We start from the raw sequence: 253,626 nt of genomic DNA, 5'->3' as shown, positions 1-253,626 counted from the left end.
AATATATATATGGCTATAATAATATACAGTAAATATATATTTTCTAGAAAGGCAAAATAATAATAATAATAATAATAATAATAATAATAATAATAATAATAATAATAATAATAATAATAATAATAATAATACGACTTATTATTACTACTATTATTATTATTATTATTATTAGTAGTAGTAGTAGTAGTAGTTGGTATTTTTTATAAATTATTAGTTACTAAACAGAAAATAGGACTTTTAATATCTTTCTCTTTTTATTTCCGGTTGTGTTACAACTGCAAAGGTTCGACTAAAACCAAGATGACAAAAATATACTTATATATTTCTGATAAATAACATACCTGGTGACTTACGTATATTTAGCAACATTGCGCTTCGAAACTTTTGCTGTCCTACCAACAGTTTATAAGTGTATAATAAGTGAGTCGTATTTATGTAACCCGTCAGCGGACGGATTATGTTGACGGAAGTATACGTGGAGTTTGTGAAGAGAGTCAAGCATACACTGTAAACTGATAGAGCTATCATGTTTTGACGCAAAAGCTACTTACATTGTTCCGACGAGTAACTAGTAACTCCTGAATCGGTCGTTATTTGGACAGGTGTTCTTATTCTCGATTTCCTGTAATTTACCTTAAAGAAAATCCAGCTGTCAACGTTAAGTCAATGACCTGCCATTCATTGATTCAGTGCTTTTGTATAAAAACAGGTCGGTTGATTCGAAAATAAGCAAATATAATTTATGCACAAGCTTTCGTGCAGTGGTGTCTATAGCAATGTGGTGTATTTGAAATGTAATTAAATTATTTTTCAACTTCGAAACATGTTCAATCAATGACAGCTTCACTATGAATATACTATATAAATGTATTGAATGTTGCTGACAGGAAGCAAAGGCTTAACTAGATTCAACTAGATTTGTCGACATATAACTGCGTATATAATACAGTAAATACAGTGTATTGCAATTTTATGTCGTGTTAGTCCATTGAGAAGATGTCTCCAATTCCTACTCTTCCTCTTATCATCAACTGTTGTATGTCTGCACTGGGGTGCATTGCAACAGTCAAGCTTATTCCTGCTTTTAAGGAACATTTCATAGCTGCAAGACTCTATGGCATGGACCTAAATAAAACTATAAAGAAAGAGGTGTAAGTGGATGATTTTCTTTATTTACATTATTGTGCATCAAAAGTATGCATTGCATTGATGTTTGAAACATGAATTTAACTTGCTACTTTCTTCATTAACTAGACCCGAATCGCAAGGTGTAATCAGTGGCACAGTCTTCCTCATCATTCTCTTCCTCTTCATCCCTGTCCCCTTCCTCCAGTGCTTTATGGGAGAGAAGTGTCAACGGTTCCCTCACAATGAGGTGAGCTTATGAGCCCTAATCAAATTAATTTCAAGAACTAAAACTGTTCAAAAGATTGGGGTCAGTAAAATGTTTTATGCAGCATTTTTATATTTTTATGCAGCAATTAAAATATTCAAAAGTGACAGGAAATACATTTATAGTGATATATATTAAAAAAATTCAAATAAATTCTGTTCTTTTGTACATTCTATTCATCAAGGTTCCTGGAAAAAAATAATGTATTCCACAAAAATATCAACCAACACAACTATAATTTGAAAACACAAAATAATTTGCACCGTAGCCTCAAATGACCTGAGAAACTTCACATCCATAGATACAGGGGTAAAATCATGCATTTGTGGACATATACAACCTTGCTGAAGAATGTTGCCAAATATGAATGTAATATAAATGAAAGTAAATAAAAAAAATAAAAAAATAATATAATATGGCAATCATTCTGTTGCAAGTTATATATTGAAGTACTATGGTATTACTGTGTGGTCCCATCACTGTGACATTTGTGCACCACAGTATTCCAACATTTCCTGTACTGATATTTCTTTACTTTGTTTTTGTTTTTTTTGTCTTCTCTTGATCAATGATATGTCCGTGTAGTTTGTTCAACTGATCGGTGCGTTGTTAGCCATCTGCTGCATGATATTCCTGGGCTTTGCTGATGATGTTCTGAACCTACGATGGAGACACAAGCTACTGCTGCCCACTATGGCCTCCCTGCCTCTCCTCATGGTCTACTTTACTAACTTCGGCAACACTGTCATTGTTGTGCCCAAACCTTTTCGCGTCCTGCTGGGGATGCATCTGGACTTGGGTGAGTTTGACGGTCTGACAGTCTGCTTAAATGTTTGGTGCTCTATGTGTCTTGACAGAGAGAGGCTGATTTTATTGCCCTTTTGTTTGATATGTAGGATATGTTGATATTCTAAGCAGTTGGTATATATGTTTCAGGCATTCTGTATTATGTGTATATGGGAATGTTGGCTGTGTTCTGCACAAATGCCATCAACATCTTGGCCGGTATCAATGGCATTGAGTCTGGACAAGCTCTCTTCATATCTGGCTCCATCATCCTCTTTAATTTACTGGAGCTCAATGGTGAGAGAATAGCCTATTTTCAACATATTTTATCAGTTTTTCCACCCAGATTCAAATCCATTTTAAGCCATTTTAAAATATGCATCATTTATACACACCACTGGCCAAAAGTTTGGAATACTAGGATTTTTTTTTAATATTCACAAAGGCTGCACTAAATCAGCATATCAGAATGATTTCTGAAGGATCATGTGACACTTAAAAACTGGAGTAATGACTGCTGGAAATTCAGCTTTGCCATCAAACTGAGAAATTACGTAGTATAATATGTTAAAAAAAGAAAACTGTGATTTTTAAATTGTAATAATGTTTCACAATTTGGCTGTATTTTCTGACCAAATCAATGCAGCCTTGGTGAGCATAAAAGTTATTAAAAAGAATAAACTTTTTTAAATTATTCCAAACTTTTGAGCATTATATATAGAAATTATTTAAGTTCTTGTTAAAACCACACTGACATTGCTTGAGTTTATTTAAATAAGTCTGCAGCTACATATTGGTAAATTGATCTTTGATTAACGTTTCTCTTTCAGGAGACTACAGGGATGACCATGTTTTCTCTTTGTACTTCATGATTCCCTTTTTCTTCACCACATTAGCCCTTTTCTACCACAACTGGTATGTAAAAACTATTGCTTTTTAAATCTTTACCTGTTGAATATGCTTTAGTTAAAGACAGGCCTTTAAAATACTGAACTCTATCCTCCGGGACTGGTTTAAAAGGATAGTTCACCCAAAAATGAAAATTAGCTCATGATTTACTCACCCTGAAGTCATCCTAGGTGTATATGACATTCTTCTTTCAGACAAATAAAAGTAGAGTTATATTAAAAAAGTCCTGGCTAATCCAAGCTTTATAATGACAGGGATTGTTGCTCTGTGAAGTCCATAAAAATGCATCTGTCCTTTAAATAACATGCTCCACACAGGTCTGGTGTTTTAAAAAAAGGCCTTCTGAAGCAAATCGATGCGTTTTTATAAGAAAAATATCCATATTTAAAACTTTTTCAAGTAAAGTTCTAGTTGATCGCCTTCTGTGGAAAAATGTTGTAATTGCCTTCTAGATGCAACTGTATACCACAAACACAGCATTTATTCATTATTTTTATTTCAAATACAAAAGTTGTTAGGCAAACATGGCAACGTTTTATTCAGTTCCTTTATTCCAATTACTTATATAGCCTTTAGATTTATATATTACATTGCTCACGCAACACAAGTGGAAAAACATTTAAGCATTTAAAAACACAAACATTATGCTGCACAATTTTTATATCTTAAATCTTTTTTTATATAAGAAATCCAGCAGGTCATAAAGAACTTTGTTTTTCCATCTCCAAGAAAGAAGGAAGGATGAGTGCTATCCTCCTTATTTAGCTAAATGCCTGGCATGTTGTTGTTTTCCTTGCTTTACCCAAGGCAAAAAGCCATGCGATGACTTTGAAACAGAGTAGAATTGTAAATGATATTCAAATAATATGCATCTGTGGTGAAATAACTAGATTTTCACGTCAATACATGTTTATTTTAATGCGAGCAATGCTCAGTCACTTTAATTCAGCGCATCCAGCGCAGCAAAAAATAGCCTCGGTGTGGAAACAATCGCAGCACTGCTGCAGACGCACCGCTCCTGGAATGGATGGTCAGACCACATCCGTGTGCAAGTGTGAAAGCAGTAATCCGTTAACATGGGTACGAAAAAAATATACACTGCAATACTTACTGCAAGTGGAGTATTTGTGAAACGGACGTAAGCCTTTGAATTGCAGAGGCACTTTCAACACTTTCTTTCCATAAACTTTACTTAATAACATTTTAAATATGGATATTTTTCTTACACAAATGCATCAATTCACTTCTAAAGGCATTTATTAACCTCCCGGAGCTGTGTGGAGCACATTATTTGATGGACTGATGCATTTTTATGGACTTAAAAAACAGAGCAACAATCTCTGACTAAACTGCCTGTCTGTTTTATCTGAAATCAACTTGCACAATAAAATATGTCAGACTCAGTACCTTTGTTTTGTCTCAAGATTTACACCAGTAATGTTTTTTTGGGGGGGCACATTTATAAAAGCAGCCTAATTGAGCTAAGGCCTAATCCTGGTTTGATATAAGCCCTGTTTGTGAAAAAGTTATCAAATTTGACAATCAATAGTGAGAATAATCTTAACCTCAACTAGTTCTGTTTTTCGAGTAAATAATAAACCTCTAACTTTGAATACCTCTCAGGTACCCTTCCTCTGTGTTTGTGGGAGACACTTTCTGTTACTTTGCTGGAATGACGTTCGCAGTGGTCGGAATACTCGGTCACTTTAGTAAGACCATGCTGCTTTTCTTTATCCCCCAAGTCATCAACTTTATTTACTCCCTGCCTCAGCTGTTTCACATTATTCCCTGCCCCAGACATCGCCTGCCCAGGTGGGTTATTACACTAACATTTAAAAAATCATACTATAAGGAATATTCTTTTTTTTATTCTTTTTTTTGTTGTTGACCTAATACAATTCTCATGAGTTATTTGTAATCAAAGTCTTACATGTTCACTACAGGTTACAGCCTGACACGGGAAAACTTGGCATGAGCTACTCCAAGTTCAAACAGAAGGACCTAGGCCCATTAGGACAACTAATTCTAAAGGTAAAATCACACATGCCACTTTCAGTATGTATCATTATAAATGGGTTTAGGACTCTGTTTTAGAGGAATGTTGTTGCTTGCCAACCAAAAATCTAGGAGCACGTCCTTTGTGGTATTCCCTGTATAAAATTATGTTTGAATGTGATTTCCTCTTTTATCCTGCAGGTGGCAGAAATGTTATGGCTTCTGGATGTGCGTAGAGGGCAGGAAGGAGATGATGAGTTTATTGAGTGTAACAACATGACCCTTATCAACCTCGTTCTAAAAGTGCTGGGACCTACCCATGAGAGAAACCTTACTGCAACCATGCTGTTAATACAGGTAAATCTCTTAAATGCACTGTAGAGTTCATAGGTAATGTGCCATATTATGGTTATTTCAATTCAAAGTGGTTTGAAAGAGTAAAGAAGGTTATGATATGTAACAACATCACTAATGTATGAGAAATCATTTATAAATCATTATCATCAGTGGTTCAAAGTTATTCAGGTATTTAAAGGCTCCCTAGCCCTAGATTTGTTTTCAAAAACTTATTTTAAAGGAAGTGTATGTAAGAAATATATTTCAATTCATCTTAAAATGAACCTGATATGTCACTAGACATTAAGAAATCATGTTAATTTTAAATACTTCTATCACTGACAACAGTAGTCTGGCCAGGATATTGTCATTTAAAAGTTGTTGTTGCAGCCCTCAACTGATGTTGATGTTGACATGTTGTGTTTTGGCCTGAAGCGCCACCCTCCACCTATCGACCAATCACAAAGTCAGTAGTGTTTGGGCATCCGGGTTGCCAATTCTGCTCTAGTTACCACAGCTGCAGCTACAAATGTTCCTGCTGGATCCTGCAGCCAATTTGGCAACCTCGAGTCGGGGGAGGGGGAGAGGGGATACACTGCAGTACCAGTTTTGGCCACAGTCTTACATAGACTTCCTTTTAATTTGTAACCACATTTCTGTAAAATAAAAAAGTAACTAAAATAGTTATTATTCAAATTAGAATAACTGATAGTATATTTTTGAGATTGGCATAACTAGTAAAATGTATATTCATTGTGAATTAATCAATGCATAATCGTATTAATTTATATTAATTTTCCAAATCTAGAAATCATACACGTGTTCAGGTTTTCCAAGACTGTGTGAATCTTTAAATAATATTCTTACTATATTTCTTTCTTAGGTCTTGGGAAGTGCTGCAGCATTTGGAATCCGTTATCACCTTGTGCGTCTGTTCTACGACGTCTAGAAAACTTGAGGTCCTGAGAGACTTTATAACCTGCTGCTTTTCATTTGGAAAACAACTTTTTGTGAAATATTACTTTACTGCCTGTCACTTATAAATGATGGAATCTAATTACAATACAGTGTATTTCAGCTCTTCTGTCTATATATCTGCATGTAAAGGGACAGTCTACACATATGCCCTTAATTTTCATTGGGACAGGATTGCTCATGCATAAGGATTTGCAATAGTTTAGGGTGACCTGAAAAGCAGAGGGTTCTATTTTGAAAGATTATGTGAAACACTTACATTCAGGGATATTTTAGGCAGTTGGTGAAATTTTTGAGAACATTTCTGAAAGATGACTTGATACATGTACTTATATTTTTCTGTGTCAGATCTAATATTATGCCTTTGACTCATTTGAATAAACAACATGTGACAATGAATCACACTAGCTCCTGGGAAGGAAAATATTAATTTGTACCGTTATCATACAGTATTCAAACACAGTATCAAACATAACCCAAAAATGTCCTCCTAATCCATATTTGTAGTCATCTAACTTGTGTTTTGCCTTTTGGTTTTTTAGCTTCTGAATTTGATGATCCTTTCCTAAAATACAACGGCAGCTTTTTATTTTCATGTATAAAAACCTTTTTATACTGTGTGTGTGGGTATTGTAATGACAACATTGTTTCCGAAATCAAATAACTGCCTTTTATTTTTTTATTGAAGTAAAATGACAGCTAATTGTTAAAATATCATATGGTAAAAAAAATGTTTAGTAGCAGCCTTACTTTCTAATAAGATGATTTTTGACTTCCATATTGATTATTTGAATAGTACAATGATTCTAAAACAGGGTTTAATTAAAATGGCACCATACAGCGAGTACAACTCCTTTTTTAGGGTTGTTAGAGACAGACATTACTGCCACTGAATATAAAGTGCGACGCGGAACACTTGAAACGGTTTAGATGTCGGAGGGAATGATCATTGTGATGTACTGCTAGGCTGCAATTTGATTGGCTGAGATTTGAACGCGACGCCGCAAAGTTGACATCTGATTGGTTTGGTTATTCCGTGGGAAAAATATTGAGGAAATGTTTGAAGTATTTGCTAAAGGTGAGTTATTTCTCGATCCTTTTAACAACTCTTTATGCACAGTTTCACATAATGCCCATGGATGAAAACACATTAAATTATTCTCAACCCAAGCTAAACATAAAGGCTACTAGTCAACAAAATGGAGGCAGAATGTTAACTTCCCTTTTTGTTTTGCTAACCAGCTATGTTTCATGCTAGGATAACAACTTTTTCCATGGTTTTATTAAACTACTAGCAGTGCATTTTGGTAATTAAGAAGTGTACACATGTTGGAGTTAATCATTTTTGCGCAGTACATGTATGGGAAAAGCTTTTTTTATTGCCTTAAAAACAAGCTGACAGTTATGGACCGGTAGCTCGAGCATAACTAACTTAAGTTACACATAACGTTACCGATCTCACGTGTGGCTCTTTACTGTGTTTCAGAGGACTGGAGGATCACATATTGTGTTTTACATTCAGTGCTTCATGATGCCCCCGTCGGGTAAGCGGGCCCCACGCAGAGAGGAGCTGCTGCTGGAGTTGGCTTGTGAGTGGGGCTCGTGTCAGGAGACGTTTGACAGGATGCAGGACTTCTGCCAGCACGTGGAGAAACATTATAAAGCTACAGTGGACAGTGAGGCAGACTTACCAGGTGCGTCCAACACCTGCGTCCAGCCCAGTTTCATAATCATAGCCACTATCTTCTTAAGTACTAATCTGACCACTGACTACAACGTTTAGGGTATTCAGTCTTAATTTTAGAGTTTAAATTATACCAATCAAATTTTTGTAAAATATGTAACAGACAATGTTATAACCAGTTTTAAAGATAATTGTATTTATTTGTTTAATGTTTTTAATTATTTACTTTATTTTTTGCACTTTTTGAGCCTTGACATCATTGTCACCAGTTCATTGTCATTACATGGAAAAAACAAACAAACCGGACATTCTTCAATATATCTTCTTTTGTGTTCCACGGAAAGATGGAATCTCATACAGATATCAGCCTCGGTATTGTTGTCAATACCTAAAAAATTTTTTTACATGTTAAATGGAAGAAAAACTCATCAAAAATGTAAAATGTTGCTTTGGCAACTTACTGAAATATGTGTAAGATTGTCAGTACTAAAAATATTAACTATAATAATAAACTGTTAATACTATTTAGAAATATTTAAAATAAAACAATTAAAATTAAAACTTACAATACAAAAAAAGAGCTACAAATTAAACTTAATTAAAATAAAAAATAAAAATAAAAGCAGTATATAAATAGTATATGTAAAATAAAATAAAAACTGCTTTGCCTCTTGTTGCAATTAATGATAAATCTTAGTGTAAAAATTAGGTGTAAAGTTTCAGTTACAAGTGAGAGCACACCATACATTGCAAAATAGACAGGACATAGACAGAATATATATATATATATATATATATATATATATATATATATATACACACAGTCCCTGACAAAAGTCTTGTCGCTTGTGTACAAATTGACCTAAAGTGCCGCTGAAATATATTTCTAATCAAGATTTTTTTACAAGAAATGGCTCATTTTAATCCCACCAGCTTTTGTGATAATGTGTAAATTTTTGCAAAGACATAAGTGTTGTCACCTTGTCATGTGAGCTTCACCTGTGACTAATAATGGATCAATTAGGTCTCAAGTGTGTATAAAAAGAACCCCAGTACACTAGACCTTCACATCAACTGCAACTAGACCTCTGCAAACATGCCTAATATTCTCCCTGAGACTAAAGTTTTGATTATCAAGAGGCTGAAGACCAGATCCACTGCTGATGTGGCAGACGCCTTCAATGTGTCTCAGCGTCAAGTACAGAGGATAAAAAAAAGATTTGAAGAGACTGGAGACGTTTTTGACAAGCCCAGGTCAGGCAGACCCCGCAAGACAACTGCTCGAGAGGACCGTTTGTTGGCTCGAAAATCCAAGGCCAGCCCATTTTCCACTGCAGCAGAGCTCCACGAGACCTGGTCACCTGAAGTCCCTGTGTCAACCAGAACAGTTTGTCGGATTCTGTCTCGAAATGGCCTCCATGGTCGAAATCAGTGCCCAGAAGCCAGCACTAAACAAAAGACAATTGAAAAACCGTGTGGCATTTGCCAAGGCCCACAGCCTGCTAAAAGGATGGACGCTGGAAAAGTGGCAGAAGGTGTATTTTGAGATGAATCTTCTGTTGAATTACACCACAGTCGCCGCAAATATTGCAGGAGACCTACTGGAGCCAGAATGGGTCCGAGATTCACCCAGAAAACAGTGACGTTTGGTGGCGGAAAAATCATGGTCTGGGGTTACATCCAGTATGGGGGTGTGCGAGAGATCTGCAGGGTGGAAGGCAACATCAATAGTCTAAAATACCAAGAAATCTTAGCTATCTCTTATATTCCCAACCATAAAAGAGGCCAAATTCTGCAGCAGGACGGTGCTCCATCGCATGCTTCCATCTCCACATCAAAGTTCCTCAAGGCGAAGAAGATCAAGATGCTCCAGGATTGGCCAGCCCAGTCACCAGACATGAACATCATTGACCATATGTGGGGTAGGATGAAAGAGGACGCATGGAAGACGAAACCAAAGAATATTGATGAACTCTGGGAGGCATGCAAGACTGCTTTCTTAGCTATTCCTGATGACTTCATCAATAAATTGTATGAATCCTTGCCAAACCGCATGGATGCAGTCCTTCAAGCTCATGGAAGTCATACAAGATATTACATTTGGATCTCACAGCACCACAACTTAATTTGCTGACATATTTTTGTATTTGCTGTAAATTTGTTCAATTTCTGTATAGGCGACAACTTTTGTCTTGTCAAAATTTGACCTTTCCGTCTTGATTAAATGATAAATATTTTTTCTGTGAACATTATTTATTTCAGTGCATTAAACATCATTTGGGAGGGTTTTAGCTTTTCATATGAGCTATTTCTAATACCAATGAATTAATTAAAAGTCAGGTTAATATCAGGTATTTCTAGAAAATAGATAAGCGACAAGACTTTTGTCAGGGACTATATATATAATATCAGGTCAAGTATACAAAATCAAATCTGGTTTAAGGTGTTCCGAGGAGAACTTTAGTGCTGAGAATGGGCCAGGAACACATGTAATTTCTTCATCTCTTTCACCAACATTCACTGGTGCACATTTATGCACTGTTCATTTGTCTGTATCAATGTTACATCAGCAGTGGATTGTTTCTGAGTGTTAAGCTATAGCAAGCTACTTATTTTCCGGGTTTCCGGCAGTCAGAGACCCTGGTTCACAATTAGGCCTTAGTTTGCCTGTATGCTTTACAGATGAGGAGCATAACTGTCTATGGCGAGACTGTGGTTTCTGCTCAGTGGAAGGAGATGCAGAGCTTCTCAGACACATTTTCTTCCATTGCTACCATGCCAAGTTGAAGCAGTGGGGACTTGCTATACTCAAGGGCCACAGTGACATGGGTGCCTGCTCAGTCGGCCTGCACAACCGCAACATTGTGCCTGAGGTCCAAGAGAACTTCCTCTGTCTTTGGGAGCATTGTGAGGTACGAAGGCAATTCAACATATTCTTCTAGTAGGTGATACATTGCATGTATCTAGATAAATCATGTCAAGTAATCAGCTGATAAGTATGTTTGTATTTAGATGTCTATGGATAATCCAGAGTGGTTCTACAGACATGTAGAGATGCATGCACACTGTCTCGAGGCTAATGAAGAGAATGTTTTATTCTGCGGCTGGAAAGGTAAGAAATTATTATTATTTTTTATAGTATATGTATAAACGGGGCAGTTCACCTCAAATGTTTAAATTCTGTCATCATTTACTCACCCTCAAGCTGTTCTGAACCTGTATAAATGTCTTTTTTCTACTGAACACAAAAGAAGAATGTATGGACCCGTTGACTTCCATAGTTTTTTTTTTCTCCATATTTCCATTTTCAATGGGGCCCATCAACTGTTTGGTTACCAACATTCTTCAAAATATCTTCTTTGTGTTCAATAGAAGAATTAAATTCACAATTTGAGGGTGAGTAAATGATGACAATTTTATGTGAAACACATGTAAGTTAGTGGTTCTAAACCTTTTCGGCCTCCCCATTGTCCACAGCAATATTTGAAGGCTCAATAATTATTCCAGTTATTTGTGATTTACTAAATAATGATTAACGATAATGATTTCTAAAAATATTTTTACTCTATTATTCTACTTGATAAAATATGTTTGAGCTTAGTGTAACTGCAAAATGTGTGCATATACAGTTGAAAGAAAAAGTATGTGATCCGCTTGCAAAATCTGTGAAAATGTGAATACTTTTAACTATATAAGAGAGATCTTACAAAATGCATGTTGTATTTTATTTACTACTGTCCTGAATAAGGTATTTTACATAAAAAAAACATTTGTACATATGTTGCACAAGACTAAAATATAGCTGAATTTATTAAAATAACCTAGTTCAAACGTTTATGAACCATTTATTCTTAATACTGTGTGTCATTCTCTGGATGATCCACGGCTGTTTTTTTTTGTTTTTTGTAATGGTTGTTTTTGAGTCTCTTGTTTGTCCTGAGCAGTTGATCTGCCCAACTTTCTTCAGAAAAACCCTCCAGGTCCTGCAAATTCTTCAGTTTCCCAGCATCTTTTGCAAATTTAAACCCTCTTCAGCAGTGATTTGTATGATTTTGCGATCCATCTTTTTACACTGAGGACAATTGAGGGACTCAAACACAACTATTTAAAAAGGTTCAAACATTCACTGATGCTCCAGAAGGAAACACCGTCTTTAAAGGAGGGTGAAACACTCAGTTTCAGTCAATCTCATGTCAATCTTGAGTACCTATAGAGTAGTATTGCATCCTTCATATCTCCGAAAAGTCTTTAGTTTTATCATATTTATAAAAGAAATATAGGCTGTACCGAGTCTTTCCGGAAAAAACCGAGCGCCTGGAGGCGTATCGTGTGGGCGGAGCTAAAGAATGACAAGCACACCCAAAGCGGTGACGTCCTCAAGCGTGGAGAAACCCATGGCTATCGATCTCAGCTAATACATATATGATCCAAAATAAATTGAACAGGAGAAACAGCAAAAGCAGAACGTCCGTCTCTGTGGTATTTACTGTATTTAGTGGCCTGTCAACATTTGTGCTTGTTTACTCGCAGTTTATGAGGACATGATTCGGTTTATGGACTATTGTATGCGACTACACCTTAGCAGTAGCAAGCAAAACGGTTTTGCACGTCAGACTAGTGTAACGTTATACATAGAACAACAATGGAGTAACCGTTAGCGCATTTGAATGACGAAGCACGCGTTCGTGTCGTTTACTGATGTTTACTCACGCGACGATAGCCAACAGCACAGACATTTGAAGCAGTTTTACTCACCGGCTGCTTCCAAAGCAGGACCGAACCTTTATCGCTGGGACCGCTCCGTCAAAAACACTCTTCTTTGGTATGATTTGGTGAAGTCCTGTGACAGCAGTGTCCGGGGAGATCCGCGATGTTGTTAAGCTTCCCGTCATTTCTGCGTTCAAATCGGTTCAAATGCAGCGCTGCCTTCCCGGAATGCTGTGCTGAAGCGTTGAAGTCGCTTGATGTCACCCATAGGAATAAAGTGGAGCGTGGCGCGGACTATAACGACATAAGTGTTCACGGACGAGTGGATCTCTCAGCTGAGAGCATTGTTGATGGGTCGTGCATTTGCCCTTTCGCTCTAGTCGCGCGTGCGCACCCTACCGGGAGAAGAGCCCGTATGGCCCATACAAGGACCTTCCGCTCTATCGACGTGAAGTCGAGCCATACTCGAAAAAACTCTCCGAAACTTGTGAGAAACCGGAAGGAGTATTTTTAACACAGAAATACTCCATCAAACTTCCAATATTAGTTTTTGAAACTTTGTCTATGTTTAGGATGGGAATCCAAGTCTTTAACAGTGTAAAAAGCTCAGTATGCATGAAACAGCATTCCCCCCCCCCGGGCTACCTTATATATCCAGTCAACTTTATTCTTCTAAAAATAAAAATAAAAAATAAGGTTGTTGAGGGGGCCAATTAAAATATCTTGATTTTTTTTTTTTTTAAAGACACCATGAAACTAAAACGGACAATTATTTGTTAATGGAATAATGCATTATTTATGATAAATTATTTATCCATGCAGATCATAATTTTTTTCAAAATTATTTCCTCATAATATTTGATCAAAATAACTTTTTGCTGTTTCACTCAAATATATGTCACAGTAGGAAAGAAAAGACTATCCCAATCTCAGTTTCATGCTGACTTAAACCTTATTTAATTTGTATTTATTTTTTCTTATTTAAATCATTTTAAGTTTGCTGATGCCCCCTAGTGGATCTTGGGCCCCAGGTTAAGATTCACAGTGTCAAGTTGATGCACCAAGTCAGTTGTGAGATAAAGACCAATTATCATATTTCAGTAGCCCACTGTTGTGTTGATGCTACAAAATGTTTTTTGGACAATATTTCTACTATATTTGAAAGTGGACCAATGGTAGAAAATATTATAAGCATCTTAGTTGAATGTTACTGAGTGTAGAAATGTTCCTGAGAGGTTTCCCTTCTCACAACAACTTTTACAGTTCAGCACAGTTTTGAGAAAACATAAACTTTTTATTTTGATTTCTAGATTGTGAGGCCTCTTTCAAAGGCAGGTTTAAGTTGCGAGAGCACATGCGTAGTCACACACAGGAAAAGCTGGTGGCATGTCCGACCTGTGGAGGAATGTTCGCCAACAATACAAAGTTCTTCGACCACATTCGACGGCAGACTTCTATAGAAGGTGAGTAGTTGTATTTCAGTTGGTACACATGCTGCAGCAGCAATAATAAGAAAATCTTTAAACCTTCTGTATCAATTAATTTTTGTTCATAAAACATAATAGAAGACATGAAAATCTAGTATGGGCAATTGCACCCATGTATTTGTGTTTATTTGTTTGTAGGTCAAAGATTTCAGTGTTCTCACTGCTCTAAACGTTTCGCCACTGAGCGACTGCTGAGAGACCACATGAGGAACCATGGTATGAGTCTTTTTGAGTGTTAATTTTCATAATGGTTGTACTTTGTTCTGCAGTATTAGACCTTACAGGCCTTTATTGCCTAGTACGGTGTGACTTGCTTGTTCTAATGATGTTCTTCTTTCTTCTGTTCAAAGTCAACCATTATAAATGTCCATTGTGCGATATGACTTGTCCATCGCCATCCTCGCTGAGAAACCACATCAAGTTTCGTCATTCCAATGAGAAGCCTTACAGCTGTGATTACTGCGAGTACAGGTGAGGCTGATTCATTTGCAATAACAATGAGTCATCATTTTTATATTATTCTGCCATGTAAGACATGGCCTGTCTGTTTGTGTTCATGTGGTTCCAGCTGCAAAAACCTGATAGACTTGCGGAAGCATTTAGACACACACAGCAGTGAGCCAGCATATCGGTGTGACTTCACTGACTGCGATTACTCTACCCGCTCCCTTTACTCAATCAAGAACCACTACAAACGAGTTCATGAGGTGAGCCATTCAGAAAATTCCAGGAACATTTGCCAATAAGAAAAAGAACATCATAAAGCAAAACAATTCTTAGAATAAAGTTAGTCATAATTGTTTGCAACAACATGTAGCAATAGAGATTGTGACGTATTTACATTGTACTTACTCAAAAAAGTTTCATGGTTGGGATTTGGTTTAGGGTTAGTTTCTTGCAATTATGCATAATTGACTTTTAACTAGTTAGTACATGAATTACTGTAGAGTGTAGAAGTAACATGTATTATATAAGATTAGTACATATGTAAGATTGCAATGGAAGATTAGTAGTGTTATGTAATGTGGTTTTACCATGAGATTGATTTGATTTAGTTTTTTGAAATGGAAAATTTCTTCTTCTTTTTTTGGGCTTGTAATTTAATTAAGAATTGTAAGTAGGAATAACTCTAATATGATTTGATCTATAAAAATTATCCATCTAGTCTGGAAATAATTGATGAATAATGGATGTTACTTAACTTCACTCATACAGCCAAAAACACAATTTGATGATACAAATAAACAGTGTGAGCAAACAAAGTCAAACTAACCCCACATCAAAAAGAAAAATTGAATTCAACTCTACTTAATTTCAACTGTACTGTAATTCATATTCAGCTCATTGCTCCGGAGTAGCTAAACATGTTAATGTGCTGCTTTGTATTTAGGGAGATTACACTCCTCGCTATAAGTGTCACGTGTGTGAGCAGTGCTTCACCCGGGGGAACAACCTCACAGCCCACTTACGCAAGAAACATCAGTTCAAGTGGCCTTCAGGTCACCCGAGATTCAGGTTTGAACACTTCCTTCTTCCCTTTGGCCAAAAACCAACTATTTAGTTTTCATTACTTTTTTTCTCAACCTCTATAATGTTACCAAATGTGGTATCTCGGTTTTGTTTCTGAAAGAAGATTTGTGTTCAAAAATATAGTCAAAAACTGTGAAATATTATTGCAGTTTAAAATTACTTTAATCTATTTTCATAAATTTAAATGTAATTTTTCTTTTGATGGAAAAGCTGCATTTTCAGCAGCATTACTCCAGTCTTCAGTGTCACATGATTCTTCAGAAATCATTCTGATATTCTGATTAGGAAACTTATATGCATATGATGCATATGAGTTGTTCTGCTTAACATTTTTGTGGAAACCATGGCTGCATCCAAAATCACATACTCTCTTGAGTAGGTACTTATTTTGAATAAGTAATTACATTGAGACTGTTAAAAAAGTATGTTCTTTATAACTTTGTGTAGTGTGAATGTAATCCAGATATGTTGTCACTGTCATGTGGCCTACCGACTTCAGTTGAGTCACTTCATTGTCATTCAAAATATCTCTCTTGTGGCCTCATGGGATAGCAAAAAGTGTATGGCATATGCACACTTCAGAATCTCGCCAGACGTTGTAGGTCATCTGGGGGCTTTTTGCCTACACTTATGAATTCTGAATTTTGACACAGCTTCTGCCACCGTTTTTTTTCATCTACATAGCAGGGAAGTATGCAATTTTGGATGCAGCCTATGATTTAAAAAAAAAAAAGTCCAGAATGCTTTGATTTGAATTGAAAGTTCATAAGCAAAGCATTTATTTGTAATATAATATAATATAATAGAAAAGTTTAAAGTTTTAAAGTTTAAAGTCACTTTAAAAAAAGATCTTTAAAAAAAAAAAACATACTGATCCCAAAATTGTAATTAGTGTAACAAACAGTAGATCCCATGGACGCTACTCAATTAGAACATGAAATTAATACTTTTTGATTTGTTTATAGTGATCAATAAACCTTACCTGTCTAACCTGACTATGGTTTTTTGCACTTTGCCAATCACTCGTTTCAGGTATAAAGAGCATGAAGATGGATTCATGCGTCTGCAACTGATCCGCTATGAGAGCGTGGAGCTAACAGAACAGCTGATGCGGGAACGGCAGGGGGAAGGGGACAGCAGTGAGTCCAGCCAGCAGAACGTCCAATCCGGGGAAGAACCAGAGGAGACTGCACCCCTCGGCACCATGGGGGGAAATACAGAGGCAGGAATAAGAAAGGATGGAGCCGAGGTCTGTAGGACTCAAGAAAATGCTGAAAGTGTGTTCTTGGTGTTGATGGCCGGCCCCTCCTCAGAAACAGACTCTACGAGAGAGGGGTCAGTGATGTGTCAGCTACAGGACACTGCCCAGCAGCTGGGCATGGAGGTGGTTTAACAGCACTTCGGATTACTGGACCTCCCTAAGACTGCTGTGTCAGACAATAAATAGGGACATTAGGACATTCCCATTAACTCTGTACCATGAGACTAACAGGGGACCAAAGCTGGACTATAGTGTGTTTGAGGATGCTGTCATCATAAAACACCTTGAACACTGCACTGAACAGAAAAGATTAAGCTAAATCACAAGTTAGCTCTGGGGATTGCTTAAAGAGTTGGTTCACTCCAAAAGGACGATTTTTGTGATTATTTACTGACCCTCATCTCATTCTGACGCTATATTATTTTGTCTGCCATGAAACACAAAATAAGATGTCATGTAGAGTGTTTGGACTGCATTGTTCAGTTCAGTGAAGATTAATAGTAATTTATACTGCTACGCTCCAAAAGGCAAAAAAAGCATCATGAAATTATATTAAAAGCAGTCTATGCAACTTGTACATTACAAGTGCCATGTTCCCTTTTTGGAGTTTGGAAGTGTAAATTACCTTCCTTGTAAAATAAAAATCCACACACAAACACACATCTTACTGCGTTTCACAGAAGAAGGAAATTACAGGGTTAAAAAAACATTTGAGTGATTAAATGACACATTTTTTTGGCTGAACTATCCTTTTACATTTGACTTTATGGGTGTGTGAGTAAGCGAGAGAGAAGAGGATAAAGGAGAACGGAAATGTTTAATCCTACTGAGCAATTTAATCAGCTTTCTTTGACTCTTCAGGTTCAGTGTTAATGTGAAGGGAGAAGGACAGCTCTCCATGGAGAAATCATTACAGTGTATAGTTTTATACAATGTGGCAAATTGCTTCTGTTTTGAAGTTAAATTGAAAGTGCTTCTGAACTTCAAACTGACCATCACCCCTGTTTAATTTATTTTTCAACTTTATATGGAGAGGATCTGCAGAAAGGCCAGTTCTGATGGAAGCTACCTATTCCTGATGCCTTTCTATCAAAGTAAAAGTAGTTTTAAAATGAATAAATACATTTTAAAATTTCATAGTTATTTTATTTGCATTAGGATTTGAGTCCTAATAATCTAATTCAGAAGGCAAACTATACTAAATGACTTAATTTTATTTGAAATAAACAATGGCAGTTATTACAGTGCATATTTTTGTCCTATTTGGTTTGTTTTTCTCCAATTTAAACATTTACATTTGCTTTATCTTAGGTTTCAAGTTTTTACAAAAATAAATTAATACTTTTTTGTCATCAAGGAGCCATTAAATTGATTAAAAGTCTCAGTAAAGACAAACAAAATGTGTTTTTTTTTCTCAAATAAATGCTGTTACATTGAACATTTACACAGAGCAGTGAGCAGCATATCGATATGACTTCACTGACTGCTATTAATCTACCCGCTGCCTTTACTGGATCAAGAACCACAACAAATGTTCATGAGGTGAGCCATTCAGAAAATTCCTTGAACATTTGCCAATAAGAAAAAGAACAACATAAAGCAAAAAATTTGTATAATGAAGTTAGTCATACAGGTGTTACGGTTTGGTTTAGGGTTGGTTACTTGTTAGTATGCATAGTTGACTTTCATCAACCAATTCTGATCGTTCTGTATTAACCTTACCACAAAAATATTAAGCAGCACAACTGTTTTTAACATTGTATGATAAATGTTTCTTGAGCACCAATATTAGAATGATTGCTGAAGGATTGTGGGACACTGAAGACTGCTAAAAATTTAGATTTGCTATCACAGGATTAAATTACATTTTATAATATATTTATAGAATATAATTGTTTTAAATTGTAATACAATTTTTGTTTTTACTGTTTTGATCAAGCAAGAGACTTAATTCAAAGAATCAAAATATGTCCCAAACCCCAAAATGTCAAGTGTGTGTATTCCTATTATGTTCAGTTCATATTCAGGTACCACTTTGTTCTTAGGTGATCCTTTGTGTGACTGTAAGTACAGTACTTGTAATTCCTATTTGTTTGAATCTCTCAAGACAGGAGTCAGCAGGTGGGTTGTGCTGGGTTATGCAGAAGTTTATACATTACTCCAGCAGTCAGAGGTCAGAGTTTGAGCACTTTTCATAGATCTAGGCCATCGGCACATTGGACAAGATTAAAAGCATTGCTAAAATGTTCAAAACATGACATTTACAATCAGCACACCTGAAAGTTAAGCTAAACTGCAAATCAGCCTTCCCGTGGCTTTCCCATTCTCTATAATCTTTTTCTGCTCTGGTGATAATCACTGGTATGTTAGCAGAGTTTAAAAGATTAGTTTGCGTTAGGAGCTTAGTGTAAGCTAAGATGCAACACTTCCCCTTTCTTTCCATCTGTCTTGCTCTGTCTCTCTGTAGGGAAATAGGTTCTTGAAAATAGCCTGTAAAGAATAACTTTAATGTAAATGTTTTTATGGATCTGTCAATACAGATATTTTAATAAGAACTACCATGATATGAGATGACAAACCGTGATTGCTGAGATGAGAATGAGTGAAGGATTTTTAGACGAGGAGAACTGAACAGACTGCAGCATTAGAGAAGAAATACCACCATCAAAACGCAATGAAACTAGGAGCTGCTCTTCTGCTGTTTGTGGCATCCATAAATGGGGTGTTCACACAAGTGCCTATAACTGCATTTACTCAACAAACAGCTGTGGAGGAAGATTTAGGAAGTGGTAAGAGGAACATTTGATTTATTTGTGAATGAACAAAATATCTTAACTAGGCTTACAAATTGGACGTGTCAGAAATATTGTACTTTGAAAATGTGTGGATTTGAGCACTGAAAACTGCATGTCCCTTCAGGCTTGTTAGAGGTAGAACAGGAGGATGACCTGGGAGATACTTACTGGTCTGGGACAGCCCCGCTTTGTTTTGGAGGGTGTAAGGGGAGACACAGGGAGCTAAAAAGAGACAAATGTGGAGATTCAGACTGCTGCTGGGTGGGATACAAATCCCTCTGTAGAGGTACAACGATCATCATTTTAATAAAATGCACTGCATTTTTGACTTTGAGGCATTTCCACAAACACCGAATATTTTGTGATTTATTCTGATGATTTGTTCTGTGTACACTGGAACTTTTCATTGAGTTTTGTCCAATAAACTTTTGCCCTAGTGAATTGTGGAAAACCTGATGTGGACTTTAACGGGATGGTGTATGGGAGTGATTGGTGGGTGGGTTCTGTGGTGCGGTACGACTGCAGGCCAGGATTTGTGTTGGTTGGAGATCCTGCTCGAGCCTGCCAGTCCAACGGGAAATGGACGCCCAAACCGTCCTGCCTCAGTAAGTCCTTATCTGGCTGAACGCTCCACACAAATTACAGATTTACCCAGAACATTTTCACAGATTATGAACACCAGACTTATTCTGTCTTAAAGGGGTTAGTTCACCCAAAATTTTTAATTGTCATTAATTACTCACCCTCATGCCGTTCCAGACCCGTAAGACCTTTGTTCATCTTCGGAACACAAATTAAGATGTTTTTGTTGAAATCCGATGGATCAGAAAGGCCTCCATTGGCATCACTGGCATTTCCTCTCTCAAGACCCATAAAAGGCACTAAAGACGTTAAAAAGTCCATCTCACTCCAGTGGTTGTTCAATAATTTTATGAAGTAACGAGAATAGTTTTTGTTTGCAAAAAAAATAGAATAATGCATTGATTACCGATTTCAAAACACTGCTTCGGAGCCTTGGAGAGTTATGAATCAGCGTATCGATTCATGTTTCGGATCGCGTGTCAAACCGCCAATCTGCTGAAATCATGTGACTTTGGCAAACCGAACTGCTGATTCGATACCCTGATTCATAACGCTTCAAAAAGCAGTGTTTTGAAATCGCCATCACTATATAAGTTGTTATTTAAGTTTTTTTCTTTCTTTTTTTTGCAAACAAGAAATATTCTCTTTGCTTCATAAAATTATTGTAGAACCACTGTAGTGAGATGGTAGCCTGACAAGCCAGAACCACATCAAGAGGTTGGGTCTGTGAACTCACCATAGACAGGGCTCAATCGTAGAGGCGGGATAAACGGTTGTCTTTCAGACTCCCCCTGCACGGGATAGGATAGCGCTACAACCAACCAGAGAAACGTGAAGAGGAGCTTGTTGATAGAATAAACTTTCGCCGTATCCGGTCGGCAAAACTGTGAACACATCTTCCCTTCTCAAGAATGATTTCAGTGCCGTTCTTTGTTCTTTACTCAAAGAAAAGCTAAACAACAGGTCTTCCAGGGTCGCGGCCAAAGCTGATTTGAAAGACCGCTGTTCGCCAGCTTCTTTGTTTACAAGTAGCACACGGAAACATCACCGTTCTGCCATCATTATGTTAAGCCTGTGAACCTTTACACAATGTGATTGGCCTGACCAGAGTTTGGTATTTCCAGCTCAGAAGTCTATTGAGAGTCGCTAGACTACACTCACGGCAAATTAGATTTTCTGCCGCTAGGGTTCGTCTAGATATCTAGGCTAGTAAGATGGACTTTTAAAGAACGTCTTTAGTACCATTTATGGGTCTTGAGAGAGGAAATGCCAGCGCTGCCAATGGAGGCTTTTCTAAACCATCGGATTTCATTAAAAATATCATTGTGTTCCGAAGATGAACAGAGGTCTTACCGGTCTGGATCGGCATGAGGGAAAGTAATTAATGACAAAATTGTCATTTTGGGGTGAACTAACCCTTTAAATCTCATATGTTTATGAGAGATTGAACACTAAGTAATGATGTTATATTAGTCAGTGCTGGTACTGTGAAAGGTGTTTGAATGACCACACACTGTAAGAAAACACTGAAATATTCTACTAGGACATGTGATATCTGTTAAAGGAACACTTCACCGTTTTTAGAAATGGGGCTTAACTTCTTTCCTACATTTAGATATGTGGGCAAATGCATTTTTGTCTCAATGCATGCATTGTTTTAGTTTGGCAGGGTCGCCGCTAGCTTAGCTTAGCATAATGAATAAAATCCTATGTCGCAAAGATATCACGGCTCTCATCCTTGCGTCCTCTGGCTGTTGAGCTATCGCAATGTGTTGCGTGACATCTCTGCACCCGAGTAGCAGTGCTTTGCCTGTGCTTCCCCATAATGTACAGTAGTTCCAAGTCAATATCTGCATCGCTATTTGTACTCGTTGTGAATACATAGGCCACAAGAAGTAAATATGTTTTTGTTTTTGAATCATTTTTACTCAGGACATGCTAGCTGGCAACAAAGGATTCCATTCATTATGCTAAGCTAAGCTAGCGGCGACCCTACCAAACTAAAACAATGCATGTACTGACACAAATGCATTTACCCACATGTCTAAATGTAGGAAAGAAGTTGAATAAGCTATTATTCTAACTATTATATATCCTATTTCTAAAAACGGTGGAGTGTTATAACTTTACAGACATTTCCTTAAAAACAAAATCGCAAAGCGTAATTCAAAATGCGGGTAAACAAATTTTAAAAAAGACTTTCAATCAAACACATTATTTGGGCCTTGTTTTTACAAACTTTTCTTAGACTGCATAGTCATTACCTATAACATAAAATATACTGTTATGTAATATTTTTTTCATGTGAAGTATATATTATACATCTATTAAATTGGTTCATGTTGGCTAAATTTTATAGTTAAAACATTACTTTAGGTCAAAGTCTGGGTTATGGAGAAAAACGGATTGTGGTCAGTTACTTTTTTTTATGGTAACACTTTACAATTAGGTTGCATTAGTTAACATTAGTTAATGCATTAGTTAACATGAACTCCCTATGAACAACACCTCTGTTCAATCTTTGTTAATGTTAGTTAATAAAAAATATAGCTGCTCATGGTTTGTTGACAGTGCATTAACTAATGTTAACAAGATTTTAATAATACATTGGTAAATGTTGAAATTAATATTAACAAAGATAAATAAATGCTTTATATGTGCAGTTCATTATTAATTCATGTTAACTAATTTAGTTACCTTATGTTAGCTAATGAACCTTATTGTAAAGTGTTACCCATTTTACATTAAAATGAATTTCATTAGCTGTGAATTTCGTGTGTATGAAATTCTTTTCCTGGATGTCTCATTAGGAGTGTGTCACCGTGGCCGGGTTGAGATCAATGAGAAGGACATTGATGGGACGTGTTCGTCCACCTGTCCTGATGCTAAGAGCTATGCGGTTCCTCTGAACCACGAATGCAGTCGCATTGAGAACTGCAGGACTAAAGAATCAGGCTGGAAGCGCTGGTTTACACGCTGCAACTACTGCGACTGTGACTGCTTCACTCCCTGTGGTAAGTTAAGTTTCATAGTCATTTAAATATAGTTTTAGAACAGTAAAACAATATATAAAAAAAACAGTTTTATTATAGTTAAAACAGTAGCAAATACTGCAGTAATACGAATAATGCTGCAAAATTAATGTTTTTCTTTGTTATCTCAGCTTCTACAGGATAGAGGACACTGAATCTGATTATCATTTTCTATGAAGTTCATATGAGTCCTGGAAACAACAGAATGAATCTTTATTTTAATGTACTCAAATAAAAATGACTATATGCATCTGGTTATCTATGAAATTGGAGACTGGTAATAATGAGACAATTATTGAAAGATCACAGAAACAATTCCAGTAATGCTCAGTAAATTTATTAGTGTATCATACCATAGTTACAATGAAAATATCAGATTATTCATTCATTTGATGATTAGTACAAGATGTGGGATTAATATACTGACACAGAATCAGTAGAGGGGTCGCATTTGAAACCACAAATGATCTGTTTTTTTCACCAAGTGGTGAAATTCATAAGGAAAATCTCATTTCTCTTGGGTTGGTAGCAACCAATTCCTGCAAAAGAAAAGAAAAAAAAAATATTGAGTTATTTTGTAAAAGTTAATTTTACTGTGGCATAGAAGTGCATGCTTTATAATTAAACTCATACACTTACCCACGCTCAGCCGGGTAATAGAGTTTCCTTTCTTAGACAGAAGCTCCCAGTATGTGTGGTTTTCATTAGACCCAGCCACTCCATTCACACTTTCCAGATATATGCCATAGCTTTTGTTAATGCTGTATGTGAAACTAATAGAAATAAAGGTAGCAGAATTAGCACCAAAATGTTTTATTTGCACTAAAAAGTTACTATTATCTTAAGCCATGTACAATACACTTAGAAGACAAGCCTTGAGTCAGGTCTGATTCTAAGAGCATCTCAGTCATATAAAGTTGTATATTATAGATTTACATGGATTCCTTGTTTTTTTCTTCCACAGTGGTAAAAGAACCCCATTTCCACATAACCTCATTCAGTCATTATTTTGATTTTCTATACTATACTTACATTAGGCCTGCTGCATGTAAAATGCATTAAATCACAATAATTTGATAAAAGTGTGGGCCTTACTTGAAGCTGTTGGTGTCCTGTAGTTTATTTAAGACCCCAAACATTGGCATTCCCTCTGGCACAGTGGTGTTGTAGGAGACCATCTTATTAGCAAATTTATTAGTGACATCCACCTTAACTAACATTGGGGCCAGTTTTTCTGTTTAGAAGAGAGCAACAAACAGAGAAAGGTTGCTACAGTGAAATACCAAAGCAGTTCTGAGAATACCAGCACAAATTCTGCTGGTGTAACAAATACTTTGGGAATTTGTAATGAATAATAGATTTCAGTCTCCTAAATACTTTAATATATAGTATTTAATATGCTTAATAAAAGAAAACTCACCTGAGTGTCCATGTCCCCCCAGTCCTGGGAAAGGAAGTGAAGCTGCAAAGCACAGAAAAAGAATTGCTGTCAGAGCCATTTTACAAGTCTGCTCAGTGTATCTGAATGTCTCTCTCAAACGCACACCCTATTTATATATTCTTGTATGCAGATTTTCTAAATATCCTTCCTTCATACCTTAAAAAGAACTGGTCAGCCAAGAAATTCAAGGAAACATGACAAACAACTCTCTCCCTGAGCCTTGGGCAATATACTGACAAAACAAGTGAGTCAGGTCTGACTGTTAAAGCATCTCAGTTTTATCAATTTAGGGGTCCTGCAACAAATTAAAGGGTTAGTTCACCCAAATATGAAAATTTGATGTTTGTCTGCTTAACCCCAGGGCACCCAAGGTAGGTGTGTTTGTTTCTTCAGTAGAACACAAATTAAGATTTTTAACTCCAACCGTTGCTTGTATAATGCATGTCAGTGGGAATCAGGGGTTTGCAAACCATTCCTGGAGCCTCCGCAGCACTGCACGTTTTGGATGTCTCCCTTATTAGACACACCCAGCTCAGGTCATGGAGTACTAAACTAATCAGCTGATGAGTTAATACAGCTGTGTTAAATAAGACACCCATCCCTCATATGCAACACCTTTTACTATACAGAAGCCTAACCCTTTAAGAATCTGAAATCGGATTGGAAAAGTAGTGCAAGTAAACATATCTATTGAGATGCATTTCTTAGGGGGCTGCATATGTTGGACGAGTGTCTTATTTAACACAGCTTTATTAATTTATCAGCTGATTAGTTTAGTACTCCATGACCTGAGCTGGGTGTGTCCAATAAGGGAGATTTCCAAAATGTGCAGTGCTGGGGAGGCTCCAGGAATGGTTTGAAAACCCCTGGTCTAAATTACCCCCAGCATGCTTTGCATAGGACTGGAAAAAAACAGTGTAAACAAAAAAAGTAAATGATTTTATTTTTGTTGTGAAAGAAAAACATTTTGCTTTGTTTCTTGTTTTCTAAAGTGTGTATTTGGTGTCTAAGGAGTGACTGAGGGTTTGGCCTAGAGATGTGTGATGCAGTGTTTGCTCACTTAGCCCGGCTTCCAGATATGAAATATGGATTTTTCTTTAATTTTATTTATTTTATATTTGCTTTAACAGAAACACTAAAGAGTCTAGATGAATATTGTCTGTACTATCGTCTGTACCTCTCACTGCGAGAAAGCACATATAGTCTAGTATCAGAATGTTTTGGAGAAATGTTTTGTTTATAATTAGTTAAGATGTTCTTAACCTAGGGGGAAACCAGTATTCTCTGAAGTTTTTGTGTTTGTACCAGATCTGTGCACTCCTAAAGTTGGAGATGGACATTTTTGCAGGCGACACCAGACTTGAAGATGCTTTTCGGTGGCCCCTGAGGTCGCTGTGATGTAATTCTGGTCATGGTGGCGATATTTGCTCCTATCTGTCTATGTGTGGAAACTTGCTTACATTGCATTTTATCTGAGCCAATCAGAATGATGTGGATAGACCTTGAAGTCTAACTTCAGTATAACTGTTGGGACAATTAGGGTGAGGCAACGAGACAGTGAGAAAGGGAGCGCTGCCTACAAACTCTTGAGACTTGAAGATGGCTTCTGCTTTCGAAACTGCTAAATATTCTTAACTGGTGCTCTTCATTTAGGGGTTGCATTGGTTGTCTTCCCGGTCATAAGTGACCGGACACCTAAAAATTAAACTTCCTCCACCCCAGTAAAACCAATGCAATTTATTTTTCTTCAATAATATTTTTTCTTTTTAATTTTGTATTTTGAGATGATTTGATGGTATTTTTTTTTTTATATTTATGCAATAATTATTGTATATTTTAGGTTAAAATAGAGACTAGTCCTTCCAAAAAGGTAACACTTTACTTGAAGGGGTGTGCATAAGACTAACATGACACCTTCATAATCATGACATGACACGTGTCATGAATATGAAGGAGTTTTATGCATGTTTATGACAACTGTCATTAAGTGTCATTCGCTTAATTATGTCATTTTTAATGCAATGATGACATTTCGGAGTTGTCTTTGTTATGACAACTTGACATAAACCAATACATCATAGACACTGACAGGTTTTGTCATGACAACTTGACATAACCAAGACAACATAACCTGTCCCCTAAAAATGTTATCCGCCATTTAATGTGATATCTTTTCGGAAAACTAAAGTAACTCAAATTAAGTAACTAAGTACTAATCGATAACAAAACCATGGCTATTTTTTCTAAAGAAGTGGTGAACATCTTATAAAAGCTAAATAAAACAAGCTGTTCTACATAAAATCTTCAGCACACCAATAAACGTTTGGGTTTTAATGTTCAGGAACAGTGTTTAAAATAATTTTTAACCACTGTAGTTCGTCAGCCTTAAGGCTAAACAAACGAGTTTTGGAAACAGCTAGTTGATTTAAAAAAAAAAAAATTTATGCAAGGATTAAAATTGTCATATAATTTTTTATTACAAACACTAATGGTTGTTAGCTTTTTAATGATATTATCCAAAGGTACATCAGCTGGCAAACCATTACACAGGAAAGGCTTAGGAGCCTATATAAAGGGAATGATTAGCCCCTTTTCCACCAAAATTACCCGGAACATTTTGTACCAGGAACTCTTCCCCCCCCCCCCCCCCCCCCCCCCCCCCCCGCGATAAAGTTCCGTGAAGATTAGGCAATCGTATTATTTAGACATATAGTAATAGTTACTCGGTGTGTGAATAAATGCTTTATTAACATGTATTCCTACTGTAGTTCATGATTCATTCAGGTAGTTATAAAACATTTAGTAGAGCTCATCTAAAGTGAGGGCTACTTATGCCTCGTAAGGCTTTTTCAAAGGCTCTGTTCTCTTCTGCACTGCTGTTCTTTAATGTTTTAAAGTCAGTACAGTTATGATACTGCAAAATACTCTATTAATTTTATTAATACCGGTAATTGTATTTGTTGTATTTGCCACTTCTGTAATCCAGTGTAATCCACTGGTACATTTTTATTCAGCAAAGTTTACACTTTACATAAATGTATTTTTATATCAGATTGCAGAGGCTTAGTTTGACTGCAGTTATGGTTTCTGGGGGTCTACAGGAATAATATTTTCTATGACATTGAAGAGGTTTAATTTAAATTTGATATTAAGTTACTAGTTGTACAGTCTCCATTTTTGCATTTTGAAATAAATATTTATATGTGCTTTATTCCTCTGTGTTGTGTTTGTTTCCTTTTTCTGTTCAGAAGAGAACTGAGCCTTTGAAAAAGCCTTACGAGGCATAAATAGCCCTCACTTTAGATGAGCTCACAGAAATAGTTAACTGACAACTACTAAATGTTTTATAACTACCTGAATGAATCATGAACTACAGTAGGAATACATGTTAATAAAGCATTTATTCACACACCGAGTAACTATTACTATATGTCGAAATAATACGATGTATAAATGTGCATTTAAATATTTTATTAACCCTTTACTTACACGTTCTAAATGATCATATGAACTACTGATGACAACTAAATAACTCTTCTGTAAATAATGTAATTCTTAATTTAGGAATGATAAATTGATCATTTATAAAGTAGGAAAATACAATTATGAAACACATTATATATAAGCTTATAAATCAAGAACAAAGCATTTATATCTGTATTTATAAACTGCCTATTAATGTCTATTAAAGTAGCACTAGGTAACTTTTCAACCTTCATAATATATTTTCAAGACTCTTGTGATGATACATCGACTTACAATAGGTTGAATGACACGTCTGCCATAGCTTGATGGGGTCTGTATAATTTTTAATCGTACTTTTAAACTTCGGGTTTCGGGTAGTAACCCGAGAACAAAAAGAACTACAAAATTCGACTGCTTTACGGCACATACGTCACTTCCACCAACACCCACACTTCCTTAAATTCGGACGTGCGAGCCCAACTTTGTTAGTCGGATAATATAGTCATGTCCAAAGCAGCAGAGACAAATAAGAAAGAAAAGGTTTTGTTGGAGGAAAGCAATAAGAGGAAACGAAAAAGTGATGGGATTAAAGGCAGGACGAGGATCAACATTGGACCAGCGTTTGCTCGTCAGCGTGAGCTGAAGGAGGCGTGCCCGACCTGTCCTGCTTGTTACGGTGAGCTATCACTCAAACACTGAACTGAAGTATCATATAGATTCTGTAAAACGGTAACCAATAGACTACTATAATGATGCTGGCTTGTAAACATGAGCATCGTGATTATTTGGCGTTTGAAAAAAATAAAACCCATGAAATTATATTCATATGACATGCTGAAATATATGCCACTGACTGTACCTGGGATGAAGACATTTCACACGCGAAGGCAGAAGAACATGAACTCCTCTTGCAGTGTTCAGGGGAACTGTTAGTGCTGCACAAACCCGCGGGTCCCGCTTTTATGAAGTTATTTGGCCCACCCCGCACCACTGTATATATTTTTACAACCCGCCCCGCACCCGCGACCATTAAATAGACATACGGGGTCTGCGGGTTATGAGACGACCCGCGCATTACTAGTTCAGGGCTATCAGGGCTGTCATGTCAACAAATGCACGCGCGATGGCATCCCCTGTTGTAGGATGAGAGAGTTAACGACAGTAGTTGAGGACATTATTTTTTCCCAACTGTAGGGGGACCCCGAGAGCAAAAGTTGCCAAGTGCTGCTTTAATGCTTTATAAATGATGAATTAACTATTTACTAATGCTTAACTAATGCTTCAAAGTGTAGTTGTAACAAAGTTCGTATAGAAGGAAGGAAGAGGACACGGGGGTCGGCTGGACTGTTGATGCTTTCTTTATTATATCAAAGTAAATAACACACTCAGGCGTGTGCCTTCAGTCAAACTCATGAACAATAATCACTTCCGGTTCACAGCACTTCCGGCTTCCGGGTCAAACTCAGTCTCCTGTGTGTCGCATCAACAGTCCGACTCTCTCTCTCCCTGTTCTCTGGTTCCGGTGGCGTTTTATCCCCTCTCCGCGCTCATTACTGGAACAAGAGACAGGTGTTATTAATCTGCGTCCAACCCACTCACTTACCGCTCGTCCTGCGGCTCTCTCTCCCGCTGCAGACCTCGCTGAACCACACCCCCCTTGCCACATACCCCCACCGCCCGACTCAGGCCGGAGGGTGAGAACTATATAGTAGCTATAGTAGCGGAGGGTGAGAACGGCCCACCTGATGGCCAGACACTCCTTCTCTATGGTGCTGTACTTAGCTTCCCTCTTGGAGAGCTTACGGCTAATGTACAGCACCGGCCGCTCTCCCCCCTCCACCTCCTGGGCCAGGACTGCGCCCAGCCCCCTGTCCGACGCGTCAGTCTGCAACAAGAAAGGGAGAGAAAAGTCAGGGGAGTGTAAAAGCGGCCCGCCACATAGAGCAGCCTTAACTCGGGTAAAAGCCTGTTGACACGGCTCCGTCCACTGGACCGTATCTGGTAGCCCCTTTCTAGTAAAATCAGTCAAAGGGCTGGTGAGGTCCGAATAATTTGGTATAAACCGTCTGTAATATCCCGCCAGCCCCAAGAACTGTCTTACCTCCTTTTTGGTCTTGGGCCTCGGACAGGTTGCAATTGCGGCAGTCTTATCAATTTGGGGACGCACCTGTCCATGACCCAAGTGGAAGCCCAGATACCTTACTTCCACCCGCCCAATCGCACACTTCTTTGGGTTGGCCGTGAGCCCCGCTCCCCTCAGCGACCTCAGGACCGCCCTCACATGCTGCATATGCCGCTGCCAATCGTGACTATAAATCACTATGTCATCCAAATACGCAGCAGCATATGCGGCATGGGGACGCAAAATCCTATCCATGAGTCGCTGGAAGGTCGCGGGCGCCCCGAACAAGCCGAAAGGAAGCGTGACAAATTGGTGTAATCCAAACGGCGTGGTGAAAGCTGTCTTTTCTTTGGACAATGGAGACAAGGGGATCTGCCAATAGCCCTTTGTTAAGTCCAGTGTCGAATAAAATCGAGCCGTGCCCAACCGATCAAGCAACTCGTCAACCCGCGGCATTGGATACGCGTCGAATTTCGACACAGCGTTCACCTTGCGGTAGTCCACACAGAACCTGACCGAGCCGTCGGTTTTGGGGACCAAAACTATCGGGCTCGCCCAGTCACTGTTGGACTCCTCGATAACTCCCATGTCGAGCATTGCCCCTAATTCTTCCTGAACTACCTTTTTCTTGTGTTCAGGCAAACGATACGGCCGGCTGCGAACCACCACGCCCGGCTCGGTCTCGATATGGTGCCGAATCAAGTCGGTACGTCCCGGTAGGGGCGAGAACACGTCAGCGAACTCCGCCTGCAATTTTGATAAATCAGTGAGTTGGAACGGTGAGAGGTGATCTCCACCAGGGGCCAGCGCGACCGATTGTGCTTTAATGCTCGCCTCTGGCCCGAGATCATCCTCTCCCCCGATCACCGTTGCCAACAACACTGATTCCACCTCATTCCATTTCTTGAGCAGGTTGAGGTGGTATATTTGACGTGCCCCGTTCCTATCTGATCGTATCACTTCATAATCGAGCTCTCCTACCTGTCGTGCGACCTCAAACGGCCCCTGCCACTTTGACATTAATTTCGAGCTCGACGTAGGGAGTAGAACGAGCACTTTCTCTCCCGGTTGTGTATTTGCGTAGCTTCGTACACCTGTTATATGACCGGCTTTGGCGGTCCTGGGCTTGCAACAAATTCTCCCTCGATAGCCGCCCCAAGGTGTGGAGTTTTGTTCGCAAGTCCAGCACGTACTGAATTTCGTTCTTGGCCAAAGAAGGTCCCTCCTCCCAAGTTTCTCGTAGGACGTCAAGCACCCGCCGGGGCTGCCGTCCGTAGAGAAGCTCGAAGGGGGAAAACCCCGTGGAGGCTTGCGGAACCTCCCGCACGGCAAATAAGAGGGGTTCTAACCACCGATCCCAATTTTTGGCGTCTTCCTGTACGAATTTACGGATCATGGATTTAAGAGTGCGATTAAATCGTTCGACCAAGCCGTCTGTTTGTGGGTGATAGACGCTTGTTCGAATGGATTTAATGCCCAATAATCCGTAGAGTTCGCTTAACGTGCGTGACAAAAAAGCCATGCCTTGATCAGTGAGGATTTCCTTCGGAATCCCCACTCGGGAGATTAAACGAAACAGTGGGTCCGCAACACTCTTCGCGGAGATGTTGCGGAGAGCCACTGCTTCCGGATATCGTGTTGCGTAGTCCACGATAACTAACGCAAAACGATGCCCGCGTGCGGATCGCTCTAATGGCCCGATGAGGTCCATCGCAATTCTCTCGAAGGGGACCTGCATTAATGGAAGGGGGCGCAATGGCGCTTTTGGAGCGGCCAGTGGATTCACCAACTGACATTCAGGACAAGACGCGCACCACCTGCGCACATTGTCATGAATGCCTGGCCAAAAAAATCGGGTCATGAGGCGATTCAGCGTGGCCGCCTGTCCCAGGTGGCCCGCCATTGGGTTAGAGTGAGCCGCCTGGAAAAGCATTTCCGGGCGGCTCTTTGGTACTAACAACTGGGTTGTATCTACCTTTGTCTGAGTGTCTTGGGTCACTCGATACAACCGATCCTTTATTATGGCAAAATACGGATACGAGACAGGCAAGGCAGGTTGGAGAGACTGACCGTCAATCGATCGGACCTGCTGGAAGGCATTTTTGTGGGTCTCATCTTGTGACTGCTCCAGAGGAAAGTCATCGCGGACCGAGAGAATCAGTCTCTCGATCCCGCTCGGTTCCTCTGAAGCTGTCCCCAAGGGTCCCGTCTCAGTCTCCCCAAGCTGCACTCACGCCGCCCCCCTCCTCGCCTTTTTCTCCCAAGCGGCATCCGCGCATAACGACCCCAATAAAGCCAGAAAGGCGGGCCAATTCGTCCCCAGAATTAGCGGATGCCGGAGGTGTGGACTAACCGCGACCTCTATACTATGCTTTTTCCCCCGAAACTGTATCGTGACCGGGACAACCGGATACTCCACCACATCCCCGTGCACACACCGCACCTTAACCATGCGGCTTGTATCCAATGCCCCAGGCTGCATCAGGCTTTGATGGATCGAGGTTTGGTAGCATCCTGAATCCACCAAGGCCTGATATGTACCCCCCTTGATACTTACAGGAATTTGGTACTCTCCTGCTTGATCGGGGGTGGTCCGCTGGACGTTCGGGATCCGGATCATTGTTCTGATGTCCATCATTGGACATCGGTCCACAAAATGATCCGGATCACCGCACCGCCAGCAGGCCAGCCCAGGCCTACCCGCCGCCCCTGCGGCGGGGAGTGGGTTGGAGAATGAGCCCGGGGAGGGGGCGGAACCAGAGCCATTGTCACTACCAGCCCCCAGCGGCCCCGCCCCCCTGGGCGGAGCCCGCGAACTCCCGGACGGTCCTAGGCCCATCCCACCCCGGCCTCTGGGGGGGACGCGAGGAGGGCCTGGAGGGCGGGACCTGGGGAGAGGGACAGGGCGAGAGAGAGAGAGAGGGGGGAGAGAGAGAGGGGGGAGAGAGAGAGGGAGAGGTTAACGGGGGCTCGCCGACCCCCGGGCACGCCACCAGGTGGTCCTCCGCCAAGTTGATGGCCGTCTCCAGCGACGTGGGCCGGTGGCACTGGACCCACTCAGCGGTCTTCCTTGGGAGCCGAGCGATAAACTGCTCCAGCACCACCAGATCGACAATATGGTCCACGTCGCTTCCGCCGGCCAAGAGCCATCTGCGGCACGCGTCCCGGAGCTGTTGGGCCATTGCGAAGGGTCGGCCGGCCTCACCCCACTCCATGGAACGGAACCGCTGCCTGTGTTGTTCCGGGGTCCGGCTGACCCGCTGAAGGATGGCCCTCTTTAGATCGTCATACTTCAGGAGGTTCGCGACCGGTAGTTGTTGCGCGGCCGCCTGGCCTTCTCCTGATAGTAGCGGTATGAGGCGCACCGGCCACTGTGCCCAGGGCCACCCGCAGGCCTCCGCGGCCTTCTGAAATAGATCTATGAAGGCCTCCGGGTCGTCTTCCGGCCCCATCTTATGGAGGGGCACGTGAACCGGTGCGCTGGCCAGCCCGGCGGCCTCGGCCCGAACCTCCCGATCCATCCAGCTCCGGAACCGCTCGCGGTCCTCTTGCTGGCCTTGGACTATCGCCGCGAAGCGGCGCTCCTGGTCTGCCCGAAGGTCCAGCATTGCCTGATGTTGGTCTTGGTGGAGGACCGCGAGGGAATTGATAATGTCCGCAAATGGCGTGGCGGAGGGCGTCTGCATGGCGGCGGCTCGGTCCTACTTCCTTCCCGGGTTTCGGCACCAGTGTAACAAAGTTCGTATAGAAGGAAGGAAGAGGACACGGGGGTCGGCTGGACTGTTGATGCTTTCTTTATTATATCAAAGTAAATAACACACTCAGGCATGTGCCTTCAGTCAAACTCATGAACAATAATCACTTCCGGTTCACAGCACTTCCGGCTTCCGGGTCAAACTCAGTCTCCTGTGTGTCGCATCAACAGTCCGACTCTCTCTCTCCCTGTTCTCTGGTTCCGCTGGCGTTTTATCCCCTCTCCGCGCTCATTACTGGAACAAGAGACAGGTGTTATTAATCTGCGTCCAACCCACTCACTTACCGCTCGTCCCGCGGCTCTCTCTCCCGCTGCAGACCTCGCTGAACCACGCCCCCCTTGCCACAGTAGTTATTATAAAGTGTTACCAAACATAATTTTAGGTCAAAGTCTGGGTTGTGGAGAAAAGACAAGGATTGTGGTCAGTTACATTTTACATTCAAATGAATTTTATTGGCTGTGAATTTCAATTCTAAGTCATCTCCATTAGAAGTGTCACAGTCACCCTGGCCGGTTTGAGATCAACATTGTTCGTCCACCTGTCCTGATGCTAAGAGCTATGCGGTTCCTCTGAACCACGAATGCAGTCGCATTGAGAACTGCAGGACTAAAGAATCAGGCTGGAAGCGCTGGTTTACACGCTGCAACTACTGCGACTGTGACTGCTTCACTCCCTGTGGTAAGTTAAGTTTCATAGTCATTTAAATATAGTTTTAGAACAGTAAAACAGTATATAGAAAATACTGTTTTATTATAGTTAAAACAGTAGCAAATACTGCAGTAATACGAATAATGCTGCAAAATTAATGTTTTTCTTTGTTATCTCAGCTTCTACAGGATAGAGGACACTGAATCTGATTATCATTTTTTATGAAGTTCATATGAGTCCTGGAAACAACAGAATGAATCTTTATTTTAATGTACTCAAATAAAAATGACTATATGCATCTGGTTATCTATGAAATTGGAGACTGGTAATAATGAGACAATTATTGAAAGATCACAGAAACAATTCCAGTAATGCTCAGTAAATTTATTAGTGTATCATACCATAGTTACAATGAAAATATCAGATTATTCATTGATTTGATGATTAGTACAAGATGTGGGATTAATATACTGACACAGAATCAGTAGAGGGGTCGCATTTGAAACCACAAATGATCTGTTTTTTTCACCAAGTGGTGAAATTCATAAGGAAAATCTCATTTCTCTTGGGTTGGTAGCAACCAATTCCTGCAAAAGAAAAGAAAAAAAAAATATTGAGTTATTTTGTAAAAGTTAATTTTACTGTGGCATAGAAGTGCATGCTTTATAATTAAACTCATACACTTACCCACGCTCAGCCGGGTAATAGAGTTTCCTTTCTTAGACAGAAGCTCCCAGTATGTGTGGTTTTCATTAGACCCAGCCACTCCATTCACACTTTCCAGATATATGCCATAGCTTTTGTTAATGCTGTATGTGAAACTAATAGAAATAAAGGTAGCAGAATTAGCACCAAAATGTTTTATTTGCACTAAAAAGTTACTATTATCTTAAGCCATGTACAATACACTTAGAAGACAAGCCTTGAGTCAGGTCTGATTCTAAGAGCATCTCAGTCATATAAAGTTGTATATTATAGATTTACATGGATTCCTTGTTTTTTTCTTCCACAATGGTAAAAGGACCCCATTTCCACATAACCTCATTCAGTCATTATTTTGATTTTCTATACTATACTTACATTAGGCCTACTGCATGTAAAATGCATTAAATCACAATAATTTGATAAAAGTGTGGGCCTTACTTGAAGCTGTTGGTGTCCTGTAGTTTATTTAAGACCCCAAACATTGGCATTCCCTCTGGCACAGTGGTGTTGTAGGAGACCATCTTATTAGCAAATTTATTAGTGACATCCACCTTAACTAACATTGGGGCCAGTTCTTCTGTTTAGAAGAGAGCAACAAACAGAGAAAGGTTACTACAGGTGTTATTTAAATGACTGCATTTAAGTGAAATACCAAAGCAAGCAAGCAAGCAGAGGTCATGGCTTTATAAAAGAAAACTCACCTGAGTGTCCATGTCCCCCCAGTCCTGGGAAAGGAAGCGAAGCTGCAAAGCACAGAAAAAGAATTGCTGTCAGAGCCATTTTACAAGTCTGCTCAGTGTATCTGAATGTTTCTCTCAAACGCACACCCTATTTATATATTCTTGAATGCAGATTTTCTAAATATCCTTCCTTCATACCTTAAAAAGAACTGGTCAGCCAAGAAATTCAAGGAAACATGACAAAACTCTCTCCCTGAGCCTTGGGCAATATACTGACAAGAGAGTCAGGTCTGACTGTTAAAGCACCTTGGTTTCATCAGAGATTATGCAATCATTTAAATGTAATTTAATTTGAAGCACTATACTATAATTATTGACTCTAAAAAGTAAAAAGTTGTTTAGGGGTCCTGTTATAACAAATTAAATAAATGCATGCAGGCTGCAAATTAAAAATTTGAATTTGTTTTAATTATACCTTAAGGTGCAAACATTTAGTTAAGTCCTGTTGACAGTAACGTTGATCATTAGATTAACGAAATAATTTCTGCATTAATTTACTTTTTTTAATTAAGTTGCAGTAACTTAAGGAAGTTGTCTTGATAACTTCTGAAATGTGGTAGTGGATTTCTACACTGTAAAAAAAAAATTTAACTTAAAAAAGTAAGTAACCTGGTTGCCTTAAAATTTTGAGTTTATTGAAATTAAAAATTTGAGTTGATACAATGAAGGAAATTTCTTTAATAAATAGAAACTCAAATAACTCAAATTGATAAATCATGATAATAGCACTATTTGGCACGTTTCACTGCATCATCAGAAATAACACACACAATTACCCAATATGCTTACAAAAATCTTTCAATAATCTTTTAATAAAGGTTGTCGAATCTCAAAAAAATGTCATTGTATTAACTCAAAAATTTAATTTCAATTAACTCAAAATTTTAAGGCAACCAGGTAACTTTTTTTCTAAATAATTTTTTACAGTGTAGTGTGACTGGAAAAAGATTATATGTAATTAAGTGTTATTTTATTTTTCTTGTAAAAGAAATGACCTGTTGCTGTGAACTGTGACACCTTTTTGAGCATAATCTATACATAAAGAGGTCCTATTATGCCTTGATTTTGTTTTTGTGGTATACTAGAATATGTTTATATGTTTATTATAAAGAATTGCCTTCAGAACTGCCTTAATTCTATGTGGCATTGATTCAACAAGGTGCTGAAAGCATTCTTTAGAAATGTTGGCCCATATTGATAGGATAGCATCTTGCAGTTGATGGAGATTTGCGGGATGCACATCCAGTAGTAACAAGGCATGATGGATCCATGCTCTCATTCTGTTTACACCAAATTCTGGCTCTACCATCTGAATGTCTCAACAGAAAATCGAGACTCATCAGACCAGGCAATATTTTTCTAGTCTTCAACTGTCCAATTTTGGTGAGCTTGTGCAAATTGTTTTCCTATTTGTAGTGGAGATGAGTGTACCCGGTGGGGTCTTCTGCTGTTGTAGCCCATCCGCCTCAAGGTTGTGCGTGTTGTGGCTTCACAAATGCTATGCTGCATATCTCGGTTGAGTGGTTATTTCAGTCAAAGTTGCTCTTCTATCAGCTTGAATCAGTCGGCCCATTCTCCTCTGATCTTTTTTGCCCACAGGACTGCTGCACTGTAAAAAAAAGTTGTTTTTTATTGGTTTATTAAAATGTAATTACACACCGCTTCCTCAATTCAGGTCTCATATGCAAACAAACAAACAAACAAACAAACAAAACAACAAAAAAAGCAAAAAAGCCCCAGTCCTTAAAATTCTGCAAAGCACAATGGTATATATGGTGTCATTGTTGCCATTTTACCAGTCTGTCCAGTGTCTGATAACATACCTTTGAAAGGAGTGTTCTGTAAAGGCTTTGGTCATTCATTTAGATTCCTGAGATGTTTCACTAATTGTCTCACTGTTTAATGCAAACACCTCTAGGTATGTATGTCTGCCCATCAGCCAGCATTCAATCTTAACAGAACAAAAAATGTAAACGCGTATAAATAGTACCAGTGTGCAATGTCGTGGAATGTATACGCCAAAACTCATTTTGGCGTGAATATGCTACGCTGTTTTTCGCTTGCATGATACGCACTTTATGGTTCGTCCGTAGCCTATAATACGCCATAAGGTGCGTATCATATGCACACAAAAAAACAAAAACAAAAAACAGCGTAGCATATGCACGCCAAAATTAGTTTAGGCGTATACATTCCACCATATGGCACACTCGTACTATTTATACGCATTTTCGTGAGATCCGCCTGGAATATAAATACATTTTGTGGGTCTAATATCAGAATTAGATAGCTAAATTTAAATCGGTGATTGTTTTCTCAGATCTGTAGGATTTAGAGATGAACCCTTTATATTGTTACCCTTTAGCATAAACCAGGTGAAGAGTACTCAGGTTAAATACTCTACTGGGCTGTATTTCCCGATAACGTTGTCTCCAAGCGCGCTACGAAGACTCTAAAGGTATAACTTAACTGAAGGTATACCATTTCTAGGCGTGTTTCCCGAACTATTCCTTAGGAGGTCGCTTAAGGTAGCCTATACGTTCTTAAGTGCGACGTTATCAGGCGCGCTGTCCGTGGCGGCGGTGCTGAATTGGGTTATATCGATGGCTCAAGAATCGATTATTTACTCTATGCACTGCGTTATGCGAAAAAAAAATATGTTCCTTATAAAAGAAGCACTTCAGAAATAACAGTTGAACTTTCATTACCATACAAAATTGCACCTCAATTTTACATAATTCTGAAATGAGTGCACGAACCATCAATCTCATGCTCAACCGCATCATGAGCATCACGCATCATTGAAATTATTACAATATATTTTCCATAGTGTCTTGACTACTCCACAACCAGGGATGATTGCCCATGCAGCAGCTGCATCACATTATTGTGTAAATAACTAATTTATATTATTAGATGGCCTAGTCAGTAAAAACGCAACACGCAAAACATATAATCAGCTGCTACTATGGCAGAGAAAAAAGAAAGAGAGCCGCCAGCAGCTGATTTCAGGGCTGAGGGGTAGCTGAGCTCCGTCCAGTTTGTCTCGACAAAGTTGGTTTAACAAGATCTAAAAGCTGCTGAATTTGCTGTCGTGTAAGGCAAAATTTATTTTTAAAAGCAGCTTCTGACATGTTAGCCAGGGGACTAGTTATCACGTATGAAAGAGTGCACACTAAATGGCACCGCGGACGGCGCCGTCTTTGATTTAGCACAATTCTATTCGCTGCCTCGCTGCCAAAGTTTGACTAAACTCCCCTCCACAATCATTCCCTTTCTCCTAAGCCTTTCCTGTGGTTTCCCAGCTGATGTAGGCATACCTTTGGATAATATCATTAAAAAGCTAACAAAATTTAGTGTTTGTAATTACAATTTTTATAACAATTTTAATCCTTGCATAAAACAACAACAACAACAACAACAACAAAACAATTCAACTAGCCTAATTGAACACTGGGTGTATATTACAACTTCGGAATTATATTCTTATAGACTGACATATAAATACGTGTTTTGCACAGTGGTGGCCACTAGTGGAATGAACTGTTAATAATGATAAGGTATAGAGTGGTCCAGACCAACCTTACGAAAGTATGACTTAAAGAAGGTATTCTTAAAGCTACACCGTGTAACTTTTTTAGTTTATTCGTAGCTAAAAACACTTAGTTCTTTAAAAAATATATCTACTAATTAATGTATATTTACTTTAAAGTAATAAAGTATTCTCGTAAGTTTATAATATGCCATTGAAAATACATACGGGTGAGGGGTTCGAATGCAAGTCGCTTTTGCCCCTCCATCTTGAAAGTACATTAGCCAAAGAAGGACATGCCCATAAATTCAAGCTTTGCATTTCACGTTTTAACACTCGATGGCACCGTGTCGAATGTGAAGAGGGGGATTGCCATGTCCCTTGGAATTAATCAGCCCCCGTAGGAGTTAAAACGAAATCAGAATTGAGAGGAACAGAAACTATTGCTGTGTCTCATTTCAGAAGGCTGCATCCTCAGGAGGTCGCATTCGAAGGCTGCATTCATCATAAGGCCGTCTCATTTCAAAAAAGTGAGTAGGACACTCCAAACGCGACCTTCGAATGTGTCCTTCTTTCACAGGATTTCGGAGTGTGCATGAGGTGTATCCTTCACGGCTGGAGATAACCCACAATCCTTTGCGTCACCGTTAACAACCTTCATTTTTTTTTATATTATAAAAAAAAAAAAAAAAACGGGACCACCGGCATATATACATGCAAGTGTTTATGTGGTGTTTAATGTAATTAATTAAGCTTTTGTTTTTTTTAAGCTGTAGGCTACCTGAAACAGATAGTTGTGGTAAACAGGATTACAAGTATTTAGTGCTTTTTAAACATTTAGAACAGTACATTGCTGTCAAGACAAGAAACATTTTTATCATTTTCAAGTTATAAATAATTTTCATTCATATAACTGGCGTGAGAGCGCAACGAGGCTGAACGTGTTGGCATAGCAACGTGATACTTCCTGCCTGTGTGGACACTCCGTATACTGCATCTTACACAGGACGTGTCCTCCGGAGGACGCAGCCTTCGAAATTTAACGTATTATTCACTGGATGATCTTTTCACCGCTAGATGGGGGAAAATATTACACAGTGTAGCTTTAGCTAAGTTCGTTTCGGGAAACACATATTAACATTAAGGGATACCTTTCTTAAGAATGATGTAGTGTTAAGAATGTTTCTGGAAATCCAGCCCTGGTGATGTACACTATTTATTTGAATCAAATTAGGAATGATTGTTAAAAGATCAGGGAGGCTTTTCAGTTCCTTCAGCTCTATGTGTTTATTAGAATATCATGCTAGATACAATGAAATTAAGAGTTTATCCACTCTTTTACAAAATTTACACTGATGACATGACTGAAAAAAGATGAGGTATTAATTCAGCAGTAACATTTTCACCACTAAATATAATTTATGACTAAACAAATCTATTTTTTGGCCCAAGTGGTGAACCTCAGGATCATATTCTCATCTCTCTGGGGTTGGTAGCAGCCAATTCCTGCAAAAGATTGAGGCATTCCAGAGTATAAATAATTATTTAGATTTAAAAAGGAACTCTTTGTAGATTTGAATGCTATTTGAATTATTTTGTGTTGTAAATTAAATTAAACTTTCCTGCTCCACAACAGTAAATCAATTTCCCTTACCCCCTTCCAGTCGGGTTATAACTCCTGCTTTTTCAGACAGAAGTTCCCAGTATGTCTGATCCTTATCAGATCCAGCCAATCCGTTCACACTCTCCAGATATATGCCAAAGGTTTTGTGAATAGTGTATGAGAATCTATGGTTAAAACAGAAACGAAGGAAGCAGAATTAGCACACAAAAAAACGTTTTTTGATGATATCAAATGATGTGGAATTGGAAATTGATGTGAAATCTTTTTTACATTTCCGAATTGCATTGATAGTTTATTCCTATTTTCCCTGGTGGTCACAGTGGAAAAAAAACATGCCCCATTTTCTCAACTTTATTCATTCATTAAAAATGATTTTGATGATATCAAATGATGTGAGTCATCACAACCAGAAGTCAGTGTTAAACAGTTAAACTAGCAGAGAACTATTTCTGCATGTAAAGTGCACTAAGCCTCATTAAATTCAGTCAAATTTGAGGAATATACTTGAAATCGTCGCGGCTGTCCTGCAGTTGATTTAAGGCCTCAAACATCAGCCCTTCCTCTGTCACAGTGGTGGAGTAGGAAACATGCTCATTAGTGAAATCATTAATGACAGTCACCTTAACGGGGACCTGTTCCAGCTTGCCTGTTTGGAAGAGAGAAAGAAAGAGCATTATAGCTTGAATGTATCAAAAATATGCAGTCGTAATTTGGAGTGCTTATAGTGTAGCCTTAATAACGAAAACACAGTGCTGGGGCATTACTGAGTAATTCATTACTGTAACTTAATTGCTTTTACCTTGAAAATGTAAATGTAAAAGACTACTCTTTATTGTTACCGTTACTTCTGATGTAATTGCATTATAGAGAACTATTCAATAAAACAATAGCAGAGTTAAAATTAGAATCAGAAACCATCTGATGTTAAAGTGTAGCATTAAATAGTGGCTCATGACTGTAAAAGTGCACACAACACGCATAGAAGGCCATCTTAGAATTGCTTTAATGTGTAAAAACTAGTTTTTATCCAAATATGTCCCCTTGGAAACTAATATGAATTTGTCCCAAGGGGCCCGGGGTCGTCTGTAAGAACTGGTTTTACTTCTAAGACAAAAGCTGAGATCCAACGCCCTGCAATAAAGCACTAAAACTTGCTAATCTGGAGAGAAGATCTCACAGAAAGAGTGTGACTGCCCTGCCCTTTTCTCATCTCCCCTTCCCCTCTCCCCTTTACCTGATTCAAGTCACAGAATGTAAATATATTACAGATCATGTATTTTGTGAAACTATTGTTTTATTCTTTTCATGTTTGGTGTCTTTTTAAAGGTCTCAGTGTGATTGGTGAATTTGTCTCAATTTTAATAGAGTCAGTAGGATGAGAAAGATTGAAACGTTTGAGACTTCTGGGCTTCTCTTTCTCAGGTCTCTTCAAAGATATCTTCAAAGCCTCTCCCCCGAAACCAAGGGGGTAATCTAGCACTCGGAAAGCGTTCCACCCCTAGGGGCTGCCATTGCTAACCAAGCCATCACCTGCTGTTAGCATCCCATTGACTCCCATTCATTTTTGAGTCACTTTGAAAGTGAATAACTTTACATCTGAGGCGTTTAAAGACTCCATTTATCTACTGTTTATTTCTAAAGAAACACGACAATGCATAAAAGGCTCCGTTACCTTGTATCTTACACTATCGCCCCGCAGAAGCTGTTTTTGTAAAAAATAGGCTAACTATTGCGTCATAACCAACGCGACTCTGTCGCACAGTTGAGAAATTACCGTATAGACCTGAGGAGACGCTCGCAGGCAATCTTTTACTGTCTATGAGACAGTCGGGGGGACGTGGAGACATGAAGTCTGATAAAGTCAAGGGAGAAGAATGGGGAGAAACCGATAGTGAGCCAAAAGCAACGGGAGACAATATTTAAACAACGGGATTCAGATTTCACTTTCCACAAGTACTAGAAGACATACAGCTGTCCGACAGGAGGCTCACGTCACATCTACGTCGTCATGCTCAGTCTGAGCCTGCGCAGTTCGCTCAGCCATCAGGAAGTGAGTGCTCCTATACTGACATCACTTAACGCCGTAGAAGGCAATGGGATAGCTCGGTCCATTTCTTTTACTGTCTATGCCCGAAACCAGGTGTTGTGTTTGCAAATATTTACAATCCTTTGTTTTTGTCTGGGTATTTAAGAAAGGAAAGCTGAGCTGCCATTTAGGAACATTCTGTAGCCAGAACCCCCATGCCATGTTGTGTTTGTGTCCTATAGTTGCACTCACATGGTATGTAGTGTGCCAGGTATCATGACTCTTTGAAATTATTTTTATATTATTTGGTAATTGTGGTTAATATTGTATGCTGATCAGTTGTGTATGATGAAGTCTTTTTTAATTCTTTTATTTGGTATTTGTACCTGGCTAAAATAAACATTAATCTTGATTTATCTTTAGTCCGAAATCATTAATTCTAGTAGTGTGGAATGAGGAGGTTGTAGGAGTTTCTGCAAATCTTTCTGTCAGAGCAGATTCATACGGAGGACCCTATGAACTGGATGCTAAGCATGAGGGGCAATCTGATTTCTGAATGTCGCTCTTATTAATACGTTGCAGTCCCCATGATTATTGTTCCAAGTAAGCATGTGCGACTCACATAAAGTTAAATAGTTCACTCTGCAATCCTCTATTATAACAGAACTGGCTAATTTGTGTCAGTGAGGTAATGTAATTAATTATTAATTTCGTGAGCATTATCCTCTGAGCGACTCCTGGTCCCATGAGGATAAGAAATTCTAAGAAAATCAACGATCTAAATTGCATCACAACTAATTCTTTAATCAGCCGTCACTTTATAAACGCAACAAACTTAACGAAACCACATACAATTGGAGTCAGGTTAAATTATTAATGGAGTCAGATTTAAAATTCGATATCAATAAATTAAGTGCTTTTAAAAGAAATGCTGAAAAGTATTACAAGCAGAAGTCCTTCGACCAGCTGCTGGATTCCTACATTGGGCCAAGCGGGTGGAGTTTACAATGGTAGCCTAGTATTGTCTCCAAATGATGTTTTAGAGTGTGGAGAAATTCCGGTTTGGAAAAAAACACATGAGCACCTTTATATTTAAACTAAATTATATTTAAAGGATTATATATATTTTATACTACTTTCATTAATTAAATATGCCATTGCTACTCCACATATTGGCAGAACAGAAGTGCAAACTAACTGACCTGATTCAGACATACCTAGCTGACATGGACTGATATAATTTGGAGCAAGGCTTAAGATAATGTGAAAGTAAACAGGGCCATTTTTCACCCAGATTTGGGAAAATTGTGGGGAACTCTGGTGAGCTGTATGCAGAGGTGGACAGTAACTAAGTACATTTACTTGAGTACTGTACTTAAGTACACTTTTTGAGTATCTGTATTTTACTGGAGTATGATTTTTTCGGGAAACTTATGACTTTTACTTTGCTACATTTGAAAGACAAATATCGTACTTTTTACTCCACTACATTTCTATCTAGGTCAAAAGTTGTTTCTGTAGCAACTCTGAAAGTCGGTGGATGATTTTTTCCATCTTTTTTTTGTTGTTGTTTCAAACAGTCTGTCGGGAATCACTCTTATAGGGTCATATACATTTTCCCAACTTTTTTTGAACACTGATCAGTTCATAGCTAAATGGAAGAAGACAGTTCTTAGGCACAGTGTGTGCACCCATAGCCATACTTTGAAAGTATGTTTCATTTTTTTTTTTTTTTTAAATCAAGATTAGTATAGTTGGCATACACTTGGTGCATGTCTTATAAAATATTAAAAATATAAACATCTGGGAGAAAGAGAAGAGTAAAGTTGGGAGAATATCAGAAGTGTATCAGTGTATTGGATCCGTACATTCGGCCTTAAAGTGACAGCAGCTTTGTAAAGAGCTTTGTAACTTATATACAAGTATTTAAATTAGTTTAAGTTAGTCATATGCTAGTACATCAGATGAAGCATCACTGAATGACTTAAACCATGATGACAGTGTGCATTTATACAACAATAATAAAATAATGCATTGGCATAAAAAAGGAAATTTACTTTAATACTTAAGTACTTTTGAAAACAAATACTTCTGTACTTTTACTTGAGTAAAAATATGTTTTACAACTTTCACTTGTAACGGAGTAATATTTGACCAGTTGTACTTTTAAAAATGTAACTACAGAAACTAATTACAGACGTAATTACATGCAAGTATTTTTTTAAATGTAAGTACAATGTAAAAACATGTTTGTACACAATAAGTGCATTGTATCAAATGATTAATTAAAATGTTAGTATATAGTAGTTAAGGCCACCCAATATAAAGTGGGTCCGTTTGTTGAACTATTGTCGGCATTAAAAACAAAAACTCACTCACGCTATCTTTTTGTATCTTTGAGTCTTAGAGTTTGAATCTTAAATCAACCTCTATGCATACTTCCCTTATTTCCAAATGTAGACTACAATGTCGAGAATGGCAGTAGCCTAATGTAGCATGATTTCCTAAAGGCTAAGGCTGAGCACGTTTACAATTTATTATTGAGTGAGTTTATATCTGTCGGTGTTTTGGATGAATTGTTTGGTGGGGCTGTGTCTCATCTGCCCTTACAGACGAGTCACAGCTTGTAACATTCTCCCTTTAAATATTTTGGTCAGTTCAATAGTAATTTATGCAATTTTATATTTATCTGAAACTACTGAAATTAAAAGAGCAGTTTCATTTCTATTCTTGTATTGTTCAGCTATCGAGGTTGAATGGGATTTAGAAAGCAATAAGTCATAATTAATGCAATACTTTTTAAAGAGCAAAGTACAATACACTGCTGAAGATGTAATACTTACTTTTTCAGAATAACTTACCCAACACTTTAAAAATAGTGGTAATCTGTGATGAATTATACGGCCTACTGTTTCTGATCTTTACTCTTTACTCTATTTTTTTTTTTTTTTTTTGGCACAATAGTGTCTCCTTAACATTCATCACAGAAATCATAGCTTTATAGAAGAAACCTCACCTGAGTCTGCAGGCAGTCCCAGCCCTGGGAAAGGAAGCAAAGCTGCAAAGCACAGAAGAAGAACTGCTGTCAGAGCCATTCTACCAGTCTGTTCAGTGCATCTGAATGTCTCTCTCAACCCGCACACCCTATTTATATACTGTGTTTTATTTTGCATGCCAATTTATAGATCATAAATTATTGGTTTTATGGGGAAGTCTTATCTCTTACCTGACTTCTCAAAAGAGTAGTCTGCAAAGGTTTTTGCCATGGATTAATTATTTCTGTTCTTTGATGCTTGGTTCTGAGAATTGTCGAGTACGAACTATGATAACATTGAAAGAAATAATTAGGATATGAGGATTGTCATTACGTTATCATTTACCACTGACCTCTCTTACCTCTTGAATGTTTGCGTACATTTCATTAATGAACAATGAACATTAATTATTAACCACCACAAAATAACCCAACCATTGTTGCTTTATCACCAGCAATGGTTGGAAAAACTCACATAGGACCCTCACCATTAGCACTGGTGCTCCTCAGGTTTGTGCGCTCTCCCCACCACTCTTCTTCCTCTACACAAATGACTGCACCTCCAAAGACCCATCTGTCAAACTCCTGAAGTTTGCAGACAACACCAGTCATCGGCCTCATCCAGGACAGTGATGAGTCTGCATATAGACAAGAGGTTGAGCAGGTGGACAGTAGCGATGAGAGTGGACTATCCCTCCCAGCACTCCCCCCACTTACCATCATGGACACCACTGTGGGCAGCAGTGGAGTCATTCAGGTTCCTGGGAACCACCATTTCTCAGGCCCTGAAGTGGGATAATCACATTGACTCCACTGTGAAAAAGGCCAAACAGAGTCTGTACTTCCTTCGTCAACAGAAAAGTTCAACCTGCCACAGGCGCAGTGACACTGTTTTACTCAGCTGTTATTTAGTTGGTTCTGTGCACTTCTATAACTCAGGTCGAGGTCAGCCAGTAAATCAGACATAAGAAGACTGCAACGGATTGTTAGAACAGATAAAAGGATTATTGGCATGTGCCTCCTCAACCCATTTAGGACTTCTGGACATCTCCAGGGTGAAGAAATGTGCAGGTAACATCATCACAAACCTCTCTCACCCTGCCCACAACCTGTTTGCACTTCTCCCCTCAGGCAGACGTTACAGATCTCTGTGCAGTACATATATAGGCACACCTTTTTTATAATTCATTCTCACTACTTGAGAGGGAGGCAATAATTAGATATTGTGTAAAATACATAGAACCTATATATTTTTATTTATACAGATGCACTGCACACAACATAGGTCTTCTGTCCCAGATATACCACATTATTATTATTATTATTGTTATTATTATTATTATTATTATTATTATTATTATTATTATTATTATTATTATTATTATTATTATTATTATTTATTCATGTGTTTTCCCTTTGTCTTATTTAAATGTTCTTTCAGTTCTCATGACGTGTATGTATGTGTCTATGTACCAAGAGCACCTAAAAAAACAAAAACAAATTTCTTGTGTGTTTGCGGACACTAAATAAATTCAGATTCTGATGTGCAGGTGCCATCTAAGTACCTTGTGAGTATCTATCTATCTATCTATCTATCTATCTATCTATCTATCTATCTATCTATCTATCTATCTATCTATCTATCTATCTATCTATCTATCTATCTATCTATCTATCTATCTATCTATCTATCTATCTATCTATCTATCTACCATCTCTGTCTGTCTGTCTATATCTATAATTTACCATATACAGAGAGAATGATTTGATTTAACAGGACAATTAAACCATAAAATGCTGTGTATTTATATTGTTATGCCCACTGTTTACTGTAAAATACTATAAGAAATGTTTTTTTAAGTAAAAACTATGAATCACGTTATAACGTCTGTCGTCTGTCATGTTATCTGTATGTCTCTTCACATGTACAAAAGGTTCCCTTTCAGCAAAAATAACATTGAAATTTTTCAAAAGCAACCAGGTAAGCATTATAGCCTATTTCCTTTTCCATACGTCAGCCTGACGTGGAAACAGTGAATATGATATTGGTAAGCGTATCAAAACAGCAAGCGTAGCTGTGTAGGCTACTCGCCATGGATGATGTAGGGCGTCGTTTGAACGCGAGTTACCCCGATGGTTTCACCGAGAATAACCCGAGCACTGCAGCATCAGCACCAGCAGCAGCAGCCGATGCGCAGGTGCCGCCTTTAAAGAGACCGCGCGCTTAATTCTCCCGTGCTGTTGGATAGGCTGTCATTTCCCTTTGTTTAAGTTTTTCGACTCCATCATCTCCAACCCCACCCGTTCCTTTGCCTTCTTCCCCAAAGCAATCTCATAAGCAAGTGGTTCTAAAAATAGGGTTGACATACGTTTTCCTCCTCCTACCCCACTAAAAAAAGAAAACAGTCCTGTTGCTCACGAAAAGCTAATAGCCGAATGTCGGCTATTTGATATGCATACAAAATCTTATGTTATATTGCAGTTGGATCATGGGTAAACTGAGATCACCACATGTCCCGTGACCGTATTTGGCACTAGGCCAGCTGTTCTTACTTTCCTGCAGAGGGGTTTGTAATGTAAACCAGCCCACTACAGCCCAATAAGCAGTGGCATGTGAATCTGCCATCAGAACTGGAGATTTCAATTTTCACATTGCACAGTGTCAGTCATTTTACCAGAACGAATTATACAATTAATGCATTTCAATAAACATGATATTCATATAGTAAAATATTAAATGAGTAAAATAAGTCTATAACAGTGCAATACATATAAGGCCTACTAGCCTAAAATATAGTTACAATTATGTTGTAATACTCTGAAAATATCAGTAACAAGTAGCTACGTATCGTTTTATTTATGGGCTTTCCCAAAATTCCCTGCGCAAACCACTAAACTTTTACTTATAAATATATTCAGGCATATTGTCATTTATATCTTATTTTTGTACAGATTTTAATATTGTTTGAATATTATAATATTATATCACCATTCGAGGAAAAATATAGGGTAGGCTATACTGTCACCAAAATGTCTGTTACATCATCATTGAATTCTTTTTAAAAAAAAATTATAGGCAGAACCATTCAGCTGCCAGATTTGATCATAAATTCACCCAAAACAATTTAAAGTCTGGAATTAGCATATTTTAAGAAATACCTGCAAACATAATCTAAGTACCCAAATATAGCCCATCACTGCAACTTTAATCGTCCTTCAGTATAGGCTAAACCAGGCTTATTTCGGAGGAGAGCAGTATACGCCCAGTAGCACAGACCGCCGGGCGTGCCAGGGCTCCTCTGTCCACTGCGCGCTATATCATACTGCGGAGCAGCATCCGGAGGACCGGGCAGGACGAGAACTACTTCTCCTTACACATCTCCATACGCATTCTGGATGACTGTAAATGCGCAATGATCGAGTCACTGTGTTTGCCCTTCCGTCACATGTCCGACATGAAACTCCTGTTTTAACACGGATGCTGCATCTGTTTAATTATTTATAAGTGTTATGTTTGTTTTGGATGGGAAATGTCTCGGTAGATTTTCAAGGAACGATATGAATGTGACGCGCAGCGGATTTCTGAAGGAGAAGAGCATCCTCGCCGTCACCGGTGAGCGGGATCGGGCGTGTAACGGAGCATCATTTCTCTCAGCTGGACTAGTGCGGGGCCGCTCCTGTTGCTGAAGCCTGTGTGTACTTATGATTCTCTTGAGCTTAAAGGAATGAATTGGGCATTTTTATAAGGAAACCCACTGCCAGAGAGACGTTTGATTTAATCAACGCGTCAAAAAAGTAGGTATAATGCCATTCTGAATATGTATGCAACATCACTTTTAGATGATCTCCTGTATAAACACACCAGCCTGTGTTTTGCTTGTGTGTGATGTCATTGACGGTATTTGATGCATGTTGTCTAAACACTGACTCGGTTCCCTATATGTGAAAGACATCTTAGCTTCAGTCTCATATAGCTACATAGGTTCTTTATCTATGAATATTGTTTCCTCATAATTGCTCATTGTTTGATCTGTCTAATATCAGTGTTGGGAAGAGGAACAGAGGTGAAGGGAGACATCTCAGACAGATAGAACAGCCATTTTTTTCTGAGTTTACTGGTTCTCAATCCTCAACTCACTGATATCATCAGGACATTAAGTAAAAGCTCCAAAACCTAAATTGAGTGTGTCAGATAAGAGAGATTCTGATCCATTGCGAGGTAGCCTACATCTTAGGGGTTTAAAAACATGGCCTTTCTCTGCCTGTCCAGAAAATATCTATAAGAGTCAGGTTGTGGCTAATAAGTCCTATAAGTAACATAATCATTAATATGCAGCATGCCTCATATGCCTATACCACTTGGTCAACCTGGTCTGTACTCTGGTTTGGAAGGGATTTAGGAACTTGGGCACCAGCTGGCTGATCTAACGGTTTGGTCAGGTTGGGGAACCATTTTAAACCAGTAAAGACCAGAATTCCAGATTAGGCTGGAATATATTAAATTGAAAATATTTTAAATTAAGTTTTTGAAGAGTTTCTTTTGTTGAAGTCTATCTGTGAGCAAGATGGATTGGGTGAATTTACAGATTTTTGTTCAGCTGTTGTTTATCCAGCCTCAGCAGTGATAGAATGATTTTATTTAGTGAAAACCTGTGTGGAGCTCTAGAGCAATCTTAGATCAGTGGTATGTTTTGAAATGTAGTTTTGTTCAATTCTTCAGCCTCTTGTCTTGAGCCTTTAGACATAATGGAAAATAAACTGAGCACTTCTTAATGGAAGATACCATATTGACAAGCACTTTAACAGTATAATTTGCTAGCTGGCAACAGTGAAAACATTGGTTCTTCAGAGAGGCAGGGTTTTATCAGGCACAGGAACTGGTTTTAGATGCTTCTGCAGCCTAAGTGCATTTTATATTGACGTGAAATACAATAACTCATATGGATTCCACATATTCATTGCTGCCAGTACTGTTTGTAACTCTGTAGCTGAGTTTTACAATGTCAGTGTCATTGAATATGAGTGGTGATTTTTAGTTGAATGCTGATATGACTATATTTAAAGGTCTACTATTCTTGCAGAAAGGCACTTTTGCACCGTGTTCTGTGTAATGCAGTTCTTATATGCTGTGGACTAGTTATTATGTTATGAAACTATTACGTTTTATTATCTGTATTCGAAAATTGGTTTAACTTACATTGTGAGGACCAAATGTCCCTATCATAAATAAACATACAAAATTATGCTTATTTGAAAATGTAAACATAAAGAAAGTTTTCTGTCTGTAGTTTCAGTGTAAAGGGATAGACTATACGGTTGTATAGTATCAAAATCATTATTGTATGTCGATGAAGAGTCCCCACAAAGATGGCAAAACCTACACTCTAAAAAATTCTGAGTAAAAAACAACCCATTTTTGGGTCAAATGTGGACTAACCCAGCAGTTGGGTTTTTTTAACCCAGCGATTGGGTTGTCTTAAGCAAATATTTAACCTAACCGCAGAATTAAAACAACCCAATCGCTGGGATAAAATAACCCAATTACTGGGTTAGTCCATATTTGACCCAACATTGGGTTAAAACAACCCAGCATTTTTTAGAGTGTAACCTGTATGTGTAGTATTTTCAGAAAGTTCAATCATCACTATACTGTTGTCAGGCTGTAATCGGATCCTTACTCCTCATAACATTTCGGGAATTACAATCTCAGTCTTCCACATACAGCTGGAATTTTTAATTTGTATAAATAGGGGATAATTCTATAAATTATAAATGTAGCATATCTACATATTAATACAAATAGAACAGATTATGCTCAGGAAAGTTCTGCATTACTATTGAAAGGTAAAGAAATACTAATTTGAATTAGAGAGAGACCTAGTGATCAGTTGTCTTCATGTCAGCTTGTTCGTTGAAAACTGCCCACGCAAATCTGGAAAAAGGTTTCCGTCAAAGCTTCAGATGCTGGCATCAAATTCCATAGGCTTCAAGGGTAATTACTCTAACTGAAACTGTCTCCAAGTGCATAACCCCAATGTCTGAGCAGATGCTTCCTCTGTCACAGATTTATGCTCAAAATATCTTTCTAGATTGCCTTAGGATAATATAGTTATAGCACCCTAACTGAATACACTTCATTAAAACTGGGTATAATGTGGTTAGCATGAGCAAAGTTTATTGAGAATGATGACCACCATGATTCATTTATGTTTCTTTTTTAAAAGACAGAATGATTTTGGTACTTTTCTGCTCCTTCTGTTCAACCTCACATATGTATCACAGACTCTAATGAGTGTGAAATTACGCACAACTCATCCAAGACATATTTCCATCTGCATAAGTGTGTGATGTGTCTGCACCGAGGTAGATTTGATTGCAGAAATAGTTTTGTGATTTATATGTATTATTACGAGTATTTACACATTATAACCATTTTCTCACCACTGTGTTCTCCCACATTTCCCAGGCTCTTGGTATGGCTGCAAGGTCCTTAGAGCCGGGGTCAGTTTCCATTCCCATGGAGGAGACTAAGCGTGCTGGAGGAACCCCTCAAGATGCTGCCATGCTGACCCACCTGAAGAAGGTGGAGAACCATATCACAGAGGCACAGAGGTTTTCTCATCTGCCTCGGCGTTCAGCGGTGGACTTGGAGTTTACAGAAATTTCCTACACCATCCGTGAGGGCCCCTGTTGGAGGAGGCGAGGTATTGCTTGAATCTACAAGATGGAGCTTATGTGCTGATTACAGTATGATGAAACTTAAATAACTTAAAATAACTCAAAATGAGTGATTATTAGGAATGCACCGAATTTTCGGCCACCGAAAATGGTCCAAAAGCCATTTTTATCACCGAAACAATACGGCCGAAATGTTGTGATGACGCAAACAGAAACCGCGACTTCCACGTGCTTGTCTAAAGCAACATATCTGCGGTGTGGACATATGTGGTTCATCTTACATCTGATGACGCATCTATAATAACTTGAAAATAATGCTTTATGTTTCTGTCAATGGATACACATAGGCTGGTTCCTCGGTGATAAACTACTACAACAGCGATAAAATAAAAACAGGAAAAATGTCTCTTTGTAAACTTTGTTTAAAGGTGCCCTAGAATGATTTGAAACAATATGTTAAATTGTTCTCTGATATCTACATAGAGGGTATTTTGCTTATTTAAGGGCAAAAATTGTCCAGATACAGTTTTACAGGTTTACAACCTGTTACAACTTTTTTTGCAAAATGATTTACAACCCTATAAATTGTCCCTAGGATGTAGTGCCTTATTTGAAAGAGTCATGAATATTAATGTTGAGCTCTGCTCTGATTGGCTTAATTCAGCAGCTCACAGTACAGGAGTTCAGCTGTTCAGCTCGTGAGTCCTGACCATCCTGACAGAACACAGACCGACTGAATGATACTTTAAGCAGAACATCTCAAATGGAGATTGATTAAATGCAGCTTACTTGTTTACTGGTGTTTTCAGGTCATCCGCACGAGAAAGAGCTTGCGTGTTTGCGGTTGCCAGATTTCAGTAATTAAATCCCCCAAACAGAGCTTTTCTGTGAAAAGAAACCCTTATATTCGCCGGTGATTTACCTAAACATGTCCAATCTGGCAACCATATGCACGCAAGCTCTCTCCCGCGCACGGACCTGAAAACACCAATAAACAAGTAAGCTGCATTTTATCAAGCTCCATTTGAGATGTTCTGCTTAAAGTGTGTCATTCAGTCTACATTTTAGACTTGTCTTTTTTTAAGGATATTGCATGTTTATATAACGTTAGTCACAATGTAGGCTACGCAGTGACTGATGTACTCTTAATACAAGCATGCAAAAACATTATAGGCCTACTTCAGTTCTTAAAAATATAAATATATAACTTATATTTTTACAAAATGAATAGCCTTGTCAAATGACTGTCGTTTTATCTTATATGGTGGAAAAGGTGACGTCTGCTAAAAGGATCGATTGAGCGATCTGTAAGCAACGTATCTACAGTTGTATTTTGTAATACAAAATAATACTAACTTTTGTCATTAGACACACTATTTAGTTTTGTATGGTACTTGGTATATGGTATATGGTACTTATTGTTACTGTACTATCATCTTGCATCATCTAGACAATGCGGTCTCTCTAAACTTTCAATTTAATCAGAAATTGTTTAAACAGTCAATAAGTGGATAAATCACTACTTACTGCTTGCAGGAATATAGTTGCCCCTTTCTTCAATTTAAGACTCTGAGCGGAGCTTGCTTGAAATGGGCCGAACAAACGAACGATTTTGAAATAAATTGTTGTGGAATCCGATTATAATAAACCTCAACCATAACTGTTGACATATGAAAAGTCCTGACCTGGACAGCCTGAACATGACATGTGTCATGAGAGCCGTTTTTTCTATCCTCAAGTGTCGTTTGATGATTTGGCTCCGTGACGTCAGTTCCGCCTGACAATGCACATGTTTGGACATGTGCAAATGTTGGGGGCATGCATATAAATGATCCCCAACGCTTGCGTCATGGTTGGGTTTATGTTGAGAAGCACTTTTTGTCCGTGGTGTTTTTCACAAACAAGATTTACATATGAAGGAGGAGGCAATGGTGTTTGAGACTCACAGTATGTGATGCACATACCGTCCAATGCACTCTTATTATTTCACTATGGCAAGGTTAATACAAATTTTCATTCTCGGGCAGCTTTAATGCATGCGAGTGCTGTCGTATGTTCTAATATGAGCAGTCATTTTCCCCGTCATCGCCCGGGTGTAGAGCCAGAAGATGCGAATGAGAACCCACGCACGCTGTGAGAAGATCTGTCTCTGTGCACTCGTCCCAAAGCGCGCACTAGTCTCACAGCGCACAAATATTGAGTTCTCTTTCAAATCTTGTGCTTAAACCGACAAACTCACACTAGAAGTATATCAAGATGTCCATGAGTATCCTAGCAGACATAGTCTGTATATGAATTAAGTGAACTTTATACAGTCGAGAAAGATGACGCATATCCCTGCATTAGGTCTTAAAGGGGCAGTAGCTTTTACTGCTGTCTGTTTATTTTCAAACAAAAGATAAGGACATCACTCAATGCTCTTGATTGAATAGCTTTTGTAAGTTTTAATAAGGATTAATTTTTAAATTAAACAGTTAAATATGCAGTTATTTTAGATTTGATTACTTTATTCAATTGCTGTACCTTTCTGCAGGCCAGTAGGCCTATACATTATTATTTTATGTACACATGAGTGAGGTGAAGTTAAACATTTTATTTTGAATTTTATTTTATACTGTACATTGTTGCAATGTGCTAAATACATTAATGCATAATTTGAAAATGTATTTATTATTTGAAACTTTAATATTAATTTATGCAATTGCAATGCCTTGATTTTTAGTAAAGTTACACATAGCCATACATGCAATTGTTACTATTGGTTACAATTACTAATAATCGGCATAATTTCTTTTGGTGTTTCGGTTTTCGGCCTTGGTTTTTCTCTTTTTCGGTTTTCAGTTTCAGCCAAAAACAATTATGTTGGTGCATCCCTAGTGATTATAGATTGTTTTTCAGGTAATAGTAATTGTGGGTTACATATTATAACTGTGAGATTGTGTATGAGATCAAGACGCTGTCAGTTTCAGGAACATTTTCCTTTTACTGCCCATGAGTACAAAAGGGATAATGTGATTTATTCTGCTTATCACTCCCAACCCATGACAAACTTTCCAGATATGATAAGCTACACACATATGCACAGATATAGCACAGCTATAATAATATTAGCCAAGAAACAGGAACTGGAATTCTGCAACAAATCAAACATAAAACTGTGCTGACATTAACGACTTAATAAACATTTATTGTGTCAGAACTCAAGATACTGCTATGAAACTTATTGCACGTGTTTCTGGAACAGTCAAATGTTATTGGTCGATCGCTGCCTGGAGATCTCCGTCATCCATGGCAACAGCTCGTGCTACTGAAGCCTACTTTCACACCGCATATTCAAACTCTTTTTGTTTAATAAAAAACACAACTTGTCTTGTGTCTCAGTAATCAACTGTAAAAATGAAAATGATTTAATATTGTTGCACTGTTTTAAGTAGAAGCTTTTATCTAACGTACTAGCAAGATTATAAAATTATTAAAATTTTCCATGCTATCTTATCTATTTACATCGATGTCATGATGACCCAGTCAGAGTTTATTTTGTGATATAGACAGAAACACACATGAACATGGATACTCTCACACACACTCCTCCCTGTGTCCTGGGCTGTAGAGTGCTGTACTCAGCAGACTTTAGATATAGTAAATAATTCACTTCCTTAGACGGCACTAGCTAAACCTTCACAGGATGAGCTCAGCCCACACACGTGAATACTCACACACATTTTATTGATAAGGACAATCTTCGTCTACACCGTCCATTTAAAAAAAAAAAAAAAAAAAAATCTTATTGCAATAATTCATTATAGATGGTGTTTTTTGCTTCGCAGCATATGGTTTTTGATGGACATTTGAGACTGGATATGATTATCTGACATTCTGTGTAGGTCATGAGATAAGATAAGAGATAAAACTGGCCTAAGAAGCTGTATGGAGAACTTGATTACAGGAGAAATGTTTTGCTCTGGGTATAAATGGGTGTATATGCTAAACTAAGCTAGAAAAGGGTTCATGGAATAATTAATTTTATCTTCAAATCATGTTCTCACAGCTCATTTCATCACAGCGTACATTAAGTAGTATATAATAAGTAGATATTTTGTATTTTTATGAAATGTTCATACAAAAAACGTTTTATACAAATGCTTTAGAACATTTTTATGAAATCATTGCACAACTTGTCAAGGATCAGGAAGTGGAGGACCCAGATGCAGAGTGAACAAGGACAGTTTATTAACAAGACAGATCAACAGACACAATGGGGGTTGTGGATGAGTGACAGTCCAAACACCAGGGCAGGGGAAAGACACGACGATGACGGGCAGGGGAGGATGACCACTGAGACCAGTCCAGGCAGCCAATGAACTTCACGACAGCTTGGGAGGCAACACCAGGCAGGGCGGGGTTGGACCAATCCAGGCAGGAACCTGAGGCTTGAGGTTCTCACCGAAGCAGGAGTCTTGGCTGACAGGCAGTGGAGACAGCGGCCAGGGAAAAAACACTGGACAGAAAACAACACAGGACACACACACACGACAAGACTCTAGACCAGACAACAAGAAACAGACAAACTAAGAACTATGACTAAATTAAACAAAAACTGGAGCTAGAAAACGAAGAAAAATAAAACAAAACCAATCTCTATAAAAAGACTGAACTGAGAAAATAAAAGTGGAAAACAGGAAAAATAAAAAGGTAAGCTATCAGAACCAAGAAAACTAAACAATAAGGCTAGAAGAAAAAATACCAAAATAAGACCTGGAGAAAACAAGCAAAAATAAAGACAGAAACTTCACTAGACTCAAAAACTCAGGAACAAATAAAAAACTGAAAATAAATTCAAAGCTAGAAAAACAGGAGACACTAAAACTAGAAAAGGCTAGACTAGGCTAGACAAGGAGCTAGAGACATGTACGCACAAGCAAACGCTCACAAACATACACAACGAACCAGCAAAGACATGAGGGAAGGTAGCACAATATAAAGGGACCAGAGCACATGAGGAACAGGTGAGCACAATTAGTGAAACGAGGACTAGACCAGACTAAACAAGGGGGTGTGGTAACGGCAAACAAGGAGGTAGGACAAGAGGAACACATGACAAACACAGAGAGAGACAGATCCAAGTACTAAGACACAAAACAAACATAGAAACATTAAACAAAGACAAAACAGACAGAGCTGCCAGAGCAGAACCCTGACAGTACCCTCCCCCCAATGGACGCCCCCTGGCGTCCAAACTAGGCAAGGGAAACAAAGGCGGTAACACTTGGGAGGGTGGGCGGGGAACAAAACTAGGAGTACCAGGGCAGACAGGAAACATGGGAGGCAAAACTGGGGAGGAAAATAATCTAGGGGAGTGGTTAGGGGCTGACCAAGGGGGTGCCGACCTAGGGAACCCACAAGGACCAGGAAACAGGGAGGGTGGGATGGGAGGGGTATTAGACACCCGACCAAAGGCATGGGGCCTCTTCAATGGTGGGGACCTCTGACTGGACATGACTTCAGGGACAGATACTGGACTTGACACTGGGGCCTCCTCCTGGGCTGCACTGGCCTGCTCAGGGACTGACTCGGGAGCGCCCTCCTGGGCTTGACTGGCGTGCTCAGGGACTGACTCGGGAGCGCCCTCCTGGGCTTGACTGGCGTGCTCAGGGACTGACTCGGGAGCGCCCTCCTGGGCTTGACTGGCGGGCTCAGGGACTGACTCGGGAGCGCCCTCCTGGGCTTGACTGGCGGGCTCAGGGACTGACTCGGGGACACCTTCCTGGGCTTGACTGGTGGGCTCTGGACGGCCTCCTCTGAAGCGGGCTCTGGGACGGCCTCCTCTGAAGCGGGCTCTGGGACGGCCTCCTCTGAAGCGGGCTCTGGGACGGCCTCCTCTGAAGCGGGCTCTGGGACGGCCTCCTCTGAAGCGGGCTCTTGGGACGGCCAGCCTTGAAGTGTGCCCTGGGACAGAAGGTGAAGCCCTCACTGGGTTAGGAACAGGAGATGGAGCCGACACGGAACTGCGCTCTGGGGCTGGAGCCGACACTGGACTGCGCTCTGGGGCTGGAGCCGACACTGGACTGCGCTCTGGGGCTGGAGCCGACACTGGACTGCGCTCAGGGGCTGGAGCCGACACTGGACTGCGCTCAGGGGCTGGAGCCGACACTGGACTGCGCTCAGGGGCTGGAGCCGACACTGGACTGCGCTCAGGGGCTGGAGCCGACACTGGACTGCGCTCAGGGGCTGGAGCCGACACTGGACTGCGCTCAGGGGCTGGAGCCGACACTGGACTGCGCTCAGGGGCTGGAGCCGACACTGGACTGCGCTCAGGGGCTGGAGCCGACACTGGACTGCGCTCAGGGGCTGGAGCCGACACTGGACTGCGCTCAGGGGCTGGAGCCGACACTGGACTGCGCTCAGGGGCTGGAGCCGACACTGGACTGCGCTCAGGGGCTGGAGCCGACACTGGACTGCGCTCAGGGGCTGGAGCCGACACTGGACTGCGCTCAGGGGCTGGAGCCGACACTGGACTGCGCTCAGGGGCTGGAGCCGACACTGGACTGCGCTCAGGGGCTGGAGCCGACACTGGACTGCGCTCAGGGGCTGGAGCCGACACTGGACTGCGCTCAGGGGCTGGAGCCGACACTGGACTGCGCTCAGGGGCTGGAGCCGACACTGGACTGCGCTCAGGGGCTGGAGCCGACACTGGACTGCGCTCAGGGGCTGGAGCCGCTTGATTCCGGCCCTCCTGGAGCAACAGATGAGGGGCATCTAGAATGGCAGCTGACTTGCAGGCATGGGCTCTCCTCTTCTTCCGCTTTCGAGGGCATGACAATTTGTAGTCGACTGGCTCTGGCCTGACAGGTGCGGGCTCGACTGGCTCTGGCCTGACAGGTGCGGGCTCGACTGGCTCTGGCCTGACAGGTGCGGGCTCGACTGGCTCTGGCCTGACAGGTGCGGGCTCGACTGGCTCTGGCCTGACAGGTGCGGGCTCGACTGGCTCTGGCCTGACAGGTGCGGGCTCGACTGGCTCTGGCCTGACAGGTGCGGGCTCGACTGGCTCTGGCCTGACAGGTGCGGGCTCGACTGGCTCTGGCCTGACAGGTGCGGGCTCGACTGGCTCTGGCCTGACAGGTGCGGGCTCGACTGGCTCTGGCCTGACAGGTGCGGGCTCGACTGGCTCTGGCCTGACAGGTGCGGGCTCGACTGGCTCTGGCCTGACAGGTGCGGGCTCGACTGGCTCTGGCCTGACAGGTGCGGGCTCGACTGGCTCTGGCCTGACAGGTGCGGGCTCGACTGGCTCTGGCCTGACAGGTGCGGGCTCGACTGGCTCTGGCCTGACAGGTGCGGGCTCGACTGGCTCTGGCCTGACAGGTGCGGGCTCGACTGGCTCTGGCCTGACAGGTGCGGGCTCGACTGGCTCTGGCCTGACAGGTGCGGGCTCGACTGGCTCTGGCCTGACAGGTGCGGGCTCGACTGGCTCTGGCCTGACAGGTGCGGGCTCGACTGGCTCTGGCCTGACAGGTGCGGGCTCGACTGGCTCTGGCCTGACAGGTGCGGGCTCGACTGGCTCTGGCCTGACAGGTGCGGGCTCGACTGGCTCTGGCCTGACAGGTGCGGGCTCGACTGGCTCTGGCCTGACAGGTGCGGGCTCGACTGGCTCTGGCCTGACAGGTGCGGGCTCGACTGGCTCTGGCCTGACAGGTGCGGGCTCGACTGGCTCTGGACTGACAGGTGCGGGCTCGACTGGCTCTGGACTGACAGGTGCGGGCTCGACTGGCTCTGGACTGACAGGTGCGGGCTCGACTGGCTCTGGACTGACGGGAGTGGACCATGAAATAGTAGGAGCTGGCTTAGGAACAACTGAGATTGACTCTGAGACAGATACAGCAGACCGACTCGCTCTCCTCCGCCTCTTCTTTGAAGATGGTAAAGAGCCTAGAACTGGACTTGATGAGGTTGAGAGTGTTAATTTGTCATTACAAAAGAATTCAGGACGTGTCAGCGCTGCCCACTGCCTGCGAAGATGTATATAGTTGGTGAATTCCCAATACCCCAAGTATCTCAGCCCCTCCATCTCTGACTGTGGCAAGGGGTCGTCCAAGCAGAGGTTAAAGATGTCTTTGAGGGCTGCATCCTGATATTCTAGACCCCTAGCCATAGTCCAGAACTTCTGGGCAAAGGCCCTCTCATCTAGACCCCCCTGGCGAAGTGCTGCTAGACCTTGCTGACGGGACAGTCGCTCTTGAGCCTTGGTAGGGGGACGGATCTTGAAGCTCATTCTGCTGGGTCCGATCTTGGCTGGTTCGTTCTGTCAAGGATCAGGAAGTGGAGGACCCAGATGCAGAGTGAACAAGGACAGTTTATTAACAAGACAGATCAACAGACACAATGGGGGTTGTGGATGAGTGACAGTCCAAACACCAGGGCAGGGGAAAGACACGACGATGACGGGCAGGGGAGGATGACCACTGAGACCAGTCCAGGCAGCCAATGAACTTCACGCCAGCTTGGGAGGCAACACCAGGCAGGGCGGGGTTGGACCAATCCAGGCAGGAACCTGAGGCTTGAGGTTCTCACCGAAGCAGGAGTCTTGGCTGACAGGCAGTGGAGACAGCGGCCAGGGAAAAAACACTGGACAGAAAACAACACAGGACACACACACACGACAAGACTCTAGACCAGACAACAAGAAACAGACAAACTAAGAACTATGACTAAATTAAACAAAAACTTAAAATAAAAACTGGAGCTAGAAAACGAAGAAAAATAAAACAAAACCAATCTCTATAAAAAGACTGAACTGAGAAAATAAAAGTGGAAAACAGGAAAAATAAAAAGGTAAGCTATCAGAACCAAGAAAACTAAACAATAAGGCTAGAAGAAAAAATACCAAAATAAGACCTGGAGAAAACAAGCAAAAATAAAGACAGAAACTTCACTAGACTCAAAAACTCAGGAACAAATAAAAAACTGAAAATAAATTCAAAGCTAGAAAAACAGGAGACACTAAAACTAGAAAAGGCTAGACTAGGCTAGACAAGGAGCTAGAGACATGTACGCACAAGCAAACGCTCACAAACATACACAACGAACCAGCAAAGACATGAGGGAAGGTAGCACAATATAAAGGGACCAGAGCACATGAGGAACAGGTGAGCACAATTAGTGAAACGAGGACTAGACCAGACTAAACAAGGGGGTGTGGTAACGGCAAACAAGGAGGTAGGACAAGAGGAACACATGACAAACACAGAGAGAGACAGATCCAAGTACTAAGACACAAAACAAACATAGAAACATTAAACAAAGACAAAACAGACAGAGCTGCCAGAGCAGAACCCTGACACAACTAAACTAAATTAATAAGTAAATTATTATGTACTTTATGTGTGTGGCGTGTCTATTTATACCAAGTGCTCATATTGTCAGTAGAATCTATTTACACCAACTCCACCCACCATTGTTTGATTTAGCCAGACAAAATGACAAATGATATCTCACTGATGACATAATCTGTAGCATGAAGAGTTAGGCAGGTTGCATCAGCTTTTGACCCTTTTATAAAGTGTATTTTGCCTTTCCACATCAAATATTAGCTCAGAGAGGAATTTATTTTGAAAATAATAATATTTTTTTCTTCTTCTAAAAGTAGTAATAAAGTGCCTAACAGGTATTTAATAGTGGTAATAAGGTGTTCAACAGTTATGATTAGAAGTAGGTGTAGGGGATGCAATCTCAAGTACAAGTCCCAATAAAGCATCATCCATTTAATGACATAATAGAATCATATACACTAAATATGTTCTTATTACTGCATACTGTATACTGCTATTTTCACTTAGTGTAAATAACATCTATCAATATTTGACCGGTGCAAAAAAAATACTTTTAGTTGCTTTTTACACTGCACATATACACTTGCCTTTTGCAAATAGCACCTATCACTATCGCCAGATCGCTTCACAACATATCTCCAAACTTTGTCTTTGCCTTCTCTTTTCCATCTCCTTCTTTCTCTGCTCCATGTGTTTTAGCCAGAAATCCTCAGTGAGAGGTTGCAGTGCTGTGTTAATGCTGGGGAATGATGGCTTTTGCACACACAGCAGCTCCTATAGCTTCATGTCCTCCAGCATGCTGAGCTCCACCCACACATACCCGCATACACACACAGCACAAACCAAGCACACGCGCACACAAACACACACACGACCGATCTCCTGCACAGGTTCCCTTGCTAAATGGGAGACAGTGAATCATAGAGTGGTATTCTCTATGACATTGATAGCATGGCGCTCCTGATACTCTATATGTTTAAATGGTGTACTGCATTATGTTTTTGCTGAATTAGCACCATATTCATTAGTATGCTATTGTTTCATTATTACCTCACCTCATTATACAGTCCCTCTGTTGTACCATCTGCTGAGAAACAAACTCTTTCATGTGCAATTTATGTATCAGCAGTTTTAGAGGCTGAAAAATATTTAGGTCTTAGCAAATTTGATAGCCTTATCAAACAATTTCAAATTTCAAATCATCTTGGAAATGAGACGTAATTGTTCAACAACTCTATTTATTGTCTGCTTGTTTTTATAAAAAAAAGTTTTTGTGAAATATTAACATTTAAAAGAACTGGTTTCTATTTTAATATATTTTAAACTAAAATTACAGAGCAAGGTTTTCTCCCATCCCTCTTTATAAAATATAATTTATTATAGTAATTATATTATTATATAGTAATGCATTACGATTAAGTTCAAACTACATTTTGAATATACTGCAAAGGCAAATGTATTTGCTTGAATGCTCGATTTACATGTCGATCCAGGTTTACCTTGTTGTTTTTCTCACCCTTTCATTACTGTGTGGTCCATGTAACATGTAACTGTGTGGAATATTTTGTTGTGAAGGACATATTGTTCCTAAGTACTGCCTTGAGCCTTGAATGATAATGAATGTCAGTAAAGGCAAAGCGGATAGATTAATAGTTATGTGCAGTCTGATAGTTCCGTTTATGATTGATGAATAGAAGCTGTGCGGCTTTCCTGCCATTTAACTCTGCTCTTAGATGTCATAGTGCCTCTTCCCTCTCCTAACCTCTCATCTTTATTGATCGATCTCTGTTGTTTTTGCTTTTCTGTATTACCCCTGGTCCCTCTCTCTTCTTTATCCTTCCCTCTAGACTCCTGTTCACCTGTCATATTTTATCTTTTATATCTTCCTGCAATTTCTTATCCCTTGTTCTGTTCATCCTCTCTCGCTGCTTTTAGAATGTGGTGAGTCATAAACATGCTGAATTTTGTATGGTTGCCTTGATCAGATTCTGAAGCTGTGGGATACATGGATACAACAGATGTTATACAATACCAGAGCATATGCAGATAAGCCCGGTGGTAAAGTTAGATATGGGTAATGCAGAGGGCTGCAAACAACTGTGACTAATATGCTTTACAACAGTAGATCTCCATGGGTTTGTCTTTTTGCTTAAAGCTACACTGTGATATTTTCCCCCATCTAGCGGTGAAAAGGTATATGACCGTCCAGCGAATAATAGTTTCTGATTCTCTCAATTCTGATTTCGTTTGAACGAAAGTCTAAATTATTTTTTTTGGGATTTAGTCCAAGATTAACATGGCAATCCCCCTCTTCACATTCGACACGGTGCCATCGAGTGTTAAAACGCGAAAGGCGAAGCTTGAATTTACGGGTATGTCCCTCTTTGGCTAATGTACTTTCAAGATGGAGGGGCAACATGGCGACCAGCATTCAAACCCCTCACCCGTATGTATTTTCAATGGCATATTATAAACTTACAAGAATACTTAATTATTTGAAAGAAGTAAATTAATGAGCACATATTTTTGAAAGAACTAAGTGTTTTTAGCTAAGAATAAACTAAAAGAGTTACACAGTGTAGCTTTAAATAGCAGCTAAATTCCCCAAATACATTCTTGTATTGCACTAGATTTGAATTTTTTTTGAATTCATCATATCCTTTTCCAGCTTGTTCTCATGCGGAATATGAGATTTTGTGCTCTTGCTCGACGGTGTTAATCTTAAAGGGCACCTCTATGCTTTTCTTATATTTTATTTTACCCTTCCTTCATTTTGTAATATAGCTGTTTGTGCAAACAATCTGCAAAGGTACAAAGCACAAAGTCTATGGCAAAGGAAGTTTGCCCCAACAGAAAAAAATTTGCCTTGTAGTCCTGGCTTTATTTCTGTAACTTACACCTGGTATTAAGATGCATTTTTGTCCATCGAATCACAAGTAGGCAAGGGAGACACATTCCTGTTTATACCTGGTGTTTCAATCCATCTCTTTTGTCCACTTTTTAACCACTTCTGTCCTGATTTCTTTGAGGGGAGGGTACAAGTTTTTTGATCAAACGCATGAACTGCCGCAATTTACATTAGAACGCGAAATGAGACAAAGGAAAAACATACGGAGAGAACAGGCTTTCGTTTCTGACAGCCGCATGAACACGGCAAACGCAGTGTGTTCTCGATATTAGGAAAGGTGAGAGAACATTATGCCAAACGTTTTTTTTCTTCAAACCAAACTTGGGTCTTCATCTGAGAAAGTTTGATTTTGCTATGCTGGGGAGATACTGCTTTTTTGTTGGAGGCAAAATACATCATATGGACTCTAACATGACCATTGTTACCATTATACCATTTACAGCTATACTCTCAAAGCCTCCGGAGCTGAAACTTGACTGTTAAAGGGTGTTACATTTCCAACACATGCTATAAGCGTTTAACAAACTGGATTTTTTAAAAAGGCAGGCTTTAAAGAGACAGGAATTAACATGAGTGTTTCAGTCTCCCAGGCTGATCCCAGTTCAGCCCATACTATAGTTTAGGCCCATGTAAGTGAGCTCACGCAGTGCTGTTGGTTTTTAACTTGTGCTGTAGATGGAGAAAAGGATGAATGCATGAGCAGATTAATGCTCAGGTTACACATCGTCAGCATGTAGCAAAATATAAAGATGACTTATTAGTTACAACAACAGGATGCAGGGCATATCTTTTGTGGATGAGTTGTTAGCATTTAATACTCATGCACGCCACAGATCATTGGTATGCAGAGAAGCATACAGGAAATTATAGGTCGATGTGAGGGTGTTGCCCCTGTAGCTCTCTTTCTCTTTCTCTTTCTCCATTCTGTCACTTATCATCCATCAATCTCCATGATGCATATGGAGAGAAGGAGAGAGAAATGCAGGGAATGAAAGAGAGCAATTAGAGCACTTTACTAATTACTTAAGGATCTGACTGAAATATAGAGATAAAGTGGGAGGACAACACATATAACATAAAACCAGGGATCTGCAGTAAGGCGTCTGTCCCTGAGTTCACTTTTGCTATATATACACTCACCTAAAGGATTTTTAGGAACACTGGTTCAATTTCTCATTAATGCAATTATCTAATCAACCAATCGCATGGCAGTTGCTTCAATGCATTAAGGGGTGTGGTCCTGGTCAAGACAATCTCCTGAACTCCAAACTGAATGTCAGAATGGGAATGAAAGGTGATTTAAGCAATTTTGAGCGTGGCATGGTTGTTGGTGCCAGACGGGCTGGTCTGAGTATTTCACAATCTGCTCAGTTACTGGGATTTTCACGCACAACCATTTCTAGGGTTTACAAAGAATGGTTTGAAAAGGGAAAAACATCACGTATGCGGCAGTCCTGTGGGCGAAAATGCCTTGTTGATGCTAGAGGTCAGAGGCGAATGGGCCGACTGATTATTGGGGGGGGGTTGCTTTTAAATCACTACTTCGAAAGTAAAATGCGCACGGCTTCCTAGTGGAATTAGCGACTCGCTTAATTACACAAACTCACTTAAATAGGCAATTTTACATTTTGCTTTAATAACCGAATTGAGGTGAAATCTGTCTCCTGCTGCTGATCTGTGTTGCAACTTTCATTCGGCTCATGTTGCATCGCGTAGACACGTTCAGGTTTTAATTGTAGTGTCTGTTCTCTAACTGAACGAAATTATTTTTATTACTATAAAAAGTCAAAACGTTGGTGGGGTGGTGCCATGGTGGGCAAGTGATGTAACCTGTGTTGCAGCGGCTGAACATCATTTGCTTTATCTTACAACAAAATTTTCTTTGCGAAATCTCAATTACACTGTGCCTCTTTTACAAAACAAAATGCTCAGAACAAATATATATTATCCAATGAAGGACACCATTAAAATAATCATTCACTTGTTTCAGACAATGTGATCCTTCTGAAGTCTGTAGAGAGATGCAAATAAGCCGATTGATCCAGATGCATTTGTCCTCTTGTTGACAGACTAAAGTGCGTGGAGTATGTCAGAAACTAAACGCGCATGCAGTCAGTGATTATAATAGGTTATATTTGCTTTTGATACTACATGATGCTCATATCCAGTATAGGCAAATGTTAGCCGTTAAACGACTGAATGCCAGTAGACGACGGCTACGATGATGAATTTGTTGATGTCTCGCCCTGGAGGCTGTCATGTTCAAATGTATTTGCCTGTATGATGTCACAGATCCCGCAATATAAAAACAAGCTGTTTTGGAGCTTGATTAAATAAATGCATTGTTTATACTGAAGAGGGCGGTATAAGCTATAAAAAAAATTGCAGCATGTTTTAATGCTACAAAAATATCTTATATGTCAATATCAAGGCAGATTTGATTTCTCATGTCATGGTCCCTTTGAACACAAATACAAATTTTAGTGTAGTGTAGTTTAACAAATGTGTAGTTTGATGAGGCCAGGTTTGAGTGCAGAGTCGTGCAGGGATATGTGGTCTTCATAGACAGTAAAGTGTCTTCACCTCACAGCTGGTGGAAAAGAATTGGGATAGGATTCGGGAAGAAATCATGTTTATGGATGCAATTATGATGCAATTTACAAATAGTTGGAAACATTTGGGATATTGTAAGAACATAACTGAACAAAATATATAACACTGGCCTAGTGTTTTTTTTTTTTAAATATGGTATTTTACTGCAAAAATCCTAGTGCACCTTTAAACTAAAGCTGGAGAAGTTAAAGTTTTATTCCTTCTAACATAAAAGTTCAGCAATACAATTTATATACAATGTACAAGTGTCAGAGACTGGATATTTTAATGGATTTTTATTCTGAATTTTCATTACATTTATTAATAAATTAACACAATGCTATTTTTTGAAGATATCTGATATATTGTGTGGAAACAGTGATAAATTCTTTTTGAATTGATAGATGAATAAATGAATACGTTACACGGACCTTTACTGACGCTTTTGATCAATTTAAATGAATGCATCCTTACTGAATAAAAGTATACATTATATTTTATTTTTTTAATTTTACTAACCCCATATTTTAAATGTAAAATGCATGTTTCTTAAAGGCGCCAGGCTTATAAGTCAACATTGCATGCTGTCATTTTTTCCCTGAAAAGGGTTTAAAGGGTTATTTCACCCAAAAATTCAAATTAGATGTTTATCTGCTTACCTCCAGTGCATCGTTGTGCACGTTGCCTAAGCATTTTTTATTTTATTTTTTTGGCTCTCATAGACTTGTTACATATTCACCCCATTATATGACTGGCACACAGCAATGGTTGGAGCAAAAAATCTTAATTTGTGTTCTACTGAAGAAACAGACACACCTACATGTTGGATGCGATGGGGGTAAGCAGATAAACATCTAATTTTCATTTTTGGGTGAACTAACCCTTTAAGACCCCTGACATATATACACAAGAAAAATACGTTTCTGTCTCCCTCTTGAGGAAGAGATAAGAGTCACTGGTATGAATAAGTCAACTAACATGATGGGAGTCTAGTTTTTGTGGAATAATTTAAATCCATCAGACTAAAGGAAATTTCAACTGTTTATCTTGTTCATTCTTTTGTTGCCCTTATTAATAAACAGTTTTAGTGTAAATTTAAGAATATAAATTCTGTTCATGATGTTAAATAGTCTGTGGTGTATCTGGTTAATAATATAAGTGATTCCATTAATAATAATAATAATTTTAATAGTTTTAAACGTCATTGCTTTTTTCAGCAAAATTGGATGATGGTACATCGTAACTGTATTCATTGTAAATAAATATATGTATATTTCAATAAATGTAGTCATTTGTAGTTTAAATCATTTTATTGGACATTACTTGATTACTTTTCTAAGTACTAAGTACTTTGAGTACAAAATCACTGTTCATTTTTTTTAGTATACATTATATTAATATAATGCAATGTTTAATCAAGCCAATATTTGTTTGATGCCAGCTTAACCTGTCATGCATTTAATTTGTTAATTTGTTTAAGCTGCTAACTCGCATAAAACACAATAGACATAATGTACCCAAAATGCTGTGTTCAGGATTCAAGGCCCTTCTGAAGTGTCTGTCCGGAAAGTTCTGCAGTCGGGAGCTTATCGGAATCATGGGACCCTCAGGGGCCGGCAAGTCTACTCTCATGAACATTCTAGCTGGCTACAGGTGAGTGTGCATTTATAGACTAAAAAGAATACTCCATAATTAATTTCCTGTTTATGACGTCCCAGCATTTCTTTTCATAGTCTCACTAAGATGTCATGTGTCCCTCTTTTCCTGCAGAGAGACAGGCATGAAAGGTCAGATCCTGGTAAACGGGCGACCCCGTGACCTCCGCACCTTTAGAAAAATGTCATGTTACATCATGCAAGATGACATGCTACTGCCAAACCTAACAACACGAGAGGCAATGATGGTAAGATCCTTTGGGTGTGTCTGCGTCTGTGAGAAAGAGATCTAGAATAACTGATTCTGATTGGTCAATCAGTGGATTCTGTGGACATATATTTGCATAATTTTTATTAGGCTGTATATTAACAGTTGTCCATGGCAACCGATCCCTTTTCCTCAAATAATACAATCATTTTAATTAAAATAATACTTTTATGCACAATTTTTGTACATAAACACCTTCAATTAATTATATAGTTGATTATATAATAGCCCTGTTTTAATGTAATTTTTCTTTGTTTTGTTTAGGTTTCAGCTAACCTTAAACTTAATGAAAATATGGATGTGAAAAAAGAACTGGTAAGCTTTTGTGGCACCACTATGTTAGAAAAATTATAAAAACTATGAAGCTGAATGGTGACATTGTGTCTGTGTTTTTGTTAGCTAAATAATGATATAATGTGTGACAGGTGAATGAGATTCTCACAGCGTTAGGACTGCTGGAGTGTGCCCAAACTCGCACCATCTCTCTGTCGGGTGGCCAGTGTAAGCGATTGGCTATTGCTCTGGAGCTGGTCAACAACCCTCCTGTCATGTTTTTTGATGAACCTACCAGGTACATGGAGCTGTATTATTACACACAGCCTTATTCTTAACCATAACCCGTCCAATGTTTGCATTAATATTGCTCCTTTATGAAACCTCTCAGTTTAATATCCCCAAACGTACATTTTTGTTTCTGTATGTTAGCGGTCTAGACAGCGCGTCCTGTTTCCAGGTGGTGTCCTTGATGAAATCTTTGGCTTTGGGAGGAAGAACCATCATCTGCACCATCCACCAGCCCAGTGCAAAACTATTTGAAATGTTTGACAAGGTCATTGCTGTATTCTAAATATATATTGTACTGTAAAATGTGTTTCTGGGTTAAAGGACCTGAGCAGTGTGTGAGGATGTTAATGTGTTCATGTTCTTCTTTACTACTCTCTATGTTCTTCTTTGTAGCTTTATATCCTGAGTCAAGGTCAGTGTATATATAAGGGGACAGTGCCGTACCTTATCCCCTACTTGAAAAACCTTGGACTCCACTGCCCCACATACCACAATCCTGCAGACTTTAGTAGGTCTTCTGAGTGTGTGTGTGTGTGTGTGTGTGTGTGTGTGTGTGTGTGTGTGTGTGTGTGTGTGTGTGTGTGTGTGTGTGTGTGTGTGTGTGTGTGTGTGTGTGTGTATTTCTAAATGAGATTTTTCTGTTTTCTGCTTCATTTGTTTGCCGTAGTTTGTCAAATGTATTATGAATGAACACATTAATGTTTATATATTGTTATGTATAAATCATATTAAAAGGCTTTTTTTTAAAGGAATAGTTCTCACCCAAAAATGTAAACGCTGTCATCACTTACTCACCCTTAAGTTGTTATGTTTAGCACAAAAGAAGATATTTTAAAGAATGTTGGTAGTCAAACACTTGACAATAGCCAATGACTTTCATAGTGGGGGAAAATAAATCTTATAAAATATTAACCATATAGGTTTGGAACAACATTAGTGACAACATTTTTGGGTGAACTATCCCTTTAAAAATGAAAAAATAAAACACCTAAAGAAATAAATACATTTTATTTCTACAATTTATTATTACATTTTATTTAATACATTTTGGCCAATATGTTTAGGACAAAGAATCCTGGGGGGAAAAATGTATCGTCACAGTTTTCATAGAAATATTAAGCAGCACAACTGATTTGATCTTGACATTGATAGTGAGCTATGATGAGCATAAGACTAAAAAAAAAATCTTACTACCCCCTTCTTTTGAATGATAGTGTATCTCCTAATTTACTTTTACCTGTTAATATTAGTTTGATTTATTTATTTATAATATTAGTTGTATATTGTATCCAGTGTTATTGAGTTGCTGAAGGCATCATGTCAGTGTATTCAAAGAGTTAATTATTCTTTTCAGCTCCTCTTATCCTTCAGTCAGTCCCTCAGCATGTGTATGAATTCTGCTGTGTTTCTGCTGGCAGTAATCGAGGTCGCCTCAGGGGAGTACGGTGATCTGAACCCTGTCCTCTTTGAGGCTGTTCAGGGAGGCCTGTGTTCAGATGAGAGCAAGAAGAACTCCATTGACAAGAATGACCCCACCACATCCTGCCCCTCCCAGTGTTATAATGTGAGCGATGAACACACTCTCACACACACAAGTCTTCTCATCAGTCTCTGACCCCCTTACCTCTTGTGTTATTGCGTATTCGTACAGGATTCAGGCTACATTGAGAAACACACTTTTGCTACCAGTACCTTCACACAGTTCTGCATCCTCTTCAAGAGAACCTTCATCACAATATGCAGGGACACGGTAAGAATGATCCTCTCTTGTTATTGTCTAATATATTAAATGCTAAAGAAATACAGAAACAAAACCACTGTCTGTGTGTGTTTAGGTATTAACCCACCTGAGGGTGATGTCACACCTGTTTATTGGCGTGCTGATTGGTCTGCTGTACCTGAACATTGGGAATGATGCCAGCAAAGTGTTCAACAACACTGGCTTCCTGTTCTTCTCCATGCTGTTTCTCATGTTTGCTGCACTCATGCCCACCGTCCTTACATGTAAGGCAATCTGTGTGTTTGATTGTGTGTGCTTAATTCTTTATGAGCATGGAAAACAGATTTGATCTGAGTGATTACTAAATCCTTTTTGGTTTGTTATGAATTAGAAGCGTTCTCATTGGCTTGATTGAGAGTTATGGTCCTTACAGAATCAGTGGATCGAATTGAATTATGCGCTGATGCAATGATGTATTTTCCTTGCAGTTCCACTGGAGATGTCAGTGTTCTTAAGGGAGCATCTTAATTACTGGTACAGTCTAAAGGCGTATTACCTGGCTAAGACCATGGCTGACATTCCATTTCAGGTACTTCTCTTTCTACATCTTTCATGTGATAATGTTAAATCAAAGCATGTAGCCACTACTATAACCGTTTTCTAGGGCTTGAGAAATTGGCATTTGAGGGGGCACATTTTACAAGTGCTCTTCTCTCTCTTCCAGGTCATTTGTCCGATAATGTATTGCAGTATAGTGTACTGGATGACAAAGCAGCCTCCAGAGGCAGCAAGGTATCTGCTCTTCATGGCTCTGTCCACCTCCACTGCCTTAGTGGCTCAGTCTCTGGGGCTTCTCATTGGAGCGGCATCCACCTCACTGCAGGTATGAGGACCGAATAAGGGTGTCATAAGTATGGGGTCAGTTTTTTTTAAAGGAAATTAATACTTGTATTCAGCAAAGATGCATTAACGTGACTAAAAGTGACAGTAAAGTCAATTTTAAATTGTGTAAGAAAAAATTATAAAGACTTACATGAAGCACCTTGGGTTTGTCTGAGTCAAAATGAACCCTGAACATTTTAAACTCAAACCTTTTATCTTGTTGCAGTTTTGCACCTGAAATGTAAATTACGTTGCTATGGTTGTAAGAGCTTTGAGACCCCGTTGTCTGAAACAAATATATCAAGGTTTCAATTTTTTTTACAGTTTTTCTCAGTCGCTTCGGTACATTTCTCGAATCAAACTCACAATTTGCAAAACAGTAAGTGCATTTCTCAAAACAATTTGTACAAATAGCAAAACACCATGGATAACCTGCAAAAGCCACTCTCTTACTCAAAATCCTTAGTTCATCTCTCAAAGTAAATATCTGTGTCAATGAACATGTCAGTGCCATCAGAATGACAAGTCCTTGTGTCATTGTGTACGGATAAGACAGTCAAATTGTTTAGTCACGTTGTCAATATAACAGTTTACTCTGGAGGGATGTTCTGATGGAAACTATGGCTAAAGTTTTCATGACAATTATTGTCAATTGTAAGTCACATCTTAGTGTGTGTGTGTGTGTGTGTGTGTGTGTGTGTGTGTGTGTGTGTGTGTGTGTGTGTGTGTGTGTGTGTGTGTGTGTGTGTGTGTGTGTGTGTGTGTGTGTGTGTGTGTGTGTGTGTGTGTGTGTGTAATTGCAAGAGAATGGAAAAGATTCAAATTTATACTCTTACTGTTTGTACTGTATTTTATTGACAGAACATTTCATTGAGATACAGAAATGAAAATACAGCATTGAATAACTGATTTAGAAAAAAAATCTAATGGAAATATAGAAAGTATAGAAATATGCTTGACATATTATGATAACTTGTTCAACCATTTTGCATGTAAAGACTTATTCTATGAGCTTGTGCCTAGATGTTGTGGGGGGTGAGACTATTCAACAGAGACCCAATATAATACATTTTGATCAACATGACATAAGCAACTGATAATGTAGGAAACAGCAGAGAATTGTACATAATCATTTGCATGGACGTACCAAAGCATTTGCAACTTATTCAAAGAAATGAGAAACGGCTTTTTTGATGTGCACAAGTGACACAGTGATGTGAGAATTGAACAGGTAGTTTTGATCATTTCAATTCTGATCTGAGAAATGTACCAAAGTGACTGAGAAAAACTGTAATCGTCACAACTGTTTTCAAATTTGATAAAAATAAGAAATTGTTCACCCAATCAGCAAATTAGACTGATTTCTGAAGGATCATGTGACACTGAAGACTGTAGTAATGATGCTGGAAATTCGGCCTCTCACAAGGATAAATTACATTTTAAAATATATTGAAAGACAAGATCTCTTTTAAATTGTAATAATATTTCACCACGTCTCTGATTTTGCTTTAATGTCCATCAAATAAATGCAGCCTTTGTGAGCATAAGGATTTTTTCCCAATAACATTAAAAGATGTACTCAGACTGACGCCAGACTTTTGAACTGTAGTGTACATCAGGGTATCTAAAATGTACTGCACATACTTTTGCTATGAGATTTTAATACATTTAAATAGCATGCCAGAGTAATATTAATATAAATATATGTGTAGTTTCATCTGTTGTAGCCTATGTCATTTATACCAAATATACAACAGAGGATTTTTTGAACATAAATGCATTTATCTAATTAATGATTATTTTTTAATAATTTCACACAGTCATTAGAGCACTCAATAATACTGTAATAATTAAATAAATCGGATAAATAATGCATTTAATTATCTTGACAATAATGCATTTAACATTTCATTAATATTTACAGCCCTGTAAATATTCCTTTGACAGCCCTGAGGTGCTCGGATCCCTGGCTTTAACATTGTTTACATTGACTACTCTTTATATTTTCCTCTTTCCCATCTTCAGGTTGCAACATTCATAGGTCCAGTCTCAGCCATCCCAGTCCTTCTGTTCTCTGGCTTCTTTGTCAACTTTGACACCATCCCTAAATACCTTCAGTGGAGCTCCTATGTGTCATACGTCAGGTCAGTCAAGAACCATAACAATCCTAAACAGACATTCATCCCCTAATCCCATAAATGTCTCACCCACATACGGATCTCTTCCTCTGCAGGTATGGCTTTGAGGGCGTCATCCTCTCCATCTATGGCATGAACCGCTCAGAGCTGGAGTGTCCCGGCGTGGTGTGTAAGTTCCAGAAACCAGAAGAGGTACTGCAGCTGCTGGATGTGGAGGATGCTAAGCTCTACGTGGACTTCATTGTGCTGGGGATCTTTTTCTTAGTTCTGAGACTTGCCACATACCTCGTTTTGCGGTATAAAGTCAAGTCAGAGCGTTAGGTCCTGAGCTCCTCTTCAGACTTATATTCCATTTAACACACACACAAACTCATAAATGCACATAACAATCTTTTTGCAGTGGACGCAGAAACCAATGCACATTGATTCCGGGGCCATTTTTTTGGCAGTGCAAGATTTATCATTTTTGTTACTTGAAAAATATTTTTAATTCTCTAAGCATAGAATTTTTTTTACTTTAATTTAAATTTTTGAATGTATTCCATGCAGTTTAACTGTGTAAATTTACCCAATACTGAGCACTGAAGCATGAGTCTGTTGACAGGACTGGATGTATTTACAATGACAATCTTGTGACAGCTCCCAATAGCATGTGGATTGGGCAACAGCCAACATGTGAACAAGTCTCTTTATACCAGATTGAAGGATCATCGTATTATCTCACTGTTTTTGCATTTCATTCAGACCAAACTGAAGAACGTTGTCAATATGTGTTTCGGAAGAAAGTGCGCTGCATGCTTGTGGCACTTTAGGACATGCAAGCAGCAGAACCGAGAACTCTGAGTGAGGTGTTCGGGAATCGTCCAACCAGCGTATCTTCAATTCCATTTTTGTCTTCCCACAATACACTGAGCTTGAGGTGAAAAATATCTTCTGCAACCTGCTGAACGTAAAGACTTTCATGATCTCCCAAGGCAGTTCTGGTCAAAGCCACATCAACCTAAATATATCCGTCTGAGGAATGTTGAAGCAAGTGCCCTTGATGTGAACTGCCTATCATTTTTTTCTGAGGGGGATCTGAAATCTTGTTTGAGAAACGTTTCGGCATTTTGTCAATATCCATCTGTCTTGTAACCTTGAATTCTCTGACAACTGCCTCTTTGGTATCCTGAGAGAGAAACGAACAATAGTTTGCGGGCTTTTGCTCTCTCGTTTTCATCAGGAGGGATCAAACCTTTAACTTGTACAATAAAAAACTCCCTACAGTGACCAAAAAGATATATTAACAAAAAACCTAATGTGAATTGGGGCTAATCACAAAGCACCACTGAATTGACTGCATTTAGCCAGAAACGACACATATCAAATGTCAGAAAAGCATTTGCAATCCCAATGCCTGAAATTGAACATTTTATGCGAACATCAAGTTGGACTCTATGGCCTGTTTCTTTATGCTTCTTTTGCGACTGTTCTCTAGACACTTTATCTGCACTGTTGAAGATATCAGGACATTTGCAGTTAGTTGCAAGTGACACGATCATATACCTGGATAGACATGCTGGACGAACACTTTATGCCATCTTCAATGTGCTTTTCTGGATGGATAAATCTATGCCTCTTGTTTGCACCTGTATGTGCACTTTCTCTTCCCTGCTTCTCCCCCCTAGCAGCCAGGATATTCAATGCCGCAATGCAAACTTCTTCACAACTGACTCGATGAAAGTCCTGCTATGTGTTATGTCTCCTTATATAATGAAGACTACTAATAATCTGAGTATATACACAAAGAAAAGTATATGTGTTATGCTTTAAGCAAGACTGTAAATACATGTATGCACTTTTGTTGATGTTTGTTTTATTGGAATTTTTTTTGGACATTCATTTGTAATTCCTTTTATTTTTATATCCGTAAATATGACATGCAATTCTGGAAAAGGGAGCGTTGTGACTGGAAACTGCATGGGGAATTTTGAATTCGAAACACAAGGTGCTGTGACTGAGGAATTTATGTTGCACATGTGCTGTGATTGAGAAAACACTCCCAAAATAACTGAATAATCTGCAATGGGTTGACTTTAGGACATATTTTTGTTTTGGAAAGTTGCCATTGGCAAGTTGCCATGTGAGTTGTAAAAATGTGATATACAGGTTTTGAGACCGGAAAGTGACCCTCAGAAAAGTCAGTAGCATTTAGCTCTAACATATAGTACTGTAAGGTACGATTGCTCTTTTTCTGGAACAATCTGTCCGCTGAAACATTGCACACAGCTTTAAAGATGGCCTATTGGTCATTCTGCAATTGAAGAATTGCTGCTCTAAAAACAGTTTTGCTTTTTTTGCCATATGGTATACCCAGGGAAAACTAGGCCAGCTCTTGGTTGTGGATGCTTTTGGAGAAGCATTTGCAGAAGAGCTGTTGGGAGCAAGGGATCAATGAAACTATTAGCTGCTCGACAGTCAACAATCCAGTATTCAATATTGTTTGACACTAACCAATCAGCAGTCACTAAGACAAAGTGTTATATGTTATATTCTATTTCCTTTAGAGTCATTGGAGGGGTTTAGAAGGAAATGTTCACCATCAAGAATCTGTCTTCTAATGGTACACAGACATCTAGTGTAGAGAGAGTTGGGTAATACCTGTTTCTAATAGCAATAGTAATGTTCTGTGCCTAGTGAGTGATATTTCCTATCTAATCCTTGAATAGTCAATATATTTTCAGTGCTCGTCTGTCAATTCTCTATTGTGTACAAATCATTTCGCTTGTCTGTGTCATTAGTATGCGTCGATATGTTTTTCTGTATGTGGATGTTGAGAGACACCCGGATGAGAGCATTTCACTCACTCATAATTTATTACGGTCATTTTCTTTATGCAGAATCACATCTGTTATTATGCAGCATGCATGCCTTAACAAATAAAAAAGCCTTTGGCAGTTCCCTCTCAGATTAGAAAATAAAAAGATATGCTAGTAAAGTGCAAATCGAAATATTGAAAAAGACTTCTCTTTTGAATCAGTTTTATGAAAGAAAATTTTCTGCGAGGTTTTGGCTTGCACAGCAGACGTGCGGAGATCAAGAGATATTGCAGTTAGCTTTCCTGCTACATAATTATTATGTTTGCCTCATCAGAAATGCAAGTTGTGTGTGCTAAACCATGTTCAAATGATTATAATAAATGCATTTATATATTACCTACACTTAGTGATTTCTGCCTCTAATTTCAAATAGTCACATATGTAAATTGGCTCTTTTTTTAAAGAAAACATTATTTTTCTTAAATCCTGTATTTTGTTGAATTGTTTTAGATGGGAATGCTTGCTTAAAGTCACCATGAAATAAAAAGGACAACCATCCAATCAATTCCCAATGGATAAAAGTGAGTCCTGTCCATATCAAATTAGAGAAGAAAAGACTCACATAACTTCTGTTTAATGCCAATTTTATTCTTAAACTTGTTATTAAACTTCATTGATGTATATATTTAGTATGTACATTACACGTTTTCTAGTGTGTGTTGTTATGAATCAAAACTTGTACAGATAAAAGATACTTATTGTACAGATACTTTGTGTAAATAATGTGTATTATCTAAATGGTTGGTATTGCTATTATTGATTCTGAAAAAAAAAAACTCACCGCACCTTACATTTTTTCAAATTAAGTTCATAGACCAAAAACTCCAATTAGTGCAACTTCAAAAAAAGCCTGCACACTAACAAAGAAGGGAAACCAACCATTTCAAGATAAAAACCACTGCTTAAAAAACTGGACAGAAAAATGTCAAAAGTTTCAGTCTCATGTGAACTTTCTCAATGGTCAATACCTCATTGATATTACCACAAGGACCTCTGGATTTTATTAGGTTGGTCTCAGAATGTCCTTGAGCCTGTCTCAGATTACATTGGTTTCATTATTCCTCTAATTATTCTGATTACACTCTCTCAGAAAAGATAAAAACTTGAAGTGTCCTTCAGAGAGGAGACAATTTCCATCTTGCTTCCCTTCATAGGCCCCCTTCCATCTTTTATATTACCTCTTATATTACAAAAAAACGTATTCACAATTTGCTGTTCTTCCCTTACATGCGTTTGTTTTTAATCTATTATCCTCAGCCTCTTAAAGCATAAGCAATTACATAAGTCAATGTATAGTATTTGCGGCAGGCCATGCAGTGAAGTTGTATGAGGGATGTTGTGTTAAGGGCTTATGCAGTGCAGGTGTGAGATTTACAGAGAGAATGACTGTGTGGGTTTTACACCCAGGGTTAGGAACAGAAGGTCCCTCTTTGTGAGCACACAGCCAAAACAGTCATTAAATGTGCAGCAGGATGACGAACACATGAGAGAAGTGTATGCGCTTTATAGCTCAATGTGTTCCTGGCACTTATGTCTTCCACTTACACCACTTTTCACACTCTTCACTCTGTATTTATTTTATGTTTTAAAAGATTGTACTGTGTTTTAACTTCATACATATGAATAACAGCCAATTATAAATCATTAATTGTAAAAATGTGTAAGCATGGGGGGAAAAGGCGGTTACACTTTATTTTAAAGGTACTTAGTGAGTAATATCAATTAACTTCTTATAGAGTCACGGTTAGGGTTGGTGTCTGGTTTAAAGCTAGGGTTAGCTAGTTACTTGTAATTATGCATAATTTACTGTTACTAGTAAGTTCATGTAGTATTTTTATTTTATTTTATTTTATTTTATTTATTTGATGGGAAAAGTAAACAGTTTTAATGATTAGGTTAACAGTAAATCATGGTCACTTGATGTTTGTGTGAACTCAAGGCCGCTGGGGTCTGTTCATTTAACATTGTTGAGGACAGAATGCCACATGAAAAAAGGTTATAAAAGCTATAAACCAATGTGCAGAATGCAGTGAGATGATTTACCTTGCCATTCTTGACATGTGCTGTACTTAATATAAAGTCATTGTCAACTATTTAAAATCCTTAGTTGACTGGCAATATATTTAGCAACCAGGACTGCCAACAAGGTAAACATCCATTCCAAAGCATATTTAACTAAGGTGTTTAATCAAAACCTATCAACCGGAGGCTAACACTATTTGGGTTATGTTCTACTAACAAACATCACATGTTCCCACTATGGATGACCAATCTAAAGTATGAAGGGGAAGTCAGAGCAGATGAGCTCTAACCACATTTTGTAAGTCGAGATCTGTTTATGATAACCAGGCGGACTAAGTGTAATTTTTAAAGCAAAACGACTGATTTTGACTCAGTATAGGAATCTTTTTCTTTTTTTTTCCTGGAATATGAGGTGTGTTTGACCTTTCACCATTTAAAGTTCTTCTATCTTCCTCATTTTTAGTTCCAGTGCTTCGGGATGTCATGGAGCTGACAGAGTAAGTAATGTTTTTTATGGCTCGTGTCCATTCACAGACACAGCTTTTGACTTTGTGCCTTCTGGTTTGATAAGTGTGCACATGGACGGACACGCCTCACCTTATGGCTTCATCAAATCTCTGAGAGTGTACTAAATACTGTCTAATCTAAAATACTGTCAATGAAGTACCTCTGCAGAGATGTTTATGGTAGAGCACTGGATCTCATTGGCTGCTTGCATATAGAACTTATCAGAGGGCAAAAACTCATTCCTTAACCTGTTGTTATGTTCACTAAGGAGGTTTACCTTCAATCCCAAGCAGGGAATAGACAATCCAGCCATGGTGACTGATACAGGTTAGTGAGATTTTGGATTGGTATTATTAGTGTGTTTTTTTCAGATACTTTGAGATTTAAAAGGATTTTACTTATTTTATTTTGTTATATATTATAATTTTTTTGTTCATTGTTTTGCACTCTACAACAATTACAGGTTTCAGATATCCATTCTAAAGCAGGGTTTCCCAAAATTGCTAATAAAAAAAAATCAAAGATTTGAAAAATAATATAAATAATTAAATAACATATTTACTAAATATTAGGTATTTTGTGATGCAACCATTAGCCAACATTAGAGATCCACAAACAAACATTGAATGTGTTGTTAAATTATTGAAATATTAACTAAATCTCATTGTGGACTTTAAATAAATATTTTATTATTAATTAAATAAACAAACAAACAAAAGTTTGGGAATGCCAGCTCTACTATTTAGATTTTATATCAAATACAGAACAGAATAATACAAATTATAATTCTATTGTTTATATACTATAGCACAAAGTGTACAGTTTGTCATTTAACTCCCGTCTGTGCTGACAGAGCAGGTGTCAAGTCCCACACCACGTGTGTGTGTGCTGAGGAGGGAAGAAGGAGAAACCTTTGGCTTCCATCTGCGTGTTGAAAAAGGGCGTCAGGGTCATATAATCAGGCAGCTGGATTCATCGGGTGTGGCACAGCGGAGTGGGCTTAAGGATGGGGACCGCCTGCTTGAGATCAATGAGAAGTTTGTTGACAACATAGAACACATGGAGGTGAGAGGTCATGACATTTATTTTGCAATTACAGAATTGTTTTTATTTTATTTATTTTTTACTGTACAAGCAATGAACATGGTTTTGTGTGCGTGTGTCAGGCTTTGTAACAGACTACTTTATTATCTTAGGTGGCCCGTAGGATTCAAGTGAGTGGATCACAGTTCTGCTTCCTGGTGTTAGATGAAAAGGCCTACGACCAGGCGGTTTCTGAGGGTCGTGACCTTAGAGAGTTTGCTAAAGCCCGTGGAGAAGGATGGAAGCCTCCTCGTCTCTGCCACATCAAGAAAGATGCACCTGGCCTGGGCCTCAACATACTGCCTGTGGAAGGTAAGAACCATAGAATCCTTCACTGTAAAAAAAAAGAATGATGTCTCTAATTGAACATTTTCTAGTGGCTCATCACATCTACATTTTACAGTTGGCCGAATTGAAATTCTGTTAATTGATACATTTTTTCAGTTGGCCATATTGAATTTCTGTGAATTGATGTAATTTAAGTCACAGAAATTCAATTCGGCCAACTGAAACATTTAGATGTGATCAGTCACTTGAAAATTTTCAATTGGAGATCTGTTTTTTTTTTTTTTTACAGTGTACATTTAAATAAGTATCTTTTCTTTAATGTTGTTTGTAACATCCTTTTTGAAAGAAGGTTGAGGTTAAAGGTGAAATGGGTGTGTTTCTGCTTTATCTGTGGTGTAGACGAGAAAGGCAAATTCACTGTAAGCCCAGTGAAAGGAGGTGCTGCAGAAAGGGCAGGAGTGAGGAAAGGTGACCGCTTGATCTGGATGGATGGTGCCATGGCCTCTGAACTCACACACTCTGCCATCAGCAAAATGGTAAGCAAGGACTTGATGTAGATATACAGTAAAAAATATTTATGGTTAAAAAACAGTAGCTGTAGTTACCAGATTGTGTGGTTAACATCAAAACATTTATTTACAGTGGGGCAAAAAAGTATTTAGTCAGCCACTAATTGTGCAATTTCTCTCAAAGATGAGAGAGGCCTGTAATTTTCATCATAGGTATACTTCAACTATGAGAGACAGAATGAGAGAAAAAATCCAGAAAAATCACATTGTCTGATTTGTAAAAAATGTATTTGCAAATTATGTTGGAAAATACGTATTTGATCAATAACAAAAGTTAATCTCTGCCATAAGGTTTTTACTCACGGTTGCTGGTAGTTTGGCCAATTCCTCCATGCAGAGGAGAAATGTTTTGGGGCTGTCGCTGGGCAACACAGATTCCCTCCAAAGATTTTTTTATGGGGTTGAGATCTGGAGACTGGCTAGGCCACTCCAGGACCTTGAAATGTTTCTTACAAAGCCACTCCTTTGTTGCCCGGGCGGTGTGTTTGGGATCATTGTCATGCTAAAAGACCCAGCCACGTTTCATCTTCAGTGCCCTTGCTGATGGAAGATTTTTACTCAAAATCTCATGATACATGGCCCCATTCATTCTTTCCTTTAAATGGATTAGTCGTCCTGGTTCGTTTGCAGAAAAACAGCCCCAAAGCATGACGTTTCCACCCCCATGCTTCACAATAGGTATGGTGCAACTCAGCATTCTCTCTCCTCTAAACATGACAAGTTGAGTTTACCAAAAAGTTTCATCTGACCATATGACATTCTTCCAATCCTCTTCTGGATCATCCAAATGCTCTCTAGCAAACTTCAGACAGGCCCGGACATGTACTGGCTCAAGCAGGGGTACACGTCTGGCACTGCAGGACTTAAGTCCCTGGCAGCGTAGTGTGTTACTGATGGTAGCCTTTGTTACTTTGGTCCCAGCTCTCTGCAGGTCATTCATTCACTAAGTCCCCCTGTGTGGTTCTGGGATTTTTGCTCACTGTTCTTGTGACCCTACAGAGTGAGATCTTGCATGGAGCCCCAGATCAAGGGAGATTATCAGTGGCCTTGTAAGTCTTCCATTTTCTAATAATAACTTCCACAGTTGATTTCTTTACACCAAGGTACTTACCTATTGCAGATTCAGTCTTCATAGCTTGGTGCAGGTCTACAATTATGTTTCTGGTGTCCTTTGACAGCTCTTTGGCCTTGGCCATAGAGGAGCTTGAAGTCTGACAGTTTGAGGTTGTGGACAGGTGTCTTTTATATACTGATAACGAGTTCAAACAGGTGCCATTAATACAGGTATTGAGTGGAGGACAGATGAGCCTCTTAAAGAAGAGGTTATAGGTCTGTGAGAACCAGAAAGCTTTTTTGTAGGTGACCAACTACTTATTTTCTACCATAATTTGCAAATAAATTCTTAAAAAATCAGAAAATGTGATTTTCTGATTTTTTTTTCTCATTCTGTCTCTCATAGTTGAAGTGTACCTATGATGAAAAGTATAGGTCTCTCTCACCTTTTTAAGTGGGATAACTTGCACAATTGGTGGCTGATTAAATACTTTTTTGCCCCACTGTATATCAAGAGGTGCACCCATTTTTGGTCAAGATCTTGTATTGACAAAGCAAAAGTCAAACACTCTGTAAAGTCTACTCCAGCACATCCCAAACACTTTCAATAAATTTAAGGTCAGTTCTCAGTGGTGCCAATTCATATGTGAAAAAAATTCTTCATGCTCCCTCCCAAACATTCTTTCAAAATTTTAGCCTGATGAATCTTGACATTGTCATCCTGGAATATGGTCATGATGTGTCCTCCTACATGGTTGTTTAAGAAATGAAAAGCTTCACAGTCCATAAATTAGGGTTGGAAGAATTGTTGCCAGACATTCTAGAAACTTAATCGCAATTTGCCATTTGGTGACTACATTTCAAGATAATCCTGGGTGGTACTTATAACCATTTAGTTCATCAAGTGACATAATGTTAAAATACAATTTTATAATTAAAAAAAACAAAACATGCATGTAACATGCAGGGCAGGGTTTCTCAAAGTTTACATTCAAAGATCCACATCTAAATTTTCATCAACATGAAAGATCCGGAACAATACATTAAAAATTGTTTTTAATAAACATTCATAACAAATGCCTGTCATGATAAACTTTGCTGGACGATAATTTGGCCAATAAATTATTTCAATAAACGATAGTATTGTCGTTCTGAGATCTGTTTAATCTAAAATAATGAGAACAGCATAATAATGCAGGAACACCTATTCAAAGATCAATAAACTTTCATTTCTAAAGACTATTTAACACTGAAAATGTAAAACATTTGAAATATCCACAATAAATGAACAAAACAACCAAAAACAATAGAAGCAATGGACTCTCAGTCTGTTAACAAAAAATGCAATAAATAACAACAGTAAGTGGATCCCCGACTCTGCATCCAGTCGCTGATCTTATCCCTCCACCTCGTCCACTGACCTGTTGGCTCCTCCCTGGCTTCTCCCTTACTCGGTTTCACCAGATACCAACATATACCATAGCCTTACTGTGGCTACTCCTCGGCCTCCAGGAACATCTGTGGCGCTAAGTTCATCTGCTCTGATCTGATTATAAAAATAAGAAGAAACAAAATAATATCATCATGTGACTAGGGATTTTCACAGTAAATTATATGGCATTTCATTATTTGCAGTAAATTACATATAATGCAATGTTGAATAATTGACATTTTTTCACTGGTAACGGAGAGAATTAAAATATTTTTTTCTTGCAATTTTTTTTACAGTGTACAAAGCTCTTCTGAGCAGCTTGTAGACTTTCTGTCACATGTTGGTAATTATGATATTTCCAGGTGAAGAAGTGCAGTAATCACATGACAGTGCTAGTCATTGACAGTGACAGTGAGAAGAGTTATACCAATAGGAAGATGCCTATTCTCCCAGCCATGGCTGACACAGAGAGCATGCCATTTCGGCCCCGCAGACTACATTTGGTGTTGGGGCCGGAAGGGTATGGCTTCCTGCTCAGGCAGGAGAAGGTTGGAGCAGGACGCACTGGTGAGAAGCAAACACAAACTTTGACATGTACTAATATATCTGCAATCTATTTGTACAGCTACACAAATGGATTGTAATATACATATATATGTTTGGTTTATACAGTCCACATGGTAAGAGAGGTGGATAATGGCAGCCCTGCTGAACTGGGAGGCGTTAAAGAGGGTGAGATGCTTCTTGAAGTGAATGGAGAATCCACAGACTCACTGAGTCATGATGAAGTTGTCAGCAAAATCAGACAGAGTGGGCAGCAGGTCACCCTCACAACTATGCCACTTCAGGGCCAAGACTTCTACACTAAGGTGAATTTACAAAGTCAGAAAATAAATACTAATATAAGGGTTTTCAGTGATTTTTCAATTATGGGTATGTAACAAGTTCGTGTGTATGGAAGGAAGAGGACACGGGGGTCGGCTGGACTGTTGATGCTTCTCTTTATTTTCGTATATCAAACTCAGTAACACACTCAGGCGTGTGCCTTCAGTCAAACTCATAAACAACAATAACTTCCGGTTCACAGCACTTCCGGCTTCCGGGTTAAACTCAGGGTCTCGTGTGTCGCATCAACAGTCCGACTCCCCCCCCCCCCCCCCCCCCCCCCCCCCCCCCCCCGGAAGTCGGCCACAGCCATCTGAGCACCCAGCCTGTGGACCACCTTGAATTTAAAAGGCTGAAGAGCTAGATACCAACGGGTGATCCGCGCGTTGGTATCTTAGCCTCTCTCTTCGAGAGCTTGCGGCTAATGTACAGCACCGGCCGCTCTCCCCCCTCCACCTCCTGGGCCAGGACTGCGCCCAGCCCCCTGTCCGACGCGTCAGTCTGCAACAAGAAAGGGAGAGAAAAGTCAGGGGAGTGTAAAAGCGGCCCGCCACATAGAGCAGCCTTAACTCGGGTGAAAGCCTGCTGGCACGGCTCCATCCACTGGACCGTATCTGGTAGCCCTTTCTAGTAAGGTCAGTCAAAGGGCTGGTGAGGTCCGAATAATTTGGTATAATTTGGTATAAACCGTCTATAATATCCCGCCAGCCCCAAGAACTGCCTTACCTCCTTTTTGGTCTTGGGTCTCGGACAGGTTGTAATCGCGGCAGTCTTATCAATTTGGGGACGCACCTGCCCATGACCCAAGTGGAAGCCCAGATACCTTACTTCCACCCGCCCAATCACACACTTCTTCGGATTGGCCGTGAGCCCCTCTCCTCTCAGCGACCTCAGGACCTCCCTGACATGCTGCATATGCCACTGCCAATCGTGACTGTAAATCACGATATCATCCAGATAGGCAGCAGCATATGCGGCATGGGGACGCAAAATCCTATCCATGAGGCGCTGGAAGGTAGCGGGAGCCCCGAACAAACCGAAAGGAAGCATGACAAATTGGTGCAATCCAAACGGCGTGGTGAAAGCTGTCTTTTCTTTGGACAATGGAGACAAGGGGATCTGCCAATAGCCCTTTGTTAAGTCCAATGTCGAATAAAATCGAGCCGTGCCCAGCCGATCAAGCAACCTGTCAAACCGCGGCATTGGATAAGCGTCGAATTTCGACACAGCGTTCACCTTGCGATAGTCCACACAGAACCTGACCGAGCCGTCGGTTTTAGGAACCAAAACTATTAGGCTCGCCCAGTCACTGTTGGACTCCTCTATTACTCCCATGGCCAGCATCGCCCCTAATTCTTCCTGAACCACCTTTTTTTTGTGTTCAGGTAACCGATATGGCCGGCTGCGAACTACCACGCCCGGCTCGGTCTCGATATGGTGCTGAATTAAGTCGGTGCGTCCCGGTAGGGGCGAGAACACGTCTGCAAACTCCGCCTGTAATTTTGATAAGTCAGTGAGTTGGGACGGTGAGAGGTGATCTCCACCAGGGGCCAGCGCGATTGATTGTGCCTTGATGCTCGCCTCTGGCCCGAGATCATCCTCCCCCCCAATCACCGTTGCCAACAACACTGATTCCACCTCATTCCATTTTTTTAGAAGATTGAAGTGATATTTTTGACGTGTCCCGTTCCTATCGGACCGTATCACTTCATAATCGAGATCCCCGACCTGTCGTGCGACCTCAAACGGCCCCTGCCACTTTGACATTAATTTAGAGCTTGACGTAGGGAGTAATACGAGCACTTTCTCTCCCGGTGTGAATTTGCGTAGTTTCGTACCCCTGTTATACGACCGGCTCTGGCGGTTCCTGGGCTTGTAACAAATTCTCCCTGGATAGCCGCCCCAGTGTGTGGAGTTTTGTTCGCAAGTCCAGCACATATTGAATTTCATTCTTCGCCAAAGAAGGCCCCTCCTCCCAAGTTTCTCGCAGGACGTCCAGCACCCCCCGTGGCTGGCGCCCGTAGAGAAGCTCGAAGGGGGAAACCCCCGTGGAGGCTTGTGGGACCTCCCGCACGGCGAATAAGAGGGGTTCTAACCACCAGTCCCAATTTTTGGCGTCTTCCTGTACGAACTTACGAATCATGGTTTTAAGCGTGCGATTAAACCGTTCGACCAAGCCATCCGTTTGTGGGTGATAGACGCTTGTTCGAATGGATTTAATGCCCAGTAATCCATACAGTTCGCATAATGTACGTGACATAAACGCCGTGCCTTGGTCAGTGAGGATTTCTTTCGGAACCCCCACCCGGGAGATAAGTCGAAACAGGGCGTCCGCAACACTCTTCGCGGAGATGTTGCGGAGAGCCACTGCTTCAGGATATCGTGTTGCGTAGTCCATGATAACTAACGCAAAACGATGTCCATGTGCGGATCGCTCTAATGGCCCGATGAGGTCCATCCCAATTCTCTCGAAGGGGACTTGCATTAATGGAAGGGGGCGCAATGGTGCTTTTGGAGCGGCCAGTGGATTTACCAACTGAGAGACTGGCCGTCGATAGAGCGGACCTGCTGGAAGGCGTTTTTGAGGGTCTCATCCTCATCCTGGGACTGCTCCAAAGGAAAGTCATCGCGGTCCGAGAGAATCAGTCTCTCGATCCCGCTTGTTTCCTCTGAAGCCGTCCCCAAGGGTCCCGTCTCAGTCTCCCCAAGCTGCACTCGCGCCGCCCCCCTCCTAGCTTTTTTCTCCCAAGCGGCATCCGCACATAATGATCCCAATAAAACCGAAAATGCGGGCCAATTCGTCCCCAGAATTAGCGGATGCCGGAGGTGAGGACTAACCGCCACCTCTACACGATGCTTTTCTCCTCGAAACTGAATCGTGATTGGGACAACCGAATATTTCACCACATCCCCGTGCACACACCGCGCTTTAACCACGCGGCTTTTATCCAATGCCCCAGGCTGCATCAGGCTTTGATTACATCCTGAATCCACCAAGGCCTGATATGTACCCCCCTTGATACTCACAGGAATTTGGTACTCTCCTGCTTGATCAGGGGTGGGCTGCGGGACGTCCGGAACCCGGATCATTGTCCCGATGTCCATCATAGGACCAGGGCCCATCCCACCCCAGCCTCTGGGGGGAATGCGAGGAGGGCCCGGAGGGCGGGACCTAGGGAGAGGGACAGGGCGAGAGAGAGAGACAGAGGGGGGAGAGAGAGAGAGGTAGAGGTTAGAAGGGGGGAGCCGACCCCCGGGCATGCCACCATGTGGTCCTCTGCCAGGTTGATGGCCATCTCCAGCGACGTGGGCCGGTGGCACTGGACCAACTCGGCTGTCTTCTTTGGTAGCCGAGCAATAAACTGCTCCAGTACCACCAGATCGACGATGTGGTCCACGTCGCTTCCGCCGGCCAAGAGCCATTTGTGACAGGAGTCCCGGAGCTGTTGGGCCATCGCGAAGGGTCGGCCGCCTCGCCCCATTCCAGGGAGCGGAATCGCTGGCGGTGTTGTTCAGGGGTCCGGCCGACCCGCTGAATGATGGCCCTCTTGAGGTCGTCATATTCCAGGAGGTTCGCCACCGGCAGTTGTTAGGCAGCCGCCTGGGCTTCTCCGGAAAGTAGTGGAATAAGACGCACCGGCCACTGTGCCCGGGGCCACCCGCAGGCCTCCGCTGATTTTTGAAAAAGGTCTATGAAGGCCTCGGGGTTGTCCTGTGGCCCCATCTGGTGTAGGGGCACGTGGACCGGTGCGCCGGTCTGCCCGGCGGCCTCGGTGTTAGCCTCCCGGTCAAGCCAGCTCCGGAACCTCTCGAGGCGCTCCTGATCCGTCCGAAGGTCCAGCAGGGCTTGATGTTGTTCGCGGTGGAGGACCGCGAGGGATGTAATGATGTCCTCAAATGGCGTGGCGGAAGACGTCTGCATGGCGGCGGCGCTGTCCTACTTCCTCCCGGGTTTCGGCACCAGTGTAACAAGTTTGTGTGTATGGAAGGAAGAGGACACGGGGGTCGGCTGGACTGTTGATGCTTCTCTTAATTGTCGTATATCAAACTCAGTTACACACTCAGGGGTGTGCCTTCAGTCAAACTCATAAACAACAATAACTTCCGGTTCACAGCACTTCCGGCTTCCGGGTTAAACTCAGGGTCTTGTGTGTCGCATCAACAGTCCGACTCTCTCTCTCCCAGGCTTCCGGTTCCACAGGCGTTTTATCCTCTCCCCACGCCCATTACTGGAACAAGATACAGGTGTTATTAATCTGCGTCCAACCCACTCACTCCAACCGCTCGTCCCACGGCTCTCTCTCCCGCTGCAGACCTCGCTGAACCACGCCCCCCTTGCCACAGGGTTCTTTTGACTTCTTGGGGAAAAAGCTACTTCAAATTACATTTATCAAATGTTTAAAAAAATCACAGGAATAAAGTTCTTATTATAGCCTTGATCAACCAAAGTGATAGTGTGGTGGTGTAGATATTTGATATTGTCTGTGGTGGTAATTTGGACCATTTGTGCTGCCTTTTGGAGAAACAAGCCTTGATTTTCTTTAAACAACTAAACTCACTTTGAACTTAACCCAAATCTACTATCTAACTCTACTCAATTCACCTAACTGAATAATCACCCATAGGCAGATTAATAAATCAATAGGATGAATTCATCAAAAACATTGTACCCTTATTATTGTAAAACACAGGTTTTTAAAAGGTAGATCATCTTTTTTTCATATGTCCATTTGTCTGTTAATGTTTAATGCATCTCTCTCTCAGTTGGGGCTCTCCCCCTTACTGTTCTGTGTGGATGTTACATCTGGTAGCCCTGAGGAGAAAAAGGAAATCCCAATGACGCTGAAGCCTGCAGTGCCCCATGTGGAGCCTGAGGAGGGTGTGCAGATTGATCCTAATGTTAGACGCTGTATACTGCAGAAGGGCTCGGCTGGTTTTGGCTTCCATTTGGGTTGCGTCCAACAGAAACCTGGAACTTTCATCAGCCAGGTAGCTACAATGAAGCCCATTCACCGACAAATCAGCCTTTAGACGATACTGACTTCACACGTTAGGACTGGATAGAAATGAATCTTTGTTCTGGATCTGTGGGAATTCTTCACAAAAGTATAGCCTACTCTTGGAACTAACTAACGATTCAGGGTGTCATAATTTGTTAGAAATTATAGAATTACAAAAACATTACAGTTAATAAAAGAAAAGTATTCAACTCAGTTACATACTCTGATATATACTAAAAGTAAAAAATATATTTTCAAGTAATGACTGTGTATTACTTTACTTTTTTTTTTTTAGGTCGCAGTGGATGGCCCAGGAGAGGGTTCAGGTCTCCTTCAGGGTGATGTGGTGGTGGAGGTGAATGGACAGAATGTGGAGAAACAGTCTGTGGAGGATGTGATCTTACATGTGAAGAGAGGAGGAGATGCTCTTTCTTTACTAGTAGTGGACCAGGAAGGTTATGACTGGCTGAAGAAGAATGGCAAGCCAATCACTGTGAACCAATTATCAACAATATCTGAGGTATGCAATAATGTATATAAATACTGATTAATTGCATGATTGTACCACACAAACCACAAAAAAAAAATCCCCCATTAATTTACCCTTTGTTACAGGTGGAGGAAAGTGTTTCAAGTGCTGCTGAACCCCCGACACAGAAGACTGATGACTTGTCTGATGAATGAACTTAGTCTTGGAATAGCCATAAAACAGTCCTGATAGTGTCCATGAGATTATTACTTTGAGAATGATCTTTCTCTAAAATCTGAACATTTTCTGTATATCATGAAACTTCCCAAAATTTGGGTATGATCCAAATTCTGCATAATCAGAGTGCTGCGAATACAGTAAAATGTTTAGATTTAGATTTTTTTTTCTGGAAGCACAATCAGTATGCATAGCAGGAAGTTAATTTCTGTGTTTCTGAGAAGTATTATCTATATTATCTATTGCATCTTTAATTTAAATGTGCCCACTATAGCTGTAGGCTATGTTTTGCCAGGTTATGACTTATCAATCTGCCATTTTTGCTTTGTCATTTTCATACTGAATCAATTATCATTTAAATGGGGTTAGATTTTTTTTTATTTTCCACATTAATAAAATGTTAAATAAATTAATATTACAAATGAAAAATGAAAAAGTGTGAATATATGTTTCTCAATAAATGATTCAGTAAATAAAGTGTGTTTTCTTGTTACACTGATGCTACTGATAAATACAACATTAATTAATAATTAATAACTATACACTTTTCGTTTTTACAACACTGATAAATGGAATGGAAGATAATAACATATAGCCGTTTATGTAGTACATTAATAGTTGCACTTAGTGGGCCGGTTAATGCCGGTTTTATTTATGTAAAAAAAAGAATTTGAATAATTATTAATTCTAAATAGTAATTCTGTATTTAATTTTAGTAAAGTTTAGCCGTTTGTATAAACAGCATTTTTTTTTGTTCAGCATGTAGGCTATATAAATATAAATTTAGGCATGCTCGAAATTGCCGTCAGGCGTATATTCTGCCTCCTCGATTGAAGGGTCCTTCGCTGGAGGTGACATTCATTGAAGGGCCCCGGTTTGTGAAGAGAAGCGGCGAATAAATCTTCACATTTCAAAGAAATCATGGCCCAGGCGGTACAGAAAATTGTTGCTAAAGTGCCAACGTTGGTCGGCGGTAAGAATACTTTACCTTTAGTTAAGCTGTAGAAGATTTATTTCTTTGCAACATTTGTTTTGAGTTGAATGCTTCTGTTTTCCGCAGCTGTTAGAACAGGCCGCGTAACTGAGCAAATCATGCATTAGCCCAAACAATGTCTTTAACTAACTATATACACAACACGTCTGATAATTCGCGGACGTTTTGTGCCAGCAAATGACCAACAATTGTGTTAGTTAATGTTGTAGTGTTCTGTTTCATCTAAAGCTGTCAATTCATTCTTGAATACTTAGCTCGCTCTTGTACAGCAGCGTTATGCTAAAGTTGACAGTGGCAGAACAGTCGACCAATGTCAACGTGTGTAGATACATTTAACTAAAATATGTTTATTGTTTACTTGACCTTTGCTTTGTGACGTTTCTCTTTATAAATATATCCGAATATATGTCTTTTATATACTGTGTATGTTTACTTTGATATTTTGCAGCTGCTGTGAGCTACTCCAAGCCCCGGCTATCCACATTCTGGTATTACGCCCGTGTGGAGCTGGTGCCTCCCACCCCTGCTGAGATCCCCAAGGCCATCAGTGGCTTCCAGGACCTCCTCAAGGGGTTCCAGTCAGGACGGCTCGGTCAGACCACAGTCAGGGTTAGTATGGATCAGTTCTGTGGTGCATTGCAAATTGAAATTTTCCGTGAACTGCAACAACGTCGGCACAAAATAATTACTGATTTTTTCCCCCCACAACACATCTGTTTGGGCTGAGGGACAATTGTCATGTGATGGTTTTAAATATGTTTTTGTTTAAAAATGTTGCATGTTACACAGATGCCATGTTAGGAAAAACTTTGGAATTACATTGCAGCATGGGTATATTTTAAGAACCTGCTCCTTTAAACATTTTAAATAAAACATTGGAGCCAATACACTTACTGTGTGTAACTGTGTATATGACAATTCTGTTATTAATTACTCACCCTCAGGATCCAAGATCTTTGTAACGAATATTTCTGATGAAATTTGAGAGCTCTCTGACCCCATGACTGCCATTTTCACTTTCAAGGGCCAGATAGATAGTAAAGACATCGATAAAATACATATAGTGACTTTGTCAGCAACAGAAAAGAAAAAAATGTTGAATAAAGGTATTTGTTTCTTGAGCCCAAAAAGTTCTCGTCGTTTCATAACATTTTAAGTCACATGGAGTTTTTTTTAACAATGTCTTTGATGTGGGGTCAGAAAGCTCTCAGATTTAATTAAAAAAAATGTTTTTTTTTGTTGAACCAGAACGAATGAAGGTCTTAATGGTGGAACGACGTTAGGGTAGGGCTGGGCGATATGGCCCAAAAAAATGATCACAATATAATTTTCCATATCAGTTGATATCGATAAATATCACGTTAAATGTAAAATCTTTTTACATCTTAATCTTTTAAGTTTAATGGCATATTTTTGCTCCTGAAAGAAATATATGTAGAAAACAGACAGTTAACTGTGGTTTCTAACTATCCTTTATTGTCAAAACATGACAAACACTTCACAATTTTCCAATTTATTTAAACTGAGGTAAATTTATTTATTAAAGTCTTAAGTGATCAGCACTATACATCAATACTGTAACATTATACATCAATAATATCATTATATATACTTAATTGTGTAAGTAGTAAAACACTAGAAACGCAAACGGGCAAAAAGAGGAAAAAGCGTTTTAAGTAAAGAAACATTTTGAGTCCCCCCAATTGCCTCACAGTTGATTGGTCCACTGTGCATCTCACCGACACACACACCTCACCGACAGTGGGCTGGTCGGGAGAGGAGGGAGAAAGCAAAGTTCAGTATTTGTAGATCTCTAGTAAGTGCTGTCTATTTTATTAATTTTAAACATCGGATGAAAATATTTCTCTTTTGATACAGGTGATGCTGAGCCATTAATAAATCACCAAAGACAAACAGCTATGATAGTGATGTACAAGTCTGATGTTTTAGTGATTTATGGTTTGGTAACATTAGCTTGTAAGTCACCCACTACAACTAACAAGGTGATTAGCCTGTGCGTAAATGTAGTTAATGTAGATTTGCTGCTGTGTTGTTCTCAATGTTATATGGAAGAACTTCAAAGAAGCATGATAATTTAATAATTAAATTCCGTGTGGTGAACCTATGATAAGCAGTCCACATACATCGCTCTGTTTTATGTTAGATGGGATAGCCAAAATATCTCCAAACCACTGAAGTTGAGCAAACTAATTTGTCAACGAGCTGGTCGTGAGTGCTGAATTTTTCACACACTCATTTTTCTTGCTCCACTTCACTCCTATCCTCTAAACCTCTCAGCCACTGTGACTGTAAACAACACCGCATGCAGCACCCAGAAGCCCGGTCTGCAATACGTATGCGCAGCATTACACATAGCGCATAAGCATTATATCGATTTTATCTAACTGTTGTTATTGTTTTATCGAGGAAAATTATATTGTGATAATTATCGTTTTATAGCCCAGCCCTACGTTAGGGTATTTGTTGACAGAAATTAATTATTTTTGGAGGAACTAACCCTTTAATGGCACAAGCTCTCTGGATTTCAATTCCTTTTTGCGCTTTTAACTGTATAGCACTTTAATAATAAATGCAAACTTGATTTAACTATTGTACATTTCAGACTAAGCCTGTTCAACTATCAAACTGTAGATGCATATCATTGTCACAGAGTTATATTTAGCAGTTTGTTATTGTTCGGCAAGCATTTCAAGAATGTTAATGTAATGTTGCTCATCACTTATTTTCTTCTTTTTTTTGTCACAGGATGCTCTGAGGAATGGACTTGTTGCCACAGAAGTTCTGATGTGGTTCTACATCGGGGAGATCATTGGGAAAAGAGGCATTATTGGCTATGATGTATAAATGTGGACTGTCCTGTTTGCTTGTTCTCGTTGCTAAGTTTTGTCTTTATCAGAATTCTTGGAATCCAGGAACTAAATAAATGAATATTATTAAAGAACACCTTTGATGCTTGTTTAATTCCAATGCTTTTAATAACATTGTAGTCAGTGGAACCAGGATAATGGTAAGCTAAATTACAATATTGTTGAACTCTAGGATGATGATTTCTAGTTCCCGTCAGAGTTTAGTTCTTGTTGATTTTTACTTGTAGACAAATCTGTGCTCAGCTCTTACAGAATACACTTCCCTACAGAACCACTCTTCTTCAAAATGGTTGCTTGTCTTAATTTAAATGACTGAAAATGTAATTGTGGGATGGATCTAGTGTTGAATGATGTGAGAGATTCCATCTCCTAGACTGTTAGTTGAGAAGTTGCTAGCAAGACTTTTTGTATACATTAATGTTAACATTTCAAATCTAGATTTATCTTGCAATATACAAAAAAACTGAAACAATTATGTAATAATTGACATCTCTTCACGCTCCTGTTTTTCTGATAGCATCCGCATAACATTTCCCAAATATTTGTTGAACTCCTGTCGGACATCTTCAGGCTCTTCCTCAAGGTTTGAGTGAATGAGAGGCAGCTTGTTTAACTGTGGGGCTACACAGAGGATAACTACAATTATTCAAAAAAGTAATCTGCACTCAAGCTTTAACCATCAGTATTTTTTTGAAGGGTTAATCAAGAAACAGAAAAGAGAATACCACCACCATAATATGATCTGGTGCATTAACATTAATTACAGTCAGGTCCTAATCAGTATCAAGAGTTTGTCCCTAAAGTGCTTTAAAGCGGTACTTCAGTGCTGGGAAGACGAATCTGTAGTAAGATTACACTAATTGTGAATGAGCTCTCATGATGAGAGCTGAGGTAAACGCGTCCGTGCTCGCGGCAGTAGTTCTCAGTACATGTTCAGTCTGACACGTTTTCAGTTCATACCTTTGGAAGCTTAAAGAGCATATTGCAGGTTTATAGGTTGTATAGAAAAATAACGTAGGACCTAGATTTTCTTTAAAATATACTTGTAAATACGCCTAAAAAAATAAGGCTTTTTGAGTCGTTTTTGTGAGAGAATTTTACTTCCGCATCTAAAAATGCGTAAACCGGAAGTGACATAACGAGAGGGAGTGCCGTGAATTTCAATGATCGGAAAACAATGGCTCGCAATGACAGTTCGGACGCTGAGAAAATTATAAATGTTTATTAATATTCATATGGCAGACCACAGCCATGCAATTATGACACACAATAAGGGACAGGCCAGGATTAGACAGAACGATTAGAGCAGATGAATTGTTGTGTGAGGAGAAACAGTGGAAAACAGCAGGTGAGAGACTAGTTAGCCCATAACGTCAAAACTAGAATACGAACACAGCTCGGATTACAATACTTTACAGATAATTATCATGTATCAGGCAATCACAAAGCTGGCATTGGTCATCTAGGAGTATTGATACTAATAACAGAAACTAGAAGTTCAGACCATCTGATTCAAGTCACACTTGCCTTCCACATTAAACGTTAAAGCGGGGCGTAACGTTAGTGCGGTTTTTGCTCTCATACGAGCTCGTAGATGATTTTTTCTCTCGCATGGACATCGTGGATGCTTGTATGGTTGTGGCTTGCAGCATATGAGCGGAAAAACAAGACGAGCCGAGCACGTTTTTCGCACCTCCCGATCTCACAATATTTTTTTAAACATACAAAATCAAACAATTCGGGAGTCGGCTCGATTTTCACCAGCATATGGCTGTCCCCTATTGCCAAATCATGCCCATGTCATATAGGCTAGATCTATGAGTATTATTATGTTGTATAGCTCAGTTGCTGCAACCATACAGTGCCTTTTTTACACACACGCACACGCTCTCTCCCTCTGGTTGTTTCTGTTGAGGGCTGCTGTTCTCTGCTTTTCAACAAATCATTTGCACACAAATAATTTTTTCTCCCTCTCGTAACGTAAAATGACGCGATGCTGAAAAAACAGCGTTTTTTACAAACAGTCAAATAAATGGCCACTTTATCTACTAAATTTGTGCTCTTATGTCTTTTAAAGACATTTTAAATCCTGCATTACCTTATGTATGGCCATTACCATATGGCATTTTCATACAAGGTTATATGTTCATCTCAAAAAAATGTTTACCTGCAATATCCTCTTTAACTTTAAATAGGAATTAATTTGAGAATTAATTTGAGAAGCTAAATGATTCGATCATTCGAATTTACTCCAGGGTTTCTACTGATAGAAAGCCATATGCTAATCGCTGAAGTAACCCTTTAAATACTGACACACCTAATTTTTTACCTAATGGTGGATGGGTAGTGTCAGCTCCGCTCCCTGGTTTATGATGTGCTATGAGCAGACACTGGGCTTCCAATAGTCCCTGTGAGGAGATGAATGTAGAATGCCAGGTCTCGATTTCCTTTAGATGACTGGGCACATCTGGGTTAAATACAACAACTACCCCATTGGAGTCTTTCATTAAAGCTGGCCAGCATGATTCAAACCTATGAACATACAATGTTGAATTAAAAGAAAATAATAGTTTGCAGTTTTTCAGGAAAGTTGCCTACATTTGTCAACTTACTTGAAATCCCCCGCACAATCCCATAGTTCCACTTCACATGTTGTATTTTTGTTGCCATTAGATAAACTGTATGATTCAAACTCAAGTATTCTAAAGAAGGGAAATACATGTAATTTAAAGTATGTAACAAAAACAAAAAGTTTGGCCAGTCAGCCTTAACATTTATATTCATCACTGCAACAAAATATTTAAAATCAACCCACCTTACGCCTTGTGTTGGGCTGTAATCAGCTCCAGTTGATTCCGTTGTATCGGACAGAAAATTGGCCAATGCTGTTTTTCCACACTGTCAATATGAAATACGAAAATTAGTGATATATACATAAAACATACTGTTACACCGCATTCTACACTCAATCAAACGGTTTACCTCGTTTGGTCCTATGAATAATATTTTCACCTTGACCATGTTGACGTATCGACAGAATAAAAAGACAAGTGAGAGATATTTTACTAGAAACCCTCAAAAAACTAACCCTAGCTACTAACAAAGATAACAATTTGCCATGTGTACAAAATAATAATAAAAAATAAACAAAATACAACACGTTTAATTAGTGTCAAATAAGCGCTATATTTCTATCAATATCATAGATCAATATAGGCAGCTAACAGCTAACTTAGGTGAAGCGGATGGTGCGGTGGGTTAGCTCATGGCTAACATAAACAACTTGTTTCCAAGGCGATTATACAGGAGTTAAAACACGCGTCGCAGATTCGCTAAACTTCATGAAAATAAATTCTTAAATAAAACATAAAACCTTAATTAATTGATCAATAATAATAATAATAATAATAATAATAATAATAATAATAATAATAATAATAACAACAACCGCATTTTTGCCAATTAGTTTTCAGGAAATATAAATAACTTTTTAAGACAACCCCAGGCAAACAAAAAACAACCGTATATTGGACATCAATTATTATTTATATATTACATTTTTTTTCAACTGCTTACACACATTTTCCAGAGGTTTCCTCTTTTTTTTCAAAACTTAACACACAAATTCAAGAATTCCACACACAAGATGCAAAATGCCTCACATCTCTTTCAAAATGAAACAACACAGTCAAAATATCACAAACATATTTCAAAAGCAAACATTTGTCTTACGTTGTAAACACCTTTACCATAATGTCATATTTTTGTTTATGTCATACACACTGTTATTCAAAACCTAAAGCTCTTCTTTTAAAAGCTCACATGTACATGAATGAATGTAATTGGGAGAGAGCTGTTGAATATATAAAGTAAAAACAAAAGCAAAATTGAAACCAAACTTTTTATTTATGTTTTTATTTTATTTTTGCTCTTTGTGGTTGTAAATGTAGTATTAGTGTACACAGTTTGAAAAGAAAAAAAAAACACATCAAAAATATGTAGTGTTGTAGCATGTAGTGTAAAACCAAACATAATGTGTGTGCTTGCATGTGGAGATGGTTGGGTGTATCTAGGTTCCATCTCTCCTCCGGGCTGGGTCCCGCCACAATACTTCATCCACGTCACATGCTATATTCCCTCTTGCCAGACACCGTGGAAAGAACCTTCTTGTATGGCGTAGCCAACCTTGGATGGAGGCAGCATCAGTGTCTCCACAACTCCTCTTACTCTGTCTGCATTGTTTGCATCCATTGTCCAAAAGCTATTACTTGACCTTTGGCCTATTTATAGGCCACTACTAAAGTTATGATTGGTTGTTGTTAAGTAAAGCAACAAGTGTTTGCACACGTGAGGAGTTAGTGTGAGACACTGATGAATTAGTGTGGCATTTTGATTGGTTGTGTTTATAAAAGGAAATCAAGAAACTTCCTGTCAGATTTTTGTGTGTTGCATAGAAAATTGTGTGTTGTGTTTTGCAAAAAGTGTTTAATGAAATTGAAAACTGAGTAAAAGGCCAAAAATTAGGTTTTGCAGATTTAGTGTGTGGTTCTGGTGTTTGAGTGTCAGGTTTTAAAAATTGTGTGACAAGTAACAATTTTGTGTGTAAGCAGTTGAAAAAAACTGTAATGTCGCCTTCACGTGCTATCGGAAATGTGATAATAATTCCCGCTGCTGAAGTCGTGATTACGAGCTTATCGCATTCAGATTTTGAAATGGGAGGGCGTTCGTGTGCAATTTTTTACAAGGCAGCATAACTTAAAACACGTGACAGCTTTTTCGCCATTTATGAAAAATTCTCATTAATAATTACAACAGAATTTACACACACACACACACACACACACACACACACACACACACACACACACACACACACACACACACACACAAATTGACACTTTTTTTTTGACACTTTGGCTATTGAAAACCAACATGTGTAGCATGCATGTGATCTTGTTACTTCTTACTTCAATTCCATGTCCTAAACATGTCCTTAAAGTGATTTCCATCCATAGACAGTTTCCATCGGCCAAAGTGAGGCAAAATTGTATTTCCTCTTATAGCCACATGAGGACAGCACATCTGTGGATATCTGCCATCATGCAATGGTCATGCGTACAAATAAGGAAACTTTCCAGCAGAGCAGGTTTTTGTCTTCAAAAACAACAGGTTCGCCCAAGAGAAAGAGGGAAATCTAAATCTGGTAAGTACAAAGCTTAACATAAACTACATGGTGTATGTTCCAAAAAAAAAAAAAAAAAAAAAAAAAAAAAATATATATATATATATATATATATATATATATATATATATATATATATATATATATATATATATATATATATATATATATATATATATTGTCTAAAACTTGATCACAATGTGAAAATCAGATGAGCTTTGGTAATGTAGTGTCTTAATACTGTAAATGTGTCTTGTGTTAAAATAAGATGATCTTCTATCCTTAGAAGATAATAATTAATTGAATTTTTTTGTGTTTGAAATTTGGTGAATTGGTGGTTTCAGCAGCAAAAACACAAGACTGAGATTGTGACTGGGATTGTGACTAAGAACAATTGACCACATTAACATCATTAATGAGACACCAGTATAACAACTTTAAAACTTTATTGAAATATAAAGATGTAATTTCTGTATAATGTTGCTTTACAATGACAATGAGAATAGCTCTTGCTTTTTGGATACAAAATAATATTAACTTAAGAAGAATTTAGCATCTTGTTAGAGTTTTTCTTTATTTAAGCCTACATTAAGGATACCTTTATATATTCTGGAGATAGGATAATTACTGAAAAGTTACTTAATTCCTTCAGAACCTGTTAGATTTGTTTAAATGGCTAACAAATGGCATTCAACATAAAAGACAGTAAAAAAAAGAGCAAAAATGTCTGTCCTTCACTTAAAATTCTTCATGAAAAGCACAACTCATGTAGTGTTTATTTTAATTGACAGATCTTGACTGACGTTCCAACCCCAAATCCAGGATAGAGCGGCTCAGTAAATGTGGTCTCGAAACGATAGAGACGTGTCATAGTCTCACCGATACTGTAGAAGGCCAACACCCCTGCAGAGTGGTCCAGAAAGACCCCTATTCTTGAAGAATGAGGGCCACTAACAGGCTTGTCTACCCTGTTATGCCAGGCTGAGTACCCTGTGTCAGAGCAGAGGAGGCTCCAAGACTTATCGTTGTAGCCCAGCAAGCACAGGGAGCCTTTACCCTTACGGCTAATGCCCCGATATGCCACACCAATCGAGAATTCTCCACTCCACTCGATTTCCCAGTAGAAACGGCCACCTGAGAGAGCCTCACGACACAGCACCTGGGCAAAGCTATCGAAGCGATCTTGGTTGTCTGAGTATGGCTGCAGGTCTCGGGTTCTAATCACCTTCCTGTTTCCTTCAGATAAGTACAGCTCCTTATGCGCCGTGTGGGGGTCTATTCTCAGCTGGCAGTAGTCTGGAGATGTGTAGAAAGATAAAAGATGCTTTAATGTGTTGCTTTTAACAGAGCTTTATATCTTCATGTGTACATATTTTAACTCTTCTGATTTGATTAGTAATAATGTCAGAAAAATGTAATTGGGACTAGAAACTATATTAAAATTCTGGCCAATACAGATAAGCTGATGAATATGTTCATGTACTTGCTGACAACAAATGAATGGATATTCTAAACTATTTCATCCCAAAAGACCTGCTAAAACTTAAAATCGGCCAAGTTTGAAATCGGCCAAATATAATATGCATTATGAAAAATGTATATTCATTTTGGTTATGCTAAATATGTTATTAAATTATTAGTGTTTTTAAATATGAAGTTTAAGTGATGTGATTATAAAATAATACAAGTTAGATCATCTCAATATAAAAATAGAGAAAATAAGCATGTATGATTGTCCAGTATACTTTTAATATATTGTGCATCCCTTATAGTGACAAAAACAAGATGTTGTCTGACAAACATTTGTATTTGAGAATATGTAAAGATTTTTCTTTTTTAGATACTTACATTTCAGAAATTCAGATCTGGTCCTGGGTTCTGCGGGAGGTGCACTGTCCACTGTATGAACTTCTTTAACTGAACACAAAGAAATACACACTTTATTTGCCATATCCCATATGTATACTACCGTTTAAAAGTTTTAAGTTACAAATAAATGCTATTCTTTTTAAATGTATATTCCTCAAAGAATACTGAAAAAAGCATCATGGTTTCCACAAACAGCACAACGATGAACACAGCAAAACTTTTCAACATGGATAAGGTAAATGTTTCATGACAAGCAAATAAGCATCATGTAACACTAAAGAAGTTGCACTGAAGTAATGGCTGCTGAAAACTTCTTTCAAAAACATTAATACATCGTACCAACCCTTTTGAACCTTAGTGTATTTTGTCATGTTTTTTACGTGTATTTTTGTTACCATGTTTGTAGGCTGTATTTGCTCCAGCCATGTGTGCTTAATGTAAATGAATATACAAGTAAGTATTTAATTGATGTCTTACCTCTGGTACTTTTCTCCTTGCTGCGATTCTCCACAGTGTACACTGGTACGTCGTTCACTGTTATAAAAAGCAGGAAAACTTGATATACAATACATAAAGTCATTTTAAACATGAAATGTTAAATTTATGCAAGCAGATCTGAATAAGGCACTCAATCCTATTGTTTCAAACTCGAATAATATAATTGAACAGCTCTTTTGTTTATCTTTTGAACTCTGCTCGGTGAATTGGGAACAGAGTGGAGAAACTCTAAATGCAATCACATGACTTCCTTGCTAAAGTCATGTGCACTTGTTTCCAAAAGGCCTGATTTATCACAGTTAAAGACTGATCTATTTAATTGTTGGTTATTTTGGGACTTCAGACTACCTGACAGCTGGCCCAGAAATGATGTGTGTTGATATACTGTAACTTAAGTGCTCAGTGTGTCTCTTTAAAGACAAGTTCAGCCGTACCTTCCAAGTTCATAAACAAAATAGAGGGCAGTGTGTTCAGCTCTGCAAGCAAGGGCAACTTCACCCAACAACTATGCCTGATGTCTGATGTACTGTTCAGTGTGTGCTCTGACCTGATTTTGATATCTTTCGCAGTTCGTCTCTGCCCAGCTCCTCCAGCTTCTCTTTGATCTCAGCCACGGCTTTCCTGGCTGCACTGAAGGAAAAGTCCGGATTCAGAGACACTCTGGGTATGAAGCCGTCATCAGTTGGGGTGCAGAGATAATTGAAATTCTGTTTGAAAGTAGAGAAATCACAATGTGTGGTATAGTAGTGAAAGCCTTGATTACTGTGGAGTAATTGTGTTTATCTACTGTCTTTGAAACTTTCGTGTGAATAAGAAGTGATGCCAAAAAAACTTTTTGATGTCAAATATCAGGATTCCCTTGTGGGGAACCCATTTCCTAAAATATAAAAGCATCTATGGTGGGTATGTATATATGGTGGGTATGTATAGTATATAAGTGGCCGTTTTTACTAAACAAGAACAAAAAACATTTTTTTATCCAAAAATATCCAAATATAATTTTTAGAAAAAAAAAGAAAAAAAACTCTGGATCCCCAGACCCCATTTTGAAAACTCCTATCCCTAATTACCTGTAAGAAGTGAATGTGATCCTCAGTGCTGTAAAGTTGTTTAAGCCCAGTCTCTTTCTTCTTCAATTCTTCAATCTCCAGCTCCAGTCTCTCCATCAGTCCTTCCGCCTGACTGAAGGCAGCCCTCTCATTGATGTTGATCAGTTTGGTGACCTCTGACCTCATCCTCTCAATCGAGGTGATCATCTCATCAAACATCTTCTTGCTTTCGGCCATTGCCCTTTGTGCAGAGCTCTGTGGTAAAAAAAAGACTCAAGTTTAAGAGTCCATTGTCCATTCTTTTAGTAGGAAACAGTGTCTGTTTTAGTGCATCGGTTTTGCAAGAACAACTTCCAGATAACATTTACAACTTGTTAAAATTACACAAGCTGCTGCTGCAGTCAAGAAAATAGCCATGTATCAGCATGTATCTAGAGAGCGAGCATCTAGATTGCCCCACGAAGAACAAAAGAACAATTATGGCCTCTTACAAGGACTGTTTGCTTTCCCAGATTGAAACAGTTACACACTGACTTAACAGATCAGTCTTGTGCCAGATCACCTTTGCCCAGATAAAGCAGTTAGGTTGTTCTCTTTTGGTCTAATGTTATGTTACGGCGTGACCTCGATATGAGCCGCAGCGATAATGAACTGTTACAAGTAAGCCTGAAACTTACTTTGAGAGAATCCACCGCTGTCTTCAGCTCCTCCAGTTCTTTGGTCCTCTGCTGGCATTTTTGTTTGATCTCTGCCTGGGATACTCCAAGAAGTTTCTTTCCATGAAGCAAGAGAAAACATAACTTATTCTTTGTTGACAGATTCAATTACAAAACAAACTCTTTTTTGTTATTGATCACCATCTTTGAGTCAATTCTGTGAATGTACAGTACAGATTTTCACGTATGATATTTGTATGTTATGCTTTTCTCTAGAATTTGAAGAACCTGCTTCACAGGGATGCTTTTATCTTCAAAAAGAGAGGGGAATGCTAATCACTCCAGGAATGTAAAACTAGCTGGGTCTGCTTGCCGGAGAGACATTTCAAGGTGCACACGCTCAATTCTTTAGGAAAAGAGGAGGGGGCTTCAGAGCAACCCCTTGCCAAGCTCACCGAACCATTCTTCAAGATAAGCTTGAAGGAATGTGGAGAATCTGGGGAGGGGGTGAATAAAAGTGTGTATGTGTGTGTGGTGTGTGCCATGGGACATGAGGACTTAAATCTGGAATTCCCTGTGTTTAACAGAACAAACAAACCATATGCAGTTAGTGCCTCCTATAAGTATTAGACTATAGATATAATTACAGCACCCATGACAGTTTAGTCAAACAGTACAAAAACACATCAACTGCTATGATCCCTCCTTGTCTCGAGCTCGTTCAGTACTAATGAATTGAAGGAAAAGCTTTGAAATCTTAAAGCTTTGAAGGTCTTCCTTCCATTCAACACTCCAGATGGAACAGTAAACATCTGGCCATTATCTATAAATAGTTTCGGGTGAAATGTTTTCACTGTCCTCAAACAATCATTTTATGCAGTGACGCAGTTTTCATTGAGCAGGTTTTCTTGTGAATCTCAAGTTTGAAGAGGCGGTTGTTCACATTTCTTTCAGCTATACTCATCTCCTGATTTTTATAATGACTTTGGGTCAAGGTACAAAAGGCAGTGCAGTGTTTTTTATCTCGCCCGTAGTGCGTAGTAGTGGGAGGTTGGGATGGTCTGTAAGCTCCCGCCTGATTTTCTAGAATTCACATTCCTTGCCTCTCCCTACAAAAGAATACAGACCTGCCCTTTTTTCATCCCTCGTTGCTCAAAACAATTATTTTTCTTCCAAAAAAAAACAGATAAAAAAATCTGAATCAGATCTTCTCAGAAAGGCAGCCAGGTTAGGACACTGTTCAAATCAAGTAACCTCTGAGTTGTCCATTGTAGAGGAACACACCCTTTTTGTGACTCCTTTCGTTTGGGAGATGTATTGGGAAAACTTTATCTGGATAGAAGTTTTACTACCTACACTACCTTTCAATCGGTTTAATCATCATCTCCTCCCAGTTTTTTGTAATGATCTGGATCAGCGTGTTTGCGATAACACAGAACCGGTTATACAGTGTATCTACATGACTTCTTGGCAGCTTTTTTTGAAGAAGACCTGTGTTATACAATCTCAAGAACATTTCTTGTTAATTAATAAAATCATATACCTAAAAATTCAACTTGTAACCCCCTCCCCACCTCCCCCCAACCACCACTCTATCAACAGTTAAGTTTACTCAAGCAGTCAATTTTCCTTACCTGTTTTTCACTCCTTTCTGCTTCAGCTGAGACTATATCATGACCCTTGTGTTCGCTTACAGTACAGAGGGCGCAAATACACATCTGGTCCGTACGACAGAACAGCTCTAGGCTCTTCTGGTGCTGAGGGCAGATCTTACGGTCCAGGTTCCCCAGCTCATCCACCAGCTTGTGCCTCTTGAAGGTTGCGGACTCGTAGTGGGGCTTCAGGTGCTTTTCGCAGTAAGAAGCTAGACAGTTGAGGCAGGACTTGACTGCCTTGAAATTTTTTCCAGTGCAGAAGTCGCAAGGAACATCCCCAGGGCCAGCATAGCTTCCATTACTTGGAGGCGTTAAGTTTAAGCCGGTCTTCTTAATCTTCTCCGCAACTTTGGTGAGAGTGGCGTTTGGCCTCAGCACAGGTCTCTGGGTGAACGTGATCCGACACTGGGGACAAATGTAGATGCCAGTGTAATCAGCCTCATTCCAGTAGCCGCTGATACAGTCCATGCAGAAGCTGTGACCACACGGTATCGCCACAGGGTCCCTCAGGAGCTCCGTACATAGAGGGCAGCTAAAGTAATCTGAAGACATTTGATCAGCCATATTTTTTGTACTCTATTCAAAAACAAACGCCTGAAATGTTTCCGAGGGAGAAAGAGGAGTCAAACGCTGCGTGGCTGGTGTTTTACTACAGACAGCCTTGAGTTTCTGAATTCCACAGGTTATTAATTAAAGGAAGCAAAGCCCTCCCCTTTGTACTGAGGGTGTGTGTTGAAGAGAGGAAGGAAGGGAGACGGAGAGAGAGAGAGAGAGAGAGAGAGAGAGAGAGAGAGAGAGAGAGAGAGAGAGAGAGAGAGAGAGAGAGAGAGAGAGAGTTAGTTTAGAGCACAACCCAGCTCAAATAAGCAGGTTGAGCCAGGAGTCTAGAGAGAGGGAGGGAGGGACCAGGGGTGGAGTGAAAGACATAGAAGAAAAAAGGTACAGTTGAGAATGAATGAATTGTAGTACAAAGCAGGCCCATCCAGGATGAAACCTAAACATGAAAAGCTCTCTGTTTACACACACGAACTGCTTATCCATTAGTCGAGGAGCTGAAGGACATTTGCATCAGTTACGCTAAAACCACAGTCTGTTAATAATTGGCCTTTCCTGGTTGGCTTTGATATGTTAAATAGTTTGTTTATTGGCTGCATGACTCTTGCTTTCATTCTTTAAATTATATTTGGTTCAATACTGCAACTTGAGCATATATACAAAATGGAGCTTTTGAATTTAACAATTTAATATTCAACATTTTGTTTTTATTTTCTTTTATTTAAAAGTTTATTTAAATGCTTAAGTCATTCTGTACCACACATATCTAGCATATAAAGCAGTATGTAATCTGGCAAATAAAGTTGCACTGTAAAATTTATTGCATTGTAACTGTCTTTTTCACAACACCAAGGCATGTGCTACTCTGCTTACTGCACTAAGCAAACAATAATAACAGTCAGTCTACGAGGTGAGTTTGATCTGAATGTATGAACTAAGGCCAGTAGAACTGGATTTGGGTGTTGCAGACTTGAAAATACGTCATCAGTTTTTTTTTCCCGATAGGTGTGTTAGAAAAACGAATTAATAATATTTCTCTTTTTTTAAAGAATATTTCAAACCTGTAACAGGTGATGTTATCAAAATAGTTTTTCTTACAAATATTTGCATATTGTTACTATATTTATCTGCAAAGGTAATTGCCACTAACATAAAATAGGCACTCTTTGTACATCCCAGAGGTGATTTTTTCATGAACATAAATATAAAGGTTGAAGACAATATTTAAAGTCATTTAATTAAACCTAAATGTTTTGGGAAAGTGTATGCAATAATTTGATGAGAGCATGAGTTACTGTAGTCCTATGTGTGACATCATCACACACACATCTTTTAAATTCTGTGCAACACTGTTACAGACACAACTTTGAAGCAGAATAATATAATATATAATTTTATATAATGTTATAAGTTTAATAAAGAACTCTCAATTACCTGACAAACCACCTCGTGTGACTGTAAAAATGTTTTGACATGTTTTCATGTATTTTAAATTCACAAATTGTTTCGAGGGTAATAGAAACACAGCTATCATTCTTGTGTGGAACATAGAAGAAACTATTGGGTGAACTATCCATTAAGAAAACATTATGACTTATTTTAGTGATATTGAAACTTGTATCTTAAAATTGTTTTTGTTTGTTCCCTCCCTCCCCAACACCCTGTAATAATTTGCACCCTGGTTTCAAGTGCTTTACACCTCAGGAGTCTCAGTTATTCATGATTTAGGGTGATTTAGTTTCTGATGTTTTGATTCTAAATATCCTGTGAATCTTTAAAGGGCAGGGCAGTTTTTGTCGAATGTGATATTCCATGTGACTTATGTCACCACCTGCAGTGTTGATGATGTACAGGACATTATGCAACCGACATTTTTTTATTAGCTCATTGCCTCATTCCAAAGAAGCTTTTCCTGTCTCTTTTCCCTAAATGCGTTTTGAGTTGTGTGGGTGAAATCAGATTTATGGTTGAAATGAAAATGCATGCATTGCAGTTTACTTATTTTTAATTGACATATTTTTGCTTTAGATGAAGGCCAAAAGCCATTGGTCTGGCCAGAGCCCAGGTGACACAACAGTGACAGCAACCAACACTTACTACATGCTGATTGGTTACACAAGGTCCTGCCATCAGCTCTGCCCCAAACACAAATCTTGCCTCACTTCATAAATAGTTTCACCTCTCTCCTTATATGGTCTGCACTCTGATAAGCCAGTTTCTCTTCCCCTTTTCCCTGATTTGAACAGATTCCAGAAGTTACAGTACAAGGTATAGGCTGCAGTTACTCATTAACTCAGCTAGCATGCTAGTTTAGGCCTCTAATTGCACATTTGTAGTTTTTGCAGTTTTCTTTTTAACTGCTGCATGAAGTAATGCTTTTAAAATGAAGGAACAAGCTTATTCATGGAGTGTCGGTCCTCATATTGTTCTCATGGTCTTCATAGTTCTTAGAGAGGAAATGTTGTAAACCGTACAAAAGAAATCAGTTCCTTTAACACAACCTTTATTGTTCTCCACACCCTCATGCTGACCCCACTGAGTTCACATTGGTTCACGAGGGACTGTTTTCCTATTGAAGGAGCTTCATACTTGAGTAAGCCTGCCAGAGGTCTCGTGTTTCCTTGTGTATATTAAGGGTCAAAGGACAAGTTTCATTAAACTACCTGATTGAGGGGAGTGTGCCCGATGGAGGGTGACAGAGTAAACGTTGAGAGTGAGCTAGCATAGGTGTGTGTTGTTATTGTAAAAACCGAGGGGTTGCCTATGTCAATCTGATTGGTCAGTGCATGAAGTGCTTGGAAACAAGGTATTTACAAGTGTTTCCATGAACAATGGTCACCTTTGTGAGTCTTGGTTGAAGGACTTAATGTACTGTGTGTGTGTGTGTGTGTGTGTGTGTGTGTGTGTGTGTGTGTGTGTGTGTGTGTGTGTGTGTGTGTGTGTGTGTGTCTGTGTGTGTGTGTGTGTGTGTGTGTGTGTGTGTGTGTGTTTGTTTGGCTGCTCATCTGGCATTTTGCCAGGTAAAATTGAACAGGCTGTGCAGAACGAAATTCTCAAAAACCACAAAAGAATACCACCATTCAAAAGAAAGCATGCAGGGAGCTTCACAAGTGAATCCTGTGCATTGAAAGCAATCGTTAAAAATATGATTTAGCTTCGTGCGAGTTCACCGTTGACAGAGAAAACTTTTCCATTGCTTCACTGTGAAGAATGTCTAGTATTGTGATTAGCACATGATGTCTGAAGCCCAAATATTGCTTTTCATATCACTATGCTGATGCACAAACGGTTTGTGAAATGTATTTGAACATGCCGCTCTTTCTGAACAAATATGAGAGACATGAAAATATGTCTCTCTATTATTGCGTTACATTCACATCACATCTCTTTACAAACATGTCACTGTGGCATGACAGACAGTTTCAGTTACAGAGCGATCAGGAAAGACAAGATCAGCCATCTCTACGTTCAGTACCGTGGACACTGAACGCACTGCATAACTATAGGTCAAGGGTTTTGTTGGCTATTTTACAAATATTTTATAAATGTACTATTAGCCTTTTGGGGATTTTAGAGGATTTGAACAAAATGTAAATATAAGTAAAAGATCTTTATGTGTTATTTCGAAAGATTCGAAACACTTTTCTCAAAGTGAACCATCATAACTATTATAGTTTTATTTTAAGACTGCAAATTATCTCTGTCATAAAGGTCAAATTTGATCAACTATTTTAAGCTGAAGACCTTTAGAACTATGACCACAGACTAGACAATGATCCGGAGTCAGAGACACGTCATTAGATTGGCTGCAGAATCTCTGACACTGTCAGACCACATGTCCTGCTGAAGTCTGGATATTCTCTTGAACAGTGGAAACTTTCACCTTTGCAGGCCTCTCTTGACATGCTGTTATCTCACTTATCAGGTCAGAGTGCATTCCTGCCAACATTTTTGCTCTCGCTGTTGAGCTTACAAGCCGACAACTGTCTTAAGCTAGAGGAATCGTAAGTTTAGTTTGAGATGGACATATTTTTGCTCTTTTCTATGTCGGTTTGCGTCCTTGGTTTTGGATATTATCCAATTATGTTTCTATAAAAATAAAAATATATAATTAAAAAGGCATAAAATAATGTTTTAAAAAACAATTGCCACTGGTAAAATTAAAGAACTGAATCGGATCTGGTGGGAAATATAGGTTGTGGATTTTCAATCCCAGTAGAAATGTTCACATTAGCTTTTCATCACACTGAATGTGAGCCACGGAAAACTCACTTCCACTTCCTGTTTTGCAACAGAGATTCCTGGTGCTTTGTGGACTGTGCTGTACAGAGGATGTATGCTCTAGAGAGATGAGAGAGGCTAATCTAAAACAAACACTTATTTCCATCTTTGAGCAGGAATAAACGCCTTTTCTTAGGAAAATGCTTGAAGAAAATGCAGCTGCTGTTTCAATTAGAGCTGTTACTGTACATAAAAAAAATGTATGATATGTTGTGTACTTTTTTGCAGTATGCTATTAAATCCATTTGAAATGTCAGTTGGGTTTCACTGCCAGACTGAGGGTGGTTGTGTAACACTCTTTTGCTTTAACTTAAACATCTGTAACCGTGTGTGTGTCCTTGTTTATATTACATTGTGGGGACCAAATGTCCCCATAAGGATAGTAAAATCTGAGATCACCTACATTGTGGGGACCAGCCAGCGGTCTGGCTTATAAATCATACAGGATGAGTTTTTTTGAGAAAGTAAAAATGCAGAATGTTTTCTGTGATGGGTAGGTTTAGGTGCAGGGGCAGTGTAGGTAGATAGAATGTAAAACCATTATGTCTATGGAGAGTCCCCACAAAGATAGTGAACCAGATGTGTTTGTGTGTGTGTGTGTGTGTGTGTGTGTTTATCAAATTTAAATTTAATGTTTTTTTTTAATATCTAAAATTGTGAATAAATAATTGAAGAAATAAACATGGTCTTTACAATTATATGAATTACACTGTAAACCCAAATTAATTAAAGTTAAGAAATTCAAAGTTTAAGTAAGCACAATTAGCATATTTTTACTTGTGCATTTTAATTGCCCTTTACTCTAGGCTATCTCAAAACATTTCACTTAAAATTATAATGTATCATCAACTTAAATGTGTTTATTAGTGGAAAATCATTAGCACAGCATACCAATTGTTGAATAAGTACTACATTAATTGTACTGCAGAACATTCAACATACCTGTTCTCAAATTAAGCTAATGCTCCACTTGTTATGACGGTAACCCCAAAAAACCCAACATAACAAACTCTTCTAAATTAGCATAGCTAAACATTAAACACTAACTCTCCAACTTCTTAATCTTGTTAAAAAGAATAATTATAAAACACTTCATTTTAGAGAGCATTTACTCTCCCTTTCAAATGTGTCATGACAAAGCATGCTGGGAAATAGAAATCCCAGCCCATTTGCAGTTACATTTAGGTTTGTCTAATTTAAAAGAAATAGGTTGAAATTAACGGAACTATTCTGATTACTTAAAATATGTCAGTTTTGGGAAATCAAAAGAAAAATAAAGTTCTATATACTCATAAAACGTAATTACTATTAACTAATATGTTTAATTTAAGTTTACCTACTCAAACCAATTCATTATTTTGAGTATTAGGGTTTACAGTGCCTAACAGACAGTGCATTTCTGTGTTCGAGTCAGTTACACAAAAAAAAGTTTATTTGAAATGACAAACCTCCTTACACACACACACACACACACACACACACACACACACACACACACACACACACACACACACACACACACACACACACACACACACACATATTTATATTTTACATTTATGTAAAAGTTTTAACTAGATGTTTTATATCAAGAGTCTCTAATTACTGAGATGATACAGGTTGTTTAACAAGCATTAACCTAAAATATTGCAAATCAAATTATTGCGTAATAGGGAAATGTTGATTTTTATATCTCAGAAATGTTTTTTGTCCTTTTATATCCATTCACAGAGACTCACATTACAGGATAATGGTGTTATGTATGATTCACAACATAACACATTTCTAAATGGTTAAACTGATGGTGATTCTCTTCACGCTACAACTATCCCTACTTACACCAACTAAGATACAAAGATTACACACATGTCTGGTGGTTAAAGGACTCTTAATAAAAAAACACTTTCCTCTTACGTAAAAATCTTTCAAAAATCCCAAGTATACTTATCCTCCCTTCAAATAAATTACCCTCCAGCTTTGATGGCATGTGCCAAAGGTCAGTGTATACTCGATCTCTAAGCTATCATCCATCAGCAGCTTCTCCACAGTATACCTGTGGTGTCTGCCAACACGAGGCCCCTAAAACTTAAGGCCCCAATAACACTCAACCGATGATATCGAAAAGCAGTAGTCACAAGACAAACTTTATGAAAGTTAAAAGAAATGCATGTGCAAGAAATGCAGGTGTGTGTGATGCAAGAGCAAATTTTAAACAGTTGTATGCCCTGAGATCATACATTTCATTCATGCTTCTCTTCTTCACTGTTATCATTTCCATTGACATCTGATGAGACATGTTTCTTCTTTCTGTCAATCGCTCTCTTCACCTGTGTCACAGCCACTCCCCCATTCATTTACTGGTTTCTGCATAACCAGTTTAGCCTCCCTCCCTGTTTACTCTATATAACTTGCTGTGGTGGCACTTTAGACTCACTTTTCCTGTCTCGCACTCAAACGCACATTTCCTCTACTGAGATCTGTGGGGATTTAACCATGTCGCTTGACCAGGAGCTCTGTTACCTCTGCAAGGAAGATCTCAGGGAGCCCGTTTCCATCCCATGCGGTCACATTTTCTGCTCTGTGTGCATCAAGACCTACTGGGACCATGCAGAAAACACTGGACAATACGTGTGTCCCCAGTGCAGGGTCGCCTACAACAAGAGGCCTAATCCACGCCGCTTTCAGTCCTCACGCAATTCGTCGTCATCCCTGAGAAACAGGGATTCAGACTCTTTCCCACCGGCCCCTCCGGCCCCTGACTACAACTACGCCGGACCCCAAGATGTGGGATGTGACATTTGCATTGGCAAGAAGCTCAAAGCTGTCAAGTCTTGTCTGATGTGTCTTGCTTCCTACTGCGAGAAGCACTTGAAGCCCCATTACGAATCGTCCACTTTCAAACGGCACAAGTTGGTCGATGAAATCGGACACCTGGATCGTCAGATCTGCCCTCAGCACCAGAAAGGTCTGGAGCTTTATTGCCGGACGGACCAGATGTGTATCTGTGTGTTGTGCACGGTGAAAGAGCACAAGGGCCATGACATGGTGTCCGCTGAACAGGAAAGGGCGGAAATGCAGGTAAGATTCCATCATGTGCGTTAAAAAAGTGCAGTTGTGATCATATTTTTATCTTTAGAAATTTTACACTGGTGAAGCTGTTATGACAACAGATTAAATGATGATAATCACTAGCAGAAGTAACATTATGGAAGGTTGTTCAACATTTCACCTCCCGTATGCAACAATGCACCTATTCATGCAAAAAAAGATGACATTCACAGTATGTTTTGAATATGCTAGATTGATTATAAGATTAGCCAACCCCTGAAAACAAATATATAACAATTATCTATACTGTAGTACACTTAAAAAATGTTTTAGAAAGAATTTTCACTCAGAAATTGCTAGTAAATTTCACAGATAATGAATAAGCAAGTAAAAAAGTATTTTCTTGTAAAACATTCTCCTGTAATCTTTGTTTTATTTACAACCTTTTAATCGTGTAATAGTGAGGAAGGGTTTCTTTATTAAAGAAAACAATTGTTCTACACACATTATTAGCAAAGTTGGGTGTAAATGCTAAAGAATAGTTAGATATTTTAGTAAACAGTCACATATTAATATGTGATTTTCTTTTAAGATAATGAGAATGTTTCATATTAAGTAAACAGAGTTAAATAGAGTATCCAACAGTGATTATATTGTCATGTGGAAGTGGCTGAGGTGTGGTAGGATGCTGTACTTCCAACATTCCTCTGTCACTCAGTCCACCTCATTGTCATGAATTTGTTGTTTTTAAATGTCTATAGCAACGGTTGGGCGCCACCCAAGCTGAAATCCAGGAAAAGATCCATGACAGAGTGAAGCAAATGGAAGAGTTAAAACAGGCAGTGGATGCACTTAAGGTTTGTCTGGAGATTGAACGGAAATGTGTAATAATAAATGTAATCAATAAATGATATATAAAAATGTAAGGTAATAAGATCAATTATATCTCATATTGGTCTACTTTGCTCTGGTGTGACAAGTTCTTACTCAGAAATAACCAGGAATGTTTTGTAAATAGACGTGTATAGGTTATGAATTTCCAAGAAAGAAAATTAAGCAGAATTAGAAATAGAATACCGATTACAATTGTTCCTTCAGAGTTCGGCACAACGGGCCTTGCAGGAGAGTGAAAAGCTGTTCGGTGACATGCTTCGTTCCATTGAAAGAATGCAACAGGAAATGATCAAACTCATCTCGACCAATAAGAAGGCTGCACTTAACACGGCTGAGGGCCACATGGAGCGTCTGGGGCATGAAATTGCTGACCTGAAGAGGAGAGACAATGAGCTGACGCAACTGTCCCGCACTGAAGACCACATCCATTTCATCCAGGTGACTGAGACGCACTCTGCCGAATGCAATAAACATTCACAAAACTAAAGCAGCGCAATAAACATCATGAGAGATGATAGTGTTACTTAACACAGGATCTAGTGCGTATAGTTTTTCTGCTATTTCACAGATGATGAATTGTAATAGCCTACTGTACAAAATATTCTTTGTTTCTACTACAGCCATCAGTATGTGAGAAAATAGGTATGCTCAAAAGCACTGTAAGCCTTAGTAGATCGTAAACCATTGACACTAATGATCTCTGCGATCAACTTACAATGCCTTTGAGAAACAGGAAAATCAAGACTAAGATTTGTTCCGTTTGTCATTGCAGAGTTACCATATGCTGATTGCCCAGACTGATGCCGAGGAGCTGCCATCTGTTACTGTGAACCCTTACTTCTCCTTCGGTGCTGTTACTAAGACCGTCTCTGAGATGAAACAACATCTAAATGATTTCAGCAATGAAGAGCTGGTCAAGGTGGCAAAGACAGGTATGGTCCAGTCTGAAATATTTTTTTGTCAAATGTAATTCAATGTATTAGTACCTACATTCAGAGACATCATTGTTTTATTAGTCACCTCATACCCATTTTGAAATGCCTCATGAAGTCTTTTTTGTCCCATGAAAATGAATAAACAAACCAGTTCATTATGGTTCTTCTTAAACGTTAAACTGACTTACTTCATAACTCTTAATTCTCTTCCAGTGAACAAGATGCCATTCTGCCAGCTAGAGGACCGTAAGAAGAAAAAGTCTACAAAATGTAAGTTAATGAAAATGAGAAGCTTTTAGCTGTCCTGCTGTTTGCTGGAATTTTGGAATGGCATTTGTCAAAAGTCATTGTTGGGCTCCAAGAAATTGCTGACTGGTTGCTAAGCAATGATCTTAAGACTGGCATCACATTAAAATACATATTTATTTGCTGATCTTTTCGATGAAATGCACACACATCATGGATGTTTTAATTTCCCATTTAGTTGATCATACACTACTGTTCAAAAGTCTGGGGATTTTTTATGTATTGGCATTTATTTGATCAAAAATATAATAAAAACAGTAATTTTACTAAATAATATTCAATTTTAATATATTTTAAATGTATTTTATTCTAGTTATTCAGCATTATTTCTCTGGTCTTCAGAGTCAAATGATCCGTCAGAAATCATAATTTTTTTCAGGATTCTTTGATTAGTAGAATAAAAAAAAACAGCATTTGTTTGAAATAGAACTATTTTCTCTCAATGTAAAAGTCTTTATTGTCACTATTGATAGCTTAAAAGCTTCCTTTCTGAATAAAGGTATTAATTTCGTTTTTTTAAATCTTATAGACCTCAAACTTAGTTACACTTGTAAATAGTCCACTTTAGATATTCAAAATAACTTTGCAACTACATGTCAACTCTCATATCTCATGTTATTATTAGTAGACTGAATTATACTGTTAGTAGACTGTTATGTTAGGGTTTGGGTTAGTTGAATAAGTTGATGTGTACTTGCAAAGTTAAGTCAGTAGTCAGTAAGTCAGCAGAATCTCCCTTTTCTCAAACCATCAAAATAAAGTGTTAGCAGATATTAAGCACTGACAGTCTACTAATGCACTAATATTTGTCATGTGACATGTAGTTAAAGTTACTTATAGCTAGAATGTCTAAAGTGAACTATCGAAATAAAGTGTTACCTCTATGAACGATAGTGTATGTCACTGTATTCTCACCTTTAATGTGAAAGTACCTATCCAAAAAGTACCTAAATGTCCTTCCTTTTTTCAGTAACATAATCTATTTGCTATAAAGGATTAGATGAATTAAATGATTTGATGTTTGAGATTATTCTGACTCTCTTTATTGTGTCTCTAGCTGATGATGTTGACATGATGTACAAGAGCCCCAGCAACACTCCCCGGACAAGGGACGAGTTACTCCAGTGTAAGTTTATTTTCATACAAGAATTTCCTTTTTACGGGTATGACCAGAGGACGTTGTAGAGATAACATGAACAGGATGTAACGTTCAAGGTCAGCAGAATTCTCCCCTCTGGTGATGATTAATCAAAATATTATGTCAATTTTTATACATTTGATATCTTGGATAAAGCACTAACTGCTACGAAAACATGATGGCTTCTGTTCTGTTAAATGTCAAACTCTAGTGGGAGTAGTCTAACATCATTCCTTACATACTAAGTTTGTGTCTAAACATATTGTAAGAACAAGCTTAGTCTGCTCAGTGAGTGGGTGTAGGGGTGATTCACGATAACTGCCATCCTTCAAACCTTTAGACATTTCGTCATCTCTTCTAAGAAGAGTCAGCTGTAGCTGTGGTCTTTTAGAGGACAGAAACACTCTGCATTCACCACTGTTCAGAAGTTTGGGGTCATTACAATGTTTATTTAAAAGAAATTAATACTTTCATACAACAAGGATGCATTAAACTGATCAAATGTGACAGTGAAGACATTTACAAAAGATTTATATTTAAAACAAATGCTGTTCTTTTGCACTCTCTATTCATCAAAGGACCCTGAAAAAATAATTTCCAGCAAAAAATAAAGCAGCTCAATTGTTTTCAAGTTAATCATATAATATTAATAGCAATAATTCAACGTTATAATGGTAATAATAAAATAAATTCTTGGGCAGCAAATCATCAGATCAGAATGATCTCTGAAGCATCATGTGACACTGAAGACTGGAGTAATGATGCTGAAAAATTAGCTTTGCTTTCAGGAATAAATAATATTTTAAAATATATTAAAATAGAAAACAGTTGGGTTAAATTTTTAAAATATTTCACAATAATTATTTTTGCTGTATTTTTGATCAAATAAATGCAGCCTTCATGGGCATGAGACTTCTTTCAAAAAAATCGAACTAACCCCAACCTTTTGAACAGTAGTGTAATTCAGAAGACAACTAATTATTATGCAAAGTGACATGGTTTGAGAGAATATATATATATATATATATAGGGTGTCTTAAATGTGTATCGACACTCTCGGCCCTCTAGATCAGAGACGTTCACGCACCTCTGGCAGAAACCACCTCCAAATGTCCAACCAGCTCTGAGAGCCAATGTGCAGACTCAACCACTAGGCAGGTGATTTGTCCACATGCATGTGTCACCTAACATCATGAATGCTGATAAAGGATCAGTTTTGCTCCAATCTGTTTTCATATTTGGAGACCATAATGCAAAACTGTTCCAAGATCAGGAATCCTAGCCTAGGATAGCTTAAGATAAACGTGCAGTGATGTCCGTCTTGTCATTTTGTGTTTCTCTCATAAATAAAAAAAAACCTTTGATGAAACTGCTAACATGATTGATAAGTTTTTTAACTCATTATTTTACATTTTACAATTAATTATAGGCCTATAAAACTTGTGGTCTTATGTGTCTTAACTTGACCCATGCACATTGGTATTTTGAATGCATACAAAATCACTCATCCAGTCTCAAACAAAAATGTAGCTTTAAAAGAACAAAAATGCAGCGTACATGTACATGGATCAAGATACTTGAATACAAAGTGGGCAGAGATTTATTTTGAACCGGGGGTGTCTTCATAATTTTAACAAAACTTTGTTTGTCTTTACACTTTTTACATTGAAGTTTGGATTCACCTATCCTGATCATCTCTCATCTGTCTTGTTTATTTTAAAGATGCCTGCCAGCTAACTCTCGACACCAACACAGCATACAGACAGCTCTACATCTCCCGAAACAACAGGAAAGCAGCACTGAAAAGAGACCCTCAGTCTTACAGTGACAGCAACCAGAGATTTGATTGCCTGCCCCAGGTCCTGTGTAAAGAGGCGCTCTCAGGAGGTGCTTACTACTGGGAAGTGGAGTGGAGCGGGGAGGGCGCTTCTGTTGGTGTCACTTTTAAAGGTATCAAGAGGACAGGTTATGGGGACTCAGCTCGTATTGGCTACAACCGCAAGTCATGGAGTCTCTTCTGCTCCAACTCCAGCTACTCAGCCCGACACAACAAAGACCAGGTTGAGATTAATGCACCCTACTCTTCCCGTATCGGGGTGTTCCTGGACTGTGCAGGAGGCACTCTTTCATTCTACAATGTGTCTGAGTCAGTGTCACTTATTCATCAGTTTAAAGCCTCTTTCAGTGAGCCGGTATATCCTGGCTTTTGGGTGTGGTATGAGTCTGCTATTACTATTTGCCAGGTGTAAATGGTTGAGTTGGATGGGATATTAGGGAATTATTTCTTTTTCATTTTTTAATTTCTTGTGTGTTTTTGAATGAATTTCTGATGAATTTCTTTCTAATGAAAAGTTGATCACAATTAGTGCATTTATACTTAAAGTATAATCCTTGACATATCAAAGAATATGATTATATAAAGTATGAATTACAATAAAGTACATATTTGAAAATTTTAGTTCATTTTTCTAAATGGTAAAATCTTTAATATCATGTTTTGTCCATCTATGTGATTGTACTGTTTAATGAGTGTGAAGGTTAATCTGGCTTAGAAAAAAAAGCTTTTTACAGTAAATCTTTAATTTGATATATGTGGGTGATTTTGTCTGCATTAATGATAACATAATAAAAGTATTGTTTAAACCGTTGTTGAATCATTTATTTGACATATTGGAAAAATGTTGCAAAGATGCTGCATAAATAGAACAGAAACATTTTAGTTTATAATAAAGATGGCGTGGTCCTAATGACAATTAACCTCAGAAATATTGCAAGAGTGACCTCTTCTGGTTGCAATCACATTTGCTTTAACAATGGGGCTTTTGAAAAAATAAATCTTGACATATTTCGCCCACATTTACTTACTGATAATCTGGTGTAAACTGAAAAGAAAAAAACTGAAGGCAGCACCCCCCCCCCCCCCATTTCTACTTGTCCTTTTCTTCCTACTTGTTTTCTCAAGGTGGTGACAAAAATTATAGGCTACATGTACATTTAAATGTTAATTTAATATGTCAATTTAATATGCTTACAATTACTCGCATCTAAATTTATTTTTCCATCATATATGAAGTATAGCCTAGTTATGTACTACAAATTAAACCTGGAATGATATCTAGATAGACAGTCAGTCTCCATTTATAAACTTTTGTGCTGAAAATGATAAGCGTACATTACAAAACATTCTTGATTTGTTTACTTTGAGCCCATTCGCAGGCTACTATGCTGTTACATTTACAGAATTAACGTAGGCCTACTTGGCGAGTTTGTTTTCGAGTTGAACTTGGCTAGTCCGAAGTTTACGTAACGTTACTTGGTATTGAGAAACGGCCCAGGCATATTTACAATCTCTTTTTACCGTGGTGACAAGCTATCTGGCACATGCAAACATACAGAACTCAGGGACGAGGTCACGTGTTCCACCCGGACTGGTTTCTACTGCGCACCCATTCAGATACAACCGCCTTACGGGAGAGAACATGGCAGCCCAGGTAAGTGTAATATGTAACGTTTTATTTTAGAATTATTGACAAATGTGCGATTTATTCAGGTTATATACAAAACAATATATGTATTTACCACTATTGTGAGCTGTCTTCAAGGCCTTAACATGGTTTGTGAATAACACAACGTCTGTGGGTTTGCCGCTTTTTAGCACATGTGCTTCAATTTAATGCAATAGTATTTCAGATATAATCCAGAGCTTTGAGATTTTAATGTGATTTTATGAAAATGGCTTTTATCCAGATATTCAGAAATCGGAAATCTTTTTAGTTTATGTGTTTACAAGGCTTGCGACCATAGCTTGAGTTTCATGTTGTTGTTTAGCCTCCCATCACTGTTGTATTGGGAATAGGAAACTCCAGCATGTATACGGAATTATTGCCCATTTGCCACAAATTTTCAATGCGGCTGTGAAATTGCGATGCCGCATCTTACAATAAACACATTAACTTACTGACTGTAGCATAGCTAAAAGTTAAACTAACTTTATCTGAAAAACTGTGTTGCGCTCGTGTGTCACTATGGCAACGCACGCGCTTAACGGTTGTTTTTCTGATCGGATTTAGTTCCCAACGAAACATTAAACATACAAAAACAGCATTAAATCGCAATTTGATATTTGTTTAATAAATTATGTTTCCCTTTTTCATTTATGAAAGGTTGCAACCACGAAGGTTCCGGAAGTGCGAGACATCACTCGTATTGAGAGGATTGGTGAGAAGAAACTAATTACATCATTATATATATATATATATATATATATATATATATATATATATATATATATATATATATATATATATATATATATATATATAATAATAGCGCGCAGTTTAATTACAGACTGAATGTATGAAAGTAAAGATACCTTACGTTAAATGTTGACTTCTGTCGCAGGTGCACACTCTCACATTCGTGGCCTTGGGTTGGATGATGCCTTGGAGCCAAGACAGGTAATGTTCAATCATGTATATGACTGATTTTAACAGTGACAACATACTCGTCGTTGCCTTAAATATTGCTCATGGTGTGTTTAAAACAAAATGATAACTGCTAAACCTTGCTCTCCCAGGTGTCTCAGGGCATGGTGGGTCAGCTGGCATCTCGGAGGGCTGCCGGGCTGATACTTGAAATGATCAAAGATGGCCAAATTGCTGGTCGTGCAGTCCTCATTGCTGGCCAACCTGGAACGGGCAAGACTGCTATTGCTATGGGTGAGTTTTTGCATACATATTTATCATGATTAAATTACATATATATGACGTGTATATATGTAATATAACATATATATTACATATATACACTTAAAATATCACAAGATCCACTCATGATTGAGAGCTGTTTATTGTACAGGTATTGCTCAGTCTCTTGGCCCTGACACACCTTTCACTGCTATGGCTGGGAGTGAGATTTTCTCTCTGGAGATGGGCAAGACAGAAGCTCTGAGCCAGGCCTTCCGCAAAGCCATAGGAGTCAGGATAAAGTGAGTGAGGTCAATTTAAGGGTGAAGGAGCATAAAGTCACCAACCTCCACAAATATTAATGTGCTTGTTTCTTTGTCATTATGATCCGTCAAAGTTGGCCATAATTAATGGCACCCCTAAACATTTTTATGTAAAGTAAGAGTAAAATATCTCTCAAATATATTACCATTCACATATATATTTTTTTAAAATTTGCACACCAGGGTGACTATGAGGATGAAATTGTTTAGCTATGACTTCTTCTTTCACAGGAGTATAAATATAAGGAGACAAAAAGGCCAAATTCCCTTAATCATCCATCAGAATGAGTAAAACCAAATAATATATTTCTGTTGTGCAGAAAAAGATAGTCGAGCTTATCAAAATAGAAAGTGACTTTAAGAAAATAGCTAAAGTCTTGAAAATCCCCATTTCCACCATCAGGGCAATAATTAACAAGTTTGAATCAACTAAAGATGTTACAAATCTGCCTGGAAGAGGACATGTGTCTATATCATCCTAATGCACAGTGAGGAGGAGATGGAGAATTGCAGAGATTAGTTGAGTCTTGGGGTCAGAAAGCCTTTAAAAAAATCTAACAACCCCTATACGTCAGGGATGGAAATTAGCACCTGCCACCAGCCAAATGCGGGTGATTTTGAGTTGTGGCGGGTAAACTCGCTTCACCTACCGGCCACCGTGGCGGTTAAATAAAAATAGCTCCTGTTTCACCTCTTTGTAAACTGTTCAATGCATGTGAGTGCGGCCATATGTCCGAATATGACCAGTCGTTTTCGCCGTCATTACCCGGGCAGTAGCCTTTAAGACCTAGTGCAGGGATATGCTCATCTTTCTCGACTGTATACAGTTCACTTAAGGCATATACAGACTATGTCTGCTTGGATACTCATCAAGATAGACATGTTGACATACTTTTTGTGTGAGTTTGTCCGTTTAAGTGCAAGACTTGAAAGAGAACTCAATATTTTTGCGCTGTGAGACGAGTGCGTGCTCTCGGATGATGCAAAATAAGGACATCACTCACTGCTCTTGATTGAATAGCTTTTGTAAGTTTAATAAGGATTCATCTTTAATTTAAACAGTTAAATATGCAGTTGTTTTACATTTGATTACTTGAAACTTTAATATTAATTTATGCAATTGCAATGTCTTGATTTTTAGTAAAGTTACACAGTCATAGCATTAGCCATAAATGCAATGGTACTAATAATTGGCATAATTTATTTTGGTGTTTTGGTTTTGGACGAGAATTTTTATTTCGGTGCATCCCTACTGACAATGTTCTGCTCTGTATGTCCTCAACACACTTCAGAAGATGCCAAAACTAATAGTTTCATTGTTAGGACTAAAAATCTAAAACTGGAAGCCATAAAAGACCACAAATCATCCAAATGCCACATTCAGGTAAAAAAAAAAACAACGCACAGAGCACAGAGCCCTACTCATTTAATGAAATGTATATCAGTTCATTGTTTGTGTGCGTATAAGAGAGAAAGAGAAAATGTCAGTATTTCATTGAGACTTGAGATTAAATAAACTTTTAAGTATTGTAGAGCTTGTAGTATTAATTTTTCACGTGCAGTTACACATTGTCGGTTAAAAACAAGAAAGTGGCTGGATAAAAACTTTGAGTAGCTGGTAGATTTTGAAATCCACCAGCCACAAAAAAGGTGGACAAAAAAGTTAATTTCCATCCCTGCTATACATCACCACTATTTGTTTAGGAGGGTTTCAAGACAAATCTTCCTTGCTCATCCGAAAACTATCTATTAAGTTGTCAGATACGATTGGAACTTCAAAAGGCACCTGGTTCTGTGGTCAGAGGCAACTCAAACTTTTTGGCAGAAAACCCACCAGATGTGATTGGTGCAAACAGGTTAAAGGATTAGTTCACTTTAAAATGAAACAATTATTTTAATGAATAAATCTTATAATGGGCCGTGAACACAAAATAAAGCCATTGTCGTCCTAGTCCCCTGACCTGAATCTTATAGAAAATGAGTGGGTTAAACTAAAGAGAAGCATCATGGATTTGGAGAGATTCTGTATGGAGGACTGGTCTCTGATCTCTGGTCAGGTGTTCTCCAAACTCATCAGGCATTATCGAACAAGATTTCTTGGCAAAAGGCGGTTACAAAAGTATGAAATAAAAGGGTGGCGATAATTATAGCCAACGTGTTTTGGAGAAAATCATTTATTTCCTAATGTGGTGGCACTTGGAGGTGCCAATTCATGTGTGAAAATGAATCTTCATGCTTTATCCCATCCATTCTTTCACAATTTGACACAATTTTTTTTTGATAGTTCTAGAACGTATTTGTTTAATACTTAAAGTCTGGCATGACTGCTAATTTTCTATGTTTGTGTCATGGCAGAGAGGAAACTGAGATCATTGAAGGAGAGGTGGTAGAGATTCAGATCGACAGACCGGCTACAGGAACTGTGAGTGTTCGCTATTCTCTCTCCATTCATTGTTTCAATAATTAACCTCTCTGTTTGGTTTATCATTGTTATTTTGGCACCATAATCATCTCAAATGTTTAAAATCATTAAGAGAATAATGTTTTTGAAACTAAATAATAAAAAGGTTACAATTAAAAAGTCAGCAATTAACAGAATATTTTGATAGTTTTTCTTCCCTGTTGTGATGTATATTTCAGTAAAACGGCATCATAAACAATCGTTAAAAAAAAAAGTAGGGTGTTACTTAATATTGTCCATCAAGAATTGACTGGATCATTGTCATTTTAGAATTGCTGCATTTCATGTGAGTGTCAGATTGCTGGAGGGTAGAGAATATTGCTTTGGCTGTTGCGGAGAAGATATAATGTTTTGAGGGGTGGGCACAGTAATGTTTTTGCTTAAAGATTATGAGGGCGCCTTTTTATAAAGAATGTTGTGTGTGCTTAATTAATAATAAACTGCTGTTTTCAATTTTACATTTTTTTCATTGTGACTAGCATTTTAAATACCTAGAGAAGCCAAACCATATTTCACCGCTTAACCCACATTCCTCAGTGCACTCTAATTCAATTCATCCATTTGTCGGGAAAATATTATTAAAGATATTTATCAATCTTCAGTAGGAAATTAACTTTTTGTTATTATGAAAGTGAGAAATGAGTTTTCAGCTACCTCGATAAGTTAAATGAAGGGCTCCAGGCCCATAATAGTGCCCAATATGACTATGGTTGTGTAGAAGCTTTCCTTAAGTGAACTCTGTTAGACATGAATAATTTCCTCTCCTTTCTGTATTTATGTTAAGGGTGCAAAAGTGGGTAAACTCACTTTGAAGACAACAGAGATGGAAACTATCTATGACCTGGGGACCAAAATGATTGAGAGCCTCAGTAAAGAGAGAGTACAAGCTGGGTACGTAGATTAAAAAACTGAACAATGTGATCCTCTTTTCTGTATAACCATGGATCAGACTGGACTGCCTCTCAGCTGCTCCCACAAAATGTGTTAATCATGTGTGTAATTTTAACCACCAGAACACTTGAGGTTTGGTCAGTAATGAGCCCTGCAGTTTCTGCATTATTACTATTATTAATAGTGATAATGATTTCTAATAATTTTAAATATATGTTGTTGATAAAAGATTACCCATAAATACAGGTCATACAAAGGCCCCTACTTAAGTCAAACCACATTTTTAAAAAGTTTTTACAATGGTTAAACTAAGAACTGGCACATTATATGTTATATTTCATATTCTGCAGAGATGTGATCACCATTGATAAAGCCACAGGAAAGATTAGCAAGCTGGGAAGGTCTTTTACTCGAGCAAGAGATTACGACGCCATGGGGTCACAGGTACACATTCTCTCTCTGTGAAATGAATTCATCAATCAATGACAACATTTTCTATATACTGTTGTTGCTGTTTATTTTAGACACAGTTTGTGCAATGTCCCGAGGGAGAACTGCAGAAACGGAAGGAGGTTGTTCACACTGTCTCTCTTCATGAAATTGATGTCATTAACAGCCGCACTCAGGGATTCCTGGCTTTATTTTCAGGTTTGTCACAGCTTTTTGAAATTGACAAACTAGATAATGATATGATTATTCTTTCCGAATGAAATGGATCTGTAGATGTTTGTGTTTGCTGTAGTTGATGTTTTTTGTCTGTTCTGCAGGTGATACTGGAGAGATTAAGTCAGAGGTTCGGGAGCAGATCAATGCTAAAGTATCAGAGTGGAGAGAAGAAGGCAAAGCTGAGATCATTCCTGGGGTAAGCAGGCCAGAAAAATAATATGGAGGAACTAGCCTACAGAAAGAGTGCATTTTCTTTTTTTCTTGAAAATCTTCCAACCTGACAATTTTTTACGAAAAAAAGCAAGACTACAGACTACATATATATATATTTGAAGATTTTAAACTGACCACCAGGATGTTGTAACCAAGAAAAAGCTTTTCATTTGTGTATTCCAGGTCTACCCTAAATTAAATTATGAAGTGTATATACACTAACACACATATATATATAATGGAATGGAAATGCATTGTTTTGTTGTTTAGCATTTTTTTGTGGTTGCAGGTTCTTTTCATTGATGAGGTCCACATGTTGGACATAGAATGCTTTTCTTTCCTGAATCGAGCCCTAGAGAGTGATCTTTCACCTGTACTTGTCATGGCCACTAATCGAGGCATCACCCGGTATGTATACAAACAGCATCAATAACTACCATTAATACATAATATTAATTTTTCCTCTTTCACTGTCTTTTCATTTCTACAGTATTAGAGGCACCAATTACCAGAGTCCTCATGGTATTCCCATAGACATGCTTGACCGTCTGTTGATCATCGCTACCACTCCCTACAGCGAGAAAGAGACCAGACAGATCCTGAAGATTCGGTGAGTATAATATAATGCAATGCTAAGCAACATGGCATTAATTACAGTATAGAATATTACAGAATCATAATATTGATTCTGTAATCATAGTCTGCCTCATTCTGTGAAAATAATCCTCTGCACATCCCAAATTTCAAGCACTCGACTGTTATGAAGTGAGTTTGGGGTAAAAACATGTAATGTGTGTTTTGCTCTTCAAATTCACATCATAAGTAGGGATGCACCGATACCATTTTTTCAGAACCGATCCGATATTAAAAATTCAGAGTATCTGTCAATACCGAAACTAAACCGATCCGATACCAATGCAGTTTTGTTTAAAAACTCTATGTAGAATTTCTAAACCTTAGTGTGTTGAACTGAAAATCACTCGTTTATGAGTTAAACACAATCAACTAAATACAGATTTCATTATAAAGAAAAACAACAAATAAAAAATAAAATAAAATCACAATCTATGACAAAAATAGCCTAATATTATAGATGGTGAATAAATTAGATTAGTGATTAATTCAGCAGCAAAAGTTACAAAATCACAAGGGCATAATAATTGTATAAAATCTAAACATTTAGTGGGGAAAAATAAAGGAAACTACAAAAGTGAATGTATAGCTGTAAATCTGGTAAAATGTATATTCATGAAATGTATATCAAAATATATTCATGAAAAACTAGTAAAGAAAAAAAAAAGTCAATATATTTATAGAAATAGGGCCTATATACTAAGAAATTACATTTATTTTAAATGTATAGTGCATACATTTAAAATAAATGTAAAATGCACAATGCAATTAAAATGTCTGTCCAACATGAACATGAATTTAGCTACTTAGACATTGTTTAAATTGGCTAGCGGTATCTCGCGCTGAAGTCTCGTGGGAACTCAGCGGCAGCCAGGAAGAAGGCAGTCCATTTGGGAAGAGCGTTGTGTGTGTAAAGCATGATTATTTTAAATTACTGCACATCTTTCCTCAAGCCATGTGTGCCCAAATGGAAGGAGAAATAAAGTTTACATTACCTCCACAGTGGTTGCCCCCGTCTTTAACCACGGAATGGCATTTTTCTTCAACCAGCCAGGCTGTGTTGTGTCTGTGTAAGTCAAGTGTTCGCTGCAAATTTTTTCGGAATTCGGAAAGGCACAAACGCGAACAATTTCTTCTTCACTCGTGAGCCCGATGGGATCATCACTCTAGTGATGTCCGGTTCACGAACTAATCGTTTTGTTTTTTTTAGCCGGTTCTTTTTGGTGAACCGGGCGACCCAGTTCACCAAATCGGACTGACTCGTTCTAAACGGTTCGCGTCTCAAATCAGCAATGATCACACAAGTTACTTTAGTTACTCACTTTCTGACATGAGTGACAGAAAGTGAATAAACTAATGTCTTGAATTATATGTTGTAACTCCAACCGTTCACTGAACTGAGACATGTTTTGCTGAGAGATCTGATGAACTCATGAGCCGCTGATACTGAGCATGCGCGAGTAACTTAAGTGGCAGTTTCTCTCGGACACGTTCAATACTGAGAACCGACAAGCCGATGAGCAGAGCCTCTTAATACACACAATGCTCTTCTCGACTAGACTATTCGCCTTTTTTCGGCTACAACGACGTTCCTACGGGACTTCAGCGCGAGACACAGCTAGCTGCCTAAAACAGGTGAGTGTAAAGAATGTCTAAGTGGCTAAACGCATCTCGTTGTCATGTAAGTGACCTGTTCATGTTGGACAGACATTTTAATTGCATTTTGTGTCTGTTAAGAGACACAAAGACACCCGTTACGTTTATGCCCCCAAAGCTGCCGTTTTAGCTGAGTTGGGATCCGGGCATTAACTGTAATAACTCCGTGTTGCAAGCACCAATCCGGTTCGGGTTTTTTTTTTCTGTAGACTATACTCACAAAGACATAACGTTCAAGATAAACGTAAAAATTCGCCTGAGTTGTCGCAAAGCACGTATGCGCATCCCGTGCGCTTGAAGCAACATAGAGTCACATGCTCACACTTTTTAAAGTTCAAAACAAGATATCGACACGTAGTGTATCTATGCAGTATTCTTATAAGCCGTTTATTTTAACAGTTTACCATTTCAGTTACTGTGTGTAAAGAACAATACAATTACTAGTCCAGTGTTGTGATCTAACAGACACCCGGTAGAATGTAACACAATTTACAGCAATAAACCACAGAGTGTTATTTACAGATCAAGCATAATAACAATAAATAATCGTGGCGTCTCATTGTGTTGACTGTCGTAACCGAACGCGACACAGAGTTTGAAAGCTGAATGGAGAATGACTGACAGCCGCAGCGGAGGGAAACATTGACGTGAACTTGAATGACTTGAATATTCATCTGTACTCGCATTAACCTATGGAATGGCTTCTGAAGACTTATAATATAGTGCCCAGATCATTGATGGTGCTTTATAATGTTTGTGCCTTTTGTGGGGCACTGGGGCTTAACAATAACAGAATATTATGAGCACAGTATCGAATTTGGATCGATCTGGTCTGTCCGATACCTGATCAGGCAAATAATGGCGGATCGGAGCTGATACTGAGTATCGGATCGGTACCCCCCTAAGTGACTCAAACTCACAGCATTTGCAGAAATTGAGCCGCTCTGATCACACTGCCGTTCTTCACTATGAAATGCTGTGCATATATTTAACTATTAATATTATTTTAAATTTAAAAATCACAGCCAAATTGCGATTTCGGTTTTATTTTGATCGTGCAGCCCTATCATATCGTATCTAGTCTTGAGAGTTTTGTCTCACTTCTCACCTTGAACACATTTCGTGTTTCAGCTGTGAGGAGGAGGATGTCGAGCTCAGTGAGGAGGCACACACAGTTTTAACACGTATCGGACAGGAGACTTCACTCCGTTATGCCATCCAGCTCATCAGTACTGCAGGCCTGGTGTGCCGCAAACGCCGGGTAATGCCAACACACAAGTACCATTGCCATTGCTGCAAGTAAATACAATACAGTGGAAGTAAAAAAGCACTTTTGGTCTGACTGTGGTTGTACATTTCTCACAGGGCACTGAAGTCCAAGTGGAAGACATTAAGAGGGTATACTCTCTCTTCCTGGATGAGTCCCGTTCCTCACAGTACATGAAAGAATACCAGGACTCCTTCCTCTTCAATGAAACACGTGAGATTCTTCTCTGCTTTTCATGCCCTTTATTCCTGGGGGTTTTACAATAAGGTCCCAAGGGCACATGTCATATCTTCACAGTACATTTTTCACTTCTCCAGCAAGCATTTGCGTAACAGTATTTTGAAGCTGTACATAATTGAATTGAACAAGCAGTGTTGCAAGACTGATAATATACAGTCTAACATCAATAGCGCTTTTCATGTCGCTTGTCTTTGTGTTGCATTCCACAATTAATCTCGCGTTGCCTTCTTTTGGAACTATTATTATTTTACGGAGTCACAAAAACCCATATTGTCTCTGAAATGGCCATTTTATATGTCAAATGTAAGCTGCTCTCAAACGCTCGTTTATAGAACTGTTGTATAAAAGCAATAATACACTCGCAGTCTTGCTATTGTGAGATATTGCTTAATGGGTTATTCACCCAAAAATGACAATTCTGTCATTAATTACTCAGCCTCATGTCTTTCCTATTTAAACCAACATCTTTGGAGCACAAATTGTGAGCTTTCTGACCCCTCCATAGACAGTAATTTAATGAAAACTTTCAAGGCCCAGAAAGGTAGGAAAGACATTGTTAAAATAGTCATTGTGCTTACATACATTTTGTGCACAAAATATCTCTTTTTGTCTGTGTCAGTCTTCTACTCAATTTACGTTGGTCAGCTCCTGTCGTGTTGCTCACTTGAACCACATCAGCCAATAGTAAGCCAGCGTGCTGGAGTATCTCTGATTTAACTCGTAAGCGCTGTACTGTATTTACTACGTCAACAGCATAGGAGACTGACACAGACGTGAAGAAATGAAAATAGTCTTTTTTTTGGCACTCGATGTATTCTCATCACTTTGTGCAACTGTAGTCACATGGACTATTTTTTTCTTGGCCTTGAAAGTGTTCAATAAATAGCTGCCTATGAAGGGGCCAGAGATCTTAATTTGTTTTCTGAAGATGAACGAAAGTCTTACAGGTTTGGAACGACATGAGGGTGAGTACCTAATGACAGAATTGCCATTTTTGGGTAAACTAAGCCTTTAAAATGTATTAAGGTGTAAAATGTACCACTTACAATCTATTAACATCCACTTTCTATTTCTTCTTTCAGAATCCCCTCAGATGGACACCTCATAATCCGAGATGCTGTGAAAGGTCATCTGTCGCTCCTGTGAAGTCCATTTACTCTTGACCTCGTCCCTTGCAGGGCCATCTTAGAAGTGTTCATGCAATTGTGTTGATGCTCTCAAGTTTGTTTGTTTTTGTTTTATTTTTTCCTCCATCTTTCTTCTTCTTAATTTGCTACTTGGTATTGCTAGATTTTATATATGTTTTCCATTCAATAAAAAATAATTTCTTCTTATTGGCAGTGTATCATGGCAACCAAAGGGATGAAATAAAAACTATTTGACCATGAATATAATAAATATAATATCCTGAAACCATTGATCTTGATAACTACATATAAATAATCTAGTATTGGTGATCTTAGGCAATATGTATGACTATATCCTAATTTTCATGCAAGAAGCATTTTTATTTTTTAATTATTTCTGTTTAAAGCTGCAGTTCGTAACTTTTTGCACTCTTGTGGTTAAACAGAACTGCATGCATCTTGCAGAAGAAAATTGCAGCCGGATCTACTTCTCTCTGTTTATGTCCATGGCAAATCACACAGGGACTGTGCTCCTCCGCATCGGTTCCTACCAGTCTGGCCTTCAATAGTCCCAATATGAACACTTATTATAAGTGTACCATAATTATTAAGGGTAAGACAAAAACACGGTTTGGAAAATGGATTCATGTTGTACATTCTCATTATATAATTTTTGTCAATCTTGAACAAAAAAAAACGTTACGGACCGCTTTAACTTTAAAAAGATTTATCTTTGTCAGTTATTGCTAAGGCAACTTTTCCCTTTTTTGTTTTGTTTTTCATCCAATATTTATATTTTATTGTAAGACAAGACACCCCAGGTGAATAGAGTAAAAAAAAGAAAAAATAGATATCACCATACTTACCCAGTTGATTGATTACATTAATAATTGCAAAAAAAATAAAAATGCACTAATTTACATAAATTTCTAGAACAAAAATCTGAACATTGGATGAAGTCCAATTCAAAAATCCATAAATCAGAAAATACCAAATGAAAATCATATATGAACAAACCCTCTGTAAAAAAAACTTCAGCATATAGATGGGAATAACTAAAGTTTGATGTATGTAAGTGCTGCTGAAGTTGAGATTTCTGGCTCAGAGCTGGAGAAAAAATAATTTTGAGAAATTGACTTTAAACATGAATACTGTAATTGAACTGTACAGACACAAATTGATAGTGCTCTTAAAGATACAGTTAAAAGTGTATTTTGAATGTTTTTAAACACTTTATAAAAGCCTAAAATATCAAAAATGACAGATGCATGAAAAATACTTTTATTTTTGAATAAAATTAAATAGGTTTAGATTAGTGTGAAGAAGGCTGTTTTTGGGCCGCTACGTGTGGGTTGTTTTTCACCCCCATGTCTTTAAATTTCTTAATCATGAAATAGCCAGTTTAATAAAGGCTTTTTAATAATTTAAAGAAGAGTGCCTTATTTGCATCTTTGTTCTACATTAATTTCAATCCCAAAGAGCACATTTAAACATTTCACTGAACTCCCTGAGCACCCTGGACTTTTTTTGGCTTTTTCAAGTTTAAGATTTAGATTTAGTCAACACCACTGGTAAGAAGATGAACTTATGCTGATATGTCAGTGTCCTTGCCCCTTGCAGGTGTAGTACTACAGCACTTGGCTAGGTGGCAGTATTTAATCAATATTGAGAAGCTTTTTATTATGCTGTACACTTGACAGTGAATACCTCTATATATTTTACACCTTAGTACCTGGTGTACCTGAAAGTGTTCTTTTTTTAGTTTTTTAATTTTTGGATTTTTTTATTTAAAACACTAAGGTGATGTTTGTCCACAGTTTGCCAGTGTGCCCACATGCTATAATGGTTTACAAGGATTGTATGTACTCAAAACCAGAGCGAGATTTAGAAACCTAGAGGTTTTGATGTGTGGTCTTTGCTAACCAAGCAGAAGACATGTCAATTTATTCACAGTGTTATGTATAGATGGACAGTGGACCTTTTCTGTGTGTAATCTTAGCAGAAGGGCCTGAAGTCGTCGTCATGTCTGAGGTTACAAAGAAACGTTTCCATACGCTGCATGAGTGAACATAGCCTTCCATTTACAGGGTGTCTGCCTGTTAAAAAAAAGAACCATGACTAACAAAACAGCAGACTGCTTTAAAATGGAGGAGAGAACATTAGAGATAATCCTTGGAGACACATTGAGTAGACGCCACTGGCTGGCCGTCTTAAAGGAGCTTTGGATGAATCTGGGCAGTTAGATGAAATCAAAGGTATATAAATTGAAAAGGTCTGGGAGTCTGAGAGGGTTGTGTGCGCTCTCTCCGTTCCTCTCCAACGTCCCAGAGATAAGGCTGTAATTCAAAACCCCCATTAACATGTCAGGAAAAATGGCAAAGAGAAGAAAAAGCACTGGAAAGCTATACTGAATCCAGGCCGTTACTTCAGTGCGATCCCTGAAAGTTATGACATTGCTACCATTAAGAGGACACTTAACTATTTCTTAAGACTAATAGACTGGAGGTTTTTTTTTTTTTTTTTGCATGATTATTTTAGGTCATAGACTGGCCAGGGAAAAAAAAACTATTTATGCTTTTTTAGGTTGACTAATCATGACCTGCTTTTTCTTCTTCTTTGTAGACTTTATACCTGGTGTGCTGAAAAATCCCTTTAAGGGAGTGTTATAGGAATACAAATCACTTTCATGAGAGATTAAGGGGAAAAAGAGCCTCGCTGCTCCCTCTTAGCCTTCTTACCTGATATTTTTGTGATGTTTCATAACTCTTCCCATCTCCATTTCACTCGAGAGGATTAATCTGTCATCTGTATCCTGCAAATCCCTCTCAGTCAGTCTCCTCCTGCATCTGTGGGCAGTTCTCCCAACAGCCTTGCTTCAGCATCACGGAAGTGTATGCTGGGGTCATAATGCAAAAGCAGAAAGGGAAAAGGGAAAGTAAAAAAGAGGTAGGCCTACTATCGATATAAAAAAATAAATTGTTAAAAATCTTAAACTGGATATCTTGATCAAGAGAACACTGGGAAGAGCTCTCAGGCCCCTCCATAGACAGCAATTTAATGAACACTTTCAAGTCCCAGAAAGGTTGTTAAAAAAGTCCATGCGACTAATTTTGCTGCTCAAGAAACATTTATTATCATCATCAATTTTGAAAACAGGTGTGCTGCTTAAAGCGACACGCAGACTTTTTGGGACTTAGCTTATTCACCGTATCCCCCAGAGTTAGATAAATCCATGCAAACCATTCTCATCTCCGTGCGTGTCATAACTCTGTCTGACCCACCGCCTAGCTTGGCACAAAGACTGGAGGTAAACTGCTCCAGGCTTGGGTGACCAAACGTCCAGTTTTCCAGTCCAGACTTAGATGACATGAAATTTAAAAATGTTATATCCATAGAGAGGGGGCATATTTTAAATGTATTTAAATTAATAAGGCATCTTTGACTAAACTTCGAGTATCGTTTGAGGAATTTTGCTGGGCTGAGTGTCCTGGTTTTTGGTAATCAAAATATGGTCAACCTAATCTAGCCTACTACTTAATAAGTGACATAATAACACAAACATTTTCCTATTGACATGATGTAATATAGTTATGGTGCGTTCAAGTCGAGGTTCGTATTAATGAGTTGAGAAGTCAATCATGTGCGTTCAAGTCTCTTTGGGTGGAGCTAGATGGTGGTGTACCTTCTTTTAATTAATTTCATGGAAATAAAACCAGGTTTGTTAACTCTGCTTATAGAAAATGAACATCAACTAATGTGCATCAGGTGAGTTTTAATCTTTTATGTTTTTAATTCATCTAAATCACTATAAACAGTATCGTTATATATTAGGCTACAATGCAGGCTTACTTTGTTGTAAATGACAGGCCTGACAGCGTCCCTGCTAAATACCAATTATATTCAACTACAGACATTCAGATAAACATTCTGCAGAGGGTTGCATCATGTTTTGCATCCATTGCACTGACAATCCAGACCCACATCAAGATGTTTGGTATGGAAACTCACCATAGACAGGGCTCAATCCGAGGGGTGGGATAAACGGTTGTCTTTCAAACTCCCTCTGCACGCTATAGGATACCGCTACAACCAACCAGAGCCATGAAGGTGAAACGGAACTCGTTGATAGATTAAAAATGCACCCTGTGTGATATTTTCCCCCATCTAGCGGTGAAAAGGTATATGACTATCCAGTGAATAATAGTTTCTGTCCTCTCAATTCTGATTTCGTTTTAACTCCTACGGTGGCCGATCTAGTCCAAGATTAACATGGCAATCCGACACGGTGCCATATGGTTGCCATCTCAGTGTTAAAACGCGAAAGGAGAAGCTTGAATTTACGGGTATGTCCCTCTTTGGCTAATGTACTTTCAAGATGGAGCATTTGAACCCTCACCCGTATGTATTTTCAATGGCATATTATAAACTTACGAGAATACTTTATTACTTGAAAGAAGTAAATATACATTAATGAGCACATATATTTTTGAAAGAACTAAGTGTTTTTAGCTAAGAATAAACTTAAAAAGCTTTAACTCCAAGTGTTCCAGAGTCGTGGTCAAAGCTGATTCGAAAGACCGCCGTTCGACAGTTTCTGTGTTTACTAGGAGCAAGCAAGCAACTCGGCTGTCGTCATTATGTTAAGCCCCGCCCACCGACTCTATACATAATGGCCCTCATTTATCAAAAGTGCGTACACCAAATTTCCAGCGTACACCTTGCGTACACCCAAACCCACGGTGACTTTGAGATTTATCAATATGGACGTTGGCGTACGGCACGCTCAAATCCTACGCCAGCTCAGGAGGTGGTGTACGCACGTTTGAGTTAGTGCGAAAATGCGCAGAAAAACAATTCCTAACACCACAAAACGCACTGACAAGATATGCTATATTATGACCCACTGTTAAAAACCACAACAACAACATTCAGTGTTTATTTTTGTGCAACATGAACGTCAATGTTTAATTTTTGTGACTTTACCAAAGCGTTTGATTTGTAGGCTTATGTATTCCTCCAGTCGCGAGCCTGTGCGCTTTACCGGCCCGCCTGGCCCGGCAGCTGCGCACGGACTGGGACTAAAATAATTCAGACTGACAAAATAATAAAAATGACCTTCTTCTTTTAAATAATAATAAAACCAATAAAAACGACATTCTTCTTCTAAATAGCAAGCGTCATTAAGAATAATAATCATAATAATAAGAATAAGAATCTTACAAATTGTCATGTAATTATTAATCTGTGAATGAATGGTAGTACTCCACATCACATCATCATCACTATTGTACACCCCAATACATGTGCCGTGATACGAAATTAAATTTTTTCAAAACGTGCTGTAAAATAATGCAGTGATGGTAATTTATCATCCAAACAGCTTTAAACTGCTGGAGTGCGCTTCTCAACCCCCACATTATTAAGAGTTCTCGTAATTTGGGTCCATATTTTGTTTTTGTTGGTGCCTTTAATTCCACTCTTTAAACTCCCAAATAAAACAATTTCGGGTTTTTTTCCACTTCCCTGGTGATCTCGATGGGCGCGTCTCAATCATCTCAATAGTTCAGTAGTCAGAGCACTGAACAGGGAGTCAGCCCATTGACTTATGTCCTAATCAGTGCCCTGACTAGTGGACTAGTGAGATGATTGAGCGCGCCCGATCACCACGTCGGAGAAGTTTCGCTTCTTTGCCGTCTTCCGTGTGTCCATGGCGTAAAATGAGGGCGTGGGGGAGGCGGAGACTTGAATATATAGGGGCGTGTTATTCTAATGACGATCGTTTTCAGCCGCCACATTTATCAAGGGCAAGTATTGCGTACACCTGAATTGCAGAGGTACGCACAGCTTCATAAATCAGGCGGTGAGAGGAGTGTAAGCATAATCTTACGCCAACATATACACCAGTTTCTACGCAAGATTGATAAATGAGGGCCAATGTGATTGGCCCAACCAGAGTTTGGCGTTTACAGCTAAAGGTGGAGATCCATTTGTCCGTGCAACACTTAGGTCACCGGAAAGGCATTTGAACCGATTTTAACGCACAAATGACGGGAAGCGTCACAACATCACACTTCAGTTGTGTCGCAAAAGTGGATCTCCACGGTCAGAAGGGTATTGTTGCTAGACGACACTCGCGGCAGATTAGATTTGCTGCTGCTAGGGTGCGTCTAGACTTCTAGGCTACTGACACGCCCCAGAAAACTCAGAAAAATCCCGAACTGGTATTTTCAACTTTGTGGTGGCGTTCATGTGCGTTCAACTACGATCTTTACAACATGACTTGAACGCACCATTACATCATGTACAAAAATAACAAGATCACATCACATGAGACACTGCCATCTTCTAAACAAACTTGGAACTAGTCTCAGAAGGCGAAGCGCTGCTACTTCAGCATATTATATAGCCTAAATATTAAATCCCATATATGTGAATATATTGTCTAATGTAGCCTATTACATGATATTTTCCAATATACTGCAATATATTTTTGTTTCGTAAAGGTTTTGTTTTAAAAACGATTCTTACAGACTCACAACTTTTGAACGGTAGTAGTGTAGCTATAGTGTCATAATGTTGTCAGTTTATTTTTATTGGCCATAATATGAACATAATTATCGCCATATTATATGGTGCATCCTTATCAATAACACTTAGTGACATGCATCTTGATTAATAAAATTGCCGATTGATGACATTCTATTTACATTTGCCACAAAAATGTCTCTAAAAAAAAGATATAAAAATACAATCAATTATTCACATTCTTTATCCAAGTTTACTGCATGATGGTGATACTGAGCAGCAACATTTACTCTGGAAATGCTTACGTGTATATCTTACAAACTTCAATATGCTGTCGAACTTTGGTATAAAGTTTATGTATGTGTTTAATCTGTGATAAGTGACCAAGTGTAAATACCCAGGACTGCTGCAATGTGTGTTATGCAATGCTGTGTGTGTTGCTGGATTTAAGGACAGTGAGGTATGAAGCAATCTGTTCTGTGTGTTTTGTGGGGTACCAGTGAGTGCTCTCACTCAGGGAATGAACGTTAAAACCCTGACAGATTGCATCAGTCTTTACGGGTCATCCTGACATAATCACTAATAAAACACTTGACGTACTCTTCATTGACTGCATGGCCCCATATTTTGCTGCATCCCACACCAAGTGTGAGGGTCTTTAATGCAGGTATTTTGCTGCATTTCAGACAAGTATAAGAGGGAGAACTCCCTGAGGAGGGTGTGGTGCAGTTTCTGTGAAGCATTAAGTGGCCGTCATCATCTACTCTCCCTAGAAACAGGCATCTTCATCACGCTGAGATCTGCAGCATCCGTCTTCACTTAGGACACACTGTTCTCTCTCTCTCTCTCTCTGTTTGCTTCTCTGTTTGCTGTTCTTCACCTTCTCTTTCTTATTACTGCCGCTTGGTGAGACTATTTCTAAACTGTACAGAGCCTCTGACTCCAAGTTTTACATTTTGACATGTAATTCATCCGTCACAGTTTGTGCTACAGTCATGAAATGTTTGTTATGCAGATTATTGGGAAGAGGTGTTCTGTTACTTTTCTAAACGGTCCGACTAATGACTCACCTGGTGGTCTAGAATAAAACCTGCATTAAAACCTGATGAAGTGATCTTGATTTTAGTCAGTATAGCAATCACCTATAGAACTCCCTAAACAGCATTAGCCTAGAAATCTAGACGCACCCTAGCAGCAGCAAATTTAATCTGCCTGCAAGTGTCATCTAGGAACTCTCAATACCCTTCTCTTCTGAGCTGCATTCCTCTCAATCTGGACAGGCCAATCACGTCGTGTATAGAGTCGGCGGGCGGGGCCATAATGACGACGGCCGAGTTGCGTTTGCGTGCTTCTAGTAAACACAGAAACTGGCAAAAGGCGGCGGTCTTTCGAATCAGCTTTGACTGCGATTCTGGAAGAATTGGAGTTAAGCTTTTGTCCGAGAAACGAACAAAGAACGACGCTGAAGTCATTCTTAAAAAGGGAAGATGTGTTCGGAGTTTAGCCGACCGGATACAGTGAATGTTTAATCTATCAACAAGCTCTGTTTCACCTTCGTTGCTCTGGTTGGTGTAGCACTATATCGCGTGCAGAGGGAGTTTGAAAGACAACCGTTTATCCCGCCCCTCGGATTGAGCCCTGTCCCTATGGCCCTGTCTATGGTAAGTTTCCAGACCAAAATCTTGATGTGGGTCTGGCTTGTCAGGCTTTAACAGCATAGCAATATGCTAAAACTGGTCCTGAATGGTATACTGCACAGCAGCCTTCTTTTATTCCACATGCAAATGCTTTACAAATAACTTTTATCTGTTTGAAAGTTTTCTGTGTATTGCCTGTGTAATTTAATGATATTATAATGTCAGAATTATTAGATTTTACTTGCTGTTTTGCTTGTTTTAAACCAGGTATATAATGTTTGTTTCTGAATGTTATATTTGACACATTTCAGCCTTGTCAAACCTTAAATAAACCTAAACTTATGACAATATAATATATATATGCTGCTTAAAACACCATAGAAACAGCAATGTGCTAGGACAACCACTCAGACCTAGCCTAGAAATCTAGACGCACCCTAGCGGCCGCGAGTGTCCTCGTGCAACTCTCAATACCCTTCTGAGCGCCAAACTCTGGTTGGGCCAATCACATTGGCCCTCATTTATCAATCTTGCGTAGAAACGGGCGTATATGTTGGCGTAAGATTATGCTTACACTCCTCTCAACGCCTGATTTATGAAGCTGTGCGTACCTCTGCAATTCAGGTGTACGCAATACTTGCCCTTGATAAATGCTGCGGCTGAAAACGATCGTCATTAGAATAACACGCCCCTATATATTCAAGTCTCCGCCTCCCCCACGCCCTCATTTTACGCCATGGACAAACAGAAGACGGCAAAGAAGCGAAACTTCTCCAACGTGGAGATCGGGCGCGCTCAATCATCTCACTAGTCCACTAGTCAGGGCACTGATTAGGACATAAGTCAATGGGCTGACTCCCTGTTCAGTGCTCTGACTACTGAACTATTGAGATGATTGAGACGCGCCCATCGAGATCACCAGGGAAGTGGAAAACCCCCCCGAAATTGTTTTATTTGGGAGTTTAAAGAGTGGAATTAAATCTACAAAAACAAAATATGGACACAAATAACGAGTATTCTTAATAGTGTGGAGGTTGAGAAGCGCACTCCAGCAGTTTAAATAGCTGTTTGGATGATAAATTACCATCACTGCATTATTTTACAGCACGTTTTGAAAAAATTAGCATTTAATTTCGTATCACAGCACATGTATTGGGGTGTACAATAGTGATGATGATGTGATGTGGAGTAAGATTCATTCACATTAATAATTACATGACAATTTGTAAGATTCTTCTTATTAGGCTATTATTATGATTATTATTCTTAATGACACTTGTTATTTAGAAGAAGAATGTTGTTTTTATTGATTTTTTTATTATTTAAAAGAAGAAGGTCATTTTTATTATTTTGTCAGTCTGAATTATTTTAGTCCCAGTCCGTGCGCAGCTGCCGGGCCAGGCGGGCCTGAAACGTCAGATAAAGCGCACAGGCTCGCGACTGGAGGAATACATATGCCTACAAATCAAACGCTTTGGTAAAGTCACACAAATTAAACATTGACGTTCATGTTGCACAAAAATAAACATTGAATGTTGTTGTTGTGGTTTTTAACAGTGGGTCATATAGCATATCTTGTCAGTGCGTTTTGTGGTGTTATGACTTGTTTTTCTGCGCATTTTCCCACTAACTCAAACGTGCGTACACCACCTCCTGAGCTGGCGTAGGATTTGAGCGTGCCGTACGCCAACGTCCATATTGATAAATCTCAAAGTCATCGTGGGTTTGGGTGTATGCAAGGTGTACGCTGTAAAATTTGGTGTACGCACTTTTGATAAATGAGGGCCATTGTGCATAGAGTCGGTGGGCGGAGCTTAACATAATGACGGCCGAGTTGCGCTTGCGTGCTTTTAGTAAACACAGAAACTGGCCAACGGCGGTCTTTCGAATCAGCTTTGACTGCAATTCTGGAAGACTTGGAGTTAAGCTTTTCTCTGAGAAAAGAACAAAGAACGGCACTGAAGTCATTCTTAAAAAGGGATGATGTGTTCGGAGTTTTGCCGACCGGATACGGCGAAAGTTTAATCTTTTAACTAGCTCTGCCTCACCTACGTTTCTCTCGTTGGTTGTAGCGCTATCCAATTGCGTGCAGAGGGAGTTTGAAAGATAACCGTCAATCCCTCGGATTGAGCTGTCAATGGTGAGTTTCCAGTCCAATAATGTGGGTCTGGCTTGTCAGGCTAACTCAGACCACTTTAGAAACTGCAAAGTAACATCTTAGCAGCTACCCAGAATATCTGAATAGCAACACCCTGGCAACCACCTAGAACACACACAAAAAGCAATGCTTAAAGTCGTGGTCACACTATACTACGAACAGTAAACATGTCTTCAGACACTGCAACGGTTGTGATATGACGTCAAGCTCTGCAGCATCTTTTCTATAAACATGAATTCGACATACGTGTATAAGAAATAGTAATACACTTAAAATAATACACGCAATGCAAGTTTCGCAGGTCACCAAACTTGAACTTTGGAACGCAACGAAATGCGAAATTTTTGTTTACTGATGCATTCGTGCGTGTATGAATAGAAGTCAATGAAATGAGAAGTGCTGCCCTCTTAATACCACAGAAATGGCAAACTCCTGGCAACCATCCAGAATATCCTAGTTTTGGATGGACAAGCACCATTTCTGAAATGGAAAAATCAGTTTTGTTTTATTCTTTCCCCTGGTTTCGCAGACAAGGCTTAAACCTATTCCCAGACTAAAATGTGTGTTTGACCTGTTTTTAACACAATGCAACTTCCACTAGCATATCTTAAAATATGTCAGTGCCATTGCCTTGTCTCAAGATACACACCAGTAATGTTTTTTCTAGGGTATGTTAAAGGGGTGGTTGCATGCGATTTCACTTTTTTAACTTAAGTTATGTACACAGTGTGTAATGTTGCTTCTTGAGCATAAACAGTATCTGCAAAGTTACAGCGCTGAAAGTTCAATGCAAACAGAGATATTGTATTTTAAAGTTATGGCAGTTTATTGCCTACAAAACTGGTCGGTTTGGACTACAACAAGCTTCTTCCCGGGTTGGTGAGATCACAAACCCTTGCTAGTCACCGCAGATGTGACTTCTGTCTGTAATGGTAAGGGGCGTGGCGTTTCCGGCAACCTGTGCTTGGCACTTCAGCCAATAAAAATAGATGAAACTACATTTGGCCATCTAACCAATCTAAGATCATTGCGTTTTTGGGAGGGATGGAAGGACAGTGGAGACAGCGGTGTGGACTAAAGGTGAAATATAAGAAAAATATGGCATTAAAAAAAAGAAAAAAGTATTAAGACATGTTATACTGTTCCCCATAAACACAACCAAGCCTAGAAAAAAAACACGGAATGCCCCCTTTAATAAAAGCTACTTAAATGCCCTAATTGAACTAAGGCCTAATCCTAGCTTAGTCTAAGGGCTGATACTTCTGTGTTGAACCTACGGCCCAAAAATCAAAAAGTGTAACAACATGTCGATGCTACATGGACTGCAAACGCTGTGATTGTTCTGCCTCTTTCAGGTTCTCGGCGTTTGCCTTGATACTGTGGGGTTACACCATCAACATACTTGTGGACACTACTTGCTTACTTATCTGCACGTCGACGCGGACAACGACCCAGAAGTATAAGTTAAAACAGATGCATATTGCGTAACCTACGCGTGTTGGTCCGACGCAGACGTAAATCAGCCTTAACCCTCTGTGAAACCGTGCTGTTATGTTTTATATATTTCATAGAATTAGCGGCAAGTACAGAGATTTAATTTACCTTTTTGTTTCGGTCTCTTTTGCTCCTCTCGTCTGTCTAATAAACATAGTTGGCAACAAGAGTGTCCTTGTTGCACGTTACTGTAGGTGCTATAGTAATTGCTTTGAATTGTGCGTAATTACTTTCAACAAACCCTGCAATCACAGCCTAATTCGAACTAACTAGTAAAACATAGTTTATTATTATTACTCAGTATTTAAATGTATAATTAGTGTAACAAATCTACACTGTAACACAGTGGTCTTAAAATAAAGGGTAACCTTGCAGTCTTTAGGAAAGTCTGCATCCTTCAATTTTTGTTGCTTTCAGCATCAGACTCCACAGTCTCACTCTGGCCACATGCTGGTTGCTGGCTTTTGGATATTGGCATCTCAAAAATGTACTTCTACACATATGTGCTGTTAAAGCAAACACACACACAACTGTATATAGCAAAACCAATTAAAACCAATGCACAGCAAGCACGGACGGATACACAAACAACCAGGTGTGTGCCTGTGATAGTCCCCTGAAGAGTTATCCGCAATGTTTGAGTTTCATTCATGATCGCGCATACACCTTGGTGTGTTATATTTAGCAGGGAAAAGCAAACAGAGTGTTTCTTCTCTGGTTCAGATAAAAGTGTGACTTTGCCACTTAGTGTGGATCATATCACAGCTCTGAGCATCTGTTTTGTAGATATTAAATTTGCTAAATAAACAACAAAAACAACAAAAACATCTGTATATAATGTGTAAGCTAAAAGCATGAATACAAATGCAACACGATGTGCTCTAAAACCACCAGTATTGCCGTTTCCATTTTTGGAACACCATCTTGGTTTCTTGCAACGATAGACCTCATCTAATGTACACAACAATTGTAAATATATTATGAACAAGCAATTGTCTTGTCAAAAAAAAAAAAGAGACACTATTAGACAAGCATCTGTTATAGATCCATACTGGTCCACACAACTTTATATGAAAGCCTATTTATGCCACATAAAAAAACATGCTTTGGCAAATCATAATGAAATTAAAAGGTGAAAGGATACCTATCATAATTCAAATATAAAAAGTACATTTTTTATTTTTTGTCATTACAAATTGTGTAATGATCATCATAATATTGTCTTAGTAATATGTTGTAATATTTATCTTTTTTTTCTTATGTGGTGAAAATAGGCGTTTTATGCTGGTCAATGCTGGTGTTTTAATTTTATACTTATACTTGTCTATTTTTTTGTTCTGCCAACCAATGAAATTAGCTTAGTTTGACATAGTTCGTACAAAAACATAATACTTTCATTAAAACGTTAATAGACATTAAAGAAGAAATAGCTTTGTTTCCCACAGAAACTGCAATTACGGCAACTGCCCGTGCTAACCAGCCAAGCCTTGACCCCTTAATAGAATCCTTGTCTGAACCTGACCAAGGTTCAAAGGTCAGCCAGCTGATTGATGAATTGAGAAGGGGTGGCATACAAAGGTTGCCACCTTGCACTTTTAAAGATCTCAATAGTTGGATCAATGAATATAGATTTTGCTCTAAGTTAAGAAATTTGTCAATTGATTATATATATATATATATATATATATATTTTTTTTTTTTTTACTTTCTATTTATTTATTAACTGTTTTCAACATTGATAATAACAAATGTTTATTGTGTTCACAACTGTCAAATGTTGTGAGCACAAAATCAATTGATTTAATGCGACTTAAGACTGGAGTAACAGCCTATTGTTTAAAATATATTTAAATAGAAAATGTTACTTTATGCCTTGGTGTGCATAAGGTGACAATGTTTCAAAAACATAAAACATTTTTAGACCACAAACCTTTTAGGAAAAATTAGTACAAATAAATACAGTGGTAAATACACTCTATACCAGCATCAGTATTAATCAAATAGATTCAGTCTAATCCTCATCAGAGCAAAATCATAGGGTGAATTCAGGTACATTTGGCTACTAGGGTGCTACAGCATTTGTTTGGCCTTTCAATGTGACTTTTTAATGACACTTTTTGTCTTGTCAAGGGTGGCTAATATTCTGTCTGTTCTGACTCATCCGCCCATGTAAACTTTATAAGCTATTTGAACCTGAATTGACAGACTTTACCTCAATTCACTCTTCCACTTTCATCTCTGGCTTCTGCTGCAATCCTTTAATTTTCCTCAGTGAAGTGCACTGCTGAGACACACACACCCACACAAGAATAGCCCCCCATTTGTTCCCATTGTAGGTATGTGTGTGTGTCATTGTGGTGCTGCAGTATTGGAGAGAGATTTTGCTGCAGGGCTGTGACAAGACAGTGTAAACAGTTTTCCTCTTCATTTGCTTTGCTCTCTCTATTATCATTACAGTTGCATTGCTCCCAGGCTGATGATACTCAATTTCATAATGGCGCTTTAGAAAGCAGGCTCAAATTGAACGACTTGAATAGCTGGGTTATGTGTAGATGTGATGACACCCAAATGATCCTGATTGTAAAATCACATTTAGTTATGCAACAAGTTATTTTCTTTGTGAATGAGTGTTTATCTGATTGTCACACTAGTGTGAGTGTAATGGGGTCAGGGACTGGTGAAGTTGAAAGACTGCTGGTCGTGCTACGTGGATACATTTAAGTTGCTTAAAGGGTTAGTTCACCCAAAAATGAAAATTCTGTCATTAATTACTTACCCTCATGTCTTCGGAACAAAATTAAGAAATGTTTGTTGAAATCCAATGGCTCCAGACAGGCCTTCATTGACACCAATGTCATTTCCTCTCTCAAGACCCATAAAAGGTATTAAAGACATCGTAACCAAGCCTATATCTCACTACAGTGGCTCAACAATCGTTTTATGAAGCGATGAGAGAACCTAAATAAAGACATATAGTGATGGGCCAATTTCAAAACAAAGCTTCAAACGGTTATGATATTGATTTATGATTTGGATCGCGTGTCAAACTGCCAAACTGCTGAAATCACGTGACACTGCATGGCGATCCAAATCATGAATCAATATACTGATTCAAAACAGTTTGATTCTTTTTGTAACATCGGCCCGTCAGTATATAAGTCGTTATTTTGTTTATTGTTTTAAACACAAAAACTATTCTCGTCGCTTCATAAAAATTATTGTAGAGCCACTGTAGTATGATGGACTTTTAATGACATCTTTAGTGTCTTTTATGGGCCTTGCAAGAGGAAATAACATTGGTGTCAATGGAGGCCTTTTTGAGCCATCGGTTTTCAACAAAATGTCATCATGTGTGTTCCAAAGATGAACGAAGGTCTTACGGGTGTCGAATGACAAGAGTAATTAATGACAGAATTTTCTTTTTTGGGTGAACTAACCCTTTAACCAGCTTTGAAACTCAGTGCCTAATGCTTTATAATGTATTAACACCGATACATGACTGCAATGAACGATGTGTTCTCTTATCTTCCTCAACTAGTCATCTTTTACCTTTTTACATCTTAAACATTAAATATTAGTTTTAGACATTTCAGCCTAAAGATTATCAAACTTCAAAAATTGTGGACTTAAAACCAGTTAAACACAACACAAACTGAATGCCCTATCAAATAGAATAATATTGAATTTATCAATAAATGTGTGCAATGCTTATAATACATTTTCTACAAATAGATGTTTGCCTAAAATGTCTGGAGAAAGTGAAATCATTGACTGAGTGAGTTTAATATCGATCGCATTGTGTTATGTTTTAGGGTTAAAGCCCGTAAACTTAACACAATGTCCAGCCAGAAAACCGCCAGTACCTTCTGTGTTTTTCCACTGACTTTTTTCTTGCAGTGTAAATAGATAAGATTAATAATTAAGTAAATAGATAAGATAGGAAAATGAGAGCATATTTTCATCATAAGAGAATTTTTTTCTTGTAATCCACATCAAACCCTCTCATATCTGTGCAGATTTACTCACGATTCTTTCATTGTGTAAAAAAAAAAAAAAAAAAAAAACATCGAAATAGTTCTAATTCTAAATCTTATGTGTACACTCAGTGACACAGATATGCGTTCTGGCACAGTTTGTGTGGTGAGCAAAGAAAGATAGATGGACAGAACAGTTCTGAGGTGATGAGGTTACGCTCAGTTTCAGCATGGAGCCATATTATCCGTCAGAGCCCAGCAGGCCTCAGCGCACAGAGGCGGGGTTCTTCTGTCCTCGTGAGGGAGGCAAGCAATTTGTCATCAAGGAACTTTTTGGCATAGCCAGGGACTGAGACATTTCTCTTCTGAATGTTATTATAGCATTAAACGGCGTAGATAGAAGATGAGTTCAAAGAGAGGCGCGTGGAAAGCTGGCTGACCGAGAATGAAATTTCCTCTCCACATTTCAGAGATGAACCATGAGAAATCCTCTCAACCTGTATAAGATCAGATCAGGAGAGTGGGGCCACGTGTAACTACACGCATGAATAATGGATTAATGAGCATGGCAGGTGCTGATGATAACACTCACATACTGTTACAGACGCATGTGCGATTCTTGCAGTGTATGAGTTGAGTATTGCACATATAATATCAAGCGCAATCAATGATGATGTTTTGAATTTACTTAGACTAAAGGCTGGAAAAGAATTACATCGATGTGGATCCATTGTTCATTCTTGGTGAGATTGGCAACTGCAGATGAGTTTATGAATTGTGCGGTCTGGGGGCGTTCCACAATGAGCTTATACATAGACAATCAATAATGCGTTTTTCGCTTGCTGTCAGGTTTCAATAATAAGATGATTGTTTTTGATGTTTACATGCACTTATTCATTTTATGCCAAGCTTTCTTAAAGATATGTGAAAATATGATAGAATCTTAGCGCTAACAACACATGGGTTACATCAGCTTTTATTCCAAACAATATAAGTGAAAAACAGAATGTACGTTTTGCACCATTTGTCTTTCCCGGCACTTATCTAGCTGTGCGCATATGTCATATATGCTACATACATGCTCCAGTTGGTCGATTCCACCGCAGGGGCTTACGAAGTGCTGTGAATGACTCACGTGTAGCACGCTGTGTTCATTAAGACGCACGCGCTTTCTAATGAATGAGGAAAAAACACGAAAATGAATGAGTGCAGAGAACGTGATCTTGAGCCTTGTTAGATTGGTGCACTGCAGATGATTAGTGACATCAGTCTGTGTTGAAGACGCAGAGCTGGCGCATATGAAGCGAAAACTCACACATGGCTATAAAGCACTCCAGGAGGCTTTTCTCAACTTAAAAGCCTTAAGTGAGACACACTTGTTCAATCTGTCCTAAACATTGGTGCTAAAGAGCCCATTAGCAATTTAATTAAGTTGGACATCTTTGTCTATCAGACACACACTCCTCCACAAAAATGTCTTGCAGATAACCCACACATTGGATTACACTGCAGTCCATGTCCGATCTAGTGGTCGTAAGTAGATGATTGTGTTTCAAGGTGGCATGAAAATTAAAAGTAATTTTTAAACTAGCAGTTAATTTAGCATGCCAGTCTGAATTACCAAGCTTATAAGCCTCTTAATTGCATTAGTGCTGAAGATAATGACTTAATAATGAGAGTGCTATGTTCTGCTGTACCTGTATTCTTCTGTTCCTGCTTTATTTTAAAGGAACACGCCGACTTTTTGGGACTTTAGCTTATTCATTGGGTGCGTCTCAATCAGCTCCCTAGTTCACTAGTGAGGGCACTGATCAGGGAGTCAGCCCATTGACTTGTGTCCTGATCAGTGCCCTGACTAGTGAACTAGGGAGCTGATTGAGATGCAGGGATAGTATCCCCGAGAGTTAGATAAGTCCATAGATACCATTCTCATCTCCGTGCGTGCCGTAACTCTGTAATATCATGGCGCAGCTGCAGCAATGGTACAGCAGCAATGTTTCTTGATAATGGAGGAATGAGAAAATAATTCCTAGACACATCGGTCTAGAAAATCATAACTTTTCATTTTCTGTCTGTCTCAAATATACATCACAACATGTAAATAGGAAAACGTTACCATTATTTTGCCGCCCACTACTATGGCTGCCCGCTACTCCACTAGGCTACTGGGTGTGTGTGTCCACAGTTTGCAGTGTGTTTGTGTTCACTACTCACTACTCCTAAAGTGTGTGTACTAACTCGAGGGGTTAAATGTAGAGGACAAATTCCGAGTATGGGTTAGCATTTCGGCCTTCACGTGCCACTTTCACTATGATTCTTTTACTATTGTGAATTACTATTGTAAATTATAATGTCTTTTATTATAATGTGACTTTCTGGAATACTTGATTCTGATTGCTCAATCATATTTGCTAATATCCCTCATAAAACCAGAATCAGAAGGAGATTTATTGCGAAGTATGCTTGCATAGACAAACCAACATGAAGACAAAGATAATAAATAATTAAATGCATATAGCTGTTCTGTCTGAATTTAGAAACCAGAGCCGTTAAAGCAGTTTTTTTTTCATATGATAAATACTGTTGGATGCCTCCATTATGCACTATTTATTTTTGTTGAATGCCCTAAACTTGTCCCCAGGGCTTTTTTTAGATATGAGATATGTCTGTTCTCATCTGCTATTCTTTGTCGTCTTTTCTTTTTTTATATTAATGAAGGAAGACAGAGGCTGTGGTGTGTTCCCTTTTTGCCTCTATATTTAATGAAGTGTTCTTTTAGGCTAAGCATGTGTTATTTTATTCCTTAAATGCACAATTATGCTGAGTTTTGTGCTGTAGGGTGCTATTCTTAGCATTGACCTTTGTATTGGTCTCTGGATTTTGAGGAAGAATATCAAATTCGCTGACTGCACTAAAACGTGCGCGGAATGACTTAATTCATAATCAGACAGCAGGAATGTCATGAACCTCTCCACAGATTAGATCTTTTATTCTTTACATCTGCTGGTATATTCTAGTGTCTAGTCACGTTTTTATTTCCAGTGTTCAATTTTCAATCATCTACATAACCTCATACCTCAAGTATTCACATCATATATTATTTATGCAAGTCATTAAATGTGATAGATGCTCTTGGGTGTTCAATTCATTCAGGTGTCACATGGCCGGGGTGTATCAGCATAAACTTATTATTATCATTTCATTTATTTAGCTCTGTTCTTTAACCTGCCAATCGAATTTGAGACCCCATTTTAAAGACATCCAGAGTAGATTTAAAAAATATATATATATATATATATATATATATATATATATATATATATATATATATATATTGCATATATAAATACACTCCTTCATGTATATGTTTAAGAAATTTTTGCATTATAGTGTACACACACCTCACCTCCGTCATTTGTCTGGTCTTGTTTGTGTGAAGTGACGCTTGCCTTTCACCCCAGACGACCTCCAGCGATTACCTCCAGTGTGTTTCCTGAGTTTCCCTCCAGCGAATCTCCTTCTCCAAGCCTCCTGTGTGTTTCCCTGAGTATCTCCGCTTCATAGAGGTTCAACGAGTGTGCATATCACTTATCCACGCTCTCCAAAGTCTGTAAGTTCCCGAAGATTGGATAGACCATCCTTCCCTCGCATTCAAAGATTCCAAAGCTCTGCCAACTTAACTGATTGCATCTTCGCAGTTTGAGTGTTGTCAATGAATCACCCTTACACTGCATTTCTTTGTCTCCAAGGGTGCTTCCGTAACATCACACACATATTTTTTATTTTTATTTTGGATGTGATTAATTGTGATTAATCGATTGCCCAGCACTACTATAAAGGGATATCAGAGCACCAAATGCAACATGTTCCTTGAACAACATCTGTATTGATCCTGGAACAACATTTTAATCAACCAATCAGATTTGAAGGACAAGTTTACAGTTTATGTCTAGTTAGGCTTACAACCAGGGTTAGGCGCTTCTGCAGAGGTGGTAAAAGTACTCAAAAGTTATACTCGAGTGAAAGTATATATACCTACATAAAAAAATACTCCAGTAAAAGTAGAAAGTCCTCCATTCAAACATCACTTGAGTAAAAGTACAAAAGTATCAGATTTAAAAGGTACTCAAGTACCGAAAGTAAAAAGTAAATATTCAAATTAACTGTAAATATCAATAAGCAGATAAAATCTTTTGGGACTGATATGCAATGCTTTAATTGAACAAATGATAAGATTAGATACTGCAAATAAGAATTTGTTAGATTTGCAATTAATAGGAGACAATGAAGCACCTTAACGCAGTATAGGGGTTAAACTTAAAATAGACATGTTCCATAACATTAGCTCCATAAAACAGATGAGGAGCAAGATACTATTAACTAATTCAAAATTAATTCAAAAGCCATAACCACAATGACATATTACGTAACAATTAGTTAATAGTCATGTGCCTCAACAAAAAAGTTATGATATAATTTTGCCAATTGTTATGATTAATGATTAATTAAACAGACAACTGAGAGTTGGAATGCATGGCTTTGAATACATGAATTTACATTATTAGTTAATGTAATATGTTATTAGGGAATTAATGATGTCATTTAATTAATAGCAATTCATATATTACTTAATCTATTAATCATATAGAATGTTCATTAGTTGCTGATGCAGTAATCATTAATAAATGGTTTAGTTCTTCATTAGTAATACATTAACTCATGGTTATCTGTGCATTAGTTAGGCATGAATTATAATAGTGCACCTGTATTGTAAAATGTTACCGATGTTTTCATAGTAAATAGTGTGCCGCAAAATAAAAAAGTTGGGGAAACACTGAGCTAAAGTTAGTGTGGCAAACCTGACTTGTCAGCTTTTCCAAGTCTATACCCGACTGGATCATCCATGACCGACCAGACCGGTTTGGAAATCAAGTGTAATAAATACTTAATACTTGGAGCGGGCATGGGGAAATGTATTGGAGTAAAAAGTACACTTTGCCTTTAATATTGTAGTGGAGTAAGAGTAAAAGTAGATGCAAATAAAATATACTCAAGTAAAGTACAGATCCCCGAAAAAAATACTTAAGTAAAGTATCAAAGTATTTTTACTTGAGTACTTACCACTCCTGCGCTTCTGCATCGGTGTTATTCACCCATCATTTCCTTCTGATTGATCCATGCAAGGTCAACAAATTATGCTGACCCAGGAACGTGTCAACCTTGGCAAAATCAGGATGTCCATTAAAGGGGTGGGTGCATGCGATATCACTTTTTAAACTTTAGTTAGTGTGTAATGTTGCTTCTTGAGCATAAACAGTATCTGCAAAGTTACAGCGCTGAACGTTCAATGCAAACAGAGATATTGTATTTTAAAGTTATGTCAGTTTATTGCCTACAAAATCTTTTGTGTTGCACAGAAGTCATACAGGTTTGGAATGACATAATTTTCTTTATTGGATGAACTATCATGTATCTAACTGTCAAAATGGCTATAAAGTGACATGTCAAAATTTCTAAGCAAAAAATTAACTTGAGCTTCAGCAAGTATTTGCTTAAGCTTACAAATGCCCATGAATTACCCTTGTTTTTATTGTTTGTTTCTTTGGCTCACAGAGTGTTTTAACAGTTCCATGGAAAAGAAATCACCACATTGATTTTCCTGCTGAGTATAAGGAACCATTATATCCTGTCTACACCCTAGAGTTTCCTGTCAGATCTCCACTGCTCTGTTGACTTTGACAGTGTTTTCTCATGGTGTCATGCCAGAATTAGGTTTGGTTTGCTTGGCATTTCTGTCAGTTTATCCAAGTTTAATGTCCAGTGAGAAAAGGTCTTCACTTCAATAGAGTTTGTTGATTTTAATTTAATCCAGATATAAATATCGAATGCCAGTTTGTTCTGATTTAAGTTAAATCCTTGAAATGTAAAATTTATTCTGTTAATTTCAAAATCCTGTTTAGAGGTGTCAACTGGCATTTTTAATTTTTTTTATACTGTGGTCTGAGGTAAACTAATGACGTCTGTGTGGTTTTTACATTCAAAAACATCATAACTAATAAGTAATAGGCTATTTTCTACACTGGTTTGGAGACTCTCTCCTGAACGCTGGGTTTTGATGGGCGTGACCCACTGGAGACTTGGAAGTAAACGCCCACAGCTAGGATTGGAGAAGATTTGCATATTTAATGAGCTTAAGCTCCCCTGTTAGTTCAGTTCACATGACGGAGGGATTGTTTTGAAAGTTGCAACCGGAATGATTCTCTTGATCAAAGGGCTCGTAAACGTCTTTATCAAACAAACACAATGATTTATTTCTCATCCACTCATGATTGATTGAAATATTATTTTTGTATTACTTGGCCCGCCCAATCAGTGGATATAAGCGTGAACCACACACACACACAAATGCGCGCACACACACACACACACACACACGTTTGTTTTTGTGACATATGGGGACATTCCATAGGCAAAATGGTTTTTATACTGTACAAACCGTATTTTCTATCCCCTTACACTGCCCCTACCCCTAAACCTTTTTTTACTTTATCGACCTGAGACTTGTTTACAAACGTTTCCGCTGTGAAATGAAGCGAACACGCATACATGTCTTCACCACGTGATTAAAAATAAATGAAGTATCACACATTCCTAATATTATCATCCGAAGGAAGCTTATGCAGCGACTGTGTTCTTCCACAACCAGGAATAGTGCAATATTTTGCTATCTTCTTTGGCATGTTTATTGCTGCTGGCTTGCGCCATCGGAACAACTCTATGAGTCGGTGGGCGGGGCTACTGAATTAGACGTGCTTATTATTCTGTAGAGGCGGTGTCTCACCACTAGATGACGTCAAGATGCAAACACGATCGTGTTCTAGTCCTGGTGTCTATAAAAGCTTTTCTTTGACTAACAATTAAGTTTTCAGCTCTGAAACTTGCAGGATATTCTTATATTACCATGACCTTTTATATATCAATAGCTCAATGAAAAGTTGATTTCTCAATTCATCACCCCTTTAATTAGAATTGTAATGTTCTTACAAATGTAAATATTGAAATGGTTGTCTGTAAGACAGATCATCTTCAGCGTGTATAACTGAAATTGAATGGTAAGACTGTAAACTAGTCAAACAATGAGATGTTACCTTTAAACTAGATAAGGACCTGCCTGTCAAAGGTTAGATGGGGTCACTTGTGATTAGAAAAGCTCTTGTGATCAATATTTCTGATTGAACTCGGCCAAAGGAAGCAGTTTTGGGGCATTTGAGACAATCAGATCTGCGTTTAACTAAAGGAAAACACCTCATCATTATCGACTGACTCTTTAGAGATATTTGTCAATTATGGGTATTCTGTTCTTTGTGCTTTTTTTGTGACCGAGTTAGGGTCTACTGGAATCGCGTCATACATTTTTAGGGCAGTGGTTCTTAAGCTTTAGATCTTCAGAGGGGCTCTCAGCACAGCAGTTTGTCATTTCATCTGCTAAAGAGGTGCAACGGCTGTTTCCTTTTATTTTCTGCTGATCTCCTGTGAACTCAATTCCCCCCCCCCCCCACCCCCACCCACCCCTGCCAGTACCTGTGCACCCCATTGAGAACCACTGTTTTAGGTTATGAGGTAATTCTGTACTCAGCTGTGGCCATGGTTGCATATATTTGTGAACTTTCTCGATTTGCTTTCATATGCAGTTTGGGTCACACCATGAGCAAATATTTTTTTTTCATCTGTAATATGGATGAATGTGATGGCTGTTGCTAGGCACATTTCCTTATATTTTCACTCACTGGCTATGTAGGTGTTTCATGTCTTGTCAACACACTGGTGACCTTCTCCATCTACATTCTTCTTCTGTGGTGTCACAGAAACTGTTGCCGGGCAACAGAGGTGCAGTGTGCCTCTCTAAACAATGCTGGACTTCATCCAGTCCCCCAAATCCGGGCTGAGTCTTACACTGCCCGATGAAAATGAAACCTTTTGCTGAGCCCCTCCTACCGCTGAAAAGGAGGAAGAGAGAGGGCTTCCTGCTCCTGAGCAGTGAAAGTCTCCTTTCTGTCCCCCCAGGTATGTGCTAATGGGGCTCTCTGACATTAGAGCACATTTATAATAGTATCAGATTGCTTTTTGATGTAAAATGTAATGAATTTAATGTAACCACAAATGGCATTCTAATAACACAAATACACTTATTTACAGCCAAAGAAAAATTACTGCAGAACAAATATTATCAAGAACAACTGTCACAGTAATAGTATGAACTGTAGCTGAAATTTAGCTTGTCCAATTTAGTTGACAGATGATTAATCAGAATTTTCTCCTAATCTACAATTTTAAAGGTATGGATTGACATTTCGAAGCAACTTGGCATTTCTGACTGACTGTTGGCCATCTTGGTATGGAGAAGGAAAAAGTTCACCTTATAATGGCTTGCGTCTTGGATGATGCACCAGTGTCCACTCTAGAGGTTGATGTACACATACACAGTCAAAACCCATGCACACACAAGAGCTTTTTGAATAGCTGTCCACTGTCGTGACCTTCTATGTGTGAAAGGGTTAAAGGTGCACTATGTAGTATTTTTGCAGTCAAATATCCAAAAACCACCAGGCCTGTGTTATATATTTTGTTCAGTTGAGTTCTTACAATATCCCAAATGTTTCCAACTATTTGTAAATTGTGAGAAAATTGCTATTTTAGCCAAGGAGCAGGAACATCTGAGGGAGTCGCCTGTCAATTGCATCATATCTGTGTTACCCTCGGTTTACGGTTTATTTGGCAGAAACGCTTTACTCTTAGCAGTGTGCAACAAGTGTCACCGCAGCCACTGAGCGAACGCACAGAGTAACGTCATAACATCATTTTAAAAGGACTTAAATGTATAAAGAAATGCAAGCCGTGTGTTGCGTATTAATCACTCTCCGCTCCTTCAACACTCGGTCCTGCTCTGCTTCATACTACAGTAACGTTAATAATCGAATCCATGAACATGATTTCTGCCCGAATCCTATCCCGATTCTTTTCCACCAGCTGTGAGGTGAAGACCACATGTCCCAAGATTCTGAGCTCAAAGCTGTCATCAAACTAGCGGATGGAAAAGTTACATAGTGCAGCTTTAATATAATGTATAATGTCATTTATCTGTTTGATGGCAAAACTGAATTTTTTAGCATAATTTCTCCAGTCTTCAGTGTCACATGATCTTTCAGAAATCATTCTTATATGCTGATTTGCTGCTCAAGAAATTTCTCTTACTATTATCAACGTTTAAACAGTTGTATTTTTACGAAAAACCATGATACATCTTTTTTTACTACAGGATGCTTAATAATTTTTTGATTAAGTAAAAATAAAGCGTTTAATCACAATACAAATGTGTTTACTCTCTCTTTTTGATAAATTCAATGTATTCTTGCTGAATAAATGATAATAGAATTAATTTCTTTCCAAAAAACCAAATCATTGATATCATTCAAATGATATCAAGTCACTTAAATCGAATGTCAAAATAAATAAATACAACATATTGCTCTGTTTTGATTAAATAAGTTTATTTTGATCAGTTACATATAAGGTGTATATCCCTGTGGGAGCATCACAGTAAACGTCCTAGATACTTTTCTTCTTTATAATCACACTTGTTCTAAAAAATAAAATCACCTTTTAATTTCTGCTTGACATCAGAAATAGGTTAAATTTTACAGAATTCTTGTATGACAAGAAAATGTCCAATCTGAAATGCTCAATTCTCACGATTCAGCAATTAAAATGATCTCATAAAACTGCTCATTAGCATCGGGTTTTGTCATTTAAAATAAATGAGGCCTTACAAATATTAAGCCAGTCATTCATCCGATCTAGATCATCGTGAGCGCTGCCTTTCAAAAACAAATAAACAAAAGTCATATAATCAGCATGTAAAATAAATTTGAAAAGCTAGTAGCCAGGCAGTGAATGGGTAATAATCCCTCAAAGCTAGCACTTACAAAATGCCAGTGTAAAACTATTGGATTAGACAGTAAGAGGGAACCCCCTGATCAGCACATTATTCACACACCCAGTTGCTTGTGCAAAATAAATCAATTATCAGTTCATTGGTCTAACAAACATGTTGGTACACAATACATGTACTTTTGTATAAGTGTAAATCATGCTGTGTGTTTGTGTGAACCAGTAAAATAATTGGCTCCTGTGAAAACACAGTTCTCTGAGATGAACAACTGAGAGATTCTTCAAATGGTGATGAGGAGGCCTTTTCAAAGAAAAATAAACAGAAACAAAACTGTACACAATATCTATGACATTATTTTCCCCTTATACCATCTTATCAGCAAGGGTAACAAATAAACAAAACAAGAACATAATAATAAATACATTGCATTAAAGCAGTTTAAAATATATTAAAATTGCTGCATAATAGTTTATCTTTATAGTGTTTGTGTATATATATATATATATATAAAACTCATATTTGTAAAAAGAAAGGAAATGACATCTGTAAAAGAATAATAACAATAATAATAATAATACAAAAGTTTCATTAAGATAAATTTGCATGTGTAAACACATTGGATTGGACAGAATCACATTCAAAGGCTTTTCACCTGGCATGATGAAAGCTAAGAGGATATGACTGGCAAACAGGGACGGTAATTTCACATGACGTGTTAAGTCAGACCTTCAAAAAACAGATTAGCTTTTTTACCCACTTCAATCTATAGGCAAGGTGCTTTTTTCAAGTTTTGAAAAAGCATCAGCTTCTCTATGAGAACAGATTTACATTTGAACGGCTTCAGACGCAGACAGATTTGGTAACACCAGGTTCAAGAAAAGTGACAGTGGTTTGTGTGTGTGCTGAGAAAATCTTGCTAAATATGAGACTATACAAATTATTGCCACTGTCAAAGCTTTCATGTTCGTTAATGATGAAATCTTTTAAATTGCATATATTACAAACTATTCTGAAGCAAAAACACACAGGCCAATAACAGCGAAAACTGACACTTTCTACAGTTATACGCCTTCATATCCAAGATTACTCAGTGGAAAGCAACGTGCTTCTCTTAGTATATGCAACATATTCAAATCTCTGCTAAAAGAAATTTTCACTAAATTTACAAAATACACACACACTCACACACAAAAAGAATCCAGACTTGGCTTAACCTAAGAGTTCGATTTCTCCCTTTTTGAAAACGGATGGATTGCAATGGTGGATAATTAACTTGGCTGCGATACACTATCATCCTTTCTCTCTCTTCTTTTCCAGTAAAGGGATATGTAAAACCAAATGAGCGAGGTAAGCCAACATACAAAGACTTTCATTCTTATAGACTGAGCTTGTGAATCTTATCCGCAGTAAAAATGAAGGTTTTCCTGTCGGGGTGGGTAACCCGGCACTGCGGACGGAATTCCGCACTGAAAATCACTAGATAAGTGACGATAACCTTGGCTTTGTTCAACATTTTTTAACATTTCTACTCCCTTCTTGGGTATACTATGCACTTTTTATCCTGGCTGACGGTCCAGTAAAGTTCAGTATGAAAGCATTTACATGTTGTTTCTTCATTATAAAAAGATAATATTTACAATCCAGTGTCCCTTTCGGCTATAGTTTATGAAGTCCCTCCAGTTTCATTTGTAAAAACACACAGTCAGAGTAAGAAGAGAAAAGATAATGATCGATTTCAAAGGTGTCATGCGTGGTTGCATGAAGTCACTGGCACTGCATTTAAAATGGTAAGTGCTAAGAAAAAGAACGGAAAATACATTTAAGGAAAATAATCTTTATAAAAGAAAAGTGACCGGGGACCAGACCTGTGCCTCTGCCAGATTTCTTAAGGCAGGACTCACCATGTAGTTTTTATTGGGTAGTTGATGGGATGCGAGAATTCATTCTGTACTTATTGATTTTTCGGGGGAGCTTGGCGTATTGGTGAGCCCCTGTTGGCGTTGAGCATCATTGGTACTGGTCCGCATTAGGAATGTGATGTTATGGCACTTGGTGCAGATCGACAGGCAGCGTGACAGGACGGGAGCATGTGTCCGTGCTGTGTTCAGTAGTATGGCACTGAGCGCGCTGGGCACCCTCTTTTAAACACCCACCGGAGCCCACATTGCTCTTTATATACATCATTAATAGCTGCACACCAGCTGCTGATTGGCTGAGAGGGTTCCTGGATTCAGAATGGAACGAAAAAGCAGAGATGACGATGATAGCGGTGATCTGAGAGTATGCTGAGTGTGCGTATAGCGAGTTAGCTGCAAGTTTTATTCCTTCGTTTTTTTCCCCCCCTCCACCAGCCCATATTTTCATTCCACTTTTTCTTCATTGCAGCAGCCCCTTCTCATTTGGTAACCTGAGGGAATGAAAAACAAAGAGGTGTCAGTGTCAGTCTCTGGCTGTTTGTAGTTGTTGACTAAAATTTGGAGCAATAACATGCTAGTCTCTGGCTTCCCCACATGATGTTTCATTTTAATTATTATAACCCAGCAGCCAATGAGCCATCTGTCTGGTGCTACTGGTGAGGTAAACCAACCCCCACACACACTAAAACCAGAGCTTCTTCCCAGCTCTGCAAGCTTCCCACAGCTGCCCCACTGACATCACAATATGTGTCCGTCACAAACTTGACAGTTATTTTATTCACTCTCAATTTATTATGGCAGCGTTAGGAAATGCAGAGAACAACAGAACTCTAAGATTATATTTGGCTGATGCAACGTAACTAATACTGGGGTATTATGCTCAGATAATCACGTCAGTGACGTTTACAGAGAGAGCATCCTGGGTCTTGTTCAGGATTTGTCATTATGCCACAAATAATCTGGCCTAGCAGCTGATAACACACACTCATAGACAGTGAACTTTCAGTAATTATGGACTAATGCTGGATTTGGTCTTTTAAAACGGGTTTTTTTATTTTAAAATACATTAAAATTAAAATAACTAGTTTAAATTATATTTCACAATATTACAGTTTTTACTTTATTTCATCAAAATATTTAGTCTTGGTTAGCATTCAGACTTTTAAACAGTAGGCTACTGTACACAATCTCTGCTGTTTTCTCATTGCATTGGTTTAGGGCTTCTAAGATCTTTATCAAGGCTAATGTTACAATAGTGATCTTTTTTTTTGTGAACAATTATTTTTATTGAGTAGTCAGTACAACAAGAAGACGATACAACATAAGCCGCGTTTCCACCGCAGGAACTTTCCTCAGGAACTAGGAGCTTTGGGGTGATACTCTGTGTTTTTTCGACCGCAGGTACCAGGGTCTAAATTAAGTTCCGGGTAAATATTTCATTTCAAAATATTTCAAAAAGCTATCATTGTCAAATCATTGCCATGACGGATGGTGTAACGTAACATGTGTTAGCTGTCATTGAGCCAATGAAACAGCCAATAAGAGCAGAACTCTGCATTAATATTGACGACCCTTCCAAATAAGGCAAAAACAGAGCATTACATCCAAGGGACAATTTCTAGGATTGTAAATGGACCTGTAATACCATATCTGGACAATTTTTTACCTTAAAGCTACACTGTGTGATATTCTCCCCCATCTAGCGGTGTAAAGGTATATGACAATCCAGTGAATAATAGTTTCTGTTCCTCTCAATTCCAATTTCGTTTTAACTCCTTCGGTGGCCGATTTAGTCCAAGATTAACATGGCTTCCAGTTCGACCTCTTTCATGACTGCCATCGAGTGTTAAAATGTAAAAAACGAAGCTTGAATTTACGGGTATGTCCCTCTTTGGCTAATGTACTTTTAAGATGGAGGGGCAACTTTGCGACTTGCATTCGAACCCCTCACCCGTATGTATTTTCAATGGCATATTATAAACTTATGAAAGTACTTTATTACTTGAAAGAAGTAAATATACATTAATGAGCACATATATTTTTGAAAGAACTAAGTGTTTTTAGCTAACAATAAACTAAAACATTTACATAGTGTAGCTTTAAATAAGCCTCATACCCTCTATTTAGATATCAGAGAACAATTTAAAATATTGTTTCAAATCATTCTAGGGCACCTTTAAGCTGCAGCCAGTTGAGGCTGTTAACCTAATAAAGAGCGGTAGTTTCGCTAATTAGAAAGTAGATGGTACAGTAGAACAGTAGGACAGCTAGCTTGGGACAGCCTGTCTGCAGAACAAAAATACATGCCCACATTTAACAGTCACAATCTGCCCTCTTAATCGAATATTTGGGATACTCGTTATTTTTAGTGTGATGCTCCCACGCACATTGTCCTCCACCTAAAAAAACTGGCAACCATTGAACCCTTTTTTTCCCAATGTTGTTTTTATTCTCTTTCTTTTGATGCTTTGCCGTTCTTTTAGGGCATACCAAGTCATGGTAATTATAAAAATAGGCTCGTAACAGTGAGTGTGAGAGGCTGATAAGAGAAAGAGGGGAAGGGGGCAGGATCAGAGACTTGAAGAGGAGCCAGATTTGAGATTATTAACTGGTGAAATAACCTGGTCACCTATTCTATTCTATTCTATTCTATTCTATTCTATTCTATTCTATTCTATTCTATTCTATTCTATTCTATTCTATTCTATTCTATTCTATTCTCAACTACTTTAATGGGTAAAACAAAGTTGTTATTTCTCCTCTTACATTCCTGAATGCCTTCTGATAAATAAGCTTGGACCATTGTATTCTGTATTTAAAAAGGTCAACAGGATAAGAGTTGTGTAACCTGGAGGCCTTTGTTTGAGACTTGCAGGAATTTGAAGTCTTACCTTAACTGTGGACGGCGGCCGGGAAAGCTGGTTTACTCTGGAAAATTAAAGGGGAAAAATGAAACAATAATGAGGGAAAAATTTTGTAGACATTGTACAATGCTTTTCATAAATGTGCACTCACATGAGCAGAATCTCTTAATGCAGGGTTTTTAAACTGGGCTGTCCTCAAAGGGTTAGTTCACCCAAAAAAGAAGATTCTGTCGTCATTTACAAATTACAAGTTCCAAACCCATAAGACTTTTCATGTTTTAAACACAAAGAAGATATTTTAATGAAAACCGCGTAATTCATATGGAATAGTTTTACAATGTCTTTATGAACTTTTTGAAACGTCAAAGTGGTAGTTGCGTAGGCTGTTAATGGAGGGACAGAAATCTCTCAGATTTTATTAAAAATATCTTTATTTAGTGTTCCAAAGATGAACAAAAGTCTTACGGGTTTGGAATGAGGGTATGTAAATGATGACAATTATTTCATTTTTGGGTCACCTAATCCTTTTATGTATTGTGTAGTGTTGTCAGAGTGAATGTATATGTACATAAAACAAAATCTGAAATATTTAATTATACAAAATTTATGAAACATTAAGTGACGAAAAGGGATTCTTAAAGCAAGAAACGCATCTCAGCTTTTTGACTTTTTTCTTGGCCCTATTATGAGATATCCTAATCTTGCTAATAATTTCACTTACTTTATTGGAAATATCAATGGGGACACTTCATGGCAGTGTGATTGCCTTCCCTACAGACTGCTTAACACACAGTTCAGGGATGCTTATATATTCAGTACGTCCCCATGGACACAATGCCAACTGATGCCAGGCAGAAAAGGATATGAGACGTGTGTGTGTGTGTGTGTGTGTGTGTGTGTGTGTGTGTGTGTGTGTTTTGCGTGACTGCCTATGTGCACTGTGTTTTCCCTGCACTATAAATGGCTCCCTCTAGGCCCAAAACAGCTAACAACCTAGAAATAAAGTACTCTTCAAGCTCAATATATATTCTTCTGCTCCAGTGAATGCCTTTCATTTTGCATGTTGCGTCTATAAATAGAGGAAGAAAAATGAATGTGCTACATTCACGTAACAAGATATTTGTGAATAAAGAACTACCGGGCCTGAAACAGCACAGTTACAATGCTATTTTTAGACTCGATTAAACCTCGTGATGATGCAATGCTTATGAAAAACTGTGAAAAGGATGTTATGTAAGAGTAATGGTTGGAAATATTTAATGTATAAATGCACATGCTCATGATGCCTGGATATAAGCTTATAGTTTATCCACAAACATAACCACTTTAATCTGTAGATGACTGCTTTTGGCAAATTGGCATGCATAATATTTCAGATCATTACATGGCATATATAGCTGCAATTCAGTACCTATTTTAAACCGTGTTGACAACATAAATCCAATGGTGTGGTAAAACTCCTGTATAATCTACAACCAACTGTGGGAGTCAACTACTTTCAATGTCTTTAAGAATACACCTTCACTTGTTAAAATTAGAATATGAAAATAAAACGTCACTTTTAAATTTAAAATAAATGTTACAAAAATACTTCACTTTTAAGTTTAGTAAAAAAAATAAAAAAAAATAACATATATTTTTTCTAAACTTAAAAGTGAAGTATTTTTGTCACATTTATTTTAAACTTAAAAGTGACCTTTTATTTTCATATTCTAAAATTAAAAGTGAAGTGTTTTGTCATTTCTTTTACATCTGAAGTGACGTTTGGTTTCAGCAGGGCTATCTGTTTTTCTGACCAATAGTAGAAGTGGGAATTGTTCAGGGAAATCTACTTGGAAAAAGTCAGTTGTATATTATTCTGTTTGACTCTACACTTTTAAACAGCTTTTTTGTTGAGATTTATTCATTGGTAAGATTGATTTATCCAAGACCTGTATCTGTGGTGTCAAGTGCACTATTTGTATTCCACTGCTTAATATGATATATAGCAGGAAAAAGAACATTTAAATAATCTTGTTGAGTAGCTCCTAGTGAAAAATGACTATAATGATTAATCTGTCTGTTGTAATAAATGGCGAGACAAGAAGAAAAGTCAACCTCCTGGGCCGTCGCTAAGACCTATCGTGGGAAGATCTTCCGCATTAATCCAACATACCACCCTGCCTAAAAATGTCCCCAAGCAGACAGGAAGGAAGTCATTTTTGAGTGGCAACACACACAGGAAATCCACTTGATAAAAGACTGCCGCAAAAAGGAAAGTGAGTCGCAAAGTTTGGGTATCGTGTTTGCCTTTGCCTTTTAAGGGAATGAGACTCTTTTATAACCAAAGCAGCATATGTTTTAAATAAAGATCTATTTTAAAATGTCTATATGTAAATATACATATATAGGGCATATACTGTATATACTATAAACATGGTATCTCATAATGGCTTAGTTTGACGTTTTAAAATGAAATGACATGTCTGGGTAGCTTGAATAGCAGAAGACAACACTGTGGTTTATTTGACATTTAATCCCCCCCCACACACACACACACCCATGTCGCCATGATTGTTTTAACTGGACAAAGTCTTGCAAACACTTTCTGTAAATGCTATATTCATAAACTTGCTAGTGTACTGAAATAACAGTAATTGATTTGAGGGAGCACTTGATCTACTACAGGTCATCTGTAACGCATATGATGTCATTTCCCCCTTGGCAGATCACTTATGCAGTGTCTTTGTTTGAGAATACATCTAAATCTATGTCCATCTATTCATCTCGTTCATCCTCACGGATTACCTATCCACCTGAGGCTATTCACCAGCTACACAGAAATGGCCAAGGCTACCAAAATCACCATGGCAACCTGATTGTCATTGTCAGTGGAGGAAATGAGAAATGATAGCCCCATTTAGGAATGTAAAGTGTGGACCCTTGAAACGGAAGCAACTCGATTACACTAGAACAATGACTTTAGATTAGACTGGATTACTGTTAGCTATCAAGGTTATGAGTGAAGGCTTAGGCACTCACTGTTTCTCCGCTTTGTCACGATCATCGAGGAAGAAAAGGGCGGTGGCGAGGAAGAACATCCCCCCCAGAACGATGACAAAGGGGCAGAGCATGAGGGCATATCCCAAACTCAGGAACTGCCATAACGCTGATGTAGCGTAGCTCTGCTGCAGTGAGTCTGATATCTGCAGGAACACAGAGACACAAACAAAAGAGAACTCATTAGCAAACAAAGGAAAAGTCTGCTGTGAGCCATCAGCGACATTAATGCAATAATTAACTTCCTAATATTGTCTTCAAGAGCTGTGCTGTGTCAATTAGTTACTGGTGAACGTTTATTCCTTGTTAATTTTCCTTAATCTATTGGTATCGGTTCAATAGTAAGTGAATAAATCTACAAAAATACAATTACCATTAATTTAACTATTGATTCAGTTAAGAAGGTATTTTGTTTGTTTCAATTTATCATAATCTGATTAAATGTTATGCTGTTTCTAACCTTAAGATTCACTCGGTCAATAGTAAGCAACTAATGTTAAAAACGACCCAACATGCTTCCTAAAAATTGTACAAATATAGTGTGCAGGATGAGTCAATCATTTTTGTTCCATTTTCCTGGAAAATCATTCTTAAATGGATACATCTGCTAAAACTAGTATAGTTGCTTAGTATAGACAAAACTCAACTTTAGGACAAAACCCATGAAATGCTTTGTTCAAGCCGTTCTAGCATAGTATATTATTACAAAATGAAGCAAAAGATGAAGCTGACAGCAGCATTAAAATGATGTTTAGTAGGGCTCCTCAGAGTCCATCTGACTCGCTTTGGCAGCTTTAGCACGGCTAGTCTGTTAGCATCAGCACTAGAGTGCGAGTCTCATGGGTCGGGTAGGAATGCTGACACTAAAAGGTACGAGTGGGTGCTGACAGTGAGGTCTGTGTGTGTGTGTGCACCCTACCTACTTAACCTTATTTTAGAGGCAAATTTGTCCCCAGAAGTCAGTTACATCTAACAAAAACATCTTTATCTATAAAAACAATAGGTCTATAGAATGTCCCCATTTATATAGCTAAGTAAGCGTGCGTGCGTGCGTGGGTGTTCAGACCCCACTTCATGTATAGTATGCGTATATGATGCCATTATATTTTGCATTCAGCTTTTATGATGCCAAACATTAATGTTGAACTATTTCTACTGATAAAAATAGGGCTGAGGTTAAACATTTATGGTGCGTAATTAATGAGGGGTTTTTTTGTGCAAAAAAGATGGTAGATTGTGGCTAGTCTATTTTTATAGATAATTACACCACCCACTGGATAAAGATTTCACTCACACCTATTATTAATGTTTTTAGTTGGAGTGAAATGAAGCATTAACAGTTATTTAGGAGATGTTATTCATTCACAGGTCTGGTGCACATATTGTTCACTTTAAAACATATTGTTGTCTGCCTGCCACATGTTCTTAAGTCTCTTTCCAGTAGTCTTTCTTCAGTAAGCTGTTGGGTGTCACTTCTCCAATAACAGCACTCTTATAATGTCTGGAAAAACTATAGTGTCACTTCCCAGTGTCAAAGTTCCTGTGGTTTTTCTCTGAAAACTGTTCTTTTTATAATTCAGAGTTGGCAGATTTTTTTTTTTTTAAGCACGTCACAGCCACCATCACACTAGCTTGCCAGACCTCCGGAGTGAAATTGTCAAGTAACTGTTGATGGATGACTCGGTCCAACATTGCTAGATTTGACAGGGCAGAATGGCCACATGCTTCCTCTGAAGATGTACCCACTATCTTAGAGGAGAATGTACCCACTATCTTATTAACTGAGACGATTGTTGTATTCCCAGAGAGCAACTGAGTCATGTGAACCAAGCAAGCATACATGAAACGTCACAAAACATGTGGCTGCATTATAACCACACGGCCAGCTGTCTGTCCGCAGGTAGGGCGTTTTGAGCAGAGGGAATGTGCTGGGTTGCTAACACTGTGACTTGAGTGAAATTATAGCATTCTTCCAGTGCTAGCAACAGAAAGATCATGGAGGTACTTCCTCTAGAATTTACATTTATATTTTTTCATGTAGAAGAAACTTTTATCCAGTACATAGTGCAATACAAAGTGAACTTGATAAAATATACACAACCATTCAAAAGTTTGGGGTTGTTTGAATTTTTTCAAACCCAGCCCAATCTGCCAGCAATTTGATTTCCCCCTGTAACTCAGTCTGGAAACCTGTACATTAATTTCTGCTTCTGTTACACTTTTGCGGGAACCAATCACAGACTGGCTTATCCACCTGGCGCTCTATTGGTGGGTTTCACATGATGACAGTTCGTCGTCCGTTGATCACGCCGCTTGTGGTCTGATTGGTTGAAGGACTATCCAATTGCGTATAGTCATTCGAATAATGCTCGTTGATCACGCCTCTTGTGGTCTGATTGGTTGAAGGACTATCCAATTGCGTACAGTCATTCGAATAATGCTCGTTGATCACGCCTCTTGTGGTCTGAGTGGTTGAAGGACTATCCAATTGCGTACAGTCATTCGAATAATGTTCGCTGATCACGCCTCTTGTGCAGTAGAAAATACAGAGCAGACTCCCCAGACCAATGTTCAAACTGAAATTGAGCTTGGTTTGGTAATAGCCAGACAACAAGGATGCATTAAATTAATCAAAAGTGACGTAATTTTATGAATGATTTCTATTTCAAATAAATGCTGTTCTTTGAACTTTCTATGTCAAGTCACTAAATCAATTATGTGCTAGGTTCAAATACCATATGATGGAGAGAGAAAAAAAAATTGTATAAACGATACTGGCAGATTAGCCACACAGTCTCCTGCTGTGTGCTTAAATGTGTGAGACAGATAAAGAGCAAACACATTGCAAATGGACTTTTGTTGTAAGAGGTTGAAAGTGATAATGGAATAAGTGAACAATGGGTCTGAACCCTGAGCCCTACATGACAGGGGGCTCTGAACCTGTCAAAAGCACGCACAAGGCTTACTATTTAGCTTGGACCAACTCCAGTGACTCCTGTTCGGAATGCCAGGAATGTCTACAGGAGTCGGAAGTATAGGAACCACAGCGTGCCTTATCCGGAGCTGAGAAGAATGATGAATTTATGTTGCACTGGGATTGGTGTGCCTTTGTTTTGTTAACATGAACGAGTGGAAATCGGAAAAGGGAGATGGAGCCAAGGTCAGCGTACAAAATCATAGAGCAAAATGTCACACGGCACAAAGCGGTGTAGCTTATTGTTGCACACAAATGTTTAAGAGACCGAAGGGAACACTTGTAAGATGAATGAGCTGGTGACTGGCATATATACAAACAGGATGTCTCCCGAGGAAAGGTATTACTGGAAATAAACGCAGATCAGGAGGAATGGGAAACCTTCAGAGGGCTTTTGTCTAATTCTGCTATTGTGAACTCAAGAAAAAGAGCCACACATCATGCTGTGTGCAGCTTTGAACATTTCTGACTTCTTCTTACTAGTGTTAGCCTGTGTACAGTATCTTTCACAAGTGCTTGAGAGTCAGTAAGCTGTTTCTTCTTCATGACTTTTGTGGGTTTTGAAATGTTTGAAAAAGGCTGTAGGCTTGCATGTATGTAAAAATACACTTGTAAGCTTTTGTTTAGACTTCCTTTAGAGGGTTAAAACCTAGCCTGGTCAGACCCTCCAAAAGCAACCAATAATTTGCACACGGTCAATACACACCAAATACTCAATACTGAGCAGTATATACTTGTAGCAGTAAGCAATGAAGTTCACTACCCTGTGCGTGAGACATTCTTACCAGGCCAATGAGGTACGGGCTCCCAGCATCCCCTAGTAAATGTGAGGTGAAGCCCTGGAAGGCAACAGCAGTGGCTCTTCTGGTCGGTATGACAACATACTGGAGAGAGAAAAGAGGTGACAGGAAAACAGCGGTGAGAATCACATGAAAACAAAACAGTAAAACGAAAGTAGCATGAGTGCTCACTTAAGCAGACACTGTCAGAGCGCTTTACACTGACCCAGGCTGACTGGAGTTTAAGTATGCAGTAAGACCTTGGCTGACTCAACTTCATGATAGATTTTCTTGCTAAATCTTTCACTCTACCGTACATGCACTCTGTTTACTGCTTCTCTCTCGGAGTTTCTCTAACTCTTCCTTCACACAAAAACATCCAAACTGAAAATGTTATTCCGTTTTATTTTCCATGAGTGTCGTTTCCATTAAGTGCAATCAAAGGCAGCAATTTTGTCTTGGGCCCCACCCAGGCTATGCCAAACCTCGTAGTCATGCATCTTACCATTCAAAATAAGAAACCAGCCTGAGAAGATGACCACTTTTGTTACAGTTAAAGGCTTTAAAGTTTCCACTCGGCCAGGCAGATAAATACAGGCTTTCAATACGAACCATTAAAATGTCCGCTGTAATGGCCCAGTTCAAAAAGAGCAGCGTCTCTCCGATGAAAATGCAGATCTGTGGAGAAAAAGAGGGGGGGAGGGGGTTAGAAGAAAAAAGGTCTTTTTTTTTTTATTTGATTCATTCTTTAAAATGAAAAGTTACTCTACCATATATGTATGTGTCCAATTCAAACTATTAATTTGTTGCTTATTAGCATGCATATTACTAGGATAATGGCTGTTTATTAGTACAAGCGCAAATTAATGCCTTATTCTGCATAACCATATTCTACACCCCTTAATTCTATATGATACTGTTACGTAAACATAACAACTACCTTACTAAGCAGTAATTAGTAGTGTATTGAGGTAAAAGTCATGATTATTAGTTAGTTAATAGTGACAATTGGACGTGTGTGTGTGTGTGTGTGTATACATACATATATATATATATATATATATATATATATATATATATATATATATATATATATATATATATATATATATATATACATATACACATACACATACATACATACATACACACACGCACACAGCAGGGCTTACAGACAAGTTGGTCAAAGACCGACCCGTCTCATTAACCCTGCTCATCTACTAAATCAAAAAACCTCAATAAATGTTGTGGAATATGAAAACATGTCATTATGCTGTGGTTATGTTGTATGCAATTTTTGATTTGAGGAGAACCATGTTGTGCTCCAAACCGTAAAAAAGAGACAAGCGGTTAGCATTAACTAGAGTGGAACTCAAAATGTCTGGCAGCTGAAAACGTGTCACGTTTAACAAGTTATTTTAACAGATTTGTTCAATCGGACGAGAACTAATTCAAGCATTCCCACATAAATGAACTGATATCCCACAGTGTCTGGTCTGGATTTTCAAGGTGCTTATGGCAGACTGAGACACAAGCATCGAATATCTCCACTAATCTTAGTGACTTGACAAAATGTAGATGGTCTCTCCACAACTCGAGGCTAGAATACGACTGACGGCAGCTGCTGGGGTCAAACCTGACGGGACTGCATGGAGAACTGTAGGTTGCAAGGGAATTTGATCATTCAAGAGGCCATTCTGACTTTGACTGGGTCTTATGTTGGGCTCTAAGAGATGACCTCGGTGTAAAATGGAGGTAATGGTTTTAGTTTGTGGGTCTAGAATCTTTCATGTATATACCAGTGTGAGAGAATATCTGAATAGAAGGTGATGAAATTAGAGCGTGTATGTGTTTGGACATGCATGAAACTCTGTCCCGAAGTGACTTGAGATTCAGACAGCGTGACGGACAGACAAGCTAAAACTGTAAAGCCCTGCAGGACTCTGGTTAAGGACTGAATTGTGATCAGCCAACATGCTGACGAGACAGCAGCTGTCCCTGCTGGAACAGACCCTGACAGAGCTTCAGCGCACTGTCACATTCTCAGACTGCACATCTGTCACTATCAAATTTTCTCACTCCAAATATTTTCCCTCCTTAAAGTTTTGGACTCCTTGTTTTTTCGTATGCTCCTTTTGGGTGTAATTACAGAAGCCTTTTGACAGGTGATTGAAGGGGTGCTCATGTCTTTAGTTGGGATCTGGCTGCCACTGTAATGTTACCTGTTTGACAAGATGGGCCTGTGGTCTAAATCATGTGTCATTCATTTCCATAAATACCCTGGATTTGAAATATACTCTCAATAAGATTGACATAAACACGCGTTTTCAATTGCACATTTTCCGATTTGCTATAAAGTGATATTCCATTTGAATGTTAAATAACAAAAAGTATTCCTGGGATGTCAAAGCTGAATTTTCACACGATCCTTCACAAATCATTCTAATAGGCTGATTTGGTGCTCAAGAAACAAAAAACACTTCTTTTGAATGGCAGGGTACATTATAAATTATTATTCTTGTCTTATAGATCAAGATCCAACCCAAGATTGGTATGGTCCATGAGACCCCAGGTCAGACTGTTTGCTTAGACCTTTTTAAAGTCATCACGACGTGTAACAAAGGAACAAGAGGGTGCAAATCCAGGTCAGTTGAGGATACAGTTGGTGAGCCTTTCATAGTTAAGATAAGGTGGCAAACATTGAATAAGCTCAGAGTTTCTCAAACATAACACCAAAGAGATGGCATTATCACAGTGTACCAGGTTCTTTTGTCTAAAAGAAAGACAAACAGTCCCTAAAAATACTTTCTCATCAGACTTCTCATCATAAACACTTACGAGATTCCCAGTCCAGTTTGGCCCTCCAGGGAGTGTGCAACATTTTGTTCTGACCTGATTGTTTTTTTTTGCTGGAAGAACGAATGTGACCTGGTATAATTTTTTTATTTGTCTTCTAATGCAGCATAACCTTTTCTAAATTAGTGACTCACAAATGCCACAGTCTATTGTTTCTCAACAGTAACTGTGAAAACTGCTCCCTTTTCCTGCTTTACATGCCTGTTAAATAAGTATGCAGTGCCTGTTGCTCTTATTCTTTCAGTGTTGGGTTTGGACCTAACAACCTTGCCAAGCAACTATGGCTGTTAAATCCACTGAATGCAACAGACTTTATATCGTTTAAAGCCTTATATTGAACTCTGAATAGATGTGACCTTATTTGAGACTTTGACTGAGAGTACTTATTGTAATACAAGGAGAGTCAGAAGGGAGTTGTACTAGATATATAATTAGGCCACAGTGTTAAGAAGAAATTCAGGAGAGAATCTCAGTGTTTACACCATAATTGTAATATTCTAGCCTATTTCACTCTAGTCTAATCAGTTGTTTTTCAAGTATACACACATGCATACATATACGTGTGTGTGTGTGTGGGGGGGGGGGGGGTGGGGGGGTGGGGGGGGGGGTTTGGTGTACACGGAGAGGGTGAAATATGAGCACATTGATGTCCACACTTTTCAAAATGCTTATAAATCATACAGTTTTTAAATGCAGAATGTTTCCTGTGATGGGTTGGTTTAGGAGTAGGGGCAGTGTAAGGGGATAGAAAATATGGTTTGTACAGTATAAAAACCATTGGGCTTATGGAATGTCCCCATATGTCACGCAAACAAACGTGTGTGTGTGTGTGTTTTACTGGAAAACAAATTTAAAAAACTGAATATAACTAATGAACAATTCCTTTTTTTACAGTGTAGACTTTTGAAATAAGCTGAAACTGAACAAAGTAGAGCTACTTACATATGCTCCCACAATGCTTTTCTTGGCCACAACAAATATGAGGCAGATGAAGATGGCAGAGCCCAACATGCTGACCGCACACACCAGCGGGTCGGCACGTTCCGTCTTTTGACGGCAGAGTCGCGTGGTCACGGCGCCGATCACCACTCCCAACAGTCCCGTCACGCAGGTGATGGCTCCAAATATCAAACTGGAGATGAGAAGGAAACATAGTCGTTGTCAAAAGTGTAACGTTTGTGTTTGACCGTTCGGTTTGAAGTGGAGTGTGTGTGTGTTTTCTGACCTGTCTTTGCTGCTGCAGGGTTGATTGGTGCAGCTCACTGCTGTCTTCTGCACCACCTGAGCTCTGACTAGGTACTGCGGGATCCAGATCCCAAACGCCCCCGTGGCAAAGGACACTGCGGCCGATGCCAGAGATGAAAATACGTAACTACGGCTAGGGAGAAAGAAAATGAATGAATATGTATTAATCTTGAGTTTGCTTTTAGACAATTTTGTCAATTTCCTGTTTTACTGTTATTTTTTATTTTGTATGTCTTTCTGACGTAATGTATACTGTATGGTTGCTGTAATTTTGCCATAGAAGGCATTCCTGTCCAAAAACATAGTCCTAACCATCTCTTTACCCCTAAACATAACCCAGAAGCCCCTGACCACTGCTGTAAAAAAAAACTCCTAAACTTAGAAAAAAAACAAAAAAACAACCTATCCCTCAAATCTGATTGGTTGATTGAAATGTTGTTCCAGGATCAACAAATATGTTGATCCAGAAACATGTCCTACTTGGTGAAATTGTTAACTAATGTCATATGGGTAGTTGACATATCATATGCCCATTGCCTACATCCATTTGTTGTCACAACAACAACGATGGTTGATCTAGTGGTGTGAAAAATACATTAAAAAATATTAAATATATAATATTTATACAATTAGATAATGTAATGGATGACAGACATTGTGTACATTTTTCATAAATGGGAAGGTGTTTAAAAATACAATCAATTAAATTGTAAAGAATAGAATGTAATATAATTGAATATAATCTAATTATAATTTAGTTAAGTATAGTCACACCATAGGATAAGCAGAGACTACTTGAACTATGGGCAATTGAAATTCTATGCCAGCTTCTCCAATAAACTGTCACCATGTTCAAGTGAAGGCAGGACTATAAAAATAGACATCGAGGGCCCCAATTTTTGACTCGTTGGTTGATTAAGTGATTGCGTCTGGTACGCCCCAATCCTTGACATTTGGTTCATTTAAATCTTGAGTGATGGATAGGAAAAGAAGAATAAACAAGTGGCATACTTTTTGGCAAGAGCTTTCATGTCACAGAGCCAGGAAGTGCGTGTCTTTATACGTCCAGCGATTTGGTCGGCACTCCCTCTCTTCGGCTCAGGGACAAAGATGATGATGAGGAACCCAGCAATCAACCCTAACATTGGAGAAACCTTGGGACAGAAGGAAAAAAGGCCATTTTGCAGAGTTTTGTATCATGTATTAATGACTTGTTTTCAAGAACAACATCTAAACATACTTAAAACGATAGAAATGTACTTCAGAAGCAAATTACTTGACATTTTCAGTTAATATATCTTGAACCAGATATGTCTTCTTACACAATTTGTAGATTTTTTTTTCTTTTAGTGCAGTGCTCTTTACTTTAACTAGACTAAACATTTTTGCTCATATTACTGTGAGTCTGTCTGTTAAACAAATCTTGTGGGCTGAACAATAAGAAACTGTCTCACATCCTGTTTGGTCTAGCAAGTTATTTTGTTGAGTCCATAATGTTGTGTTGTGTATTTTGTGATTAGCTTATGGTTTTACAGAGGAGTTTTATTTATATTCACATAAGGGTGTGTAGTGCTGGCAGGGTACTAGACTGCTGTGTGAAGTGGACTCCATTAGGTGATTTTTCTTTATTCCATCCTCTCGTTTTCTTTCTCAGTTTTCTCACTTGTGTGGGAGCAGCTGTGGTCCACCAGGCCATGAGCTATTATCTCTTTTATCATCCTTCCTGATGGCTACAGCACAGCAGTGTGTGTATGTGTGTGTGTGCATGTGTTTGTTGGTTCGCTCGCCCACATGGAAGCAGCGCAAGCGCCTCCGTCGCTTGTGAAAGCCAAAGCAATTCTGTCTGTCAGACGCAATCCTCCTGGAGATCATTTATAGTACATTAAAGTAAAGCTCTACTCAAAATGGTGTCTTATGGCCGTGTGTGTTCTTGTAAAGATTTAGTCATCTGCACTACAAAAAGTTCTGATTTTTCAAAAAGCAAACTGATTAAAGTTCCTAATCAGTATTTTTGTCTTATTTTGTGGTAAAAAAAAAAAAAAAAGTTGAATGAAACCGTAATTTTAAATTTGTAAAAAAACAAACAAACAAAAAAACATTTAGTGGTTTTCACAAAATTATCAAGCCACGTGACTACATGTATATACTAAATAACTTAATTCAAGATACATTCTCTAAATACAAGTTTGAGGTGCTGGTCATATAATTAGAATATCATCAAAAAGTTGATTTATTTCACTAATTCCATTCAAAAAGTGAAACTTGTATTTTATATTCATTCATTACACACACTGATATATTTCAAATGTTTATTTCTTTTAATTTTAATGATTATAACTGACAACTAAGGAAAAACCCAAATTCAGTATCTTAAGACCAATACAAAGAAAGGATTTATAGAAATCTTGGCCAACTGAAAAGTATAACCATGAAAAGTATGAGCATGTACAGCACTCTATATTTAGTTGAGGCGTGGCATGGAGTCGATCAGTCTGTTGCAGTGCTCAGGTGTTATGAGAGCCCAGGTTGTTCAGATAGTGGCCTTCAGCTCTTCTGCATTGTTGGGTCTAGCATATCACATCCTCCTCTTCACAATACCCCATAGATTTTCTATGGGGTTAAGGTCAGGCGATTTTGCTGGACAATTAAGAACAGGGATACCACGGTCCTTAAACCAACTGGTTGCTTTGGCACTGTGTGCAGGTGCCAAGTCTTGTTGGAAAATGAAATCTGAATCTCCATAAAGTTGGTCTGCAGCAGGAAGCAAGAAGTGCTCTTAAACTTCCTGGTATACGGCTACATTGACCTTGGACCTCCGAAAACACAGTGGACCGACACCAGCAGATGACATGGCACCCCAAAACATCACTGACTGTGGAAACTTTACACTGGACCTCAAGCAACTTGGATTGTGTGCCTATCCTCTCTTCCTCCAGACTCTGGGACACTGATTTCCAAAGGAAATGCAAAATTTACTTTCATCAGAGAACATAACTTTGGCCCACTCAGCAGTCCTTTTTGTCTTTAGCCCAGACGAGGCGCTTCTGACGCTGTCTGTTGTTCAAGAGTGGCTTGACACAAGGAATGCGACAGCTGAAACCCATGTCTTGCATACATCTGTGCGTAGTGGTTCTTGAAGCATTGACTCCAGTTGCAGTCCACTGTTTGTGAATCTCGCCCACATTTTTGAATGGGTTTTGTTCCACAATCCTCTCGAGGGTGCGGTTATCCCTACTGCTTGTACACTTTCTACCACATATTTTCCTTCCCTTCACCTCTCTATTAATGTGTTTGGACATAGCTCTGTGAACAGCCAGCCTATTGCAGTGACTTTTTGTGTCTTGCCCTCATTGTGCAAGGTGCCAGTGGTCGTTTTTGGAAGACTGTCAAGTCAGCAGTCTTTCCCATGATTGTGTAGCCTGCAGAACTAGACTGAGAGACCGTTTAAAGGCCTTTGCAGGTGTTTTGAGTTAATTAGCTGATTAGAGTGTGGCACCAGTTTTCTTCAGTATTGGACCTTTTCACAATATTCTAATATTCTGAGATACTGAATTTGTGATTTTCCTTAGTTGTCAGTTATAATTTTACAAAATTAAAAGAAATAAACATTTGAAATATATCAGTCTGTGTGTAATGAATGAATATAATATTCAAGTTTCACTTTTTGAATGGAATTAGTGAAATAAATGAACTTTTTGATGATATTCTAATTATATGACCAGCACCTGTGTGTGTGTGTGTGTGTGTGTGTGTATATATATATATATATATATATATATATATATATATATATATATATATATATAATATGCACTCACGCACACATTTATACAAATTTGTGAATTTTTTTTTTTTTTTTTTGTATAGCGTTCAGCATTATAAATCTTTATAAAGAACCACATGAGAGTGAAACGGATCACTGCGTCCCATTGACATGCTGTTGTTTCCTGCACTATACTGTGATTCGGTGGACTGAATGTGTCTCTGTGTGCACTGCAGTGTTTTTGATACAGAGCTGCAGTGTCTCGCTAAAGCCTGGATTTGGGCTTGTTATCCCTCTGTAACTAGAAAAACCAGCAGCCGTAAAAGAGGTCTTTGCAGTGGACCTATTTTCTAACAGTCACACTGTGGAGATCTCTCCTTGCCTCTCTGGTTTAGTTTCAAATCAAAGCCTGCGTTGATCAGTCATCTTGAACTCTGACTCTGTCTCACACTCTGTCAGACGTTACCCTTTCCTGCTAATCTCAAGCTAGTGCTGTAGCTTCTTTCGAGCTTGTTAAGGTTAGAGTTGGGGCGCCAAAGAACGAGTGTAATCAAAGAAAGGGCGATCAAGGTGCTGTATCTCCAGGCATTTCCCCTCTCCGACCTGCAGAAGATTGATATGGCTCTCAATAATTACAATATAATCCTCTACTCCAAAAAACACACTCCCTTTTTGAGAACGGAAGGCGAATGAGTTCTTTAGGGGACTGCAAAACAAGCGGAAAGTGGCACAGTGTTTTTTCCCCTCTCAGAGCAGGATATGGCCGATATGGAGTCCCTTTTCATCTGTCTGTTGTTTTTATGCTCATTTAAAGTGCTAGTGATGATTAATAGTCCTCCAAACCATGAGCTTTGTCTCCTTATGGAATGTTTTACTGCATCCAAGAGCTCAAACAAAGGAGCTCCGCTACTGTTTGCAAAATGTTCAGATAAACTAGCAACCAAATAAAGCCATTTATGTTCCTGAGGGTCATATAACTGTCATGTAGAGAGGTGTTTTTGTAAGCTTGAGAGGGTTTAATGCTCCTCTTAAAGTCCCCTTTTAGGCCTAAGAGTTTGACAACAGAACCTCGCAGGAGTTTTAAGAGGCAGCCACACAAGGAGTTTAATTCAAGTTCACAATAAGACCTTCGGTCGATTCTTTATGACCACGAGAAAGGAACAAGTAATGAAGCCCACCTGCTAACTTGAGCATTCACCTGTTAAAAGTGTGAACTGAACTAGAGAAGCGTTTGGTTTTAAAACAGCGCTGAGCTAATGAAGGAAGAAAGATGGGAATCTAAAGCACCTCAGAGGCCTCTAACTTTCTCCAGAAAGTTGTTTTTGCTCTCTCTCTTCCGCTGCCCAAAAAGTTGCAGACCACTTCCCTTCCTCTCACTCAATCATTTCATTAATTTGTAATTTTAGCTGCATTAAAAGGTGCTCAGGTTTGCTCTTTGGGTTAGCACTGTAATACATCAAGGCTACTGAGGACTATCCTACAACAAAAGGGTCTGTGTAAGTGAGCCCCCTCTTCTCCCGGGTCTCTGCAGTACAAAGACCGCAGCGAGAACTGAGAAGACCTTGTTACTGCATTACTCACGGATAGCGTGTATGAGCGGGACCCGAGAGAGCTGGAGGTAATGCTATATTAATGCACTTGAGCTAGCTGGGTTGTCAGTGGCCACTGCACTAGCTTCAAGGGGGCAGGAATGTTGTGTTGCTTTTTCAAGAGACGGGCTAAAGGTATTTCGGGATTCACCTGTCTGCCATGGGTTTTAGGGATGTTTTTGACCAGGCCGAGAGGAAATCGTGTGTATTTGTGGAGGCTGTGAATGCTTCCTTTAAAATATTGATAAAAAAAAAAAAACAGGGAGACATTTCAAGTGCTCTTACCCTCAGCGCCCAGTACCAATCCCCTCCAGCATCTTTAGCAATGGATCCCAGGATGTAGCCCAGACCGCTGCGGACAGAAAGCAAAACATGTCATTATACACAAGCAAACATATCATATTCTAGAAATAAACATCCACTCTCCATCTGGTTTGCTGGTCTAAGCTGATTTAAGCTGACTGAGCTTGGGTTATTTAAGTTTTGAATTGCTAGGTGTTGTTTTGTTTGTTTTAATTTGAGTTTTAGCTTTTAAGTTTTAGTATATTAGGGCTTCCAAAATGAATGTGAAATTCAAATGTTTATTTAGAAATGTTTCCTAGTTTAATAACACTGGTCTCAGATTCTCAGCTAGTCTAGCTAGTCTTTCATCCTGCTCAAGCTTGCCTTAAACTGGTTTTCTTTTAGTGTAGATGGTCAATGTCCAAAACCCTTCTAAACCAGCAAACCTGACCAGCTTAGGCTGGTTTAAGAAGTTTTTTATAAGCTGTTTTACCATGTGCCTGTCTCATTCACTTGGTCTCTCTGTCTTTCAGTCTTTTTCTCTGCCTGCTTGTTTTTCCCACCCAAAGCTGTGTCATGCACCCTAAAACTTTCATGCGCTGGGTAGGCTGCCTGAACTCAGCATGCATACTAATGCCGCTGATAATGGCTTTACACTGAACATCACCTCTGGCTATGTAAGAGAGTCAACCACTTAGCATTACTCAGGGGCTTATGATGACAGATCAGCTCTGAGGGAAAAAGAAAGAGAGATGACTTGAGAGAGACACCAGCTTCCCACACTGTGTCGCTTGGGGTTTTGGACGGATTTGGGGACTGTGGTGAAATACTAACATCAAACGTTCAGATGACCTAATTCTCAGAATCCCTGTCTGAGGCTGTAGGATACGGTATGTGTCTCATGAACTTTCCTTAAAGTTCTTCTAAGGCAAGACTGCCTGACATGAGTGATACAAGGAAAGGAGGAAGACGAGCTGAGCTCTCAAGGTGGGATCATTTCAACCCTGTCGGTATCTCAGGAATCTGTGAGTCATATCTCTTCAGACGTAGACCAAACTCTCTCAGCTCTGCATCCTGTTTACAGTCTGATAAAGTTCATAATTGCCCTGTTATGATCTCGGTGTGGCTGAAGCACATGTGAACTGTTCTTTCTGTATACTATCTGTATGCTGATTATCTGGTTTGAGACTGTTGCTGGATGTTATTTGACTGAGCTGCCTGTCATCGGCTGTTGTATGAATTGTTTTCTCCTCTTGGTCATAGTCTGTTTAAAAAAAAAAGAAAAAAGTTGATTGGGTTTCTCTGAGTTTTCCTTTCCATCAGTTCTCAATTTTAGGTTGAATGTATTCCTCCATCTTTTCAGCATCGGATTCATTATTAGTCTCATTCTCAGTCACTCTCTCTCTGTTTCTTTCTCATGTGTGTACACCTGTGACCAACCCTCACTGGTTTGTAAAAGGCAAAAGAAAGTGAAAAAGATAAGTGTTCACTATTTTAACGTATTATTACACCTGTTTAAACACATTTTAAGGTGTTTATGGTCCTACAATGTTGTCACTAGTGCACTAGTAAATGCATGAGGGAGCCACAGAAACAAAGTAAACTGAATTTATCTTTTATTTCATTATAACATTCTTTGATACCAGAACATTCACTATATTTTGATTAAATAAATGCAGCCATGGTGATCATAAACAACTTCTTTCCAAAACAATATTGAAAAAATCTTACCGACCACAAACTTTTAAACGGTACTGTACATTTACTTGAGCAATACTGTATACCTATAGAGTGGTTTGGTACTGTAGTCTGAAACGGTATTGTACATTTACTTGAGCAATACTATATTGGTACTGTAGTCTGCTGTATTTGGGGCTTGTTCTTTTTGTGTGTGTCAGTCCCTGGCATAACTGCAGCATTTTAATCCTTCTGTTTAAATTTGGAGCGTCCCTCCCACCATCTAACCTCACACACACTTCCTGTGTTCCCAGACACTCGCGCCAGGCTGTCGCTCAGCAGGTAAACTACATTGTTTACCTTTAACCGCCCCTGGCATAACCAACCGACCTGATGGACCGACCTGAGCTGACCCATCAAACAATAGGACCTTATCATCGAAAACATATGGCTGTCGGCATGAGCCTACAGTGACCATATTCAATGTCAAAAACCCAATAATTAACCCTACACATAACTATGTATTCATGGAATATAGCCGCTTAAATTTTAGAACTGTAGTTTAAAGGGCAATGTGCAGTTGGTTGTTTGATTGTAGTTTGTATATGTATTGCAGATATTGTGTGCGTGTGTGTAAAGTGCGTGTGTACAAGTGACATTCATGCATTTATTTATTTACGTATTTATTATTATTTATTTATTTATTTATTTATTTATTTTTTTTTTTTTTTTTATACAGCAGACAGTGTTTTTGTATGTGTCCAAGACAAATTTCCTTCGGGATAATAAAAGGTCAATCAATCAATCAATCAATCAATAGTACCTTTCTGATGTTCTTGATTGGATGAGAGTTTTTGGATACTAATTTCAAGCATTTGTAATGTGGTGCTACCATTATATATACGTATGTATTTGTAAAACAAGTTGTCGTTTTTAGTCTGTTTCTCTATGCTTATTAGCACCTAAAAAAAATTCCATGCCCATAAGAAGACTCAAATTTCCTTCCTGAGAAAAACCTTTCTCTTCCTGGAAACAGTAACAACCTGACTGCAGATAAACAGGGCGCTAGACAGGAAGTGAGGCGGCACACTGCAGCGCTCCAGTCTGTCACCTCTTATTGTTCGTACTGTCGATCGCTTTGTTAGGGCCGAACCCAGTTAGCCAACAAATACCAAAACTCTCCTGGGTTGGCTATTTTTCCATCCCGTCCTTTTCCTCTAGCTGCACTCAATCTCTCACCGATACTATTACTAGCTCTCAGAACAGGCTTGAAGGCGGCAGCTGCTGTGTTCGGATATTTATTTTCTTCAGTTCAATGGGGGAACAGCTACTCGGTATTACATGGGCAAAACTCAGATTAGTTTGGCCACTAACATTTTATGTTGTTGTTTGTCTCCCCGTCAGATTAACAATTTAATTCCAAGACGCTGTATGAGAACGCAATACAGCTAAAAATGCTATGCACGTACATGCATGCATTTATCACCTTTCCTCTGTTGTTTTCCCCCTTTTCTCTTCAATCTTTTTCCACCTCAGTGAACAAAAGAAAATGCCACGGCCTGTGTTAAGTAACCGAAATAGGTGCGCTTAAAGTCTTTCACAGCAACAAACAGATTTAGAATATCATTGTCTATTTGGCCCATTTGAGGCTGTGACCACACAAAAAAACACACAGTTTTGAGCTCAGTTCTCCACAGCTGACCTTTACCGAGTTGAGATGGTATCTGTGATTATCTGGCTGTCAGAAGCTGTTCCCTTCAGCCACAGTTCACCAAACATGACTTCAAATTTCTTAATATACATTACAAATCTTATTATGGCTGGTTAAATAGCAATAATGTTATCTGGTTGGATATCAGATCATATATCACTTTCAGTGCTATTGTAAAACCATCTAATGAACATCTGCAATTAAATGAAACAAAATTGAATGATATTTCTAGGACATTGCCAATTTTATTGAAAATTAATAGATGTAATTGTACCTGATAATAGATTTGAGGGAAGAAAAAAAATACAGAGGTATTGCTTAAATGTGGGACTCACCTTCCTAGTGGGATGGCCAAGTAGAAGACAGAGAGCATCATGGTTCTTTTGTTGTTTGTGAACAGGTCTCCAATGATGGTTGGAGAGATGGATGAGTAGCTTGATTCACCAATTCCCACCAAGCATCTGGACAGCACTAACAGCCAATAATACTGCAAAAGAAATTCCATATGATCAGAAAAGTTTAGGTTGTCTTTTATATACGATTCAATTTGGAATTTGTTCACAACATGAGAACGATCTCCCGAAAATGCATATAAATAATATGAGAACAAAAATGAGTTTTCGTGTACATATGATACACACTTTATGGCATATTATACGGACAAACCACCCACCCCACCACCCCCATCCTAACCAAGCGCACGTCATATACACTGCATAAAGTGCGTATCATGCGAAAAACTCATTTTAGCATGTAGATTCCAGGAGATTGCACACTCGTAGTATAGATACACATTCCCATGTGATCGTGTCACACAACATATAGACAAAAAAAAGGTATGTCTCTCATTGTTTTCCTTGACTTTCAGGGTCATTGTGAAGCTTTTTTTTCTTTCTTTTAGATGTGTGTCACCTTACAGATGTGAATTATTGGGGGGGAAATGAATGCATCTAAGGAGCGACAGGTCATTGAACCCTGAAACTTTTTCATAAATCTGTTGATTGACATTGAGATTGTTTTCAGGTTTTGTTGCTCTTCAGACGTTCAGCAGTCATCAAAAATGAGCAAGTGTCCTACATTTCTGAAAGTGGGAACATGTGGCCGTTGTCCTCTGACCTGTATCGGCTAGGAAGGAAGCCAGATTAAGAAACCACCCTTCCCTGAAATGGCCTAGATTCAATGTATATATAGTCGTTTATATGAAGACATTTAACTGTGGGTGTGTAATGGACAGCTATACTGCTGTGGAGAATTTGGGTCACTCTGGCAGTCGGCCAACGGAGGAGGCTAGTTATAGATTTCTCTGTTGCTTGTGCTCACAGTCCATTCCTCTTTACGGGTTGACCTCTTTTTCGGTTCGATTTACTTTCTTCTTTATATCTCATTTTTATTATGTCACCGGTGGTCTCTGTCTGGCAGCTGTGGGGAGTCTAGCCACACCCCAACACTGATGGAGAGAAAGAAAATGAAAGCGGCAAACATGGGCACTCTCTAGAGACAGCAGGTCATCCCATTATGATATGATGCTCATATACAGCGCACACACACATATACAGAGCTGTCATAGCAGACTTCCATCTCCTGAGGGGGCTCACAAAGCCACCTGACTAGCCAGATGCTATTATGGCAGACTTTTGTGTAATAACAAGCTTCCTGTAAATGCTAATGAGGGGTGTGTGTGTGTGTGTGTGTGTGTGTGTGTCTGTCTGTGTGTGCGCGTGTGAACATAGTTAAATACCTATCTATAGCCTTTAAAATCTATTAAAACATTTTTTTAATATTTTTAAAGAACACTTATGTTCACCAAGTCTCCATTTATTTGGTAAAAAAATACAGTAAAAACAGTAATATTGTAAAATAATATTACAATTCAAAATAACGGTTCCCTTTCAGTCGGTCACATTTGACGTACGGTAGAACGTCATCGCCTTTATGCATTTTCACACGTAAATACACATAACCGAGATGCTTTCCATTTTTTTATATTGTATAAAATATCATTTGTAACTTCAACTTTAGTGTCACACACATCTGCTGCACTTTACATTGTAACTTCTCACATTAGATTTATTTGAAATTGATTTTACTGAGTGTTTATGCACACAAACACACACACACACACACACACACACACACACACACACACACACACACACACACACACACACACACACACACACACACACACACACACACACACACACACACACACACACACACACACACACGTGACACACACACACACACACACACGTTTTCATGTATTATGGGGACTTTCCATAGAAATAATGATTTTTGTACTACAATCTGTATATTCTATCCCCCTATCCCCCTAAACTGACCCATAACAGAAAACTTTCTGCATTTTTACATAAGATTATGATCCATAAGTGGTTTTCTTCATAGGGACCAAAAATGTCCCCACAAGGACAAGGATTTTGGATATTGCCATCTTTTTAGGGACACATTTTTTTCGTCACCATAACAGGACCACAGACACACACACACATTTATATAAATTGTATTAGTACAACAAAACAATTTGACAAAAAATGTATTGTAAACTTGTCTTTAGCTTGTATTATTTGTATTAATAATATACTTTGGATAAATTCTGATAATTTAAGATGTTTAATTCATGCCTTGCTCTGAGTTCTCAGAGGGCATAGACCAACTTAATGCTGTTGCCAGATGGGGGAGAGGAGATAACCTTTTGTTCTTTGTAATTTGTACCGCAGTTGTGTACATTTGGCAGTGTTGTACAGTGTGTGTAATTGTGAGTCTCTTTGTTTGATATATCTGGAGAAATTGTAGGGATATGATAGGAAGAGGACAATTCCACAAGCATTAATAACTTCAGATATTTAATGTGTTTTTGTTATTGTTTTGTGATCCTTGGATCTGGGCTGGCCCAGGTTTCATGGTTAAAGTTTGTTTTGTTTGTTTTTTGTCAGAAAAGAGGCAGCAAACCTCATGTCCTCCTGTCATCCGATGGTCACTTTTCATTACTGGGAATCCCTCACTCCCTTTCCTGCTTTTCATCCTTTATTCTTTTCCACCTGACAGTCTTTGGTGTGACAGCAGCCCCACGACATATCCAAAAGAAAAACAACTTTACTTGTTGTTGAATGTTACATAATTCTCAGCGGGGGGATTTCTTTAGTGTACGTGACAGGAATCAGCAATGAGAGACTGCAGCAAGCTGGGTTATCCTCTGGCACTGAGAGGATTTCTCCATCCCTCCCTCTCCCTTTCTTTCTCGGCTCCTTTCCTGCTTTTCATGACTTTGCTCAAAAATGAAAAAAGCAATGAGCTAGTTGTTTAGTGACACAAGTGCTGTGAGGGAAAAACAGAATAGAGGGATGGAGGAGAGGGAGGAGAGGGAGAGTGGATGACTGGTTGTTTGTTTGTTACACAACCTTTTCTCCTTTCAGCCCAACACACACACTGGAGAATATTACTAATAATTAAAAATATTGAATATGAAATGAGAAGGGGGTGTCTGTCTACTTTAATTCCCAGTATGCAGGTAGTCTGGTTCACCTTGATTGTTAGCCAAAATGGTGCAACTATTTAGAGAATTTTATCCTGGGACCTTTTTGAAGTTTTTGACAGATTGTACGGGCTTAGGTATTACTTTCTTTGGAAGGATTTTTTTTTTTCCACTCAAGTTTCCGTTTTTATTTGAGCTTGTGGTTGAATGGTTGAAACCCCAAGGTTGAACAACAAAGTTAACGCATCTGCCTTGCTATTTTTGTTCCAGACCACAACCAATTCATGAGTTTGCTGTACTGTAAGACTGACTGTACACGCCTGACTTCCCCATCCTTCAAAATCATATACATAAACATGAGCATTCAAATACATTCTGCATGAATATGCGCATAACTAAAAAACACTATCGCTGACATCCCCTGATGTTTTGTTTTCTTATCATCTGACAAAAGCGACACAATGATGTTAAATAATCAGACATGGGAAACAGATATCTCTCTTTTAATTGCCACTTAAGCTCCCTACCTCTGTTTTTAAGATCATGACTTTTATGTGCAACGAAAAACATCTTTCAATCTTGTTGCATCAACGCAGGGCAGTGAATTGACTGTCTCTTCCCAAAGCCCTAAGAAATCTCATTAAATGATGCCGAAAATCAAGTTAAGAGGGATTTTGGATGAGGAACAAGTCAACAAGCGGTCTCAAGGTCAGTTTAAGCCATCCAGAGATTTTGTATAATACAGCTCTGGAAAAAATGAAGAGACCACTTAACATGGAAGTTTTTCCAGAGCTGTTTTTTCTACCTATTACAAGTGCAGGACGTCTTTAATTTTCATCAAAGTAATACACGAGAACACAATTCATGATTTCTTAGCGTAATAGTATTTTTCATCATTCCAGTGAATTCTTATGATACTGTAATGCAGACCTTGCAGCGATGTTGCAGTTACATTAATGTGATGGTGGTGATGATAAATACGAGATGATCTGCAGACTTCTCTTGGCGAAGAGCATTATATAACAGTCGCTGTGGGCCGGATGATTGACTGATAAAAGGATATCTGCAGTCTCCACACTCATGTATGCATGTATGTGCATGTGTGTGCGGTCTTGGAGGATCATGTGACTTTGATGCAGACTGCCTCGTCCTGTCAGTATCAACTCAGCATTGCAGATCGAGGGGATTAGCGCATTTATACCCCCGTGGCATTCAGTCGTCGTATTCCGATCATTCTCACACACACACACACACACACACACACACACACACACACACACACACACACACACACACACACACACACACACACACACACACACACACACACACACACACACACACACACACAACCAAACCGCACACAAACCATCACTATGTCACTAGATATCACTTAAATCTGTTATCGTAGCCACGAGGAAAATTCCTCCGTTGTCATTTCACTGTCTTTCTCTTATTAACATGGCCTTTTAATTAGCTGCCACTATCTCTCTCTGTTGCAAAAACCTCCCTGGAGACTGGCCACACACACACACACACACACACACACACACACACACACACACACACACACACAATTTAATTGAGATGGTCTATGAGAGATTATAGTCAATAAGCATCAATTAAATTGTCATGTTTTTAACAGTTTTTCTTTACTGTTATCCCAGTTCCTCTCAACATTTGTTTATTGCGTATAAAGACTTTTATGTTTTACACAAGCACTGATGTATTTACTAAAAGATGTCAGTCTTGAATAATTTAAATATGCTTATACATATATATATATATATATATATATATATATATATATATATATATATATATATATATATATATATATATATATATATATATATATATATATATATATATATATATATATATATATATGCAGGGTTTTTTTTAGTTTTGATTTTGGGGACCATTCTAAATGTCAACCTTAAAATGTGGTGGAGTTAGAAAGGTGTTAAAAAAGACTAAGAAAAGAAGTGGTACTGAATATCAATGTAAAATACTGATTAGCATTTTTTTCCCAACTTGCATGGAAATGTATTATACATGTGTATAGTCAAAATGCAACAAAAAAATAATTCTTATCACAAACAAAGATAGAAAAGATATGGGGCTTTTGATTATTGAGGATTATGGGGGAACCTTGAATTTAAAAAAAACTACTGAGTTCAGTGGCTTTTGTGACTCTCTAACTTGTTTGGCTAACAGCTGTGATCCCTTAATGACATGAGCGAGGGCTGGATGAAGCAGGGAGTAAGATACAGAAGACAAAGAGGATGACAAACAGTAGTAAAGCTCTAACAAAAGGTCTTCTGAGACAGGCCTAGTGTTATGCTAAGTGAGCATGTCATTTCATCTTAGCAAAATTTCATCTTAGCAAAATGGAAAAAGAAAAAAGCGAAGGACGAGAGAGACATCTAAATAATAAAGTACACTGAGATCTCTTTTCCCTGTGTAAAATGAGTCCTGCTATGTTGAATGACTTGAGCGTCATTTCAAAGCGCTCTCAAATGAGCCAGAAACTGAATGAGCTTTAGAGATGCCACTGCTGGGCTGCTGTTCTGCATCTAAAAATACCAATAGCACTGCAAGAACCAACCCCTTTCTAAGCAAAAACTAGCTTCGTTTATATTTTAAAGATACTTCTAAAATGATAATCATGATGATATGATGAGAGGTTCTGGGCAGACGTGAGATTGAAGGTTTAGGCTACTGCTTGTAGAGGAGCGGATGAGAGTATGGCACTTACATCTTTGGTAATAAAGGAGCTTAGCAGCGTCACAAAGGACCAGAAGAAAATTCCACAGCTCAGAATGATCTTTCTGTTGAAACGGTCCCCCAGGTAACCGAAAATGGGTGCGGCCACCATGAAACTGCAGATGAAGACTGGAAAGAAAAACAGAAGCGGACATGTTTAACATTCATTGTCACATTTATCTCATACTTTGTTATTTCTGTCATGGCAGCACAGAAATGCTACATTGTCAGTTCTGAATACTCAGTCCACTGATAGAAACTAAAAAAGATGATCCGTCAGCTTGGAGAATCCACATCCTTATTCTTTAAAAAGACGAGGAAGCTTTAAGATTCACTTTTTATTTCCCTTATTCACTTCCCACAATCCCCTTATGTGATATCCCCATTACAATAAATGGGCAGAAAAACCCATATACTCATAAGATTGTTTCTAACTCAAGATTGGTTTAACCATCCAGTTTAACAGGACTGTGGATTTGCTTAATGCTGTCATAATTCACATCATGCTACAACCCCTGTAGTTTCTACATCTTTTATTTTAATTTAATCCATTTTTTAAAATATTTTGATTATTTCTAGATTTTGAAAGTGTAATTTCCTTTATTTGTTTATTAGTTTCAATATTTTTTCATATTTTTAATGTTGATTTTATGTTGTTTTATATTTTGATAATTTATATATTTTCCCATTTCATTTCTATATTTTAAATAGGTTACTTTTAATTGCAAGTTCCAGTTGTACCATTTTTTTCACCACTTCTGTGTTTTCCCCATAATTTCTGTAGTTACCCTATACATCTCGGATATGCACACCTGGTAAACCCTTTACTTTCTCATGACATGAGAGAAATTATCATATTTCTGTGGTATGCCCAGATGTTACTCTCTATACTGCATACACCTGCATACTTCTAGAACTACAGTAAATAAAGTAAACTTGAAAGTAGCTAATGTAAATCATTTGAGTCCCAGATACCATAATCATTGAGTAAGATTTCTTAATCCTGCAGCTGCTGACGTGACAACTCCAGTTGGGTGCGCAGAAAAAGGCATCTGAAATGCTTTCGTAATGAGTTTGCATAGATGGCATGATGTACTAATGCTCATCTGGAAAACTTCAGAGCTTCAGATTTTTGACATCTGCATAAACATTGCAGTGGTTGTGTGTTGCAAAGTGAGGATGTGTTTGTAATCTTACAGAGATGGAGAAATGCAGAGCAGTCGAGTTGTACTAAAACCCGCACACATATACTATATATTACAGTGCTGTGATATTTAATAATACAACTAAATCCTTTTTTGTGCTTTGCTGAGGTTGAGAGACCTTGGAAACACCAAGTCTGAGGCTATAAAGTCTGGTCTGAATTTTTAGCCGTCTCCCACCCTTGATCAATGGCCATGTTTGGATATTTAATAACTCCCCATTTTTGAGGAAGGCTGAATTTGCTGAAGCCACCGGAAACATTGCCCTGTGTTATCCTTGGCTGCTTGTTCAAGCCAAACTCGACCCGACTTGAGTATATCCACTCTAGAAACAGGCACGGAGCCCACACCGAGCCTACTGGGAAATCAGCGCTCTCTCCACACACTCGAATCTGTACAAATTACAGCAGCACTATATGCTAAATGATCTGCTATTTCATCCCTGAGTTCTCTCGCTTAGTGATCGTAATGAGGCTGCCTTTGAAATCCGTTCCAAACATGAAAAAGACTTCTGAATGCTCAAAGTTGTGTAAATACAAAACAAAAGTGTGTAAACTATGTTTGTGTGGTTTAAATGAGTCAGAGCTGGACTTGTTTTCAAAAGCATACAGTATCCTATTTGATAAAGAGGATGTTGTAAACATGAGAGTGCATCTGACACTGTTGTGCAACCTGCAAAACTGAAGACAGGATTAAAACGTCACATTGTTGCATCACAACGAGCAAAAAGGTCTCATAATGAAACTATTTGCATATCGTTACTCTGCCAGTAAGTACCACATCATCACAGTCCTCTCCTGTCAATTTATCTGTTACCACACGCTGCGTAGGAGCGGGTTTTCAAACGTTTCCCCCTACATACACTATCGCTTAAAAGTTTGGGGTCAGTAAAACTTTTAAAAATGTTTTTGAAATAATTCTCTTACACTCACCAAGGCTACATTTATTTGACCAAAACACACTGTAAATCTTAAGGCTTAAAATAATTCATTGGTTTGAGAGCGGGTAACCTTAAATTAAACAATTTAGTTCAATCAGATTAACTTTTATGAGTATTTATGACTTTTCTTTTCTTTTGAGTTCACAAAACGGAAACATTTTAAGTAATCTGAATTGTTTCATTCTTTTGAGTTTTATGAACTTGTTTCTTTTAATTTCAACAAACTTATAATATAACTGACACTGAGTTGGATTTCTATTTCCCAGCATGCTTCGCCATGGCACTCAAAAGGGAGAGTAAATGTTAAATTTAAGCTAACATTTTCTGGCAAGATTAATGATAGTTTCGTGGAGTTACACAAATGATGAGAAGTTGAAGTATAAGCTTATAGTTTGAGTATGTGTTAAATGTTCTATAATGTCGTACTTATTCAGCTATGCTATGGCTATTAAAACATTGTGTTACCAATGTAGCAGTTAGCATTTACTGAATTAGGTTGCTAAAGCTAGCCAAATTTCAATTTCTAAAAATATTTGAGATTACATGACAATTTAAATTAAATGTATGAATTAGCTTACTTAAATTTTTCAAGTTAAGATTAGTTAAAATGTATGAATATAAAATCAAAATCTGTCTGTTCTGCTCACTAAAACTTTGAATTTCATAGTTTTGATAAAATGAATGTACTTTTACATTTATTATAAATATTAACATTACTTACATTTAGATTGTAACTCTAACTTTATTATTATAACTTAACTTTAAAATTTTGTGAAATATTTTTTATTGTATTCAAATATTTTGTGGGCCTCCTAAGCAAGCAAGTAAGGAAGAAAGAAACAAAGAAAAATAAAGGAAGCCACACTGAGAATGAATGTCAATAATGTGCATGTAGTCAGAACGGATGATTATGGCAGATATGAAATACGGACTGGACAGAAATCCCACAGGCTATGATCCATCCAAGCACAGCTCAGCTAAAGCAATCAACACCTCTCCCTTTTTCTTGGATGTTGATCTCCCCAATTCACCCTGAGCCATCTAAGCCATGTCCTCTGCTAATACCTCTGGAAATGACCTCACTCCTCGTCTGTGTTCATCACATCATATAACTTTGCACATCAATTACACCTGAGCGTGCGTGAGTGTGCTTGTTTTTGTGACACATCAGGACACAATGTGTATGACATGGGTATTACAGAAGAGGGTGACTTATGAGGACATTTACTCATGTCCCCACTTTTCAAAATGCTTATAAATCATACAGGATGAGTTTTGTTTTTGAGAAAGTAAAAATGCAGAATGTTTCCTGTGATAGGTGAGTTTAGGGGCAGGGGCAGTGTAGGGGGAAAGAAAATTCAGTTTGTACAAATGTCCCCACAATTCACAAAAACAAACGTGTGCGCGTGTGTGACCGTGAGACAGAGTTTCCAAAGAGAGAGACAGAGCATATGGACCAACACCATACACACAACATGTGTGCAGTGAACGGCTCGTGAAATATTCATGCCTCATCTTTCCCTGATGAACTGTTCACTCTGAATTAGCATGCTAGACAGATCAGGATGTTGGATGTTCATTCTTCATAGGGTGAGTTTCACATTAAGGACAGATTCTTGACAGAGGGACAAAGACTAGACATTTACATTTAGTCATGTCGCAGTTGCCAATTCAAATTACAAATGAGAAAAAAAAATAGCAAGAGCAAGTACATGCTTTTTTCCTACATGCTTTAGCTTAGAAGAATTCCATCAACAAATAAAGAAAAGATTATCTCAATGCAGAAATAAACCACATTAAAATATTGTACACAGCTCTCTAGAATACTTAATTCTGGTTGATCAAATATTTTTCTATAATGACCAATAAACTGTATACTGTATATTAAACATTTTTCTAATCAGCTGCTTTCTTTCAAAGTAATTTCTATTATTCAATGCTATAATTAAATTTACTTTGCTACTTTAATTACTAATTATGTGTTAAACATTTGTTTTTATAATGATGGTGCGTTGAAAAGGGTTTGCTGTTTAGTTTGTCCTCTGCAAATTGCTCTGACCCGAAGTTATTTGCCTGAAGCTCTTCGCCATTAAAATACTTCCTCATAATGGTATTTCTGACACGGCTTAGGGCATGTCACACACCTTACCTGTCCTTCCAGGTGACTTCTGTGGGAATTTTCCGCTTTATGTGACCTCCAATGGTATTTTTCAGAGGAGATTTATTAAGAAAACATGAGCAGCCGTGTAATGTGTTTCAAGTGGCTGATTCATCGCCTGTAAATGTCATTCTGGATTCCCTCTCGTTTAGAGCGCAATGTTCCCCTGTCACTCACCGCTACTTGTCTTCTATTTAAAATTCATGCCGCCTTGAAACTGTCAGAAAAGCTCCCAGATAGATGAGTGCACACACACTCACCCTCCTCTTTTTCCCCTTAAAGGATGAAATGTGATATAAAGAAGGAGTACATGCCTTCACTGTCCTGACAGAGAATGACAAACACTACCTCTTCCTTACTTGCTTTCTTTAACCCGTCTGTCAGAGCGTGGTGACCCTAGTTGGTCTTTGTCATGCAGGACCCCACTAGCTCTTCAATTTTATATTCCATAACTATAGTTAGCCTCACAACAGTATTGCTGTTTTCCATGCTGTGCTTTAGCAACAGGAACCAAAGAAACTAATTGCACTGGCTTACTACTGTGTTTTATTTTTTTATATGTCCTCTCATGCACACAAATATTGAAAACCATCTCGGAGACCATGGAAAAGTCTTTTCCTGGAATATTTCTTTGGGTTTTACACAAACTTTGCATTATGTTTGCAGTGGAAGAAATGGTTTCACTGACAGCGGTGCAATTATTCATGAGAGTCAATGTAGCTATTTATCTATGGCAAACAGACATCATATGAGACTCACACTATACTAATAATAGATGATATAGGTGAATGGTGCATACATAATGTTGCTTACAAAATGGCATGAAGGCTGGTGAACAAATGTTTCTTAAATGAGGAATTATTTAAGTAATTTGGAAAGTTCACATTATCTATGACCACCTCATATGACCAGTGTTGGGGAAAGTTACATTTACAAGTAATGCAGTATAATATTGTGCTACTGCCTAAAAAAAGTAACTAATTGTATTACTTAGTAAAGGTTCTTTCACAACTAAAGTGAAATGAATAAGCCCCAGATTAAAGGACATGCCTGTACAGTAGATTGCGCAGCTAGAAATGGAAAAACAAAGTAACTTGCATTGCTTTTTTGAAAAAGTAACTCAGATATTTTGTTGTAAATTTAAAAGTAATGTTACTTTAGTTACTTAGTTAGAAAAGTAATCTAAGTGCACAACTTAAGTTAATTGGAATTTCTCATATGACTCCATGAGATCAAATTATTCATGGGTATTCTATTGTACACCAGTGAATTGCCTTTATGAATCATGAATTTATGACTAATGAGAGTGAACGAAAACGGTGTAGCGTGGTGGACAGTGAAGGCCAATTCACAAACAAATGACTCCTAGTCGATTATTTTTAGAAAGAAGTTACTGGGTTAAATCTGACAAATGTTTAATTGAACTGAAAATAACAGTGTTCATGTTGCAAATGCACTGCAAGTCATCATTGCTTTGTGTGTTTGATAAATGAAGGACTTTTCATTTGCCTTGTCATCACAAATTACATATAAAAATATATATTTAAAAAAAACAGCTATTTAAAATTGTAATATTTCTCAAAAACATTACTGACCCCATACTTTCTATATTAATTTTCTTAGGAAACACTTTTCTACAATTTAAAATAAAAGTGTTTCATGTGGTACACTAACTTTTAAGGTTACATGTCTTTATTTCCTTCCTGTATCTGTATGACACTGCATTCTACATACTTAAGGTCTAATTGTCCGCAACATACCAAAGCTCTGACCCAAACGTAAATTCTCTGTAAAGGATACGGACTAAAGAAACAACCTGATTGTTACCACAGTGTCTGAGATGTCACATCCCTGAAACATCTCAGTTTCGGATTTGTGGCTGAGGCTTGACAACAGAACTCCTTAATTAAATAGCAGAGGTGACAGCTCACATTCTGCTACCTGCAAACCGCCATAAACAGAGGAAACCCAACCTGCTTCTGCCGATGCAAATTACAGCCCGATGCAAATTGCATACTGTAATTATCCACTTTACATCACATCGCAGAAAAAACATTAGGCCTGGCGGAGTGCCTGAGAGTCACTGTCGCATCTGAAACTGGTGACGTGCTGTAATGTCACGCTCTTCAAAACGTTTGTGTCAGGCTACTTAATAGGCTCATTAGGCTTTTTTGCACTCATAGACAACACATATTTGGGCTGTGTCAAAATGAATGAAGCAACCAAAGCTCCAACAGCTTCCCCATACAGCCAATGGCGATTTGAGCCAGTGTGGGCAAGTGCGATTTAACAGGCAAAAGTGGGTCATGTGTGGTGGGCTAGCTGTGGATGACTAAACTAATGACATCACGCCGCATTTAATTGCCTGGATATCTTTTATTTGCAGTGTTCAAATAACGCCTCAACTTCGTGACTCAGCCTTCAATCGCAGCTGAAGTAGGAGTGAGTGATGTAATCAGTGTAGGAGTAGCCTCAGAAAATAATAAGACCTATATACACCTCTGAAATCAATATCAATCAGTGGTCGTTTTCAAGGCCTTTTAATTGAACAGATCGGATTAATCTTCTTCAGTTAGTTGTGTGTTTGAGTGGCTGTGTAGGCTGAATCTAATGATACTTCTATTGCGTCCTTTGATCAAAGACCAAAGCTTGACTTGAGACATGTTACTATGACAACAGGACTATACCTGTACTGCACTATGCAGTTTGTGACTCAGTCAAGAATTACCATCCTTTTTGTCTCGCTGTCAAGGAGAAACACGCTCGTCCACTAAGCCTTCACCTGTGTGACAATAATGACTTCTGTTCTCCTCTAATCATTTCTTTTGGACGGCAGTCGGGCAGTGTGCGAGTGGGTGTTTGAGCACAGAAAAATCGTGACTGGCTTGTCTAAGCAGAAACGGCCAAAAGGACACGCATAGAGACACACCACCTCAGGGTGGACGTCAACACAACTTGGCTGAATGCGCAGAAAGAATTTTTACTTTTCGGCTACAAGCTCGTTTAGCATGAGGATTGCTGGCATTGAGACGGAAAGCATTATACAACAGGTTAATGAGGGGGAAGCTAAGCTCCGTGAAGATATCATAATTAGCCAGAAAGTGTCAGGGACACCTCTGATTTAAAAAGATCTGGTCAGTGACAAAAAAAGAGAAGTCTTTGCATCATGAATGCAGCATCACTTAAAGAGTGAAAAATGTGAAACTGTATGCAGAGACAAAACTATTAATCTTTATTAGCTGCAAAATGGAACTAACTAGAAAAAGTTTGTTTTTAGCAGAGCTTAACAGATTGTGACATGCGCAAGATAGAAACATTTTATGCTTAGAGCCATTTTATCTCTGTGTTATCTAATCTGAAATATACTAAAGATAAAATTGTATATTTATATATTCATATATATATATATATATATATATATATATATATATATATATATAGATAGATAGATAGATAGATAGATAGATAGATAGATAGATAGATAGATAGATAGATAGATAGATAGATAGATAGATAGATAGATAGATAGATAGATAGATAGATAGATAGATAGATATAGATATATATAGATATAGATACAGATATATAGATATTATATTTTCTTAGTTACTATCTATTTGAATCAATAATATAATATAACACTATTTTAATTTATATTGTTGTTTTCTTGTAAAAACAAAAACAAGAAAACTAATCTCCTTAGTTTTAGGGACAGTGTTACTCCCTAAAAAAGTAACTAATTGCGTAACTTAGTTACTTTTTATGGAAAGTAATCAACAGTCTTACTTTAGCAATAAAAACAAAAAATGAAACACATATGTGAAAGTGAGATCAAATGCATAGTGCTACTTAACATATTTAATGCGGGTTTGCGTTTGCATTTCACTCTTATTCATATTAAGGAATACTAAATATGTTTTTGTGCAAGTGAGATGAATAAATGCATGCTCACATTTAGACAATAATTGGCGAAACAAAGTAACTTGCGTTACTTATTTGGAAAAAGTAATGCGTCACTTTACTAGTTACTTGAAAAAAGTAATCAGATTACATAACTCGTGATACTTGTAATGCTTTACCCCTTTTTTCTTGCGATAATCCAAAAGCCTATGGGAAAATCCTATTGGTTTTTATCGAGGGGAACCAGTGGGAGGCTAATTGCCAGTTGGCCTACAAAGGGACTCCATACCTGCACCACCACGTATATTGTATTAAGTATGTGTAGAGAACTCTCTTCTCCTTCTGTTCTTTGAGGAATCTCTCCTCTCAGCCAGCGGAGTGTGTTCATCGTAGTAAATCATCAAGCTTCTCTTATCGGCTTGCTCCAGCTTTGCAAATGTTTTCATAACTTCTTAATCTCATTATCGTATAGCCAAGCGTTCAGGGTAATTTAATAGACAGACCTTGTCCTTCAATTGTGATGTTCAACCAACACAAATAGACAATGAGAACAGTGCCTAGCTCTTATGTTATGCAAGTTCTGCAGTGTTTTGGATGAACTGAAGATTATGCTTTTGTTTATATAAATCGGCACAATAAAGCATTTGGAGACATGTGACACCACCTCCCATTCAGTTTTCAGATAAAATGATTGGAATATTTGTGTCATGATGTAATGACAAGTGCTGTATGTTGTGATTTTGATGTGTGAAGCGGATCTTCTACCTGCCAAAATATTTCTTGATTTTTATCTTGTTTCAGCTGAATTACCACTGGACAATAACTGAGTCAGGTGCATGAAGGTATGCAGATACTGCATTTCTAAAGAAAAAGAGCCAGCCATTCTGCATTACATGGTTCAAGTGACCCAATTTAGATTTTTTTTTTTAACTCCCATGTGTCGCAGATCGGACCCACGAATGTTTAAGCAGAAGAAGAGAACATGGATTTCGATATTCTCAGATCTGTTTCAGGCCTCATTCATAAAGCAAAAGCAAAAACTTATCGTTTTGTCTGTGTCCATTTCAAATCGCACTGTTTTTACTTCCTTTTCGGCCCTAAACTTTTCCGGGTTGTTTTGCTAAATGTCTAGTGTAAACGCAGATGTCTGATATGGGTCACTTTTAAAAGAAGATGTAAGCTGGTTCTCCAAAAAAAACAAAAAAAACAGATATAGTCAACAAATCAGAATTGGGCATCAAGACCTGCAGTTTAAATGCGACCCATGTTAGCTATTTCACACGTATTCAGGAAGATGCAGTTTGGGAGAATATTTATTGTGGATTCCCACATCATTTTCTTCCCTGGGTCTTGAACTTTTGAACAAAGTTTAAGACTCAGGAAAAAGAATGATATGGGAACCCACAAACGTTATATATATATTCCTTAAATCATCCTGTTGGAAGTTTGAAAACCTGTGCTGTAAACTATTTGCTGTAGTAACATGTCCGAAACCACAGAATAAACGGATACAGTGAATTATGAACGCCAGATCCATTCATTTCTCAGCGTGCTGAGACAAAAGACAGTCTATGGACTTTGCAGGTGCAGAGCGACAGATGCTGAGGAAGTGACATTAAACAGGAAACTCTGACGCCTATGTATATTTGTGAATGTGGATAGTTGAATACCTGCACGTGTCTGTTCTCTTTGAGTGTTCACAATCTATAGAGGCCTCAACAGAATAAGAGAGGATGTTGAGTTGTTTGAGAGTAAAAAGACAAAACAAACAGATGAAAGTAAAAGCTGGGAACAAAGATATTCAAAGCTCAGCTTTTTCTGAGGGATATACTGTAAAACACAAACAGAGGTCCCCTCATGTACACGGTGTATGAAGGCAACAAGATTAATCGTCCTAAAACTTATTGTATTATTAAAACACTGAAATGCAATACATCAAATCAGGGAGAAAATGATATATTAGGTGCTGATCTAACAGTTCTGAACTAACAGTCTGCAACTAACTAACATATGAAAGTAACTCCAACTAACAATCCATCTTTAGAAACTAGACGGTGACCTATCAGAAGCTCTTATGTCATTACTAACAGCTGATACTCTTAATCCTGCAATGGAATAGACACTAACTTACATAACTGTATAGCCGTTGGGAACATGCAAAAATACACCATCCACTATCACTTCTCATACACTTCTGTCAGTGTTTTGCGCTAGCAGCAAGGAAAACGAATGTGTCACAGCTGTGAGGATGGTGAGCTTTTAAGTGACTGTTATTGTCTGTTCAAAACTGTTCAAAAGCCGATGACAAATGCTTAGCCATTAGCTCAGGGGAAGCCTGTCCATGAATTAGCCGCCCATTATCCATCCCTCCCCTTCCTCATAGACAGAGAAAAAAGGTTCCCTAAAGATTTTTTCACCCCTCATTAGAAATGTGCTTGAGCAAAGTTTGTTTAATAGAGATATCCTTAGAACATGGCTAAATGGATTTCTGTCAAACAGCTAGGCAGCACAGTCATGATAAGGCCAAATTATTTTGTGACCATTTTATTTCGGTTAATGTCACAAGGCCAGTGTATAAGTACTGTATGAGACAGATTTGTAGAAAAAAAAAACACTTTTATGTGGTTTACAGTTTGAATTGGAGTATACTGTTGTTTTTCTGTATGCCCATGCTACCTGCACATTTTATTTGAAAGTGGTTAGAAACAAAAATGTGAGTTGTTTTGTGGGAGGAAGAACGGATATGGTTTGTGGATTAGTTCTGGTAAATGAGGCTGACCTCTCCCAGGTCATTTTTAGATACCAAATTGGCAAATTAGTAATTAGCAAAAATGCTAAAAAAAAAAAAAAAAAAAAGCCCTAGAGGGGATCTAAAAATGAATACACACCTATTAGAGATATGACTGACTGTGCTCATGCTTGGTCTTATATACAGAAGGATTCAAATGAAAAAGATCATGTTAATGTAGCCGAGCGCTTATGGTACAGGTTTTCCGATATCCACAATAACAGAGAATGCAGCCAAAAATGTATTTGTAAAGCGAAACCTATAGCAACTGAAACAATCCCAGAGGCCAAATGCCCAATGAATGATGTGTCATAAAACTATGTACGGCACTAATCTTTCTAAATATCCTTCGGAACAATTAATGTTGTGAAAAATGTTACTGCAACTGACAACTCCGTTTTAAATAACACAATGACTAAGCTTAAAGACACCCATGAACACACACACACCTGCTGCATACCACTGATGAACAGAAAACGGTCAAAAGTATGAAAAATATTCCAGTTTTCTGCCTGGATTCTTCTCTTTGCTGTAAATCTGTCAAAGAGGTATCAGACGCTGATGTTCTCTGTGTAAAATTACCCCAACAATTCCCCTTAAATAAAGTAAACCTGATGCGTCCTCTTTAAACCTCTATAGAGGATTTCAAGGAAACGTCTTGAAATTTGTGAAGGTTCAATCTAAGGATGTTTTTTAAGGGTTAGCACATCGAAATGTTTATCTGGTGGAAATGCTCTCTCTCAATATCATTTCACATTTAAAAAAATGTTTAGTGCTAAACATTCTATGTTGATTCTTCAAATGTCTCAAACTAGTCTGGAAACACTTTGTGAACTGCTTTACATTTTTACAGCCCATTTTTGTAGTGCTTCTGTCAGATTCTTGCAGTGGCATTTGGCATCCCAGACAGAAGCCGTTGTCATACCTATGAAGGATGTATCTGCGCATCTACCCAGGGACTCCACCTTTGGATTTTTCTCACCTAACCTTCACACTCATGCATACCTCTGTCAGAATTCCCCCTCAATGAAGAGCTTAGCTGACGCTTTCACCATAACACAAACACACAGGCCTGCCTACCCGCTGAACATCACCAGCATTCCTCTCGTTTACTTCGCTGCAGACCATTTCAAAGAAACTAAATCAGGCTTCACTAGTCTTGGCTTACCGGTGTGGGTGTGTTTGATTTTTGTGTGTGAGCGCACATATGTTTCTTGGCAAATTACATGCGAGTTGTTGGGTAAAGTTTCCCATAATTGGGCCACACTGTTTGTAGCGTACCAGAATGTAGCAAATACTTTTTTTCCTCTTCTTCTTTTTTAAACACCACTATTAGCTCTGCCAAGGTTCTGGGGTGAACCCTTATGATTGTATGGCCCGCATGTGGAAGTGGTGGTAAATGGTGTTAGGTTGTTACGCTTTTCACCACTCACTATTAGCTCTCTGCACTCGTGCCTTTCAACAGATCTGAGAGGGAGAAGAGGAGCGCCGCTGATAAAAGGAAGATCAACTCAACACTTTACAGATGAATGGTGTTAGCGGAGAGTGTGTGTGGGACATTTACATGGTGTGTAGGCACAGAAACACACTTTTCTTTGAAGAAGCACAGTTGCACTTTTTACAACCTTCTACACATAGAATAACAACACCACAGCCTAGTTTAAGGTTTTAAATTGAATCCAGATGAAGAGCTGGATTCAAAATGCTCATCGGTTTAGAACGCAGGAACCGATTTGGAGAAGCTATTTTGAAGCTAGCTACCAGATAATCACAATTTTGTAGTTCTGTTTAGTTCTATTTCTGTTCAGCCGTCTTTGATTCCTTACATTAAAACAACCTACAATGTCAACAAATAAAAACTAGAAACTCACGTATTTATATAATGAAAACAGTGGCGAACAGCAACTTAAGTATTTCACCACAAAAAGACAAAATCTCAAGCAAGGACTTAAAAAATGAAGTGGTAATTAACTCTCTGAACGAACTGGTTTACTAAAATGACTCGTGTGAAGAAATGAATTGTTTCTTCTGACAGGTTTTTTTATTAACTCTCTGAACAAACTGTCAAAACAAAATGTTTAACTAAACCGAATCGGACTTCTCAAAACTATTAGATGGACGAGACAGTTCAGGAGATTCAGTGATTCCTGTCTCACTTCTATCAGCTCGAAAGCTTAATGCAAAACGCAGTGTGACACAAAAAAGGAACAAAAAACTCACACTTGTCACACTACAAAGCTACTATTAGGGAAAATAGCTTGTTACTGAAAAAGCTACATTAAAGTGCTGAGCTATTGTCACCCTTTTGGAAAATGTACTTTATTTAAATTGGTTGCATCAAAAATCTTAAAGGTGCACTATGCAACTTTCCGTCCACTGGAGGGCGCCTATTCAAAACAAATGTGTAGTTTGATGACGCAAATGTTTGAGTGCTGCTACATGTGGTCTTCACCTCACAGCTGGTGGAAAGTAGGACTCGGGCAGAAATCACGTATATATACATGTGGTTATTAACGTTACTGTAGCGTGAAGCAGAGCAGGACTGAGTGTTGTGGAGCTGAGCACGGCCGCTGGAGCGATTGTTAAACAAGCACACGGCTCGCGAGCACCGGGACTTTTATTATGACGGGACGGGACACATTCGCCGGGCGCCTGCACTGATCCGCTCTTTCGGTTATGATTATGAGGTAACGCAGCTCTGTTTACCATATTAGATACATTTAAGTGTGTTTAAAATGATGTTATGACGTTACTCCGTGCGTTCAGTTGTTCACACAGCTAAGAGTAAAGCGCTCTTGCCAAATAAAACCCGAAACCGAGGGTAGCGTAGATATGACGCAATTGACAGGCGACTTCCTCAGACGCTATGCTGAAATGTCCCGGTATAATAGCAATTTTCTCACAATTCACAAATAGTTGGAAACATCTGGGATATTGTAGGTACTCAACTGAACAAAATATATAACACCGGCCTAGTGGTTTTTGGATATTTTACTGCAAAAATACTACACAGTACACCTTTAATCTGTTACTTCCCAATTGTGCAGCGGAAATATGTCTTGACACTGAGATTCTTTCAATATGGACATGAAATTTACACACACAAAAAATAAGGCACATGGGAAATGGAGCTTTAACTGTATTTTATAATAGCCTTGGTTAGAAAGCAGAATTGAGACAAGAAAAGATAATATCCTGTAATTTCCTTGCTTACGGCTGGTTAGACTCCACGCTATAGCTGGGAGCTGGTGTGTGAGAAGCGTGGGATATGGGCTTTTTCAGTGGGTGTGGAGTTTTCCTCTCCTGCCCAGAGCTGTACATCTAATGATAGGACTGCATTCAAATGACAGAGTGTGTAAATGTGTGTGTGTGTGTCTATGCTGAGGTCCTTGCCAAAGCTGTTTCAACCAAATGTGACAAATTTACTCACAATTGGTAAGTCCAAAAGCACACAAACCCTCACGTACACACATATAATATATCATAGGATCACACCCATGTTCGCTTCCTCCCTGAATGGACTGTAATAAATGTTTTGACCTTGAGTGATGAGGACGTATTGTGTGTGGATGGGTGGTTCTGTCCACAGGGGACAGAGAACAGACCCTCGCCTTGTATTGATCTGTTCATGTCTTCATCGTCCAAGAAAATACACAAAGTTTGTGCAATGCCTAATCTAATTCTAATGTCTGAGGGATTTTGGGACGTTGTAAAAAATGCGTTGTTCGGTTGATCACCGAGAGAGCCTCAGAAGCGCTTTTTATATGCACTCTCAATCCCTGAGACGGAAACTGTCCAAGAAGACTCTTTAAATATAAGAGAGGATGCCGTTGTGAATCGAATATGAGCGAGGCGGGACACGCACTGGCTTTGGGGTTAACGCTTGCTGTGATTGGCTGCAGGTTTTTGATTGACATGAAGCTCTGCAAGAGTGAGCTGAGGATCAGAGTGGGGTTTAAGGGGGATCAATGAAGCCCTGTCCCCTTTGAGACATGGCCTAAAAATTCCCAGCTTTTATCTTATTCAAACACACATTTCATTACAACGAGTACACAGAATAAAAAATTACGGACATAAAGAATTTTAGGATTAAATAATAAAAGAGAAGTAATAATAATTATTATTTTTATTCTATAATTATAATATAAATATATATTAATCATTTTTGTATTTATTTTTTAATTTTGGCTGAAATATGACCCTGACATTTCTTTGTGAGATGTACCAGTCAGGCAGATCTAAAGCAGATTCAAGCTGTAAGACCTACATATATTCACAGCATGTGCAGAGATGTGGATTTGGTGTATTGATTGCTCATTACCCAATGTCAGAGCCAAGCTGATGGAGAGAGAAATTGGTTTTTATTTTTCCCCCCTCCGTTTTCACATTGACACGGCCGTGGATCATTACATCTCTGTGCCATTGACAGTGGGAGTGATGAACAGGTGCTGGGATTTTTCCTCTTTCATTTCCATTCCTCTCACTTAGTCTCCATCCCTCTCCTTCAAGCACATCTCCCACTGTTTCTTTCCCGCTGTGGAATCCATTAATTCATTTTCTAAATATTAGGCGCCTGTCAAATTGACGGTGCGGCAAAACCAGCTCCAGAGCAATGCGTTTTGTGAGAAATCTAATGAAACAGAGAGACGGAGAAAGGAGGGATATCACAGTACAGCTGTGGTCTGAGTGTGAACAGCTGATGATACACAGATACAGTAGCTCCTCGCTGTCTAGGCCAAAGAAATCAGAAACTGTAAGATCCACCATTAAAATGAAAGCTGAGAAGGGGACAATTGTGGCTGTGTAAACATACAGTTGAAGTGCTGTACTACAGGAGGCCTGTGTCGGTGGCTGACATCTCACTTTTTAAATAATGTCTTTTAATGGCTCATGGCTATGTAAGCCAATATCCTGACAGTCACGATCCACACTGAAATTTCTTCTCGATATAGCGCATTCTTTGTCTGGATGTAGTCGTGCACCTGGGCCGCAGTCCTTCACTCACAGACTGACTGGCCACAGACTCCAGCTATATACGACACATGCCCCAGACGGAGCGGCTAGACAGAGACATGAACGCAGCGGAGTCATGTCAGGATTCAAAAGCAGTGTTCGCTCCTGCAGTGACAGATGGGAGAGGAGGCTACGGCAGACGCACACCTAACATGCAGGCAAGAGCTGCCATCTTTGACCACAGGGCACTGACCTTTTGACCTTTAGAGCAATACAGTCTAATTAGAGTCTCGACCGTATAGTCAGAGGTATGAAACATATAGTATCATATTTTCCTCCTCATGACAATGATTATTAGTTACTATTGCTCTACTCTTACACCAACCTCATAACCTTGAGCATTAAAGTTTGGACATGATACCTCATGTTTGCTATGACTTTTCAAATAGACTGGACCTATATCCTAGCAAACAATAAAGTGAGTGAAAAAAATCAGATTTTTATTGAAAAAGGCTTAATTATGGATACATATCACTGATAATTGGGGTGGGCTCTTTTGACCTGGGCCTGTAGCTAACACACTAACAGTCACACTGAACTAGGGCTGAACGATTTATTCAAATAAAGCAGAAATCGCGCTATGACTTGTGAACAGCATGCGTCAATCATCTTTATTATGAGAAGCGCTCATAAACCTGCTGTTGTCAACAAAAGAGAAGATTTGTGGGCTCCCTCGGGTTTTTCACCAACATTGCAGAAAATTAAGTTATTATGACTGGTTTACTATAAAAAGATTATAATTTTTGGCCGTTTTTTATTCTACTAACAAACATATTAAACTACTACTTATAATAATAATAATAACCATTATTATTTTATAGTCATATGGATATATAATATTAATCACAAAATATTTGGCCAAATTATGCAATTAACCCTTAAAAAAGCACAGCAAACCGTAAACTTTTGTTATCGCATTTTAAATAGCAATCTTTACAAACAGACAATTCACAACTAAATTTTTCACACAAATTGTGCAACCCTACTCTGAACCCCTTCAGTAACTGCATAGCAATGCCCTGGCAACCAGCCAGGGGTGCGTTTCCCGTACAACGACATAACTCACTGCTTAACATGACCCATAGTACGGATCCTCATTGTAGAAACTAAACTAGCTAGTCATGACTATTTGAACCATGTAAGTTTGTGAATATTCATTGGAACTATGGTTTCGGGAAACATTAAACGGAAAATTGTTCAGCTATGTAATATGTTGATAATGATGATGGCGGAACTAACGACCAAAGTTGGCTAACGATGCTTTTGGGAAACGCACCCCTGATCATGTGATCATTGTGGTGGCATGTTTTCCACTGTCAAGCAAGACTTATTTTATTATTATTATTATTTTTATTATTTAGTTTCTTACTATTGCCCTTAAAACAAGTGCAGGTTTTAGATTGTGTGAGACTGAAGACCACCCACGGCTGTGTCACTGACCACATTTTAACATTCACCTGCCTAAATCTCATCTCCATCCATCCATCTTCAGCAAATATTTCTCTTTTGGATGAAGAGAGGCCATCTAGATACCCCACACCCACCCTTAAAATGCCGATGTCACCTACCAAACAAAAGAGCAGGAGGAGGCCCTCGGGACAGTAATAACATCCACGTTAACCCTATCTTCTTTCCTCATTCCATCTCCATTATTTCCATTTTCAATCTTGCAGACATCCAGAACCGCCTGCAGGTATTGTGGCTAGCAAACAGTCAATTTTTTTTGTGTGTGTCAACAATAATTGCTCTTTCCCACTAATCTAAAATTAATATCTTTTAATCTGATAAAGGTTTTGGTTAAAACTCAGTCATGGCAAAAAGAAATGAGGCACGAGAGAGCATTGTGAGTGGGATCAAATCTAGAAGGCTTGTCTTTGTTGATGTGGAGGTGAGTGACAGGTATTAGAGCCACAGGCAAAAGCACACTGTGTAAAGCCCGGTAAAGCCAATATTGCCCATGTAAGGTTACATGTGAGGGGCCTATGTGTCAATATGAAGTATAGACACACATTTGTCTGGAAATATGACACTGGGCATCACTTGAAGGACACAAACCAGACATGTATCATATAATCAATATTTTAAATATGTGAAATATTTTTCCAGGGAGTTTTCAGGAACTGAATCTGAAACTCTGATTTTTTTATGAGTGATTTTGTACTCACCGCATTAGATCAATTGATGCATGAGGCCTGAATCACGCTGTGTAGAGCTAAGGCTTGCGGTATATGACCTCATGTGGTACTGGATACTCCAGTCTTGCCACAGGCCATCATTCACCGATTTACTGTATATTTACTTCCTTTTGTTATGACAATGGCACAACGTCATGACAGATCGACACTCATAGAATCGGCCTTTGAGTTTAATTATATTATGAAAATATTCCTCCTCCCAAACTGTCAGTGTATTTCACCTCCTGTTTTATGGTAGGCTGCCTTAGTCAGCTATTCCTTAAGACATTAATCTCTACTTCTCTTCATGCCATGTGAACTTACTTCCTGCTATAGTCTGTAGATTTTGGGAAGGCTAGCTCCTCTGTCAAACTAACAGATGTGTGTGTGCGTGTCTAAGAGAGGTGTACACTTAGAAAAAGAAAAAAAACACTGTTCACAGTTAATAGATCTAAAAATCATATATATAAAACAGAAAAAAGCTTACACTTGTTCACTAAGACGAGTTAAACACACAATGGTCACACCTAGCACAATAGGTCACACTCCAGTTGATCTCACGCCATCCCTTCAACCAACTTTTCACACTGAGGTTCTCAGCCAGTGACCAGAGCATCTGAAATTTCGTTGCGCTGTGTGAAGAATGAGGTCAGATTGGGATCAGAGGCCAAACTAAACCTACCGCAGACACTTTCTCTACAGTCTAAATACTGACCACATGCACCGCTTAACAAAGGGACTTTACCCTGCTCATATTTTTCTAGGTGGCATTGGATGTGGTTCAGGATGTGGTTTGCTTGGATGTTTTTGTTATATCATTTTATGTGTGTAACAAAAAAACCCTGCTAAAACATAAAAAGAAAACTCGACCAGTAATGTCTATATGGCAACCCTTGTGCTGTAAAAATAATAATAATAAAAATACACTCCATTCCATTTTCTTTATATTCCAGCCCAGATTTTGTTTGTATTAGTCCATCTAAATTTAGCAAATGACACAAAAAAATAAATCTCTTGTACATTTATTTGTTTGTATCGGTGGGGCTGTATCTTGGCAGATTTTTGGTCTCCCCACCCTTAGATGTACCAATTTAACCCCTAGTTAGTGCGAATCTTGTGACAGTTTCACAGCATGAGATGTGCCATCCCTCTTGTAGCATATAGACCAATAATTGGCTGCCATGCTGTCAAAGCATGAAAAGAAGCACAAATTCCCTGTTGAGAATCAACCTATAGAAAGTTTCCAACCAGTCATTCACTTTATGGTTAGCCTGAGCCAAGCAGAATTGTAATGTTTGTTTGCTACCAATTACAGGCTAATCAAAAACACATTTTCTTCAGTGAGTGACAGTACAGTCTAAATTGGTCACCTAAGCAAAAACAGAATTCTTTCTTACTGCCTTGAATGAATGAAAGTTTTCCATTGTACATCTCACTCATCTCTCATCTCAGTCAGTTATATAATATAATAATTGAGCTGAATAGAGCTAGATTTGACACTAAAACACTAAAAACTCCATCCATCCATCCACATCCATCCATCCATCCATCCATCCATCCATCCATCCATCCATCCATCCATCCATCCATCCATCCATCTATCATCCATCCATCCATCCATCCATCCATCCATCCATCCATCCATCCATCCATCCATCCATCCATCCATCCATCCATCCATCCATCTATCTATCTATCTATCTATCTATCTATCTATCTATCTATCTATCTATCTATCTATCTATCTATCTAATTTTGCCCCAAAACACATAAAATAACACTTAAGATCAACAATCACACACACACACACACACACACACACACACACACACACACACACACACACACACACACACACAAACACACACGCACACACACACACACACACACACACACACACACACACACACACACACACACACACACACACATTTAAACACTGTAAAAAATGTTTTGATTTAGTTTAACTTAAAAAAGCAAGTAACCTGGTTGCCTTAAAATGTTAAGTTTATTTAAATTAAAAATTTGAGTTGATACAATGTTTAATAAATAGAAACTGAAAATATTATTGGATCTGAACCACATAAAAAATTTGATAAATCATGAAATTAGCACTATTTGGCATGTCTCACTGTCATCACAAATAAAACACACATTTACCCAATATGCTTACAAAATCTTTTAATAATATTTTAATAAAGGTTGTCGAATCTTAGAAAATGTTCATTGTATTAACCCAAATTTTTTATTTCAATGAACTCAAAATTTTAAGGCAACCAGGTAACATTTTTTATATTAAACAAAATATCAACTATTTGTATACGTACATACATAATATAAATCATTTGTTCATAATAATTTTTTGCTCATCTTAAACAAACTGTCATTGTTCTTCTCAAGCTAATTTATCTTGTTTAAAGAGGTGTAGATTTTTAGACTAATTTTACCCAGAATTAAAACATCCCACTCTTAAATACTGAAAGATTTATGTGCTGAGGTCTCTATGAACCAGTTATTCTAATATTTTTAAACCAAATGAATGGGGGCAATAGATAAACATTGAGCTGGATCTGAATCCCAGACATCCCCGACTATGCTGCTGCTCAATGAGCCTCTTTATATGTATGTGTGTGTGTGCGTGAGCATGTGTGCTTGTTGTATATTCTTGCCTCTGCACATGACGCGTCTGACAGTGTCTCAGTGTGCACACTCAGGTATGTGTGTGAATATGCACACTAGTACAGTTTGTGTGTTCTAGTGTTCAGAGAGCCGCAAAGCACTCCAAAAGTGCTCTCCTTCACAAAAGCCATTTGACGTGGGCCCAGCCCAGTTCAGGAAGCCCAGCCTAACAGCCTCCAAAACCCCCCACCTGACCAAGCGCAAACCTGCCGTTGGAACACTGGAACCTCTCATTCACCTCCCTCCGTTTACATCCACTGATTCCTCACCCACCACAAATAACCTTTAATGATGTCATAATGTGCTACACATCACTGTCTTCTGCATATAATGAGTGTACGATTATTAGTCATTTTTTAATTTTAGCTGTTATAAACGTTAGCAAAAACCACATGCATCGCTGAGCTAACAACAGCTCTGTGTTTTCCAGAATAAACTAGTCTTTTCCTCCCATTAAAAGGAACCGTGTGGACTTGCATGTTGGGAATCCGCTGCAGTACTATTACAGTTTCCTGTAACAGCCAGTCTAAAAACATTTACAGCTTCCCCAGTTTTAGTAGACCATATACTATGGTCTTTTTTCCTTAATAGAAATATAGGAAAATCTATGTAATGTCCTTGCAATGCTGAATAAAGGGCGGGTCTCCATCTAATCCAAACAACTGTGGCTGTCCTCTGCTTTGTTAAACCTAAACAAGTGCTTCAAGCACAGCAAATTACACTGACTTTGGTGAGGAGGGAGGTGTAACTAGACCACCTCATCTATAGTTTTTTTTCACTCCCTTGTCACTCCGACTGCAAGGGGCTTAATGGATTTTAGTCTTCTCTTCCACCTTGTGTCAGTGATACAAGTCAGCGAGTCTGCATGTTCATGCTGCATGATTGCAAAACCACGTAATTAAAGGATTATGAGAGACTTACCTGTTTGCAACAAGCCTGCTCCGCTGTCACCGACGTCAAAGTGTTTCTGTATGTCAAGGAGGACGCCTGAGAAACAGAAACAGAGAGAGAGAGAGATTAGAATTTGTGCTCTGATGTAAATTTTGGCCTTTAAGCGCAACAATTTGAGTTGAGTAGAGCGTTGCGATCTGTTTTCTGAGAAATAATTATGTAATGAACTTTCGGGCATCTTTTGTGCTAAGCAATTTAAAGATTAAAAAATATTGACAAGTGTTTCTTATTACATTTTCTTGTGATCCTCAATAACAGAACAATCATAGGCTTATGGGTGAATATACACACTTCCGGAGGCAGACAGTAGTGGAGTATTTTTATTTTCCACTAAAGTACATTTTTTAGTAATATCATTTACCAGTGTTTTCTCTGGAAAACGTTTACTTCACTACATTTCAAAGCATAATATATAATGTCGTACTGTGGTGTGACAGGCAGCGGGGCGAGGGACCGCGAGAGCGGGCCGGTGATTAATGTTCACGAGTGCCAGCTGCCTGTCACACCACACATACTTTTTACTACACTTCATAAATAAAAGTTGTTGTTTTTTTTTTACCTTGAACTCTTAATTACATTAATAGTACTTTCTTACTTGTACTTAAGTAAAATTTTAATGACTTTTACTTGGGTAAAAGTATACAGCACTACATTTTTAATGTTATTAAGTATTAAATGATATTCAATATGAAACGCAGTACAGTAAAAATTACAATATTGTGTTTTGGAATGTTGTGAAGCAATAGTTTCCCAAAGAAGAACACGGATAAAGTACATACTTGAAAAATAAGATTATTTGGAAAGTAAAAATACTCCACTACTGTCTCCCTCTGCGTACTTCTACTCTGGACTGTTAGAGTTGTAATCTTTCATCAAAATTACGAATGCACTGATATTACAATTCACTTAATAGCGGCAATATAGCCAAAATGAAACGTCTATACTATTTTAAATAAATGAAAAACAAAATGCTGGCGGAAAATACGCTAATTTTAAATGCTGCAGGCACATTTAGGAATCTAAACAGTAATGTACAGTATGCGAAAAATATATATGAATTTTGACATTTGATAAAGATTATATTAAAAAGTATAAATCAAATAAATAATTTAATTTAATAAAATGAAAATAAAACTGAACACACCGATCGGGCATGACATCATGAGGTGAAGTGAATAACACTGATTATCTCTTCATCACGACACCAGTTGTGATATATTGTACATTTTGTCCTCAAAGTTGATGTGTTAGAAGCAGCAAAAATTCGGCAATCGTAAGGATTTGAGCAAGTTTGACAAGGGCCAAAATGTGATGGCTAGATGAGCATCTCCAAAACTGCAGCTCTTGTGGGGAGTTCCCGGTCTGCAGTGGTCAGCATCTATCAAACGTGCTCCAAGAAAGGAACAGCGGTGAACCAGTGACAGGCAATGGCCGGCCAAGGCTCATTGATGCACGTGGGAAGGCCGACCCGTGCGGTCTGATCAAACAGACAAGCTACTGTAGCTCAAATTGGTGTATAAAATATAAATAAAATATGCTTTAATATAAAATAAAAATGGAATGTCCCGTTGAAGCGTAAACAAAGGCATGGCCTTAGATTAAAAACAAAAGGGAAAGAAACTGTGGGATTGTACCTTGAGTTACTGACAGTAAGGAAAGACACTGGCTGAACTGGAATGCGAGCAGGTGGCGTGACTCGTGTGACAGGAATGTTACATATGTCACTATGTGCGGACAAGCCTGCACCTGCCAAAGTGCTTCTTCTCAGTACGTCTTTGCTACAACAAGCCAGTGACAAGTCAAAACGGGTGGCGATGGGAAACCGCGAAGCGATCGAGACGAAACTCAAAGATGACTAAAGCCACAACAGCAACAAAAACAAATTGCTATTTTTATTTCTCACAGCCACTCCTGTGTTATGTGTCTGTTTGCACAAGACCTTAAAAAGCATGACGTAATTATCCAGGCAGCACCGAGAACTTAATTAAGAGACGTTTCTGCGGCATTAGCTGTTTGATCCGGGTGCGTGTAAATTGCGGGAAGCCTGTGAAGCGGAGGTCTTTCTTTCTTCCTTTGTTTGTACAAGACTGTTCAGTGACTTAGAAAGATGTAACATCAGAGATAACTTCAAGCATGTTGGATCTCTATCGCATATGTCTGAGAAGAGTTAGACAGTTAAAGAGCTCCAGAGGCTTCATTTCTCACTTTAAAGTGATCAGAAAGAAGGAATGTGGAGATGAGAGACTGATGATTTGAAGGCAGCAACACTGCAATTACATCAAAAAGGAAGTTATGCCCTGATCAAGAGCCCTTCAGATTCCTGGCCAACACACGCATAGCGACAACAACATTCTATAGAGCAACACGATATCGTGAGATTAAACAAAAGATACCCTTACGAAAGGAAAATATATAATATATTACTTCACTGTCAAAAAAATATTTCAAAAATAAGTTACCTGGTTGTCTTAAAATTTTAAGTTCATTAAAATTAAAAATTTGAGTTAAAACAATGACATTTTTTGAGAAATTCAAATATTATTAAAAGATTTTGTAAGCATATTGGGTAATTGTGTGTTTTATTTGTGATGATGCAGTTAAAATTTATCAAATTTTGTATGTGGTTCAGATACAGTAATATTTTGAGTTTCTATTTATTAAACTAATTTCCTTCATCATATCAACTAAACTTTTAGGCAACCAGGTTACTTACTTTTTTAAGTTAAACCAACAATATTTTTTTACAGTGTTGAAATGTATTATAATACATGGAATAATATATTGATGGTATTATACAATATCATATTTATTTATGTATTAAATTGCAAAATATACAAATGATTGCCGCTTTCGATATATTGCAATATATTAGAAAATATAAATATTAAAACCCATGTGAATATTTGGCCTAATGTACTACATGATATTTTCCAATATACTGCAATATATTTTTCTTTCGTAAGGGTAGGCATAAGGAATCTTCTAAAAAACTCACTATTGAATTGATTGAAATCAGTTGTTGAGATTTACTTTGGCATCATGTATTGCTCACTAAAATTTAATCTTAAAAATTTTTTATATTTTTTTTTCAAACAGTAAATTTATGAAACACTGATAATTCAATCATAGAAATATTAAATTAAAATTTAAAAAAAGGAAAACACTTAATAACAATTTTGTTAAGCTGTATGTCAAAATGTTTGTTTATCTGTCTTGCTATTTAAAAAGCTGCTAATGAACTTGAAGTACTTTGAAAGATGATGGATTTTCCTAGCAAAAGTGTCTTGATTTAGCAGATATGAGAAGCCTGGGTTCATTGGAAAAAATGTGCCTTTGGCAACATTGTGCTTGCATGACACACACGTTTTATCCAAAACAGATGCATGTGAATCTGGCAATGTTTTATTATCTTTTTTGTTTGTTTGTTTGTTTATTTGTTTGTTTGTTTTATGTACTGTGGCAGTTCAGAAATTAAATGGCTACACTGTAAAAAAAAAAATATTTAGAAAAAAAGTTACCTGGTTGCCTTCAAATTTTGAGTTCATTGAAATTAAAAATTTTAGTTAATACAATGAACATTTTTTGAGATTCGACAACCTTTATTAAAATATTATTAAAAGATTTTGTAAGCATATTGAGTAATTGTGTGTGTTTTTTTCTGATAATGCAGTGAAACAGTGCTATGTTCATGATTTATAAAAAAAATCATATTAATCATATTTTTAGTTTCTATTTATTAAACAAATTTCCTTCATTGTATCAACTCACATTTTTAATTTCAATAAACTCAACATTTTAAGGCAACCAGGTTACTTACTTTTTTAAGTTAAACCAACAAAAACCAACAACATTTTTTTACAGTGTAGTGGATAACACTAAAAGTGATGCTCCATCACATTTGAAAATAACATACCACCTACACCAAACCTAACCAATAGCAATAACCATTTTAGCTTGTTTCTACAACACTTTGAGCTCTTTTATCATAATATGTGTTTCACTCGTGAGACACCTTGGTAGTTTGGTATGTCAGAAGAGCCATGGGTATGGATCAGGTTATGTAATGCAAGCTGTATTAGTCTACAAATCATGCACCGTATGGTAAAGTGTTTTGAGTTCATGACATTTGCAAGGAACTCTGTGAAAAATATGTTTTATTAATCATAATTTGTGTGCACAGTCCGAAATGTTGTTGGTGTTTTACAGCCTCTGTTGTTAATTTCAGCTATAAAACTGTACTGAATTGTATACATAGGTAAGTTTTTTTGAAATATGTAAAAATATAATTAGTGGCACAGTTTTCCATTGAGTCATGGGTTGGATACGGAGGCGTTGGCTTCCACGGTCCATCTCTATGTTCAGGAGTGGGTGGTCCCGCCCTCTTTCCATTAGTCTAATCTGAGGCAGTGTACTAATTACCTTGGTCACACTCCTCCGTTGCCCCTATCCCTCCATCTCTCCCTCTCCTCCCACTGGGAGGGGGATCCCTGTGCCAGATGGTGCTGCGTTTCTCCTCTTTCAACCGAGACTGCACCTGCCCACCCTCACGCCTGCCAAAGACACAACCTCAACCACCACTCTCTTCCCACCAAAACTCCCACAAGCACAACTGATGCACTGACTGTTTGGAAATATGATTGATTCAATTTGTGAAGTAAGTCCACATTTAACATAATAAAGGGAAGACTTTTAACTGGAAGAGACTGGTACTAGTAGGTCAGTGTGTGCACAGCACAACGCTGAACCATTACAGCAACTGTCCTATTAGTAAATTATGTTCTGTGTTTGGCAGGCAATACCGTCCATGTGTGATTTGCCCTAAATTCTTCTGTCTTTATCTTGTCTTCTGGCTCTCGGATAAAGATAAACGGCTCAGGGAAAACATGGCAACACCTTGAAACTTTTCAGCGAGAGCTGTCATTATGCATCTGAGGTGCAGCAGCTCTGACTACATATTGCATCATACCATAAAACGGTAGGCGATGCCACACAAGGTGATGCAAATGCCCCGAATGGTACCAGTAAAATCATCGACCTTCTAGTGTCCGCCTTGATGCCGCCAGCCCTGAGGTGTTGCCATAGTAACACGGCAAGGCGCACACACTAAGGAGGGAAAGGTCTGCTGGAGATTGGTCAGATCAGACTGACTAAGGTGGAAAAACAAATATAAAACTGATTTTTTTTTTTTGCCAAAAATTGCTTAGCAAAACTTTATCTGATATCTGTCAGCTTTGGCTGTCACTTACAAAGCATTTTTGTAATCTTATTTATGATTTCTTTACTAAAATGCAGAAACCGCAACAGATACTAAGAGGCAAAAGAATGCTGTCCTGCCTGTTGTGACTGATCTATTGCATGCAAAGCACATCACTGAAAAGCCAACAGCCATTGAGTGTAACATTCTAGTAAAGCATTATGCCACCTACAATTGGCTGAGATATAATCGGTTTTCTAGATGAAGAAATTTGATCATCTAAAATAAATAAACCTGCTTTACCTAAAAACTGCTTAATGTACTTATGTAGGCAGTTCTTTGTTTGCGGACAAATTTTACCCTAGTTTGCTAGTTCAGTGTGTGTGTGTGTGTGTGTGTGTGTGTGTGTGTGTGTGAGCCTGTTTATGTGGTTTATGAGGACACAAATTTGTATAACTACATGGGTATTACACTGGTATTACACTATAAATGTGGTTTATGAGGACATATCAAATGTCCTCATAATTCAAAAGGCCTTAAAAACATACTAAATTATGTATTTTTGAGAAAGTAAAAATGCAGAATGTTTCCTGTGATGGGTAGGTTTAGGGGCAGGGGCAGTGTAAGGGGATAGAAAATACGGTTTGTACAGTATAAAAACCATTACGCCTATGGAGAGTCCCTGTAAACCACATAGACCAACATGTGTGTGTGTGTGTGTGTGTGTGTGTGTGTGTGTGTGTGTGTGTGTGTGTGTGTGTGTGTGTGTGTGTGTGTTTCTAATTAATAATTATGTTCTAAATCAATATATATATATATATATATATATATATATATATATATATTTTTTTTTTTTTTTTATTTTTTTAATATAGTGTGTTGGTGATACTGCAGGGTAGAAACTGTATGATGTAAGTTATTGTTATTTAACCCTAGCTTTAAAATAATTCATGCAAAAGTGGACTATAGAAAGTCTTAGATTAGAAATAAAATAAATTAAGTCCACTAATTCAGATTTGCTCACAAATCACACAGTAAAACTGCAATGCAAACAGGTTGTGGTGTGAGAAAAGCCGTCTTTTGTTTTCTAGCACACTAGTTTCATTATCCTAAATGCTAATGCAACATTGACCCGTTCATGTAGGTCTCCATCTTATCAGCTGATTGGAGCAGTGAAATGGCTATATGCTAATGTTCACGCTATTGCGTAAGATTCAGAGCATATGAAAGATGCTTTATGCTATAATGCTTTCACAGTGACGTCCCCAGGAGACTCACTGGACATTGACCAGTGGACTGACCAATAGCATGTTTGATGAAAGCTCTGTGGGTCAGGATGAGCAAATCATTTTTGTTAATGGGTCTAGTGCTATTTGAAATCTCAGGGGAGTTCATTCAAGTGAAGCTGTTTAATGGATCATGGAAGCTGGAGAGGCTGCTCTCCTGCATTTGATTTACACAAGTTGTGTGATGCTATCTTTGACATACATTGTTTGGACCCACTTTTATCTGATCTGATAAGAGGAAGCCAGTCTGTGAGTTTAAGTGCTTGTTTGGATAGAGAGTGTGTTCTTAAAGAGTATGAGCTCATTCATGCCAAGAAAGACCAAGAGGTTTGAGTTTTGATATACTAACCTTCTCTGAGGTGACCTGGCGATTATGTCAACACATTTCTGAGTGTGTGAGAAACGCTCTTTATGTATAAACCATTACATTCACTTGAACAGGAAATGGTTCACCGGCTGAAATTCCAATACGTTCAAATCCTAAAAAGGCAAACATCACCTATTCATCTGTCAGAGACTTAGACAATGGCAAACATTTTTCTTCGAATCCAGACACAAAACCCCATTAAGGTGGGGATACTGCATTAATGCACACAACACCCTGTTCTTATTTTTGCACACAGACACGTCACCGCATAGACCCAGAGGACTGTCTAGTCGTCTGGGGAGAGAGAACGAAAACGAGGATCATTGAGTGGTAGGACAGACCTCATTTTACAATCCCCAAAAGAGAGACGAAAGACCTGAGCAACCCCCGGCGCTATTTCAGGGCTTGGAGAAGTAGGTTGGGATAGCGGCATAGCAACAGAGGCCGGCCGTCCTATATACTGTAACTGAGAAGATGACGATAGGTGAAAAGAAAGCCAACTGGAAGGAAAGCAAAGCTTGGTATATTCTGAACTCTATTGGGAAATTTGCCTGAGAATGAACCGCGTCCGCAGTAGCACTGTTTACTTGCACACTCCACCACTGAAATCTAGATACCTGAAACAGGTTTTTAAAATGCAGAAAATGTGCTCAGATTCACAGCAAGTTTGTATTATGCCAAGTTAAGATATTCTTTGACTTTATTTGATCCTCATTTGATAAACAACTGGAGCCATGATCAACAGAAATGTACACAAACATCTTTTTAATTAAATGTAGTTTAGCACAAATGCATGCAGCTTAAACAGTTGAGCATTGCGCAAGCAACACCACCAGGTCATGGGTTTGAGGTAATTCATGAACTGATAAAATGACATGAATGCAATTCACTTTGGTTAAAAGCGTCTGCCAAATGCATAATGCATGCAGATTTACATGACAAAAAATTGTAGATGGTTAGTGAATAAGTCACAGAGTTATGCATTGCAGTACTACATGTAAAAGTGGCAATTATTATTAAAGGATTGCACCCTCTGATGGCACCGTTTGCATGTGTATGTTGTTTTAGCACCCGATTAACTAAAGAAAGATGCAAGTGATCAAATTCAATGCATATTATCTCCATCATTTGATTACTATTTGATGAATCACTGCTTCCACGGTCAATAGACACAATAGATACACCAACATCTCCTTTAAAGGAAATGCAGTTTAACACAATGCAGAAAAAGCTCAATCTATTGTGGCAAGCAGGACGTGGCCCGTGAGAACGGGGCGAGGCCGGTGGCATTGATTGATGATCAGCATCACCTGCGCGCCACACTCAAGTCTCTCTCAGAGAAGCTTCGGAAGGAGTGAAAGACATTTGATTGTTTTCTTGAGGTGGCAAGAACAAGAACAAAGTTCGAACATCTGCATTCCTCCACATTAACCACGCCCACTTTAAATGTATGACCAATCACACAATAGTTCTCAGACACCCGCAAGAAAAAAGTTCTGCTCGGGCGATTTGTCAAGAACAAGCTGCGAGAACTCCCAAACCAGGGCTGCGAGAACAGAATGAAGTCATTTTGTTCTCGCAGCCCTGGGAGCGAGAATTCTGTCATTAATTACTAATTTCATTCGACACCCGTAAGACTTCTGTTCACAAATCTTCAGAACACAAATGAAGATATTTTTGTTGAAATCCGATGGCTCAGAAAGGCCTTCATTGACACCGATGTCATTTCCTCTCTCAAGACCCATAAAAGGCACTAAAGACGTCGATACAAAGCCCATCTCACTACAGTGGCTCTACAATCATTAATACAATAATATGAAGCGATGAGAACAGTTTTTGTGCGCACAAAACCGAACGACTTATATAGTTATATAGACGCTTCATAAAATGATTGTAGAGCCACTGTAGTGAGATGGGCTTTGTAACGACGTCTTTAGTGCCTTTTAAAGGAAAGGAAATGACATCGGTGTCAATGAAGGCCTGTCTTAGCCATCGGATTTCAACAAAAATAGCTTCATTTCTGTTTCAAAGTTTAACAGAGGTCTTGCAGGTGTCGAACGACATTAGGGTAAGTAATTATTGACCGAATTTTTGGGTGAACTAACCCTTTAATGGACGAAAGAGAACTAAGCCTGGGCCGTTATGAGGGGCTGCCACTTTACTTTCGTTTTTTTGTTTGTTTATTTTATGTTGATCAAAGTGTTGAAAGTTTACCGGTTCCCATCTCCTTCTTCCCTGATCCTTTAACATTGTTAAATCTATAATAAGACTAATTTACATGTATACAGTATGTTGACAAAAACTAAAACAAGAAAATGTACTTTAAACGTTATAATTGAGTACCTGTTTATACTACATTGCAGATGGTTAGTAAATAAAATGCAGGGTTTTGCTATGCAGTACTGCATTTAAAAGTGGTACAACTGTTTCTAATTTGCTCGTGTGTGTGTGTGTGTGTGTGTGTGTGTGTGTGTGTGTGTGTGTGTTAGGTGAAACTCCAGTACAAATGTACATTTCCATATCCTGTGTAATGCTACTCTTTGCGGTAAGAGAATGTTTCCTCTTTGCTCTGTTATGAAGTTCTCTCCCTCATTCTTTTCATTCTACCAAACCACTGTTCGGCTGCTGACACATCCTGAAGCTCTCTTCCTCATATTTTCTTTTCTTTTCTTCCCATCCCCTTCTCTGCTTCTCTCATCAGCTGGGGGTGATCCTTCTTAAAGTGTCATAGGAACCGATGTAACAACACCTCGGCTCTGAGAAGTTACACATGTGCGAAAGCGAGAAAAAGACTATTCCCGTGTTAACCCTTCCCACCGTCTCGGCAAAATGTCTGCCCTCTTACACCGAGCCAAACCTTTGAGAGTGCAGTGGCCGGGTAAGGGCTGACCACAAATATGCCTGTCTGTTCTTGGCGAGCTCCTGACCGCCGGGTTCACTGATATCCCGCAAAGCAACGGATGCTTTTTCCACTCAGCCTTCTAACCACCACACGGTCCATATAAACACAATGCAGATGTCAGGGGAGCGGGGGTGTGTTTTAGCGGGCGTTTGCGGGTGTGGGTGTTTTGGAATTCCCTCACCATTTCATACCAGTAGTTCCTCATTACTGCCTCACCCTCAGGCTGGTTGCCAGCACTGCTTGTCAGAGTATCGTGGTGTACAGCGCACTGCTGATCTGAGACTGGTTTTAAGGTGTGTGTGTGTGCATAAAAAAATGGAATGATGTATGAATATGCAATCGCAAATGCACAGAAAACGTTTCCCACACACATTTCCTGTGTACATAAATACTTGCCCGAAGAGTGTAAACACAGTGTGCACTGCAGGGCTTCTTCACCAACACACACTATTCGTGCACTAAAACACTATTCTACGCTGCTTTTAAATATTGCATACAAATATTGTTCGTCCGGAGGTGCTATGCACAGTGTGCACTGCAGGGCTTCTTCACCAACACACACTATTCGTGCACTAAAACACTATTCTACGCTGCTTTTAAATATTGCATACAAATATTGTTCGTCCGGAGGTGCTATGCACAGTGTGCACTGCAGGGCTTCTTCACCAACACACACTATTCGTGCACTAAAACACTATTCTACGCTGCTTTTAAATATTGCATACAAATATTGTTCGTCCGGAGGTGCTATGCAGAAACAGCATAGTATTTGGCCATTAATAATTCATAAGAGAATTATCCTCCGGAGAGTGAGCCCATGTGTCAGACGTATAGCTGTGCAGTGGTCAGAATGCACTGGAGCGCAGAAAAATCCCCAGGCTGCCTGAATCCTCCTTAAATACTCAACAACACTGTCGGAGTGAGTACGGTCAGTGAATGTATGGTAGCAGATAAATATCAGTACACCTACTCCTTATACACACTGGTACAGAACTAGAGTGGTTTTCTGAGGCACATGAGTAAAGATGTTTAGAAACCGTAGACATTGGCAGTAATGTTCGCTATAAATTTATATAGTGGATATTTCACACAGAGGCTCTGAATGAGCTGCTCGTTTCATTAAATGAGCTGCTGACTACACTGAGCAATTTTGTGGATCACATTTAGCTGGACAGAAAGCAGTTGGCAGACGCTGGAGTGCAATTATGGCCACCCTTACTAATCAGCCTGATCTGATACCATCCTGTTGGATGCTAATGTTAACTGCCAACCAGAAGCTTCAATTACCTTCCCTTCTCTCAGATTCTAATGAAAAATCACATGACGAGCAGTTTTCTTTCCTGTGTCGAGATATTTCCAATTGAAACTAGATTTGGGATGGTGATTTTTTTTTAAACAGTCATAAATATTATTTGCTAATTGCAAATAATATAAGTGGTATTACGTGAATATACTGTCAAATTTAAATGTGTAAGATGTACACCAGCATATACACTACTCATTAAACGTGTGGGGTCAGTAGAATTTCCTTTTTCTATTTTTTTTTAAAATTGTATTTATCAAAAGTGAGTCAAGTCAAGTCAACTTTATTTATATAGTGCTTTTACAATGATGGTTGTTTCAAAGCAGCTTCACAGTGTTAAACAGTGAAAATATAGCAACAAAGTTTGGTTTGGCTGTACAGTCGCTCTGGAGAAAACGGTGATGTTATGGCTATCAGCTTATTTTAATTGATCATATAACGACAATGTGGGCATATCAGTGATATAGTTAATTTAGTAATTCATTTTATTTGTATATTTAGTTGAAAACTTTGAAATTTCAGTGTCCCCAACTGAGCAAGCCAAAGGCGACAGTGGCAAGGAACCAAAACTCCATCAGGGCATGATGGAGAAAAATAAACCTTGGGAGAAACCAGACTCAGTCGGGGTGCCAGTTCTCCTCTGGACTATTAACACACAGTGTAAGATTATTATTCTGTCAACCTTACAGGTCAGAAATCATATTAAACTGGAATATTCGAAAGTTTGAGGTATCACACAAGAGACAGGTTTATTGAGGTTGACGCGCCAATTAAACAATTATTAAATAGGAATATTCGAAGGATCAGAGTCATCACGCCAGAGACGGTAGTGACAGTAGATAAATTAATAATGCTAAAAAAATGTCTATTTTTGAACTTTTATTCATCAAATTTATCATGGTTTCCAAAAAATAAAAATAAAAATCAGCATAATAAGAATAAGAAGAGTAATGGCTGCTGAAAATTTAACTTTGCCATCACAGAAATAAATTATATTTTAAAAGTTATTCAAACTTTTGAAAAAGTGATTACCGTTTTTCCTGTCATTTTTAACAAATAAATGCAGCCTTGGTGAGCAGGACTTCTTTAGAAAACATAAAAGAATTGTACTGACCCGACCTTTTGAACAGCAGACACACTAAGACCAACATCATCTGATGACGTAGAGCCATTAACTGGCTTAACGTTTTGCTGACTGACATTAGACAAGCTCCATTTGAAGCCTAATCCCGATGCTTTGTTTTTATTTTATTTTAATTTTTACATAACACAGAAAGGGATTACTGTAATTATGAGGGCTTTTTGTTGTTTTTTGCCTGTAACGAGATTTAATTTGGCTTTTCTCACTCGCTATGCCTCTTTTGCTTATTCTCCTTTTCTTCTCTTTGTTCTCTAAGAGCTGTGTAGGAGTGGGGTGGGTCTCACCCAGGGGGGTGTCAACAGTGCCCGATTCTGTGAATAATAATTAGTCCTGAATAAAAGTGCTGAAGTGCTTGATTATCTTTCTTAATTACTGCTGTTCCCATTCAAAGTGCAAACCTATAGTGAAACATCATTAATAAGCCCATATCCCTCAGACAAACATGTTGAGATGATAAACTGAATCTCTTAACCAATGCAAAAATTGGTTACACTTTATTTTAAGGTGGCATAGTTACATTGTACTTACTCAAATAACGACTGAGTAATATTAAGTAACTACATGTATTCACAGTTAGGGTTTGGTTTAGCTAGGGTTGCATAATTTATTGTTATTAATATAGTAAGTATGTATAGTAACTACATTATGTCACCTTAAAGTCCCAAAAATTTTGATTTAAAGCATCATGTTAATCCAAAACATAGTTCTTAGTGAATTTTAAAGTTTGTGTCCATTAATTGCATTCGAGCACAAAAAGAAATTCACTGTCTACTCTGGCCGAAACATCTTTGAAGCTGTTCAGAAAATGTCTTAGGAGAAGAGCTCAATCAATACAGCTTCAAACAGCACAACGAGCCCAACTATTCTCAATGAACCAATTGACAGTGTTTCACTCTCAACCTAGAGTGAAAGTAAACAGAGAGAAGAGAGTCAAGAGGTGTCATGAGACCGAGTAAATGAAAACTGGAGGGAAAAGAGGGAGAGGGAGAAAAGGAGAGAGCTAAATTGGATGGGGCATTCCAGCACACTTTGGTCTGAAAAAGCCTATGTTGAGAGCTGGTCTTTCAAGCTCAATTTAGCATTAGACTGTAGCCATAGCCTACTGCTCTGTGTGAGTGGCCATGAGCTTTAGACCACTGACAGATGTGTGTGAAAAAATGATATTTTCAGTCAGTTATAATAACCAATTGATTGAAAACAGATAAATGTTTCACGGTTTTCTCTTTTGATTTATGCTGTACGGACCCGTTTTAGCTATACTTTAAAGAAAGCTAAGATTCTTCATCCAACAGAGGGTCAAAACCGGATTCAGAAGAAATAGCATTTATAATCTTAGAGAACCACAAAGAGAACAGTAATAACTTCTATCTATCTATCTATCTATCTATCTATCTATCTATCTATCTATCTATCTATCTATCTATCTATCTATCTATCTATCTATCTATCTATCTATCTATCTATCTATCTATCTATCTATCTATCTATCTATCTATCTATCTATCTATCTATCTATCTATCTATCTATCTGTCTTGAATTTCAACCGCCTTTCATTTGGACTTACAATGCAGTGTTAAAAATTGTGAGACAATTAAGAAAAAAGTGCGTCCCACAGCTGGACAAAGTAGTATTGATATGATCCACGTCCATGATATGATAGTATTGAAGTGTGTGTGTGTGTGTGTGTGTGTGTGTGTGTGTGTGTGTGTGTGTGTGTGTGTGTGTGTGTGTGTGTGTGTGTGTGTGTGTGTGACCCCTGGACCAAAAAAAAGTCATACATTTTTTTCCTTTAATTATTATTAGTAATATGCATTGCTAAAGACTTTGTTTGGACAGCTTAAACGGCGATGTTATCAATATTTAGATTTTTGCAGCCTCATTTGTGTTTCAAAATAGTTGTATCTCAGCCAAATATTGCCCTAACAAATATACATCAATGGAGAGCTTTTTTATTCAGCTTTCAGATGTTAAATAAATGAAGAGTTCAGATGCAAAATCCTCTAAAAGCTTTTTGTCAAAAATGAGATAACGATTCTGAGTGAATGGCCTCCGTGGCTTCAAACCCACTAAATCCCAGCCTCAGCCCATTCAGAAGTACCGGTACTTAGGTAGAAACCTATACATAGGAGCCTGACAAAAATGCTTATTCAAAAAACTAAAAAAACACCCTCAGACAGACTTAGACGCTTTTGCATCGAAGGTCTTAAAATATCAATTAAAAAAAAAGTACTTTTGATGTATGACTGGTTTTGTGGTCCAGGGTCACACGGAAAATACTATACTAGAAGCGTTTTTAGCAGAAATACATTCTACTCACTTTATATTTAGTAACTAACTAGAATTTAAAAGGTACACAACCCTGTCATATAACCCTGTGATGAACACATTGAAAGCATCAGAACCGGGTTGCTTGAAGAGATCCACATGCGGCACGTATTCAAGGTCTGTAGTCTGAAATCAACTGTAGCCCCAGAAACCTCTATTCTATGCAATCAATACGCAGACACACACCCATGCAATCACGCAGAGACCTCCTGATCATTTTTATCTGTCCCAGCGTCTTTTATTACATCCATTTCTTGCTATGCAAAGCACTATTTTCATCCACTCTCATTGAGAACAGCCGAGAGAGTCCCTAGCACAGTAATCCATCTCACTTTCTCCTTCATGAATTAGAGATAAATCTCATTTCTTCCTGGTCTAGTTTAATGCAGAACAGTGCAAGACACTTTCAAGATACAGTATTGCTTAGATTTGTATTTTATGCTGCAGACAAATATGTGTGAGATTATAAAAGCCATAAAGAAGTGGTTTTGGCCGTTTAAATCTAGATGCTTTGTATTGATTTTGTTATGATAAGCACCTTTCTGTGCCGTGGGTAACTCGGAGGTAACTGTGGGAAAACTGCATCACTGGAATTCCTGCTACCTCCACATTCCACAGCAGTGAGGTGGAGACACACACCTCACATACACACACACACACAAACACACACACATACACGGGTATTTTAGGCGTTAGTTGTGGGTAATTATTATGTTCTGGTGTGGCCAAATAACTCAAACTATTGTGCTAACTTGGTAAGAATGCCAAATTAATCCTTAAAGGAAACTAAGGTCTTAAGGTGTTTTCTATAAGGTAAGGTATTTGTCATACAGCAAGTAATGGACTGTGCCTGAAACAGCCAGGGACTTACGTCAGTTTCACAACAAATATAGCCTTGCTCTATTATCTAGTTCACGTATTCACAGTAATTTTTACTCTTTGTTGTTAAATAAAGGGGCTGAGGCACAACACTGACTTGCAATGCTGTGGCCTATGGGCTCACAATGTCAGAACTTTCTTTCTCTTTACAACCTCTCTATATTGAATATGTATCTAAAAGTTTGGGGCCTGTAAAAAATTTTTATGAATCATTTAAAAAAAATCCACAAATACAGTTAAAACTGTAATATGAAATTCTATTAAATGTACACTATGTAACATTTTTTGTTCGAAATTTAATGAGCGAGTACATAATGAATCCATCTTCCAAACCATATTTTTGTCTTAATCTGAATTACTATGGTGGTACACCTATAATAAAGTGTTTATATTCAGATTATTTTAGACGATGAGCGGGATGACAATCATTGTGGAGGGGCTACTGCCCAGGGCTACTGCCCTGTACCTGTGTGATTCTTCATATCATGGGCGTCAGAAGCAAATAAAAAGTGGGTGGGTCCTCTCAGAATTTTTTTTTTTTACTTGAGAAACATTAAGATGCCATGTTTACATTTATTACAAATATACCACCGTTTACTAAATGATTGATTGGACCAAGTACATTACCTTGGCTATAGTGTAGGGGTAAGACGCATGTAATCAGGTTTTGACACAAATCGATCAGAGGTTCGAATCCGCCTTTTGCCGAACTCACTCTACTCCCTTTTCCCATCACATATCAGCTCGGAAAGGCATTTATTTTCAATAAAAACTGATGAAATATTAGAAAAGTGGAAATCAAGCATCTAACGTGTTTCTTGGTTAGGGCTAGGTAAACAGACGTGCTGAATTAGAGACGATAAAAGTGAGTGGGTCCAACATCATTGGTCGTAAAAAGTAGATGGTCTTGTCCCACCAACACACAAAGGTTCCAACGCCCATGCTTCATATACTGTACATAAACAGAGAAGTAGCTCCAACTACAATGTTCTTCCACAAGACGCATGCAGTTTTGTTTATCAGCCACCAGAGTGTCAAAAGTTATAGCGTACTTAATTATTATTAACTATTTCTGTTTGAATATATTTTATTCCTGTGTGAAAAGCTGAATATTCAGCCAGCAGTCACATGATCCTTCAGAAATCCTTCTAATATGCTGATTTGGTGCTCAAGGAACATTTCATTTTATCAGTGTTGAAAACAGTTGTGCTGCTTAATATGCACGTGGAAAACTGATACCTTTTCCACAATACTTTAATGAATCAAAAGTTCAAAAGAACAGCACTGATATGAAATGGAAATCTTTAGCAACAACATAAATGTGAGGAAAAGTCCCGGGGTTCCCTGTGGCCATTCTGTCTCGGCGTACTATACAGCATACATAAAAGCATACTTGTCTCCATAGTATACAAGGGGTTATTTTTAGGACTAGTGAATGGCTCTGAGAAATGAATGAGTCTAGTTAAAGAATCACGGGAATTCAAACATGTACAGGGTAGGACGTTGGCGTGTGACTGTCACCCTGAGGTTTTGAAAAAAACACACCCTGTTCCTCCGTGCACACCTGAGCCTTTAAACTCGACACATCTACACTTCACACACGCCCCGAAACACCAGGGCAAGATTTCCTGCTGAGGGGAAAGTGTTTCTGCCATGTAATGTGTCGGGGTGACAATCAAAACCATATGTTCTCAAATATAAATAGATTGCATACAAGGAGATGCATGCAATATTTGATAGATGTGCATAATTGCAAGCTTTGGAAGAATGCTGCAAATACTGGCTTGAAGAGATTATATTTCATTAGGCCTATCCTTTCATCCCTGCATTAATAGAGATATCACAAAATGGACAGATACAGTCACAGGTCTGAGCATCTATTTACCTACAGACACTGACAGTGTGTCACACCGTGTAGTCACATACATACACGCTTAGACTATAATCTGGAAAATAACATGTTACATAACACCTGTGGCTGATTATTTACTCAATCACAATTGAATAGAGGGAAAGAGGACATTTTTTCCTCCTTAATAAGACTCTACAAATATAGACTTGCAGGAAAGTCCAGTTTAAATATTTGCCCTGGCAATATAAAACGCTTCCGAAGGCTTACTTTACAGACAAAGCTAAGCTTTAGTAGAGTAGTTTACCCTACTGACCCTTCTTTTGATTTCATTTGGTCAATATTTACTCAGAAATCTTATCTAAAAACAGAGCAGATTATCAGCCTAATCCATGAATATTATCTACCCTCTAGAACAACTGATTAAATCATAAATGACTTTAGGAAAAGTCATCAACCATCTGAGATTCCGGTATCTCTCAGTTATGCTGTAGCACCTATGGGGATTCGCAATGCTTTCAGAACGATTTAGTCATTGTTATGATGCATCCAGAAACATTAATGTCACGATTACTGCGTTTGTCTCTGTCTGTGTGTAGATATATGGAAGATAGGGTTTTGTGTTCGCTGTAAAAAATGTTTATCAATTTAATTTAAAAGAAAAAATGCTACAGTAAAAACATACATTTACTGGTACTGTTCACCACCATTTAAACGTTTAGGATGAATTGTTTTCTCATCAATGTAATTTATTTGGCAAAGCTGAATTTTCAGCATCATTATGCCAGCATTAAGAGTCTTATGATCCTTCAGAAATCATTCTAATATGCTGATTTATAATCATTGTTGAAAACAGTTGCGCTCCTTAATATTTTTGTGGCAACCATGATACATTTTTTTTTTTTTTTTTTTTTTTTAGAATTCTTTGATGAATAGAAGGTTCATATAAACAACACTTTTCCGTTACTATTAAAAAAAAAATTATGCATCCTCTCTGAAAAAACTTTTGAACAGTAATTTTCTTGTAAAATACTGTAAAAAGGTAGCCTGACGTGGCCATATATGAGTCTGAAACTGCTCCATTGGGCTGTGATTATGGGGCGTGTTTCAACCGAACCAGGAAAGACCTCAAGTGGATAGACCTACAACCAATCAGAGCAACGAAGCGACGCATTACGTTAGTTGTCAAATGTCAACAGAGCTCAACTGCACTGTGTTGCCAATTCTGCGTTTTTTCCCGCGGGTTGTTTTCCATGTCCGCGGGTTGAAGCGACTATTATGTGATATAGACCCACGAGTGCAAATTTTAGCAGGCAACCTTGCCAAAATAACACACATTTAACCCCCCAAACGCCATTTTCCCCCTGGAGAACCCCCAGAGAACCTTTTGTTTGGGGCTAGTAGTTGTCTAGTTTTGTTGTAAAAACTTGGCAACCCTGTCTGCACGCAAAAAAATAAAACAATTTAATGATACACAGTTATTTAACAACATGATCATCATTTCTGAGAGAAATTGTGAAGGTGAATGCATATACAAACAAGCTCTCCGTTTAAGATTTGAACAAATATAATCCAAGCGCATTTGATGACGTGCATGATTACGTTCCTGTTTATCATCTGTCCGTCATCGTCTAAAGCCCGTCCTGATGATTTCATTGGTCCGAACAGTTTCTGTTCCGGCATAATCACTCCTCTATGGATCGAGTCCAGACCGAACCGCCCGACCTAAAAATGTTGTGGGCGGGGCTAAGTTCGGCTGGCATCCAGGCTAGAAAAAAGGTCTTGATTTTGGATGTCTTGAGTGTTGAATGAAAATCTGTATATGTACCATATTTTATAAATTCATGCACTTTTACTGTATACTAATGGTAAAATTATACAGGCTCTTATAACAAAAATGATTGTAGCATTATATAAATGTATATTGGCCATCATGGGTCAGCGTTCAAGCTTGAGGATGTCTCCCACGCTTGTATCAATACATTCTGAATGATCTTGATCTGTTACACAGTGACATACCTGAGACTTCCAATCTCACAGGTGCGCTCCCCCCTTAGGCGCCCCTCCCCCCGCTTCCTCCACCCTCCTCTACAGCTGTCTGTCAAACTCTCCGCCCTTAATCCCTTAGACACTCCATCAAAAAGACACATGTTGAGGCTGAGAATCACAGCGAATCCCTTTTTTTAAACAGACAAACACCCACGCATAGTGCGCATCTGTTTGGACACGCAACGAGCTAAATGCGGGCCACCAATTATATTAACGGGGTCAGTGCCATTTAAACAAGCACGTCAGCCGTCTCTCTGGTGGAAAAACATAACAAACGCGCTGCCTTGTTTGGATCGTCCATGCTACATTAAACGAACATCACACGGGCCAAATGAAAGACAAGCCCGTTGAAAAATAAACCGAACAAATCGCATCCCGGTTCTCAGAGGCTGTTAGTGGACATGATTGTGTCAGTGTTTATTTTGAGAGTCACCAGGCTGCAAGAAGAGAATTTGTCCTGCTGAACACCCCATTCGTGTCTATATATATTATACACTGACCTTATTGTTGAGGTCAGATAGGCGGTCATGGTTGTGTGCTCTTTATAAGGAAACTGCTGAAGTAGATGAATGAAAATAAACGATAAAGGAAGGCTGGAAGTTCTTTTCACTCACTTTCTTGCCCATCTTTTAGGGCTAGGTCAAGGCTTAAGGAGCCAAGCAGTCTTTAGGGAAGTGGCGGCTGTCGCAGAATTGGCCTTTAGTGCTTGTGTAATAGATGCCGTGACCACATGAAAAGCCTTGTCGAAAAGGAGGAAGAGCTACTGTCTAATTCCATCCACTGCCATCACTACAGCACTATCAGCAAAACACAATACCACAAAAACACACACAAACACGCCAAAAAGGGATCTCAATATGAGAGAACTTTAATACGAGGTCAAAATTTGTTTAATTAATAGCGTCCACCCTGTGTATTAAAGTATGCCAATCGTTTCTCAAACACTAATGTATATTGAACTGCACAGCTATGGAGAAAATTAAATACTCTGTGCCTTCATCAATACATTTCAGCATTAAGAGCTAAACTTGTAATCGTCTTTTAACGACTTTACATTAATGGATTTATATTTCAGGTTTTAGAAAGACATCCTTAGTAAACACAACAGCTCTATAACTGCATCTACGAGGAACAATTATAATGCATATGGAATCAACTTTGGGAGAAATGGAAGCCATTTGTTCTTCGTGAGGGTTTCAGAAGAGTGAGACAAGCTTATAAACTCAGTTACTGCGAGCTTTTCATTACTTTCATGTTTTTGTTGTTGAGAGTCCTTTAATAGCATCACAGTAAAACGAGTGAGGGAAGGGGAGAGAGACGACAGCCAAGCCTAAAGTGACTGAGCCAACCTCAAAGCTTCATTTCAACACAGACAGCCAATTTGGGGCAGGTATATTTAAAATGCACTGCTGTGATACTTGCCCACATACTGTAAAAGCTCCTTCACGAACAAACACTTTCTCCTGTCACATTTGCCTTCTTTTGTTTGGCTAACATTCTAACAGTAATCAGCTTCGGCTAAGCTAAAGGTACAAACATTATCAAAAGTTTTCAGCTAACAATGGCCATGAAGAGGAATTGTGAATTTCTTGCAAAATCTGTATGGTGAAATCTTTCGTTCTTTCATGAAATTCTGAATTGCATCAATCAATTCCTATTAAATTGGATTTCACCTGTGAAAATTTGCTGAACAATGGTAAATGTGATTAGCCTGGTCCAGACTCGTACATTTCATTTGTACAGAGAGTCTGACCACTCTCCATTGACAAGCGTTATCTTCCTTGAAGGCGGGTACTTTGTTGAAGTTTAAAACTATTGGATCTGCCCAGAGCAACGTTTGGTTGTGAGTGACGCTTGCACCTCAAACCATAGGCTGTAGCGCACAACATTATTGTAATGTTTGTAATTTTTCTAATGCCACTCTCTTGTCGCTGATTGAACCAGTTAAACTTTGATAGGAGAAAACCAAAGTGTATACCGCAATCCCAGGAGGAGTACTGAAGAAAAATGAAAGCTTAGCAGCAGTACGTAGGAGGATGGAACCGGGCTAAATGTGATGGCACCTTTATGCAAACGCCTCTAAACATGTCCAATCATGATAAAAAGCTTCCTTATGAACAAACAACTGACTAGTCAATTTATTTATTAATTAAAATATGTAATTCTATAAAAGAAACACAATATACACATGTATTAGCACATGCGCTGCGCACAAAGTGTCCTGACTGTATGTGTAGCGCATGTACTACGTGCTACTACTGCTGTCCTCCTTCTGTTTTGTTGCTGATAGGCCTTATCACACCTTCAACTCACACCATAAGGGGCACAAATTGAAATGTGTGTGTGTGTGTGTGTGTGTGTGTGTGTGTGTGTGTGTGTGTGTGTGTGTGTGTGTGTGTGTGTGTGTGTGTGTGTGTGTGTGTGTGTGTGTGTGTGTGTGTGTGTGCACGTGTGCGTGTGTGCACGCGTGCGTGTGTGTGTCAAAAAAGGTACTGCCAAGGAGTGTGTCCAGGCAGAACTAGAGCTGAGCCAGCTAGACTGGACCATCTAGTGCAGAAGAGCAATGCAGCAAAATGTACAGTACTGTATAGTCTCCAAATCCCCTCATAAACTCTGAGCCTGTGTTCTGAATGTGCAGACATGCCTGTTCTACCTAAAGGAGCTCCTCGGGCTGCTTGATTACCCATCACACTTAATTAAGCACTTGTCTTGAGATTAGAAATTCTCATACCTCAGATGCCTTTAAGAAAAAAAACTGCACCTCATAATCCAGATTAGCAGTCAAACTGCCTTCATTAGAGCAGGCGTCAGGCCGGTGGCTCAACAGAGGATCTTAGATCAAATAATGTTAAGTGGCCACCGTCTGTACGTCCCAGTGGTATTCCCCGCGCCTCCTAATCCCTGTCTTAACCGTAATCTGTTGTTGAGCTCAGCCTGTCTGCTGGAGGGACTGTTGCCAGCCAGCCTCCCTGGGTCTGAGCCATCACAGCCAAACCACAAATTTAATCAAACTAAATGGTTCACAACCTCAGTCCCATCAATCTGATCTTTCGGCCCCACCGGAGGCTGTGTTGGAGACAGAAACAGACAGATATAGATAGTGGACAACTATAATGGGCCAATAGGGAGAGAAAGACGAGGGCAAATCAGCCCCAATGTTGCAGAAATGCACCTCAGGCCAAACATAAAGAAGGATAAAGTCTTCTTGACTTTGACAAGCCAGATATGACTTATAGCAGATTGCCCGGCCACCAAAAATACGCAACATGAGCCTACAGTGACCATATTACGCTCACACCTCACAGCAAGTTTTTCCCCATGATTCAGCACACATTCACCAGCATGGTTTTCTCCCTCCATGCTTCGTTCTTGCTCTGTGGTTCCTCATGAGGGATTGGTTGTCTCTCCTCTGCTATAAAATCTGCACACCCACTAGTTTTGTTTAGGTGGAGAAAACAGCCAAATTAGAGCTTTGCTGTTCTCTTTCACACACAAGAATATCAATCAGTTAAACATATAAGACAGACGAGGCCAAAATGACACGCACCGCTTTTTTAAAGACACACTCTCTTTTAGAGAATAAACATTTGGTTCTGGCTAACAGCGATGAGAGACATTGGTTGATGCTAAAAGATTCCAAGACAACCACAGCCTGGAAGAAGGGCTTGTAAAAAGTGAAATTGGCAGTAAATGATATGACTTCAATAGCAAAAAAAAAAAACTCAAATTAAGTGTTTTCACAGCGACGGTATTTATTAGCCCCGATTTCAGTCATCGGGACTGAATTATTTTATATGTTAGACAACGACTGAGGATGAAATGTTAAGTTGTTCAGTTTTGAAAACAATTGCTGCATGCGCATTTGATTTAATTTTGTTTGTGTGAGAGTAAACTGCTGTACTAAAACTTAAGTGGCCACAATGCAAATTCTAAAGCGTCATGGCTTAATGAATTACTTTTAAATTATGGCTAAACATCTCTGTTTGCTTTATAGGGATAGTTTAGCCATAAACAAAAATGATGCTATCATTCACTCTTAAATCATTCCAAACCTGCATGAATTTTATTTTATTTAAAAAAAAAAAATGTTTTGTGAAAGTCAAAACAACATTGGACCCCACTGTTTCATTATATGAACAAAAAACAGACATTGTTTCTCTATTTTTGTATGTGTTCTACATAAGAAAGTAAGTCATACAAGTTTGGAATGACATGAGGGTGAGTAAATGATGACAGAATTTTGTTTTGGGTGTACTATTTCTAATTTTCCCTCACACAGACAAACACTCACACACTTTCACGACATGTTCACCATTGCTGAACACCATTAATATAATACCTGTGTCAGCCTGACTGCAGTACAAATGACTGAACAGCAGTGGTGAGGAGGAGGTCTCAGCAACCGTGTGGAGCATTCTCTGACACAGACACACACACACACACACACACACACACACACACACACACACACACACACACACACACACACACACACACACGCACATACTAAAGAGTGGCCGTCACCACTGCAGGATGGCTGCGTCAACTCTAGCCTCTCCTCTTTACCCATGAAGGGGGCTTCACCCTCACATACACACTTCCATAATGCATGATCAACCACTGAGGTGTAGAAGAGATCCGTGCTAAACTCAACAGCATTCGGTCTGCTGGTGCAACACTCGCATACTAAACATTTACAAAACTCCTCTCCTGAGAATTTACCATTTTTTGCTGCAATCTCCCTGCAACATTCATCTGATCTCTCTCTCTCTCTCTCTCTCTCTCTCTCTCTCTCTCTCTCTCTAAATATATATATATATATATATATATATATATATATATATATATATATATATATATATATATATATATATATATATATATTCTCAATTGCCTTCTATTCAAGTATCTATACTGTTCAGAAACCATGAGGTTGATTTCACATGAGTAGTTCTATAGCAAGAAACTACCCTCTTCATAGACAAAAGTGTGTAGCCTATCTGTTAAGTAAACGAATGAAATTTGGCTTATATTGATATTTTTATCTATAAAAGAGGATGATACATCTGTTTTTTCAGGATAATCTTTGAAAGAAACGAGAATGATTTACAGATGGCGAGATTAGATGAGATAATCTATACCGCATGTGAACACATTTTTCCTAATGTTATCACAGCTCCACTATCTTATGTAATGTTGCTGAACCTTGTAGTGTATAGCATACACTCGAGCGCCACAAACCGCCATGACCCGATAACGCTGCCTTGTCTAATTTTTCCCCTTTCTCGTCTTCCACTTCACACTATTAATTGCTGACTGACATCTTAAAATTGTCACGAATGTGATGACAAGTGACCCTCTGTCAAAATAACGTGCCTTTTACTTATCTTGCTTTACGAAAGGACGAGAGAAGACTTGGCAAAAGCAGACCCTGCAACAACGGAGGCATCCCGGGCTTTGCTAAATAACCAAAGCACCCCATTACAATAAAGTAGCCCATGCTGCAGAGGCGCGCCATTCAAGCATCACGCGCTGTCAAAAGTATCTGTGAAGCGCGCGCTAGAGGGAACGTGATGTTCAGCGCAGAAGAACTGACACTGCGAACATCTCCATTTCAGGTATCGTCATAAAAATACAGTGTTTTTATATTTTTTCAATTTTATTTGTTTGTAATGAATGACATGAACTAAATATCATGTTACACAGCAGGCTATATGCGTATTTAATAAAAATATATATATTTCACAAGCTCCACTTGATAAAGAAGCAAGTGCAGAACAAGTTGAATTGGCAACTTACATCTCATCAATGAAAATCACAAAGAGACCAATTTCTGTAAAGAAACAGAAGACAAAAATGTATATAGCCTAACAAGTAAAGCAAAGAGGGGAACTGGATTAAAGGAGCCGTGTCCACTATTGATGATGGCTATAGCCTAAATCTCGCATCTCAGAAATCCCTAGCTAATAGCGCACTCCAAATCTCTAATCGCTTATCATGAGTTATTCATGAAAATTACCCCTCTTAGAGTGAGCAGGAGCAAATGTCAGCTGCATGTCGCCTCAGATCACCAAGTACCCATACAAAAAAAACTGAATTAATCCGCACTTTTGGAGGGATGCTAAATTTGACAACATAAAAACTAGTAGATTAAATCGGTTCTAGTTTCTATGGAAACACGTCAGACCGCGGCAGCGCTCTCCCTTTATTCCTGAATAACTTGCTTCAAGGGCATCTTGTGTGTAGCGCTATTGAGGTTACTATTTATAAAACCATGGATATACGATGTGTCCCTCGAGAAGTTTGCTCTAAATTACTATGGACTGTAATATCCTCGAGTATAGCGCTAATGCTTTAAATGAGGTATGTTTGTAACGCAGTCTATGCTATGTTTGGACAGTGTCTCTATAAACTGTATAGGCTATTCGTTGATTAGCTAATAAATTCGTTTGTGATTTGAATCACATATAAAATGTAGGCTACATAATGCACGAGCTATATTGTGTGGAGCTGCTGTATTGGCACATTGTTATTAGTAATTTATTATAAGAGCCAGTGTAAGATGGACACTTATTTGAAGGGGGAAAAAACTCATAATGACATAAAATTAGACTTACGTTACATGGAACCATCCATTGCAAGTCTGTGGATTTTGACTCTTTTGCGAGACAGGGTCAGATTAGATTGATCCAAGATCACTCACAATAGTAATCAATAAAGGGTTAGCACAACGGGACCTCTTATACGAATGGTTTGATTAAATCACAGTAGACTGTACGAGCTGCGGGAAATACGGTCTTAACCTGTTCAATAAAACTCGTCACGTGTGCAGCGAGATAGCGCGTCCAAATGATCAATTGACTTAATGTTAATGTTTGATGTGATGTCCCTGGTCAATGTGTTGAACTGAAACCTCCTTAAGTTAAACATTAAACGATACAAATAGCCGTTATTGCTCTTCTGGGCTATATTTAAAAAAAAAAGTAGCCTATATACACTAAGGGAATACTGGCCTTACCTGCTACGGTGTATCTGTCCATGTAATTGAGCACATTTCCAAAACTCAGAATCCCGGCGGCAACGAGCGGAGTCCGGCATCGGAGTAATGCGGCACAGAATTTTTGCCCAGGTCTGCAGGGATGCAGGTCTGGACTGGATTTAAGAGTCGGGCTCATGCTTCCAGACAGCGTGTGCACCTCATCCGAACTGCTGCACCCCTCGATTTCACATCCATCGCTCTCCACACACATTGTCTTGCACGAAAGATCCAGCGCAACCGATTGAACGATTTCTGAACAGAGACAGGACGGTTATGACGGGAAAAGTGTAGCACCTCTGAGCGGAAAACGAAGAAAAAAAATAACTAAGTGTTAATTGCTAAGAATAAAAATCATTGATTTGATTATTGCTCGCTGAGCTCGGTTCATGTCTGTACAGTGACAGGATTGAGCGCTCGGGACGCTCTTTTCTCTCACTCCGTACCGTGTGTGTGTGTGTGTGTGTTTGAGAGAGAGAGAGAGAGAGAGAGAGGGAGGCGCGTTAAGCCCCGCCCTTCTCTGAGCGAATGAAGGCGCTAAAGTGTGCACGGAATGCTCATGTGAAAGAGGGAATCAGTGACAGAGAGCGCACCCAGGGCGCTCGAGCGAAGTTGTTTTGTCTCTGTTGTTGTTGTTTATTATTTCTGCTGTAAAGAATTCTTTGAGTGAACTCGACTGACGTGAAACTTCCTTTAAAGGTGTAGCTAAATGAAAAGAAAGCACGAAGCCTTTGGGAAACATTACACTTACGATTTCTGAACAGAGACAGGACGGTTATGACGGGAAAAGTGTAGCACCTCTGAGCGGAAAACGAAGAAAAAATAACTAAGGGTTAATAAAAATCATTGATTTGATTATTGCTCGCTGAGCTCGGTTCATGTCAGTAGGCTACAGTGACAGGATTGAGTCACTGAAGCAGTGTTCACGGCATCAGGACTCAAGACAGTTTTCGAATTATGGGGGGCTTTGGCGCGGTCTGACCCTCCCTACTAATCTTTAAGCCCCTCCAAAAGATGTAAAAACAAATTGTTGGGCATCTTGCAAAGTAGCCTGCATTAAACAGGGTTGACTCTATAATTGTACAAGGGGGCATTTTAAACAACATTTTAGAAAGCACATTCTCACTTGTCGACAAATAGAGAAGTGTCATTCGGCTGAGGAAGGTAACCATGGCAACAGAACGCCGCTCGAGGGCTTTGGATCGTTAGGATGCGTTAGGATCAAGTAGCCAATCAAACGGATACATCGGGAAAACAGTAGCCTACTGTCATTATCTTTATTGCAGAATGAAAGTGATATAATTCATTGCATAATATCAATTATATACAATAATTGTAGAAGCCATATAGACTAGGCTACTCTTCGACGTTTTTATAGGCTATATGAAAATGAAAATAGTGATGCTGACATAAATGATAGGCTATACGTAAACATGAAATATCATCTTTAACTTAAATGTTTGAGAAAACATCTGGAATAGAATACCCGTTAGTTAAGAGCATTGCGGTTAACTGCCAAATCTTTTAGTGATTTATTAGCTACATAAAGTAGCATATTTAGGACACGATATTTAGCCTAAGAAATTCTTATGAACGGGTTTGTATGGTTTAAAATAGCTGGCTTCAAGTAGGCTAACACGAAGTATTGACCTCATCTGAAAGCGATCGTGGTCTTCAGCACTCTGGACAGCTCATTATTAGCTTACTAGATCTAAAACACTGTTTCACCTCATAATATATTACACTTACTGCATTCGAATTAGAAACTAGAATTAACTGACAATTAATATTCTCCAAATTATGTAGCCTAGGAAGGAACATAGCTGCAATTAATCTGACATTACACAATTATAGTAGGCTGAATAAGGTAAACCAAGCGGATACGTTTTATTTACTTCCTAATCAAAGAGTACTTGATAATATATCCTTACTGAATTAATCCCACATATGAGCTCCCTATGTGGGATTAATTCAGTAAGGATATATTATCAAGCACTCTTCGATTTTACGGCTCGCTTTTCACCGAAACCCATCAATTAGCGAAGATTAGATCAAATCACGTCATTAAGTTAGGTCTTAGTGTTCCCCTCGTTTTGTTAATGCCCTAATCACTTGTAGACTATCTTAAAATATTATGAAACTCGAAGGACAGCAACGTGTCTAGCCCCTGTTAAAATGCCCATCTGTAACATAAAGTATCCCCAAGGCTCTGAATATCGTTTCGGAAATGTCGAAGAAGGGGATTTTACTGTAGTTAAGATTTATCTCGGTCGCAGAAGAGTCTGTTAGGAAGTACGCGGGTCATTCTCGTGAGAGAAGGCTGAAAGATGCTTGATAAATTGTCGGAAAAGAAGGAAGTTATTCGTTTGTTATTTTTCTCTTCATCTTCATCTCAGATCAGAGGGTATGCTACTTGTCACAACAAATCAAACTAAACGGGGTTATAAGTAACCTAATGTTTTTCTGAACTGCCACTTTAGACAGTAAATAAGACTAACCCATTCATTCCTATACAATTATTATTATTTTTTATCTTAGAAGTGTTCATACAACTTAAAAACTTAAAAATAACAACAATTTTCATGGCTTTTCTGAATTAATCTAAAATATTATTTTAAATTAATTAGCTAATCCAGTTAATTTAAGAAATTAATGGTATCACCATTGGATTAATTGCCTAAAAGGTTCCATAAACTTTAAAAGTTCTATTCGAATTTAGATCTTAACACTGTAAAAAGGTTGCTGCCTTAAATTATTAAGTATACAATCAACTTGGATGTTTAAGTCATTTCAACTTAAATTACAATAAAATGGCTTTAAAAAAAGGTTTAATTAAGTTATAAAGTGCTTAACTTATTTTGATGCGTTAAAGCAATGTAAAAGCATATGTTGTGAACATAACTTATTGATCATACCTTTTTTGCAATGCATGCATGATGAAAAGAGGGCTAATGAGACTAAAACAAGATTTATTTTCAGTGTTAATGCCTTCATAAATATTGATGCTTTCATGGTGCAGTGCAACACTGGGTAAATATTTTATCATCATATACTGCCAGTTTAAATGTTCTTGTGGTCTTCAGTCTCCTGAGTGATCAACATGCCAGCCAGCAAATGTCATGTGTCACAGGCTGTGCAATAAGGAACCAAGCATCCTTTATCTGCCTCCTGCTCTGTATCAGTTGCTCTCTAGCGAAGGCTGGATCACGGATAAGTAAAACAAACCAAATGCCTAAAGTTACCTTTGTCCTCCACTGTTGGTTGGCCTGGTTCTGCACGGCATGGGCTATCACATTAGAATGCTGTGATAGCCTAGACTGAAGATAATCAAAGAAACACACAGAGCAAAAGAATAGGCTAGTCTTGTTGGTGTAGGTATTTTGTTTTTGTGGTTCATATCATTTATTATCACTAAAGGAAGCCTCTGTAACTCCTGTCTCTCAAATAATGGCGTGATAAGCACTTTGAGACGGAAGGGGAAAGGGCCTAGTCCTGTTTGACTTCCACAATTTCATTTATCTTCCTTCAAATTCCTCGCTGTTAAGCAGCTGAACTTCGGACTTATGGTTCTATATGAGCACAGAGAAAAGTGTGTGTTTGTGTGTTTCATTTCTAGAACATTTTTAATGCACTAATTAATCAACAGAATCCCGGTTAAATAAAGATGAAAGAAGCAGGCTGTTGTATACCGATTTCATCAAAACCAGAGATAAACAAAGTCTCTGCAGATTTTTGGAAGCAATTATTTTTGTTTATCTTTATTTTTTTTAATATTATGCATCATAAGAAGAAGAAGATCACACTCCAGATATTTAGTTTGAATCCCCCCAAAAATAAATAAATAAATAAATAAATAAATAAATAAATAAATAAATAAATAAATAAATAAATAAATAAATAAATAAATAAATAAATAAATAAATAATAAAATAACATCCTTGACAGCTAATCCATGGAATGATCAGCTGCAGAGAGAGAGAGAGAGAGAGAGAGAGAGAGAGAGAGAGAGAGAGAGAGAGAGAGAGAGAGAGAGAGAGAGAGAGAGAGAGATGATTATGGCACAGAATAGAATTGAATTAATAGCAAGAGCACTTAAGAAAGAGACAACAAATAACTGTGGTTTGGCAAGCAGTCAGAAAGTAAAAAAAAAAGAAAAGAAATAAAAAAAGAGAGAACATGGAGGCATTAGGACATGGAGTGGGAGAATGTTACTGAGAGAATGGGCCTATGGAGACAGATGGAGAAGTGCAATGACCTGCTGGTCTATGCTATAGCTGTTAGAAAGTATGACAAATAGAGAAGATGTAGGGGAGAGAGAGAAAAAAGAAGTTAAAAAAATAGTTTAAATTCATGTAAAAGAATGAACTCTGGTGACTGTGTAAACTTAAAAGCAAACAACATTGAAGCACGGCTTGTGTAACTGTGAAACAAAGCTTTTTGACTGATTTTGAATGTTGACATTTGATTATAAAAAGAAGCATAGTGGGTAAAATCCCTTTGATGAATTAAGTGCAAATAAATCTTAATTGTGTTTTACTTCAAATCAATAATATAATCATTACCATTTTCCCTCTTCAAAATTATGTATTTGAGAGACATGTATTGCATTTAGGGTTGTAATGCAAGTCAATGGCAGTCAATGGTATTTAAATTATACCTTTTATAGTTACTTTTGTTACAATTGTTATGAATTTCTGAAATAACTGAAGAAACTGAATAATGATTACAGGTGCATAGCCAAATTCCTATGACCACAAACACTGAATGGAATACACACATGGTGTCCACTTCAGGGAATTTTAGTTGCGGAATGTAAACAACAAATACAGAGAAATTAAAATAAAAGTGATTTTACCTGTCTGGTGTCCTGGAACAAGAGAGGTTAAGCTGCACCGGTTTTGTCAGCATGTTGAATTTATGTTGTTATAAATAAAACAAAAAGCCCACAATGACATTTAAAGTGCTATCTGTGGTATACTGATAAACATAGCAGAGAATTGACTAATTTGTATTGGTCTATTCCTCATGGAATTACGGCCATTTGTATTTGGTGTCAGAGGGTTAATATGAGTGCCAGAATATTATAATTGTCACAGTGAATCAAAATATTATTGTATGCTTGTATCTAGTATGTATTAAATATAATATGCTCCTTACAACAATTATCAAAAAAAAACAAAAAAACACACACACACACACAAAAATGGCACAAAGCCAGTTTGTGGTTTTGATGGTGTCTATCTACATCTGCCAGAATCACTAAAAAAATGCGTCCCAATGGTGAGATTGTACAGGAAGTGTATATACAATCAAACCTTCCAGAATTATATCTCTTTCACTGTCTGCACCACAGCGGTTTTATTTCAAAACATTCATATTCGTGGCACACAGCTGTAGTTAAGAATTGTCATGATCAAAATCATAACATTTCCATAATTGTCGAAAATTGCCTCTGAAAAAAGGAAAACGTTTAACTTGTGAAATCTTAATAAGGTAACACTTTAGAATAATGGTCCATCATTAATAGGTAATAATGCAGGAAGGTAAAGCATTTGAGCAAATGTAATTAGTTAATGTATACTTAAGTATTTTTTCAGCTACTTTGTAGTTTTAATGAGTTAAAGATATTAGCAACTTTTACTCTCTACTTGACTACATTTTTAAATAAGTAAATGTACTTTTTGCTCCAATACATTTGTGTTGATGGATGCAATTACACATTACATTTAGCATGGAACTAAACTTTTTCTGCATATAAAGAAGCGATATCACCATCTAAGGGCATATATCTTGTGAATGCGAGCGCATTAGTTGCTGAAACATCATAACTGCAGCCGGTCATGAGGCCGAAACCAGTGCAAGTAGACTTCAACTATTTCATTTGACTTAACATTATGAGATTTATATGCTACATTGTATATAGCGTATAAATATTGCATATATATTGCATATTATATATATATATATATATATATATATATATATATATATATATATATATATATATATATATATATATATATATATATATATATATATGCTATATGAAAGCGACTTTTTAGAAGGATATTGGTTTACTTATGCCCTTTTTAAGCACTTGCGCTTAACTGAGACTTGTGAGTTTGAAAACATTTTAGAGGCCGTTGTCAAATTATATTTCAGTTTTATTTTGAATGTAAAATAAAAAATAAAAAATATTTATTATCTTACAAATCGAATGTTTCTTATTTTCACTGGGGTGTCGAGGACTAGTGCATTTTTGAGCCAACAGTTAATGAGTAAAATATTTAAGTACTGTTAAAATCGGACACTTTAAAAAAAAATTGGAATTGGTGACTTGTAACTTGTAATTTTCACTGCAAGGCATCTGTACTTTCACTCATGACTTTACTCTGCACCTCTGGGAAGTAATGCAGGACAAATGAGTATTACTACATTAAATAGATAGTTCCTTGTTATGTAATCAATATTTATTTATCAATATTTGCAAAGTACCTATGACACATTATAAAGAACTAATGAATTACTAATCTCAACATTATTGTGTCTGAGACCAAATGAATAATCTTTTTTACTCTGAATATAGTCATAAAATGCATTACTTATCAGTCTACAGGAACACTTTAATTTTTTCACTTTAAAATAATGGTCCAGAGACTGGTTGAGTAAGTAGTGAGGCATTTTATGACCATGTTGTGAGTAAAACATTTTTTAAAAACACTGCTCACATCTCAGACATGTTAATGTTGTGATAAGTAACTCATTAGTAATTCTTTATAATTTGTCACAGTTATTAATTCCTAATGAAGCCAATCTCATTCTGTGATTATTGATTACATAATAAGAAAATATCTCATCTTGTTTCTATATTAGTTAATAGTAGTAGCTCAAGCGTTAATGTAGTACTACTCATTTGTCCAGCATTACTTCCTGCATAGTTACCCATTATTAATATAAGTATTAGTATACATTTAAATGTGCCTGAAAGGATTTGATCCAAATGTTCTCCCCATTAAGTTGAATTGCGCAATTACTGCAGTGAGAAGATATATGGGCCCCTAATAGCAATTCATACCTCTCAACTTCATGTTTCATTTTTTCCAACACAGGGATTCGGCCTTCAGTAGATCAGTCATTTAAAGGATAATGTCAGAGCAGATTCTTAAATCCACTTTATTTAAAAGCACTATATTTTTTAACATGGAATGGATCAAAGTTAATCATCTGCAGCGCTGGGTCGAGGTCGAGTTGTGCACAGCTCTGGCTGATGATGCTTCTGGTGACTGTATCCATGGTGAGAGCGGGAGAGGGGCGGGGGTCAGACCAGTGCAGTGAATAAGAGGATTCTGGCAGCCGGGACACTACAGGCTTTTTAGCTGTCACAGGGCGTTATGGCCCCAAGTGGTGAATGGCCTCTGACTCAGCTGAAAAGGCCCGTGCATAAAACTGGAGGGGGGTGGTGGTGGTGGGGGGGGGGGGGGGGATTAACAGCGATGAAGGCACAATGTGTTTACTTAAACCCAAGACTTTGCAAAGACTAAAGTTTTATTCTACACAGATGTATGATCCAGCTCATATATTTTGTTTTCACACTTATTACTGTTTCTTTTTCACCATGTCATGTTTATTTGTTTGATCCCCCTCTCTCTCTCTCTCTCTCTCTCTCTCTCTCTCTCTCTCTCTCTCTCTCTCTCTCTCTCTCTCTCTCTCTCTCTCTCTCTCTCTCTCTCTCTCTCTCTCTCTCTCTCATGTTTATTCTGCGCTGGCTGGTGCAGTTTATTCTTTTCATTCTGATTCTGTTTGCAGATCAAACTCAAGATCACAGAAAAGTATCTAGTTTTCCTAGTCAGTTTTATCTCTTTGAATTGTGCTGACTTTATATCATTTACATAACATTAACATGTTCCCTTACTTCACATGTTGATTTAAGTATCAGCATACCAAGTGTCCCAGCCTCACTTATTATCCGATCCTAAAAAAATAAATATGCGATCATGAAATATTATTTTAGAATCTTAGCTGTATATTGTCTTTAAGCTCCCGCTAAGAAAAAAATCAAACAGGCAACAAGATGAATGCTGCAACAATATTACAGTAATATTAATATTTAATTAAGGTCATTTTCACTACAATCAATAACATTATAGAAGTTGCATCAGTTGCGAATAAAACTAGATCTGTGCATGATACGAGAGACATGAAAGTAACTCCGGTTACTCGGATGAGTGGACTGATGCACAGCGTTGCCATGAATGACGGAGAATAAATGCCATGATTAATTCATCAGAATCAAGTATTCCACATAATAGGTCTCATAGGTTGTGTTATTTTGCCTGTTTTTATGGAAGATGTTTTAGACACCCATTCTAATGCTTTTAACAAACAAAATAAAACAAAACAAAAAAAGGCGGGGGGGGGGGGGGGGTACCACTATTGAATTAATAAACAGAGACTTTAAAGAATGTCTTTCTGGCTCCATACTGTCTCTGTGGATATCCTTTGTCCTATTGATGCCTTCCTTCCTGTGTGGTGGAGCCACAGAGCTGTACATGGCAGATAATACATTATCATTTCTCTGGCCAAAATGTATTTTGAATGATAAATTGGGGCTTCTTTTAAACACATCCATGTATGAACCTGATAACGAGGCGCCTGGTGTGTTCCATTTATCACGTTTTAGTTAGAAAAAAAATTACATTACAATTAATAGTGTTCTGATAATCTTTTAACTGATAACATTGGTAACACACACACACACACACACACACACACACACACACACACACACACACACACACACACACACACACACACACACACACACACACACACACAATTTAATGACTATGTTTTGCTCCTTATATACAGACGTGCATTTACTGTCCCATGCACATATGATCTTCAATTAGGAGCACACGAATTGGCTGAGGTTTCGGGAAGCACCTGCTCTGGGGAAAAGCATTCCATGAATTCCAGTTTGAAGATATATGTGTCAGAGATTGAGAACATCCCTTTCAAAGCCAATCGCTAACAGCTCTTTCCAACATGATGGAAATGCAGTGTCATTAGCCAATTTATTTAGTGCTTGCCACGACACCCTACTGAAATTCTGTTCGAAGCTGAAGCCAAGTAGCTTTGCTGGTTTTGTGCATAACATTCCCTCCAGATGCTCCCACTGCTTTTTGAGGAGCAGAAAAACTTAGGTTAGAGATTTTGGGTACGATCATTATGGTGGGGGACTAACTGACTCCCAAAAATGAATCAGATAAAATAAAAAATAATCTGGTAAATTTAATACATCTCAGACATTACAAATAATATAAAAAAGAGAACATAGATTTAAAAGTGTATTTAACAGCAATTTATTTCAGACTCGTTTTGTGGTAACTATTTTTTTAAATTACCATTTCAAACAGATAAAGTATAGAAATTCACTCAAAAGAACATTCTGCTTTCCTGAAAAACCTCACTCCTCTGATCTCAGTAGACGCCCTAGCGACTGAGGCTAGATATTTCAGCCTTTAGCCTCCTTGTTAGAGCGTCCGACTCTCATACTGGCAGACCTGGGTTCGAGTCCCGCTTGGAGTGGGTGGTTCAAACAGGAGGGGTTACACGTACATGGACTTATATAAAAAGTGTATCCCTTCAATGCAAAGTTACTTGGATGAAGCCATCTGCCAAATGCATTTATACAGTAAAAATCTCAAAGGGTAGTTGTATACCTTAAAATACATTGAAAAAATGTTTGATGTCAGAGCCATTGTCATGCATGTGGGCATGTGCTCCGGTATACAGTGCGGTTGCACCTCAGATGACCCGAGTTGAAGTCCAGACTTAAGGTCCTTTCCCGCTCTAATTCGTATTTCTATGATTTCCTGTCTGTCTATCTAAATAAAGCAATAAAGCCCAAAAGGCCTTTAACCATGAAAGTATGCAAACTTACCTGCAAACATCACAATCATTCCAAAATGCATCAGTGTTGTCGACACTTTGCAGGTCCCTATTAAGTCCCTGTTATCTCAGTCTATTTTAACGAATTAGGCACTTGCTTCTCTGTGAATCGCTGTCTTTGGTCCTATGGAGAGAAAAAAAAATCAGTTTGGTAAAGTTAGCTTGAACTCTCAAATGAATTATGGAGACTAAAGCATTCTAAGATGACTTGAACTGCTCAAACAGATAGGACATGTCCGGTTCATGGCCTAATAGAGGTCAGTATCAGCATTAAAGCAGCTGATCTTCATTGGGTTGACTCCTTGTTGCTGTTCCTCCCTCCACAACCACTTAATGTTTGTCATTCCAAGTGACTCAAGGACACGTAAACACACACAAAAAAAAATGACTGTTTTTCATTTCCACGACATAGTCACATTGCAGAGAGTTATTCGAGCTAGCGACTGACCGTACAAATGAATGCGGTCACACAGATAAGTGACTGAATACAATATTCCAGGCCAGGTCGGTCATTTCCAGACCACAAGGACGCAGAGTGGCAAATGAAAATAGAACGTTTGGCTGTGGGCTTCACAGAGTCAGTATGATGTGGATTGAATATGCTTGGTTTCTTTGTTTTTTCAGTGAAACACATTTTGGATAATATTTCAGTTATTTTGTTCATATATTGGAAGTCAAAAACAACATTGGGTACCACTGACTTTCATATATGGAAACGACATGAACATGAGGTAATAATGACAGAATTTTGGGGTTTTAATCGAATTAACAATGCTAGTTTCTGTCTGTAAAAATACACAAGCTGATATATAGAGCATACATATACGGTCATGTCTTTTGCAAGCTTCAGACAAAGACCGGCATGGACACACACACACACACACACATTTTTGTTATTGTTTTTGGAACCAAGGAGACGTCTGGAGGGTGCCGTGCAGGAAGGTAAAGACCGTGTCACAGCTGACCTCCATGACTTTTGACCCCTTCATCCCTGCTGTTTTAGGATGTAAGTGTGACCATGTTAAGGGGGCACAATAGGCAAGCACGTCAAGCCACCAACCATGCATCACAAAACAGCAAAACACTAACATAAAACACACTCATGGTCAAAGTAAGGACACACTCAAACACAAATGCATATACAGACTTATGTTTCACATCTGTGTGCTGAACTCTGATGTCTTCCTCCATATTGTAATAGACAGACAGACAGACAGATAGACAGATAGATTTACTTACAAATCCACATAATGATATATCGTACCTTAGATAATGATAACTTGTTATCCCTCCTCTTCTAAAGCGCCACCTGTAGAGATGATTAGATTGTAGAGTTATTTTTGATTAAGCTGAACAAATGATTGCATTTGCTCAGCAGCAGCAATAGCAGATCTCATCCATCAAATTCAATCCTATGTATATTCCATGCCCCACGCTAATAAATGGTGGTTGAAATAGTCCACTCGGGAGTCATGACTGAAATATATAATACCATTCAAAAGTTTGGGGTCAATACCATTTTAGTTTAAGAAATACTTTTATTCAGCAAGGATGCATTCATCAAAAGTGACAGTAAATACATTTAGAATGTGACAAAAGATAAATGCTGTTCTTTAACCAAAGAGATGTATAAAAATATCAGTTTACATAAAGATATTAAGCAGCACAATTGCTTTTAACATTGATAAGAAATGTTACTTGAGCACCATTTTACACTCGTAATCTTGGTATCATCTGTACCAAAAGGTACAGTGCTGTCTGGGGCAAAAGTGAAAAGGTACATATTTGTAGCTTATAACCTCTAAATGGTACATATAGTAGTACCTTAAAAGGTACATATCAGTACTTTAAGATTGTGTATTAGTACCTTTTCAGTTTTGTACCTTAGGGTACCGCCCCAGTGACAGAAATGTACCTTTTTCTGACAGTGTATGATGTTTGAAAGATCATGTGACACTGAAGACTGGCGTAATGATGCTGAACATTTTAACCGTAATGTACTGTATATATGACCCAGAATATGCTGACCGGAAACTATACCACTAACACATCTAATCATTTTATGATGATAAACACACCCAGGACAGTCTAGTGCCCCTCAAAACGTGTTTATATTGAGTACTGTCTGGTATTTTTGGGGGGTTTTTTTATCCTTTCTTACTCGCTATACAGACACACTCTGGCAAAAACACAGACACGCATGAAACATATGCAAACACTGACAAACTCTGTGTTCTCTGCTGCAAAACTGCTTAGTTCCGATTTATTCGATCTGACATCTCTCTCCCCAGATTCCCATCTGGACTATTCACATTTTGTACTGGAACAAAGACACTAAATTTAGCCTGCAGAAGAAGAGAGAGAGATGATAGGAATAGAGAGAGTCTTTTATCAGTGAGTTTAATAATGTATTAAACATCTCCATCTCATTGCAGAGAGGTTGCTCAGTCAGGGTAATGTGTTCGCCATTGCTTCCAGACTGCTCCAGCCTGCGTTTGTAGATAGAGACACTTCGACTGTCCTTCTCTAACTCCGCTCCAGTCTCAGAGCCACAATCACACTCACATCTGTGTGCTGAATTCTGATGTCTCTCTCCATATTGCAATGAACGACAGACAGACAGACAGACAGACAGACAGACAGACAGACAGACAGACAGACAGACAGATAGATAGATAGATAGATAGATAGATAGATAGATAGATAGATAGATAGATAGATAGATAGATAGATAGATAGATAGATAGATAGATAGATAGATAGATAGATAGATAGATAGACATGTCTGATAGACTGACAGACAGACAGACAGACAGACAGAAAGATAGATAGATAGATAGATAGATAGATAGATAGATAGATAGATAGATAGATAGATAGATAGATAGATAGATAGATAGATAGATAGATAGATAGATAGATAGATAGAAGTGACAAGCATTCCTTTATATTTCTGTTTGTCTTATATCTTCCTTTCCCAGTTTTAGTTTCATGGTCTCTAGTAGAGGCACTGAGGGAGCTATTTGAAGTCATAATCCCTTGGATGAACAAGAGGGGGGGATGATCGATAAGGCTATAATGAAAGTGTGTGCGTGCTGAGGGAGTGTTTTGTGCGTTCGGGAGAGGATGTTTCTAGATGCACACATACCAGCAGTATGTGTGTGTGTGTGTGTGTGTGTATTTATTCTCTGTGTGACAGTGGCAGCAAATACTGATGTTAAAATGGAAACAAACTGAGTCAGTTCAGCATAAACCATTGTGACATATAGTAAACTCAACTTTCAGTAAACTTTCAGACTTTGTAGTGCACACTTCAGCAAATGTAGTGCAAAATTTAGCAAATGTCTAGAGCCCTGCAGTTAGTTATGGAATGAGGGCCCAGTGTAACCGGATCTCAATGCATCTCAAACGCAGCGCAGTTGTGGTCAATATTTTTAGTCGCTGAGTCCTTTGTAATTACTCTCCTGCGTTTATGTGTTTGCTTTCTGCATGGTGGCAGAAAAAGTGGGAAAGAGAAGAGAAACACAGAAAAGAGAAATGCAACTCGCATGCAGGAATGCTAAATACATGGGAGAACACGCACCACAGATATACTGTGTGATTAAGAGCCTGACCTCAGATTTGGTCTCATTCTTTTGGGTTAAGCTTTTTTTATTTTGCTAGACTGCATGGCATGGAAAAAGAAAAAAAAACTGACAGCTTAAAGAAATTGACAACAAGATGCAGTGTTTACACAATGTAGGCCTAAATATAAATGAATTTGTATCACTCACATTGCAGTTTTCAGCGCTTTTCAGGAAGTGAATCGGAGGCGATCCTTTAGGTGGTTCAGCTGGTTAGGAGAGTCAGAGTCGTGGCTTTGAGGTAAACAAAGGTACCCTCTTTTTTGGGGTACAAAGGTACCCTCCTTTGACGTACCCTCTTTTATCTGCAAAAAAACTCACATCATTTCAACATATATCTATGAGTCTGTTCCCTGAAATGACCAGTGTCTTATTTCAGGGATGTCCAATCCTGCTCCTGGAGGGCCACTGTCCTGCAGAGTTGTGAAACACAGGTGAACCAGCTTCTCAATATCCCTGGGCTGGAAACCTCCCACTCAAGTCGTGATTACGAATCTAGCAACTCTCAATACCCTTATGAGTATATCCTCTCAATATCCTCCGTCCTCGCGTATTTTTTCTCGCGTCCTTCTCTCGCATCCTGAAGGGGTGGAGCTAAGGCGCGAGGAAAGGAAACAAGGATGCACAAATAAGAACTGGGAAGCACCCTAGAAACATACAGCAGGTGTGTTGAGGCCCTCTAGGACCGAGTTTGGACATCCTTGGTCTCATTCATGAATCCATTGTCTGGCATACCGTAAATCAAAAAGCATAAAGCGCAACTGGTGATGTCTAAAATGAATTATGAGCAGGTTCTTTAATGAATAGCCTAGTTCAAAAAGATAAGTGACTAGTGATCCTAACCAACTAACTATCAGAGTGGTTACTGAATCAACATCTGACTCACTTAACTTACTTAGGTTATCATTATTTTCAGTGATGTCCTTATCAAAATAAAATGTTTTGAGTCTGTAAACTTACTGATCGTAAATTTGAGTAGTTTCGTAGCCTATTTAAATGTTCTATAATTTTAGTTACCCATATAGGCTATCTGTATTGTATTTATTTGCTTTCAAGCTCTTCATTCATTCATTCATTCATTCAAAAAAAAAAAAAAACATAATTAAACAGTAGCTTATATAGGCTACCCCCAAAATCTTGGGAATTACAATTTGCCTTTTCATATTTTGTCAAAGCAAATGTGTGAAGTAAACAAGGAAAAACTCTTTGTTCTGAGAACAGTTTTCTAAGCCGCCTTATTCCAGTGTTCATAGAAACGTGCTGAGAACTGATCTGAGACCAGTGCTCTTCGGTGACAGGATCCTGACAGGAGTGTTAGTGAGCTGCAGTTCATGATTAGCAGATTGTAAGCAAACCAATCAACACGTTCACAACAGGTCCTAGAGTAGCAGAAGAGACTCAATACATGCGAGAGGGGTAAAAAATAGCTCACTACAAAACACTAACTATATTACTCTGACTGGACTATTCATAGCTATATGTCTGCATAGTAAAAAATCAAATCCATAAACCACAAAAATACTATAAAAAGAGACGTTTTAAATGTGTATATAAAAAATAAATGAGGACAGTGTTCATTTTATGTTGACCATTTTGAGATTGTTTAATAGTCATTTTTTTATTGCATGTCAGGGAAACTTTTCTTGTGTGTCAGCCCATGTGTGTGGCCTTTATGACTGACACAAGTTATAAAAATAGATACTGAAATTGGCATTGGCATAACTCCATTCATGTTTTGTGCTCTGAACAGACAGAAAGTGTAATGAGTCAGTATTATGAAGACACATTACTAATCAAATGCGTGCGGAGGCCCTCTCTGATGTCACAGACCCCTCCGGACGAGGGTGATAAGACAGGGAGTGGCCTCTTCCTCCCTGACACGAGAGACACTGATAAGAAGACTTTCATCTTGTGCCATCTACGGCCTATCTAGCTGAACACAGTAGCTGGTATTAGACATAGGCCTATGACGCAATGCTGGGGAACATACTTAAAAAAAAAAAAAAAAAAAAAATATATATATATATATATATATATATATATATATATATATATATATATATATATATATATATATATATATATATATATATATATATATATACACTTATGCATTATGAGTATAAAATTATGATTTATGATTTCTTTATGATTATGATTCCTAATATTGTGTTGGTCCTCCCTTTTACTGCTAAAACAGCCCTGACCCGTGAAGGTATCCTGTGGTGTCTGGCACCAAGATGTTTGCAGCATATCCTTTAAGTCCTGTAAGTTGTGAGGTGGGACCTCCATGGATCGGACTTGTGTGTTCAGCACATCCCACAGATGCTTGATTTGACTGAGATCTGATTTTAGAGGCCAATTTAACACCTCAAACTCGTTGTTGTGCTCCTCAAACCATTCTTGAACCATTTTTGCTTTGTGGCAGGACGCATTATTCTACTAAAATAGGCCATAGCCACCAGGGATAACTGTATCCATGAAAGGGTGTACATGATCTGCAACAAATGCTTAGGTAGGTGGTATGTGTCAAAGTAACATCCACATGGATGGCAGGACCCAAGGTTTCCCATTAGAACATTTCCCAAAGCATCACACTACCTCCGCCGGCTTGCCTTCTAGTGTATCCTGGTGACATGTGTTCCCCAGGTAAGCAACACACACGGACCCGGCCATCCACGTGATGTAAAAGAAAAGGTGATACATCAGACCAGGCCACCTTCTTCCACTGCTCTGTGATGTGATGCTCTCTGTGTATTCTGACATCTTTCTATCAGAACCAGCATTAACTAAAAAACATATTTAAAGGGGGGTGAAATGCTGTTTCATGCATACTGAGCTTTTTACACCTTTAAAGACTTGGATTCCCATCCTAAACATAGACAAAGTTTCAAAAACTAATGTTGGACATTTGATGGAGTATTTCTGTGTTAAAAATACTCCTTCCGGTTTCTCACAAGTTTCGGTGAGTTTTTTTCGAGTATGGGTCTTCTTGACGTTAAATAGATCGGAAGGTCCTTGTATGGGCCGTACAGGCTCTTCTCCCGGTAGGGTGCGCGCACGCGTAACTAGAGGGAGAGAGAGGAAATGCACGCCGTAAACAGTCTCTCAGGTGCAGATCCAGTCGTCCGTGAACACTTATATGGCGCCGCACTCCACTTTATTCCTATGGGTGACGTCGAGCGACTTCAACGCTTCAGCACAGCATTTCGGGAAGGCAGCGCTGCATTTGAACCGATTTGAACGCAGAAATGACGGGAAGCTTCAAGGCATCGCTTCAGTCGCGTCGCAAAGTGGATTTCCACGGTCACTGCTGTCACAGGACTTCACCAAATCATACCAAAGAAGTGTGTTTTTGACGGAGCGGTCCCAGCGATAAAGGTTCGGTCCTGCTTTGGAAGCAGTCGGTGAGTAAA

The 253,626-nt window shown here is 38.5% G+C and overlaps 13 protein-coding genes and 3 long non-coding RNA genes across 24 annotated transcripts; 9 read left to right on the top strand and 7 right to left on the bottom strand.

The window, feature by feature from the left end:
* The first annotated feature begins 274 nt into the window (after nucleotides 1-274).
* dpagt1 (dolichyl-phosphate (UDP-N-acetylglucosamine) N-acetylglucosaminephosphotransferase 1 (GlcNAc-1-P transferase)) lies at nucleotides 275-6,808 on the top strand. The gene is made up of 9 exons (XM_067440168.1): nucleotides 275-1,151; nucleotides 1,255-1,375; nucleotides 1,979-2,192; nucleotides 2,330-2,476; nucleotides 3,010-3,094; nucleotides 4,712-4,900; nucleotides 5,032-5,119; nucleotides 5,285-5,440; nucleotides 6,303-6,808. The coding sequence occupies exons 1-9, from the start codon at nucleotides 997-999 to the stop codon at nucleotides 6,366-6,368; spliced, it is 1,221 nt and encodes a 406-aa protein (XP_067296269.1). The 5' UTR covers nucleotides 275-996; the 3' UTR covers nucleotides 6,369-6,808.
* Nucleotides 6,809-7,331: 523 nt separating this feature from the next.
* Nucleotides 7,332-18,312, top strand: hinfp (histone H4 transcription factor). Of its 3 annotated transcripts, none has more exons than XM_067438797.1 (10): nucleotides 7,332-7,472; nucleotides 7,881-8,088; nucleotides 10,761-10,990; nucleotides 11,091-11,190; nucleotides 14,096-14,248; nucleotides 14,411-14,488; nucleotides 14,623-14,743; nucleotides 14,841-14,979; nucleotides 15,663-15,787; nucleotides 16,835-18,312. In XM_067438797.1, exons 2-10 carry the CDS (start codon nucleotides 7,923-7,925, stop codon nucleotides 17,193-17,195), a joined length of 1,473 nt encoding a protein of 490 aa, XP_067294898.1. In that variant the 5' UTR covers nucleotides 7,332-7,472; nucleotides 7,881-7,922; the 3' UTR covers nucleotides 17,196-18,312. The 3 variants fall into 3 exon arrangements, with proteins under 3 accessions (XP_067294898.1, XP_067294900.1, XP_067294899.1); XM_067438799.1 differs by having other exon boundaries at nucleotides 7,395-7,472; nucleotides 7,917-8,088; XM_067438798.1 differs by lacking the exon at nucleotides 7,332-7,472 and adding an exon at nucleotides 7,507-7,701.
* Nucleotides 18,313-19,844: 1,532 nt separating this feature from the next.
* Nucleotides 19,845-21,472, bottom strand: LOC137071109 (uncharacterized). Its single transcript, XR_010904388.1, has 3 exons — nucleotides 21,177-21,472; nucleotides 20,602-20,739; nucleotides 19,845-20,080 (listed from the first exon to the last, which is right to left on the bottom strand). It is a non-coding gene; the product is annotated as an uncharacterized lncRNA (long non-coding RNA).
* Nucleotides 20,090-23,720, top strand: si:ch211-117m20.4 (seizure protein 6). Its single transcript, XM_067438800.1, has 3 exons — nucleotides 20,090-20,463; nucleotides 23,251-23,454; nucleotides 23,604-23,720. The coding sequence occupies exons 1-3, from the start codon at nucleotides 20,331-20,333 to the stop codon at nucleotides 23,615-23,617; spliced, it is 351 nt and encodes a 116-aa protein (XP_067294901.1). The 5' UTR covers nucleotides 20,090-20,330; the 3' UTR covers nucleotides 23,618-23,720.
* Nucleotides 23,721-23,803: 83 nt separating this feature from the next.
* On the bottom strand, nucleotides 23,804-24,703 carry LOC137071949 (uncharacterized). Its single transcript, XR_010904558.1, has 3 exons — nucleotides 24,568-24,703; nucleotides 24,112-24,245; nucleotides 23,804-24,011 (listed from the first exon to the last, which is right to left on the bottom strand). It is a non-coding gene; the product is annotated as an uncharacterized lncRNA (long non-coding RNA).
* Nucleotides 24,704-35,367: 10,664 nt separating this feature from the next.
* On the bottom strand, nucleotides 35,368-47,753 carry LOC137071947 (cobalamin binding intrinsic factor-like). 2 transcript variants are annotated; one of them, XM_067440163.1, is made up of 6 exons: nucleotides 47,282-47,752; nucleotides 47,053-47,202; nucleotides 36,310-36,351; nucleotides 36,047-36,185; nucleotides 35,591-35,724; nucleotides 35,368-35,490 (listed from the first exon to the last, which is right to left on the bottom strand). In XM_067440163.1, exons 1-6 carry the CDS (start codon nucleotides 47,337-47,339, stop codon nucleotides 35,429-35,431), a joined length of 585 nt encoding a protein of 194 aa, XP_067296264.1. In that variant the 5' UTR covers nucleotides 47,340-47,752; the 3' UTR covers nucleotides 35,368-35,428. The 2 variants fall into 2 exon arrangements, with proteins under 2 accessions (XP_067296264.1, XP_067296263.1); XM_067440162.1 differs by having other exon boundaries at nucleotides 47,053-47,753.
* Nucleotides 41,254-46,637, bottom strand: LOC137071946 (cobalamin binding intrinsic factor-like). Its single transcript, XM_067440160.1, has 4 exons — nucleotides 46,547-46,637; nucleotides 42,009-42,150; nucleotides 41,535-41,668; nucleotides 41,254-41,386 (listed from the first exon to the last, which is right to left on the bottom strand). Exons 1-4 carry the CDS (start codon nucleotides 46,623-46,625, stop codon nucleotides 41,316-41,318), a joined length of 426 nt encoding a protein of 141 aa, XP_067296261.1. The 5' UTR covers nucleotides 46,626-46,637; the 3' UTR covers nucleotides 41,254-41,315.
* Nucleotides 47,754-49,796: 2,043 nt separating the features above from the next.
* On the top strand, nucleotides 49,797-78,492 carry abcg4a (ATP-binding cassette, sub-family G (WHITE), member 4a). Its single transcript, XM_067438796.1, has 15 exons — nucleotides 49,797-50,359; nucleotides 53,031-53,268; nucleotides 69,601-69,718; nucleotides 69,836-69,968; nucleotides 70,253-70,303; nucleotides 70,414-70,559; nucleotides 70,694-70,817; nucleotides 70,946-71,060; nucleotides 71,971-72,116; nucleotides 72,204-72,302; nucleotides 72,388-72,556; nucleotides 72,761-72,861; nucleotides 72,997-73,155; nucleotides 75,180-75,298; nucleotides 75,388-78,492. Exons 2-15 carry the CDS (start codon nucleotides 53,040-53,042, stop codon nucleotides 75,611-75,613), a joined length of 1,935 nt encoding a protein of 644 aa, XP_067294897.1. The 5' UTR covers nucleotides 49,797-50,359; nucleotides 53,031-53,039; the 3' UTR covers nucleotides 75,614-78,492.
* Nucleotides 78,493-80,302: 1,810 nt separating this feature from the next.
* On the top strand, nucleotides 80,303-91,846 carry nherf4b (NHERF family PDZ scaffold protein 4b). 4 transcript variants are annotated; one of them, XM_067440165.1, is made up of 11 exons: nucleotides 80,303-80,470; nucleotides 80,636-80,669; nucleotides 80,948-81,006; nucleotides 81,533-81,744; nucleotides 81,876-82,074; nucleotides 82,450-82,586; nucleotides 85,467-85,671; nucleotides 85,777-85,973; nucleotides 90,754-90,978; nucleotides 91,285-91,509; nucleotides 91,605-91,846. In XM_067440165.1, exons 2-11 carry the CDS (start codon nucleotides 80,656-80,658, stop codon nucleotides 91,671-91,673), a joined length of 1,542 nt encoding a protein of 513 aa, XP_067296266.1. In that variant the 5' UTR covers nucleotides 80,303-80,470; nucleotides 80,636-80,655; the 3' UTR covers nucleotides 91,674-91,846. The 4 variants fall into 4 exon arrangements, with proteins under 4 accessions (XP_067296266.1, XP_067296268.1, XP_067296265.1 ...); XM_067440167.1 differs by lacking the exon at nucleotides 80,303-80,470 and having other exon boundaries at nucleotides 80,488-80,669; nucleotides 81,538-81,744; XM_067440164.1 differs by lacking the exon at nucleotides 80,303-80,470 and having other exon boundaries at nucleotides 80,488-80,669.
* A 663-nt stretch (nucleotides 91,847-92,509) lies between these two features.
* Nucleotides 92,510-95,651, top strand: atp5l (ATP synthase, H+ transporting, mitochondrial F0 complex, subunit g). Its single transcript, XM_067438795.1, has 3 exons — nucleotides 92,510-92,668; nucleotides 93,138-93,298; nucleotides 95,456-95,651. The coding sequence occupies exons 1-3, from the start codon at nucleotides 92,617-92,619 to the stop codon at nucleotides 95,552-95,554; spliced, it is 312 nt and encodes a 103-aa protein (XP_067294896.1). The 5' UTR covers nucleotides 92,510-92,616; the 3' UTR covers nucleotides 95,555-95,651.
* Nucleotides 95,652-95,793: 142 nt separating this feature from the next.
* On the bottom strand, nucleotides 95,794-98,847 carry ift22 (intraflagellar transport 22 homolog (Chlamydomonas)). Its single transcript, XM_067438793.1, has 5 exons — nucleotides 98,560-98,847; nucleotides 98,393-98,475; nucleotides 98,190-98,279; nucleotides 97,907-98,109; nucleotides 95,794-96,198 (listed from the first exon to the last, which is right to left on the bottom strand). The coding sequence occupies exons 1-5, from the start codon at nucleotides 98,596-98,598 to the stop codon at nucleotides 96,050-96,052; spliced, it is 564 nt and encodes a 187-aa protein (XP_067294894.1). The 5' UTR covers nucleotides 98,599-98,847; the 3' UTR covers nucleotides 95,794-96,049.
* Nucleotides 98,848-101,186: 2,339 nt separating this feature from the next.
* ftr82 (finTRIM family, member 82) lies at nucleotides 101,187-107,266 on the bottom strand. Its single transcript, XM_067438792.1, has 7 exons — nucleotides 106,466-107,266; nucleotides 104,853-104,948; nucleotides 104,197-104,430; nucleotides 103,674-103,833; nucleotides 103,106-103,162; nucleotides 102,608-102,676; nucleotides 101,187-102,055 (listed from the first exon to the last, which is right to left on the bottom strand). The coding sequence occupies exons 1-7, from the start codon at nucleotides 107,048-107,050 to the stop codon at nucleotides 101,535-101,537; spliced, it is 1,722 nt and encodes a 573-aa protein (XP_067294893.1). The 5' UTR covers nucleotides 107,051-107,266; the 3' UTR covers nucleotides 101,187-101,534.
* Nucleotides 103,655-106,443, top strand: LOC137071102 (uncharacterized). Its single transcript, XR_010904387.1, has 3 exons — nucleotides 103,655-103,790; nucleotides 104,278-104,374; nucleotides 105,108-106,443. It is a non-coding gene; the product is annotated as an uncharacterized lncRNA (long non-coding RNA).
* A 6,317-nt stretch (nucleotides 107,267-113,583) lies between the features above and the next one.
* ftr83 (finTRIM family, member 83) lies at nucleotides 113,584-120,242 on the top strand. Of its 3 annotated transcripts, none has more exons than XM_067440159.1 (8): nucleotides 113,584-114,400; nucleotides 115,132-115,227; nucleotides 115,469-115,702; nucleotides 116,037-116,196; nucleotides 116,413-116,469; nucleotides 117,563-117,631; nucleotides 118,712-118,801; nucleotides 119,366-119,502. In XM_067440159.1, exons 1-7 carry the CDS (start codon nucleotides 113,816-113,818, stop codon nucleotides 118,768-118,770), a joined length of 1,260 nt encoding a protein of 419 aa, XP_067296260.1. In that variant the 5' UTR covers nucleotides 113,584-113,815; the 3' UTR covers nucleotides 118,771-118,801; nucleotides 119,366-119,502. The 3 variants fall into 3 exon arrangements, with proteins under 3 accessions (XP_067296260.1, XP_067296259.1, XP_067296258.1); XM_067440158.1 differs by having other exon boundaries at nucleotides 113,733-114,400; nucleotides 118,712-118,797; XM_067440157.1 differs by lacking the exon at nucleotides 118,712-118,801 and having other exon boundaries at nucleotides 113,733-114,400; nucleotides 119,366-120,242.
* Nucleotides 120,243-121,038: 796 nt separating this feature from the next.
* ruvbl2 (RuvB-like AAA ATPase 2) lies at nucleotides 121,039-132,012 on the top strand. The gene is made up of 15 exons (XM_067440156.1): nucleotides 121,039-121,134; nucleotides 121,807-121,861; nucleotides 122,045-122,100; nucleotides 122,220-122,361; nucleotides 122,501-122,630; nucleotides 125,007-125,073; nucleotides 125,897-126,003; nucleotides 126,354-126,447; nucleotides 126,528-126,651; nucleotides 126,771-126,865; nucleotides 127,172-127,290; nucleotides 127,373-127,492; nucleotides 130,303-130,432; nucleotides 130,537-130,651; nucleotides 131,761-132,012. Exons 1-15 carry the CDS (start codon nucleotides 121,123-121,125, stop codon nucleotides 131,784-131,786), a joined length of 1,392 nt encoding a protein of 463 aa, XP_067296257.1. The 5' UTR covers nucleotides 121,039-121,122; the 3' UTR covers nucleotides 131,787-132,012.
* A 25,108-nt stretch (nucleotides 132,013-157,120) lies between these two features.
* spns2 (SPNS lysolipid transporter 2, sphingosine-1-phosphate) lies at nucleotides 157,121-237,080 on the bottom strand. Its single transcript, XM_067438807.1, has 13 exons — nucleotides 236,619-237,080; nucleotides 210,275-210,340; nucleotides 188,492-188,628; nucleotides 182,573-182,724; nucleotides 178,853-178,919; nucleotides 174,227-174,369; nucleotides 173,196-173,348; nucleotides 172,913-173,102; nucleotides 169,727-169,792; nucleotides 169,121-169,219; nucleotides 165,344-165,507; nucleotides 162,350-162,386; nucleotides 157,121-159,949 (listed from the first exon to the last, which is right to left on the bottom strand). The coding sequence occupies exons 1-13, from the start codon at nucleotides 236,848-236,850 to the stop codon at nucleotides 159,938-159,940; spliced, it is 1,518 nt and encodes a 505-aa protein (XP_067294908.1). The 5' UTR covers nucleotides 236,851-237,080; the 3' UTR covers nucleotides 157,121-159,937.
* Between the last annotated feature and the right edge of the window lie 16,546 nt (nucleotides 237,081-253,626).

The sequence above is a fragment of the Pseudorasbora parva genome, chromosome 3 (genome assembly GCF_024679245.1).
Source record: "Pseudorasbora parva isolate DD20220531a chromosome 3, ASM2467924v1, whole genome shotgun sequence".
NCBI lineage: Eukaryota > Metazoa > Chordata > Actinopteri > Cypriniformes > Gobionidae > Pseudorasbora > Pseudorasbora parva.
Note: the sequence above shows the minus strand (reverse complement) of the source record. Positions and strands in the feature narration are given on the sequence as shown.

Bases quoted from the DNA above. Each gene is read 5' to 3' on its own strand.
- ftr83 (XM_067440157.1), top strand. From the start codon at position 113,816: ATGTCGCTTGACCAGGAGCTCTGTTACCTCTGCAAGGAAGATCTCAGG. The intron at 115,703-116,036 runs GTGACTGAGACG...TTGTCATTGCAG, and splicing joins ACCACATCCATTTCATCCAG to AGTTACCATATGCTGATTGC. The intron at 117,632-119,365 runs GTAAGTTTATTT...TTTATTTTAAAG, and splicing joins AAGGGACGAGTTACTCCAGT to ATGCCTGCCAGCTAACTCTC.
- nherf4b (XM_067440165.1), top strand. The intron at 82,587-85,466 runs GTAAGCAAGGAC...TGATATTTCCAG, and splicing joins ACTCTGCCATCAGCAAAATG to GTGAAGAAGTGCAGTAATCA. The intron at 85,672-85,776 runs GTGAGAAGCAAA...TGGTTTATACAG, and splicing joins GGTTGGAGCAGGACGCACTG to TCCACATGGTAAGAGAGGTG.
- ift22 (XM_067438793.1), bottom strand. From the start codon at position 98,598: ATGGTCAAGGTGAAAATATTATTCATAGGACCAAACGAG. The intron at 98,280-98,392 runs GTGGGTTGATTT...TCCCTTCTTTAG, and splicing joins AGCCCAACACAAGGCGTAAG to AATACTTGAGTTTGAATCAT. The intron at 96,199-97,906 runs GTAAAAAATTAG...TCCTCTGTGTAG, and splicing joins CACTACCCATCCACCATTAG to CCCCACAGTTAAACAAGCTG.
- dpagt1 (XM_067440168.1), top strand. From the start codon at position 997: ATGTCTCCAATTCCTACTCTTCCTCTTATCATCAACTGTTGTATGTCT. The intron at 3,095-4,711 runs GTATGTAAAAAC...AATACCTCTCAG, and splicing joins GCCCTTTTCTACCACAACTG to GTACCCTTCCTCTGTGTTTG. The intron at 4,901-5,031 runs GTGGGTTATTAC...TGTTCACTACAG, and splicing joins CCCAGACATCGCCTGCCCAG to GTTACAGCCTGACACGGGAA.
- atp5l (XM_067438795.1), top strand. From the start codon at position 92,617: ATGGCCCAGGCGGTACAGAAAATTGTTGCTAAAGTGCCAACGTTGGTC. The intron at 92,669-93,137 runs GTAAGAATACTT...GATATTTTGCAG, and splicing joins AGTGCCAACGTTGGTCGGCG to CTGCTGTGAGCTACTCCAAG. The intron at 93,299-95,455 runs GTTAGTATGGAT...TTTTTGTCACAG, and splicing joins TCGGTCAGACCACAGTCAGG to GATGCTCTGAGGAATGGACT.
- LOC137071947 (XM_067440162.1), bottom strand. From the start codon at position 47,317: ATGACTCCACTGCTGCCCACAGTGGTGTCCATGATGGTAAGTGGGGGG. The intron at 36,352-47,052 runs GTGAGGGTCCTA...TGTGCTTTGCAG, and splicing joins GAGGAGCACCAGTGCTAATG to CTTCGCTTCCTTTCCCAGGA. The intron at 36,186-36,309 runs GTGAGTTTTCTT...TCTTCTAAACAG, and splicing joins GGGGGGACATGGACACTCAG to AAGAACTGGCCCCAATGTTA.
- abcg4a (XM_067438796.1), top strand. From the start codon at position 53,040: ATGGCTGCAAGGTCCTTAGAGCCGGGGTCAGTTTCCATTCCCATGGAG. The intron at 53,269-69,600 runs GTATTGCTTGAA...TGCTGTGTTCAG, and splicing joins CCCCTGTTGGAGGAGGCGAG to GATTCAAGGCCCTTCTGAAG. The intron at 75,299-75,387 runs GTCAGTCAAGAA...CTTCCTCTGCAG, and splicing joins TCCTATGTGTCATACGTCAG to GTATGGCTTTGAGGGCGTCA.
- si:ch211-117m20.4 (XM_067438800.1), top strand. From the start codon at position 20,331: ATGGTGTATGGGAGTGATTGGTGGGTGGGTTCTGTGGTGCGGTACGAC. The intron at 20,464-23,250 runs GTAAGTCCTTAT...ATGTCTCATTAG, and splicing joins GCCCAAACCGTCCTGCCTCA to GAGTGTGTCACCGTGGCCGG.
- ruvbl2 (XM_067440156.1), top strand. The intron at 126,448-126,527 runs GTACACATTCTC...TGTTTATTTTAG, and splicing joins ACGACGCCATGGGGTCACAG to ACACAGTTTGTGCAATGTCC. The intron at 130,652-131,760 runs GTGAGATTCTTC...TTCTTCTTTCAG, and splicing joins CTTCCTCTTCAATGAAACAC to AATCCCCTCAGATGGACACC.
- hinfp (XM_067438797.1), top strand. From the start codon at position 7,923: ATGATGCCCCCGTCGGGTAAGCGGGCCCCACGCAGAGAGGAGCTGCTG. The intron at 11,191-14,095 runs GTAAGAAATTAT...TTTGATTTCTAG, and splicing joins TTTATTCTGCGGCTGGAAAG to ATTGTGAGGCCTCTTTCAAA. The intron at 14,249-14,410 runs GTGAGTAGTTGT...ATTTGTTTGTAG, and splicing joins ACGGCAGACTTCTATAGAAG to GTCAAAGATTTCAGTGTTCT.
- LOC137071946 (XM_067440160.1), bottom strand. From the start codon at position 46,625: ATGGCTCTGACAGCAGTTCTTCTTCTGTGCTTTGCAGCTTTGCTTCCT. The intron at 42,151-46,546 runs GTGAGGTTTCTT...TCTTCCAAACAG, and splicing joins GGGACTGCCTGCAGACTCAG to GCAAGCTGGAACAGGTCCCC. The intron at 41,669-42,008 runs GTATATTCCTCA...TTTTAACCATAG, and splicing joins GACAGCCGCGACGATTTCAA to ATTCTCATACACTATTCACA.
- spns2 (XM_067438807.1), bottom strand. From the start codon at position 236,850: ATGTGTGTGGAGAGCGATGGATGTGAAATCGAGGGGTGCAGCAGTTCG. The intron at 188,629-210,274 runs GTAAGTCTCTCA...TTTTCTTTCCAG, and splicing joins AGCAGGCTTGTTGCAAACAG to TCTTCATCTGCAGTTTCATG. The intron at 169,220-169,726 runs GTTCGTATTGAA...TTCTCTCTCCAG, and splicing joins TTACAGCGGACATTTTAATG to TATGTTGTCATACCGACCAG.
- ftr82 (XM_067438792.1), bottom strand. From the start codon at position 107,050: ATGGCTGATCAAATGTCTTCAGATTACTTTAGCTGCCCTCTATGTACG. The intron at 104,949-106,465 runs GTAAGGAAAATT...CTTCATGGAAAG, and splicing joins CAGAAAGGAGTGAAAAACAG to AAACTTCTTGGAGTATCCCA. The intron at 102,677-103,105 runs GTAAGACATCAA...CTTTGTGTTCAG, and splicing joins CAAGGAGAAAAGTACCAGAG to TTAAAGAAGTTCATACAGTG.